The sequence below is a fragment of the Equus przewalskii genome, chromosome 7, assembly GCF_037783145.1.
Source record: "Equus przewalskii isolate Varuska chromosome 7, EquPr2, whole genome shotgun sequence".
Lineage (NCBI taxonomy): Eukaryota > Metazoa > Chordata > Mammalia > Perissodactyla > Equidae > Equus > Equus przewalskii.
The window spans coordinates 81,856,062-82,144,419 of NC_091837.1; the positions used below are offsets into that span (position 1 = coordinate 81,856,062).

At 39.8% G+C, this 288,358-nt stretch overlaps 5 protein-coding genes, 3 long non-coding RNA genes and 1 pseudogene across 20 annotated transcripts; 6 read left to right on the top strand and 3 right to left on the bottom strand.

The window, feature by feature from the left end:
• Positions 1-743: 743 nt before the first annotated feature.
• SERPINB7 (serpin family B member 7) lies at positions 744-57,398 on the top strand. Of its 2 annotated transcripts, none has more exons than XM_070627835.1 (8): positions 744-1,062; positions 34,934-35,119; positions 42,019-42,069; positions 42,901-43,017; positions 48,037-48,154; positions 50,924-51,066; positions 53,911-54,057; positions 56,154-57,398. In XM_070627835.1, the coding sequence occupies exons 2-8, from the start codon at positions 34,952-34,954 to the stop codon at positions 56,550-56,552; spliced, it is 1,143 nt and encodes a 380-aa protein (XP_070483936.1). In that variant the 5' UTR covers positions 744-1,062; positions 34,934-34,951; the 3' UTR covers positions 56,553-57,398. The 2 variants fall into 2 exon arrangements, with proteins under 2 accessions (XP_070483936.1, XP_070483934.1); XM_070627833.1 differs by lacking the exon at positions 744-1,062 and adding an exon at positions 30,253-30,358.
• A 7,328-nt stretch (positions 57,399-64,726) lies between these two features.
• LOC103553007 (ovalbumin-like) lies at positions 64,727-81,559 on the top strand. Of its 3 annotated transcripts, none has more exons than XR_011542082.1 (9): positions 64,744-64,880; positions 67,963-68,145; positions 70,879-70,929; positions 71,931-72,056; positions 72,744-72,861; positions 75,918-76,060; positions 77,833-77,988; positions 78,856-80,105; positions 80,795-81,559. XR_011542082.1 is itself a non-coding variant. In XM_070627832.1 (9 exons), the coding sequence occupies exons 2-8, from the start codon at positions 67,978-67,980 to the stop codon at positions 79,249-79,251; spliced, it is 1,158 nt and encodes a 385-aa protein (XP_070483933.1). In that variant the 5' UTR covers positions 64,744-64,880; positions 67,963-67,977; the 3' UTR covers positions 79,252-79,296; positions 80,789-81,559. The 3 variants fall into 3 exon arrangements, 2 of the variants coding, with proteins under 2 accessions (XP_008521595.2, XP_070483933.1); XM_070627832.1 differs by having other exon boundaries at positions 78,856-79,296; positions 80,789-81,559; XM_008523373.2 differs by having other exon boundaries at positions 64,727-64,880; positions 78,856-81,559.
• Positions 75,108-167,411, bottom strand: LOC103553010 (uncharacterized). Of its 2 annotated transcripts, XR_011542084.1 has the most exons (10): positions 167,233-167,401; positions 147,748-147,822; positions 116,494-116,645; positions 111,958-112,494; positions 110,347-110,434; positions 109,399-109,475; positions 85,241-85,387; positions 83,760-84,057; positions 79,131-79,343; positions 75,108-76,002 (listed from the first exon to the last, which is right to left on the bottom strand). It is a non-coding gene; the product is annotated as an uncharacterized lncRNA (long non-coding RNA). The 2 variants fall into 2 exon arrangements; XR_545370.2 differs by lacking the exons at positions 75,108-76,002; positions 79,131-79,343; positions 83,760-84,057; ... (3 more) ...; positions 111,958-112,494; positions 116,494-116,645 and adding an exon at positions 141,884-142,221 and having other exon boundaries at positions 167,233-167,411.
• SERPINB2 (serpin family B member 2) lies at positions 117,884-133,948 on the top strand. Its single transcript, XM_008523375.2, has 8 exons — positions 117,884-118,345; positions 122,361-122,537; positions 125,811-125,930; positions 127,289-127,417; positions 127,917-128,034; positions 131,504-131,646; positions 132,269-132,433; positions 132,985-133,948. The coding sequence occupies exons 2-8, from the start codon at positions 122,370-122,372 to the stop codon at positions 133,387-133,389; spliced, it is 1,248 nt and encodes a 415-aa protein (XP_008521597.2). The 5' UTR covers positions 117,884-118,345; positions 122,361-122,369; the 3' UTR covers positions 133,390-133,948.
• LOC139084588 (uncharacterized) lies at positions 133,680-138,108 on the bottom strand. The gene is made up of 2 exons (XR_011542086.1): positions 137,992-138,108; positions 133,680-135,670 (listed from the first exon to the last, which is right to left on the bottom strand). It is a non-coding gene; the product is annotated as an uncharacterized lncRNA (long non-coding RNA).
• SERPINB10 (serpin family B member 10) lies at positions 136,434-163,016 on the top strand. The gene is made up of 8 exons (XM_070627836.1): positions 136,434-137,503; positions 141,457-141,633; positions 143,845-143,910; positions 144,349-144,486; positions 146,338-146,455; positions 156,212-156,354; positions 159,390-159,545; positions 161,635-163,016. The coding sequence occupies exons 2-8, from the start codon at positions 141,466-141,468 to the stop codon at positions 162,037-162,039; spliced, it is 1,194 nt and encodes a 397-aa protein (XP_070483937.1). The 5' UTR covers positions 136,434-137,503; positions 141,457-141,465; the 3' UTR covers positions 162,040-163,016.
• A 198-nt stretch (positions 167,412-167,609) lies between the features above and the next one.
• On the top strand, positions 167,610-181,990 carry LOC139084585 (serpin B6-like; annotated as a pseudogene).
• On the top strand, positions 179,583-204,925 carry SERPINB8 (serpin family B member 8). 9 transcript variants are annotated; one of them, XM_070627830.1, is made up of 10 exons: positions 189,479-189,558; positions 190,865-190,925; positions 192,090-192,192; positions 195,406-195,583; positions 196,897-197,034; positions 198,073-198,158; positions 198,876-198,993; positions 200,944-201,086; positions 202,706-202,858; positions 204,403-204,925. In XM_070627830.1, the coding sequence occupies exons 6-10, from the start codon at positions 198,129-198,131 to the stop codon at positions 204,805-204,807; spliced, it is 849 nt and encodes a 282-aa protein (XP_070483931.1). In that variant the 5' UTR covers positions 189,479-189,558; positions 190,865-190,925; positions 192,090-192,192; positions 195,406-195,583; positions 196,897-197,034; positions 198,073-198,128; the 3' UTR covers positions 204,808-204,925. The 9 variants fall into 9 exon arrangements, with proteins under 9 accessions (XP_070483926.1, XP_070483929.1, XP_008521598.1 ...); XM_070627828.1 differs by lacking the exons at positions 189,479-189,558; positions 190,865-190,925; positions 192,090-192,192 and adding exons at positions 179,588-179,723; positions 188,724-189,013; XM_070627824.1 differs by lacking the exon at positions 198,073-198,158 and having other exon boundaries at positions 189,487-189,558.
• LOC139084587 (uncharacterized) lies at positions 181,486-189,355 on the bottom strand. Its single transcript, XR_011542085.1, has 2 exons — positions 188,221-189,355; positions 181,486-183,782 (listed from the first exon to the last, which is right to left on the bottom strand). It is a non-coding gene; the product is annotated as an uncharacterized lncRNA (long non-coding RNA).
• Positions 204,926-288,358: the final 83,433 nt, after the last annotated feature.

The following is a 288,358-nucleotide window of genomic DNA, read 5'->3' on the forward strand; positions in this document are numbered from 1 at the left end:
TGTATTTTCTCGGACTTTCCTAATCTATTACTACAATAATAACCACATTTATTAAATGCCTGCTATGTACTAAGTACTCTACATATGTCACCTATAATCTTCTCAGCCATAAATATCCTGAAATTCTCCCCATTTTTCAAATGAGCAAAGCAAGACAGAGAGAGACCAAACAGCTCGCTGAAGGCCACATGGGTACAAGGTGATGAGCTGGAATTTCCCACTACACCACACCTTCTGTATTCTCCCACCAAAAGTGCACTTCCCAGAAGACAGCCTGATGTTTGGTTCAGAACTTATGGTCCCTGCTGTTTGTGGGTTGTAGGCGTTTTTCCAGAGTTGCACATTGCCATGTGTTGCTGGCAAAAACTATCCACATGTTGCAAGCTTATCATGAGATCTGGGAGTCACTTCATCTTTCAGGGACACCATTTGAACCCTAGATAATGACTGTCCTGGGAATGAATAAAACCCACGCATTGGCTCTTGGGCCTGGATGGAGGACAGGATTGTCTAAGTTTATACCTGGTGCTCAGCTCCTCATGGCTCTGACTCACCCTCGTGTTTGTCCCCTCTCTGTGTTCTGTTCTGCTGGCTCTGATTCCTAACTCAAACTATAACCTGCCACGTCCAGGTACACACAGTTTAGATGGAAATGTGAAAGGACAGTCTTTAGAATTCTTGGCTTCTGTGGTTTGTTGGGTTTGCTTCCTCATGATTAAGTAGTAGGATGAATAAAAGATGCCACAGTACTACTCTCTGCTTCCTGCTGAGCAGGGAGGTGCCACATGCCTTCCTCAACTGGATAGGGAAGCCCATTTGGTGTCCCTTCCATGATTTTCCTCTTAGTGCATCTGGGAGAGGGGAGGGACTTCTCATGCATTGTTCTCACTGCTGCTGCTGCTGTCACCAACCTCCCCCTTGGGGGCTGAGCCAATGGGAAGTCTGGGAAATTTTCCCTGAACCTTGGCACAAGTGAGGTGGGAGGAGTGCGGAGTCTTAGGAGGAGGAGGCAGGAGGAACTGGAACCCAGCAGTGAAGTCTGCGGAACTGCTGTGGGAGGAGGTAAGTGGCATTCTGAAGCATGCTGGGTTTTTCCCCGCTTGTAGGTGTTCTCAGATTCCCTAGATGGATGGACAGCTCCTGGAGCCCAAGAGCGCTGCCTGCCATGAGCGTTCATCTGCCTTCAAAGTAACAGCTTCTCCTCTAGCATCTGGGCTTCTGCATCCAACACCCCCTTGCTTGGTAAAACCATAGCCTCCTGCACTTCCTGAAGGCATCCTAAGCTCCTCTATCCAATCTCTATTCTCTACAGGGTTGTTGTAGAGTGATCTTCGAGATTAGAATGACAGTGGATGGCAGCATCTCTCACATTGGCCAACATAGGGGATATAGGGAAGTCAGCTTTATTCTTGACCTTACGTAACAAATGCCTACCAATGCTGAGCAAATCCTGAACCTTATAGAAGATAACTTACACACTGAATATTTTTAATGCTTGTGTCTGGGTTTTCTATCCTTTGGTGTCACAACAATACCGAATAAATGTGTGTGAATGAATGAATGAATGAATGGATATTTTAAGCTAGTCTTTTCTACTTTTTTTTTACAGCACATTACCTAAAACTCTTGTGACAAGTTATATGTCAACTCCCACATCAAAAACAAAAGCTGGAGACCACAATAATAATGATGGTAATAATTTCCCCCAAAGTCTGCTAGGTGTTAGATACTTCCTATTAATTATATTTTCATTATTGTCAATGATATTTGGCAACTTTAGCAATAATAGTGAGAGGCTTGAGTTTGTCATGGTTTTTAGAATTATTAGGCACTTTTGAGTACTTGATAAATTTATTCAGAATCAAAGGTTCTCCAAAATATCTGAATCTGAGTGCAGCTGAGCTTGAGAATATCTCTGTACTGTAATTGTCTTCTACAATAATTTAGGACCTGGACATTTCTGATAGAATTTTTGGACTCAGTGAAAACTGCTAGATAATGGGCTTCTCATGCAGCCTCTTAAAAAGGCATGACACAGAGGAAACAAGGAAAGGGACTCTTTATATTTGTGAGGCCTAACATCTGTGATGGTTACAACAGAAATGCTTACAACAGGAAACCTTGCATTAATCATGGTTGTATCTGTAAGATTTTGACCCAAAGTCCATGGTAGGGTTTTCAATGTTAATATGTGAGTAGAGTTTATATTTATATTGATAAATAAAATCACATTGATTTCTTGACAGGGGTTAAGTAAACTATCCTGGAAGTTTTTCTTAAAAAAGAGGTATAAAGTCTCCCGTTTCTCTGAAAAGTGTTTTAGAGACATATACAGGTGGAATGAAAACCTAAATTTCACACCAGGGAAGTGTGCTGTTGCATTCATGTTTAGTGAGTGAAGACTAGAAAGCAGACATAGATTTCCTCCTTTCCCTTCGATGACTAATCAGATTATGTTTTCCTGTTTGAACCTGGTTGTGTTGCTGTGGGTAACGCTGACTAGAAAACCAGTGAAGAGACAGGAGCTCCACAAGTGACATATTGTAGGCACAACCTTCTTGTCTTGGAATATCCCCTAGAGAAGCGAAGGCACTGGTCAGAGAGGATGCTGGTCATCAGGGGGGTCCATGGAGAGGCTGGAGCGAGGAGGACGAGAGTGTGTGATTCTCTGTGCCTGAGCCCCATCCTCCAGCCTAGTCGACCTCACTGCCTTCTCTCCTTCCTTCTGCCAGAGGGAGTTGGAGCATCATCTCCACTCCAAAGCCTTCTGTAACCCCTCTACCCTCCCCAAGTCACTTTTCAAACATCTCTAACCATTGCAGTTCTCACACAGACTAATTTTCAAACTTACTTTTAGATCATGGACTGTTTGCGGGGGCAGGGGTGGCAGGGGAATGTCTTAATTTCCTAGTGCCCCACAGAGTTTAAACGGAGGTGTTGAATTGAGGTGGTGTTTCAGGCCATAGTTCGAGTCTTTCACTTTTTTAAAACTACCTCCTCTGAAATAATGAAAACCACATTTTACTTCACTGCTTCTTTTCTTCTCATTTCCTCCTTGTTCTCAAGTTTTCTTTTCCTATGACATGTCAGGAGAAATTTTTGGGTTGGAGGAGGTATGAATAGACATGAAAATTAGAGACAAAATGAGGATGATCCTAGTTTCTTCCAATTGGTCTGCTTGGTATATAATTAGCCTATTTTAATGGCAGACGCTGGAATTTGTGGGTTAGCTGAGCAAAATTCACTTGCAATAGCATCATTTTAAAAGGTGAGTTAGTGAGGCAAGCTATGCTTAATAAATCTGCATTTTGAACATTTAAAATCCTTATTCAACTATCAACAAGAATTGCATCATTTCATGAATAAAAAGTATGGTTCTCTATATAAGATCATTATAATGGCTTACCAATATGTTATTGCCTATCACCAAAGGTGGAAACAGAGTAATAGTATTTATAGATGCATTTATCAGGGATTTACCCATGAACCTTTGAAGTTTAAAAACAGCAGGATGCTTTTTCTCAAGGTACACAATGTTACGTAATGAGAACCTGCCTTAGGGGATACAAAGTAAAGACCAGGGATATTTTCTCTAACATGTTGTTAGCTGTTTCAGCCTCAATTTATGAACTCCACTGTGTACCAGGTCCCATAAAATCATTACACTGTATGGGCGTGCGACAGGTTTCGGTAAACTTTGGGAATGCGTTCTCCTGTATGTCACACAGTGACTGGCCATTCCTGTCCATGAGATGTGGAGCACGGGTTTGTGAGTGGTTTACTCCCAGGCTTACCTGCAGGACATACAGAGGAATCTAGTGACAACACTGCGATGGAACAATAAGCCCAACTGGGTCTCTTGTTTGAGGTCCTTAAAACTGTGCAGCCATTTGCTCTTGTGTAACATAGTGGGCCCAGGGCTGCCCTCCAGCCTAGTTGAAATCAGGGTGGGGGATAAGTGGAGGCTCCTGCCTCCTTGCTCTGTAATATTTGAGGAGCAGATGAAGGAGATTCCGTGAGATTAGAAGGCGTTAATTATCTAGAGCAGCAAGGCCTGGGGCTGTGGCTTCCTCCCAGACTCCTGTCCTACATTTAGATTTTGCCAGTTGTTTCCAGGGTCCTGGAGTAGACTCTGGGTGTGTGTGTGTTGTGTGTGTGTTGTGTGAGGAAATGGAAAAACTTACAAGGACTCTCATTTTTTTGTAGTTGGCCTTATAGTGAATTAAAAGCCTCCTTTCTCTCAAATCTGCTCCCTCTTCCCGGGTTAATCACCATCACCATTTTGAAAGTGTTTGTTCCATATTAAGTGTTATTAATACAGAAGGTTCATCTTCCTTGTCTAGGAATTTTAGTTAGTTGCAAAAAGAAATGATAGATTCTGGATTTTCTGATTCTTATAAAGTCAAAGAATTGTGTATAAATTCTGTTCCATCCATTATAACATGTGTACTCTTGGAAAAGCAACTGAATATCTTGAAATCCCAATTTTCAGCTGCAAAATAGGAATAACAACACTAAAATAAATAGTGATAATAATAGTGATGCTTATGAGGGTCAAGAGAGAGGCTAATTTGCTATTATCTTTTCCTAGATTTAATAGTTTTAAGTTATTAGTTATATATAGGTCTGTTGAGGTTCAACTGTGGTTTGCCAAAGCCTTTATCCCATATTTGACTTTTCAGAGTGCCATATAAGGCTTTAGGGTAGGGGTTGGCCAACTTTCGCTCTCTGTCTAACCTGGCTCACCACCTGATTTTGTAAATAAAGTTTATTGGAACACAGTCATGTCCATTTGCTTACTTATTTGCTATCTGCTTTCATGCTGCAACCAAAAAATTGAGTTGTGAATGGTTCTACAGTCCACAAACCCCAAAATATTTACTATCTGGCCCTTTAGAGAAAGTGGTTGCCAACCTCTGCTCTTGGGAGCTCCTGATGGAACCATTCTCTAAACTTCTACAATGCATTGCTTCATCTTCACTTAACCGTAAGCACTGGGCACTACACAAAGCAAGGTAATAGTAGAGCTCTCCTTCAAGTTCACAGTCTAATTTGCCCTCCTGATCAGTTTTAGTTGCTAGGGGGTCCTTTCCTGTTTGCTTGTTCAGCCCTAACCTGCTCCCTCGACTACAAGTAGGTTTATGAGGAGGGTGTGTTGTCCTCATATGTTAATAAGCATTTCTTCATACCTGGTGTTGCTGTCACATTGCCACATGCTCACAGCACCGGGCCTCTCTCTCTCTCTCTCACATGCACACACCCTTTGTACAACTGCTGTTGCCATATACGGCAGACAACAAAGGAATGAGCAGTGTGACCTTAATATGTTCACAAATATAAAGCCCCAGAAATTTTTAATGGCATCAAGACTGAGACTTATCCAAACTTACTAGCCATGCCAGAGCCAGACACTACCCCCGGTGATTAGCTCTTTTTCCTCGGCTATTTGTGCACTTCCTGGCTGACATCAAGTGGCACATGGGATTTAAATTTTATAGTGAACAAATTTGTACTGTCTAGAACAGATCAGTTAGTATAAAGTGAAGCAAAAAGTCATGACCTCTTTTCATAAAGATGCTCTCTGCTTCACTGAAGCACTCAGAAATCCAACCTGTGTCTAGAAACTGGTTCTAAATCACAGTGACTTGACCATTATCATCTAGTCTCAAATCTTCTGCACCTGGTCCCTGGAGAGGTAGCAGTTGACTGTGGAAAGATGCTTCAGGAACATTCTCTGGAAAACAATTATTTAGGGCCTGGGCCCCTCTGAGGACCAGATCCTCAATCATCTGGCTTTCCAGTATTTATAACATAAAGCTTAAAAGGAAACTCTTGTGGAAATCCTGGTGCCAGTGTGTGGCAGGCCCACTCCCTTCCTGCACTTTACCCTCTCAACGAGAAGAAGGACATGACAAGGCTTCCACTCCTTGCTCTGGCAGAAAGCCCAACTCTTCGAAGGCATCCTCACAGAGTCCAAGTGCACTTAAGAGCAAAGGGTAAGAACTTTGCCTTTTGGCCAGAGTCCAGGAGTTTTAGTATTAAGCCCTAAATATTTAAGAAAAATTTCAAAGGGAAGTCAAGGCCTGAGTGGAATCATCACTGAGTGTGGACCCACTTCTTGGTCAGTGGCTATCAAGTAATTTTGATCATGACCTCCAATAGCATTGTAATTGATCAAACGCACGTGTGCACATGAAATGATACTTGACTTTACTGTAAACAGAGCTTGTGATCTATTTTATTCTATTCATCTGTTTTGATGTATCCCATCCTACTCTATCATACCATATTTTACTATATTTGATTTTAAAAAAAAATGCTGGTGTCCATCTACTAAATTCATTTTATTTCCCCAGTGGATTTTAACCCGCAGTTTGAAAAACAATGTTCTAGGTAATATGAACATTGCTGACTCTAGCTCACTAAAATTGACAGCTGGGAGACAATTTACATTTTCCTTCACACAGAAACATCGTGCAGGGATGTAACTGAAAACTTTCAGGCCATTCTGGGCATACACATTTTTTTCTTCCACAACTGATTATTTTAAAATCCTGATTTCCCTTCTATTTCATTACCTAGCATTTCTCTCCCTTTCTTTCTCCCCCATTCTTTCCTTTTTCTTTCTGCCTTTGACTACTAGCTTCTTTGGTAACTTGAAGGGCTGCGTGTTCTCTACTGCCCTGAACCCTTGCATGTGTGGCTCCAGGTACCTTTCTGCCCCTCTAGACCTGATCAATTCCACCTTATCTTACGGGTCTAGGTTTCTCTGATAAATATTTCCTGCTCTCTCTAGTGCTTAATGAATTCTGTTTCCTGGTTGTTCAAACAGCAATCTCTTGGGGTACTTTTCATGCTGCCTTGAAATTGCTCATAAGTTGTCTCCCTTCACTGGCTCTGGGCTCATGGACAGCAGGACTGTGTCTTACCACAGTGTCCCCACAGTAGGGCACAAGGCCTAGCACCTAGTAAACTCTTGATGACAATTTGTTGAACCAATGAGTGGATGAATGAAACTGCTGACTGGAGGAGGAAAAAGCCGGTAGATGAAGGATTTGAATGTATGAATATATTAAAATGTTTCGTTATAGTTAATAGCCAGCCCTGGCGGTCTAATGGTTAAGATTCAGTGACCTGGGTTCATTCCCTGGTCAAAAAAACCACACCACCCACACAGTCTGTCAGCTGTCATAGTATGGTAGTTGCATATTGCTGTGATGCTGAAAGCTATGCCACCGGTATTGCAAATACCAGCAGGCTCACCCAAGGTGGACAGGTTTCAGCAGAGCTTCTAGACTAAGACAGACTAGGAAGAAAGACCTGGCCAGCCAGTTTAGAAAAAAGTGGCCATGAAAACTATATGAAGAGCAGCAGAACATTGTCTGATACAGTGCTGGAAGATGAGATGATGGCGCAAAAACACCAGGCAGGGTTCCTCTCTGCTGTACACAGGGTCGCTAAGAGTTGGAATTTTTCTCTTTTGTCTGGAATTATAGTCTTTGTATCCTGATTCAAATCTCACCTGCCCAAGACATTCCACTATTATTGAGTCTGATTTAGAGATTGTTATGTGCACTAGTGTGTGTTTCAGCAGCTAGGAGATGCTGTGGCCTCCTAAACATGCTTAAGGACAGAAAAGAAATGGGGGAAAAAAAGAGATTTTTCTGAAAAGAAAAGAGATTATATATATTAAGGATCTTAGCTTCACGCACATTTGAGAAAAGCTGCATGTGCCAAGAATTTGATTTCCTTGGTTTTCCTAGGCATAGTTTTGGATTGTGTATCTTGGCTGTCTCAGCCAGTACACGTGGTAGATGGTGCAAGCAAACAATTGGCGTTGTTCTCCAGAAAGTCAATATCAAAGAGGGAGTATTTTCCCTTGTAATGGAATTTTCACTTCAATTTCAAATTTTGCATTGATTTAATTGGATTAACCCTATATCTATGAAATATAATTTAAGCAATATTCAGTTAAAATTTAACTTTAATGCAGTTGATGTATTTCAGCTAAATCAACATGGGACAAGCCATTTCTCAGTATTCTCACAACGAAAGAAGATCATTTAGTCCCTTTTATCTCTGTAATTTCATTTATTGAAGGACTATTTTCAGTGTCTACTCTGCTAGGATAGAGGTTATCATAGTGACAAAACAGACCCAGACATTGCATTCATGGAGTTGAGTGTAAAGGAGAGACAGACATTCAACAAATACATGGATACACAGTTAAGAGCTCTTATAAATGCTAAAGGGAGGGTCTCTGAGTTTAGGAGGGAGGGTCTAATTTAGATTAGATCTGAGGAAGCCTCTTTGAAAGAGTGACATTCTTGCCAACGTTCTGGTTTTCATTCCTGGTGGGGGAAACCTGTAAGAAGTTTGGCTCTTTTGAAATATATATATATATATATATATATATTTTTTTTTTGAGGAAGATTAGCCCTGAGCTAACATCTGCTGCCAATCCTCCCCTTTTTGCTGAGGAAGCGTGGCCCTGAGCTAACATCTGTGCCCATATCCTTCTACTTTGTATGCGGGACGCCTACCACTGCATGGCTTGCCAAGCGGTGCCATGTCCGCACCTGGGATCCAAACTGGCGAACCCGAGGCTGCCAAAGCAGAAGTGTGAACTTAACTGCTGCGCCACCAACCTGGCCCCAAAGCTTGGCTCTTTTGAATAATTGAAATATCAGTATGTTGGAACTTAGGGAGTGTATTAGGTTTCTAGGGTTGCTATAACAAATTATCACAAACTTTGTGCTTAAAGCAACAAAAGAACATATTCTCTTACAGTTCTGAGGTTCAGAATTCTGAAATAAGAATGTCAGCAAGGCCAACATTTGCTCTAGTGGCTCTAGGGAGAATCCTTGTTTGCCTCTTCCAGCTTCTGTTGGCTCTGGACTTCCTTGCCTTGTAGACACATCATTCCAGTCTCTGCTTCCATCCTCACATGACTCCATTCTCTTCTATGTCTCTGCGTCTGAAATTTCACTCTCTTTTGTCTTATAAAGACACCAGTCATTGCATGTAGGTCTCACCTGTATAATTCAAGATGATCTCATCTCAAGATCCTTAAATTAATTCAATGTAAAAAGACCTTATTTACAAATAAGATAATATTCACAGGTACTGGGAGTTAAGACTTAGATATATCTTTTGGGGAGAAACAATTCAACCCACTGCAGGAGTGAGGAGAGTGTTGGAGAAGAAGCAGGCAATGGGCATGGCCAGATCATGCAGGGCCTTATCCACAGATCAGGAACACAGGAAAGTCTTTGAAGGGCTCTCAGCAGGGAAGTAACATGATCCACCTTATATCTAAAGACGATTATTCTAGATGATATTAGAGAACAGATGGAGAGGGGGCAAGATGGAAGAATCGAGAGCAGTGAGGAAACTATTGCAAGAGTTCAGATGAAAAGTGATGATGATTTGGACTAAGGCAGTCCATGGAGGGATGACAAGAAGTGGACAGACCTGAGATATATTTTGGAGGAGGAACCAGTAGCACTTGGCAATGGACTGCTTGAGTGTGGGTGAGATAGAGACGTCAAAGATCACTCTCAAATTTCATACTTGAACAACTGGGCTGATGGAAGTTCCATTTACTGACATGGGGAAGGCTGGAGAGGAAGAGCAAGTTTGGGGAAAGATCATGAGGGCAGATTTTAAGGTAAGAAGTTCAAGATGCCTGTGAGATGTCCAGTAGGCATTGGAATATAAGAGTTAAAGGAGAGGATAGATCTGGAGATACAAATTTTGGAGTCCTCAGTGGTGGGTGGCCTTGGAAATAAAGGGGATGGGTGAGATCTCCTGGAGCGAGAGTGGGAAGAGAAGAGAAACCAACATTCAGAGCATAAAGTGAACAAGATGAGCCAGCAAAGGAGACTAAGGGGGCGTGGTATAGGTCCCATTTGACCTTCATCCACCTCAGAAGAAAATATCTGTGGGCCAGTGGCAAGTGCAGGAGACTGAATCAGAAGGCCTGAGCTTTGTTGATACATTTGACGCTCAAGTGTTTTGTGGTTTTGAGCATTTGCTCTTTTTATAACCAAGCACCATGAACACTATTACTCTTTTAAACAGGTATGTAAAATAAGGGTTTTATTAGTCTTTGCCTCTCCATGTACAAATATTTAGGAGAAGAGTCATTTAACGTGATAGCATATTTCACTACATTCAGCAACACATTCTAGATTCATTTCTATTTCTTAATCATCATGCATTTGATAATAAAACAAGAGTTCTATAAATATAGCAACAGAACATTTTAAATTAAACATTGGATCACACTCATGCCCGTAAAATAAGAAAATGATTATGAATTAAGAGGTTGATGAGATTTATTTGAGAGTAGGTCATTTCTTTGTTTTTAGATTACATCAGAAAAAAGGGGGAGGGGTCCAGCTACTGTAGTCTAGTGTAAAGATATTCCATCACTTTGGGATTTGGGTGGATTGTGGTCAGTCACAGACTTGCTTTATAATCGTTCATGGAAAGGGTTAGAAGGATGGATGAAAATCCAGCTCTAGAAAGAGACTGAGCTCCCTAACTAATATCACATGAACCTCTGCTTTTCATTATCAAAATGTTGACATAATTTTTCTAAATTGCTACAGGGAATTGTTGAAAATTTTGTGTCTCCTCCATGCAGCTTTGTGCTTCAAACTTTCCTGCTACTAATTTTGTTTTTTGAACAAGCGTAAATAGAATGCTGACAACTGGAAACAACAAAGACATCTTCCAGAAAGTAATTTGGTCACTAGAATAAACTGTTCTTAGGGTCTCTGTTCTTACTTAAATATTTAAACATTTTCAACCTAAAATGATTTTATGTTCGAGCTGGTCTAATTTGTAATATTTTAAAAATTGGTAAATAATTCATTTTAAATTTATGAGCAAGTCTAAAAATAGGCTTGTTTTATTTTAAAATAATCCTGGTGAAGTCACTGCCAAAAGCTAAATCTGGTAATTTTCAAATTCATGACATATTTGACCTAAAGGATGATTTCTAGCCCAAAGTTTAAGTAGTTGAAGTTAAGGTGTTACGGGACTATAAAGCATTTATGAAGAGAACTTTAAACAAAAGAAAGTCCAAGAAAGAGGTTAGCAGCTAAAGAACCATAAGCCAGGTGAATGCAGCTTTCTGTGAGACCTTTGATTTGTGTTTAGTGAGACAGAAGTTAGTCGCCATTGGGCAAAGAATAATGTAGGTACTTTCCTTTGTTAAAGATCACATCCTTTGAACATGTATTTGCTAAGTTATTTTACTAAATTAAGGACTCAGTTTTGGTGACTTAAGTCCTGACATCTCACTGTGCCATGCCTTGAGAATTCCATGACTTGGGAACACTTTCCAGACCAAGGAACCCAGGAAAGAACAAGTTTGACCTGTGTTTCTAAATGGGTCACTATAAAGAATTGCATTACAATGCAATTGCAGTTGTGTAGTATTTCTCAAGTTATGAAAGCAGAAACTCTGCATGCCATTTCTGTGGTATGAAGTAAATTGAAGGCAGGCCCGAGAGTGAAACTTGCTCAACCTTCAGGGTGAAAGAAAAGAATTCTCCCAAGACTTGGACTCTTATGACTGATGACTGATCTGATGTATTTGGATGAATTTTTCTCCATCACTTGCAGCCTTTGCTCCCAATATTTGGAGTAGAACAATATGGAGGCAGATGGGATTTGGTTAGCTAATCTAAGAAGATGCTATTTTTCTATTCTTCTGTAGCTTGCATTCCAATTACTCTGTATTTGGAGGTTTCAAAGCCAAAACTGAGTGACTGAATGGCCCTTTCTTTTTTTTTTTCCCAAGATTTTATTTTTCCATGTCCCCAAAGCCCCCCCAGTACAAAGCTGTATATTTTTAGTTGTGGGTCCTTCTAGTTGTGGCATGTGGGACGCTGCCTCAGCGTGGCTTGATAGTGGTACCATGTCTGCACCCAGGATCCGAACCGGCAAAACACTGGGAGGTGGAAGCGGAGCGTGGGAACTTAACCACTTGGCCATGGGGCTGGCCCCATGAATGGCCCTTTCTTGAAGGAAGTCAGGTCTCTGTTTGTTTGAGTTCTGGCTGTCCCCATCCATTTCTACATCTGTTGGATGCTCTTTCCTGCTCCTCCCAGACTGTGAATTGAAGTGTCCTGAGGAAACTTCATATTGGCCTTCCAGGAATTGCTGTACCAGAGAACCAAGGCTATTCTCCTTGAGTAACATGTGACTCAGTATATTTTTAAAATCACAGAAATTAATTCCACTATGCTCATAGTGGGGTGTTTTTCTTGAAAAATAAATCTAAAATTCCTGTGGAAAAATCAAGTGAATGAAAATAGTCAAGAATGTTTTGAAAATGAAGATCAATTTTGAGGGACTTGCTCTATCAAATACTGAAATATACTTTTATTAAACAGTTATAACTGACGAAAAATAAATGGACAGATGAATGCCACAGAATACAACTCAGAAGTAGACTGCTACATGGTTAAAATTTAGCTTGTGATAAACGGGAATCACACATATTTGGGGGAAAGAGAGTTTAAAGAAATACTAATAGGATAATTGATTAAGTATCGTTATTATTAAATATATAGACCTTCACTTCATACCAAAAAATTATAGAAGGAAACAAAACTACGCAAGACAAACTAGCAGGAGACATAGGTAGTTAGGTATTGGATGTCAGAGCAAAGAAGGAGTGTCCAAAAATAAGAGCAGTACGAGAAATCATGTCTTTTTAACTGCACAAAAATTTAAAATAGGAGTGGAGAGGAGGGGAGAAATGAATAGGTGCAGCACAGTGGACTTTCAGGGCGGTGAAACTACTCTGTATGATACTATAATGGTGGCTACGTGGCATCAACTTGCCCAAACTCATACAACACACAACACCGAGAGTGAACTCCAGGACAAACTATGGACATCAGGTGAGGATGATTTGTCAACATACGTTTATCAATTGTAACAGACGTACAGCTCTAGTGGGGGTTGTTGGTTATGTGGGAGGCTATGTATGAGTGGGGGCAGGACCTCATATTCCCATATGGGAAATCTCCTTACCTTCCACTCAGTTTTGCTGTGAACCTAAAATTGCTCTAAAAAATAAAGTCTATTAAAAAAATAAACTTTTTTTGTGAATTGTCTGTTCATTTCTTTTCTACATTTTTCTATCAAGTATTTGATCTTTTCTCCTCACATTTAAAAGTTCTTTACATATTACAGTTATAAGTGCTTTGTCCATGGTATATGTTGTGAATATTTTCTCCAGTTTGACTTGGCTTTTGGCATTTTCTGACGTGCACAAGTTTTGATTTTTATTTTGTAGTCAAATTTATCAATCTTTTCTTTTACTGTCTCTGGGTTTTGAGTCATAGTTAGAAAGCCTTTTCCTTCACAGAAGTTAAAGAGGAATTGACCCATATTTTTTTTCTAGTACTTCCATGGTTTCATTTCTCTCATTTAGATCCCTAACCCACTGGAGTTTATTCCTATGATTGGAGCGAGATGTGTGTCTAATTTTGTCTTCTTCTAAATGGCAGCCCAGTTGTTAAAGAGTCGTTTATTTAAATATCCATCTTTATCCCATTAAGTTGAGATATTGCCTTTATTATATTCTAACTTTCTAAGGGTGTTTGGGTGTAACTCTGGACTTTCCATTGATTTTTGTATTTTAACTTTATACCTGTTTACTTCATTGAATTATTTTATTGTTTGGCTTGCTTTTATCATTAATTTTCTGTGGATTCCCAGGTGTATTCTTATAACATCTACAAACACAGATAATTTTACTTATTTTTTTTTTCCACTCTTATTCTTCTGATTGATTTCTCTTGTCTAAGTGAATTTGTTAATACCTTCAGTGCAATGCTGAGTGGGAGCAGAGATGGTGGGCATCTTCTTTTTTCTTGAGAGTGTTAAAAAAATCTTGGGGCAGGCCCGGTGGTGCAGTGGTTAGCGTGCATGTTCTGCTTCGGTGGCCCAGGGTTTGCTGGTTCAAATCCCTGGTGTGGACATGGCACCGATCGGCATGCCATGCTGTGGTAGGCATCCCACATATAAAGTGGAGGAAGATGGGCATGGATGTTAGCTCAGGGCCAGTCTTCCTCAGCGAAAAGAGGAGGATTGGCAGCAGTTAGCTCAGGGCTAATCTTCCTCAAAAAAAAAGAAATCTTTATCATGAATGGCTATTGAATTTTGTCAATGGTCTTTTCATCGTATGTTGAGATAATCATATATTTTTTCCTTAGATTTATTAATATGATATATAATAGTAAAAAACCTCCTAATATTGAACTAAACTTGCCTTTTTGTGATAACTCCCAGGTGATGTTATATATTGTTTTCTTAATGTGGTATTGGATTCTATTTGTTAATATTTTGTTTAAAATTTTTGCATGGATATCCATGAGTGATATTGTATGTAGTTTTTTTTTTCCTTTTACTATTTCTTACTGTCTGGTTTAGGTATCAATGTTACAGTTACTTCATAAAAGGAATTGGGAATTTTTCCTTCCTTTTCAATGTTCTGGAATGATCTGTAGAGTACTGGGACTATCTGGCCTTTGAAAGTTTGGTAGAATTCTCCTGTGAGACCATCGGTGCCTGATCCCTTTTTGTGGAGTAGTTCCTTAATAGAGCTCTGTCTTTCTTCTTTGGAAATTGGTCTGTTTAAGCTTCTTAACTCTAATCTAGTTAGTTTTAGTAATCTACATTTCCTTAGAAAATTATCCATTTCATCTAGGTTTTCAAATATATTTGCATTTATTTATTTATTTTCCATTTATTACAAGGGTGTTTAAAGCTGCTAGTTGGAGCATTTTTCTAAGAGCTGTTTTAAAATCCTTGTCAGATAATTCCAGCACCTGTGTCATCTTGATATTGAAATCTATTGATTGTCTTTGTCATGTGAATTGAGATTTTCCTGGTTGTTAGTACAGTGAGTAGTTTTGCATTGTGTCTTGGACATTTTGAGTATTATGTGATAAGACTGATTTCATGTAAATCTTCTTTTTAGTAGGCAGTTAACACATTTCTGATCAGAAAGCACACCCTGGCCCACTTCGGCGGGCTGTGGTTTTAACGTCAATGTAGTCGTCAAAGTCTTTGCAGTGCTATTCTGGTCTGCCCTGCTTTTGCATCACCCAGTGGCCAATCTGAAACTACGCTATAACTCAGTTCTCAAAGCCTTTGCTTTATTGATTCTTTTCAGTTTCACAGATGAGTGGAACAGAGGTGAGCACTGGACTTCATACACAAATTTGAAGGCTCCTTCTCTCCAGCTCCTGCTTCTTCACGATCCTGCTCAAATGCTCTAGTTGGGAGGAGGAGTGGTGCTACCTCTTTGCTGGTTATTGTGGTCTTCATTTTACTTCCTTCAGGGTGGTGATAGTTCATGGGACTCAGCCTCACAGGCTCTGTGGTCTCAGTGCAAGTAGGAAGGGTTAGGGCTTATCATCTGTGTCTGCAGCCACATCAGTGGACACATGTGGGACACTGCTTCTGGTTGTGTTTTTGCTAGGTGTAGGCTGGATTTTGGGTGGATGGAGTCTAGAAGGCTCTGTCCTGCTGGGCTGCCGTCTTCCCAGACCTCTGTCTGGAGAGAAAAAGCTTTCCTTAGAGATTTTTCCCCTGCATCTGTTAGTAGTTCCACGGTGTGGAACCCAGGCTGGAGTGTACAGGAGAAAAAAAACCCAGCAAATTTAACACTAAGTTGCCCCTCCACTCCTGAGGTTCCTAGCCATTCTTCCTTCTTCTTCCTTTTTTTTTTTGCCTTTCAGAGTCTTCTCATACTGTCTTTGTGGCTTTTGTCCAGGGGTTTTAGTTGTAGTTAGCAGGAAAAAATAGGTTAGAGTGTGTTTTTCCTATCTTGACTAGAACTGGAAACCATTGTCATTTTCTTTTTAATTTTTGTAATTTCAGTTTCTATTTTCCCTTTTACTCAGGAGTTAACAGGAGGATTTTTACCACCCACATGGAAGGATCTTTCTGTGCTTTCTTTTTGTTAGTAAACTCTAATTTTGTTGCAATGTGATCAGAAGGTGTTGTTTGTAATATTCCCTTTATGGAAGTTACTGGTGCTTTCTTTGTGACCTAACATATGATCAATTTCTATGAATAAGCCATGGGCATTTTAGATGAAAGTATTCTCTCCCCTCAGAGTATAGAGTTCAATATATATCCATAATATTTACCTTAATGCCTATGTTGTTTAAATCTTTTACCATCTTACCTTATTTTCTTTCAATTTCTCACACATACACACACACACACACACACATACATTCTTCATAATTATATCCACTTTCACCAAAACAAAGGAGGATCATAGTCATAGGAAATGTAATCAGAGTAGGAGAAAAGCTGAGCTTCCAAAAGATGTGCATGCATTTTGCATGGTGGGGTGGAGTGAGTGGGTCTCATGTCATTAGGTGTTCCAAGAATGGGGATCATGTAAATTTGTGCAAGAAAGGAAGAGACAATGGAAAGCCGGGCATAATTGGTGAGGAAACAGTGCGTTTGAGATAGAGGGAAGGACATTTAGTTGTTCCTATGAGTAAAAGTCTGGGGATGGGAAGAGAGATCCGAAAAGGATTTAGGAGGCACTTTTTATGTGGCAGGCTTCGTGAAATCCTTAGAATGGTCTCTTTAAGGAAACATAGATAAATGTATTGGGATATGAATCTTCTTTGAATGTGCTTTCTTGCACAGACTGGATCCCATTGGTCCCAATTTTTATTTTGTTTTATTTTTATTTTATATTTTATCCATAATTAAATTAACACAATTGTAAATGAAATGACCATAATAAAATAATTTTTTAATATTTCCCTAATCTTATTAGACTTGCCATTAGTTTAGACTTATTTAATATGTTCTTATGTATTTCATAAACACTTCACATAGTCATTATCTTTAAAGACTAGAATCTCCATAAGCTATTGACACCTCCACTTATGAAATAACGGCAACCCTCTAAAGGTTTGCATGCATTGGGAATGTATTACTCCAGAAATAGTAAGGAAACAACTCTGAGTTGAATTGGTTTATTTTTGTTTCTTATGTGGTTATATGGGATTCTCTATTTCTCATAGGTCTTTATGAGAACAGATGGACTGCTATATTTGAGGCAGAAATCTATTGTGGGCATATTCATGAATAAGTCAAGATGGCAGCTATATCGACTTCTGACTTCTGACTAAGGATCAGTCTCAAAGGAAGCAGTGGGAGATGCTGCAGAAGAGCCCAGAAGGACTTAGGAAGGAATCATGGTGAATGAGAAAAAAAAAAAAATCACAGGCCTCCTGGGGTCTGGTTCCAACTGCTTCTTAGTTGAAAAAAAGCACAAACTTTCTGAGTCCTAGTTTTTACATGTTGTAAAATGAGAGATTTAGACTGGAAATGATCTCTAAAGTTTCCTTTAGCTCATCATATATCTTTCTGTTAATAAAGGAAGAAGTGGATTTATGTTCACTTCTCAGGCCACTCAATTTACAGATTTAGTGAAAATTTTAAGATTTTAAAATTACACTGCAAGTAGAAGAATATAACTAGAATATAGTGTTAAAGCACCGATTGAGAACCAGAACAATGATTTTAAAGGGTAAGAAAACAAAAGCTTATAGAAAATACAACATTTACGTTTAACTTTGCCACTGGAACTGATCAGGAATAAAGCTTAATGAATCCAGAGATTTAAAATATTTTTTGATGACAGATAATAACATTCAAGCTGGGGTGAAACAATAATTCAGGAAATCAAATGGGACCAATTATTGCATTTATTAGGGACGTTGAAGTTCTGAGGTGGAAAGTGAACTCTAATTTGCCTCTTAAGAAATTAGAATTGAATTTTATTTGGGAAATATCCCTGTCTCAGTCTGTTCATAAATATCACAGAACTAAAAGAGTTCAAATAGAAAAGGTCACTAATAAGCACCGGTGATGATTCGATCCTTCAGGAATTTACCATTGATTATTCTGCTGTTGTGACCATGAGGACGTGATGAAATGACATGGAACAAATATGTGGAAACCATAAGGCCTCTGGTATTTGGAATTCTGATAAGAAGAGACTGTAGGAAGTTCCAGTGATTGCATTCATTTAAATGTCTGAGGACAAGACTGTATCACAGTGTTTATTGCCAAGTGAAAGCCAAGGTTATTCATTCAAAAGTAAAAGAGAAAGAGAAGAAGAAAGTGGAGGAGGTAGAGCAAGAAGAGAAGATAGTGGAAAGATTTACATGTAAATAAGAGATGTAGACTAATTGAATTCCTTCATGCCCTGCCCATAATAAAATGATAAAGAGTACATCCATAAATAAAAATAGACCTAACATGCAAAGCACTTAGAATGAATTAACCATGACACAATACATATTGTATTGACACATGACAATTAAGCCATGGAACTTGCTATTACAAGATTTTATTCCAGTAGATAACTTAGATAGATTGGAAGGATTAGATATCTATATCAAAACACCAATGTCCACAATTCAGAACAAACAAACAAAATACCAAATAAATAAATAAAGCATAAATGACTTCAGCTTCCAGGGAATATCCTAGTATATTTTAGGATGTGCAAGAAATTTCCCTTAAATATTGTTTTCTTGCTACTCTTACTGATGGATTTTAATAATTACTTCCAAAAGTAGCATTGCTAAATAAAAGGCAGAAATGATGTAGTATGAATTCATTGCTTTTCATAGGGAAGATTCGAGGAAGTAGCCATAAATGTATTAGAGCAATTGATTTTAGCCATGTCAATTGTGTTGAGAGAAACTTTAGGGGGAAAAGGTGAAAAAAAATCTTACATCAATAAATAGAAGACCCTTTAATGTTGTCAACGAAAATAATCCATAACCAATCTATAATGAAAATTTGGGTGAGTTTATCCTGAGCTAAAATCTGAGGACCATGGCCCGGGTACTTTCTTCCCAAAGGAAGAGAGGGCACCAAAGAAGTGAGGTACACAGAGTGGTTATATACCCCCAAACAGGATGTTTCACATATGATTGTAATGTCCCTCCCACAATAGTCACAAGATTGCCCTGTCAGCACAGCACCTGCTGGACACAGCAGGTAGTGGGTCTGCTATCTTGAAGGGCGTAGCGGGAGGCAAGTCTATTGTCTCAAACTGGGTGGTCACAGGTGAGTGCAGCAATCAGTTCCTAGCCTAAGGGAAGATGCTTAATCCTTAAGGAATTGCCAATGTTGGGGGGGGGGGGGATGGGAGTTGCACCTTTATCTCAAGGGCCTTTGTTCTTGCCATAGGGAATGTCTAAAGCAGATATACAATGCATGCTCAACGGCCTCAGTCAGGCCCTTTTGGAAAGACAAGGTCTGGCCGAATTAGGTTTACACCAAATGCCTTCCTCGTATACTCCAATATATCCTATTACTTGCCATTTTTATCCGTCAGTGTAGTGAGAAGAATAAGAATTTTAGATCTGCAGACCTGCATGCCAATTTTCCTACCACTTTCTCACCTCTTGCTTCTGCCTCTCCATACCCTAGCACAACACAGTCTATCTTTCATATTTATTGAATCAAATGGAATCCTGGTTAGTTCTGACAAATAAAAATAGCAGACCCACTACCTGCTGTGACCATCAAGTGCTGTGCTGACAGGGCAATCTTGTGACTATTGTGGGAGGGACATTTCAATCATATGTAAAGCATCCTCTTTGCGGGTATATAACCACTCTGTGTACCTCACTTCTTTGGTGCCCTTTCTTCCTTTGGGAAGAAAGGCCCTGGGCCATGGTCCTCAGATTTTAGCTCAGAATAAACTCACCCAAATTTTCATTTATAGATTGGTTATGGATTATTTTCATCAACAGCTCATTAGGGAGAATTGAGCATGCACATGAGTTGCAAAATTTCAACATGAAATGAAAAACTAATTTTGATTAGACTATTTTTATACCTCTGTTGACACAAAGAATCCATAACCAACCTATAAATCAGAGTTGGAGTGAGTTTATTATGAGCCAGAGTGAGGATTATAACCCGGGAAGGCCTTAGATGGTGTTCCAGAGAAGCATGAGTTTCAGTACAGTCTTATATCTTTTTAGAACAAAGAAGATACATTAAACACACCTAGGATACATTTTCAAAGAGGTATTCAGTTGCGAATTAGCAGGTCAACATGACCCTGATGTCAGGAAAGGGACTAATCTGGGTGTTACCAATAGGGCGTTACCAATAGGGTGTTGTTACCAGCTGGGCATAGGAGGGTGAGTATGCATTCTTTATCTCAAGAGAGAGTCCTTACTTTAATGGATAAGCAGATGTGCAATGTATTTTTGATGGGCCATAGGTGAGGCTTTCTAGTTCAAGCCAAATCAGTTTTGAACTCGAATAGTTACCCCATATACCTCAATATGTGAAAATCTCTTGTCACCTCACAGTATTCCCTGCAAACACTAGGAGTTCATAGAAGAATACTTGATGGTGATGAAGATGATGATGATGGTTGTGGTGGTGGTAGAGGAAACAGAGTCAAAATATATAAGCCTAGTCCTGAACGGTCTCCCACAGTCTCTGTTCCAACTCTCAAACCTTGTCTGCACACAAGTGCTCCAAGGTGCCCAAACTGATCTTCCCTTTCTCCTCCAAGCAGTCAGAACATGAAATGTATATTTGTGCTTTTAGGCCCTCATTTTTTTCCTTTTCTCATTCGCTTTAATTTTATACCATTTTCTTCTTCATAGATCATCATCCCAATTGAACTTTTTAATTTTTTATTTGTGTTTTATTTCTTCTGGAATTTTTCTTTTTTTTTTTTTTTTGGAGGAAGATTAGCCCTGAGCTAACTACTGCCAATCCTCCTCTTTTTGCTGAGGAAGTCTGGCCCTGAGCTAACATCCATGCCCATCTTCCTCTACTTTACATGTGGGATGCCTACCACAGCATGGCGTGCCAAGCAGTGCCATGTCCGCACCCGGGATCTGAACTGGAGAACCCCAGGCCACCAAGAAGCAGAACGTGAGAACTTAACTGCTGCGCCACCGGGCCAGCCCCTTTTCTGGAATTTTTCAAGCATATGCAGAAAGGGAGAAAGTGGTCTAAAATAAACCCTATATCCATCAGCCAGATCCAACAGTAATTGGCACATGGCCAATCATGTTTCATCTCTACCCCTTGTTTCATCTGTACTCATATCTTGTTTTACCACATCACTGGATTACTCTGAATCAAATCCTTAATAAAATATCAATTTTAATACTTTCAGTTCTTTCTAATGTGAACACCTCCTGGAATAGCCTTTCTACTTCTATTTATTCTAATAGATATCTGTTCTCTAAATCCCAGTTCCTCTCTTACATCATCCATACTGCAAGAATTGCAGCCTCCTTAAACTCTATACACTTGGGCTCTGTGTTGTCTAAATTTTGCTACTTCATAGTGATGAGGGGTCGGTGAGCAAGGTCTGGCAATAGTGCTCTTTTATTCAGAGAATAGTGTGGAATAGCATGGGGACAGGACCCATGGGCAGGAAGAGCTGCTGCAAATGTGGGTTGAGGGTAGGGCTAAATTGAAGGCATAGGTATGTGAGTTATCTCTTTACAAGATAAAGGAAAGAACATGTAAAAAACAAGTTGTTAAAATGGTATCAGTGCAGGTGGGGTCTCGTTATTGGGGGGTCATATAACTTTAGATACAAATCAGACAGGATTAAGTCAGGATGTCCTATGCTTCCCGGAGGATGTGGGTGGTGAGGGGAGTCAGCTACATGAGGTTACCAGAGAAGCAGAATAAACAAGACTTAAGTCCTTGCTGTCCCCATTAAGAGTTTCCAGAGATAAGGTCATCTCCGCTTCCTCCTGGTGCAGAGAGGGAGGCACCTTTACAGATGGAGATTTCCTTTACAATGTAAATGTCTCTTAACAAAAGGTAAGTAAATTCTAATGCTCAGAGCCTCCTTCTCACCTGCAGTTTTTAAAAGTAACCAGCCTAAAATAATCCTCATCAACAGTACCAGTTATTTTTATGTGTGTGCCTTTTAAGCTTAACAGTACAGAAAAGTCCATGAAGACAGGGATTTTTCAGTCCCCGTATGTGTTTTGGTTGTTTTATTCTTTGGAACAATCAGCACTAACCACAAAGTCATCCCCCTTTTCAGAGCGTCACTCTGAACCTAGCACCCTTCATCACGCCCTTTCCGGTAGTGTTCTGTCACCACGTAAGTTTTATATGCTCAGCCCGACAAAAGAGCTCTAACCAGAGTTCGCAGCCTCTTCCACTGATACCTCACATAATCCTGAATTTATTCCTAGCATTTTCCTCAAACCCGTCTCAAGTAAAAGCTGTTTATTCCCCATGTACTCCTTATCTTAGACTAGGAGGAGAAGGTAAGAGCTCTTTCCTTGCTCTCCACCATCATTTTCAGAGCATTTTCCTATCATCTTCTTTTATTGTCCTTCCTCCTTGGAAGCTATAAATACCTACATCTACCCTTTTTTTCCACACCTGGTCATGACTGTCTGCCAAACTCCAGGTTATTACTCAGAATTCTTAAGGATTTTGGCCTCTGGGTTTTAGTTACCATTTTTGTTTTTTCTTCCAATGCATCCCTGGCTTGAATGTTCACATGTGTCCCATCCAGTATGTAGCCTCTCATCCTCCTCAGCAGTCCATTTGCTTGAGCACACTTGGGCCCTGTTATCTCCTGAGAAGGATCTATTTTTGAAATTTGAGCTCTTTACCCCAGTCATAACTTATTGAACTTTTTGTGTACTTTCATGCTCCCATTAAACATGTTTAATAACATCTTGTCTTCCAGCATAATGTTGTCCACAATGTTATAGTCTACCAAGCCCTCGTGTTTTCTTTTCTATTGAGCTTGCAAAGGCTTACCATGCTCACCATTATGTGTTCACGGGCAGGAGCCCCATGTGCTGAGGTCCATAGTCCTGAAGCAATCTCTGTACTTTGGTAAATCATGAAGAAGGTCATGCCCTCTCTTTACCATGCTATGTCTAACTTGAACTTCACAGTCCACCATTTCAACTGCACTCTCATTAACACTAAATTCAAATCCACCAAACCACTATTTATAGTTCAAAACCCAACCATTCATTTTCTCTGTCCTGCTCTTGCGCTTCCAATCGTTACTTCAAAAGTCACATAAACATGCTGCTTAATTCCTCTACAAATATTTAATTTCTAGCCACAACTAGTTGCCTGGCCTTTCTAAGACTCTTTAGAGGTCTGGATCCTTGTTATGCCTATCCTTTAAAGGTAGGAATTTCCCAGGGGGCTTTCCATTGTGGTTTTCTACTTCTTGTTCTAGACTCTTTGTCTGAGAATCTCATTCATGGTTTTAATTACCACCTATGTGTCAAAGACCCCCAAATTAGCATCTCTGTCAACAGCAACCACGTCTTTTATATACAGACCTGAATTTCCAGCTACTTTTTCCGACTGGATGTCCTATGGGCATCTCAAATTCAATATATTCAAAGCAGAACTCTTTATTTCTTCTCCCTCTGTCTTGCATATTCCTACTGCTGAATTCTCTGTCTCTGCTAAGGACATCATCATCCATCTAAGCAGCAGAGCCTGAAGTTCCTCCACCCATCAACACCACCTTACTAGGTATCTGCTTGCTACTCCCAGAGAAAATCATGTATATTAATTCCCACGAGCTTTTACTCCTGCTGTTCTCTCTTGCTGGATTGTGTCTCATCTTCGTTTTCCAAGATCCAGATCAAATGCCCCCTCATTTGTAAGGTCTACTTAAGACTCCCATTTCCAACTAATTGTTTCTCCCCCAGTGCTCTCATTTGCTTGCCTTTTTGTCATAACACTTAATTCAACAACTGAATATAACGTCAGACACTATTATATACATGGAGGAAGAAAGAGGGATAAGTCTCCATTTCTGAACTGAAGGAGTGTATGTCTCCTAGCTTCTAGAATATATAGCTTTACAATTATGGGCACCCACATGTTCAATTTGATTAATTTTTTTTACTCTTCAGAAAATGAAAAAACAATTTTTTAAACTTTTATTTGAGGAAGATTAGCCCTGAGCTAACTACTGCCAATCCTCCTCGTTTTGCTGAGGAAGCCTGGCCCTGAGCTAACATCCATGCCCATCTTCCTCTACTTTATATGTGGGACGCCTACCACAGCATGGCATGCCAAGCAGTGCCATGTCCGCACCCGGGATCTGAACCAGCGAACCCTGGGCCGCAGAGAAGCGGAATGTGCGAACTTAACCCCTGCACCACTGGGCCGGCCCCAAAACAATTGTTTAGGTAGCTGGAGAACTGACACAAATAAAAACTGTCTGAGATTGGCAGTCCTGACATCAAAGCTATGTGGAAAACACATCTCTTTCCTTTAGAGTTAGCATGAAGATGACTGTGAGGGGGCAGTGCTTGCTCTACTAGACACTGGAGGTTCCCCTAGTTATTTATAAAATTACTCCCTACGTATGTAGGACACCCAAATTTTGGAGCAGAAAATGACTTTGGGCAAAGATAGACCCAAAGTTTATTTTATTTTCCAGCCTTCTGTTGGGAAAGGTGTACATTTTTATTCACTTTATATTATGCCTTTAAAAAAAAGAAATGGCTAGAGGTTCATTTGAGGATAATAACAGGAGAACATTTTCAGATAATGCCTTCATATAAATGTTAAAGATAGAAAATTCTGTGATATCACAGAGAAAATACAAACATACTTGGGTCATATGATGGTTTGGTAGTCGCCTCCAAGCACCTATTTATAATTGTTAATTTAATTGAAGCAAGAAACCTATCAGAAGGATATTTATGAATCGGTACCTACAGGTACAGTGGGTGAATGAAGAAACACAGAAGAATCTCTATTATTTTTCTACTCCCAAGGATAAGCATCAACCAAAGAAACTGTTTAGGTGACATGCTCTGGAAGACGCAGCTACAGAAAGCGTCCTTGCTTGGTGTCTGGCAATAAAGTATAATGAGAGTGGGGAAGAGACCTTCTTCCTATTTCTTCATGGGACCAAATGAAGGCGCTTAACCCCTGCTTGGCTTCTGTGAAGGCACCAGGAAATAGTATTCTTGGTGGGGACACTAGTACTCTCCTAGTGAGCAACAGCATTGAGACAAAGGTGAGGGATCTTCAAGCATCCTGGAGGACATCAATGGGGGTACCAGAACAAAAGAGAAACATGGCGCATGTGGTGGCTGTAGCTGAGGGTCAAATTTGTTTCCTCAGGAACCCTCAAACATCATAACAGGCTTCAGTCCTGGGTAGGTAAGTGAGGAGAAGAGACAGTAATATTTAAATTATTACAATGCATGTGACCTCATCTGTATTTATGAACTGTGAATAAGGCCTATGGAAATTTGGGTTATCATTGTATGGCAAGAGAGAATTGATAAGACATACCAGTTCCCATGATTGAGTAAGCTTCTCAAATTTATGATACTTTGGGATTGGTTAGTTCCAGATAAACTGTCACAAACACAGTAGTGGGAGGGTTGTCTGAATTAAAGTGGAGAAGAAAACAATGGTGAGAAGAGGTTTAGCTATGGTTGACTGTTGGTAACTCCAGGAGGATTATCTAGTTTGTCACTTGAATCCCTTGCCTTTTACCTACCAGCCATTTCACCACTTGAAAGTACTTAATCCCTACAACATGTAGGTAATAGAAAGGATGTAGAATTACAAATATTTCAGCTCACTCTAGTCAATGATCACTGCAATCAGAATACAGAGTACAGAAAATCCATTTGTAAGCTTATATTTTCCATATTAACAACAACTTTCTCCATCAGAAAATTTACTTCAATGCTAAATCAAGTTAAAGTTTCAGGGATTATTTGTGACATTATTTTCCTCTACTATTTTATTGCTCATAAACCATCATGGAAGTGAACAATGACTACTCTATTTGACTTCGGATAAGCCAGCAGGATCTCCTTCTTCTTGAGAAAGAGGCAAAACTAGACAAAATTGATAAGCAACTGTAACATGACGCTACCTTCAGATTTCAACAGCTTTCTACAATGGAGGACCCAGTCATGTGGGTAAGCACTGGCTATGCTTCGGAAAACATTCAGTCAGAAGAACCAGGCTTGCCATTCCTTCTGTGCACAGCAGATGCAGGTGGGTGCGACATAGGGCTCAGCCATGTGATGCTGGAGCCCAGACTGCAACGCATGCCCCTGTGTGGCATGTTCTGATGGCAAAGGTGTGAGCAATCAATTGGTCTTAACATACCTTTCCCTACACCTGGCCACTCTTCAAGGGGCAAACCCACTGCAATGAACTCTAACCTGTACTTATAGCAGGGAGGATCTGGATGTTGTGTATGTGGCTTTCCATTGCCAGATCAGAAGGGTGGAGAAGAGGCTGGCGGGGTGACGAGAATGAACTAACACCCCAAGTTTCAACTCCTATGAGCTGCTTAGTTCAGGTAAGATCTAGAGAAGCCAAGTGAGATTAGAAAACTGGGAAGAAGAGAAAGTAGGGGAAGGATGGAGAACAGTACAAAGAGAAGCCAGCCAAAATAGTTTGAGGTTCAGATGAACACCTGAGTTTCAGGAATGATGAAAACATCATATTGAAATTCTATTTTGGGTCCTTATTCCAAGCACATTTACACAGGATAGGGTTGAAAGAAATTAGGCTACAGGAGATCAATGACAAATTGCGGTAAAATTGTTTGCTAAACTCACAGGGTCTCCGAAGTGTTGCTTCAGTCTATTGATGCTCCCTCTCGCAAAGAGAGGATAGTTATCAGACAGGATGATAATAACTGTAGATCCTGAAATTTGTTTGTCTGGTTACATTAAAACCATTGGCTTTGTAAGGAACAAAGATGGGCAAATTGCCTCTTCAAATCTGATTCACATACAAACGGAATGAACCCTATAATGATCGCATTAGTCAAATACTATTTTGAAACCTGGCACAAAGGCTGAATGCTTATAAGCTTCTTTAGGGACAACACTCACTCTGAGTCACAGGGAAACCATCCCAGAAGCTAGGTCTACATGTCAATAAGCAGGTGCTGTTGGGTGGGGTGTGGACACCCTATGGCAGCCTTTAAAACCTAATTCTAAGGTTTTTAGGAAAAAAAATCCATTTAGAAATGCTTGCTGCATTTCATTAGATACTGGTAAATTAGGCTCCCACCTCGCCTCTTTTTTGTCACCTTCCTAAGTGAGTGGGGAAAACATTTAGGGCTGAACCATCCAGAGTGGTATGGAAACATCTTCTTTGTGAGTGAGACCAGATCACTTTGAGAAAGGAGATAAGATTCTCATCGCTGCTTCTGTGTACCAGGATGCTGGCATGAATGCATTATTGATTCGTATGTTCGAATAGGCTGCCCCTTCTCTGCTGCTGTAGGTGAGAGGTAAGCCCACTACTGAGTTTCAAGAAAGTTGTAGAAAATGGCTGATGATCATGTGCAGAGGCCTGCAATCTCTCCAGGTCGCTTCTGTGGAGGAATTGCTTTTGGTGAGGAGGCAGCCGTCTATCACCACCAGTAAATCTTGTTAGGTTTTGTGTGGCTGGAGGGACTGCCATGACCCCTGGTCTCTGCTGTGCGCCATGTCTGTCAATCCTTCTGGTTTTATTTGTCATTCTAGTCCTTACCTCACTGCCCGTCTGTTTATCCTCGGCTCAGCGTCCCAGCCCCTCCTCCATCAACACTCGCTCTCAGGAAGAGATCAATTATCAGTTATATAAAATAGCTGTGAGCCTATCTCTGCAGCATTTTATTTCTTTATCTTGTTTTGATTGACTTTTAAAAACTATGAAATAAAACTTGGATACATCAAAGTGCGTTCAATACATGACTACAATTTAACAAATAGAACATTGCCAGAACCTCTGAATCCTCTCTGCCATCCTTTACCAACACAACCTTCCCCCCCGCAACTAGAGTTAAGTAGAGGCAGTCATTTCCTTAAGATAGTCTATGGACGTATGTAAGCATCCTTAAGAAGACCATTTTGCCCGCTTGATCTTTTCATAAAGGGAATCGTACTGTGTGTATTCTTTTGTTCCTGACTTATTTGCTTCCTAAACATTACTGCCAACTGTGACATGGGCCCCCGTGTCTCCTGTCAGGGTGAATTTGGGCATCTGTGAGCAGATGAGGGCATATTTTGGGTGTTAGGAATACATTCTGTGTGTCTTAAGATAGTTTGAGTTGAATGACCGAGTCCTGGTGCAGATCACAGTTTTGGGGTGTAGTAGATAAGCAAAGGGCTCCGACAAAGCTCTGGAAACTAACTGTGGCCGAAGGGAGGGAATGTGTCGCAGTGGATGCCCACCAGCACTGCAGGGGTTCCTGGGATGCAGGACTGTCTGTGCAGAAACCAGGAAAGCCTCAGGCAAACCGGGACTCGTTGGTCATTCTGTTCCTTCACTTGATGCATCAACCTCCATGCCAACAGTCATCCCTTCTCCCTACTGTGTCAATTCTGAGCTTTCACTCAAAACTGTCCATTACTCCCCAAAGCCTTCCCGCCTCCTCCTACAATGAAAATCTTGATGCAGAAGCCCTTGTATTATTTGCCTCAGAGGGATGGCACTATCACGCTAGAGGGATAAATCTCCCAGTAAAACCCCAGATTCTGGAAGTTAAAACACTATATAAAAACGGCTAAAGTGATCCAACTTCTTATGTTGTACGGTAATAATATATAACACAATGTCACAAGGGTGAAATGGGTGTGATGGGCATGGAGAGGGGAATGAAAATTACTGAGGGCCTATCCTGCATGGAACATCATACTGGTGAATATATATTTATACACACATATATATTTTAAAATGAAAATATAAATATAATGTAATCGATCTGAATTCTTATGTTACGGATGAGGAAACGGGGGCTCAGAGGAATTAAGTTACTTGCTCAAGGTCACACAGCTAGTAGAGTTGCCACGCTGGAATTTAAGCCTAGATCTGGTATTTTATCCTTCATTTATTTCAAGTTTACATGCGATCTAAGTAATGAGAGGTCCAAAGAAGACTGCAAAGCATATCATGTGCAACAGCAGCCTCTCCCCCCATCCCCACCCTGCTTCTCACTTAACAGGAACAACAACTCTCAACTGCTTTTTTTGAAAAAAACATTTTAGTGAAGTCGGATTGATTGTCGTGGTGATTTCATGGCTGTGTACTTACCTCCAAGCTCAACTGCTTTTAGTGCCCCCCCTTGTATCTTCCTCCAGGCATCTAAATAACATGCTCGTGCTGCTCTTTTTTGCTTTTTACTGTCAGAGGCTATCCGTGGACTTTCTTTCACAGAAGGACGCTGTGTTCCCCACTCCACCCCCGACCACCTCCGCCTAATATCCCTACAGAGATATATCAGGGGTCTTATGTAGCGCAATACTTAATATTTAAATCATTACAACTAAGAGAATGTTATCCACAGCTCAGCTGTAAACTGTAATATGTACATTTCACTGTGTCATCTTTATTTTCTCTGGAGTTAATAATTACAATGTTTTTTCTCATTTTTTTGCTGTTTGTTGAGTTTTCAATGTTTCTTTCACTAACATCTTCCTCTTCTGGTGGAGGTCGATATCTTGCCATGTGTTCAATATGTTCAAACACATTTAGCCCTCTAATGAGACACTCACCTTAGAGAACTTTAAACGTTCAGGATATTCCATTTCAGCCTTAAAACATACAATTAAGATGAAGGCAGGATAGGCAAATGCTTGAAGGAATAATGTGTAAAGTCAGAAACACTACATAAAGTAAAACCTTACTCCTGAAAGAGTCAGCTCGTCTCCCTCCCTCCAGTTCCCAATTTCCAGCCAGAGCAGCGCTTTCTGCTCCCACTGTTCTCCAGCACTTACTCTCTCCACTCCTGTAGGACTCCACTCACACTCCTGTACCATAGTTAAGTTTACACACGCTGAAGGTGAGGCTCTGCTGCATTCCTCATTAGATACCAAAATCAGGGGAGGAGGAATCCAACAAACGACAATAACAAAAATCAGTGACTGACTTAGAAAAGCATGCCTTTCCGTATATAAAAATACCAGTTGTACCACTACGTGTGAATATCTACATACACTGCATGAAAATGCTATGCGATGTTAATATCAAATTAAATAAAATTTCATGCTAAAATTTGATTCACTAAAACATATCTATTGACTACTTTGTATAGGATCTGTAGCTCATACTCCACACATTTCTTTTAATTTGTTCTATAAAGAGCCTGAAAGTAATTGCATTTTGATGACATTATTTAAAACTTCCATGGTCATCATAAAAGGAAGTAGGGAGTGTCTGAGTCAGAGGCTTTAAATGTCAGAGTAACGCAAGGAAATCTTTCAGACTCACCCAACCAGCTGCTAACTTCCTCTATGAAGAGAGTAAGGTAAATATCTCTGAAGCCCACAACTTAACATCTAGCCAGACACTGCGTGAGAGAGGGAGAGAAGGAGAGAGCTAGAGCAATGGCTGCTTCTCTGTAGCTGAGAGTCTGAACTCATCAAACAACACCAAAATTGTCGCGTGGTCCTGTTCGCAGCTTCTCTACTTTACAGCTTGGCTACGGCTGACTGTATGTGGTGTCATGGGGAGAACGGCATGCACCAGTGTGCCAGGGATCAGAGACAAGTGGGACACTTCCTATTCCATCTTGGAATAGATAAACAGCCTTTGGGGAATTATGTACGATTTTATATTTCTAGTGTTCTTATCTAAGGCATTGCGAGTTGGAATATACTGATTTTTGAGATTAGAATTGAACTCTTTTAATCACACAGCGAGGTCCTTGTCTGATTAAAAGAAATGGAAAGATTTGAAAGTACTTCTGTAGAGGAGTAATTGACCTATAGCATTACATTTGACATTCATGATAAGAATAAAAATTAAGCATGCTCAATAGTAGTTATTCATTCTTCCCCAATATGTGTATTTAAGTTTGGTAAATACAGGTTTTTTCCCCCAATAATGTGCCATGAAATATGATTACTTTTCCTTGTACAGACAAAATTATCCTAAGATTAGATAATATTCTGATCAAACATTTAAGGCACATAATTTATCAATTAGGTGTAAGTTTAGCTTTATGAAATATTACATTATAATTTCAGGTTTTATTGAATTTTTTTCCTTTTTTATGCTTTATTTAAAAATTATTTTTCTTGCTTTTTATTAAACTTAAAAAACTTTTAGTGAGAATATATATGTTCTTTTGTTTTGACACAAATAATATGTTGACGATAAGAAGGAAGGGGAAAAAATTTCTTGGATTGAAATATACTGTATATAAGCAAATAAGCTTTAGGATCCCAAGGACTTTTAGATTGTCAAGTCTGATGTTTGGGATTTAAAAACCTTCATGAGTTTTTGCTAATTTGCGTTAACTTGAAAACTGTAAACTAATTACATATCTGTATATTAAGCTAAAATATTTATGTAAGCAATCTAAGAATATGGTATATTTTTAGTGAAGTGAAAAATTAAGCTAAAGTCAAGTTCTTTCATGATTTGAAAAGAATTTCCTTTCATTGTTGTGTCCAGACGACGGCCTAGTGGGTAGTATGGTAGTGACATCTTATTCTGTAGCTTAACGTAATTTATTTTCATTTTCAATTTCCTTTAGTTATTTAACTGGGACCCAAATCATGGGGTACTTATGGTTGGCTTGTTTGAATTTAGTTTATTTTTCTTGGTCCTTGTTTATTTTTATTTTTTTAAACTTGCTGAAAAGTAATTACAGGAGAAAGGAAAATCATAATTTTGGAACTAATGCTAATTTTTATTCATCTGTCAGTCACCTGATGGAATCTTGGGGTGTAAAACAAGTAAAACAAAATTCAGCCTTAAATAAGTTATCTATTTGCCAGTGGAATTCAGACTTTATATCAGAGGAGAAAATAATTTTGCTTTCATGTCTAGAACCTACAGTGCACCTGCATAGGGAAAGATAATAAAAACAATTATGTGAGGTGGAACATACTTTTTGATATTTATTTTCAAAGTGCCTGAACATGCCTGTAGAAGAACATTTGAGGATATATTATGTAGTGCCATTTATCATTTTAAAAATCATTGCTTGGGAATTTATAATGATCTAGGAAGGCCTTGGCTCATGTTTCTCTGTAATGATTATTTGTGCAGTGTGGTTTCTTTGCCATAAAATTTGCCTAAGCCATAAAAATATGTAGTCAATTGTCTGAGTGAAGGAATCTCAGTGTAGCTTCTCTTCTCTTCAATATACGATGGTAGTTTTGTGAAAAGTCACCAGGATGATTAAAAGATTAGAAAATGAAAATTTGTGATTATTGCTTAGAAAGTGATTTAAGGAATGATTTTTAAAAACATGAAAGGTTTTTTTTCCCCCAGGAGGTAAAATTATAAGACATAAATTTGTAAAGCAACAAGAAGAATTGGGGCTTGACCCAAGAAAAATCTATCAAAGTGTGTTTTTGTACTTTGGGATATGATACTAGCAAGTACCTTCCCAACCCCATTGGACCACACGCAGGTCCCCAAACAGGGTCATTTTTAAGTGTTTCAGGTCTTAGTTTAAAGGTTCTAGCCCATGCTCTATTGAATATATTGAAATATACACACAATCTTCCCTTTAATATAACTTCTGCTGTAAATATTTGGAAAGGATTATTAAGATTTTGCTTTTAAAGTTACTTTCCTAAGAGTGATTAATTTCACTGACTATGATTTTCAGCAATCACATGAAGTCTTGGAAATTGTTTGAAGAAAGAGAATCTAGTACTCAATTTCTCCCTAAAGTTAAGGAACTTCTTATGCCACTAAATTTAATATAAAAATCAACTTATGCTTCAATTTAGTATATTTACTTGTATACTCATTAATTTCAATCTTATCATTTTTTTCATATTTTAGAAGCGATACTTATTTTTCAGATGTAAAATATGATTTTGAGCTCCTGAAAAGTTTGGGGACCCTAGGCACTGCCAGTATCACTCACTGGGTAATGCTGTCCTGCATCTACCAACTCCCGTCTCTTGTCCTCCGCCTCCTCCTTTTCTGGGAGGGGTGTATCCTATTGCTCCCATCACAGCTGCAACTGCTCTTCTCTTGGATTACATGGATTTTATATTGAATCAATTTGAATTTTTCTGGATAACTATTAAAAGAACATAGACGTTCTTTCTTGGAGTAAAGGTGTGTGGAGTGTGAACAATTTTCTTACCCTATATTCCCAGGGACATAACTGAGGAGAAGGACCTATAGTGAATTGAAAGTAGCTGAATTTGACCTTGAAAAATAGCATCGTTTATGGCCTCAAGCCTCAGTGATGTTCTCAGGGCTTGAATTCCAAAGTGCAGAATATGGATTCCTCAGGAATACTCTGGAAATGCCAATTTGTTGCCTTTTAGCGCAGAACAGATTATTACCATTTTGTAGAGAATAAGGAACGTAGAAGCTTCAATTCATTGACCCTCTACAATGGATCATGCATTATACTAAAGTTGTTTTTCAATTTTTCTTTAAAATCAAGCTCTCATTTGATAAAATAAAACTGAAAATGTATTTTAATATCATTTGCAATTTTGAAAAGGCATTAAACTTTTGTGACTTCCACAAAGTCAACACAACAGCAATTTTAGAATTTTCTTTTTTCAAATCACACATATTTCCCTCCTCCTGAACTTCTTCCTTTTTTGCACTGTGCCCTGATCTCCCATCCCAAATGCCTGGACATTATGGTGTGGTCCTCTTACAAGGGTACAAGTGGAAAGATTTCATACCTGTCTGTCCTCTAAACTGATCATCTCACCGAGTAAGATGAAATGTAGAAGCACCGAGAAGTTAAAGAGTTGACCCAGGTCACAAAACTATTAGCAACAGGCCTGGGATTAGGACTGAGCCCCTGAAGTGTCCATGACTCTTGGAAGCTGCCACACTATCAAGTGTGATACCACTGAATATTCAATGGGAGTAAGTTGGAGTATCCATATTAATTCACTTAGTCTGGGACAACTCCAACTGTGGTGTTGGGATCAGTTTGAGTATTGTGGAGAGAGTCTGTAGAGAAATACCAAAGCAGACTCCTGAAGACTTCTGTGGTGGTGTCCGCCCTCTATATTTCAGAAACAACATTGTCCAGAATTTGAAGATAATCTCACTTGCATCCTGGATTCTAAATTTGCTATTATATCCTAGGTTTGCTAGTAAGAGAGAGATCTCCGTGTTGGAGAGTCTTGTATGTGTTCATGATACGTAATATGGTAATCCCATTTTCCAATCCAAGAAAATCAGAAAATGGCCTGGAAAGAATAAATACACTTATAGGACAAAGGATGCATCAGATTTGAAATTAGGACAGGCTGAAAAAAGTTAGCATATATCATTACTCTAAGAATGTGTAGAGAGGCCGTAACGGAGATAAAGGGTAAGAAAATGTGTTAAATCTTCAAATTTTAGTGTTTTTGTTAAATTACATATAATTTAGATAGCAAGGGCTAGAACCTCTTGAATAAACTGCCTAATGTGGTAATATATATTTTACTTTAAACAGCACTTTTGTGCTATTTCAGCTTAAAAATCTGGTGTGATTTGAGAAATAGTAGGCCCCACGAATTTGTCTGCTTAAGATTTGAAAACAGAACTATCAAAGGCCACTGAAGACAGAAATGTCACATTAAGGAGAAGCAGGAAAATGCACTGGATATGAATATGAGAGCATAGGCAGAAACTCTGAAAGACTGCACCAAAGAATTTCAAGGTAAAAAAAAAAATGAGTGTATCCTAGTATTGTTGCCAGAGAGACTGTTTGATTGTTGGTAACAAGAATACTGGACCAAAGGAAATTTTTCTTTTAGTTCTAAGCTATTTAATGGTTACATCCGAGGTTGAAGAAATGAAGCTTCAAATTTAAAATATAGGTGAATATAAAAACCACAACAGTCACAGAAAATGTACTCAGAACTCAGTTCATTTTCTCGTTGTTCTCCAGGCTGCACTCCACTTCACGATGGCCTCCCTTGCTGCAGCGAATGCAGAATTTTGCTTCAACCTGTTCAGAGAGATGGATAACAATCAAGGAAATGGGAATGTGTTCTTCTCCTCTCTGAGCCTCTTTGCTGCCCTGGCCCTGGTCCGTCTGGGTGCACGAGGCGACTGTGCTTCTCAGATGGATAAGGTCAGTCGCGGTTGTACCACCACCCACGGCTTCTGCAATTAACCATTAGGGCAAATTGTTTTCCTAAGAGAATATTTTACTGCAGTGGTCCCATGCAATTGGAGACATCTCAGTGAACTCCTCTCCAGATGTGAAGGGGACACACAGCTGGCAGACAGTAGTAATGTTCCCAGAATTGCAGCTTTGGTTCTTTTCCTTGGTACAGTGCTTCTCGGAGTGTGTTTCCCAGACTAGCAGCATCAGTGTCACCTGCTGAACTTGTTAGAAATGCAAATGCTTGGGCCCCACCCCAGACCTGCTGAATCAGAAACCATGGGATGGGGCCCAGCAATCTGCTTTAATCAACTCTCCAGGTGCACTGCCAAGTTTGAGAACCACTGCCTGAATAGATACGGCTGAGAAAGAAGAGGAGAAGCAGACACCAGTGAAGTCCTAGTTTAAACATTGGTCACCTGGGCACAAATGACATAATAGGACAATCCAGAAAATCACAGCCTACCTTAGTTGTCACCACCACCACCTTAACCACCTTTAGAAAGTGCTTATTAACTTACTCTTGTACACCGCACTGAGCCAGGCTGTACAAGGAAGTGAAATGGTCATGGTTGCCCTCCCTTCTGTCAGGAATTTGTCATCAAAATTCAGTAGCAGGAGAGATACCAGGTCCTGACTGCATGTGAAGGCCTTGATGTCATCTCTTTCTGCCTACTGATTCCTCCCGTTATTTTAGTTCATAAGTGAGTGCTGGAAGGAGCTTGTCCCTGTTATCACCTTTCACACCTAAATACTTGTTGACAATTATTTGTGCAGATGATTTAAGCTAGAATAATTCATTTCTCTCTCTGGGTAGCTCAGTGAATATTTGTGACTGGGAACCACCACAGAGTCTAATGCCATTTTTCAAGGAGCTGGAGTGGTTCACAGCCCCAGCCCATTGAATACCTTGCTCTAATGAGATGGTGAGAATAGCTGAGAACTTCTTCAGTGTCAGGCTCTGGGATAAGCTCTACAAATGTTATCTTATTTGTTGCTCACAGTAACACTGGAGTAGATATTATTAGCCTGATTTTATGGAGGGGTTGTCATGCCACCTCTGTGCCAGTAAATGGCAGAGCTGCGATTCAAACTCAGGGTAATCTTATTCTAAAGCAGGGTTTCTCAACGTCGGCCCTACTGACATTTTGGGCCAGACAATTCTTTCTTGTGAGGGACTTGTCCGTGCATTGTAGGAGGGTTAGCGGCATCCCTGGTCTCTACTCACGGGATACCATTAGCGACCCTCTCCCCAGTGGTGACAGTCAAAACTGTCGCCAGGCACTGCCAAATATCCTCCAAGAGGCAGAACCATCCCCCAGTTGAGAGACATTTCACCTAAAGCCCAAAACTAAAATGCAGCCCAACGAAGATTATTGTAAAGCTTCACTTATTCTAAAGTCAATATTTTGATAAATAAACATAAAGCCTTTGAAAAAATCTAGCAACTAATAAAAATGTTTCCATTTATTAATAAAAATACATAAAGTTTTAGAACCAAGTGAGACAACTCAGTGTCATGGAAACAGAACACTGGTTTGGGAGCTGGAGGATTAGACTCAAATTCTGACCTTGGGAAAATTGGTTCATCTCTTGGTCCTCAGTGTCCTTACTTATAAACCGAGGGGGGTGATTTGATGGTATTCAATGAAAAAAAATAGCTTTACAATTGTTCCCGTTCAATATGTTAGGCAATGATGGGTAGGCTTTACACCTGTGATGACAACTCGAGTTTCACACAACAGAAGACACAGCTATTTATTATTATGCTATTTCAGGTCAGGGGCATTTTCCGGGCGACTGCCTGGTGCAGCTCCTGAGGTTTCCTTGCCTGGATCCCTTCAGGGACCAGGGTCAACAGCTCACGGAAGATGAGTCACAGTGAACACAAAGAGATGCTATCCTGTGGAGTTTGCTCTTTTATAGTCATTGCCCTGCCAAAGACATTTTATAATTCTTGCTATTATAACCTCCTACAGGAAACATGCAAGAGGAAAAAATAGCAACTATTAGACACAAAAACTTTCATTATAATTTATTTCTACAAATTTTTAGTCCTCTGCAAAATGCCTTCTTGGAAATTAATTTTAGCCCCACCCTACCATGGATAGTTTCTCTTTACAACACCTGACCCCTGACACCATGGGTCATGTATATTTTAGATAAATCCACTCTCAATCAATTTAGTTGTAATTCATGGTGTCCGTCCATATGACTCTTTGAAGCATTACCATGGACCAATTGTCTTTTTTCTTTTTGATTTTCAAATGGTCACAGTTGGGCCAGTAGAAGTCCCTTTAAATTTGTCCTTTTTAAGCAATCCTTCCAGATGACTCTAAAACATCTTCACTTTTTGACAAGATGTTTTGGATCTGTCGTGATGTTTTTTGGCTCAAAGAAGGGTCAGCTACTTTTACAAAGCCCTGGTTCCATTTCTCGATAACAGTATTAAAGTCCAGAATCCGCATGTGCAAGTTTCACTGGATTTAAAGTGGCATGGAAGCTGCTTGCCGTGTGAGTGAAAGAGCCGGAAAAGTATATTCATTTACAAGGTCATGTGTTCAAGTTTATATTTTTTTATTTAGCTCTAGTATTACTGTGCTTTCTTATCTTGTTTTAATATAAAAGTCTTAAAAATTTATTTCCCTTTTTTTGAGCTGCCTGATCTTCTCTTCTCTTACATAACATTTCCATTGAAATAGAATGTCATAAATTTTTTCGAAAATCACGTGTTTATATTATGATAGTATTTTAAACTTACACAAAATTGAATTTTCCAGAACACAATTGAGCTTTACCAAAAACATTTGAAAAAATAATTATTATAATACGCTACTTATTCTACCACTTCTATGAGAAGTAATAGTTTGTAATTTGGCATGAACACATGGGTAGACGCCCATTGGGATGCAGATGACTCATAGTCTCTTTGTTCACCCTCTATGCAATTATCCTGAAATTTCTTACATTGTATACACCAATGATTTTCCTTTTTTGTCATCTTCTGAGTATGTCATCAGTTATGAAAAAGGAAAATAAATTCTGATTTTTCTACATAGGGGCATCAGGGAATATGAAAACATAGAACAGCTAGCATTTTGAACTGTGATAAATATGCCCTTTGAGATTTTATTTAATATTTACCACATTTGAATATTTGCTAGTATCATTATTCATCTCTATTCCTGGTAGTTTTATTGTCGAATGTATAATTTCTTAGATTTTTTTAAAATATAAAAACATGTATGCATCATCTCAATATTTTACCAGTCTAGTTTACTAAAAGACAATTAGGAATGTCAGAAAAGACAACCAAATTAATATCAGAATGAAGTAAAATTACAAATGATCAAAGAATGATGTTAAATATTTATACTTATTAAAGCTTTCTTCAAAAAGTTAGGAAGAATGACTTCTGGAGATTTATATAATTTGTATAATACCGTAGCTTGGGTTTCACATGAGCTAGCTCAGAAAAGACATGAGCATTTTTGAGTCTTGACACTTTGCCATGATATTTTGTATTTCTGGTACATCCATATATTCATAAATACCAACCTATACAATTAAGACATTTTGAGGAGGAAGATTGGCCCTGAGCTAACACCTGTGGCCAATCTTCCTCTTTTTGCTTGAGGAAGAGTGGCCCTGAGCTAACGTCCGTGCCTATTTTGTACGTGGGTTGCTGCCACAGCATGGCTTGATGAGTGGTGTAGGTCTATGCCAAGGATCTGAAACCCTGAACCTGGGGCTGCTGAAGCAGAGCATGCTGAACTTAACCACTAAGGCCCTGGTCTGGCCCCTTTAGGACTTTTTTTTAAAAAAAGAAAACTACAAGAAATTTAAAAAGTTAGTCTGACTAGGAGGAATTTCAGCCAATAAGTAGGGAAGATTCCGTTTTTCTTGTGAGGCTTCACATTAATTACTAGGTTCTTTTGATGAGGTAGTGATTAAAGGTTTAAAACTCTGAAGAGCAGACATTATTCAAAAGGCTTTTCCACACAGCCATTTATATTTTACTCAAGATAATGTTACATAATGATCAATATGACTTCCAACGTCATCTCAGCCTTCTCTTGGTCAAATTTTTCTCCTTGAACTGTTTCAAAGATCATACAATGGGACCCTCCCACCCCTCACCCCTCATCTTAGGAAGGAAAAATACAAAGGGAATACCCAAGTTCAAGGTCTGTGGACACAAGCTAGCCAGTGCTTTTCTCCCTTTTCATCTCCTACTGAGGTGATTGATGGTGATGACTTCCATTTGCAACTTTTCCTTTTTCATTTTGGGGGCAGAGAGGTAAACTTCATCTATTTTCTATTATAATTGTTGCAAAGCAGCAAAAATGAAAAAACTATAATGACATAGTCCAAGTTATAAAGACTCATGCTTTTATTTCCTCCCTTTATAATAACAAAATAAAATAAATAATTCCATGGAAATGGGAGGTTCTTGTTGATCTTCCTCTCTTAGTGATGTTACCAACTCCGTTGTTCACCAACAGAGGAGTCATAGTCCCAGTGAATTGACCACAAAACTGTGAGGCAGAAATGTTTAAGGACCTTGGCATATTCTACCCCCCAACTCTATCAGTTGGGAAGAGATAACTACAATATTCTTTAAGGCATTGACAATCTTCGTGTTTGGCCAAGGCAAAATGAGAAAGAGGGCTCACGTTCTTCATGCTCCACAACAGCATAGAACTAGCGGGTGGGCAATGACACCTGGGCTGGTGGTGCCTTGTTGCCTGCAAAGACCCCACTTGGGAATTTTAAAATGACTGCTAATTTGTATATCAAATTTGCCTGTTGACTTTGCCTTCTCTCTCACTCTGACTCATAATAATTATTATTGCAGATTAAGAGGATGTGGAAATTGGGGTAGCTTCCAATTCTCTGCGACTTATTAAGACTAATACTAACACTAATAATGCCTTTATAAGTTTTCATATCTCTTTCTGAGCTGTTCCACTTTCCCCTAGCCAATAAGATGGTGCTATTAATTAGACATCTGAAGCCTTGACGTTGAAAGCCCCCACAGAGGCACTGACAGCAACGCTGACCTGTTTAATTAAATCCCCATACATAATTTCTTTACCCAGTGTCAGAATGGTCCTTCACACCTTCTCCCTACCTATACTCCCCACTAGGGATGTGGTTCAAATATCGCACATAAGGTCCCATAAAGAAAACCTACATCTTTCTACTGAAAATCCAACCAGTAAGATTCTACGAGTCACAAACTGAGACTGTAGAACAAATCCACCATTGCTTAGCAGTTATTTAGATCTTTCATACAATTAGCTGGGGGAATATAAGTTAAATGACTCCTTGGCTGTGTCTGTGTCTTGTCCATCCACACCCAGGAGGCAGCACAGTTGCAGAAGTGATTCTCATATGCATAGTTCACTGTATCACTTCCTAGTAGAGGAGCTGTTTGAATCTCAGATTCCATAGACATAAGGGTCTAGAGAACTTCAGATGGAGTGCCAAAGAAAATCAAGACTTGGGTGTAGTAGCAATCATTAGAATATTGGGATTATGAAAGCCACACTGGAAAAGGAAAAAGCTAAAACTACTTAATCAAATAATTGCAGGATCATAAATTATATCTCTCAAGTCCAAATTTAGCTTCATATTTGGAATTTCCTAGATATTCAATAACTACTTCTCCCTTTTATGTCTTGTTGCCTACGTAGTTAGCCCTAATCTTGCCTCCCACCTCATTAAACCAAGTTTTCACTTTTTTTTTTTTGTGAGGAAGATTGTTGCTGAGCTAACATCTGTGCCAGTCTTCCTCTATTTTGTGTGGGATGCCACCACAGTGTGGCTTGATCAGCAGTGCCATGTCTGTGCCTAGGATCCAAACCTGCAAACTCCAGGCTGCTGAAGTGGAGTACTTGACCTTAACCACTACACCACCAGGCCAGCCCCACAAGTTCTCATTTTTTATTTGACATTTTTTTAATAGCATGTATTGCAATATATTTTATTTTATTTTAATTTTTTATTGCAGTAACATTGGATTATAACATTATATAGCTTTCAGATGTACAGGGTAATATATTTAGAATTCTGTGTAGATTACATCATGTTCACCACGCGGAAACTCATTACAGTCCATCGCCACACATGTGAGCCTAATCACCCCTTTTGCCCTCCCCCCTTCCCTATGGTACCCACCAATCCAATCTCTGTTTCTATGTGTTTTTTTGTCGTTGTTTCTATCTTCTACTTATGAGTGAGATCATATGATATTTGACTTTCTCCCTCTGACTTATTTCACTTAGCATAATACCCTCAAATTCCATCCATGTTGTCACAAATGGCCGGATTTCATCATTTCTTATGACTGAGCAGTATTCCATTATGTGTATATACCACGTCTTTATCCATTCGTCCCTTGATGGGCATCTAGGTTGCTTCCAAGTCTTGGCTATTGTGAATAATGCTACAATGAACATTGGGCTGCATGCATCTTTATGCATTTGTGTTTTCAAGTTCTTTGGATAAATACCCAGCAGTGGAATAGCTGGATCATATTTGACTCTTTTTGATGCTTGTCTAGATTTAATCAGCGAGTAATTATTAAATCACTCCCTCAGAATGAGCAAACCAAAATAATTAAATGCGTTTCATTTTGTAGCCATTGATTTATTAACTCTCCCAGTTTATGACACTGTCCCCAATGAACAATCCAGATCCTAAGCAAGGCCATGGGGCAGCTGCACATTTCATTACTGCCCCGCATGCTAACAAATACACAACACAACTACTAGTGGTGAAGGCTTGACTTCTTGTTGAATTTCACCAGGTCCCTACTTGCTCAGCAGGACCTAACTGCTTTCCTTGCTCCCTGTTGTCAGATGCTGCACTTTAACACCATCTCAGGACATGGAGACTCTTCTATTACTCAGGTAAAGACAATCTGTTCTTTTAGAAAAAGGGAATGTGAGACTAAATTTTATTTATTTTGAGGAAGATTGACCCTGAGCCAACATCTGTTGCCATTCTTCCTCTTTCTGCTTGAGGAAGTTTGTCGCTGAGCTCACATCTGTGCCAATCTTCCTCTATTTTACGTGGGATGCTGCCACAGTGTGGCTTGATGAACTCTAGTAGGTCTGGGCCCAGGATCTGAACTTGCAAACCCCAGGCCGCCAAAGCAGAGCGCGAGAACTTAACCACTAGGCCACTGGGCCAGCTCCTAAATTTTAAAAAAATTATTGTCTTGCTGATATATTTCATTATGCTCTCTATCCTTTCAAAGCAAAGGAACATGTCTCATTCAGATGTCCACATTGTGGATATTTCAAATACAATTTTTGATAGTTTACTTGTTAATTATTAATACACCAACACATTACTTGTGTGTTGGCCAGATTTTGGCAAGATAAAACAGAACTAAATGTTTTACTTTTGTCCTTTGGTATTTATAGCCAACTCGTATTGGTAAAAGGAATTGTTTAGTGCACATATTAGGCACACAAATTAATTATCTTCTGTTAATAATTTTATTCTCAGCTTAATGGTTTATTTTAGTAAATCCTTTAATTATCTTTGATCTCAGACATTATTATGAGAAATGGGGAGAAATTGTAGACATATGTGACATTGCTACTTTTGTAAGCATCATTATTTTTCAACTCTTTTATTATGGTATGATATAAAAGTTTTATTTCACATGTAAATAAGAGTACGCATATCTCTGGAATCCAAGAATAAATTTTTATAATTCCTTTTGATAACAGCCAGGACTCCAATCTCAACTGAAAAGAGTTCTCTCCGATATAAACACATCTCACAAGGACTATGAGCTCAGCATTGCCAATGGTCTTTTTGCGGAAAAAGTGTTTGACATTCATCAAGTAAGTGCAGCCTCCCATGTTAGAAGGTTATTTTCACTCTGGACCCTAGTCTTATTCAATCCACCATCTGAATAAAGGCTTGTACCTTTCTGCCGAGCCACACAAAAGTGATTTTTTTTTCTTGTCGCTACCAATCATGTTTCCTATTGTCTTCTAAATATCATCACTCTGTTTCCAAAAAACAACTTCGCTTCACCCGAGTCATCCCAAGTATTCAAGGCCACCAGACGGACAGGCTCCACAACAAAAGAGAACCTGTCCCCTAGCTGTGATCGACACTGGGGTGGGGGAGCAGACAGCCCATTTAGGGTTGTCCATGGGTGGCAGAGGAGAAAGTCTACCCATTTCTCCTCTGAGCTTTGTGTCTACTGAGATAGTTTGCATTCTCACTGCTGAGTTCTCTCTCTTCACTCCCTTTTTACGCAGCCATGCCATTTCATCTCTCCTTCCAGGAGCTACTTACTTATCTTTTCAGTAAGATCACTTATAAAAGAGTTCCTGGTAGGAGACACTGCCAGATAAAGTCAGCCATTGGCAGAGGAGCAACTTAGACTCAACACAGAGGTGGGGAATGGGTTCACTTGAGGTCATCAGACTAATTTTTAGTATTACTATATGGTATTTATATTATCAATTCATTCATTGTAGCATCCTGCTCCCCCTAAGACCATTGAGACCCAGAATGCCCTCTATGTGCTACTATGCTCATCCCATGCTTTGGACCCATCATTGCTGTGACAAGCAGAAGCTGGTTAGTACTATTCAAGCAGACACAGAGGCCATGAGTCTCTGGGCATGTTTGCTCTCCCGTTTAACTCTCCACTTCTCAGGTAGCTACAAAACTCCACCGCCTCTGTGACATCTCTGGGCTGATCTCCACTTGCGTCTTTGCCAGCTCTCTGTGTTCCACCCAACCATTATTGTTTCCTCTGTCTGTCACCCACTCAAATTCTTTGCCCCTTTCCAACACCACTCCCAAATCCTTTGACAGTCTGCCAGTTATGAAGCATTAGGCCACTTTGTTTTTTAATCTTCCCAAAACAATCTTGCACAAGCTTTACAGGGGCCACCCTGTATATTCGGCCCCACCTTTTGTGTGTCTACTCCCACGCATACTGCTGTGTCCCTGAGGGACTGCTACCTCTTTTAAACTGGAAGTTGATGCATCTATCATTGCTACTGTTTATAGTAGATTTCCATGTTCCTTTTTCTAGCACTCAGTGCAGTGTACCTAGAAGCACAATAAAGGTGAGATCTGATCAAAAATATGAAAAATAGAGATACTGCCATTTTTTCCTCCCAAACATTTACAAGTACAGTTAGTTATTCTAAAAAGGACTTTTGATTAAAAATGTAACTATTATCAGCTTTCAATCATTCAGATGAATACAAAGATAGATAATCTCCAAACTTTTTACATTTTGTTTTATAACACTTTTTTTTCACTTACATTCGAATATGGAGAAGTCCACTGGAATTGGTGATGATAATAATAATACATAAATTGTCTTTACAAAAAGTATGGTATTGTAGAAGGACCAAGCCACCATCTCCGAAATCTTGTTCTCCTTCCTCCTCTAATCCGTGCTAAATATGCCTTGGATCAGACCTCTGTAAATGTTACTCCATACACCCCAATTCTTACCCATTTGGGGCAACTTTACTGTCCCTGTGGATGACTCAACTTCCCTCCTTACAATTTCCTGACCTTCGCTCTACACCGTTATAGTAACTGATGCCCAAGCCACACCCTGAAACTAATCAACACTCACAACTATTGTGCTTCTGAAATCTACACCTCTAGCTTCCCATTTTGTGGCCACATGATCCCATGGTTCTTATTCTTTTTATTTCATCCCCACTTTACCTGTTCTTCAACTGCATTGAGTTATTCAATCTCTGGAACTCTCTATTTTCTCTTAACTATCAGCTCTCTCGTAGCTTTATTGCCATACCAAACTACTATATGCATCCATTCCTTAATCACTCTCTTACCAACACCCTCCTTCCCCAACAAAGCCCCAAATCTGGATCAGTCCATGACTTCCCTCAGCAATTGTGTCTGGGCTACTATATGATACTTGTGGAAAGCCTAAAAGTGTGCAGTTACCGCTACAGCATCCCGGTCTCCCATCCCAGCTAAACTTCCTCAGTGGTGCCCAACAGTGAACTTTTGTGTTCACACTAATTTCTCTCATTCTTCACAACAGTTATTGAAATCTCTTCTACTTTTCTCAATTTCCCAACAACCCCTACTGGCACCATCAGTTTCAACTAGGTCTGTGTCATGAACTCTAGGTCTTTTGATGCCTTAGATTTGTCTTGTTGCTCCTGGAGCGTGAGAAAGCCCAGTGTTGTAGGGGTCAAAGTCAGGCCTGGAAGCCACGGGATTTAGTGGAAATGTCCCCCTGCCCATTCTCCAGCACACAGCCTGCCTCCTGGAGTCGTCAGAATCAGACAGTAATGGGACATCAACTGCTGTATTTGGGTGGGTGGGCAGATGTCTGGGTCACCCAGGACAGCCCGAGATCCTGGGCGACACCCCTTTGCTCACCCAGACTACTGCTCTGGGTGTCCAGGGGTGACTGGTCAGAAGGAATGGGGAGGCTCTGCTCACTGCCCCACACACCCACTGCTCTTGGCCTGGCCAAGACAAGACACTGGGACTTGGTCTGAAATTCCGCAAATCTTTTGTCATGTGTGCCTCAAAAATAGAATTCCCAACTTGGGACAAGCACTTTCAACTTTTAAACTTTATTTCTTTTGGTATAAGAAAGTAATTTAATACTGAAATGAAAGTACATGCTGTAATATACACAGAATGAATATTTTACTTCTGGATAGGCAATTAGATCTTCTTAAAATGTAATGGAAGAATTTTCGAGAGACAAAGCAACAGGGTGGCTCTTAAAGGTGAGTAAATTATATAAATTCATAGAACAGATTGCATAGAAGGAAGAAAATTGGACTTGAATTGTCTTCTATAGCATTAGCTAACACCTCCATCAGATTTGGTAGAAGCATCACAGGTGTTGTTTAATTTTCATTGTGTTATCCTTGCAGGATTTTAATTTATCCCATTTCTGGTAATGCCATCTTGATCACTTGATTAAAGTGATGTCTGCTAGGTTTCCCTGCTGTGAGGTTACTCTTTCCCTTTGTTATTAGATATTTTGTGGGGAAGTGCTTTGAAGTTGTGTAAATATCCCAATCTTGATCAAACTATTTATTTACTTATTTATTTATGTCAATATGAATTCATGCTGTACTATTTTAGTCAAGGGATTATAATCCATTGTTATTATTTTCATGGTTAAATTACCCTTTCACTTTGGCTTCTGTGTTTGACACGTCCCCTCATTCATGGAACACTTTCTCACTTTCCACCATGAGATATTCTAATCTCAACTTCTTCTTTTCCTGCCTCAACCCTAGAATCAGCCATTTCTCCAGGAGCCCTAGTTTCTTTTTAGGAAAATGCATGCCTGTATTTATATGAATGTTCATCTCTTTATTATATGAAGTGAAAACTATGAGTTCACACTGATGTCTCCAATTCCAGTCGGACACCACAGGGTTTGCTTTTTGTTTTCGCTCTATACATTTGTAACTCCCTTCTCTAACAGTGAGAAAACTGGCTGCCATTATCTTTATATACTTACTTATTTCACCAATTCCCCTTTACATAACCACTCTCCCATCACTGAAGCTGTTGCCCCTCCCAATGCGGGAACACCTTCCTCATCCCATGAGAGATCTGCCTGTCCATACCAGGCTGCTCCTCCGTGAGTATACCTCCTCTCTCCATGAAGTCTCCCACACCCCACGATGGTCTGCTCCTCCACAGGATGTCCTTCTCATTCTTTTGGGCTTTGACACCCCATATAGATGCCCTCCTCATTCCATCTAAAGTCTAACACCCACAGGAGGCCATTTCTCCTCAGGGGTGCCTCTGGACTTTGCCTGGGCTCCAAATTCCAGAGCTGAGCCTCCCTGACAAGGAGATGTGCTTTTCATCTTCCTTGGCCACTAATACCTTGTGTTGAATCACTCCTGGATATGAATGGTCTCCTCACTATGGTGGGGCTCTGCTATCCATCTCTACTACTGTGATCCTCCCTACACTGAGATGAATACCTACCTAGGTGTGCCCTTCCTAATCGTCTTGAGTCTGAATTGTTCAGGAAGGAAATGCAAGGGAGAGGGGATAAAAATGAGCTAGTTTTACCTTCTTAATATGTCTCTAAAATTAGTTTCATCTTCCCCACGCCCCTGGAAACTGCCAATACCTCAATTCAGGACCTCTTCATGTCTCTCAGGGTAAACTATAATGACCTTCTAACAAGTCTCTCTATTTCCAATCCATTTCTTCTCTTCTGATTCCTGAGTCACTTTATGAAATTTGAGAACTAGGGACATTCCAGGTAGAAGGAATGCTGCTCAGAGGCCTCCAGAGAGAGAAGACACATGGCACTTCACAGGCTCTTCAGGTAGTAGGGTATGGCCAGAGAGTAGAGTATGAAGGGGGAAAATGGCTTGAAATGAGATCAGCAGATCAGCAGAGCCTGGCAGGCCAGGTCCAGGGCCTTGGGCTTTATCTTAAGTCCAAGAAGTAGTCTTGAAGGGTTTTCAGTAGGAAGGGGGTGACACAAGTAAAGGGGGACTAGTTAGGAGGCTATCGAAGTATTTATGGTGAGAAAGCAGTGGTAAAGCGAAGGAGGTGGGCATTAGCGGTAATCTCTGTTAGTCTCCCCTAATACACTTCAAATTAATCTAAATTACAACAGCATGGTTGCTATGCAAATTCACCTTCAAGTTCTCCAGCTCCCCTTCCAGCCACATTTCCATATTTCTAACCATCTTGCATCATCTTTGAAGCAGGAATGAGTCCTTGAGTAAGGTGGTGGAAATGAAGAGACAAGTTCAAAAACATATTTCTTATATGCTTAGTTGGTGGTGATTTGTAAATACAAGACCTGTATATCACTTACAGAAATTGTATATGATTTATATTTATAGAACTATACTGAGCGTGCTGAAAGATTATACAATGCCAAAGTGGAACGAGTTGACTTCACAAATGATATAGAAGATACAAGATATAAAATTAACAAATGGATTGAAAATGAGACACATGGTGAGTGCAATACCCTATTCTTCTCCAAAGTTTGTCAGTTAATTGTGACAGTTGAGAACTGTCACTTAAAAGCTGGCAGTGTTTTGTGAGACATATGAGGGACAGCTCCTCTTAATTCAAAGTCGTGGTTGCTGTCATTTAAAATTGCCTTAGTATTTGTCCACAATGTGGTTTTGAGTAATCTCAATAATTTGAATGCTTTATAACTTTCATAAATCTTGTCTGTTACATTATCTCATGTGACCGGGGAACAATCCTGTGAGACAAATAGATTTTACTATGACCATTTCATAAATTAGTGACAAACTGAGGTAATTTACCCAGTTGACCTCAATATCTTACACCTGGTTAGTGAACAAAGACCAGGAGTGATTTATAGGACACTATTTGCAGTGACCACACCATAGTATTTCATTCTAATGACAAACCCAATGTTTTACTCTTCCTCCTTGGACTAAAGAATTTTATTAAGATTATGACATCGTACTATCTTTGAAATATATTTTTATATCATTGCTTCATCTAAATGATGTCTAGTTTATCTTTCACTTTAAAATTCTCTTCATTTATCAAAATAATATGTGTGGCAAAGGTAGTACCTTCCAGAAAAAATACATCTCTTTATTGGTAAGTCTCTTTCACAATCAGAAACTCAATTCCAGCGAATGTTCTAGATTAGTACTAAACAAATAAGGGAATCTACTCATTGTCTTTTTATTATTCAACTGATTCCAAAGCTAGTCAATTCTGTACTGAAGACTTAGCCTTGATTTATGCTCTGAACAATATACGTGTATTTGCTGAGTCTGGCTCTGTCTCAAAAATACGAGATATGTGACTTGCATTCATAAATGCAAACATTCAACAGCATACAATTAGTCCTGGGAACAAGAATACAGTGTCTCAGTTTTTCCTTTGTTCATTCATTCATCGTTACATCAGTAGGGGGTTACTTTGACCTTTAGCCACCACATGTCTCAAATATACTGTTCGTAAATCAAGAGAAATTATGCAACGACTTTTCTAATAACTGAGTGGAATTCTCTTTTGTGTTTAGTATTTAAGGGTATCGGATTACTAATACCGTTCTCCATTGTCTCTGTTATTTATTTCTCTTTTTTACTTTCTCTTGCAAATCTGTGTATAATTACTCTCATTTTGGTAAGTATATGTTCTTAATACCCGCTTAAGGGAATGTTTCAAAATGCTGCCAACATTCCACAAACCCACATGTCCATACACTACCACAGCCCATCCTTTTGGAAGTCAAATTTGATGCATCGTGACTGTGCTCTCACTTGTCTTCCAATAAATTCTGAACATTTTCCATTGCCTTTAGGATAATCCAAAATTCTTACCAGACATTCAAATTTCTTCATTATCCGGCCCCTGCCTCCGACCTTTCCAACCTTACTCCCCCTAACGCATAGGAAGGAGTTAGGATTTCCCGGAATACGCTTTACTCGTCCAGGCTTTCATGTCTTTGAATAAACAGTCCCAGCTCTAGGGAAGTTCTCCCCGCCCCCATCTTGCCTTCTCCTCAAGCAGGTGGCCCAGTCAGAGTTTGATGCCCCCATCTGTGCTCCCACAGCACACTGAGCACATGGGTTTGATACCAGTGTGCTTCAACTGTGTTTGGTTGCCGCCTCCCCTGTGCTGGACTGTGAGCCCGGTGATGACATGGACTGTCTTTCGTTGTTGTGATTCAAGTATCCAGAAGAGTGCAGGGCATCTACCAAAAATCTTGTTAAAGTGGAATAAAGGAAGTAATCGGCCCTTTAGACAGAATGGAGTTAAATCACATTTGGAGTGCTGTGGCTTTGTCAGTGCAGTAAAGGCAGCTTGGTGCCTACCAGCAGGGAGGGGCTCTGGGAACTGTCTTCCTGGGTTGGAATCCTGTTGCCATAACTTTCTTGTGTGAAGTTGCACAAATTACTTAACCTCTCTGTGCCCCAGCTTCCTCAACAGGAAACAGGAACAATAATAGTGCCTACCTCACAGGGATTTTGTGAGGAGTAAGCCAAATATCGCACATAAAGGGTTTAGAAAATGTTGGACAGAGTAATTGCTCATAGATTATTACTAATATACTAATTATGACTGTCAACGAAAAATAATCCATAACCAATCGGTAAATGAAAATTTGGGTGAGTTTATTCTGAGCTTAAATCTGACGATTATAACCTGGGAGAGTCCTTCCACAAAGGAACAGAGCACTCCAAAGAAGTTGGGGTATACAGGGTGGTTATATACCCTCAAAGAGGATGTTTCACATATGATTGAAATGTCCCTTTTACAATAGTCACGAGGCTGCTCTGTCAGCACAGCAATTGATGGAAATGACAGATAGGTCTGCTGTCTCACTGAAAGCCGCAGGGTGGCAGGTGTGTTGCCTCGGGCTGGGCACTGCAATCGGTTCCCAGCCTAAAGAAAGATGCTTAATCTTTAAGGAGATGCCAACGTTGGGAGGGGGAAAGAAGTTGCACCTTTATCTCAAGGGCCTTTGCTCTTGCCATAGGGAATCTCTAAAGCAGACATACAAGGTATGCTCAACGGCCTCGGTCAGGCTCTTTTGGAAATACAAGGTCAGGTCGAATTAGGTTTACACAAAATGGTTTCCTCATATACTCCAATATATCCTGTTACTTGCCATTTTTATTTGTCATGATTATAATTTCATGTGATAAGAAAAATATGCTCATTGGTCTTTTAAAAATTTTTTAATATGAGTTAAAAAATTATCATGTTTTCTCAATTTATTTTTCAAAGGCAAAATCAAGAACATCTTTCATGAAGGCAGCCTGAGTTCCTCTGCTGTAATGGTGCTGGTGAATGCTGTGTACTTCAAAGGCAAGTGGGAGGCAGCCTTCGCCAAGAGTGAAACCCTAAATTGCCATTTCAAATCTCCCAAGGTATGGAAATCTATTTAATTTGGGAAGTTTTTTGTCAATAGCATTCCTTTGCAGAAACTGTGGTATTTATATAGATAAATGCTGGGTTCACCATTTCTTTACTCATTTTTAATACCGCATTACCAATACTATACCATCAATTGCTTATAAAACTAACTTTCTGTTGTCCTGCTAATGCAGGTTATAAAACACAATGAGAGGTAACCTATAAATTGATATTTTAAAAAATATATTCAAAATTGAGAAAAGTAATAAAGTATGAGTTTATTTTAAGATTTTCCAGTTTGGGGCCTATAAGAAAATGTGACAACAGCGTACCTCTTATTTTTCGTGATTCTAACGGTGGGGTATACAGTTAGTGTCATTCGATAGCAGTGATTTTTCCTGAGACAAAGCAGGAATGTGTTTCTTTTGACAAAGGAAAAATTATGTTTGATAGAACTGTGCATTTCCAAGTATTGGTTGTATCTGTTTCTTCCTTTAATTCTTTTTGATTTAAAACATCTTAATCCAGCTTCATAAAACATATATTCTTGTTGTTTTACCAATTTGTACATAATCGTCTTAGTACAGTAGAAACATCGAAGGCCCTGGAGTCAGAAATCCTATGTCGGGGTCCTTGCCTTGCCTCGTAGAAGCTGTGCTGTCTTAGGCAAGTTCACTTAAGCACTGGAGACCTCCTTATCTTCACAAGCACAATAAAGAGATTCCTTTGATCCACCTCTAAAATCTCTTTCAGTCACTCAATCTTTAATGTTGAGGGACAGAAATTCAGATTTGACTTTTAAACTTTTACTTTTAAAGTGGAAAATACTATTGAAAGGTACTTTCTGCGTTTTCCCACATCAGAAGTTTTAAACACAGGAGTGCTGGGAGCTGATAGAAATCAAAGATCCCTGAATGAGTGATGAGAGGAGAAATAAAAGGCCATCTAGGCAGGCTGTATCTGCAGGTATGGTGATGCTTTGGGAGGAAGGCCAAGACACTTGAACAGGGATGAGGATGACCTTTAGGCTGGCTGAGGTGGCTTCGAGTGAAGCCAGCCCCAGCCCTGTGGTGAGTCTGTCACTGCAGGCTCCTAAGGAGAGCCTGACGGAGCAAGTTTATAAGGTAGGTGTCTCTGCGGGAACAAAGAGAGGGGCACAAAAATGTTCTGAAAACTGTATATGAAAAAATAACATTATGATAAATCCTAATAAAACACAGCTCTGTCTTATAGAGACATTTTCTGTATAATGGCAATAGGAAGCATATTAGGCAGTACTAGAATTTTGGTGACTGCGGCTGGCATTGTTAACTGAGTTTGGAAGTGAGTTTTCACTCCCCACTCTATCCTTCAACTCCTCCTCCAGCAGATTGCATCTGCTGATTCATTTCCATCAACGAAGATGAAGCATATCTATCTCTTGCACTGTTTGTGGGGTTTTTATTCCTCCTAAAGAAGTTTTTCCTTAAATAACTATTAATATATCATAGCTATTTAAAATAACTTTCCTGCCTGTATTATATTCCTTATAGTACAGATGTAATATATGGCTTATAATAGGCTTTGGAATCTATATCACTGTGGTCAGTTTTGGTTCCATCACTTTCAAGATTGGTGAAATTACCTCTTCGCTAAAAAGTCTAGTTTCAGTTTTTCTCCAGCATGCCCCAGCTGTGGGATTCTCCCCTTACTCTGGTGTGGTAATGAGATACTGTGGCTGTGACATGCCAGCCCTTATTTGTACCAGGCTCAATTCAGCTGATCTGTCTCACTAGGCAGGTGCCTTTTTTCCTTCACTGCTCCATGTGCGTTCTTTCTGAGGTTTGGCTTCTCAGTCAAAAAGGACAACCTTTACAGAGGGAGAAGGATATTTGGTTCAAACACAGATAATTACGTATCCATCCCACCCCCACAGAACTTTCTGTCCTAAAGGGAAACATGACAGGAAAGATGGCAAGTTTGCAGAATTACAATCCCTTTTAGGAAAAAGATGGTTTATGACACCTGTATGGTGTTTCCAAATCTACAAATGGTATCCTCAAGATAAGAGCTACCGCGGCCGGACCGGTGGTACAGCGGTTAGGTTCCCACATTCTGCTTCTCAGCGGCCCTGGGTTCACCTGTTTGGATCCCAGGTGTGGACATGGCACTGCTTGGCACACCATGTTGTGGTAGGGGTCCCACATATAAAGTAGAGGAAGATGGGCACGGATGTTAGCTCAGGGCCAGACTTCCTCAGCAAAAAGAAGAGGATGGGCAGTAGTTAGCTCAGGGCTAATCTTCCTCAAAAAGAAAAAAAAAAAGAGCTACCACTGTGTTTCCCCCAAGTTAATTTGAGGCTTATCAAATATTCTGTAGTAATTTTTTTAGTTTTACAAGACCTCATTCTTAAATTGTGTAATTTTAATAGTACTAGTCTGTATTTTACTTCTCATGAGAGAAAAAATCTATGGCATTCATTTTTAGTTGCAACGCTATTTAATAATTATTCATTACTTACTATATAGACATTTTCAGATAAAACACTAAGTGCAAGGCAATGTTCCATATAATCCTTAGAAGAATCCCATGCAGTAGAGACTATTGTTACCCCCATTATATAGATGAGGAAATGGAGGCATAGAGAGGTGAAGTAACTTGCCCAAGGTCACACAGCTGGGGAGTTTTAAACTCAGGTAGTTAAACTTAAAGTCTGTACTTTTACCACTGAGATGTGCACCAATGCAACCACTATTCACAACATGTCAGGAAAAACCTACAGGATCAACTGCACAAAACTAAAGCACTTTTCTTATTCTACTTGGTCAATAGGTGAAATAAGGTGGGCTAATAAACAATTTTTGTGACTTCATTTTCAGTGTCCTGGAAAAACAGTCACCATGATGCATCAAGAACGGAAGTTCAATTTGTCTGTCATTCAGGATCCATCCATGCAGGTTCTTGAACTCAGATATCATGGCGACATAAGCATGTACATAATGCTGCCCAAGAGTGACATATCCCAAGTAAGTTACTACTGTCACTCCCACGATCAGGGATGATTTTAAGATGCTGTTCATTGTGTTTTCATCCTTCAACTTTAAGATTTCAGGTTGTTGGAATATTAGAGACTTACCCACTTATTCGTTTATTTGAGAAATATTTAAGGAGTACCTACTACATGCCAGGCATCATTATAGATGTTGAAATTGACTTACTTCAGTTTAGCATCATTTTAGTTGAAAAGCTGTAAAATTGGAACCCTCTCAAATATCAACTATGGAGGGAAAAGGGCAGGAGTGTAGGTCTTCTTTTCCCTTGGCCATGAAAACAATCTTTCATGTATTATTGAAATTTGGGTAGATTAAGCATCTTCAAGCAGGAAAGGTATGATGGAGTTTTGAAGTCCAGTCCTTTGAGAATTAAAATGCGTGGCCTCATTCTGTGCTGCTGTGTCTCTAGGAAAAGCAGAAGGTAGGCACTGCCCTGTGACTGATGTAGCAGGAGAAACAGAGCAGCACAGTGCGAGGGGCGGGCAGAGGCGGCCATGCAAGTCAGACATCATCACCATATCCCAGATCCTGACATTCCTCCAGGCCTTCTTCCTCTCCTCCCCGTGAATTTGGCCACCTGAGTCTGCAGCCTGCAGTCCTGGAAGCCGAGATCTCATCTCCCTTCTCTGTACTTCCAATCAAAAGGAATATTTAGTGAGCACCTAATATGCCAGGCCTTATTCTCTGCACTTCAGTTATACTGTCTCATTTGATATGAACAGCAAGTGATCTGTCATAAGTTGGCATTCTACAGTCTGAAGTATGACAATATAAAATATTGGTACTCAGATTAAATCAATAATTCACTTGATAATCTTTATAACAATCAGATTTTAGCACACATCAGCTATTTTAACTCCAAATAATCCGCAATAAGAGAAAAAGTAGCCCAGATAGAATAAGCAGGAGATAAAAGATAGATTTGTTCTTGCTCTGAGTTTTTCTTCTTCTCTAATAGAGTGTCCTATTTGAGTATCAAATTAGCATAAGTCTACATACCTACATAATCCTACGCAACTAAATAATGATGAGGAAGTTGGCTCTGGAGTGGGCTAAATGAGAAAAAAATTCTGACTCAGCATAAAAAGTTATTACAGATTAACCACAAACTGGATGATTTACACACAGAAAATTTAAATTAGACTAAATTTGATTATATAAATGTAACTCCTTGATAAAAATGCAAGTCAGGTTTAATAGCTGTGAAGAGCTTTTTAGGATTCCAGTGAGCCCGAATTTGAGAACAAAAGTCCATATATAAGACTTATAAACAAGGTACATAAAAAATCTTCCCATTATAAGTCTGGAATAATTTATGATCAATTCTCAGTATTCAGGAGCTGGTGAACTCAAGATGTGAATCACTTGGGGGCAGCAATGGTGTTGGAGAGAGAGGTGTGGGCTCTGGCTGTGTAACCAAGGTTTCTAGCTGTGCAACTTGGGCACACTCCCCTACATTCTCTTGAGTTTCAGTTGTCCCATGTGTTGAGTAGGAGAGTCGACTTGGATCCAAGCCTCCCGCACAGTGTGGGTGACTGTGCTGGGAGATATTGATCACCCAAGACCTTGAGGTGAGAGCTCTGAGCTCCTTGCCTAGGGTCACCTGGGGTTCCATTGGTTTACTCCTGCACTCTGGTCAAGCATTATCATTTTCCATGTCTGTCGTGACGGGAAAATGGTCAGGAAACACTGATTTAAAGGACTTCTGATTTAAACACTGATTTAAAGGCTCCTTTCTCCCTGTGATGGTCTCTGACTCCCGAATTCCTTCATCTGTCCATTCTTCCTCTTTGGCCACATATGTTCACATGTGGGTAGAGAATAGAAGTGCCCTGAAATACAGATAAGCCACACCTTGTCATAGCAGAGCAAACCAAACGTGATTTATTAAAGAGCACTTGAGCTATTTGTTTTAACAATTTTCCATTTCCAGACACCTCCAGGACCCATTCATATTCTTACATGCAAGTATCCGGGAGAGGATAATTATGGAAAACCATCCTTGTTGTTGTTGTTTCAGCTGTTTCTTAACCAAGTGGATCTAAGTTGCCTTTTAAATATCTCTGCAGATTGAAAACAAACTGACCTTTCGGAATCTAATGGACTGGACCAACCCGAGAAAAATGAGCTCTCAGTATGTTGAGGTGTTCCTTCCTCAATTCAAGATAGAGAAGAATTATGAAACCAAACACTACTTAAAAGCCCTAGGGCTGAAAGATATCTTTGATGAGTCCAGAGCTGATCTCTCTGGTATCGCTGAAGGGGGTCGTCTGTATATATCAAAATTGATGCACAAGTCGTACATAGAGGTTACCGAGGAGGGCACAGAGGCGACTGCTGCCGCGGGAAACAACATCGTAGAAAAGCGACTCCCCGAGTCTGCAGTGTTCAGAGCCAATCACCCATTCCTATTTGTCATCAGGAAGGGGGACATCATCTTGTTTAGTGGCAAAGTCTCTTGTCCTTGAAAATCCAATTGGTTTCTATTACAATAGCTCCTGCAACATCAAGGAACTACCGCAAGTGAAAAGATTTGAGTTCAATTGGAAGCACATGGTGTTCCCTTTCATTTACTTCCTTCTAACATTGGTCGGCAGATGCTTTTGGTGACTTGACCCTTCTCAGACACCTGCTTGATGATCCTGATCTTGCTTTCAGCATTTCTGCCACCACCTGCCTTGCCTATTTCTAATTTCATTGTCTTTATTCCCACACTCATTTCTACCAGTCTCCCCCATGGCTGTTTGCACGCAGGTCTGGGCATAACATCTGGGAATTGTGGAGCGCTCCACCGGTAATGACAGGGGAGAAGCAGCCATGGGCATCTTTTCAGGAACTCTGTAGTTATCACAGATATTCTAAGAATTAGGGAAGTAAGCCCAGCTGCTAGGAATAAGTGTGAAGAATAACTTTTCCTTGCTGACCTAAGAAGACATTAGAGTGTACTTTAACACATCTGATTTGAAATCAGCATCTAATCTAGATGCTGAAAAACATGGATCAGGATTGGGGGTCAACCAAAATATTTTGTTAATAATTTCAAGTGGATATCTTTTGGCCTTTCCATGATAGAGACTTAATATGTACATAGTTTTTCGAATATTAAATACCCATTAACTGTTGCCAGTTGTTTACAGCATATTATTTCAAATGCTGTGTAGTTTACAAGTTTTTTCTGTACTTATCAGAAAAAAGAAATACAGCAAATCTGTACAGTGTAAATCCTCTGATCAGTTGTGGGACTACCAGCACTTTCTTTATTTTCCAAGCCAAGGAAGCAAACAATAAAAAAAAGAATGCTTTTTAAATATAAATCTGATTTGGTTCAATGTTGTCAATTAATTAAACACAAATGTAACTTTTACAGAACCTACACAGGCTGATGAGGTCATTTTAAATACTGTGATTTAAATTAACACAGGGAAATGATTAGCATATATGAATATTTATAACAAGCCATAAGTAATTTAACAAAACAGATTAAAAACAGATTGAGAATCAATAGACCATGCTGAACTTACTTAGGATTTTATAAACAGTAGCTGCCTATTGAATTGTGTTTTCATCGCAAAAGACTTTTACCCGAATAGGGACGAGACAAATCAGGAGTAGCCAACAGCACAGCACTGTGGCACTTGGTCCTACGCCTGGCAGACACTTGATTTTTTAACAAATATTGTGGAATCCATAAATACGGTATGAATGAGTTAATGTGACATGATCTGAAAGGTGTAGAAAAGCTCCTGACAAAAACAATGTGATCACTAAGCTGCCACATTGCAAACAACTATTATGTCTTTCAGAGATTTCATGGGAAGGTATACAGTGGCATGTTTTTTGGGAGAACCTGGTTTTTCTGATTAACCACATTCCCACCTATTGCCATTCAAAAATAACATATCCCCAGACTCTGTCCTTAGGTGATAAAGACACAGGCATGGGATATAGGAGAATGCATTCTGCTGGTGCCCGTGCAGTTGAAAGCATGGGCACTCCTCTGTTGAGAGGGTTCCCTGGGCAGCCATGGTGGGACTCAAAGCCACTGAGGTTTGAAGCAAGCATCAGAAAGAGTAAGAGTCAGGTTTGTAAGGAAATAGTACAGGAAAACTAAGACAAGATTGCCCTACAATTTCGGTTGGTTGGTCCTGCCCGTTTGCCCACTTTGTGGTTAAGGGCCTGGCTCGTGCAGAGAAGGGCTACATTGTCTGGTCATGATCTAGGCTTACATCGGTGGAACTTCCACAAGCTTGAAACACCTTCCGAAACTGCAGCAGTTGTAGCAGTATTGATGTTGTCTTTTGAACGTTGTCAATACACATCAGGTTCAACAATAACAAAAGTACCAGCTGTTCATATTCTCTCTTGACATTGAGCTTCATCCTTCTTGGGGCAAGATCTATGTCTGATTTGTTTTTGTATCCCCACATCCCCAGAACAATGCTAAACTTATGATAGGCACTCAGAATGTCTTTAGAATGAATATAGTCATTAGTCCCAAGGATGTGATTAGGGATGGAAATGAGACCTCAAGCACCACTTTAGTGTAAGATCAAGTCATTGATCTTATAACAGATTTCTTTTTACACAAAGATGACTTTTTATCTTTTAGGATTATGTTTCTTCAATCTGCTTATTTAACTATAGGTGTTTCCAAACACCTCCTACTCAAAACTCTCTCTATGTATGATCCTATCTGATCACACAGCTTTGATAATAGCTGATGACACCATTTATATGTTTGACTTCATTCAAATTCACAACTGCCTTCTGAATAAGTTCACCTGAATGTGCTAGAGTAAAACTAAACATGTCTCAGATGAAACACGTCACCATCCTCTGTGAGTCAGTTACACTTTCTTGGGTGCCCATTTTTCGTTAAGGACAAATATTGTCTAAAACTTCAAGCTCAAAACATCAATTGCATTCTTCTTCTTTCGTATTCTTCTTTTTCACTGTTCACTGGAACTGTTCATTGGTGTTACCACTAAAATATCTCTTGACTATCTCCTTCTTCATCCTTCCCATCGGCACTGCCCTAGTTTAGGTCTTTTACCTCTCTGGATTGCTCTGGTATCTGGTCTGCCTGCCTCTTGAGATTCTTACTGCCCTCTCACTCTTAAGCCCAAACTCATGAAGATATTCTATGTTTTCATCTACAAAAGCCAGTTAACTTCCTAAAACACAGATTGGATCAAGTCACACAGATCCTTATAAAACACTGATGGCTCTTTGGCACTTAAGGACAGAGTCTAAACCCCACCATGGCACCCAAAGCCTTTCACAGTTTTACCCTATTTCCCTTTCCACCTGGTTTTGCCACTCTCTGCCAAGAACTCTAAGCTCCAGCCACCTTGTACTAATGGAAAACCAGATCTACCATTTTCATGTTGTTCATTCCGTCCTCTCTGACTGGCAACCTCTCTCCATCTTTGTTTCACACCCATTTAATTGTTCCAGCACCTGATCACATTCATGTTCTCTGTGAAGATCTCCACACTGTGCATCCTTTTATGAGAGGTGTGCTCAAATTTCTTGCTATGTTCTATTTATGCGTGTGTGCGTGCGCATGTGGTGTGTGCATGGCTGGCTAGATTATAAACTCTTTAAGGGTAAGGTATGGAATATGGGGAGTATCCATTCCTCATTTTAAATGAATAAATTCCCTTATGGTCCTAAGAAAGGATCAAAATCAAACAGAGAGTGTAAGTGCAGACAGAAACTGTGGCCAGATAACAGGGGCCCTTGCCTGTACTTGTTCTCACCTCCATCAGCACCTCCTTGAGAACTTCCTGTGTTCTGTTAGTCACATACCAAAGCCTGGATAAAGGCACGATCTCCAGATGGAGGAGGAGTTTGGTGGATCTTCCTTCTCTGCAGGAGCAGGAAGAAGCTTTTTCTCACTCATTTTGCAATGAAGAAGAGGAGCAATATCATCATCTTCACCATCACCTTCTTCATCACTGCTCTATCATTTACAAAATGTTTTCACAGCCCTCATCTCAATTCTCCTTACAATCCTGTAAGACAGAAATGATTATGATTATTATTGCCATTCTCATTTCATAAGGAAAGTAAAGTTCAGAGAGGTTAGGCAATTGTCCAAGATCATGTGTGTTCTTTCCATCACAACTGGCTGCCTTGGACTTCATCATGAATCTCACTTGTGCCTTGGTCATGGTCAGAGTCCTCCCCTCTCATGCTCCAACACCTTACATGGCTCACTCTTCGGCATACCCAGTGACTGACTCCAAGTGTCTCTCATGATCTCAGGCTTTCCTGGAACACTACACCTCTCACAAGTTTGGGAAAATGCATAATTACGTGACTACATGTTCTTACATTTGGGTTATTTACACTTTTAGGTGATTTCATCTGGCTAGGTGTTATTTCTCTTAATAATATACTTTCTGAAAGCTTATATAGTCATAATAATAATAATAATAATATAAATACTCTTAATAAGCTCTCCTAAGTACAACTCTCTGAGAGAAGGTATGGCCATCTTTTGCTCCCTTCTAATTTCTCTCCAGCACATTCTATTCTCCTTCACTGATTGACAGATTCTGCCCATCAACAGAGAAAGGCAGTATATATGTCTTTAATTACCCGGACATCCCTTGACATTAATATTTCATTTTTATCCCCATGGACAAACCTGGAATTTGTGAAGACTCATGACTAGAATAGCATTCATTAAACCTAATCCTCCCTGTAGACACCAGCAGCACCTTCAAGAGAAAACCACAACGAGCTTACCTAAAAAAGCAGGTAGCTGGCTGGCTGTCAGAACGTAATTGTGTTCTGAGACTGCCCTTTGATACCATCTCTTCTTTCTGTTTCTTGCCCATGGCATTGTGAACCGAAACAAGAACACCATTGGACTTAAACATGAGAAGCTTTAGTGAAACTAAAGTGACTAGTCTTTTATAAACATTGAGTTCTATTATTGGCTTATAATTCAAACAAGCAAAACAATACATATACCTCAATATACTCAGCGCGTTGGGAGGGAGAGAGGAAGGTGCAGAATGGAAAAGGAATTGTGAAGAGGACAGAAAATGGACAGAAATACTTTCTAGATGTCTTAAAAGCAACCCATTTTTAAATGTAAAATTTCTTTCCAAGTGTGCCTCTTCAGACAAGACTTGTCAATGCTGCTAAGAGTTTGATTCCTAGGCTGCTAGGAGTTATCACAATTTTCACAAGTCATAGCAGTGTGGTAACTTCTGTGAATGAGGGCAGAGGTGCTATGGAAGTAAGCAGTGGGGTTTCCAAACTAATACTAGAAAGATAGGAAGGCTTCCTGGAGGAAGGATGATTGGGCTAACACCTGGAGGAATGAGTAGAGTAAGGGGAAATGGGATGAGAGGGGAAGAGGGTTCCAATAGAGAGAATAGCCTATTTCAAGGCTCAGAGGAGGTGAGAAACATTGGGACTGCTCTGAGAGTTACAAGTTTGGCTACAGGAAGTAGAGAGCAAAGGCCGTGAAAGGGGAGGAGCAAGGAGCTGGTTACAATGGCCTTATTTACCACAATGAGGAGTTTGCCTTTGTTCTAGCCTTGGCGTAAAGGCATGGAGAGCTCTAAGGAAGGGAGCGACACTTTCAAGTTTGCATTTTGAAGGATTGTGTTTGCTGATGTGTGGACACTGGGCTAGAGTGTTACAAGATTGTTAACAGGAAGAACTGGGCAGTGGTCCAGGTGGGAAGTGATGGTGGCCGGAACCAGCATGCAGGTCTTGGGGACAGACAGAAGTGGAGGAAATTGAGACATTTAGGAGGTGGCCTGACTGGTTAGGACTTTGTGATTGAATGAATATGGGGTGAAAGAGGAGGACTTCTCAAGATTCAGTTTAGCAATCTTTAAATGACAGTAACATCAGCAACCAGAGCAGAGAGGGTGGACACCAGAGAAGAGAGAAGAGCTGAACTTCAGGACACCCACGTAAGGCCACTGGAAGCCTTTATTGTAATGATCTGTTAATTTTTGAAGTAAATGCTCCCCTTGAGAATCAGACTAAAAGTATCGAAATGTGCACATATACAAGAATTCACGTACATATTTTTAAGAAGTTCAAAGATCGCTTGAGTCCTATCCATAGATCCACTAGGTTAAGAATCCTTGCTCTGTATACCTAAATTAGGCCATTCTAGGTGGAAGCTATCCATTGTGGCACGAAGAAAACCAAGTGCAGCACCACGGACCACTAGATGGGTGCAATTTCTATGGAATTAGGGCTCCAAGGTGACCACAAGCAATGATCTGTCCCTTTAAGCATCTAGGACAATAGGCAGGGAGACACACCCTTACTCCTAGCTATTAATCAGAGTCTTTATAGACAAGAGAATTTATAGGCAGGAGAAACCAGCAAATGTTCTTTTGTTAACAGAGTATTTTCAGGTAATAATAGCACAGAAGTCATTGAACACGCCCAGCCACCTTTGCAAATAACCTCCTGGTTCTGTGAATAGTCATGTAGTGAATTACATTTTAAGTATGTGTTCTTTGGGTGTCTGGGGGAACAGCATCCATACATGAATCAGTCTGTGAAGTTGGTAGAATTCTCCTCTCATCGTGAACCCCTCCTTTTCCCTCTTCCTCCTTGAATTCAAATCCTCCTCAGGACGTTATGAGAGAAGTGAAGTTCTCTCAATTGGTGGACAATCTGATTCAAGGTTGTTTCTCTGAGAATCTAGAGAAGACTTTGAGTCATTTAGAAGTTCATTTTTCTCCAGGCATGAAAAATACTGCCCCCTCTCCTTTGCTCAAGCCCTTGCACGAGTCCTCCACTCCTCAACGAGCAGTGCTGTGTCTCTGCAGCCCTTCTCGGTTCTGGACTCAGAGGGTGGATTGCTGCTGGCTGTGCTTCAGGGAGGCGAGTCAGCTCTCTGAACACACAAGGTTTTCTTGAGAATATAGTCTGTACGTCCAGGAGGCCTCTCGCTAACATGACAAGTAATTAGGTACTTCCTTTCTTCCTTTGCCCTTCTGAGAATCTGAGGAGCAAGCACTATCATGGGGACTTTTCACTGGCTTGTGGGCCATTTCCTTTCACATTCAGCATAAAGCCAAACACTGCCTAATTGTCAGAGAGGGTGGGAATTTGCCAATTCTGTTTTGGGAAGACCGTAATCCAAGTATGTATTCATGTGGGTCCAATAATTTTCTAAAACTCACTAGAAAATTTAATAAAGGAAACTATTGAACTCATTTTCTGTTGTAACTATATTTGGTGTCTGTTTTTATGTTACCTACACAAATCAGGGGTCATTTAATGGAAAAACAAAATATCTAAATCCTGCTTTTTCTTCTTTTCCTTTTCGTTCCCTTCAATCTTTTTCTTCCATTAATTAGGCTCTTCTTCCTCTGGATATGTTTGTAGTTTGAATACTGTTTTTAAAAGTAGAAGCTTTCTCTCTATGTATGTATGTATATGTGTGTGTAATTTGATAAAAAGAGCAAGTTTGGGTGCCTGGATTTGACTTTAATTACACCCAATTCGTCTTAGCTAATAATTTGTTGGGTGGATTCTTTATAAAAAAAGCAAAAATAGATGTCTTTATTTTTATAGAAAAATATTTTTAAGGTATAGTAGTTTAACCTGTATGGGTAAAATCAAAGCCACAAATTGTTAGAGAATTCAGATTAAGTGAATTAACTCAACCAGGATACCTAATAGCAATATACAAATAAAATCTTCTGTGCTTGGACACAAACACCCAGCATTATCCTTTATATAAGTTATTTCTGTGTACTACGCAATTTGAGAACACAAATCCTTCCTAGTCTGTGCACTGTGTTAAATGCATGCTCAGTTATAGGAAACTTACCTAGGGCTTAGTTTCCTCCTCTACAAAATGAGGCAATTGGGCTGGATTGGTATTTTCCAACTGCAGGGTGGGACTGATTAATGGGTTGTACAAATGATTTAGTAAATTGCCACCAGAGTTTAAAACATGAAAAAGGAGAGAATAGAAAAGGAAATATTCAAATGCATCATTAGTAGAGGGGGAAGTATTTTTGTGAAACTCATGTTTCAGTTTTGAATATATATTCTGGATCACAACATAAAAACTATTTCTTACATGGAGTTGCGAATCTCTGAAGAGATGCTTTCTAAGACCCCTTCATCTCTAACATATCTGAGACACCACATTTGTCTCTGTCTGAGTTGGAGCTACAGCTGATCCTGTAACTAGCTTTGTCTGGGAATCCTGCCTACATTTGCCATGAGGGATGTTTGAAATCCCTACTCAAAAGGGTTACCCATCCCTGGATGCCTCTATGCAAGAAAGAAGAGCATTTCGTTCATCATGTCTCATCTCAGGAGTCAGGGAAAGAAGCCTGTTAGCACTTCCCAAAACAAAATGCCTCCTCTCTGGCTTTTAAACACCAATAATTTGTTGTCGTAGCCAGAGGGTATGCGTAATATATACATATACATTACACTTAATTTTTAAGCATCTAATATATTTTGTTATTATAAAATAATCCTCAACTTATTACATAAAATCCACGGCATTAAATGTTTCATTATTTTTTTTTTTTCTAAATCTCTTGGGTCATGTTGACCCAGGGAAGCAGTGCACTTTACAATGCATACGTCAGCTGGCTCCCTTTCTACTCCTTTGCATAAATGCTTTAAATCACTTCACTATGCAAAGAAAAATGACTTGTGCAACCAAATTCTGGGAAGACAGGAGGAGCAAGCTGTGGTGCTGAGCGCTGCGTGTGTCTGTGTGTCTCAGACACGGCTCTCAGCTCACCAAGCAGAACTTTGACCGACTTGAAGACAAGGTAAAAGTGCAAACACTACATTTACCTTCTGTGACATGATTTTTGGAATTGGTGATGACTTTTCTCAGAAAGTGTAGGGGAAAATATTTAGTTGTAATTGAAGGAAAAGGACAGTGAGAGGTGCCATAGTTGGGGGACGGCGGTGGGGAGGCACAAATTGAAAACAAGGCAGTGTGGTTCTCTTTTCAGCTATTCGTACTCACTGATTGAGCTTTGTGACGTCACGGTTTCCAGTGTTGCAGAGAGCCATTCCTATCACCAATCATTATTCCTAGGTTAAGCTGGGGACTTGAATGATGACTGAACTGAGGCCGCGTGAGAAATTTGGTTTTTTAATGTGTATGTATCCCTAAGAGGAAATTGTGGTGTGTGGTAACAAAATTTAGATTCTCTTTTTTCTTGGTTATGTCTCTGTCTGGTAAATTAGAGGGAAAGATGCTGGACAGTGAGTCAGGAAACTTGAGTGTTCATTCTGAAATTGATGTTTTCTAGCTATGTGGACTTGAGTAAGTTAGGTAAGCTACCAGGCTCACATCAGCTTCCCCATTTGTAGAATTAATTTGGGGACCTGGCATTTTCCTTCTCAAAGTCACGACTTTTCTTTGACATTATTGAATAATTGTTCTGCTTAGAGGCTTTATATTCATTGTAACATTGAACACTCACAACAACTTTGTCAGGTATCTGCTATTATCCTTATTTTATAAATAGGTTCAGAGAAGTCAAATAAGTTACTCAGACGTATAGCAAAAGGCAAAGTACATGTTAGAGCTCAAGTTTGTCTGATTTAAAAGCTCTCTATTATAAAGGCCCATGATCAGCCATTTTAACTAATTGTCCCTTCACAGCACAAACATGTTTCTTGAATTCTGTGGATCCAACCAGAACTATCTGGAATAGCCAGAGGATGGTTTTTTGATTACAGGGTGGCCATGAGTTACCAGGGAGCAGGTTTCCCAAACAGTTGAATGAGGGGAATAAAACAATGGGTCAATTATCTGACAAACTTTGAGAATAGGTCCTGGTCTAGACATCTATATTTATTTTCCTGGGAACTTGAACCCCATCTGACCCCCATTTTTCTCCCTCCTCCTATTCTATTCCCAGTTATATGACAAGGAGGCAACAGAAATATACTGGTCTCTTAGCCAATTTTACTTCTGTGTTGATATAAAGAGAGTGGCAGCTTTTCAAGCAAGTGGTAACATTTCTGATCACTATGAAGTGTCAACCACTTAGCCAGCTAAGTTATTTAAACTTGCTCTTCTCTGTGTAAGAATTCTTAAGGCTGTTTTTTTGGAACCACACCCCTAGGCTGGGGAAAGTTGCTGCGAGGTGCCAAGATATTGGCAAGACATTATATAAGATAAATCCTTCAGAAAAAAGAATTATGACTTTTCTATTTACATTTCTACTCAAACTCAGCAACTACAAGCTTTCCTTTTCAGGTGCTCTTTTAGGAAATTTACCATATTGAGTCTCTTCTCTTTTTAAAACATGCAGGATCAACAGGGCATTTTCCTAAGACTTTTGCACTTTCCTAAGACTATTACACTCCATTTGCATCAACAACAGACAAGGGGAGAATTTCACTCCAGTTCCAATATCTTAATGGAAGCCCCTTAAAGTAGCTGTAGCACAATAGAAGTAACAGTATTGCCATGAAAAATACAGACTTGCAGCCTCCTGTTTCCAAAACCCAGGTATCCCAAGCAGGGCCAGGAATAGGATGAGGCAAACAAGGCTCTTAAGGGAGCAAAGTTTAAGGAGGCACTTATTCATAGGTGCTGGCCCTGTGCTTATACAACTCTGAGCACAAGTATCTCCTTAAATTCTGCAGTGGGTGGCTCATTCTTAAGGAGAGGCTCATTCCCATGGTCAGGATCACACAAGAATGGGTTGTCGTGTTAAAGTGAGTACTTCCTTATATTTTGCACCCTAGGATCTTCCCTCATCCTAGTCCCAGTACTAATCCCAAGAGGCCACAGACTCCATGGAGAGTCTTCAAGACAGCCCCCTAAAGAGAAGAGGGATGCAGAACATGGTTCTACAGCACATGGGGTCCCATTGCCTGATTCCCCCAAGCACTGGGTAGAAGGAGAAATGCTGAGGTTCCCCATTATCCTCTAACCTCACTCCTCTAGCTTTAGTGACTGAAGGAAGGAAGGCAGGAATGAAACACTGTCCTTCTTCCTGGAACGCCCTTCTTAAGTGACTTTAGGCTAGCTCCTTTGGAGAGGCTGAGATGTCCTAAACCCTGGTGTGTTTGTGAGCAGCCACGTGAAGGCACCACCCCAAGGTGAGCTCTGCTGGCCCCACAGACCCTAGAACAGGAGCTCTGTCTTTCTCAAAAAATGTTTGAGGACAGTTTCATAGAAGAAAGTGGCATAATAATTCTGTAGGACTCTAACATGCTTAGTTATATTTCTTCCTCTCTTAAAAATATATATGAACTAATACTCTCCATTACATATGTTGATGGCACTGCCAACCCACTGTCGGGGATGTGTACTTTGAAATATTTTCCAGTGGTGGACATGGGCTTTGGCCGGTGTGTCCTTACTCTCTCGCTCAGTGAGTCCCTTTTGTGTGGCACTTTTGAAAGCCTCATAGAGGCCATGTGTCTATTGGGATCAAAACTATAGCCTTGTCCTCTTTGTCATTACCCTAACCAAGTGAACTAACCTAAGCTACCAATAATGACAACAATACTGACAATAGTCACTGACGTATTTGACCACTTAACGATGTGCAAGCACAGTCTTGGGCACTTTACAAATATTACATAATTTAATCCTTATACTAATCCTGTAAGGAAGCTGTCATTTAGCCACTTTTGCAGAAGAGAAAAATAGAGACAAAGAAAACTTAAGTAACGGGCCTTGGGTCATAAAGCTAGAATGTGGCAGAGTTGGACATGCATTTGATTCCAAAATCTGTGTTCTTTCTGCTTCCACAAAGCCCCTCTTTAAACATTTAGGATTCACAAAATAGGAGTAATTCTTACCCTAATTTGAAATAAGCTGAAGTAGTGGTGTTCCAACTTACACCTTTGTCATTGTTGTTTGCCTTTGTATTCCAGACCCCAGGCAAAGCAATGGGCTCACTCAGTGCAGCAAATGCACAGTTCTGCTTTGACGTCTTTAAAGAGATGAGCTATGACCACACAGCTGAGAACCTCTTCTTTTCTCCCCTGAGTCTCCTGTCTGCCCTGGCTGTGGTGCTCTTTGGGGCCAGAGGTGACAGTGCATCTCAGATGGAACAGGTATGTCACAAACACACTTTCAGCCACGTCTAGAAGACAATCGAGTCACAATTTCCAACACTGTCTTGTTATGGAGATTTCATAGATGCCCAACTCTGTAAAACAAGAGAATGTCCTCCTTCTCTTAATGTTGTTACCTATAAAACTGGCTCTTTCAAAAAGGGTGCAGAAGGTCAGATTTCCCATAGCTCTGTTCTGAGGGGCAGAGGATGAGTGGGCACAGCAGAAGCCTGGACAGGGAGAGGCATTCAGTGAGATCAACCTGGCCCGGGCCAAACTGAGAGTCCCTACCTCTATTGCCACCCATGCATCCTTAGCTTTCCAGGGCCTTCCTGCTGTGGGTCCACATCCCAATGTCCTCTCCAAATTCAGGACCTTTTAACATACTCCCAGATGAGACCCACTCTTTAAGGGTTTTGTTTTCTCAAAATACAGCCCTTTGCTAGGTGAACTGAAAGTGATCTGTTTTAAGATACAGATGGATAACACAAGGCAGATAATAAGAATAAATGAAGTAGTCAGGATTATGCTAGATTGTGTCCAGCATATAGCAAACGCCCAGGGCTGCCAGCACCCAGCACTTAGGAAGCTTTCAAAAACTATTTTTGGCTGTTGACTCAATAATTGCTGCTTGAATAAATTAACAATTACAGATCACATAAAGAATATTTTGCAAGGCTTTACAATCTGTACAATTACCTTTCCAAAGAGATCACCAGCATTTTAACTCAACCAATAATTTTGGCTGACTGGAAAAAGTATTTCCTAGTAGGCATCTTTCAACGTGCTTTAATCATCTCTCCGTTTATGATAGAGGGAATGGTTAACCAGTGGAACAAAGCTGCTCCCCAGCCAAGATTTAAACTGGAAATGAATAGGAAAAGCAGGAGTCAAGCTCTGAATTTAATAATATATTTAAACTCAGGAAAAATTAAATGTAAGAGCTCTTGTGTTCAATTTTATTCCACTCCCATGCATTGGGAGAATAGGTCCCAAGTGTTTAACCCATAGTAGATACTCAATAAATGCTTGCTTGTGGAGAGGGAGAAAGAGATGAGAAGGAGAAAGCCATGGGAATCTTTACAAGTTGTCTTGGGTGAGTGTGGAGAGAGTCACTCCTCCATCTATCCCTTCCTTCAAAACGAGAGACAGCCTGCTGGCTGGAGCTCCATCCACACTTCTGCATGCTTCAGGTTTTGCAACCAGAGAGGTAGCATGGCTCCCTGTGCTGAGGGCATAAGTCATGCAGAGAGAGTCTGGAGTGGAAATAATTCTTTGTCTCTTCTGACAGCCAAGCAGCCTGAATCAGAAGAGAACTAAAAAATTCAAATTCTTTCCTTGACGCTTCCCATACACAATGGAGAAAAATCCTCATATTTTCATCTTCTTAATGATTTTCTCTTCCAACATCCAAAGACTGAGCCAAATGCTCAGAATTCCAGGTTCAACAACTGTGCTTTCTTTTGAGGGTAATGATGATGATGATGATGGTGATGATGATGACCACTGAAGCAACACCAGGGGGCGCCATTCATGCAGAGTCCCTGGATTGTGGAACAATATGTCCTATGATCCAGGAGACAAACAGACAATCTCAGAACTGAGAGAATTCATAAAATTCCCACTCTCTACTCTGTGCTTTAATCTCCGCTGGAACCCAGCAGGCAAGAGGTCGTTCAGTTTGTTCGAAGTCCTCTGAAAAGGTAGAATTTAATAGTATGAAGTAGCTTTTTAACAAACATTCAGACAGCTCTAACTTTTAGCAAGTTCTTCCTAGCCTTGAGCTAAAGTGGACCTCTCGATAACCATTGCTCCTTTATCATTTTCCTATTCTCAAAAGATACATACACAAAAATTACGTCCTCTTCCACGTATATTCTAAGAAGTTATATCTGCCCTGTGTCTACTGCTTTTTCACACAAAACATGTCAAATGTACTCACCCTATAAATATTTGAAAAGAGTTGCAATATTTTATTTCAGCTGTTCTCTGATGCAGGCCTTGGGAAACTGTGGTCAGACCTCAGGTAAGTCAATAGGACTATGGGAAACATATTAACTCTTAGCTGAGAAAATGATACACACTACTGGAATCTCCAGTGGATACTGTGAGCATCAAATCAGGGAACATTTGTGAAAATAACTTTAAAATAATTATTTATTATTTGAATTCAATCATTATCTATGTATGCTCAGTGAGTAACCAATGATATTAACCACCTGCAAATGATAGTAACACTCATTCAGTTATGCACACAGTCATTCATTCTTCATTCAACAAATATTTATGAGGTTCCTATTATGTTTCAAAACTGGAAATGTAGCGATGAACAAAATTAAGCGACAATACACATGAGCAAGACTGAATTGATTTTAAAACCTTAGGATTTTTTTAAACCTTCAGCTTGTATTCTACCACAAGGATTATAAAGGTAAACATGCATATACACAAGTAGGTGCCTACCCCTCATCCCTCACACTCTGATACTCACACTGCTGCCTAAAAGCACATGAAATGTTTCAGTTCTCAAACTCACCTTTCCTCTTTGAAACAATAAACTGTTTTTATAAGGAACAAAACTAAGAAACAGGTAAGAGAAAGGTGAAGGGAACAACAGAAAGTTCATAAAAATGTAAGCATCTAGCATTTATAGAGAGAGAATGGTTTGCTATGTCACTGTCTGGAGTAGCGTTGGCATCGTCTCTGAATATAGTTCTTGATTTCCCATTGTAGATGCTTCACTTGAAGGAACTAACAAGAGCTGCAAATGCTTCAAACGCAAAGGTAGGTACAGTTTCCGCTTTCCTTTTGCTTCTCCTGTGGCAGCCCATCTTTAGGCCATGAGGACTAAAGGTTTAAGGCAATAAAACAGAGTATTTATTCCAGACGGCCCTTGAGTCTAGAACATAGATAGAGTCAAACTCCTGCAGATGCTGTTTTAAGATAATCGATCATGTTGAGATTTGGAAACAAGAGGTGACAAAATGGACACTGTCAAAAAGTTGAGGTAGAGACAATTAGTCTCTGAGAAGAAAGGCTATCCCTTCCTTAGAGCAATAAGTGCAGAAGGGAGACTATTCTCAAAGAGATTTCACAAAGGAACCCTGAAAGCTACCCAGATAGTAGGAGATTGCTTCAAACAGTCCTGGAGCACAGTGAGTGCTCAAAAATATAAATATATCATTTTTTGAAAATATAACCAAAGATGGCTATCTTGATAAGTTTTATTGTTGAATGCTCTTCTATATTGCTAATATCTAGAAAAAATATTCAATGTATGCTTTCACTCGTCTAAGGTGGTCTGTAGCTTTCTAGGTGTGACCTTCCCCCATTATCTGTGGAGGGGCTACTAAGACCAACTTTTATTGCCCGGAATTCTTATTTGTTACAAAATATAACAAACACATTTTTTCTTGATGCCAACTGGACTACAAGTGATATGCCAGTGCTGATTGTGTACTCTGGGCCATCTGGCGGAGGAGGCAGGACGGACTCTGGGCAGGCCAGGAAACATGCCATGTCACCCCTCACTCCTGTGAGGTGACTGAGATACGTTGCCATGCTGCCTGCTACCCACGTATGATCAGCTTGTCGGGTGACACAGTTTGGCGAAAGGCAAAAATTTCAATATGTCCAAATGATGGAATGAGAAGTCTTTGATTCTATTTGTTTTCTGAAATAGTGTGTCCTAATGCAAACCCAGAGCCTTTGGTCTAACCTTAGTTGATACTTAAGTGTGTGACACCAAGGCCCCCAATTTCAAGTATTTTCTGACTTCATCTTAGTGTGAACAAGATACAGGGATCCATTCACATATTCAAGCACTCCTCTCTGAAATCAGCCTGTCTAGCCACGGTCAAGTCCACATGGCAAGTGGCATATTTGCAGAAGCAGCCCATCCATTCCTCCCGGTGAGTTAAAATAAAACTTCTCTCTTCTCTAAGTCAGGTAGAAGTCTTTCCTCTCTCTCTTTATTTAATCTATTCTGGCATTGTTTGTGCTATCAAAACTACAGAAAAATAGAAAAGATATTACATATGTATTTACTTAGATAGATATTACTACATGTAGAATATACATTTTACTATCGCATTTTGTTTCATATAGAAAAATATAGGTTTATGACTTTAACTTTCAAATGCTAATTTGTAACACGTTCAATTATGTTTCAGACCAGCCCAGTTGAAGCATAAAAAGCCTAAATTTTACATAGTTTATGATTAAAAACAACAACACTGACTTAATTTTGATATCGATAATAAAAGAGGAACTGATATCTTGGAACCCCAGGCTAAGGATGCTAACCATTCTAAGACTGATTATCCTAACTATGCGGTTATGGGTGAAGTACAACCTCAGAGGCTGAAAATGTCCTTGGCATTGAAATAACATCCTGTAGCAATTTGTTCATTTTGCTCAACTATCGACCTCAAACATGACAAAGATATTTATTTTTATTAATTGGGCCTAGTCCTGGATAATGGCATTTTATGTGTTCCTACCTCTATTTTCATATAATTCCTACCATATATGACCTAAATGTATTAAAATCATAATTTATTTGCTATGTCTCTTCTTTTTCTATGCTTACTTTACAGACATATTTAGACTGTATTGAACAATTACATAAACTGAAACCTGAAAATTTGGATTTCAAAAATAATTTAGAAGGAGCCAGAATGCAGATTAACTCATGGATTGAACAAGAGACAAAAGGTAAAAGGTTTCTTCTTTTTCTCCATCTTCTTCTTCTTTTAGAGATAATTTACATTCAGTGAGATGCTCAGATCTTCAAAAGTACGCTCGGACAGTTTTGACAAACGCACGTGGAGACACAGAACATTACTATCACACTGAAAATTTCCTCCAGGTCTGTTCCCCAGCAGCCACCTCTCTGATTCTCCCATCAGAGCTTGGTTTTGCCTGTTCTGAAATTCAAAGTCAATGGAATAATACAGTATGTGCTTTTTTGTGCCCTGCTTTTCTCACTCGGCATATTATTTTTGAGATCCACTCATGTTTTTGGATACCTCCGTGGTTCCTGCCTTTTCATTCTTGAGTAGTCTTCCACTCAACAATAAAAATGTTGTGACTCTACCACAGTTCACCCGTTCTTCTCTTGATGGACATCTATGTTGATTCTAGTTTTGGGCCATTATGAATAACATTACTATAAACTTTCTTGTAAAAGGGTTTTGTGTACATATTTTTTAATTTCTCTTTGATAAATACTTAAGAGAATTGCTAGGTTTTAAGCTAGGTGGAGGTTTACCTTTTTAATGAGCTGCCAAATAGTTTTCCAAAGTGGTTGAACCATTTCACATTCTCACCATCACTATGAAAATTCCCCTTACCGAAAATCCTCTCCAATTTTTGGTGTTATAAATATTTTTCATTTAATTGTTTTAGTAGGTGTATAGTAGTATATGTTATTGTGGTCTTACCTTGCATTTTTCTGATGACTAATGACATTGAGCATCTTTTTTTGTATGTCTATTGGCTCTTAATATATTTTTATTTATGAAGTGTCTGTTCAAGTTATTTGCCCACATTTTAATAGGGTTGTTTTCTTTTTGTTATTGCTTTGCAAGAATTCTTTGCATACTCTGGATATGAATATTTTGTCAGATACATATATTACTAATATTTTGTCCTAGTCTGTGTCTTGTGTATTTATTTTGTTAACTATAGTTTCGGTGAGCAGAAGTTTCTAATTTTAATGAAGTCCAATTTATCAATATTTTCATTTTGTGGTTTCTGCTTTCTGTGTACTCTCTAAGAAAGTTTTGCTGATGAGAAGGTCACTAAGATATTCTCTTCTGTTTTCTTTTAGTAGGTTTATTGTTTTAGGGTTTAGATTTAGGTTTATAATCTATCTCAACTTGACTTTTATGTGGGATGTGAAATAGGGCTGAAGGTTCTGTCTTTTCTTCATATGGATAATCAATTGTTCTAGTACCAGGAGTTGAAGATCTAAAGACTTTTTTCATTTTATGAAATGAAAACTCATGACATCTTCTTGTCAGTTTTACTTTTGAGAAGTGAGGAGGCATAAAATGCAGAAAATCTTTATTCTGCAATGTTCCCAGTTACCTCTCTTGCTTGATTTTAGTAGAAAATCATTGCCTGATAACAGTGGTGAGGTGCAAAACCACCGAGTCAGATGTTCATTGTTTTCCGCATAAGGTGGTGGCAGGAGAAATGTCATAGGAAAGTCAAACCTTAATGGTTAGTGTGCTGGTATCTACAAACTCTCTCTTAATCAGGTAACTTAATTGCTATATAATTTCATCAGGCTTTTTAACTTTTAAGAGTCTTTTCTTTATCTATTAAATAGTGGTAATAGTAAATACTTACATGATACTTAATCTATATCACACACTATTCGAGTATTTTTTAATATTTTTTGTGCGAGGAAGATTGGCCCTGAGCTAAAATGCATTGCCAATCTTCCTCTTTTTGTTTGAGGAAGATTGTTGCTGAGCTAACATCTGTGCCAATCTTCCTCTGTTATGTGGGATGCCACTACAGTGTGGCTTGACGAGCAGTGCTAGGTCCATGCCTGGAATCCAAACCTTCGAACACCAGGCCACTGAAATAGAGCGCATGAACTTAACCATTACACCACCGGGTTGACCCCTGTTCTGAGTATTTTACATCTATTATCTCATTTAATCCCCCCAAAAGATTATGAGTTAGGTACAACTGCTATCCTCACTTTACAGATAAAGTGACTGAGGCCTAGAAAGTTTAAATAACCCAATCAAAGTCACACACCAGTAAGTGGTAGATCCTGAACTCGAGCTCCAGGTTCCATACTCTCAATAGTAGGCGATCCTGCCTCATGTGGAAGATGCGGATGAAATCAGGTAACTTCTCACTCATGGAGATTTCATCATATCAACTGGCAGAGAGCTAGTTCATTTTTTTAAAATGGCTGCATAAAAATTTATGGTTTAGATGGATCATAATTTATTAAAATGTTTTTGGCAGTATTAATAACACTGAAATAAACATATTTATAGATGTATAGATTTTTAATCAACATCCTTATAGATAATTTGCACAACTGTTGTAAATACTTTGTTAGTCTTCTGTGCACTGCCTATTCATTAATTCTCTTCTTGTTAGTTTGTCAGAGCTCAGTGCATATTATAGATATTAACATTTGTCCTATGTCTAGCAAATATGTTTACAAGTCTGTTATTTTTAGATTAATTTTAAGTTCTTTTCTGCCACGTATATTTAAAATTTTCAGAGTCAAATCTGATTATTTTTTTCTTTGATAGCTTCTAGGGTCCAGAATTGTTGAAGAAAACCCCTCCCCACTCAAAGATTGTAGACGTAAATATACATGGGAGAAAACGTGATATTTTCTCAGAAGATTTTCGTTGTCTTTTCATCTACATTTTTGCTCCCTCTGGAATCCAAATTATTATTAGTGCAAGAATTTTACCAAAGGTAGAGAAACAAAGACATAATAGAGTAAGGGAAATAAAGTCCATCAACAATTTTGTATGTAGCCGTAAAGTAGGCAGACATAGGCTACACACTCACATTGTTTTCTTTTCCATCTTACATGCTTCATTTATTAAAGAATTATGAATGCTTTACATATTTACTCAAACATCTTTTTGGCTCATCTGAAGATATTGAGTGGTAATTAGTCATGCCAGGTCAAAGATGCGTTAAAAACAAAAGCAAGACCAGTGAAAACCATTCCCGTTCCATGGCTGATCCAGTGCGATCTGACGATGTTTCTCTTCCCAAAGGTGAGATCAAGGACCTCTTGTCACCCAACAGCCTCGCCTCCTCTGACCAGTTGGTGCTGGTTAATGCCATCTCCTTCAGAGGGACCTGGAAGTATGCATTTCAGAAAGACCAAACGACAGCAATGGCTTTCAAATTGGATGAGGTAGTTTCATGACTTAATTTGTTTTCCTCTTAAAGGTAATCCTCCAAAGTTTGCCTTAAAGTGCATTAAATTATTTCTGGCCTTAAGTAGGTAAATTAAGTTCCAAGTGACTATCCTAACTACGTACTCCACAAAGTGCAGATTTAGATTCATGAGACAGTTTTTTGTTACTGAACTTTTCTCTTAAATTCTCCATAGCACTTTTACCTTATATTGAAATTAGAAATGCTATGTTGTAAAATTAAAAACCAGTCTGAAATATAGACCTTGAAAAGGTTTAAAGTGGCTTTGGGATTTGGGCTAAGTTTAACCCATTTTTAGATAATTCACTTCCTGCAAACCGGACATGAAGCCAAGTGATGAACCGACAGGCAGGTCATTTGTAAAACGGGTGTGATCTTGAGAAGTAAAGCAAAACTGGTGGACGAGATCCACTTTCCAAAGAAAAGCTTCCAGGTATGCTGTCCTACCCCCACCCTCAGTCTTCCCAACTTCTTTTCTTAGTGCCCCAAAAGTGTGCTACACATCAGGCTGCAACCAAAATAAGATATGTTATTCAACAAAGAAGAATGGATCTGTATATTATAACTAAGTCCCTAAGCTCTCAAATGTATTTACTCTATCAAATGCATCTACCAAGAAATGCTGGACATTACTGGTCAATTTAAAATCTGTTATAGTCAACTATAAAAATAAAGAGGGTTTATACTTTTGAATAAATATTTTCCATGTAAAAGAAATAGTGAGTGACTTTAAGGAAAAAAAAAAATCGTTTAGCCAAACACATTAGTCACATCTGGAAATAACTTTCCAAAGAATTTTGCCATCAGATATTGAGGTCATAAAGCAAATAATGGAATTACATATTTTTTTTACAGTTGTGTTTTTAAAAACGGAGATTCCAGGGCCACATTTGCGAACATTCTGATTTGCAAGAAGTGCCTGAATATATGTATTTTTAAACAGCCCCTGTAGGTCCTTCTAAGGATCAGCCCAGATAGGGGATCACAGTGTAAGGAAAATGGAGCGAAGATTTTAGCAGAATTCATAGAAAGATACTTAAAGGGGTAAACATACCCACAAATAAGCAGATGTGTGAGAAGACACAGTTAATAAAACAGAATCTTTAATTCCACAGTAAAATCTGGTCAGTTGGTCTACATACACAATGCAGGTATCTTTAACCTGTTAACTAGCAATTCAAAGAGAAAAACGTAATATGTGGTTATGGTCACAACTAGATTTCCTTCAAGTGACCTGATTATGTGGAACCCAGCATTTTGTTACATTCTTAGCTAATTTGTAACAGTTGTAATCTGCAACTCAGTGCTGCAGATTCTTCCAGATTGGTCAGATTTTACTTGAGGTGGAGAGATTTCTAAATTATGGTCTTGAAAGGACCTATTTGACTTTTAAAAGTGGTTATCCTGATAAGATCTTATGCTCTATATTTCTTAGCACTTTGAAGTGAATTAACTGCTTCTGGGCATCAAAACATACAGTTGAATAAAAATAATACATTGAGAGACTTAAGCCCTTTGTAGCTCAGTAGCTACTTTGTTTAGGCTACTCCCTCTCTTTAAATCATCATCACAACAATTGTCAGTCATAGATATTTCTGTAGAAAGATGGATGGAAGTTTTTTTTTGTTTTTTTTTTTTTGTCATTCAATGTGGGCAAATTTGGAGGATGAATATAAACATAATTTCATGTCTTACATGGAAACATAAAAAGGGACTGACTTTGCTGTTTCTCTGTTTTTACTTTTACAGTCCCAGAGCAAACCTGTCCAGATGATGCGGCTGCAAGGGCGCTTTAAACTGGGCTCCGTAAAGGAGCCTCGGGTCCAGGTCCTTGAAATGCCGGACGCCGAGGATCATCTGAGTATGGTCATCGTCCTACCCAGCGAAGACGTCGGCCTGGGGCAGGTAAACCTCCGAGCCTGGGCAGCCACAGCCATGAGAAAAGGCTCTGTGCTTGAGGATCACCCATGCAGAAAGCCGGAGGATTTAAAATAACCCCTTACACTGCTCTTTAATGCAGTGTTACCTCCACTTAAAAAAATAAGTAGGGCCAACCCCCAAATAAAGTATACTCCATGCACTAGCAGGTGTTCTTGCACTTGTAAGAGTTTTGGGCTTTCAAAGCACGTCATGCATTTCCTCTTTCACTCTTCACAGTGCGTTGTTGTAGTTGTACATGTATTTTTCATATATTATACATTGACACCGCATTTGGACCTGCCACCAACCGATGAAATCTATTTCCACCAACACCCAAGGCCAAAACGTGCAAACTCAATGTGCAGGCTTCTCCCTTTGCTTCTTTCTCTGGTCCTTTCCTCTGAGCCCCATGAGGACGCTCCTGTTCCACATTGTGGTTCTGTGTTCTGCTCTCAGCATCGGTGTGGACCTATACTCAGGGCTTTCTTTGAATCCCTGTCTCTCCTCCTTTTCTTCTGCTTGTTCTGCTTCTCTCAAGTTCTGCGTTGCTCCCATCTATTTCTTTCTGGCTACAGACTTCTCACCCTCCCCTTCACCCTTTTTTCCAAATAACTCTTGAATTGTGTGCCAAGTTGTAGATTCCAGTGTTAGATATGTTTCCAGTGCAATTCTTACATGTGGCTGCATTTTTGCCACTTACTCTGATAGAATCTGCTTTCCAAAATCACAGTAAGAATTTGCCTTACCTATTCATAACCTCACATCTGGTCCTCAGGATGTTTCACATTTTGCTATATTTTAATTTTCTAAATAAAGATTTTCATATTTTGCTTCCTGCTATGTTTCCCATAGGTTACCAAGGGAATCACTTATGAGAAACTGAAAAGCTGGATAGGCTCGGCCAACATGAAGGACACAGCTGTGGTTCTGCACCTGCCCCAGCTCAGACTTGATGAGCGTCATGAAGATCTGACTTTCATATTGGAGGCTTTGGGAATGACTGATGTCTTGGACCACTCAAGGGCTAACCTGTCTGGCGTAACTGCAGGAGGTGGGCTTGTGGTCTCCAAGATAATCCATAAGGCCATGCTAGAGGTTACAGAGGGTGGCCCAGAGTCCACACTTACCAACCAAACAGGAGAGGTGGAAAATCCTGAAACCTTCAAGATGGATCATCCTTTCCTCTTCTTTATCCTACACAAAGAGACTAAGACGATTCTTTTCTATGGTAGGGTCTGCATCCCTTAAGGAATGGCATGAATTTGTACTCAAACAACTTTCTGATTCTTCAAAGTAGCCAGATTTTATGAGCTTGTAGAATTCATTCAGTTTAGGTGCAACTGAAAGAGATAAACCATGCTTCTTAGCAATGTTTTTTTTCCAACTATCTCATGTAGAATATCCGTCCATCCTTTCTTGCTTCAGTTTAGGCTGGTTAAACAAGTTACAGCATGCCATTAACTGTACTTACTAAAAAATTGTGATCAGCACCATTTTTTTCTTAGGTAGATTTCAACTTGCTCAGAACCTCATTTATAGCTAAAACTCAGAATGTCTTTTTCCAAACAAACAACATTATTCAGTATGATTAGCTTACCAAGTTAGTTCTTAAACACTTAATTACCTCACTCGCAACTGAACTAATGATGTTAATAAGAGGAGCTAACCTTCACTGGGCATGTGGCATGTGCCTGGCACTCACCGGATGACCTGCTTCAATTCTCACCAGAACCCCGAGAGGCAGGAATGATTGTTTTCTCCATTTTAAAGACGGGAAACTGAGACAGGTTTAATAACTGAACACACAAGTGGCAAGTAACAGACTAGATTTCCAAACCCAGAAGGTTTGATACAAGACCCCTACTCTTGACCACGATCAACCCTGTCCTCGTCATAAGTCTGCATCCTGAGACTCAGAGCCAGGGCCGCCACGGTAGAAAAGGAAGCAGAAAGAAAAAGAAGGGAGTTGCTTTCCTCCTATGGGAATGGGCTCAGTTTAGAAGTAACATTTATAGAACATTTTCAAGTTTTCAAAGAAGTTCCATACTTGAAATTATTTAATAGGCAAATGTGTTTTATTTTATGCTTATTCTTTTTTCCATGTCCCTCTCCACTTCTTCTTTTTTTTTCTTTTTTGGTGAGGAAGATTGGCCCTGAGCTAACTGTGCCCATCTTCCTCTATTTTGTATGTGGGATGCTGCCACAGCATCACTTGATGAGCAGTAAGTAGGTCCATGCCCAGGATCCCACCCCGCCAACTCCAGGCCGCTGAAGCAGAACACAGGAACTTAACCACTATGCCACCTGCCGGCCCCTCTCTCTACTTCTTAAATTCCAACTTTCTCATCAGCAAGTCCTTCTTTCTGCTGGCCTCCAGGTGCTCATTGTCTCAAGTTGCTCTCCAGGGGATTCCACTGAGAACAGAAGGGGAAGAGCCCTGGATTTGGTGTCAGGAGATCTAAGTTGGAATCTTGACTTTGTGCACTTACTAACTGACAAACTTGAGGGAGGCATTCACCTCTGAGAGTTCAGTCTCCTCCTCTGCAAAATGGACATGTCAATCCTGCCTCCTGCTCAAGGCTGCCGGGAGATTCAAAGGTTAACAAAAAGGAAAATGCGGGGCTGCCCAGTGACGTGGAGGTTAAGTGCGCACGTTCCACTTAGGCGGCCTGCGGTTCACCGGTTTGGATCCCGGGTGAGGACATGGCATGGCTTGCCAAAAGCCAGGCTGTGGTAGGCGTCCTGCATATAAAGCAGAGGAAGATGGGCATGGATGTTAGCTCAGGGCCAGTCTTCCTCAGCAAAAAGAGGAGGATTGGCAGTAGTTAGCTCAGGGCTAATCTTCCTCGGAAACAAAAAAAAAGAAAATGCTCGATCAGTTAGCTTTCTGATTACATGCTGCCGAGATGTGCAGCTGTCTAGGGGCCCTGCACGAGGGGCCCCAGGAATCCCCTTCGGGTCACCCCTTCTTTTGTGGTGTCTCTTTTTTCTTCTCTGCTTTCTACGTGTCTTTATAAGAAGCGTTTTACTCCTTTACGTTGTCTGCAGGCCTGATTATCTAATACCAATTACTTACTTACCCTTGAGGTTTAATTTTACAGTCATTCTGGATTTCTAGTTTTATCTGGTGGGAATTATTCATAGAAATAGTTTTGAGTATTTTTCCCAGATGTTTAAAATTTAAGTTATATCTCTACTTTTAAGTGAGTTGAGGGCACATTCCAGCTCACAACTAGTTCAATCCCTTCACTCGTGTCAAAAATTTGTCTTAATTTTTACCACTCAACTTTAAGTTTACTGATATAATGCCTAATATGGATCTCTTCCCTTAACTCACTTGATTCATAACTTTTAGCAGGTGAATAAGTCCACTGATGCTTGTTCATTGTAATGAGATTCTTTCTCAATCTCCACTACCTCACAATTTAGATTTTAATAGCTTTAGGTTGGATAGAGCAAGTATATTTTGACTGAACTGAACAAAAATTCTGTAATGTATAACTACTGAGGGAATACTGGTAATATTATACTATTAAACATTTGCTAGTTGCCTAAAGTATTTTGCATTGAGTAATTTTGCACGCCCTATATTCTACAAAGGACTTGGTACACCCTAATAACACCTTTCCAGAATTTGTTGTAAACACCTTCCATTGTCTAAGCAGACACCTGAGTCACCATAGTTTCCAAATGAAGTACAGCCAGAAGCAGCCAAAGAGGTACAAGAAGACAATGCTGGTGAAGCCACGAAAGTAAGAAAAAGGTGGAAGGCAAGGACAAAGTATACAATATGTTGAAACATTTCAGCTTTTGGTTTTTTTCATTTTAGTGCTGGAGGTTTTTCTTCTTTTTAAACTTTTACATTCATGTCCCTGGTCAGTTATACAGGAGAAAAAAGAAAGAAAAGAGAAATGTAATTGGGGGAAGTTGGACTTACATGGTTTTGTGAACTATTTTCTCTCAAAATAAAATTCTGAGAGTCTAATCGTTAGTTAAACAGAACGCATAGAGGTGGAGTACTAAACCATCTTGTCTCCGATGTAAACAAAACAAGCAAGTACCCCTTCCTAAGGTTTGTCATTGCCAGGAACATGTTTCTGGAGGGTGTGGCACCAGCTCTGCTGAAGAGAGCCCTGTTGGTCTTGGAACGCCAGCCCCGCTCTTCCCAACAAGTAGAATCATGAAGCCGAATTGGCCATCATTTTTTACGTGGTGCCTGTGGTTCCACTCATGAAAAAAATGTTGCTGTTAAAAAGAAGAATTAAATGACTTAAATGCATGGATTTGTCCCTGAACGAACCCATTGATTATACTTTCTGAATTCTACTTTGGGTTATGTCATCAGTTACTTGATCAGGGGCCCTGTTCCATTAATATTTTTTTCTTTTCTTTTTTTTTTAATCTTTTTTTTTCTTCTTGCTTTATCTCCCCAACCCGCCCCTCCCCCCACCCCCGTACACAGTTGTATATCTCAGTTGCATGTCCTTCCAATTGTGGGATGTGGGATGCCACCTCAACGTGGCCTGATAAGCAGTGCCGTGTCCACGCCCAGGATCCAAACCCTGGGGCCGCCGCAGCGGAGTGCGCTAACTTAACCACTGGGCCATGGAGCCGGCCCCTATTTTTTTCTTTTCTAAAACTCAAACCATTTTGACTTTTTCTAGACTTGAATTTCAATGTTGATTAGATAATGTGGGTTTATAAATTTCATCTTTACTCTGCAGTCATTATTTTATTCCTCAAATTTTTCTGCCTTCTCCTTCCAAATGGCAGCACTTCACCCCTCAAAGCTACAAACATTTCCATAACCTCCCCCTCATACCATTCTGCCATTTTCCACTCTCCCATTTTCATTCTCTTAGCCATGTTTCTTTCTCCTTCTCCTTTGGGGAAAGATAAATTTTTCTGGGTCTACTAGAATATTACCAATCCCTTATAGACTTACCCCCCAGCCAAAACTGAATTATTAATGATATTAAATGATGTAAAACCTTATGTGAGAATAAGACATTTTTTCTTTCCACTATAATGTATTAGAGCTTAACTTTAATCATAAAATCATTACTGAATATATAAGTGGTTTGACATTTTGACTAACGTATTTTGTTTTAAATAACATAGGATTCATTTGATAAAAGGAAACAATGAAATCAAAATTAGATTGCAATTTCATTTTCTGAAAACAGGTATAGACAGATAAGAATGCTGCATATAGGACGTGCCAAAATCACATAGACTAACCACCACCCATGAGTGTGCTACATTTCTTAACATCCACAGACTGAAATTATAAATAGAATTCTTTAATTCCACCTACCTAATGAGGACAAGTCAAAATAAAATAGAAGAAAAATAGCTCCCCAGAGAGTGTGAGAGAAAGAGACTATCTGTGTAAAAGGGAAATTAATACACCCAAAACTCAACCATTAAAAAAAAAGAAAGAAAACTTGGAAATCTAAATATAATTTAGAATTACCCCTAACAAACCCTGATTTTTCAAGATAAATTCTTTTTTTCTTAAACTAAGAGTGGTTTCTGGTAGATAGTATAGATTAAAGAAAAAAGGCCTTTACTCCTAATAAAGAAAATGTGTTTCAAAGAGTCTAGAATGTGTGTGGAATTATACACAAGCAGGCAAAAGTGACCATGGAGTTGTACAATAGCATGAATAATAGGTTCAGAGAAATTCCTTATTTCGTACTTGATAAAAATATTTCATTTCTATTCATCAGAACTCACATCTTTACATGTCTCACCTTGTATATAGTTTACTCACTCTCTTATTGTATAACTATACTTGCATCTATACATGAATCAATGAGAGTATTAACGAAGTTAGTCAATCAGTCGGTCAGCCAGCACGTGTTGTTGGAGCATCCACAGGGAACGTGGCACCACCCAAAGATTTCTCCACCTTCAGCACAGCAACACGGAGACTCCATTGCAACAGGAAACTGCAGTTGCCTCGCACAGCTGTCATTCCAGGGTGGAAGGCCTGAGGGCTGTTCTACGTACAACTCTGTTCGAGCAGATACATGCTGAATCGTTGTGTCTCTGTTTTAAGAAAAATTTGGCATATGATGAAAGATAAAAGTTGAAATACATCTTATGATTTAATCTCCTTGATCTTTACACTAAAAAATTGAGAACAAGGAATGAGGCGGGGAAATCTGCCAAAATAATGAATAAATCATTAAGTCGAACACTCAAAATAAGCTTCACCTGGCACGTCTTAGACCAAGACAGCTCGATGGCCAAAGGATCGGAGTAAACACTTGTAATTAATTTTATGAGAGTAATTCTATGTATTTCTATATGGAGAATAATATTGTCTGAGACATAAAATTTAAATGTTTTCTAAAGTACTCTCAGGAAGCAAGTATTCTACTTAGGAATTAGTTTCTAAAACAGAGAACCATAAAAGCTATGGACTGTAACTTATGGAATCTCACATTGCCCAATTGAAACAGAATTTTCTAGAAAAGAACCATCTCTCCACCCCTGTGACTTTTCTACTGAATTTTAACAACCCGTGCCACACACTCTAGCACCGTACTGAGGAGCAATTTTAATAGAGGCAATAAAACTGTAAGAGTAAGCAAAGACAATAATAATGAGTAAAACAACAATAAGAGGAAGGGTACTAATTTACTCCCACTTTTAATTAATAATTTTGTCTGGGTCATGATTTGCTTAGGTCAAAGACAGCACCGGTGTTTCTAAACTTGAGTAGGGCTTTTGATCTATGAAAAAACATTGAAGAAATCATAAGGTTGAAAGGAGGCAAATGCCTTGAATGTATGCCGCTCCACAGAGGAGTTGAAATCAGCTTCCTGCCATGACCTCACATCTTCCTTTTCATGACCTGTGGTGTACTCTCTCCCTCTCTCACCATTCTAAAGAAGCAACCCAGGCATACAAGTTTGATTTCCAAACAGACCAGAGAACTTTAAGTTATAATGTTCTTTTCTCCATTATAACTCTGTGAGTTACTAAAGTACTAGTTAGTAAAGTGAGGAAAGATGTTTGAAACCATATTAATATCTCCTTTAGCATACTGATTTTAGAGATATTTGAGAGTTTATTTTTTGCATAGCTCTTTTTTGCATCAAGTTTTAGTAGAATCTGTAAATAAGAATCCATATACTCAGTCTTGTTATATTACTATATAGTGTTATAATTTGTTACGAAAATTATTATTCAAGGGGCCGCCCCATGGCTGAGTGGTTAAGTTCACCTGCTCTGCTTCACCGGCCCAGGGTTTCGCCGGTTCGAATCCTGGACGTGGACATGGCACCACTCATCAGGCCATGCTGAGGCAGCGTCCCACATGCTACAATTAGAAGGACCCACAACTAAAAATACACACCTGTGTACTGGGAAGCTTTGGGGGGAAAAAAAGGAAAAATAAAATATTTTTAAAAAATTATTTAATATGTATATAATGTGGATTGTATTTTATTATTATTGTCATATATTTTGCCAAGCTATTTAGGAATTAGGTGGGACTACTCAGGTATATAAACAAGAATAAGCAATGGGGAAAACCCAGTAAAAATATTTTTCTCAAAGCCTTTTTCCATCAAGGCTATGCTTAAGGCAGTTTATTCCCTTGTAATCCTGATGAGCAGTTCCACTGCAGCTGTGGCCACATCCTTTCTCAAGGTAAAAATTCATTTAAGTTCCAGTTTGTATGCTATTCTTGGAAAATATAGGGAGTGGGATGGGAGAGAGGATTTTCAAGTACATAATTTAATCAGGCCCTAAATATTGTCCTATTTTTAATCACACCTTTCAAATATCTGTCATGAAGGGGGCACAGCCACCCATTCACACACTCTAGAATCAGACAAGATTAGGGAATATTAAGAAAAATGAATGACAACACTGAACAAAGAGTGGATGTCACTGTAGTAAAGTATTGTCACAGCCTCTCAGTAAGAATGAGAGAAAAGTGCTTCTGGGTAAGTACCTTGTCAGGAATCGGGCCCCGCATCCCACATGCATACGGAATTGGGAGGGTTTGAAAGGCATCTTGCGCCAGAACGTGCACATACTTTCATTTTCATGTGTAAAAATAAAACGAAAATTCTTCATACTGTTAAATTACTGTCTCTCTGTTCATCACAGCAATTCCATTGAATAAAAAAACTATGAGTTTTCTCTATTTCATACTGGAAAATGCAAGATACAGAAATGTAGCAAGTTGTATGTGTGTGTGCATTGTGTTTGTGTCTGTAGGGCCTGGGCCTTGCTTGCTCAGCAAAAGCCCCCAAGCCCACTGCAACCATGTGTCCTCCTTGCTCCCTTCTGGGCAGGACATCCGGTTGCTGGGATGTGTAAGAATCCAGGGCCTGGCCAGCCTGAATCCTACCTTACCTCACTTCAAGAACATCACGTCTTAAAGGGACACAGAGCCCCTCCATGTGAGTTACTGTTCCTGGGAACGCTGGTCATTCCAAGGACAGGCCCTTGGCAAGTATATAGCCTTTGTGTCCCCTGCCTATGTAAGAAACACCCTCGCCACCCGCATTTGCAGGTGCATGCTGCTGTCCAGCCGGCTGCCACTGGACCTCCCTATGAGTAACTCCCAGTAAACCCGTATGTCTTGTTCGCCGACTCCGGGTCTTTGGTCTCTCCGCAACCTATCCCGCACTGCTCACGCAGCTGGGCATGTGGTGGAACAGTGTTTTATGGTCTTAGGCTAAAGAATGAACAGGCAGAGCCCTTGGACCCCCAAAATGCCCTCCTGGAGGAATTCTACAGTGAACTTGAGCCTGAGGATTCTTCAGAGTTACCAATCATTAGAAAACACCCATCTGTGGGATGGTGGATGGAAATACATCAAGTGAATACAGGATAAAATTCAAAATTTTTATTGTTTAGTGGTAGCAAAAAAACACAATGATTTAATTTTAATGAATGGCAATATGTTTTGTTCCAAGAGTTTCCATGAATTAAATATTGAATGCCACACACTCATGAAGCAGAGTGCTCAAACTGACGAACACACACTGAGCATAATTACGTGCAGCCTTACATTAGTGGGATGTCTGCTATCTTAGTGGACTTCTTACAATCATGGACTCCTTTTAGAATCTGCTGAAAACTATCAACCTTTCACCATAAAACATGAGGACATGCACATTCACACAAAACGTTTTACACAATTTCCCTGACCTCTTTAAATTGTCCACGCATCCCAAGCTAAGAAGTCCTCATACGTATATGGATATACATTTGCATTACAGGTTCTCAAGCCCATCTAGGTGGCAGAGCACCTGAACATTACGATAATCTTTGTGAAACATCACCTATTTTTATTCCATCATACAATCTAGAAAAAATTTAATATACATGGATATATGTATGTCTATATATTCCTATATATATTATATGCATTATATATACACATATATGTACGTATATGACTACTTTATATATATACTAAAAATTTCATATCATGTCCATTACTAAACAGCAGTGAAGTTAAATCCAATTGACTACTTCAAGTTCTTCTATTAATATTTTGCTACTTGTTTATGAAGTGGTATATTATATGTTAAAAAAATATATATTTCTGGGGCTGGCCTGGTGGCATAGTGGTTAAGTTCATGTACTCCACTTTGGTGGCCTAGGATTCGCTGGTTCAGATTCTGAGCATGGACCTACACACTGCTCATCAAACCATGCTGTGGCAGGGTCCCAGGTACAAAATAGGGGAAGACTGGCACAGATGTTAGTTCAGCAATAATCTTCCTGAAACAAAAAGAGGAGGATTAGCAACAGATGTTAGCTCAGGACCAATCTTCCTCAGGAAAAAAAAAAATATATATGTTTCTGCAGAAAAAAGCTTAACATTAATAGAGCTTTATTCATGCATTTAGAAAGGTTTGTTTGCTGTTTTGCTTTCTGAGAATTTTTAAAAGCCTGCCTGTTTTTCTGCCCCAGTTTGCAGTTGTAGTTTCTGTGAAGGCCCGACTGAGGAGCAGTTAACAAACACAGACTGTAGTGATTTCTGGGAGTGGGGTGGGATGGGGGCAGGGGGAGAAATGCAGATTTAAATATTGAATAAAAGTATATGAAATTTTATTTTCAGTTCTTCATCTTTTGGAGTCTATCCCCAAATTCCAGCAGTTTCACCTGCTTCCAGTGACTAAAGGTGCCTGAATGTGGCTCCCACACCTGGGGGTTCGGGAGGCCTCTCTGCACTGAATCCATGCCTTCTTCAAACACAGCGCCTTCTCCTTTGGGTACACCTGGGGGCAATTTAACCAACGTCACCCATCATTGTGTCAACAGCTGCTTATGTGTACGTGTTGAGTGTCAGGCAGAGGCTGGGTACCGGACGTACAGTGAGAACAAATTAGACCCAGCACCTGTCCTCATGGAACTTAGAAACACTTTAAAAAGCAAACACAAGAGTGTATATACGCTTATCCATTTTGATGAACACTATGAAGGACAAATGTAGTGTTTTAGGAGAGAAACCAGAGAGGAAATCTTCCCCCAGTGAATTTTCAAAGAAGGTCTCTCTGAGGAAAATAAGTGAATTAGAAATTGAGCCTTAATTCAGGTGAACATTAGAATTCTGCCTTGTGCAGATGTGGATATTACCACAAAATTGCTTCCTTCGTGTGCCAAGGAGCTGTAACAGGAAATAATTGATTGTGTCGGTCAGCTCATTTGAATGCCCTCTGAGTCAAAGCTAGCTTGACATGAGCACAAACCCTGACTCAGCTGCTGCAGGTGGCGCCTCCTGGAGCTTGCTGGAAGATTCCCTCCTTCCTTTGGGTAAGTTCCTGCAGACCCATCACTGACAAACTAAGGACCACCGACGAACACGACAGGGAAAGCTGCGATTCTCCGACAGAGCATTTGACTGTCGTTTAAGGGTCAGGGCTTTGAACATCTCATTTTATATTTGAAAACTTAAAGCCATTCATTTCTAGCAGAAAGGAGCCCAAGGCACCATCCTTTTTGTTAAAGATGCATTTGTATATACACCAGAGTCCTTCGAAAGTATGTGGAGCTGCAGAAAAAAACTTACCATTACTAGTAATGGTAGTGATGGAAGGTGAAAAGTGTCTTCATTATTTTTCAACTGCTATTGACTAGTGCAAAATCTTCCCCCTATTTTTTTATTTTGAAAAGTTTCAAAACTATACAATGAACATCTGCACACTCTTCATCCAGATTCACCAATGTTAACATTTTGTTACACATGCTTTATATTTATCATCTGTCTATTATGGCGCTGTCTCTGTATTATTTCTCTATGTATCTATACATTGCCTGAACAATTTGAATGTAAGTTACAGACACCATGACACATTTCCTCAAATCCTTTACTATGCCTAAGAATAAGGACATTTTTCTTCACACCACAATACCATTATTACACTTGAGAAAATTAGCTTTAACCAAATGTATCATATATGATAATTAAATTTTCTCAATTGCCCTAAAAGTGTTATCTATAATAATTTTTTGTGGGGAAGGAGATCCAGGATGCAACAAAGGTTTTCATGTTGTATTTTGTTGTATGTCTCATTAATCTCTTTAATCTGGATCTATCACTGATTTGTTTTGTTTAGTGTTTTTTGAAAGGTTCAGAGCAGTGGTCTTGTATAAATTCCCACATCTTGGATTTTTTTAATCGTGTCTTTGTGGTAGATTCAGGTTAAACATTTTGGCAAGATTACTACATGGATGATGTGTCTTCCTCCGTGGATGACATTGACAGCATGTGATGTTAGGTTGTCCACTCTTGTCAAGCTAAGTTTGACCACCCCGTGCAGGTGACTGACAGATCTGTCTACTGTAAGCAGACATTTTCCTTTTGTTATTAATAAGTAGGCCATGGGGTGACACTTCTAGACAGTGACTGTACCTTCCCCAGTAACATTTCATCTAGTGGTTTTAACATCTGTTGATGATCTTTGTTGGAAGCAACAACTCCATTTGGGATTAAAAATCATAAAACCATATTTTAAAATTCTGTCCTTCCTTCTATGTTTATTAGCTAGCATTCTTCTATAAATAATATCCTCTCTCTGATTAATTTGTACCTTTTTTATTAATTCAAGGTATTATATCCAGTCTTTTGTTATCCTTTATCATTCACAAATGGCCCCAAATCTGGCCATTGGAAGCCCCCTCAAGCCAGATCGCATGACCTTTTGACATGCCCTCATCATGCTTTGAGCACTTCCTTACTCTCTGGCCCAACAAAACAACAAAGGTTCATCTATCCTTTCTCTTTCCCACCCCTTGATTCAGCCAGTTCTTTGAGAACCTCTAGTTCCTTTTAGTAGAGAATGGTATTTAGAAAAGAAGATTTGGGTGTCAGGAGTGCTCCTTGCTTAATAGATGTCTTTATTTCTAAGCCTTTTCAGTGGGCAGAGATAGAATATTAATATGCAGGGTTCTTTCTCACCTCGTCCCATTTTTTATTTATAGATCTCTTCTCCCACAGAGCAAAGATTTAGTTCCCCCAAACATCAATATAGTTACTCGCTCCCTACAATACATGCCAAAAAAAGTTTTAGAATCAATGTGAAACTCATTGAACAGGTTGAAGATGACTTAGGCAGTGACATTTCATGAGCTTTTACTGACCCCTAGTGTTTTCTTTGTTGCCTCTGTAGTTTTCAAATGATTATTCATGAAGGGGATGCCTGCTCTACATCAGGTTTTCTCAACCTCAGTTCTGGTGATATTTGTGCCAGGTAATTCTGTGTTGTGGTGGTGGACTTTCCTATACACTGAATGATACTCAGCAGCATCCATTGCCTCTACCCACTAGATACTAATAGCACCACTACCTCCTAAGTTGTGACCGTCAAAAATGTCTCCAGAAATTGCTAACGCCCCCTGGGGGGCAAAATCAACCCTGGCTGAGAACCACTGCTCCACTTAGACATGCAGTAGAGGAAAACCCCTATCACAAATACTTTATAAATATAAATATCTAACTTTCTGATTAAAAACTAAATCATTACCAGGATTTTTCACTTTGCTCCATTTAGTGGTGTTTACCAAGTTGCCCAGGACTGTGGAATTTACTATTGTAGAGTTTGATCTTTTGCTATGCAGTTTTCAGATAGAATAATATTAAAATAAAAGCAACTAGAGAATATGAATATATCCTGAACATATAGCCAAGACAGTCAAGTAAGCTAGGTAGGGCTGTTTTCTGCTACACCTTAAATTTGGTCTATCACTGATTACCTTTCCAATGAGTATCAGTTTGGCTAATCCCCAAAGGGGATATGTGAAAATTTCATTGGTTTGAAAGCATATCACTTCATTATATTTTTATTGTACTTTATTATGGTCATTCCGACATTCTGGGAAGAGACAGAACTTTGAGAAATGTAAGTAGGTCATGTTGTAAAGGACAAATTCAAGAGGAACTCACAAAGTTGCATATTTTCTTATTTCTAGAACTGAATGGCATCATTTCTCAGAAAGCCTCAAACCACTAACCTTAACCAAAAGAAGTAAATAGGAGTTTTGAACTCTCCAGATATCTTATTTGAATAACAAGAGCAAATAACAAAATACTCTCTTTTTAGTTCAAGCAATGTTTACTAAGAAATACCCACGTGGAAAGCACTCCACGAGGCACAAGGAGGGTATGCAGATGAGTAAAGACAATCTGTTTCCAAGGATTAATGGTTCATTGGAGAGAGGCGTTGCAATGTGCTACAGAATGAAATAAGTGCCATCACAGAGATGTGATTAGGGAGAGAGTGAATCTAGGGTTGGGAGGTGGAGGGATAGTACCTAAGGATAGAAAGAAGGGTGGGTTTCTTAGAAGCACTGGGACTGAACTAAATTTTGAAGGTCAAGTGGCATTTGCACAGGCAGATGGCCGATGAGAAAGTCCACGCCAGGCCACGGGCCAAGGAAACTCTCTAAAGGAAGACTCAAAGATGTGAAAGTTCAGGGCACATCTGAGAGGTTGGTCCAACTTGACCGCATCTGAAATTGTGTGGAGTGCTGTGGGATGAAGGCTGGCTGGATAATTTGTGAAGGGCCTTCGATGCCATAATACAATGTGGAGTATTACGTGTTGTTTTGTTCCAGGATAACGAGGAGGTATTTGAATAGAAGAGGGACCTACTTAAATATGACAATCTTTGTAGTTTGATGGCACACTTAGGAGTAAACAGGCAGGCAGCTGATACAATTCTGATCAGCACTTCTCAACTACGGGTCCTATCTCCCTGGAGGCCTCAATGTGTATAAGAGGAAACGGTAGCAGAGTAACAGCTACCGAACTGCACTTGGGCATAACCCACAGCCTATTTTATCTACACCACAATCCCTCAGTGTGTGTTGAGCATATGAACTATCTTGTGTATTGTGGCATGAAAATGTTTAAAATAGCTTATCTTAGATTTGTGGTGACTTGCCATGCTCAATTCTGATTTGAAGATAGTAGACAAAGTAATAGTATCTATAAAGAGTTTAAAATAAATGATTGAATGAAAAAAAAAGAGGTGAAGAGAGGTGATATTCAAATTACTTAATTATATTGTTTAATTACTTTTGCCAGTGCATCAACCCATAAGACTGACTCCAGATGTGGAATTGGAGCAGGATCCCAGAGGGCCCCTGCTGTCACACATGGTAAAGTTATAGGATCACTGAGTGACCCGGAATTCCCAAGGGAGGGATAGGGGCAGGAGAAGGGGGGATTGGGGAAATTGGTGTGTTAGAAATTTCTTGGTATGGAAGTATTGCAAGACTATTACTATGAGTCTACTGTACTGTACAGACCAGCTGAATATCAGCTCTGAGCATCAATATAATAAAACACGTTCTCTTAGTCCAGTCTTAATGAGAGTGTGTAATGAGTTCCAGAGGTGATGGACTATTATAGGTTTAATTAATTAGTCTTTGCTATATAAACTCCTAAATTTGAATTTCAGTCTTTTAAGTGGACATTTCCTAGGTAGCTTGGGATATAAGTGTTGTCCCCCAAACCATATATCAGGCCAGCTTTATGGCAAATCAGTGGAATTATATTTTTGGCCTTTGTTCCTAAATTTTTAGTCAACTACAATATTATCTTTGCCTCAGAGAAGAAAGAATGGAAGTACTACCAAGTTTTGGGATTTTAAAAAAAAGAATAAAGAGATCAAGATCATTGAGAGCAAGGCCTTCAACTCAGGAATCAGGGTTTTGGAGACTTGGCTGACCCAGGAAGGTGATCTTCTGGACTAGAAAAAACTACCTGTAGCGTGACCTGGGAAGAATCAGACAATATGACCAGATTCCCCGAGCATTACAATCCTAAGTTATATGGAATATGCATGTTGTTTTTATATTCTTGTAGTCCTAGCCAATTTCCAAAATGAATCAGCAATTTAGCATCTGCCTGACTCCATGTGGAACTAAGAAGCCAGCATTCCAGGATCCCAAGATGTGCTTCTTGATAGACAAGCCCTCGATGTTGATCTGGATGATATCAGCGGCCTCAGTTGGTTCCAAATTTTATCACTTGTCCTGGGTGTGCTAATCTCTTTAACAAGGAATCATAGAGAATTTATTCTTTAAATTACCCCTTTCTCTGCTTCCTCCAAATAGCTTGAATGGGAGCCAGGGGTAACCTCCTTTCTGGTCTAGGCCAGCAGTCTCCTATACGGTGTGAGAGTCACAGACTCAAGAATATTGCCCCATTTCCAGAAGCTTGAATCCTCCCTCTACACCACTCTTGCAAAGCTCTGCAAAGCTTTAAAAAAATCCATCCCTGTTAAAGTTTATATTTTTGGATTGAGTACATCCTGAATGTATTATCCAAATTCTTCCCCTTAGATTCTTGTCATCCACAAATTCAAACAACTTGTCATCAGTACCCTCTGTGAAGTGATTAAACAGCATGTCCAATGACACTATCTGTCCTTGAGTGTGATATGAGCAGCTGTTAAAAACTCTCTGGCCAAGAACTTCACACATGGCTGAAAATTGCATATATTAATAAATTATACCTTTGGATTAAGGTCTGAGAAGCGTTGTTGAAATAAAAATGTAATATCTTGCAGTGGTAATTGATGACATTTTGCAGCAACAAGACCAAGACTTGAAGCCAAGCCCCATTGCCATGGGAATTTGGAGACTTAATCTGCCCCTCTGCTTCCTCTCTAGTGAAAGCACTTAATATGATAGTATATATAAGGTACCTAGTAAAGTCCCAGGCACATATAGACCCTCAATAAATGATTGTTCTTTATTAAATTGTTCCCACATTCACTTATGGCAGGAAGTAACCTGAATAGCTAGGTATGCCTGTTTTTTCCAAAGTGCTTCTGGCTTAAAAATCTTCATGGAACCAGTAGTTCCTGATTTAGGATCCCTTTTAGACTTGTCTAAAATGTTCTCTTCCCCTCAAATGTTAACTGTCGCAGCCTCACTGTAGGGGAATGCTTTCTTAGGGAGCAGAGGGGCTCTTCTACTAAACCATACTAGTTTTTGATTTGATGCAAATTAAATACACACACACACAGATTTCCTCCAACACTTCTTAAGGCTACTTTCCAGAGTGAAGGGGAGCCAGTGTGTTTACAAGCTTCCTGACTTATTTTTCTGGAACAAGCCTGACCCCTAGAGGACAGAGGTTGCATGTAAAACGTCAAGAGCCTGTGTCAGCTACCAGTAAGTTATAGAGTCTTACGGTGGTACAAGGAGTCAAACAGATGCTGGGGTTGGCATGGTGTGAGCATAGGATCTTAATTCTGCACCAACTAGCTTGAGCAAAAGTCCATATGTTTTTGATCTCAAATGTATATTTTTTTCAACTTTATTGACAGATGTTATGTATAATAAACCACACCTATTTAAAATGAACCATTTGATCAGCTCGACATTTGTGACACACCAGGACAATCAAGATACCAAATATTTCTGTCTGAAGTTTCCTCATTTCCTTTTGCAATTCACCCTGCCTCCATCCTCTTTCTCAGACACTCTCTAATCTGCTTTCTGTCACTGTAGAAGAGTTTGCATTTTCTAGAAATTTTTATAAATGGAATGACAAAGCATCTACTCTCTTGTGCCTGGCCTCTTTTACTCAGCCTAACAATTGTGAGAGTCATCTAAAGTTGTGTGTGTCAGTGATTTGTTCCTTTTTATTGCTAAGTTGTATTCCATTGTACAGATATACCACACTTTGTTTAACTTGAGGTAGAGCATAAACTTTAATGTAAAAGTTAAAACTTCTAGGAGAAAATATGGGAGAAAATTTTTATGACCTGAGTTGGCAAAGTTTTCTTAGAATACCAAGTGAATAGATGGTAAATGAAAAAAAAAACATAATTGGACATTATCAAAGTTAAAAACATTTGCTCTTTGAAAGAAGCTGTTAAGAAAACAAAAAAGCAAGTCACAGATTGGGAGCAAATATTTGTACATATGTATCAGATGAAGGACTTGTATTCAAAATAATAATGACCTCAAAGACAAATATTCAATTTTTTAAAAAACAGGCAAAACATTTGACCAGCCACTTCACAAAAGAAAATGTACAAATAGCCAATAAGCACACGAAAAGATACAGAACATCAATAGCTCTCGGGAAAATGATAATGTATATTTTAATGCCTCTGAAATTGGGTTACATCTTACAATTGATGAGTTTGCGATTGATGTGCTCCTTTTTATGTAATAAAAGTTAATATTTTTAGTTTTAGAAGCTAATATTTACTGAGTACCAAGATGCATGGCCAAGGAATTGAAAGAAATATTTCTTGGACTCTCAAGCTCTGGTAGTAGTGCTCCTTTACTCAGAGAATAGCGTGGAGTACCACGGGGACAGGACCCATGGGCAGTGAAGAGCTGCAATGGGTGGAGGGCAGGGCTAAATTTATAAGGCATAGGTATGTGAGTTATTTCTTTACAAGACAAATGAAAAATCATGTAAAAAAGACGCTAAAATGGTGTCAGTGCCGGTGAGGTCTGGTTATCGGGTGGTCCTATAACTTTGGATACATATCAGGTCGAATCCAGTCAGGACATCCTATACTTCCAGGAGGATGATACAGAACATCCTGTACTTCCCGGAGGATGATATATATGGGTATGTAGGGCCGGATGCCTTGGGCTTCTCTCCCTGGGGCAGCCTTGATCCGCATCACTAAGGTTTAACAGCATTCTAAGTACTTTGCATGCACTGTTTCATTTAATCTTCACAAAACCCTATCTTCACAGGTGAGGAAATTGAAGCTTAGAGAGTTTAGGTAACTTGCCCCCATCACACAGCTAGTAGGTGGCAAAACCAGGCTTGGAACCCACTATCTTCCTCTTTAGCTCGTGGGCTTAACTATTATGCTGTTCTTTTATCATCACACTGGTCTTAAATTGTCAGTGGATAACATCTGAGACAACAGGACCTTCCCTGAGTCCTGATATTAATTTACTTCATTACATATTGTGGGTTGTTAAATGAGCCAATATGAGTTAAGTGCCTAACACCTAGCAGGTTTACTACATATATGCTAGCTCCCTTTCTGCCACATATTTTGAGACATCTTGAAATTGCCAAGATAAATATTCCATTTACACAATTCAACGAATTTAAGCCAGATTTTATGTATCACTCCTTTTATTCAACTTTCATGGCCATCTTTCATGTGAAAGCAATTTGAATGGTGCAATATTCGTTATCCGTGTTTCTCAACTAGGAGTGATGTTGCAACATTTGGCAATGTCTGGAGACACTTTTGATTGTGAGATTTTGGGGGAGGGCCACTGGTGAGTCGAAGTCAGAAATGCTGCCAAACATCCTACAGTATACAAGATAGCCCCTACCACAAAGAATTCTCTAGCCCAAAATGTCAGTAGTGCGGAGGTTGGGAAATTCTGCTCTATGCAAACATGCAGGACTATTCTTTATTGATATCAGTGGAGAATAGTGAGAAGTTGCAGGAGATTAAGGAGGAGGAAGATGTGATCCCTGTTATCACAAAGAAATGAATCCAATGAGGGAAAATAACACCAGCAAATCTAACGCTTAGAACAATATAATAAATGTCACAATAGAAAATAATAGAATATGTTAATGTTTCAAACAAGGAGAATATAACCAGATAATCCAGTTGAGAAAATCAGTAAATGCTCTGTGAAGATCAAGGATAGAAATACCCTCCCTCCTTAATAAAACTAAAACTTGGCTTCTCCCAGGTTGGATAGAAGACAATTCTTAGTTGCCAAACATCATCTACTTTTTAGCACTCTGAGCTCAGCTAGAAGAGGGTTGAAATTGTTTAATGAAATTTTGTTAAAGGTGGTGGAGTTAACCAAACAGAGGACCATGAAACTAGATGATGCGTTACACAGAACGCTTGCTCTCTGGGGCTTGCAAGTACATCTCATGCTGATCTCGGCTCCCCTCTCCAGTGGAGGTGTCTCTGAGTACATACTCCTCCAAAGCACAAATACAGGCATCTAAACATCCTTAACTCTGTCCCCAGAGAGAATTAGAATCCAGCTCTGACTCTTACTACTGCGTAGCTGGCCTTCATGAGCAGGGGCCTTCAGGTCTTGAAGCTTCAGTTTTCTCCTCTATGCTGTGGTGTACTACTAGTATTAACGCATATGGTCACTATGTAAATTGAACTAGACAACACATGTAAGCTGCTTAGTACAGTGAAGGTACATGGTAGATATTCAATGACTGTTATTCATCATTACATTTTTATTATTGTTATTAATTGAACAAAGCCTTGTGCTCTTTTCACTAGGAAAAAAAATACTGTCTGCATGTAAGTACAAAAATAGAGGAGCACAAATGAGGAGGTTACTTCAGCCCAGCATTGATGGGAGAGGGTTGTGGGGCATGGATGAAGTGGTTCTTGGAAGTTTCACAGAGAAGGTCTTGGAACGGACCTGCAAATGATGTGGAGGACGGCACTGCGTAGCTGGGAGCTTGATTCAGTAGCGTAAAAAATAATTCAACTGGATTAAATTCACTCAACATTCACTGAATGCTTGCTCTACTCAAAGCAAAAACAAATGTGATTGACTGCAAAATTATAGCCTAGAGAACAAGATAGATATGTAAACATCCTTCTGTTAGAGTTTGGGGTGAAGGATCCAGGTACGTGCGGTGAGGGGGGAGGAGACGTTCTCATCCCAGGAAATAGCCACAGCAAAAATAAGGAGCAAGAAGACTAGAAATTAGGTGGGAAAGTCTTCATCCAAAAAAAAAAAAGCAAAAAGAGGCATTTAAGAATCACCAAAGCCAAAGCAGTCCAAAAGCAATTACAAAGACTGGGATACGGAATCAGGAAGGAATACATATGTTTAAACAAGTTGAGAATAACTGGGTGGGGTGGGGTGGGAGTAGAGAGAGGCAAATATTTTGCATAGCTGTTTATGCTCATGGATAAGTTTTATGATAGTAACATAATATTTTTTAATTAATATAATCTAAATCTTCACTGTGAATTTAAAAATATTAATGATTTTTATTGAATGAAATGAATAAATTAAAATAAACTGATGAATTGTTAATGAATGAGTGTTCACAATCTCCCCCACCCCTGCCTCCCTCCTTTCTCTTTGCTTCTATTATGTGGGGATGTTTCTTGCTTCATAGATTAGCTTCCAGGCAGGAGAAGCTGAGTAATGCACAGAACAAAGAGGAAATGAAAAGAACCCAGAGGGTAAATTAACTGATACAATCAAGGGCTGATAAAAAGGAAGGAGGGGCCCGCTCCGCTGCCTCGGCCCAGGGTTCGGATCCTGGGTGCGGACGTGGCACCGCTCGTCAGGCCTTGGTGAGGCCGCCTCCCACATCCCACAACTAGAAGGACCTGCAACTAAGATATGCAACTATGCACAGGGGGGGTTTAGGGAGATAAAGCAGAAAAGACAAAAAAAAAAAAAAAGAAAGATTGGCAACGGTTGTTAGCCCAGGTGCCAATCTTTTAAAAAAAAAAAACCAAAGGAGGAAATGAAAAGAACCCAGAGGGTAAATTAACTGATGCAATCAAGAGCTGATAAAAAGGAAGGAAGGAGAGAGACACGATGATTTGTAGAGTAAAGGGTCCTGCCCAGGCTGGGCCAGTGTTGAGAGAACTGGAAAAGAATTGCAAAGGGATTTACAAGATGGTGCTATCGGTTGCCAACTGGAAACCCTCTAATGTTCTTCCAAGAGATGGAAGTAAAGGGTGGGACAGCTTTTTGATTATTTCTCATCGCTGTACTGACAGGACAAACTGTGGTATGGTCTACACATTTCTGTTGATGTTAAATATAGAACTTGAATGGGCATTATCTTGGTGGACACTTGGGCAATGGGTATCAAAAAAGGACCCAGACTCAGAAACACGTAGATAGGAAAAGAAAAAGTTAACTTTAGGTTTCAGAAGGAAAAAAATGTGCAAAATTACTAAGGTTTCCAAATTTACATTAGTCCATCCATGATGGTCATTCCTGGTGGAAAAACAACTTTCATGCACCCTTGTCATATCAATACGGCAAAAATTGGGGCTAGTCCCAATAGCAGAACCAGAAGGACCTGCAACTAGAATATACAACTGTATACAGGAGGGTTTTGAGGAGGAGCAGAAAAAACCCCCAGAAGATTGGCAACAGAAGGTAGCTCAGGTGCCAATCTTAAAGAAAAGAAACATGTGGCAAACATCAGAAATACAATTGTTTCTTTTAGGGAGTCCAGGTTTATTCGAGGTTTTATTATTTGAGAGACCATCACCAGATCTGAGTGTGTTATTAATTATCTCAGGATGCAATTTTTTCCTCCCCATATGCAAAGTGCTTTATCATAATGAAAGCAAGGAAAAGTGTCTGTTTTTGTTTCCACACGAACTGGGTTTCCTAGTCTACTATAAAAGCATGAAGGAATAATCAGAAATGAATTAGAATGGACCAATACTACAATAACCCATTAAACAAGAGAAAACTGTGTGAAGAATCAGCGGATGCAGACCAGCAATGCAAAATGTAAAACAGAGAGACTTACCTGTCACCCAAGTGTATGGGAGAGTGTTTTAGGCAAACATCCTTTGTCATTGATTTCACTCCTTTGAAAGCCAACATCAGATGCTTCAAACCTCTCCTCAGGGATGGAAATTGTTACTTGAGGCAAACATTTGGTTAACTTTTTATGTTTGTGTGTTTCTATTGTCAACTACATCTCTAATTCTATTATTTTGTTTCGCCTCTACATGGGCCATGATACTCATTCACTTTCTCTTCCATTTCTCTTTATGCTATGCAATATTTTGAGGAAGCGTAATAAAAAGATTTTGTGAACATTTTCCTCAAAATGTGCCATGCAAATTCATTGTCCTTAGAATGACGATGATGCTTCATACCATACGTGTATTTGCTGGGCCTGCATTCCAAAAGTCTTGCAAGAATACGTACACTGCAGGGTTGCCACATGACACAGCAGCTGTGTGATTTGTGCTGCCATTACAAATACAGAGGAAATGGGGTTTGCGTGTGGAGTGATCTTCCTGTCTTTCCTCATGATTAGAAAGATATGTTATTAGGGAGGAGCGCTGGGTCAGCAGCTCTGTGTTGACGTGGCAATTTGCTAGACGCTCTGGTATTCTTTCCTGGGGCAGGGGTGGAGGTTGGGCCAGGGGCAGTCACGCCAACCACTAAAGCCTTCAGCACAGATCTAAGTGGGGTCTGGCGACATATGATGCTGAAACTTCTGTATCTCCTAGAGATCCCCGAATAGTATTCGGGTGGTTTAGAGGTGAGAGAGCGAATGGGCCAGCCCTGCCTCGGCTGGTACTTGGGTATCATGAGGGCTCAGGTTCTGCCATGACCACATGATCAAAAAATCAGGAAAGGTTTTAAATCAACTCTTTCAAGAAATTTGGTTTCATCATCCAATAAGTCACTCAGTTTGTCAAATTACAAAACTAAAACAATTAGTAACAAGTTTGATGTACTATATTCAAGGGAACACAACCCATGGTTGGGGGGAGGACAGTGCCTCACAAGCAGTGGAGCACTGTTCCCGAAGAGCTGCTTTCACAGAGTGTTAGAAGGGGCAACGCAGAAACAGGGCATGATGGGCTAAGAAGTCGAGGATTCCTGTAAATCTAGCAGGTCCTGTTTGCGAGACCAAGAAGCTAAAACTGAGTTGGAGGACTGCGACTGGTTATGTGTTAGGTTCCTTGACAGGTATTTCTTGACTTAGGTTTAGATTTGTGATGTGGGCTGGGCCACTGGGCAGGTGGCCTCCATTTTATGCATACAGATATACAAATTAACTTTATCACGCTGAACCTGATGAAGCACTGACTATGTGCCAGGCGCTGTGCTGGGTGCTGGAAAACAGAGCACATGATCTCTTAATATGGAATTTTTCTGCTATAATCCCTCTCTTTTTAGATTCCATTAGAATATAAGAACCACTATGGAAGAGGCCACCTGTTTTAGCTTGGATTCTCTCAAAAGCAGATCTTAAGCTTAGGATTCATGTAGAAGTGATTTACTTAAGGAAGTGGCTCCAGGGAAAACCAGGAAGGGTCTAGGGGAGGCAAGATGAGGAAGGAGAAGAAGCCAAACAAGAGGGAGAGTTCAGGTGAAGTCCTAGATTCTGCCTTCTATCATGGTGAGCTCAAACTTCAGAGTTTGCACCACATCAAGACCAAGGAGTCAGGCTTTTGTATTCCCACAACAGTCAGCTATTGGCTATGAGCCTCTTGTAGGAGACACAAAACTCCCAGGCACTTCCAGCTCTCATTATTGGAGACGTAACTTTGGCATCCAATGGAAATTCTCTAAATGTTGCAGGCGCAAGCCATTAGCAACAAAGCAGACAGAACTGGGTCATGAGCACATAGGCAGGGCATCAACAGTGTCCACTACACCCCACCAGTGTGGGTAGCTGTAGACAGGAAATAAAGAAGGAGAGAGCACCCAGAGTCTTGCTCCTCAAAGTGTGGGCCTCAGACCAGCAGCATCTGGTCTAACAGAGATCCATCACCAAGGAGCTTATTAGAAATGTGGAATCTCAGGCCTCACTGAAGACCCAGTTTAATCAGAATCTGAATATTGAGAAGGTCTCCAGGAGACTTGTATGTACATTAATTTCTAAGAAACTTGGCTCTAGAGTGTTATAAAAAATGATTTACTGACCTCCTAAACTGGCAGGAAGAAGCATCAAGATCAGTGCTGCAACATGGTGGACTCGGAAAGTGCTCAGTCTAAAGATTCTCTGGCCTAGCAGCTGAAACCAGGGGAAAGAGAAGGCATTCCCAGCTGAAAGCAGGGCAGCGCCAGCTTCCCTACTCAATGCTCTATCACACCAGGCTGGCAGGTCCCAAATTCCCAGACTCTGCAGTTTGCATTACTTCACCCAGAACAGACATCTTTTTGGGTGTCAAGGGGTAGGAGATGAGGAGAGAGTGACTGAGGAGGAATGGTTTGGGGATGGACATAGGAAAGAGCAAAATCCAAAATAAGGCAAGATTTAGAGTTGACCCCACAATTGAAGCTTGAAAGACATTTTGAAGTGTCGCAGGTAAAGCACTTGACTCAGATATGCATCATTAAGGAGTCACGACACAACTCATACATGAGGAGGAACCTCTAGGCTATAATATATTGGTCACCAAAAGGCCCCCCACAGTACAAAAATGTCTCTTCTGCAACTTTGAAAATTCCTGCCCTCAGACTCACAATGTGGTCAGTCAACTAACACAGGGATGCTGCGGGAAATACTGGGAGACAACTTAAAGATGGGAGATTACACACACTCCTTTAACCTCAGGATCTTCCTAAAATCACACAAGAATATCATAAGGTTTTCTTATTTTTGCTGCTGTTGTTTAAAATTGACCCAAGAAGATAAAGGTAATAAAATAGAATATAACAGTAATAACATTTTGGAGGTTAAAAGGCAGAATGATTATTATGAGTGGTAATTGACTTAGCAGAACCAAGAAATCCTAGCAGGTGAGCAACGGGGGAAGGCTGATAATTAACCTAATGTAACCACAGAATCTCTCTAAGGGCTGAAGATTAGCAGCGCCAGTGACCTCAGGAATGGAAGCTTGAGCCAAAAATAGACAAACAGAAGGACTGGTAGTCTGTCGAAGAGGCAGTTTGACATTCAGATCCTCTCCCACGCTCCACGCAGCCAGCACACTGCCCCACCTCGGCCAGGAAGGGAGGCAGATGACTGGAGGTTGATTCCTTAGAGGGAGTAAAACAGAGGGTAACCTCCAGATTGCAGTAAACCAGATACAGATAAGATCAGCGTTGCCATAATAAAAAAGGAGGAGTAAGTGAAAGTCTAAATTCTGAATTATACAGGCACCCCCTGGGCCCCAGAAACCTGGCAGGACTATCTTGCAGGCAGGAGATTGGAATATCTTCTTTGGGCATCTAAAGAAAATAATACTGGGAATATGCAAAAGAAACAGCCCAGCTAGATCATTCTACATTCAACACTTTCTCCCCTCTTCCCAGGCTCCCTTCTTCCCCCGCCTCCCTCAAGATTAGCCCTGAGTTAACATCTGCCAATCCTCCTCTTTTTTCTGAGGAAGACTGGCCTGAGCTAACATCCGTGCCCATCTTCCTCCACTTTATATGTGCAACGCCTATCACCTTGCCACACAGTACCATGTCTGCAACCGGGATCTGGACTGGCAAACCCGGGCCACCGAAGCAGAACGCGCGCACTTAACTGCTCCCCACTGGGCTGGCCCCTCCCAGGCTCCCTTCTAAGCAGAGTTCCAGTTAGCTTTTTGGTGCCCTATTCTGAAACAGGAGTAGACTGACAAGCATCCACAAGCATTTAAGGAAATCATCTAAAAATGAAAAAATATCAAAGCATTTCTCATGTTAGAGATGCTTCTCCCAGAAGCTGTCCAGAGGGGCTGGGAAAGAACCCAGAAGCTGAAAGAGATAGGTTCCGCAGAACAAACTTGGACTAGACAGAGACAGGAGACCAGAATAAGCCTACAGGTAAAGCCCTCTCTTTTTCACATTGAAGGACTGTTCCAAGATGTGCTATTTCCATAGAGCTTCCCTGAGATGTCCTGTGTGAATGAACATCTGGCTGGTTTTCTAGCTGGGGTCAGTTAGGTAATGGACCACTTGGTAACAGCTTTCCTTCTTTCTCTGCATCACTTCCTTTCTTCCTTCCCTCTTGAAGTTCCAGAATTGCACCCTATAATAATCATTAGTGTGTAAGCTTTGCCTTAGGCCCTTTGGCTAGGTGACACAGGATATTACACCTGGGTCTGGTTATGACTGCATAGAACAGAGCGTTCACCCTATACCCACTGATTCACACGGGACCATGAAGTAATTGAAAAAGGTCTTTTATTATATTAGGGTATTGATTTTTATTTTACGTTGATTCTGGAAAATTTCAAACATTTACAAAAGTAGAAATAACAGTTTAATGAACCTCAATATACTCATCAACTAGCTGCAATGATTATCACCCTGTGACCTCTGTGTCACCTACACCTCCACCCCCCTTCTCCCTCGACTTTGGTTACTTTGAAGCAAAATCTAGGCATCATCTCATCTCATCTTATCCACAAATATTTCAGTATATCTCATTAAAAGTCTGGATTCTTTAAAGTCATAACACAATATCCTTTATCATAACTAAAAAAATAACCATTTCTTTATGTCATCAAAAAGCCAGTCGTTTAAATTTCTCCACTTGACTACTAATTTCGTCCTTTTGTAGTTGGTTAGTTCTAACCAGACTACAAATGAGGTTCACAAATTGCATTTTTAAAGTATATCTCTTATCTCTTTCAATCTAGTTTTCTCCTTTGTACTGTCCTCGAAATATAATTTTTGAAGAAAATTAGTAATTTCTCCTAAATATTTTCCTATGAAATTCTATAGTTCCACTGTTGCATTTTTTTGGTGGCTTTTCCTTTAAGTATCATTTTAACTCAGGAATTTTAACATTCTTGAAATATTTAAATTCATCGCCGTTATATAGACAACCACTATTGTACTCAAAATCTTTACCTTTCTTCAGTTGTAAATAAACAAAAAGTTATGTGTAAAAACGATTCCTATATCAAACTCTTTTTTTTTCACATTTTGAACCAACACCAGGCAAATCAATATTTAAAGTTTTTAATGTGACAAATGAGCTTGCTCCTTACTTTCTCATTTATCTAATGCAAATTGCATGAATAAATTTCTAAATTTTGATCTCTGAAAAAAGAATTCATCACTGTTATTATTATTTTTCATGCTCAAATTGCCTTATTTTTGTCCAGTGGGAGCTTTTTCAGATTGGTTTCTGTGTCCTTTTGACATAACCCTAGTAGTCTTTGATGGCCTTTTTGCTTTCTGGTGCGACAATATGTTCCAGACTCATCTTATATATTTCCTTCCTCAGACATAGAAAAAATTATTTTTTCAAGGAGCACTAGTCCTCTCTAGAGGCAAAAGTTTTAGAAGTTACTATAGGAGAATATCTTTCTGACTTTGAGATAGAAAAGATTTCCTTAAAAAGACACAAAATACTGAGCATGTAAGAATGTATAGACAGACATAACAGCATCAAAAGACATCTTAAACAAATTCAAAAAATAGCAAACTAGAATATTTTTGCAACATATATAGTTGAAAATATGTATAAAGAACTCCAATAAGTCAATAAGAGAAAGACAAATAACAAAGCAAAAAATGCCTCCCCAAACTCTTCCCCACAAAAAACATTTCAAGTAAGCATTTCACAGAAGAGGAAATCCACATAATCATAGAATTACGGAAGGATGTTCAATATCTTTGGCAATCAGGGAAATGCAGATTATGACACACCATTTTATACATGCCAGGTTGCCAAAAATTCAGAAACTGAACAATATCAAGTACTGGAGAGGTGTGCATTGGGGATATCTTTGCATATCGTTGATGGGAATATGTGTTAGAAAACCACATCAGAAGACAAAAACTGGAAACAACTTAAATATATATTAACAGGAGAACGGATAAATAAATTGTGTTGCTTTAATTCATTCAACGGAGTAGCAATGACAAAATGAATTATACTGACAAGAAACAATGTGGCTGAATTTTAGAAACACACTGTAGAAGGGGAAAAACCAAGATCCAGAAGACTTGATAGAATATGTAAAATTTTTGTAAATAATTTGGCATTGTTTTGTATATACCCAAGAAACTCTTGCATTTCCTGTGTATGTGTGCAGAGCTGGAGTCAGTAAACTACAGCGCATGGCCCACCACCTGTTATTGTAAGTAAAATTGTATTCAGACACAGCCATACCCACTTGTTTGTGACTGCTTTCCCACCACAACAAGAGTTGAATAGTGATGACAGAGACCATACAGCCCGCAAAGGCTGGAACATTTACTCTCTGGCCTTTTACCAAACAAATTTGCTGACCCCAGCTCTAGAATATGTATAAGATAATGCCAAATTTTTATGAAGCTCACCCACAAGCAAAAGTAAACAATATGTTATTTGGTCATACTTTCATGTGATAAAGATATAAAAACAAAACTAGAGAATGATGAATATAAATTCAGAATAGTGTTTAATTTGGGTAGGGATTGGAAGACAGAGAATCAAACTGGAAGGAATCCATAGTAAATGGAAGTTAATAGTAATATTCCCTTCCATGCATTAAATATTATATTACAAATATAACAAAAAATAAATTGGGGCTGGTCTGGTGGCACAGCGGTTAAGTGTGCGTGTTCCGCTTTGGCGGCCCGGGGTTTGCGGGTTCGAATCCCGGGTGCGGACATGGCACCACTTGGCAAAGCCATGCTGTGGTAGGTGTCCCACATATAAAGTAGAGGAAGACGGGCATGGATGTTAGGCCAGGGTCAGTCTTCCTCAGTGAAAAGAGGAGGATTGGCAGCAGTTAGCTCAGGGCTAATCTTCCTCAAATAAATAAATAAATAGATAAATAAATAAATAAATAAAATTAAAAAGACAAAAAGAAATAATTCAAGAAAATTTCTCAAGATGAATGACATAAGCTTCCAGGTTAAAAGGGCCTACTGTGTACCAATAACCTAGATAGAGGTAAGCCACCTCAAGGCACATTATCGTGACTTTTCAGGACATTGGAGACAGAAGACTATAAGCTTCCAGAGATCAAAATTAAAGTCATATACAAAAGATCAGAAATTAGAGTGACATTGGACATTTTAATAGCAAGACTAAAAGCTAGACTATGATAGAAAACACCTTCAATTTTGGAGGGAAAATATTTTTTTAATCTGGAATTCTATACATCACCAAACTACCAATTTAGTAGAGGGGAGAGAAGAGGCATTTTCAGACGTTTGCGATTTCTTATCCTCATGTCTGTTTTCTCACGTAGCCAGTGGAGCACGTGCTCCACAAAAGTGAGTCAGTGAACCACGAAGAGGACGATAGAGGATGTAGGAAAAAGAGAACCCAATCCTGGAGAGATGTAGAAGGAATCTTCAGGATTTTAAGGCATCACAAGAAGATAGACCTTCAGAGGCCGAGAGAGCAACCCGTTTACTGTGGAGCAAGTCAGAGGCTCCAAGTGTCATTATTTGAAGAAAATGAAATTGATTAGATACTTCAAGTGTTTGAATGCATTAAAATAAGATTTGTTCAGCTAGGAGAGGCTTTTGTGTTTGAGTTAGTAAGTATATATAAAAATAAATTTAAAAAATGAGATAATTGATAATGGTAGGAAAACAAAATGTGCGAAGAGTGCAATTCTAGAATATGACCCAGCTGTGAATTCCATGCACATAGTTACAATAATGTAAACAATTACTGATGTAATCAATAAAATCAAAACTAATATCAGAAACAGCAGGATGGGAAATGTACCTGTGTTTATCTCTAAAGACCATGTTTACCTTGATACTTCTTAAACAGTTTTAGGAGAGGTATGGAGGTAAATGCCAAAAGAATTAGCTAAAAGAGTTAAGAATAATTGCCTTTAAAGAGTGGGAAACATGAGAAAAAAGTTATATTCATGTATGGTTTTAATTAAAAATTTTAAAAGAAATACCAAGTGTTGGAGAGGATGTGGAGAAAAGGGAACACTTATACGCAGCTGATGGGAATGTAAACTTGTGCAGCTACTATGGAAAACAGTACAGAGAGTCCTCAAAAAATTAAAAATAGGAATACCATATTGTCCAGCTATTCTACTTCTGGGTATTCATCCAAAGAACATGAAAACACTAACTAAAAAAGATATATGCACCCCTATGTTCATTTCAGCATTATTCACAATAGCTAAGATGTGGAAGCAACCTAAGTGCCCATCAACAGATGAATGGATAAAGAAGATATGGTATATATACACAATGGAATACTACTCAGCCATAAAAAGAGATGAAATAGTGCCATTTGCAACAACATGGCTGGACCTGAAGGATATTATGCTAAGTGAAATAAGTCAGACAGAGAAGGATAAATACCGTATGATTTCACGCATATGTGAAAGATAAACAAACACATAGATATGGCGAACAGATTGGTGGTTACCAGAGGGGAAGTGGGTGGAGGGAGGGCGAAAGGGGAAAATGGGCACATTTGTATGGTGATAGATGGAAATTAGACTTTGGGAGGTGAACATGGTACAGTCTATACAGAAGCTGAAATATAGTGATGAACACCTGATATTTACCCAATGTTATAAGTCAATGTGACTTCAATAAAATAGTAATCAATAATAAAATAAATTACAAAAATTACACTGTAAACCAAAACCTGATGTATTAAATATGATTGTCTTCTCCAAATCTAATGAACCGAAAAACAAAATATAGCAGTATCTGGAGTTGGGCCTTCCTTAACAGAAATTGGTTAAACAAGTTAGCTTGAACTCCTGAGGCTGTGATGCTCTTTTGTAATCTCTTTAGTACATGATGCAATCTTTCAATCCATGTGAAGTTGTTCCTCCAGAAATGAGGGCTGTTTGGCAGTTAGAGAGAGAAAAAAAAGAGCAGCCTCTGATATTCAGAAGCTGGTGTGACACTTACAGCCAGGTCCTCTTATTCTCATATCAGATGTAAACCATGTCACAGAATATCAACCTCAGACAAGTTACTCTGAGACCATGATAAAACGAGACAAAATAAAGCCATTTGTCCAAGCAAAGACAAAAGTGAGGTCTCCTTACCCCCCATAAAATACCAATTACCTCCATCCTCACCCAAAAATGATTGGCTGCTATGTCTTTATTCTTTACAGTTTTATCCTCTTTTGAGTCTCTCATCCCTATAGATGAGATTTATTGGGATACTAATCAAAGAATTACTCCAGCTTTCTGAACGCATCCAGCGTAGAGTATACCCCAGCCATAAATGGGGGTGGGATGTTTGATAATGCTTTGTCAGAGGAAACATGGCTGAAGAGGATCCAATTTAGTGCATGTAGTGAGGACTTACCATTTGCTAATTACATTGCTACCACTGGAGAAGTCAAGAGCTCCCCACTGTCTCTGTCCTTGAGGTCCTAACAGCTCCTTAAACAATCACAGAAACATAGAATCACACATTTCAGAACTGGAGAGAGCATGAAAAGTATTGTCAGTGGAAGGAGCACTGACCTAAACCACTTGGGTTTAGTTTAATCCTTCACCTTTCATTAACAATGAGCAAATCCCTGACTACTCTATTCTTCCATTTCCTCAACTGTAAAACAATGATTTATCCTACTCAAGCAATCATTGGAAATATTAAGATAATGTAAATTAAAGTATTTTATAAATTATATGGGGTCATTACAATGTAAAGAAAGGGGAGCCCAAAGAAGTTAAGTGACCCATCCAAGATCATGCATCTATATCTTATACTAGTCTAACACTCAAATGGAGATATTACCAACAGTACTTCAATAGTAATAACAATAATATTGAGTGCTTATTATGATTAAACATTCTGCCTAACACTTCACTTTCATTATTCCATTTATAACAACAATACTTTAGTTTTGCATATATAGCATATGACTCTTTCAAATCACTCCTTCTTCATAATTTTATCCAGAGCTGTTGGAACTCATTAGCACAATCATATTTTAAATGACTATATCAGAAATTTTGAAAATGCAGAGGACGTATTTATCTTTCCACGCTAATATGATAAGAAGAAAGATGATCTTCAAGATTATATGCAACATAATTTCCATAAGAGTCACAGATACAGGCTAAGAAGCCATAACTTTTCATTAGAAAAGTGTGATTGATCAAAGCTTCTTCCTTGATGATGAAGTCTTCCAAAAAATTTTTGAAATGGACTTTATGTGCTCATGTTCAGGCAAACAGGAATTTGGTGTGGAGTAAGAATGTTTAAATATTTGTAAACTCTAAGAGATGGCCACAAGGATATACATACCTGAGTGCTGTAGAGAAGTCTAGAACTTTCCTTCAGTAAATGGTATGGATTCATTCCATATCTCTCCATGTATTTGGGTTTCTTAGCACTGCTTGATGACACGTGAGTTTAATACAATATGTAGCCATTTCTGACAAGTCAGAGAGCCATTGAACACTAAGAAGTCACTACTACAGAAAAGTTAAGTTACTGTAGTCAGTACTCTACCCTGCCAGTGTGTGAAAAGAGGGAGCAGCATTTTCATATTAAGGCAACAAACATATGGGCGCAAATATTGAAATCACCAAGAAATATGGTTGAAATACTGTATGGAAGGGTGATAACAGCAAAAATCATTGAGAAATAATATAATTTGGGGGATATTAATTCCTTTGACTCAGAGTTCAAATAAGTAAGCACTTCAAAGGGATAGATTAAGTATCTAGAAAGAAACGTCAGGGAAAAAAGAAAGTCATCACAAGTCCTGACCTGATGGAAATACGAGATGTTCTGAACTTTGTACAATCTCATCAGCCTATTCATTTCAATGTCTAATACATAGATCATCTAAATTATTCCTTTCTCTGGAGCCAATATTCTTGCCAACCCTATGTACAGCCACGTGGTGCTTAACAATGGGAACACGTTCTCAGAGATGCGTCATTGGGCAATTTCGCCATTGTGTGAACATCACAGAGTGTACTTACACAAACCTAGATGGTATAGCCTACCACATACCTAGGCTACATGGTACTAATCTTATGGGACCAACGTCATATATGTGGTTCGTCATTGACTGAAACGTTGTCATGTGGCATATGACTGTAATTTATTACCTGGTACGTTGTGCTGAGTGGCATCTTCCTAAGTTTTTTCCATTAAAAGTTTTATTCATTTCTGTGTGTAATCAAGTTTTCAATAAAAATCTTCGAAAATTGAGGCAAATGAAGCAGGTTTCTTCCCTGTGAGTCCTCCTCCAGTGGCCTTAACCTCTACCATCTTCTCTTAGCTCTCTGCCTCCTTCCTCAGTAATTGATACTTGCTCACTGCTTAGAACTCCTATGATGCCTTCATCCAAACCCTGGCAAAAGGAGATATTTCCCCTTCCACAGGCCTGATCTCCTCTGTGCCTATTGCAGCTAGCTAAGATCGTGATTTCTGTTCCTTTGCCTATGGAGTCGTACCCCAGCAGCTGCCCCTGAAGCTCCCCCAGCTCCTAGACCCAGAATGCCAACATTCACCTCAAATCTAGTTCATGGGACCCCAAACTGCACCTTGTCCTGGAAGATAAAGTTTTCTATCCTCATAGTGAAGGGGGAAGAGAAGGAAGGTCACACTTTGAGGCTAGCTCAGTAGTGATAGGGAGGATCAAATTTGGGATACAAAAGTTTGTTTTCAGTTTAGTTAAAAAAAAAAAGAAGTAGGCATCCCCAGTGAGCATATACTATACTAAAGGTAAAAAATGAGATACACAATTTCAGCCCTCAAGAGCTTTACTGGGGGAAAAATATGTAAAAATAAAACTTTAATACAGTTTTCTAAGTACAGTAACAGAGGTAAAATAGATAGTAATTATTAATGCTAACAATTTTGAGTAGCTACTATGTGTCAAATATTATGATAAAGACTTACCTAGAGTCTTTAATACAATGTGATTGAAGAGGAAGGCAGGGGCCAGATCGCGGATGGTCTTGGACTCAAGTGAACCCAATTAGGACTTTATCCTGTAATTAATCAGGACTTGAAGAATTTTGAAAAGAGTCACAGCTGGGTCAGATTTACACTGCAAATAGATTAAGCTTATGGTGTAAGGGATAAGACACTAGAGATAGAGATTGGTCTCTGTCTCAGAGCCAGGGCAATAGTTTTAGAGAAAAAAAGAGGAGCACACTGACTCAAAAAGTATTTCAAAACTAAACTTAGTGGGACTTGTTAAATGATAGATCTGAAAGTAGATAAAAAGAAGAGTCAGGACGTTGCTTTGATTTTGGCTTGGACGACTAGTAGACAGATGGGAAGTAGACGGGGAGAAACAGGTCTGAGAGAATGACGGGGAGATGATGTGTTCAGTTTGGGACATGCTGAAACTGGAGTGGCCACTGGCAGTTAAGCGGAGATGTCCACTAGGAGGCTGGATTTGGCAATCTCAAGATCAGGAAGAGTTCAAGGCTGGAGAAAGAGTAGTAGGAGCCTTTGTTATCTCCTTTCCCTTCCTGCTCCCCAATCACCCACGCATCCCATTTATATTCCCACATTCCTGTCCATGCATTCCAAGGATTATGACTAGGTAACAGGGGAAGAACTGAGCAATGATTTCCTCTCCCTCGTCCTCATATTTACACAAGTCTAACTAAGGCTGTCATGATTTGAAGACGATGTAAATTCTCTGGTCCACTCCTGTGATAAAATGCGTCACTGTCTCAGTCTATCTAACTTTCTTTGACATTCTCTTCCTAGAAATTAAGGGATTCTCCCAGTCATTTTACCTGGGACCAAATCTGAAGTCTGTGTGTGAATCATGCATTTATTTTAGTAGTAAGTATTGATTGGTCTCTGGCCTTTTATCTACTCTTGATACAGAAATCCATAAGAAGATAAACAAAAGTAACTGACATTTGGACTTGGAATGCATTCTATGATAATGTGGCTTTACATTTTACCTTCTAAGTATGTTTTATGAAAGCTAACAGTGAAATTTGTTACTTTTTACTAGGCATACAGCATTGGCTGAGATGTACTAGGAATATGCTAGATAAGAGAGACATTAAATTAAGACTTGTTAAGTAGTATAGTAATCCATTTATCCCTAAATAATCCACAAGGATAAGAGAGAGTTGAATGATGCGTGTAATTGTAATTATGTCATTAGATCCTTGAAGGAAACGTATCATTATAAGCATAAGTTTTACCTGGTGTATATGAGGATTGAATTCATGATTCACAATGCATTCTGAAGCTGCTCTGAAAATGCAGTCTCTCTTTGCATGCTTTTGGCATGACAAGGTTTAGGAAGGTTATTGGCTTTTTCAAAGAGCTGAATCACACAACACTGGATATTTGTTCCCACAGTCTACCAACCATGGCATCTATGTTGGGGTTATCACTTGGCAACAAGATAAATACTCTGACTGAGGTGTTACACTCCCTAACAAAGCTTGCTTCATGTGTAAACTTTCTCACACTCAATGGATGGCCCTGGGCAATATCTTAAATTAGGCGAGGTTTGCTTTCTGTTGCTCTGGATTCTGGACCATTCCTCTTTGTGGCTTAGGCCCACTCTCATTCAAAGCCTTCTCACTCTTCTGCTTATCCTCTTTACACACCCTGAAACTGCTTCTCTCACCACTCTCCCCCTACTCCCTCAAAATCTCCTCTGCAGGAACTTAGATACACGTATTATTTCTCCTAGAGCCATTAACATGCTAAGTTTTATTGCTAATTGTAGAAGGAGGTGTTTATTCTCTGATAAAGATATTTCGAGAAGCTTATATTGGAGAATGATTGAATGAAGGTGACGCCAAATTCACATCATAGAGGTGACCACCTTCACATATATTTGGTTCTGCTCATGGCAGCAGCTCCTTAAGTTTCTAGAGTGAACGATGCTGTCTGAATACTTAGGCAAAATAGTATTAATGATCTTTGCTATAAAAACGGTGTTTAATATATTTAACTGAAGGTCATTAATAAAATAAGATTATTATATGCAATTTTATGTCAAAATGGGACTTTCTTTTTGACCTACAATCATATCAAGCTTTGGAAAATTTCAGTGCTGACATTTCAGCATTCAGTGCTGATGTAGAGATGATACATTTTTCTAATTTGTATATGTAGCATCTTCCAGTAAATCACATGTAAAGGAATTATGGAAGTGCCAGTGGTTGCTCATTCAAAGTGGAGAGGAGAATAGAAACACTGCAACGTGCTGAGCATGAGTAAGTCATTTAGCAAACACTTAGTGAGCACGCAATATGAGCCAAGTGCCTGTCCTAGTCATTGGGAAAGACCATCATGGTTGTGGACCTCCACGTGGTACTTATCATCTAGCAGCAAGATAGACAGTGCATAGTTAACTCTTTAGTCAGGCTATTCGATCACAGTTGGATAGGTGTTTCAAAGAAAAAGCACAGTGTATGCAATCTCCAAATTATAATATTAGAACTTTATTCATAAAGTTGTTTTCTTATTCTGTGTATTATTTCTCCTTTGTACACAATTCATTGTAGTGCCACTGGGAAGAAAAGAAACACCTCAGGATACTTTGATAATATATTTCTGATTTTAAAAGTAATGTATATCTATTAGGGAAAATGTGGGAAATTTTTTAAAGTATTAAAAAAAACAAATGACAAGCATTTATAACGTTACCACACAGAGACACTCACTGTTCACATTTTGACATATTTCCTTCAACATATTTCTGCACATATTTTATTTACACTGTATATATAATCTTATATCCTTTTTTTAAAATTATGATTATCTCATACACTTTTTCCTAGAAGATAGGAAAATGAAAAAGTGACAGACTTTCTGTCTCACTGCTCTCAGCTTCTGTGGAAGTGGTCTATCCCATGACTGATACACGTATGATGTCGGGTAATTTGAAAGATCTTGATATTATCTATTTTATAAAGGTAAGGGGCACTTTGCAGTATCTGTGCTCTTTCATCTTGTCGACCTGCTGACTGGGTTACTGCAATGGTCTCCTAAGAGGTGACTCATCCTTTGGGTTCTTTGTCTTTCAGAATTTCCAGATTTTTCTTCTTGAAACACCACTTTTTACAAGTCACTTCCATTCGAGTCTCTAGAATTTGCAGTAGGCTGCCTTTAGTTTAGATCTTAACTCAGTCTGCAGTCAGAGGACCCTCTGTAAGATACCGTCCCTCTTTCTTACTCTTCCTCCCTTATGAGACCTCAGACAGCCACTCAATGATCTTTTCTTTTCACTTCTATAATTTCAGTGCCTCCCCTTTCAACTTTCAGTTTTTCTCATTTACCTTGACCCTTTCCTTGAGACCCTAACACACATTTATCAATCCTTTCCCCTCCTTCCTATGAGACTTCCTACCCTCGGCACAACTCAATTTGGCTCTTAATCATATATTGCCTGTTACAACTTTCTCCAGTTGTTTGGTATGTGAACGTTTTGTCTTCCTATATTGAGCTCATAAAATTGCTCTAATCTAGGCAGAAAGGCAACACCTGGCCACCAACAATCACTCTGTCATACTAGCTAACACTTGGAGAACTCACTATAAGAAAGATAATATGCTAAGTACTTGACAGATATTACCTCATCTGTTCTTCACAAAAGTTTGTGTCATTTAGGAATGCTTTTGGCTGAAAATTACAGAGGACCCAAGGTGTCTAACAATGCCTAAACAATAGAGACTTATTTATTATCTCATGTAACAATAACAACAAGAACAAAAACTGGAGGTGAGTGGTTTCCAGCACTGGTTTAGGACCTTTCTGATGTCTGGGCTCTGGTTTGGCATTTCTGAAAATCTCTTACTCTCCCTCTGTCATTGCCATATGGCTGCATCACATCCTCACACAACCATGCTCCTGAGTAGGAGGAGATGGTGTCAAATAAGAAGGTTTTCTCTGCATGTCTCCCTCTTATCAGGAAAGAAAAATTCCCCCAAATAGTCCCCAAAAGACTTCTCCCACATCTCATTTACCAGACTGCATTATATAGCTGCCCCCTTTACCAGCAACTAGGTCCTCCTTGCCCAAGATCAAGAAATCTCTTAATAATACATAAACAAAATCAGGAAGAAGTATAGTAAAAATGGATTGCTTTTGCATAGGCAATGAGAAGTGCCAGCCTTGTAGCATTACTAGGAAATTAAAGCTCAGAGAGGTTGAGAAATTTGTGCAAGATTATACAACTAGTAAGTGGCAGAAAGAGGATTCAAATTAGACCTTTCCGAGTCTCTCAGAATCCATATCTTTGCTCCCCATACTAAAGGGCCTTTTGAGGAAGTTTTAGTATCTTACTCAATTAGTCAAAAAATATCTAGTGAGTGTCTACTTTATGTTCGGCATCGTTCTTGCTGCTAAAGGGGAATCAAGCATATAATTTATTTAGGGATAAAAGCCCAACTCAGACAAAACATCTAGAATCACAAGATTAATTAATTACTTAATTAATTGTACCTTATTATATTGCAAGTTCAGCTTTAAGAGATACAGTTCTTTGTAGCAGGAATTCACTGAGGGTTGGAGTCAGACGGGACTTCAGGCAAGCTATGGGATGTGAGTTGAACCTCACAGATTTGGATCAGTGGGCAGAAGGAAGAATGGCATTCCTGTTGAGAAGAATAACTTGAGTGAAGGCAATGAGGTAGAAACAGTAGAGCCTTAAAAGTGAGCGAAGCAAAGGATGGCTAAGGTTCTAGGTACATTTGCTATTGGTTCAGAAGACTGTTGAGCTGTCAACGTGTGGTTAAAGAACAGTTGAACAGATTGGTCAACAGACATTGCCAGAGGGGACCCTCCAGGGGACTGAGGCCTAAAAGAGAGAGAGACTTAGACCAGCAAGCAACAGCATCTACTGAACAGTCACTGGGGCAGAGAACTGGCCAAGTACCAAGGGATGTTAAAACCTGTAAAATGGTCGATGGCTGCCTAAACATTTCCTTGGGTCTAATAGAGGAATTTAAGAGCAGAAAGATCATCATTGAGGGTAGAATTCCAATTATTTTTCTTTATATGACCTGAGATCTTCTGGCAATTAAAAAATCAGGTAATTTGGCTTTTGACTGCTAGACACAGATACTGAAGATCACACTTACCCCACCATCCCTCTAATAATAATGAGAGTCTTGGGTTAAGTCTCCCCACTCCTTTGGACCAGAGATTCACATTAACAAGTCTATCTACGGATAGATGTATCCATAACCAAGGACACATCTGGCTCTGTGGACCACAGCCAAGCTAAGAAGCTCACACAGGGCTCAGACCCACAGTCTTGGTTTCACTGACTCCCCAGATTGTCAACCCAGACACGGAGCTCACCACACCATCTGAGAAGAAATATGTGGTTTTACTTCTCTTCATCCTTTTCCCTTTGGGGATTTCCATACATAAAAGTAAGGTGAAGAGAAGCCATCTTTACAATGTGCTGTGAACACTTTTCAATAAGCTCTAACAACATGAATATTTTCAGACTCAAATTATATTTCATCATGCATATCTTTTATCTATTTTTGTTTTTTAAATTCCTGTGGTCATATCTAAAAATCTAGCAACATTTTCAAACAAGTTTTTGACACTACAGTTTTCAATCAACACCTATGATTTACTCAGAGCTAAAAATTAACTTTATGCACACAGTGGATTTTCACTGTTTAATAAAAGATAAGATCTATGTTCTAAACAAGGACAAATGGAAAGTTCTTTGGGTGTGGCTTGTGACAGGAGATTAGGGTGGAACCCAGAATTATTTAGGCAATTATAGCTTGGGAAAATGTAAGACAGTTTGAAGTAAACAATTTCTGTGAAAGAAAAATAGAGGAGTTTTTTTCCTTCCCATGACCAAAGCGTCACTTGGGGCTGCCTAGACTCAAAAGAGAGAAAGGATTCCACCATCTTTATGTATTTCAAAGATGCCACAGGCCATCCCTGTCCAAGACAGAAGGGGTATTGTAGAATTTGGCACTATCTTTGAACACAGGTATAGAGGGAGACACTTGAAAGTGGGGCTGACACGCTATAGCTAATTTTAACAGGCATGTGTAGATATTGCCAAATTCTTAAGTTTCTGAATGACATCATCCTCCCAACAAATTTCTGAAATGGTCTCTTAGCAAAGAGGCATTTCTATTCTAGTGATGTCTTTCTGAGTAAAATGTTGAATCACTCAAAAGATACAGATTAGAAACAGAGGGGAAAAAAAATGCTGTGTGGGAGGGGCAGAGCTTTATAAAACCAGGCATCACCATGTCTGACTCTAAGGACACTCTCGGAAGACTGTTTCCTGTCTGACAGCACCTCAGAGAATAACAAGGTATTTCAGTGATTTCCACGGGCATCTCTATATAATATAGTTTTCATTTTTTCTCTTCTTTCATACTGGTATTATTAACACAATGAAAATTAAAATGGGGGAAGTTTTTAGAGGATGAGTACAAATTTAGTGGTATTTTCTTGTTTAGTCGTTTGTTTAACTTGAAATATTTTAGTTCTATTTGAGTTAAATTTAATGAGATGATCTTGAATCTCAGAAGCCAGCAAATGCCAATGCAACATTAACCAAACCAAAATGTACATTCAAGTTGTGATGTCAATTTTATCAAACAGTTTGAATATGTATATTTTTTTTTACCAGCAGGTGTTTTGACACTGAGTTTGATGGAAATAGCTAGATCAATTAAAATATATTAATTTAAGCATTGAAAGTAGTCTATAAATTGTATATAAATATAATACAAATAAAAAGATGACTCAGTTTTCATCTAAAACAATCAGAAACTGCAGAAATTAAGCAGCAATCTGGATTGGGCCGGTTCAACACCAGAATATATTTATTGAATTTAGTTCAATAATTGGTCAATTTAGTGAAAGAGAAAAATCAGCCAAACTAGTTGTTGGATTGACTGAAATAATAGTCCAACAGATAATCTAATACCCATAAGCAAACACTTATTCATTATGAAAGTCATCAAATAACAAACTGCTTTTAATATTGTAGGGGGAAATGTGTCAATTTTGCACAGGAAGTTTCCTCAAAGTTGTTGTTTTCTCTTTGCTTTCATTGACTTCTGTGGTCAATTTCAAAATATTTGCACTGTGAAGTTACAAAAAAAATTGTTCTAAGTGCCACAGCAAACTGAAATCTAACATCTAGTGCCAAGAAGAAGTTGGAGTGGGGTAGTGTGCCTTGTGGCTCCTCTCAAGTGTTTTGTGACCTGTGCCAAGTTTCAGTGGCACATTTGTCAACTTGTGTTTCAGGAAACAACATAAACATCATGGAGCCCAGCCCCATGTATGCTTTCCATCCATTCTTCCCAATGATGCTATTCAACATTAATTAAGAGCATAAGATTTAGAAGTTAATGAAGTTGTGTAACTTACTCTAGTGTTAAGAAATTTACAACAGCTGTGACCTGTTCTGGGCGATTATGTGATTTCATGGCCCTCCGTGACTTCAACTTTACATTGTCTTAGGCAGATTCCCATCCAAATGTAAGGCATGGACTTGTCCAAGAGTTGGGAAATGCTACATGGGTGCCTTCCTAAATTTCTAAAACTATGAACTTCTCAAACCTCATTTGAAAGGTTTACAGGAGAAGCACCACACTTGGAATCAGGAGGCTGAGGTTCAGTCTAGACTTTGAAACTAACTAGCTGTGCAATTTACATCTTCATATTTTCATTTGTACAACAGGAATTACTAGACTCTATGGGGCAAGGAATTATGCAAAGTAAACAAAACAACGCGGCTGAAGGGATTTGGCAAGTACAAATATAGACATGAAGGTTTTTTTATGTTAACGCACTTAATTGCATCTTTTAAAAATAAAATTTAGACTATTTTTTAAATGAAGTAAATGCACCTGGGACAATTTAATTCTGTTCTTATTTACTTTTTCTCCTTTATAAAGTCACTGATAGTTTTTCTTGACACTCAAATTTTGTTAGTGTCAAAGCGACCAACTATGCAGGTTGTTACAAAGAATTAGGGATAGCAGAAGCCTACATTTACTTTTCTGGCTCCTATATCTTATTTACTTTTTTCACATGGGGATAGAGAAATATTTAATGTATGTTATTAATTCTCAGTTTATTTCCAAAAGGTTAGTGAGATGATTTACAAAAAAGATCTGCTCAGTAAGACTAATTAATTATAAAGACAATTTTAAATTGGTAGAAGGAAGAGGGAGCAAATTGCTGAGCCACTCAAGCTACTCTAACCTCAGTGATGAAGCAAAAGAAAAGGTAGAGTGATCTTTTATTTTTTGAGGAATATTAGCCCTGAGCTAACATCTGCCACCAATCCTCCTCTTTGTGCTGAGGAAGACTGGCCCTGAGTTAACAACCGTGCCCACCTTCCTCTACTTTATATGTGGGATGCCTTCTACAGGATGGCTTGACAAGCGGTGCATAGGTCCCACCCAGGATCTGAATCCACAAATCCGGGGCCACTAAAGCGGAATGTGCAAACTTAACCGCTGCACCACCAGGCCGGCCCACAAGATAAAGTGATTTTCTTTACTTGATAAGCCTTCTAGGAGCATTACAGATTTGCCTCTTTCCTCTTTTTATTTCCTCTTTCCAGTATTTCTCAAACTAGCAGCTTGTCTGAACTCTTCCACATAATAGAGAAGTTAAACATCAGCAGGTGAGGCCGTGTGGGACATTGAATAGCGTGGGTTTCCAAAGCAGACCTAGGCTTGACTCCCCGCACCATTACATACGAACTGTGACCTTATACAAGTTAACTTCTCTGAGCATCAGGATGTAACCTACAAACTGAAGCTAATAGTATCTACCTCATACAGATCTTGTGAAGGTTCAGTGAGAAGAAGAGGTGAGAGAGTTTCAGGGACAAGTTTTACCTAATTTACTATTTTGTCTTGATAAAACAAAATTGAGTGGTATTTCAAATGAGAGATTTTGATACAAATTGCAATCATTTTCTTAAAAAGAAATGCTCATGAACCAAGTGTTCACCTAAGATATCCATGGATCAGGGAGGGAAGTGACTGCTAGCCTTCATTGGGAAGCCCTGCTTTGTGAGCCAAGACAACAGCTGCAGGAAGTGCTTCATCCAGGGACTTCCCCAGCCCCTCCTCAGCTCTGGGAAGCCACTGTCACAAGAAGGTTTCCTGTGAGTGATGAGTGTCAGTATTGTTTAGTATATTTATATATTTTGGTAATTATAGGGTGTTTTAAGCCACAAGGAAAGCATATTATACAGTCAGAAAGATGATAATTGGCCAGTACCAACAGATACCCACACACCTCGGGTGTGTCCAAGCATTTGGCTGCGTGCAGAGCCTTAGGTCATGGAAGGCGTGTCTGCCATTTACCTTCAGATGGTTGACGGGGGTGTGTGTGTGTGTGTGTTTCATATACCCAGCATGATCCCTGCAGTGCTGCCTGGAATTGACTTCTCTGCTAGGGAGTGGCAGGAAAAGAGGGGGCTATTCCAGCACACCCAGTACTGAACTCAGCATAGGAAGCTCTTTTGTAGCAAGGCTGGGTATGTGCATGTGTTTGGGGGTGGAAAAAGGTGGTAAGGGCTGGGTGAAAATACCAACCCTCAAATAGTGAATCTAAGCCACTTCTAGAATCAAGGAATTTGAAAGAAGATTGACCATCTCAACTGGAGCCAACAGGAATATGTGTGCATGTGGCATACATCTGAATACGTGTGTATTTGCCTGTCTGTGTGCTATGAATCTGTGGGTACAGCACAGAGGTTGAGAGCATGACCCTGGAGGCCACTCACCCGGCTTCAGCCTAGTCCTACCCCTGATACTCAAGTGGCACTGCTCACTTTTCTGACCCTGTCTGTGCAGCAGTTTCTTCCTTTGTAAAACAGAAATAGCAGTGCCCTCCTCTTAAGGTTTCGGTAATCGTTAGTACAGTAAAAGGTTTAGAACAGCATCTATTGTACAGTAAGAATTCAATAAATGATATTTATTGTTACTGCTATTATTATCTTTATTGTGATGTGGAGGGTCACTACTCACATATAACTGTTCATTATATCTCAAGATCAGCTATACAATTTGCAGGGTCTGGCGCAAAAGGAACGTGCAGAGTCCCTGGTTTAAAATTGTTAAGAATTTCAAGATGGTGACAGCAGAGCATTGTACCAAGCATGGGGCCCTTTATGGCTACACAGGTCACATGACCATGATGCTGCCCTGCTCTGCTTCACATTGTTCCACGAAGGAAGAATAGAGAGGGCATCCCTGCCCTATGTGTGGTACAGCCTGAACTACTCTGTTGACATCACCCAAAATGTTGTCATCTTTTAGAGCTGTTTTTTTTCTTCCTCACTTTCCTTCTAGGTTGAAACAATGGAAAACCTTTATGTGGCAAACACAATTTTTGCACTCAATTTCTTCAAATATCTGGCAAATACAAACAGCACCCAGAATCTCTTCTTCTCTCCATGGAGCATCTCATCCACCATGGCCATGGTCTACCTGGGTGCCAGGGGCAACACTGCAGACCAGATGGCCAAGGTAAGCTTCTGCTAATGCTCCAAATTAGGACTGGATGATTCCTGAACTCAATTGTAGAATTGCTCTGATGTTACCCTTGAGATGTCTTGACTATAACTATCTTGTCTATAAAGTCAGCAATTACAACACAAGTTCCTCAAATTCAAACTTACAAAACAGCCAAACCACAAAAACCCTCAACTGTAGATAGCAGAAGGCATATCAGAGTTTCTTGTCCTGCAAGGCTGGAAATTGGTAATAGTGACACCATCTCACATTTTAATAATACTATGTTTATACTTTTCAAAGTATTTTGCCTGCTTTATCCCTTTTGGCTTTAAGACAAGTGTCATTTCACGGGTGGGAAACTGGCAGTGTGAATGAAGCAACTTTCCCAGAGTCTCCCAAGGCTGCCTCACTCCTGGTGAAGTTTCTTCCACTGCTCTGCCACTGTGGTGTGTTTGCTCCCCATGTAAAAATTCCTCCCAGTGGTTTTAAGAGAGGGTCATGAAAAGAAAAATAAGTCTCGGAGCTGTGGTCTCCATACCCTTGGAGATGCACGGAGAGCAGTGTGACTTCAGAGAACCTCAGCCACGTTATCAACCCCATGAGGTCATGTCAACAAAATGGGGCCTGGCGTGATGACCGGTCTTCAAAATCAAGGTGGACGGTGTGTGGAGCAGCACTGTGGGTACTTCTATCAAGGCCACTGGCTTCCTTCCTTGGTGAACGGACACAAGTTCAGTCAGGGGACACTTTCACTGAATCTGCCGCCTTGAAAATACATTGAACTACTTCAATTGCACACTGCAATATTCCTATGGAATGAATTCAGCACATTTAAAATTCACATGATCCTATTTCCTAGGTCAGTGACCCAGCCGAGGTCGTCATATGCTGTAATTAAAATTCTTTTATAGTCACATATACACAAACATTCAAATTGGATGCTTTAAGTACAGGCTTTGGTTTCTCACAAGCACACAATGTGCTTTCAGTCACGCCAAAATGCCACGGGCTACTCTCGGGTTTCCCATGAGAAGTACCTGAGTATGTACATATACATATACCCTTCCCAGATACACAGGGACCCATTTCAGATGGGCTTTGTTTGAAGTGGCTCACAGAGAGAGCATTGGTCAATCTCACTCCAGGAGGAGGAGGGATGGCTGCATCACTTTCTGTGTTTGTGGCGGTTTAAACCCTGACTTACAACTCAATTGCTCAACTCTCTGATAGCAGCGACATTTTGCAACACTCCTTCCCCTTTATTTTCTTATTGAAAAAATAGTGAACTGCATTGAAAACTTTAGAAAACATCAGGGTCTTAATTTTTTAAGTGTAAAGGAATCAAAAGCAATATATTTTGAAGGCAAATGCTACATGAAGTACTCTAGGCTGTTAAAGTAAAAAAATTGACTTTGATACCAAAGGAGAATTAACTTATTTGTCACCATGGGCACAATATAGCTTTTCTGTATCTGAAAAGTGCTTCAAGCATATGGAACTATGTAAAGATTTTATATAGTTTTCTTGTAAGTCTGCTGCATGTACATATGTGGATAATTCCTTACTAAAAGGAAAGAGGAGAAGCTCTTTTGCTTGAAGGAAGAAGCACGGACTTTGGGGACAGACCTACCTGTGTTGAGTGGTGGCTCTGCCACTTGCTAGGTGCATGAGTGAAGGCATTTAAACTCTCTGAGGCTCAGTTTTCTCATCTATAAAATGCTATGAAAATGCATAACCCGCAAGACTGTTGTGAGGATTAGAGATAATGTGTAAAGCACCTCTTAGCAGAAGTTGTCACAATAGCTAATGTTTATTAGTGCCTGAGCCAAGCACCTTTCTAAGAACGCAATTTACCCACATACTACAAAATCCTAGGAGGTAGTAGGCGCTATGATTCCCGTACTCATTTTACAGATGAAGAAGTTAGGGCAAGAAGAGACCGCACAGTTGGGAACTGGTGTACCTGGTAAGGGTGGTATGATTGTAGCAGAAAGAGAGGCATAACTGGAAGGCATCCACTCCTACAGAGCACAGGTCTATGAGGTTAGCATGCCAACAAGGACTGTTCTCCCAGCTCTTACGTTTAGGGTAAGGCGCTGACCCACCCAGACTAACCTCCTTTCTGGGCGGTATACCTACCTTGTAATTTTTCCGTGCCTCTGCAAGGCCCAGGGTCACCTCGCCAAAACCCCACCCCTGCAGGGACTTTCACAGTGGTTCTGGAAGGCTTTAGTGCTGACCTGGGACCCCTGATTGAAGGGTCAGTTTCCTTAGAAGGGAGGATAACAGGGGAAGCTGTTACAGGAACATTCTTCTCATATGTGGGGGCAGAGTAGGACCAAATTTTTTGATAGACTATTAGGTAGGACTTATAACATACAGTCTGAGGAGCAGAGAAAGACCCCACAAACCCTGACTCCTCTCCTTCCAGCCCAGAAACTCACCACCTGCTGGACAAGCCTGCCTTTCCCTCATTACCAGAGGCCCCACCATCAATCCATTTGCTAGATAAGCTCCTCCTCACTGTGGGCTCCACGGGGATGGGGAGGTTCCGCAGGACCAATGGGATCCCAAGGATGTTGGAGGCGGAAGGGACGTCTGGGTGGCAGGGCCAGGTTGGGAAGGCTACAGTGTTAGGGGAGGGGACTGAGGCAGCTTCCTAGGAGCCAATCTTTTCCTACCAGCTTCACTGTGTTATCTGGATCTGCTACTTACACTATAAACAGATTCGTATTGTCATCTGACCCATCATCTGTCCCCCGACATGGGTATTAGTTTCTCTCTGTGTGTGAATATCGTTTGTGTAAATGTTTTAGGTGATTCCTGTTAACACTAAGTGACCTGTTTTTATGCTTATGCTGACTTTGGCTTGGAGTTTTTTAACAGATTTAAGTGAATAATACATAAAGATGCTGAGTAGAGCAATAGGTACAAAGTCCCTGGTGAAGCTTATTACTTTCTTCAAAATACTGGCATTTTTTTCAAGGCAATTTATGGGTTGGATGATAATTTAGGGAAGATGTTACAAATCATCTCATAAAAACAAATCATTGTCCAAAATGGCCAGTATATGGATTAGTATGGAGTCTCTCATTTTGTTTCCTGTAAGAGAAATTTCTGTTGGCTGATACTTACTACATATAAAGAGTATCTGTGTTTTTTCCCCACATGCAAAAAGGCAGGGAACTAGACCTAAGACCACTAAGAGGTATCGGATAGCCATTGGTTTAAAATTTAAGTAATTTAGCAGGAAAATGTACCCATTCTCTCTAATTCTAATTGTAGGTGCTTCAGTTTAACAAAGTTATAGTCTGTGATGTCCCCCCAGTGACCCCAGAGGAGTTGACCAGTGGTGAAATCATGCAGCAGGTCCAGCAGGCCACTTATCCTGATGCTATTTTACAGGTATTTAACTCATTCATTCACATTTCTTTTATATTTTATTTTTGGAATCTTCTTGTCTTAAAAATCACAATGTTAGGGAAGGAACCTAGGACAACTTTCCCCATTCACAGAAAGAAAACTAAGACTCAGAGTCCTTAAGTAAATATCCTATGGTCACAGTAAGAAGTAAGGGCAGAGCCAGGGTAGAATCCAGACTTTGTGACTTCTAGGCCCAGACTGTTTCTAAATTCTATCACACCCCTGGCCATTAGTAGGTATGCGTAATTTATTTCAAGACCATGGTAGAGAGTCCTAGAAAACACATGCATAAATACAGCTTTCCAGAGGGGAGGCGGTAAGGAGTAACAAATAATTGAGGAATGGGGAAGGCCAGGACCGATAACTTCGTAAGGGACCACAGACCCTCAATCAATCTATTTATCTATCATCTCTCTATCTCTCTCTCTCTATCATCTATCTATCTATCTATCTATCTATCTATCTATCTATCTATCTATCTATGTGTCTATCATCTGTCTATCTCAAGTAGCAACATCTTTTCTCAATACTCCATTTCCTTAAACACTAGCTATCCACCTACGTTATAGGAACTTGTCATAGATGTGCTCTTATTGGTAAGCAACCTCCATAATCACATTCCTGAGTTAGGTTGTGCGGAGCTTTCTCCCATAGCTTCCTTCATAGGAGCGCTGATGCTCCATCTGCCCGTCACCGGGGAATTATGGGCTAGAGGAGGTGGAGAGGGCCCCTTCAGCATGGAGATTCACCAGGTCTAAATGGACACTTGGCAGTCCATCTGCAGGGCTCTGTCCTCCACTTCACCTGGCCACTGCTGTGACTAACCCCTGTCTGTCCCCGTGCTTACAAACTTCAGGTTGGGGATTGGAATTCTCCTTCACTTTCATGGCTGTCTAAAACCAACATTTTCCAGTGCCCAAACTACCCCTCAATTATAAAATGGGTATTTTTAGAAGTTATGTGAACTCTGTTTAGAACAATTTTAAGGTAATATTTTAATATAATAAAAATTCCTTAGAGACCTTGAGGTTTAGGAAACTGCAAAAGGAGCCTGACTTTTTTCTATGATGTTGGTTACTTCATGGTTAAATCCAATCCATAGGCACAACAAAATTCGAAATGACTAAAAAATTATCTTGTTAGTTTTAATGCACCACATCTATATCAAGAACATTTCCTCAGAGATTCCTCTAAAGTGCCAGAAAAAAGTATACATTAATACAGTATTTTACTAATTAATTAATACAGCAGTGTTGTTTTTAAAAAAATCCCATTGCTTATGAAATATCTTGCTTAGTAGTCCTGTGTTATATAAAGAGAATCTCTCCTTTCTGTTTAAGGCACAAGTTGGAGATAAAATCCATTCATCCTTCCGTTCTCTCATCTCTGCAATCAACACATCCACAGGGGAGTGTTTATTGGAAAGCGCCAGTAAGCTGTTTGGCGAGAAGTCTGCCAAATTCCGGGAAGTAAGTTAAACCTGTAATTGAAATGACAGCGCCCCAAACCTGCAATGACGTCACGTCCAAAGCTGTTCTCTATGATCCATACAGAGAGTCAGAATTCCATGCAGCTTCCCGATAGCTTCCTAAGATATCCCACATGCTCCCTCTGTCGGTGCTTCCTCTCCCTGCTGCAAAATTCCCACTAGATGAGTAGTAAGCACTTAGGAAGAACACAACTGATTTCCAGCACCAGCACTGCTATCCGTCTAGCCCAACCTTTACCCTCAGATTCAGTGTCTACAATGAAAAGAATGCAGGAGGGCAAATAGAATTGGGGATGAGTGTGGGGTAAGCAGGTCAAGAGAGCACTTAGAATCTGCATTCCCTCTTTCAGCCCACCCCGTAGACCCCTTCCCCTACCTCAGTTCCCCCAGTCTTGACCGGAAGCCTGTAATTCACAATTACACCAAGGCTCATTCAGTACATATTCTATGTAACCTTTACCATTTTTCTTGCTTTAAAGGAATACATACAACTCTGTAAGAAATATTACTCTACAGAACCCCAGGCAGTCGACTTCCTAGAACATGCAGAAGAAGCCAGAAAAAAGATTAATTCTTGGGTTGAGACCCAAACCAAAGGTAAAACTAAGGAAATATTTTGTGTTCATTCCACTTAGAAAACTCTGATCTATTTTTTAAAACCATCCCTGGACTTAGCCCTTGCTCCCTTAAAATTCATTCAACCTTAGTTATTTTGGTTAAGGTAATCTTACTCTTATTTAGCTGAGTGGTGTTTTAAATAATTGAGGCCTACTAACAGAAGACATGGTTCAGTACTTAAATAATCTGATTTTGGATATTACCTTAGAATAGAACATGAGAGGAGGCAGACATTTTTCAACATAGGAAATATCAGTGTTGAAATAATTGTGACTGTATATCCACCGTGGACAAAAACAAAGAAAAAGGCTTGACCCTCACCTGAGTGATTGGTGTGAGACTATTGGCAATGGAAGAGGGTGGGATCATAAAATTATTTAACTCTTTCTTCTCTTTCACCATTCAGAGTCAATCTGCTTTCAAGTTCTTTTGGTCTCTGCTTCATCTCTCCTTGATTGTCGAAGCCACTTCTATCATAGTAACTTATGTCCTTAGTTCTTTCTTAAGCTCCTGTCTCCCTTTGTAATTTTTACAAGGACTGAAATGTAATTAAATCATTTATTCATTGTTATTGAATTCAGTCCTTCAGCCAACAATGATTTAGCCACCGCATATTATGTGCCAGACACTGTACGTGGAGAGGAGGATAAAAATGGTAAACAACACAGAATCCAGACCCTGCCATCATGGGACTGATGGTCTAGGGAGACATTCAATCCCATTGGCATTTGCTATCAATGGTGATAGGTGCTTCTACGGGGAAGCACAGGACCCTGCATGGGAGCACATAGGAAAGGTACCTGACTCCAGTGCCCTGATAAGAGGAGACTTCCTGGAATAAGAAACATTTATGTTGTGATTAGGAGGATGGGCTGCAGCTGGCCAGGCAGAGGGCATTGTCTCTGGGGAGAGAGTTCGAGGCAAAGGGCACAGATGTGCAAAGATCCAGAGGTGAGAGACCGTGCTCTCTGGGGAAATGAATGGAGTTTGGTTTGACTGGAGAGTGGAGCTGAAAGGAGGAAATGAAGCTAAAGGGGTGAAGTAACACGTTTATCATGCTAGCCCCACACTAAAATCTCTCTGGGGACCTCCTACTGTGCTCAGCAGAAGATCCTACTCTACCTTGACTTTTGTGTTCTCCATAATCCGACAGACTATACTTGACTACTGCTGACTCCTGAGCTCTCATAAACACATCGCGACCTCCATACTTTCTTTCAATACATTCCTCAACTTCAGAATGTTAAATGGCAATCAGAGTCTTAGTCTTTCCTAGAGGGATCTCCCAACCATGTCTTCATCTTCCCTCTTCTCGACTCCTCTAGTACTTTGTCAGCTTCATGATTCATGTTAACATTTGCCATATATGGCCTTGAACTGTTATTGAACTGACTTTATTTTGTTTGCTTTGCCATCCCACTTAGACTATAGTTATTTTAGAGTAGGGCCAGTATGTTACGCTCCTCCTGTGTCCCCACAAAAATTAGCACAGTCTTTTGATGATAGCTAAAATCCTTCTTTCCTCTAAATTTCCAGGTATTATTATAGGTCTTAAATAACTAATTATTAAATAGTCACATATAGATGGGTTTCTAAGAGGAAAAAAGTAGAGATTATTATGGATGTAGAACTGTTTTGGTATTTCACAGATTTATGAGCTGCTAGGATTGCAATGGTCTTTGAGGATGATTTATCCAAATTGCCACTTTATGGTTGTGGACTCCAAACCCCTGAGGGGCTAACTGCCTCATCTAAGAACCCACTGCCACTTAGCGGTGAGGCTGGGGTTCCCTCTTCTTCTGATCTTCCGTCTAACTCTGGAAGTCTTCATCTGGATGTTTAAAGAGTTTGATGATAACGCAAAAAAGTGGATCTTTATTTAACTCATGTTTAAAACATTGTTCCAAGCAATAGTTTGGTGTCTTGATTTTTTAGCTACGATAATGGGAAAAAGCACATAAATTAAGTTCTATAAAATTTAAAAAATACTTTTGTTTTTCTGAAAATAGTTGATCTGCTTTAGTTCTTAATTTTCATTACCAATTTTTAAATTACTGTCCTAAAATATTGACAAACCACTGACACAAAGGAAGCAGGGAAAGTGAAGATTCACGGAAGTGAAAGTAAAAACGGAGTGCAAAGTTAGAGACACACGACAGTTTTGTTTTTTGAAGAACAGGATGAATTGTTTTTCTCTTTAAGCTTCATGTTGCATGGCTGTAAGTGAATCAGTTGTATTGCCAAAATGCCAAGTAGTCATTGGGCTGATTGTTTTACCAAATTTTACAATAATTTGAGAGAATTTTCTGTTTTATTTGTTATGATCAAATACTAGTTTTGTCATATGCATCACAAAGTTAAAGAAAACATTAGTAGATTTCAATGGTAACCAAGAATTTTAAGTGCCTGGGGATGTATTGAATGGAGATAGTGAATGTATGCATTGACGGTGGTCAGACTACAGCGACCTTTTTACTAGAGTCCTGTATCTATCTGTAGGATTGGGAGGTGCTGAACTAAGAAGACAGAATCCTGATTAGCTTACCAGCACTGTGACCTCGGGAGGATTGCTAACCTCTCTCACCATGGTGTCCTTTTGTGTAAAAGGACACTAATAACACCAAATAAAATAGCTGTGAGGATTATATACAATAATGTACTTAGTGGCTGAAATATTGCAGAGCAGGTATTCACTATAAATGGGCTGTTTCTTAAATCAACTTTATCTTTTAAAAAACTATCACACTTGGATGTTATCATTTCTGAGACCTTTCTCCGGCTCACTCATTTACTCTGTTCTCTGTTTTGTCATAGCACTTTGCATTATTTAGCTCTATTATAGAACTTATCACACATTGTTTTACAGTGTTTTCCAACTGATTTTGAAAGTCTCTTCCAATATTCTCAGCCTTACGAGGACAATTCTTGCTTTCTCCCCTCTTGTATCTGCACTATTCCTCGTGTAGGTCTAGGCCTAGCACAGCTTCCCAAAAAGTGTTGTTGAATGAATCAGTGAGTAGGACCCACAGACGGTCCAGACCAGGTCTAGAAGGAGCACTAAGTGACATACTATACAAAGGCACTGTTATCCTTAAGAGACTCCCTTTCACTCCCATCTGAACTGAATAACTTCATACAACTACAAATCTTTGAGAAAACAGTAGAAAATGAAGTGAAAATCTCCTCTCCAAGTTTGATAGTCATTCTAAATTTCAAATGCATTACTTCTTCATTTTCTCTCAGATTTTGCAAACCTGAGAAATTTGGTCTGAGTTTTACTTATGCTTTAAATAAATCCAGAGAAAAACTTGAGCTTGAAGATAAATCTCTCTGCAGAGTTTGACAAATGTGGGTGCTGGGTTTGAGGGCAACTCAAAAGATTCAAGAAATCATAATAACTTAACAGCTCTTTATCGTGAAACCTAAACATATGTCATGTTCTTCACAGGCAAAATCTCAAAGTTACTACCACAAGGTTCTGTAGATGGGGACACCAGGATGGTCTTGGTGAATGCTGTCTACTTCAAAGGAAAGTGGAAAACTCCATTTCAGAAGAAATTAAATGGGCTTTATCCTTTCCGTGTGAACTCGGTATGAGACAACAAGCCACATTTTCCTAACATATATTTTAGGACCTTAGACAAGAAAGAGAAAGAATTAGAGACGACGCATTGATGCTCATACATGACTTGCTAGTTATGTTACGCACACTGGACAGTTGATTGACTTTTTCAAGTTACTGAATATCATTCAGGAATTTTTTGAGAAGCCACATGAGCAGTGGTGAAAGACCATGGGCTTTATAATTCACAATCCTGGACTCGATGTAGGCTCTACCACTCACCAGCTATGACTTTACTTGTGTTTGATGCATTACATGTTTTGATCTGTAAAACTGGGATAATAATAACATCCAACTCAAAATGTTGTTGTAAAGATTCAATGAAATTTAGCAGAGTTCTTGACCCATAGTAGGTACTGAACAAATGTTTTAGTATTATTACTATTATCGTCCATCTTATGAGTAATGGGTGTAATCTTGAAAGCTAATAAGATCAGAGCCATTGTAAGGGTATACAAATAACTTATTTTGTTGACTTTAAAAAACATATTTCTTCAACACTTAAGCAGAACCCATTCTCTTTTATGTCTAATTGTAAATCTCTTGACATCTTAGTATCAACTTTCATAGTTTACTTTTTAATAATTTTAGATTCGGCGTAAACCTGTACAGATGATGTACTTGCGTGAAAAGCTGAACATTGGATACATAGGAGACCTAAAGACTCAGATTTTAGAACTTCCATATGCTGGAGATATCAGCATGTTCCTGTTGCTTCCAGATGAAATTACTGACGTGTCCACTGGCTTGGAGTTGGTAAGCCTTTCCAACTTTAACTGTTTTAGACTTCTGGGGCTAAACTTACCTGTCACGGTGAATGTATCTACACCTTTGGAAATGATGTGCAAAAATAAAAAAATATATGAGTTGCGGCTGGCCCGGTGGCATGGCAAAGTTCACATGCTCCGTTTCGGTGGCTCAGGGTTTGCCAGTTCAGATCCTGGATGCAGACATGCACGGCTTATCCAGCCATGCTGTGGCAGGTGTCCCACATATAAAATAGGGGAAGATGGGCACAGATGTTAGCTCAGGGCCAATATTCCTCAGCAAAAAGAGGAGGATTGGCGGTGGATGTTAGCTCAGGACTAATCTGCCTCAAAAAAAAAAAAATGTGAGTTGAGAGTAAACGTAACATGTCTCAAACATACATGCTACCTTCTTGCCAAAGTTTTACCAATCTAGTCAATTTTTTTGTCACCCGCAATACGGTAAAGTTAAAGTCACTGATTTTTAACATAGACTTAGAAGTTGTTTTCCTTCTCTTCTAAGCGCTCAGTGGTTCTGTTTTTTTGTTTGTTTATTTGTAGCTGGAAAGTGAAATAACCTATGACAAACTCAACAAGTGGACCAGCAAAGACACAATGGCTGAAGATGACGTGGAGGTGTTTGTCCCACAGTTCAAATTAGAAGAGCATTATGAACTCAAATCCATTCTGAGAAGAATGGGCATGGATGATGCCTTCAACGAGGGCCAGGCTAATTTCTCAGGCATGTCAGAAAGAAACGACCTGTTTCTGTCTGAAGTGTTCCATCAAGCCACGGTGGATGTTAACGAGGAGGGCACTGAAGCAGCTGCTGGCACTGGGGCCATTATGTCAGGGAGAACTGGCCATGGAGGCCCACAGTTTGTGGCAGATCAGCCCTTCCTCTTCTTTATCATGCACAAAATAACCAAGAACATCCTCTTTTTTGGCAGATTTGCCTCACCCTAAAATTGAAAGGTTCTGTTTCTGCACAGGATTTTGTAATACGAGCTATAAGCCTCAGATTTGCTCTAGTGCCCAAAATTTAGAGACTTTTTCTATATATTTCTGTTTTTCTGAACCTCTATTACCCCCTAAATATAAATACAGAAATAACTAGACAACTGTCAATCACAGCATTAGCAACCCTATTAATCCTTTGATCTAAAATGGGATTATGTCCCATTTAGTTCTTCCTTACTCTTAGTTTATTTTATAGCATTATCTTTTGCTGTATTATTTATTATTTTGTAAAATGGTTTTTTAATTGTTGTTCACTATTTAATGAGGCTGATACCATTACAAAGCAGGTGATCAGTTATTTTTGTTTCTAAGGAAATGCATTTATTTGTTCTTATCATGAAGGATCAGTAGGTGTCCTCTGTGCCCGTTTATAATAAAAATCTAGAAGAAAGTATTGAACAACAAGGAAATATATATTTGCATTTCTAGCATTATGTATCACATAGATGTGTCAGTAACTTATGTAAAATCACAAATATACAATAAATAAACATGTTTCACACAACCATTTATTTGTTGTCATTTTATTAGGTCTTCAGATCATAAGACCTGTTATATCTTGATTCTCAGGAATCAGGCATTATGGTTCATTTGTGGGAAGGAAGAAAAAATAGACAGAATAAAGGAACCAAGGAGATAACCAAACCTCTTGCAAGGAGCCATAGTGTTGGGGGTGGGATGATGTTATGTGAAAAATGCTTTAGAGCTTAGAGCTGCCTTCTCACACCAGTAAAAGGCATAGCAATTCAGAATAGTTTGGATCAGAGTCCCTCGGGGACACTCATGTTTAAACCTCAAGAACATCAAGAATAAGCCTCAAGTCCAGTGGTCCAGACATAGAATCAAGGTCACAGTCACTGAGCTGACAGTTCAGAGGAGTGGAGATGGGCTGGGTGCAAGAGCAGGAGGGGAAACACAAGATGGCTTCTTTTAAAGGCGTTTGGTTCAAATAGCACTGAATACTTTTGAGTGAACATAACAGAAGTGCTGAGAGCTAAGGCAGATCCGAGGTTTGGAGAGTCTGAGCTCGCTGCAGGGTCTGGCTGCAGAAGTGTGGCTGGATCCTGGAAATGCACCTCAGTCATCACCCTCCTTGTGGCGGAAGGTGGGGATGGATGACCCCCTGGAGCGTGGTGGCTAAAGAGGTAGCCTCAGGACCTTGACTCCAAATCCCAGTTCTAACACTTACAAGTCTAACCATGGGCGAGGAGTGGTGCTTTGTCACGCTTCGGTTTTCTTTCAGTGTAAGCTGGGAAGATAATGCTTTCCTCGTAAGGCTGCTATGATGATCAAATGAATTCATACATAAGCAATTGAAAGAATGCTTAGCATATACAGTATTTAACAAATAATAGTGATTATGATTATTATCTTTGTCAGTAACAAAACTGTCTCACTTTCAGCTGATCAAACATGGAATCCCAGAAAATTATTCAGTTAATTTTTTAAGGCTGGAATTGTGATTTTTTTCCCCCTTTAATCAGATATTCATAAAAATTGGGGCGGTTCTTGCTTCTTGCATTCTTCTTCTTACTTTTAGATTCATTTTTCTATGTAGTTCAATAATTCATTCAGCAAGTCAACAGGTAGCAGCTTTCTGAATCACTGTGAATCTTAAGATATCCATATTTCTCTCTCGTTATTGAATTAGAGCATGAGCATAGAATTCTAGGTTCGGAGCACTCTTCAGCACTTTAAGGGGAAGATTTTTCTATCTTCTGGCACCAAAGTTGCTGATGGGAAAGTTGATATCAAGATAATTCTTGCTGCTGATAATTTTAATAATTTTCTCTTTATTCTTGATGATGTTCCTGATATTTCATTGCATTAAGGGTAATTTTTAAATTGTTTTTTAAAATTTATCTTGCTTATCAGCAGATTTTTTTTCCATCTGGAAACTTGCATATTGCTTCACTTCTGGGAAAGTCTCGGTCATCGCTATGGACTGAATGTTTGTGTCCCCCTAATAGATATATTGAAATCCTAATTCCCAGTGTGATGGTACTTGGAAGTGGGGCCTATGGGAGGGAATTAGGGTTAGCTTAGATCATGAGGGTGGAATCCTCCTGATAAATTCGTGCCCTTACAAGGAGAAGAAGGGACCAGAGCTTCCTCTTTCCACCATATGTGGACACAGAGAGTAGGCAGCCATCTGAACCAAGAAGAGAGCCCTCACCGAGAATCCAACTATGCTGGCACCCTGATCTCATGCTTCCAGCTTCCAGAACTGTAAAAAATAAATGTTTGCTGTTTAAGCCACCCAAGCTATGGTACTTTGTTACAGCAACCCAAATTGAATAAGACAGCCATGCCATTATCCACTCAGTTGTCTCTGCCCCACTCTATTGACTTTCTTCCAGATTCCTATTAGAATAACACTGATGCACCTGGAGTTCTTCTCTCTGTTTCAACAAATTTTTGAATGCCTACTAAAGTCATTCAGTCTAAACATTAAATATCATAAAAGGACTAGAACAAAAATTCTTCCTCCCACCCCAGTTCCCCATTCATTTAGTTCATATTCTTCCATCCCCACTAGTAATAACTGTACATATTACTAAATACACATAGGACAGGCCATAAATAACAACAAACAAAATTATGCTAACGGTATTATATTGTTAACCTAAGATATTATTATCTCTTTCTTCCCCCTCCCCAACAGGCACCAAAATAATGGGCAATTATGATTTTATTGATGTAGGTAGTATATCTATGTGTAAGGATTTTAATCAAGAGCTAAGTGAGGAAGAAATCTGGAGAAGGTTTTGGGGGGAAAAAAATGAGTAAAACTTAGTCTGTGACTTTAAAGAAGATGGAACAATTTCTTGGCTGGTTCAGAAGAATCTACATTGACGCATTTAATGCAAGATAAGTAACTGGAGCAAGTCTCCACGCTGTGCAGTGACGCAGCACAAGCCATTCTCTGGTGAACCACTGTGACTCAAGATGAGCAGTCCCTCTATCTAGAGCCTCCTTATGACAGTTTCAGCTAATAATAGTCTGGAGGCATCCTTGGATAATAATATCTGCTCAGCACACGTCAGTCAGGCAGGCCTCACAGGATTTCCTACCACAAGTCACATTTTCTGGTGAAATCCAGAGAAACATTCTGCTCTAGGTTCCACACCGACATTCAAATATTAAACTCTGAGCCAGTTTACCAGAAGATATGTGTGCCTCTATGAAGGGACAAATGGAAACTACATGAAGAAAAACATACCAAATATATTATAAACAAATAGGCTCTGCTTTTCCCTTAATCCCTTCTGGATTGTTTCTCCATTCCCATCCGTCTCTTCACACCCTCCTCTGTTCCTTGAAGCACATGCATGCTGTGGTAGAAAATGAGACTATAAAGTATTGTTTTCCTTCCTAGTAAATATGGAGGAGTGAGGGAACACTCACAGGGAGAAATAAAAGAGAACCAGAAAATGATGAACCAACATCTGACTCAGTGACTGTATCTAAAACACTGATCTAGACCTCTTGTCCCTGGGGTGGGGAGAATGGACATCTCACTCATTGGAGTTACGCTTAGGGTTCTATACCAAAACTCCAAATGAGAAGAGTAACCTTAACAGTTTAACAGTAAATACTTCACCAATAATATTTTCCATTTCATTGCCCATTATTAATCCACTAATTTTGAGCTCTTTCTTTTTTGGTTTTTTAAAGAAAGATCTATTGGGAGAAGCACTCTAATTGTTGCCAGTTGGCAGACTAGAGAGGAGATCAAGCAAGGAAACTGTGAATTACGATTTGTCAGAATTCAGGTTTTGACATGTGAACAGACATGGAAAATGTGAGTAATTAAATAATTTAGGCAGAATCTTAATCTTCTATCTCTTTGTCTTTTTATTTGAGCTTCTGGCCAAGATAAACCTGAAAAGAAGAGTGTACAGTCTTGCGAATATGGATCAAAGGGTGGGGCTAAGAAGAAGGAGGTGCTAGAATTTTTTTTAAATTTCTACAGTTAAAAGTTACTTAACTCAGCCACAATCCCTCTATCTTACTGAAGAAGCAAATTGCCAATCCTGTTCCGGTGGAAGAAAACAAGGTATTGTAAACACTTCTTCTTAAAATGTTTATTTATGTTTTCCTTCTTTGTTGAAGTGCCTAGCTAAATAACAAATGATCAGGAACCTCCAAAACAGAAATAATAGATAAAGTTTCAACCCCCATGAATTCTGTGCCAGTCAGAGAGATTTAACCTTGAGCTGGTTAAAAGTCTGTACTAGAAAGAGCGTTAAGAGGGAGAGAGCATTCATTTCCAAAGAAGGTAAATTGTTTTGCCAGGAATTGTGAGACAATGAATGGAGTTTCCTCCAGTCACATTTCTGGATTTGTTACCTCTGTATCTGTCAACATCGGCAAAGAGACATAGACCATTCTCAGAATAATTGAGCCAAAACCCTTCTAACTCTTCAGCAGAGTGGGCTTGGCAACATGAATTTGACCCTGGTCATTAATGTATGGAGCTAATGGTTTGACTCTTTACCCCTCATCCCCACCCAATGTTACCCAACCTGAAGTAAGTTCGCTCACCTGTTGCACAGCAAGCCAATTTCTGACACCGGGTGTGGTGGAAGAAAGTAGGAATTTATTTTTGCACAGCGCTGAGCAAGGAGAGAGGGCAGCCAATGCTGAAATCCCAAACTCCCCAAAAAGCTAAAAGGAAGCGTTTTTATTTGGGGTTTTAGATAGGGGAGGGGGAGCATATGGCCTTGCTGATCGGAGCTTTCCCACCAGCCTGTCTTTGGCCTTGAGACACTTGCAGAGAGGATGGAGCCCGTGACCTTGCTGGTCAGCAGCTTTCCCACCAGCCTGATCTCTTTGTGGGGAGGAGATAATCCAGGTGCTTGTCCTTAATGGCATCTGTCTCCATGGAGGATAGTGGATTCTGGAGCCAGGAAGCCAGAGTGTTTGGGTTTTAACCCCGTATATGCTGGGTTTAATGTGGGGAAACTGATATCAGGGTCAGTATCACCAACATTCAGTCCTGGCCACCATTCCATGAGCCATTAGCTTTCTTCCATGGAATAGCCTAAGTCCTGGCTGCCCCCACCTTATAGCCGGTGCCCATCATAAAACACCCCAAACTATTACTTCCCTAAAATGGCTTTAGGTGAATATAGAAGTGCTGGGGAGAGATGTCATCTTCTGAAATGCACACCTCTGTGAAGTGGGTAATATCATCAGTATCTTCAGGAAGTCAAGAGGCCTTGGCTATTTTTTTATGGAAAAGGGGATGAAAATCCTTCCCACTGCCTCCTCCTGCTCATTGTCATCCCTCTTGTCTTCCTTCTCCTGTTCATCCTCTTTCATGACCCAATCCTTACCTTTATCATTAAAATCTTAAAGACAACTAAATACAATGACCAAAGCAATTGTATTCAGAATCTGGAGAATGGGAGTACTGTGATAACTCTGCTATTAGCAAGCCTTGCCCGTTAGTCAGCACATGTAACCGCTCCAGGCACTGTTTCCCAGCAGTTAAGTGAGTCAACTGGATTAGAGGGATTCCAGGTTCTTTCCAACTCTAATATGCTAAGAGTGTGTGTGTCTAGGAGGAGATACTTTGATGAGTGACACTATCCTTGTCTTACTCTCATAGTTGTCTCGCTTCTCCCCTAAGCGCCTTCACAGACCGAGATTTTACATATATATGTATTTATTTACCTAAACTGATATATCTTATATCCATGCACCTGTTGAGAGCCCCTGAAAATTGCAAAAGAGCAGTTCATTCTGAAAATGGCACACTAGGCTTCTGAGCTGGACATTTGTAGTCTTCTCTGAAAAGATCATTGTCCAATCCTTGTATGGACAAATTATGTCCTATAAAATCTCATTCCAATATTCTGCATCCTTCAGAAAGCACTTTTTACTGTTGGGTTAAATTTTACTAATGACTACATTACTGTAAATCTCTTTAGGGAAAAAAAAAGGAAAGGCAGGAATGTTTCCTCTTCTATGTTCTGGGCTACATCTGGACATATTAATACTGTCATTAATGAGAGATAACTAGATAGTAACTTTTCACAAGAAAGTGGCTCTTTCATTAGAGAGATTTATTGTTTTCAGGAATTTTTAACAAGTAATTAAACTCTAGAATAACCATAAACCACAGGTAGATAAAAATCTCAGGCCCTAAGATGGTGCTGTCTCCTTTCTTCCCTTTACCATGAGTAAGGTTTGGCTACAGACTCAAGCATTTTCCACAGAATCTAGTTCACGAGTTCTAACAAGGTAAAGTTTAATATGTAGACAGTAAACAAAGCAATATTTCAATGACTATAGCCCTAAAGGAAATAGAGACGTTATTTCCAAGATCTGTCAAGGATTGGATAACAAGAAAAATTACTCACAGGTAAGTTTCAAATATTTTATGAAGGTGTGGAATTATTACAAAACTAGAATTATTTTTTTCTTTAATCAATTGTTTGCCTAGGATTATTACTAGTTTCTGGAATTCAACAGGGGCGTGATTGAGAGGCTGGGAAACTGTTTTGTTAAGTGTAAGCCTATGGCTGGCGGGATTTCAACAGTATCACTGTTAATCCAAGTTACGATGAAACCAAAACTTTGTCTGCACATGTCTCCCCTTTGATTCAACTATTTAACTAGACAGAACTCCCGACCTTTCTAATGTTCTTATTCTAGGCTTCTCAGAGGGCCAGGTGATGTCAGGGGAAGGCCAAGTTCTATACGACATTGACACTAATGGCACATTCTAGGCCCAGGAATTTGATTTATTTTTGGTCATTTAACAAGTTTGAGAAATTAGTTGGCTATAAAATGACCACAGATTGAACCAGCTATTTCTTTGATAGAGACTCAATCTTAAAAGATTTAAATAAAAATGTCAGAGTAATTAGAGGTGAAATTTAGAAGTTGAATATCAAAAAAATGAGACAACCTGAGTGCCAAGAAGACCAGTTTCAGAGGGTTTTGAGCGAGTGAGAATAAAGGCAAAAGAGTCTTGACTTCTCTACTTCTCTATAAGCATTTCCCACTAAATTGTGCATGATTTCAAGTCTAAATACATAAAAAAAGGTAGCGAGAGCCCAAGAAATGAGCATTACAAACAAGTATTTATAAGTATCCATTTTGTGCAAAGTTCTGAGCTAGATGTTGTCCTCGGGATGTACAAAGCGGCGTAAGACAGTTCTGCTCTCAAGGAACTTACCCTACAGTTGGAAAGATATAAACATGAAAACAGAACTAGTAGTGCGATCAGTGTGAAGCAAGTAGCAAAACTATGTTGTGGGACTTGGGTGGCAGACATGGTCCTGTGCACCCAAAACATCAGGAAAAGCTTCCAGAGGAAAAAAAGGAATTTGAACAGACTTAAATTTCAATGGAATAAAGGAGGATAAAGGCATTCCAGAAACCAAGAGTATCACATATAAATGTGTAAAGGAATAAATAAAGTTAAAAAACATAAAATATGTATGGAAGATGAGTGAGAAAAATACAATGTGGAAAAGATGTATAATTATTTCTAATTTACTATGTAAAGTCAGAAGCCGCTTGGTATATTGAAAAGAAGCACTGGGCTGAGAGAGCACTGGGCTGGTTCCAAGGCCATTTTTACTGCGGCATTCCCAAGAAGGAGCTGCTAACAGACCAGAATCCAATCGTTCTCTGATGTGCTAGCACTAAAATTTGAGGCAATTCTCTTAAACTCTCTGGATTTCAGTTTTCCGATATATAAAATAATAATATTGGAGTAGAATTTTCCTAAAGTCCATTGGGGTCTAAAGAATACACACACACACACACACACATATATACACATGATACATACAATTTCATATGCATACATATATGGATGGATTATATTTTAACGATTATGTATATATAATCAAATTGGATAATATATATTTTTGTCATTTCAATGAAGGATGATTAAAACAACAATTGTGTAAGCCTACAAATTCTTTCGCAAAAGTGAAATGAATGGAAAAGGTTATTAACATGTTCTCTATCTCTGCTTTATTTTCTTAGGTTTTCCCAATGGATTCTTTAGCAAAATCAATCAACCAATTTGCCCTTGAATTTAGCAAGAAGCTAGCTGAATCTGCTGAGGGTAAAAATATTTTCTTTTCTCCCTGGGGCATCTCAACCTCATTGGCCATGGTGTACTTGGGCGCCAAAGGGACCACTGCAGCCCAAATGGCCCAGGTGAGTGGGAAGGGTCAATCATCCTATGCTGCCTTGAAACAAAATGTTTTCTTTACTTTGCATCTTCATTTTTCTCCTGAGATCCAAATAGCCAACATTTTACAACTATATCCTCTAAAACAAAAGATACACTTTGAAAAATTTTCTAGACCATAAAAAGAAGTCTGGGAAAGGCAATCAATTTGAAAACTGTTGATAAGAAAGCCACTTAAGATTCTGTGTTCTCTAGCAAAATCAGATGGAGAGATGATGAAGTTATCAACAATTTTATTTTGATTATTAAAATATTTCAAGTAGTTATGGAGCAAGCTTTAAATGATAGAGTTAGTCATCATCTTTCTAATCTCAGAAGGATTTTCTTGAAGACACAAACCCAAAAATCATGTGAATTCTGTTCCTCTTGCTTTGTTTGGTTGTCTGGATGAATTAAAGAGCCCATGAGGGGGCCCGGCTCCACGGCATAGTGGTTAAGTCCAGCGTGCTCCATTTCAGCAGCCCAGGTTCACCGGTTTGGATCCTAGGTATGGATCTACACCACTCATCAAGTTGTGACAGAAGATCAGCACCAGATATTCACTCCGAGCTAATCTTCCTCACCAAAAATAAACAAATTAAAAAAAAGTAAAGAGTCCATTAGGAATGTTAAAAATAGAAAAATAATAGTATTGTATAAGCAATTATTAATTTTCTGTAAGCATCCTCAAAACATAATGTGTGCACAGCCATAGATAGCAAAATATACAATAAAATAGCCGTATGTATATGTATTTATCTATATATATGCATGTATAAACATATAAATAGACACACGTGTGTTTTAAATAAAAATAAAAACAGGAAAGAGTAAGCTAGCCTTAAATTACATAACAAGTGAAAGGCCAAGTGACAGAATTTCCACCCAAGAGGGTGCCCTCTGTGCCAAGTGTGGAAATGGGCACAGCCAGCAATGCTGAGTAAGACAGGCAGAATATATATTCTGTCAATTTGGACCTAGGATATTGCCTTATTCTTGTAGTTCACAGGATATTGTGTGGTTTAAAACAAAAATATCCTGGTTCACAACTAGTTAATAACTGGTTAATTATTAAAAGGCTCACACGGGAGCAGACCTGGTGGAGCAGCACTTAAGTTTGTGTGCTCGGCTTCAGTGGCCCGGGGTTTGCAGGCTCAGATCCTGGGTGCAGACATGTGCACCACTTACCAAGCCATGCTGTGGTGGGCGTCCCACATATAAAGTGGAGGAGGATGGGCACAGATGTTAGCTCAGGGCCAGTCTTCCTTAGCAAAAAAGAGAAGGATTGGAGGAGTATGTTAGCTCAGGGCTAATCTTCCTCAAAAAACAAAAAAGCCAAAAAACGCTTAACCATTAATATGATAGATTTAATCTTAGATGGATACCAATTTGGCCTCATTTCATCTAAATATATTGCTGAGTGTTGTTTGCCCTTGTTTTATTTAACATTTATTTAAATACTAACAGCTTCAGTTTGCAATTGAGACTAATGAGTTGCCTGTGCATCTTTTTTTCTATGGTAAATGGTCCCTGTTCTAGCACCACTTTTCAGCACAAGCGTTGGTAAAATAGACTTTATTCCTTATTGTGAGCCGGGTCCGGGATGTGGGAGGTGGAATTGTTGCCTTGTTTTCCACTGTTGTACAGTTCAGGGGAAACAAGGATGTCCACATCCCTTCTGTTAACTTTCAAATGAAACTCTAGTGTAAACACAGAGAAGGTGTCTATATGTCAAGTGGTGGTAGACGATGAGAACTGAAGTATTAACCCAGAAAAGACAATTAAAACCTCTGAATTTTCCAGAGAATTGGGGCAATGGCAGCTTTTGCTTAAATTGCTAAATGATGGTCTCAATTGAACACCTAGCCTTCCTTTCAAAAAACAACCATAGACAAAAATGAAACTTGGAAAACAAGGCACTCTAAGGGTATTCCCAACATCTTCCTAATATCCTACAAAAAGTATTAAAATAAAGTCTAGCAACCTAAATTATACTTTAAAAAATTTATTTAAAGGTAGCTCTTGACTTACTCTATTAGTTCAGCTAACACACCATTTAAGTCAAATCAGATCCCCAGTTAGTTAATTAGATGTTCTATAGCTTTAAGGATGATTGACTTGTATTTACCCATGTGTATTTCATATGATTACTCGCCTGCAAAGTGCGCTTACGTACTGTCTTTTTATTAAAATCACAGGTGCTTCAGTTTAACAGAGACCAGGACATCAAAAGTTTTCATGAAAGTGAAAAGAAAATGAAAATGGTATATCTTATATTTTAATATCTATTTAATATAAGGAGAAAGCACTTTTAGCACACGTATTTTAGTAGCTAATTTAAACAACCTTTTCTTAGAAACATATGCTAAAATTATAGAAACATTTTTCAAACTACAAAATGTCTACAATTTTTGGGTCATATTCTTCCCCATTATCTTTCCCCCTCTTTGCTTCCCTTTCAAAACTGCTCCACTTTCAAACTTGTTCTTGCCTTTGCAAACTAAATATGAAGGAAATGATACCCCAACAACTTTTAAATTCTTGCATTGATAACATTAAAGAAAACGTTTTTTATCTACTATACAATCAATTTCAGTTTTTGTTCGCTGTACACCAAATCATTTCATTTAGATACCAGATGTTCATATATATGTAGTTCCTGTTCAAAATTTTCATTTGACTAATCCTTTTTTTTTTTTAAGGAATTCAACTTGGTAAAGGTTGAAGAAATCCACTCTAATTTCCAGACACTTATCTCAGAAATCAACAATTGCAGCAATGCCTACATACTTAAAACAGCCAACAGGGTCTATGCGGAGAAAACTCATCCATTTCTCATTGTAAGTGCAAATGTGTTATTTTAAGTAGATGGGGAAAAGAGAGCCATGTAACACCAGTCAATAAACTCTGTACATTTCTCTAGGGGTCCCAGGGGCAGTCTTAAGGTGGTCAGCACTTCTGGTAAAAATCATTTAGACCACCTTATAAATGTCCAATTGTAAAGGAAACCAATACTGAGTCTCAAACCAGATCTAGTGGTCAGATCTCTATGCCCAGAATAAAGCGGCACACCGTGGCAACAGCCATGAACACACACAGAAATCTGGTTTATATAATCTCTGGGCCAACGTTTGTTTCACAGGAAATGGAGCAAAAGATGTGTAGTAACTAAGGAGGGTAAATCTGAAAAGCAGAGGGCAGGGTTGATCATAGGAGTGTGGCTGGAGACTGTGTACTCAAGAGAAAAGCTGACTTTGGGGTCAGTCAAGTCTTTTCACATCATGACTTTAGAGACTCTAGGAAAGACTCTTAAGATCGAATAATATCAGCTTCTCCCCTTCTCTGATGGAGGAAACCCCACAGTGCAGGCTGTGACTTTGCCCTCAGTTCAGACTCAAAGGCTTCTCAGAGTGGTCCACCCTGGAGCAGACCAAGCATTTGCTCTTCTCACGTTTGCCCACCACACCCTTTGGCACATCTCAGAATAGAGCAGGAGGACCCAGGTGTCCAGTGGGCAAAGAGCAAGGAAACTGGATACGGTAGAGGGATAGCAACAGAAAAAACATGTGATTTCAAGCAGGGCTATCCCTGCCCATATCCAGGGAACTCTGGGGACTTCAGGACCTGGGCTTTGTTAATACAAAAGGCAAAAAAGGAACCAAATGAGGTCTTAAAGTCATTTTTATTGGTAGAAGTCTCATGGTCTTGGGTTTTATTCAGAAGTAAGAGAGATGATTGAGCTGGATGAGCACTTGGAAATAAGAAAGACACAGAGACACAGAAAGATACATCTTTTAAAATGTCCACAGGCCCTGGATGTGCTCAGAGAGGTTGATCAGAACCCATGAGTCAAGATAGCGAACGGTGCCCCGTGAATCTTTAAATTTTCTTTTTACTAGATGATAAATTTGACAGAATTTAAATTTCATAATCTTCATACCACTGCCTGGAAGTTGAACTAACGCACCCCTTTTTACTGCATATAATTCCTTCATGAAGTAAGGAAACTGAAGGAGTACCACAACCATCCTGAGGAATAAATTATGTCCCCAAGGCAGGCATCCTCTTAAGCAGCAAACCCAGTTACAGCCCACTTATGATGACTGCCACGGGGGTAACATCAAAGGGCAGGAAGGAAGAGGCCCAGCTTTTTTCTCAGAATGCCTGAGGAAACCTTTGTCCATGCTTAGAAGTCAGTTTCCATGGCAGCATAGTTTTCCTCAGTGGACTCCATCGGTTCTTGGGTGTTTTAGAGTTCACAGCAGGCAGCTCCAGACCCACAAGCCTCACTTTGGGTCCATCTCTGCTGCAGGAAGAGAGCCAAGTACAACTCCCAATACTTCTTGTCCCTCAGAGTCACTCCTGGGTTCCTAGGGCACTTCCCCTTTTCACGCCAGCCCCATTTCCCGGGAATGAATAAAACAGAAAAACAGAGGATGTGGAAGCTCCAGAACTGTGGGAGGCAGGCCTTCCTTCCACACCTGGAGTTCTGCATGGCTCCTCAAAGTCCAGAAAATTTAAAGAGGGGGGTGTTTAGTTTTTGACCATAACACAGTGAGGAAAGAGAGAAGGGAGCAATGGAGAGAGGAGGTTCAATGGTTCCTCTGCCTAGTTTTTTTGATAATCTAAACAGACTTGATTTCTCTGTTTTGGACAAACTCAACAAAAGGAGGTTTTTCTATATTTTCCAGAAATATTTAGAAGACATGAAAACATACTTTGGTGCAGAGCCACAGTCTGTTAACTTTTTGGAAGCTTCTGGACGAGTCAGAAAGGAGATCAACTCTTGGGTCGAAAGCCAGACTGAGGGTAAGCTTTTACAAAGGTGCCCACAGAGGGCTTTCTCCGAGCATTGTTTCATTGTTTTGAATTCGTGTTATGTGTAAGTTATGTATTTCTTAAGTAGAGCTGTAAATGCATTCTAAATATTCAGAACGTTTCTTTCTATTCACACCCATAATTTTTAGAATCACAGATTTCCCAATAAGCTTCATCTAAAACATGTAAGTCACAACACCCACTTTACCATGTAGATAAGAAAATTATCCTATCCACTAATTCCAAAGAGGAGTCCAGGGGTAAAAAGCAAGTAAATGAAAAAAAGAAATTTGAAAATTGCTGCATGAGTGGTTTTTAAAGAATGATAGCCACTAATTAATAACAAAAATGTGGCAGTAAATGTGCTATATAATCTTAATTTTCAAAATAAGGTCTTGTATTAGTTAGAGGATGGGCTAAGCTGCTGTAACAAAGAGACCCAAACTATAGTGGCTTAATAATAAGGATAGAAGTTTATCTTTCACTCACATAATAGTCAAAAGGTAGATAAGCATCCTATTCCATAAGGCCATCCACAAACCCAAAATTATGAGTCAGCTCTGCCATCCTCAAGACATGGCTTTCACTTCTAAGTCTAAGATGATTCTTGCAAGTGTCAGTTTTATAGTCCACAGGAAATGGGGAAGTGAAAACCTCTTTGCTTTTAAGGGGTTGCCCTGAAAGTTTCACACATCCATTTCACTCATATCTCAAACTTAGTTACATGCACACTATGCTAGGGTGACCAACTTGTCCTGGTTTGCCTGGGTCTTTCCTGGTTTTGGCACCAAAAGTTCTCTCAGTCCCAGGCAAACTGGGATGGTTGGTCACCTGGACTTGCTATAATAAAGGTCTGTAAAGTGTAGTTTTAGCTGGGTAGCCACATGCCCACCTAAAATTTGAGAGTTCTATTTCTAAAAGGAAATAGTGAAAGAATTCTCATAGGTAATTTAGCAGTCTTTTATTATGATCCTTATTTTAGCAATTAGGACTGAAGTTTTAGAGAAATAACACAAAGTTTAAAGCTTTAGAAACAAGATACAAATAGAACTCAGTTTAGTTCTAAAGTCTGAACTCATTTCAATACATCATCAGACTGACTTTTAAATTGATATTTCTATTGATTGTCCATTACATCTCACAAAGAAATACAAAAGGCGTAATTATTAATGAAGATTAATAATTAAGCCCTTGCTTTGCATCAAAGTACATGAAATGTTTCTGAATTCGCCTTTTCTTTCCAATCTCTTCCTCCTCTGCTTTCATTCTTTGTCATCACTTACCTGCATTAATACAATAATCTGCCTCTAATCTTGCTCCCCTCAAATCCAGTCTCCATTTAGGCAACCAAATGACACCTAAAATAAGAATGAGACCAGAAGGACAGATCACTCCTGTACTCAAAACCCATCCATGGTGCCCCATGACCTACAGAATGAATTCGAGCTCCCTAAACTGACACTCCCTGACTCAAAATTGATACTTCAGGAATTCTCACTGGCACAGATCCCTGGATCTCCCTGTGTTACTTCACAACCCTGTGCCTTTGCTTACGCTCTTCCCTGTATCTGAAATACCTGTCCCTGCCCTGTCACTCTCAATCTCTCCACCACCACAGGAGAATTTCTCAGGGCTTCACTCAGCTATAAGTCCCCAGGAAGCTTCTGGCTCCCAGGCTGGGCTGAGGCTTCCTTCCTCTGCTCTCATAGCACTCTGTGGGAACCATTACCTTGACACTTACCACACTGTTATTGATTAACTGCTGATGCCTCTTCCTCCCCTACTGGCCTCAAGGACCCCAAGTGCAATAACGTTGCCTTATTGGAGTTTCAGCTTTGAATCACTCATACACAACAGGCCTGCTCATAGCAGTTATTTAGAACATTAATAGTTATTAGAATGAATTCAGGAAGTTGGCAGCCCTGTATTCTCAGTTCCTTTTTCATTGAACTAGTGACTCAAAAGCCACAGTGAGGCAAGAGTGACCACTATACGTAACCTACTCCTGATTTGCATTCATGCAAAAAGTCAGTTTTTTAGAATCATAAATTAGCTAGCATTTACTGAGTACTTGCATGGATCCACTTTGCAAAAGGACCAAATGTGATTTTACAGGAAAAAGCACAGTGTAATACAGGACACAAACTCAATGTAGTAGAAGTAGAAGTAAAAATAATGCTGGAAATGAGCTAAACCTCAGGTCTCAAATTCCCAGCCCAGAGAACCTTATGTTGTCTGGAAGACAGGTGGGAACCCTATGGATAGGAAGGCCAGGAGCAACTGATCTGCTCTCTTACACCCAGCAAAGCCTTTTGGAACCGAGGAGAGCCACTGTCTGATGCTGTTTAAGCGTGGTTCTTAGGGTCCTTACCATGCTTCCCCAGTGTAGACTGACACACTGAAGGAGCAGGATAAGACCCAACTGTCTAGATTCAGAGCTTTCCAAGAGATCTTCCTGTAATGATTAAATGTGCCAAAAAGCTGCACTGTCCAATGTGGTATAGTCACATGCTCTATCCACATGTGACTACAGATGATTTGAAACATGGCTAATGCGACTGGAATAGAAATTTTATCTTTAGTTCATTTTAATTAGTTTAAATTTAAGCAGTCATATGTGTCTGGTGGCTACCCCATTTGACAGCACGGAAGTTTTGATTTCAATGCCGAACTGAGAGAATAATATTTTAAATTGAGTAGACCTCAGATTACACTTACTATACAGTCAAGATATAGAATGGCCACACTTTGAAAAATCCTCTGTTGTCATACCACTGGTTAAATGAGAAGTCCCCCAAAATAAGCTCACCCTGGGCAAGGTCAGAATCTTTTATTAAGCCTCTGCTTCCTACTTCCCCTGACTTCATTTCTCCAGCTGGCCCTGCTGACTATATTTCTCAGAAGTAGAATCTTCCAGAAAGACAAAGCCGTAATCCTTCTGTATTTTCTTTTACATACTGAACACAATTATTTGGTATTTGAGGGCTATTCAACATCAAATAAAATGAGGAATTAATCAATTATTTAGAAACTTCCACTTTGTCAAGACAGAGTTTCACACATCCTAAAGGAAAAGTTGCCAGAAACTCTTTGGCATGACTAGGTTCTATCTAAACTACCTAAAAGAAGCTTCTTTCCTTAAACTTTGAACCAAATCTTCTTCCAAGTGGCCATGTGGACTACTGGGACAACTGGCGTTCAATCAAATTCTCAATGATAATATCAGTAATAGGTTGCAATTATTTTTTTCTTGTTTGTCTCCCTTTATAGTCTATAATCTCCTTGAAAGTGGAGAATCAGCAATGATTACTGTCTACATGTTTGTAGACCTCAAATCTATCACACATTTGGCACATTGGGCACTCTAGTGTCACGTTAATATGTGCTCAACAGAACTAACCCTGATTTATCTACAAAGAGAATGTTCTTTTGATTACCTATAAGTACCAAGGATGTGAGCAATGAGTGAGCCAGTAGGTGGCACTTTCACACTCAAGAGGAGAGTAAAACATTTTCTTTGGAGTCAAACTTGCTCTGTGTGTTACTTTGAAGGTGTATTTAAGCACATGTTACACACCCTTTGTAATCTAAATTATATTTTAAATGTCCTAACGTGGCTGTGGGTTCAAGAGGCTAGGTTCCTTGAAAGCTTGTGAACCTAGAGATCAATGCAGTAAAACTTAAATCACTGGATCTCAACTTGAGACCAATCTGTGCAAACCACAATCCTCAATATGTTCTATTTGCATATATAACTTTATCAAATGGTAGAGTAATTAAATAAAATGACACAGAGCTTTAAAAAAAAAAAACTTTCGTGCAAAAACCAAAATACAGAATGCCACAGAAGACCTCCCCATGTTGAATCATCAAAGAAATTTTAAATTAAGCTCAATATATTATCTTCAATAAGATAGAAAAACAAGTACTAAAACGTTTCAGAAAGTTTTGACATCAGCATTTAAAACCAAATTTAAATTTAATTTTTAATACCAAAAAGTCAGGGCACAGGAGTGATGTCAGAAACATGGTAGAATGAGCTTTGCCAGTAATCTCTCCCCTCCAACAGACAACAAAATAAACATTCATATGCTAACAGAGGAACAACCAAACACAACACAAAAAAGCATCAGAGAAATCCATGCAGCCATATGATGGAGGGCAGACAGGCTGGAGCCCCCCTTGGGGGAGGTCGAATGGGGTAAGAAAAAACTTCACTCCCTCCCCTAAAGACTGTAATCTGGGACTGTAGGAGGCCTCTGAGAGGGAAGGAACGGGGAAGCGGAAGTTCATCTGCGGGAACAGCAAAGATCCCCTACTGCCCTAGCAGCCTATCTTATCCACGAGATTTTGAATACAAACCTCATGGTAACCACTAAAGAAAAAAGCAGAACAGAGACACAAATTATAAGGAGAAAACAAAGAAACACAACATAAAAAACTACATAGCTCAATTCGTAGACCAAAACACACAGGATGAGAAACAAAGGAAATGCAGGAGAACCAGAATATGAGTGATAAAATGGCAGCATTAAGCCCTCATATATCGATAATCACCCTAAACGTAAATGGATTGAATTCTCCAATAGAAAGACATAGTGGCGAGATGGATTAAAGAACAAGACCTCCAGGAAACACATCTTAGCTCCAATGACAAACACAGCCTCAGAGTGAAGGGATGGAAGACGATACTCCAAGCTAATGGCAAACAAAAGGAAGCAGGTGTCACAACACTTATATCAGACAACGTAGACTTCAAGATAAGATAGCTAAAGAGAGACAAAGAGGGACAATATATAATGATCAAAAGGGCACTTCATCAAGAAGAATAACACTTATAAATATCTATGCACCCAACACAGGAGCACCAAAGTACATAAAGCAACTATTAACAAACTTAAAAGGAGATATTAATAATAAGACAATATAGTAGGGGACTTCAACACTACACTCACATCAATGGATAGATCATCCAGACAAAATCAACAAGGAAATAGTGGAATTAAATGAAAAACTAGACCAGTTGGACTTAATAGACATACACAGAAAACTCCATCCAAAAACAGCAGAATACACATTCTTCTCAAGTGCACATGGAACATTCTCAAGGATAGACCATATGTTGGGAAACAAGGCAAGCCTCAATAAACTTGAGAAGATTGAAATAACAACAGTCAGCTTTTCTGATCACAATGTTATAAAGCCGAAATTAATTACAAGGAAAAAGCTGAGAAAGGGACAAAGATGTGGAGACTAAACAACATGTTATTGAAGAAGAAATGGATCACTGAAGAAATTAAAGGATAAATAAAAAATATCTGGAGACAAATGAAAATGATAACATACCATACCAACTCATATGGGATGCAGCAAAAATCGTATTAAGAGGGAAATTCATCACAATACAGGCTCCACCTTAACAAACAAGAAAATCCCAAATAAGCAATCTCAAAGTACACATAATTGAATTAGAAAAAGAAGAACAAACAAAACCCAAATTCAGCAGAAGGAGAGAAATAATAAAAATCAGAGCAGAAATAAATGCTATTGAAACAAAAAGGGCAATAGAAAGGATCAATGAAACAAAGAGCTGGTTCTTTGAGAAGATAAACAAAATTGACAAACCCCTAGCTAGACTTACACAGAAAAAAAGAGAGAAAGCTCAGCTAAATAAAATTAGAAATGAAAGAGGAGAAATAACAATGGATACCACAGAAATACAATGGATTATGAGAGAATACTACGAAAAACTATACGCCAGTAAAATGGACAATCTAGGGGAAATGGATAAATTCTTAGCACTTACAACCTCCCAAAGCTGAATCAAGAAGAAATGGAGAATCCGAAAAGATCAATCATAAGTAAAGAGATTGAAACAGTAATCAAAAGCATCCCAAAGAATAAAAGCCCAGGACCAGATGACTTCCCTGGGGAATTCTACCAAACTTTCAGAGAGGATTTAATACCTATCCTTCTCAAGCTGTTCCAAAAAATTAGGGAATATGGAATGCTTCCTAACACATTGTATGTGGCGAATATCACTCTGATACCAAAGCCTGACAAGGACAACACAAAAAAGGAAAACTACAGGCCAGTATCTCTGATGAATACGGATGCAAAAACCCTCAACAAAATATTGGCAACCTGAATACAGCAATACATCAAAATGGTCAAATGTCATGACCAAGTGGGATTTATACCAGGGAGACAGGGATGGTTCAACAAATTGAATTGAAGGAATGGTTCTGTAAATCTATCAACATGATATACCACATTAACAAAATGAGGAATAAAATCCACATGATCTTCTCAATTGATGCAGAGAACGTGTTTGACAAGATCCAACAGCCATTTATGAAAAAAACTCTTAACAAAATGGGGATAGAAGGAAATTACCTCAACATAATAAAGGCCATATATGACAAACCCACAGTTTTCATCATACTCAATGGGGAAAAACCGAAAGCCATCCCTCTGAGAACAGGGATAACACAGGGATGCCCTCTACCACCTCTCTTATTCATAGTACTGGAGGTTTTGGTCAGAGCAATTAGGCAAGAGAAAGGAATAAAAGGAATCCAAACAGGGAGTGAAGAAGTGAAACTCTTGCTGTTTGCAGACTACAGGATCTTATATATAGAAAACTCTAAATAATCCACTGGAAAACTATTAGAAATAATTAACAACTACAGTAAAGTGTCAGGGTAAAAAATCAACTTACAAAAATCAGCTGCATTTCTGTACTCTAATAACGAACTTACAGAAAGAGAACTCAGGAATACAATTCCATTTACAATCGCAACAAAAAGAATAAAAAGTACCTAGGAATAAATTTAACTAAGGAGGTAAAGGACTCATACAACGAAAACTATAAGACATTATTGAAAGAGATAATGACATAAAGAGATGGAAAGAGATTCCACACACGTGGCATGGAAGAATAAACATAGTTAAAATGTCCATCCTACTCAAAGCAATCTACAGACTCAATGCAATCCCAATCAGAATCCCAATGACATTCGTCACGGAAATAGAAAAAAGAATCCTAAAATTCACATGGGGCAACCAAAGACCCTGAATTTCTAAAGCAGTACTGAGAAAAAGGAACAAAGCTGGAGGCATCACAATCCCTGACTTCAAAAGGTACTACAAAGCCACAGTGATCAAAACAGCATGGTACTGGTACAAAAACAGACACACAGGTCAATGGACCAAACCTGAAAGCCCATAAATAAAATCATATAGCTACGGGCAGCCAGTCTTCAACAAAGGTGCCAAGAACATACAATGGAGAAAAGATAGTCTCTTCAATAAACAGTGTTGGGAACACTGGACAGCCACATGCAAAAGAATGATAGTAGACCGTTATCTCCTGCCATACACAAAAATGAACTCAAAACAGATCAAAAACTTGAAGACAAGTCCTGAAACCATAAAACTTCTGTAAGATAATCCAGGTATTACACTCTTTGACATCAAACTTAAAAGGATGTTTTCGAGTACAATGTCTTCTCAGACAAGGAAAACAAAAGAAAAATAAACAAGTGGGAATTCATTAGACTAAAAAGCTTCTACAAGGCAAAAGAAACTAAGATCAAAACAAAAAGACAACTCATCAATTGGGAGAAAATATTTGCAAATAATATATCTGATAAGGGGTTAATCTCCATAATACATAAGGAATTCACACAACCGAACAACAAAGAAACAAACAGCCTGATCAAAAAATGGGCAGAGGATATGAACAGACATTTTTCCAAAGAAGATATATAGATGGCCAATAAACACATGAAAAGATGTTCAGCATCACTAAACATCAAGGAAATGAAAATCAAAACTACACTGAGATACCACCTTAAGCTTGTTAAAATGGCTATAATCACTAAGACTAAAAAGAGGAGAGGTTGTGGAGAGGGTGTGGAGAAAAGGGAACCCTCATACACTGCTGGTGGGAATGCAAACTGGTGCAGCCACTATGGAAAACAGTATGGAGATTCCTCAAAAAACTAAAAATAGAACTATCATATGACCCAGTTATCCCACTACTGGGTATCTACCCAAACAACTTGAAATCAACAATCCAAAGTAACATATGCACCCCTATGTTCATTGCAGCACTCTTCACAAAGCCAAGACATGGAAACAATCCAAGTGCTCATTGACTGATGATTGGATAAAGAAGATGTGGTATACAGATACAATGGAATACCAGTCAGCCAGAAAAAAAGACAAAATCATCCCATTTGCAACAACATGGATGGACCTGGAGGGAATTGTGCTAAGCGCAATAAGCCAGACTGAGGGAGACAAACACCAGATGATTTCACTCATGTGGAATTTCATAAACAAACACATGCACAAAGAAAACAGCTCGGTGGTTACCAGGGGAAGGTGGGTGGGCATAAGGAATGAAGCAGAGCACTTACGTGGTGACAGACAAGAAATAATTTACAACTGAAATCTCACAATGATGTAAAGTATTATGAACTCAAATTAAAAAAAGAATTTAAAAACCCAAAAAGTCTCTTTCTTTTTGGGTATTTGTTTTGTTTTGAATAGACATGTCCAAGCCACACCTCAGATCTACTGGAATCTAGAAGTGCTGCCCCCAGAATTTTGAAATAAAGCTCCACAAACGCTTGTGATGTGCCCCTGGGAAGACTGCAGCAGGCAGCCGAGAGGTTGCTGGGGCCCTCGTGCAGGCTCACAGGAGCCCATTTCCTGAACGTGCACATCTCTTCCCAACCTCTCTTTCAGTGATTTCACGCTGGTAGCTGGAAATCACTGTGGGGGGAATATTTACACCAGGGAAATGGGCTACACATCAGCAGCCTCCCTCTCCACATTCCTACCCCGACCCAGAGCCAGTTCACCAGCAACCACTAGAAACGGAAAACCAGAGCTCTGGATTTCATTTAATTTTTGTTTTATTATACTTCTTTTACCTACTATTGTTTTCCATACTTAAACTTTTTTTTTAAATAAAAAGGGAAATCAAAAAGTTAAATGTATCTAATTTTAGTTGTTCTTAACTATTTTAAAAAGTTGTATTACATAAATAAAAATAGCTACTAATTAACAAAAATGTGGTATTAAATGTTCTATATAACCTTAATTTTAAAAATAGGGTCATGTATTAGTTAGAGTATGGGCTAAGCTGCCATAACAAAGAGACCCAAACTACAGTGGCTTAATAAGATAGACGTTTTTGACTTCACCTTAACTTGATTATATCTGCAAAGACCATATTTCCAAATGAGATCACATTCACAGAGACCAGAGTTTGGGACTTCACATGTCTTTTTGGGGGACACAATTCAACCCACAACAGTAGTATTCTCACAAAAGTGCATAACTAAATATTATCTTGAGGAAACATGAGACAAATCTGAACTGAGAATTGAGGGACATTCTATAAAACCTTTTCCAATGTGTCAAGGTTGTGAAAGACAAAAAAAGAATGAGGAAATGTCCTCATTAAAGGTAACTATGAGGAAATAACAACTAAATGCAACTTGAGATCTTGGATTGATTTCTCGTCTGGAAAAAGAACTTTGTTAGAACAATAGATGAAATTTGAATAAGATCTGTTATTAGTATTCTATCAATGCTAACTTCCTGGTTGGGATCAGTGGTGGATATAAGATGTTATCATTTAACAATATTTCATAATCATCACTTTTATAAGTTTGGCGTATCACCAGGATGTAACTATATTATTTGAAACATGTCCTTTTGCTCTTGTAGGAAAAATCCTGAATCTCCTACCTGATGACTCTGTGGATCCTACAACCAAAATGGTTCTAGTGAACGCCCTTTACTTTAAAGGAATCTGGGAACAGCAATTCTTAGTCCAAGACACCACAGAAAAGCCTTTCAGAATAAACAAGGTGGGAACTTTTTAATAATCACTATGGAGTTTTGCATGGAATCGTAAAGGGGATTCTATTTTAATTCACTCTTCTTTCTGAATATATGTTCCTGTAAACCATGGCTCTTACTAAGGCTGAGCTAAAAGGCCCCTGTGCCATCCTACCTGGAAATTCCTCTTTCATTGTTTTTCTCTAAAAATAAGACTATTCATATATATTGGCACTCAGTCCTTGCTACAACTATGGTAGAGTAGGTAAGGTAATTGTTATATTTATTTCCCAGGTGAGAAATACAGCATGGCTAAGTGCCTGGAGCCATGCCTAAGTTAGAAGTCTACCAGAACCACACTCCAAAACTCTTCACTGTTAGTTCTGTTTTCATTCTACTAAACCAATGCTATCTTCTACCAATTTCTTAACCTTCTATAAGTAAAAAAAAAAAATAAAAATTTAAAATCTCACCGCTTCCATTAAGGTTTCTTTCTGTGTTAGGACACAACAAGCTTGTTTTTGTAACGGGAACCCACTACAGCAAAAAGGGAGATTAATATAAAGTGACAGGTATATCTCATAGAATCCAAGGGCTGGAATGTGGCTAGAATCCAAGGTCTTGAGACTTGAGTGGAAACAAGGATTTAAATATTGTCAAGATTCATTCCGTATCGTTTCAACTTTGTTTCTCCCATCGTTCTTCTCCCAGGCTGAAGTCTAACTTTCTCTGCTTCCCAGTCCACAATGGCAGAACGTGGCTGCCCACAACACCTGCTCCATTCTAGAGACCAGTCTGATAGATCTCATTCCAAGTTCTTAGGAAAGGAACTGATTAGCCAAAATTTGTTAAAGTTGTTTAGTTCTGGGGTGGGTCATCTCACACAAACAGTGCTGCTGAGGACCTATTGCTGTAATCACGTGGATGTGTGCAATAGGCAGTGCTCAGATAATCAGCGGAATCCAGGGAAGGGACTGAAGATGTAATCCAATAGGTTAACTAGAAATGAGTTAGATAGTTACCTGGCTTAATATATTCACCAGGAATTTTCAGCTGAAAAGCATTCCAAACTAGTTCTGGTAAAACAGGAATTGTATTATCATTAGCTTATGTAACTAAGAGGAACTAAGAAGCCCAGGAATGGGATCTCTAGAGTCTCAAAACACCATCTCAGTTCTCTCTCTCTCTTTCCCCTCTGGTTGTTGCCCTCCTCTAATACTGAAGATGAAATTGATCCCTATGACCAGGAAACATGGCTGCCCCATATTCAGTCTTCTAGCTTCACAACTCTACTAGATAGGGAAAGTCTTTGCTACTAACCTTAATAGAATGCTCCCAAGTTTAACTCTGGTCGATGCCATTCGTGTGCTTATCCCTGAAACAATCACTGTCTTGTGGAGTATCCCGCATGAACAGACATAGTCATATGGCCACTACGTTAGCAGAAGGGTAGGACTTTGTGATTGACACTTAGCTGCACATAGAATGGATAAATAACATATATCTACAACATCTGAATTGTAGGGTTCTGTTTTTGTTTTACCATTGGCTTTACTAAAAATGGACAATTTTGTAGACCGTTTTTAGATTTACAGCAAAATTGAGAGGAACATACAGAGTCCCCATATACCAGCCCCCCGCCACAAACATACACACACACACAGTTTCCCCTATTATTAACACCTTGCATCAGTGTGGTCCATTTGTTGCAATTAATAAGCCAATATTGATACATTATTATTAACTAAAGTCCATAGTTTGCATTAGGGTTCACTCTTTGTGTTGACGGTTCTATGGGTTTTGACAAATACATGGTGTCATGTATCTACCATTACAGTATTATATAGAACAGTGTCACTGTCCTAAAAACGCCCTGTACTCCACCTATTCATCCCTCTCCCTAAACCCCTGGCAACCACTGATCTTTTTACTGTATGTATAGTTTTGCCTTTTTCAGAATGTCATACTATTGGAACCATATTGTATGTAGCATTTTTGGACTGGCTTCTCCCACTTAGCAGTATGTATTTAAGGTTTCTTCATGTTTTTTTGTGACTTGATAGATATTTCACTTTATTGGTGAGTAATATTCCATTGTATGGATGTAGCAGACTTTTTATCTGTTCACCTTATTGAAGGACATTTTGGTTGCTTCCAGTTTTTGTCAATTATGAGTAAAGCTGCCATAAACATTTGTGTCCAAGATTTTGTGTGGACACAAGTTTTTAACTCATTTTGGTAAATACCCAGGAGCACAGTTGCCAGATCACATGAAAAAACTGTGTTTAGCTTTGGAAGAAACCACTAAACTGTCTTCCAAAGTGGCTTCCATTTTGCATTCCCATTGGCAGGGAATGAGTTCCTTCTGCTTTATATCCTCACCAGTTGATGATGTTGTCAGTGTTGTAGACTTTTAGCCACTCTTTTAGGTGTGTAGTGGTATCCTCATTGTTTTAATTTTCAATTCCCTAAGGACATATGATCGAACATCTTTTCATATGTTGTGTGTCTTCCTTGGGTGAAGTATCAGTTCATATCTTTTGCCTATTTTTAAAATTGGGTTGTTTGTTTTATTATTGTTCAGCTTTAAGAGTTCTTTGTAAATTTTAGATACCAGTCGTTTATCAAATACGTGTTTTTAAAGTATTATCTCTTAGTCTATTGCTTCTCTTTTCATTCTCTAAGTGAATTTCAGTTTTACGATACTAAAATACTTCTCGATTGTTTGCACATGAAACACACCTTACTCAATTTCTGAATCACTGGTATTTATCTAGTGGGCATAAGATTAGATACTCTTTTAAGTGTTTGGTAGAATGTAGCTTGCTATCTTTTATGAAGATTGCCACAATAGCATTAAGAAAGAAATTCTCAAAGCACCTATTGATGATGTTATTCTGTATAATACATATTTCCAGAAACAAGGTCTGAATAACCTTATTCAGCATTTAGCAGAGGATCACCAATTTTGCCAGTGTCCCAGACTACTGGGAACCAATGATGATGAAGAATTAAGCATTTGATGGAACTCCTCCTCAGTAACTTTGCTACTTATTTTTTACAGACTACAAGCAAACCAGTGCAAATGATGTCAATGAAACAAAAACTTCAAGTTTTTCACGTAGAAAACCCACAAGTCATAGGCCTTCAACTCTATTATGAGAACCGCGACCTCAGCCTGCTCATACTACTGCCAGAAGATGTTGGCGGGCTGGCTCAGGTAAACACGTTATCTGTCTGACATGAAGATGCTTCTCCTCCTGAGGAAAAAATAAGGAAATGTTCTCCTTGTTCTTTAATTCCTGTGGAGGAAGGCAACCAACCTACCTTGAGCCCTGGATACTTGACCTTCACAATATTGTTTAAGCTTCACAAAACTCTGTAAAGTTGATATTACTACTCCTCAGAAATGTTAAGCAATCTATAGACACCTCTAGCATGGGGTAGCCACACAAACAGCCATGCAAACAACAGATACAGATATTTTTGTCAGTCCCATGGCTGTCTGGATTAATCAGAACAATCTTTCCGTCAGCCTAAGTTTTTCTTCTCCCTCAGGTAGAACCTACCTACTTGGACATGAAATTCTTAGTCACTTGCATTAATCTAGCTTTAGATATATATTTTAAAATATTAAACTGACTTCTAAAACTTTTTAAAAGCATTTTTATCAAGTAAACAGTCTTAAGGAGAAATAGTCTGTCTCAGTACCATCTTCAAATATTATTCCAGTTGTTAATCAGCCTAGTTTGTATTAAGCCTGACATAACTTTGGTCAGACCATGTTTCTGAGCAATTGGTGTGTGTAAATTGAACACCAGTTTCTTGTGCAATAGGTGGTTTGTCTTCTTTGCACAGTGCTTATTTTTCACATGTGCCAGATTCTTTATACTTATAAGTTCCCATGGCCCTACGAGAGTGTAGAAAAGATTTCCAAATTATGTTAAAAATTTGTGAAACTGGAGAGTATGGTAAAAACAAGACCAAGTGTGGACAGTAAACCATTAGAGTCACATTCTTCCTAAAAGTGTAGGTTCCTGAGCTAAAGAATTGCCACATTATTTTTTTTAAGATGTTTTTTATTTTTTCCTTTTCTCCCCAAAGCCCCCAGGTACATAGTTGTATATTCTTCGTTGTGGCTCCTTCTAGTTGTGGCATGTGGGACGCTGCCTCAGCGTAGTTTGATGAGCAGTGCCATGTCCGCGCCCAGGATTCGAACCAACGAAACACTGGGCCGCCTGCAGCGGAGCGTGGGAACTTAACCACTCAGCCACGGGGCTAGCCCCAGAATTGCCACATTATTAATGTACATCATTTACATTTATGTCATTGACATTAGTACTTCAGTCCAAAATCTCTCAAAGTAGCCAAAGCATGTGCTTTGAATCAAACATGTTATGTAAAAAAAACAAACTCACTTTTTTTTCCTCATACACACTATGCATATGTATATATACATAAATATATATTTATTGTTTTTAAAATTTAAAATATAAAGAGGAGAAAAAGCACCCTCAAAACCACTTTAAAAAAAATCATTACTCTTAAGATTTAGGGATTTTTCTTTCTTTTCTTTTCTTTTTTTTATAGTTTGTAGTTACTAATGTTATATTTTGATTATAGAATATAGACATACTATTTTATCTCAGAATTCTTTTTCAAAGAACTGTCTCCCATGTTATTGAAACTAATGTTTTTTTGTTGTTTTTTTAAATATTTGAATTTTCCTTTTTCTCTCCAAAGCCCCCTGGTACATAGTTGTGTATTTTAGTTGTGGGCCCTTCTAGTTGTGGCATGTGGGATGCTGCCTCAGTGTGGCTTGATGAGTGGTGCCATGTCCATGCCCAGGATCCGAAGCAGTGAAACCCTGGGCTGCTGCAGCAGAGCATGTGAACTTAACCACTTGGGCACGAGGCCAGCCCCAAAACTAATGTTTTTTGTGCTCTGGTATACAACTTGTGGTAGAGTATACGCTTTTGTGTAGACAAGATCTCAATGCTTATTTGTATTGATGTATTCGTGAGTGTAGTCGATGTCTTGCATGTCATTATAGAAGTACTTTGATTTTGAATCATTGTCTAATTCTCCTGTATCCTGAGAACTATTAATCTGTAAAACAAAGATTCTGTCAGTCAACAGTGTGAAGGATCTCATTATAAACAGAAAATTTCCAAATGTGTGTTTCAATACCCTTGGTAATGGGAATAATCAAAATTCATCAGTGTAATCTCTAGAGGTCTCCCTCAACCAATATTTCTCACTCCACGTTGAAATTAATGACTCTTTCTTCCTTGGTTCCAAACCTGCAGCTGGAAAAGGCCATCACCTATGAGAAGCTGAGTGAGTGGACCAGTGCAGACATGATGGAGTTGTATGACGTGCAGCTGCATCTTCCCAAGTTCAAACTGGAAGAGTCTTATGATCTCAAGTCAACCCTGAGCAACATGGGGATGAGTGATGCTTTTAACCCGAGCAAAGCTGATTTCTCAGGAATGTCTATGGACAGAAACCTATTTCTGTCCCAGGTTTTCCACAAGTCTTTTGTGGAAATAAATGAACAGGGTACAGAGGCTGCAGCTGGCACTGCGAGTGAGATGGTTTTGCGAATTAGACTCCCCTCCATTGAATTCAATGCAGACCACCCATTCCTTTTCTTCATCAGGCACAACAAAACCAATAGCATTCTCTTTTATGGGAGATTCTGCTCCCCATAAACCCTACATCTCTCTCCTCAAACAAGAGCATCCTACAGTGTGAAAAATACACCATAACGTGGAAAAACACAGTTATAATAAAAATCAATTTGTAGCCTGGATATTTTTCACATACGAATATTAGCAAAAATATTTTGAAATAATGCATTCTAGTGATCCTATCATATCTGTATAGCTAGTGAGAATGGCAAATTTTATTCTTACCACTTAACATTTTATCTTAATGTGACTTTTATCTATATTTCAGAAATTCTTTCTTCAATTGAATGCCTTACAATTCTTCAACTATCTTGTCACTGCATTTTCATTGTCACTTATATTTCACATGCATCATTTAATGAAGAAAAATCTTTATAAAGGCAATATATTGATAAACAAGAATTTTCTCAAGAATATTATTTTGATGGCTCAAAAATTGCCACTGTAAAATTAAACTCCCCTTTTCTGCTGACTATTCAAAAATACTTATGTTGACCTTAATGGAAAAACTAGTGAAATCCAAATGAAATCTGTAGCTTAGTTAATAGCAATGAACGAATGTTGGCATCATGGTTTTAAAAAATGTACCATAGGAATGTTAGATGTCAGTATTAGGGGAAACTGTGTTAAGAGTATGTGAGAATTCCCTGTATTAGCTTTGCTGCTTTTCTGTGAATCTAAAATTATTCCAAAATAAAAACTTTGTTAAAAATAATTATCATGTGTAAAAGTTGTCATACTAACATCCTTGATTTTAAAAATCTTATAAACTAGAAGAGTAAATCTGATTTATATAAATATGTATTGTTAGTTATAAGAAGATATTCTTAGAAATACTGTATTTCCATAAAATTAGCTGTGTCTTTTTAATTTCTTTTACAAATGCTAATAGACAACTACTTATCGGTAGCCTCATCAGCTGTTATTCTAATTTCAGAGATTAACTGTATCATTCAAAGATGCCTTTTCTATATTCATCAATAAAGTGAAAGACCTGATCTGACGTGAATGATGTACAAATTAGTACAAGAAAATGTGTTTCCTGTATCAACTCTTGGTTTGGTATTATAGAATAAAACAATGATTCTATCCTTTAGCTCCAAAGATAGGCAGTTGTAATACATATGACATTTTATCACATCTTTATGAAACATTTTGCCCCTACCCATAACATCTCAAATTAAGTAGCAATGAAAGAAATCCCTTGTGTCTGTGTTCTGGTGAATTAAAAGTCCTTAAATGTTATGGATCATTGTGGACTCAAAAGAAAAGTGGCAACAAGTGAACCAGAAATATGGAAACCACCCCAGAATAAAAGAATGCCAGTGTAACACTCTCAGAGGCTGACAATCAAAAAATAGTAAACATCACATGCTTCAAACAAATAATAAGAAAGGAAAAAAGGTGATACTAGAAACTTTGATTAGTAAGATTCATTCAGGCAGTCAGTCATTAAAAAGTGTTTACTGGGCACCTACACGGACTTAGTTGATATTCAGGCCATGGAGACTATACTTCCAAACAAACCCAGAGCCTGATCTCCTGGTCTCCTAGAATCACGGAGCTTACAAACCAGTGGGACAAATGGACTCAAAAGTGGAAGTTAGTACAAAGAATGATTACAAAATAAATAGCAGTCATCTGGGAGACAGGTGTCTGTGTGTATGTGTCTATCAGGCTTTTCGATACAGAGGCTTTAAATAGGGAACTTTGGTGATGTTACATGTGTGCAAGTGTACGTAACCTGTCTTTTTAGAAGGATCACAGACATTAGGACAATAGACAATAATCCTGGTCTATTAACCTCCTTTGTTTCCAGGGAAAATAAAGCTATTTTAGGGTAGTGTAGGAAAGAGGTCTCAGTTCCTGTAGGGGATTTTTGTTTGGGACTCTCCTTACAGATACTATGATTCCATTTATGTAAAATATAGAAGTTCCCAGTGATGGGGTTCAGGGCAGGCCACCCCCAAATATGCCACTTTGGTATATTGATTATTTTGAATTGAAGTTATTTAAGAAACAGCTGATGCAAGAAGGATACTCTGACCCTCCCCTGTTCCCCTTGAAAGTAGGAAATAAATCTCTCATGTGAAAGGTACCCTCCCTACTCCAGGTGGTAGAGAGAGATTCTTATCATCAGAGAGAGAGAATTCAGGGCTGAGAAGGCTGTATAAACAACCTTTCTTGATTTCTTCACTAATTAGCACCCAAGCCTGAGTTTCTTTGCCTTGTCAGTTCTTCACAAATTTATTGTTTCTTTGTCTAAGTGGTATAAAAGCTTCCTGCTTTGGTCACTTCTTTGGGTCTCATATTCTTATGGGGTCCTGTACATACATAATTAAATTTGTTTTTCCCCTGTTAATCTGTCTTACGTTAATTTGATTATCAGACCAGCCAAAGAACCTAGGAGGGTAGAAGGGAAACTTTTTCTCCCCAACACCACATATACATATTTTAATGTACCTAAAGGTGTCTGGTGAAGAAAGAAGAGTATTACACTCCTTACTTTCTATAATTCTGCATTGATTGATTTTATTACTAGCAGTAGAAATATGTATTGCTTTTACAACATTACTATAATAAAGTGTACTCTGGCCTGAGCGTGAAGCAGAAGGGGAGAGATGCATTTGCAGTATTAAAAACAGAATGGAATAAATAAATAAATACATAGAATGGAATAAACCTTTAATCCTGCTCTGCCATCTCCCCCATGGCGTTGCCTTGGTGGCCCTCTTGGTGTGACGGAGCCTGCTCCATCCACCTCCAGGGTGAGGGAGGCAGGGTTGGCTTCTCCAGCTGTCTCTGGCCCACTCCCAGGACACCAAGCAATGCCAGCTTCCATCCATCCTTCCACCTTCATTTCCCGATAGACTGGCTATTTCAGGACCATGATCTCAGCTTCCTTGCCATCCATGTCTCCACCATCATCCATCCACACATCTACAATCTTCAGTGTCTTCCTAGATAACAACCCTAGCCCCTAACCCATCTGATCACACATCTACTCAATTTTTAGGACATTACAGCTGCTCAACTATGACTACTCATTCCATTGCCTCCCATGGACCTTGTCATCTCCCCAAACTGCTCAACTCCTTCTTTAAAATTTTCTCCCCACCTTTTTGCTGTTACTGTTGTTGTTGTTAATAACCATCTTCCCTGATTCTTTTTATGCATCTCTGGTCACTCCAGGTTCCTTTTCTCTGGCTCTTTTTTTTTTTCTCTGTTCATCCTTTATATATTGGCATCCTTAGAGCTCCTTTATCCTTCTCATACTCCCAGGAAAATCTCACCACACCCATGACTTCAGCTATATCCATTTGCTGAGGACTCCCAAGTTAGTATTTACTGCCTAGACCTCTCTCCTGGGCCTTCCATGTAACCTCAACCTTACGTGGCAACATGAAATTCATTTTCTCCTCCAAATTCATTCAGTTCCCTCTTTTTATAATCTTTCTTATTGTCACCACCATTCACTGGTTTGTCCAGTCAGTAATCTGGGTATCATGCTAGACTCCTCCTTCCTTAGGCACTCACCCAACGATCCCAAACACGGCCTAGCCTCCTTCTAAACTGCTCTTCCAGGCATGCCCTCCTATCCGCATTGTCACTGCCCTGGTTCACCTCTTGGTGTCTTTTATCTGAGGTACTACAGCACTGGTCTCCAACCTTCTGTCTCATTCACATCCCATTTGTCCACATTGCTGCAGAGCAATCTTTCCAATACATAATTCTAATCATGTGAACACCAGCTCAGAATTCTTCAAAGGCACTCTAATACCTATAAGATAAAATAAAAATGTTTGGATTTGCAATCAGAATATGCAACCATGCACTGGGGCTTTGGGGAGAAAACAAACAAAAGTGGAAGATTGGCAGAGATGTTAGCTCAGGGTGAATCTTCCTCAGCAAAAAAGAAAAAAAAACCTAACCCATATGACCCAGCAATAGTGCTCCTTGGTATTGACCCAAAGGAGTTGAAAACTTATGTCCACATCAAAACATGCACATGGATGTTTACTGCAGTTTTATTCATAATTGCCAAATCTTGAAGCAATCAAGATGTCCTTCAGTAGGTGAATGGATAAACTGTGGTACTTCCAGACAGTAGAATATCATTCAATGCTGAAAAGAAATGAGCTACCAAGCCATGAAAAGACCCGGAGGAAACGTAAATGCATATTATTAAGAGAAAGAAGACAATCTGAAAAAGGTACATATTGTATGATTCTAACTATCTGACATTCTGCCAAAGGCAAAAGTATAGAGACAATAAAAAGATCAGCAGATGCCAGGGGTGGTGGGAGTGGACAGGAATGAATAGACGACAGAACACAGAGGATTTTTAGGGCAATGAAAATGCTCTGTGTGATACTATAGTGATGGATACATGTCATTATACATTTGTCCAAAATCACAGAATGTACAACACCAAGAGTGAACCCTAATGGTTACTAAGGACTTTGGGTGATAAGGATGTGTGGGTGTAGGTTCATTATTTATAACAACTATACCACTCTGGTGGGGGATGTTGGTAATGGGGGAGGCTGTGCCTGTCTGGGGCAGAAGGCATATGTGAAATCTCTGCACTTTCCTCTCAATTTTGCTATGAACCTAAAAATGCTCTTAAAAAATAAAGTCTAAAGAAAAAATCTTTGTAATTAAAACTACGTGACCAATGGAACCGAAAACAAAATCCAGAAACATAGCCAAGTATATATAGCTCTTTGGTATGTAATAAAGTTAGCAGCTCAAATCATTAGTGAAAAGATGGAGTTTTTAAATACATTTAAACTGGAATAAACACAGTTTAGAACTAGTGGAAAGCCATTTTAAAAAGCGTTAATATTGGACCCATATTTCTCATAGAGTAGGATAAACTCCAAATGGATCAGCAATCTAAATTTTCACAACTGAAGCCATATACATACTGGAAGCAAACACTGGTGACCTCTATGCACTGCGGAAAGCCTTTCCAACTACGACTCAAACTTTAAAAGCAACAAATGAAAATATCCTTAATTTGACTATATAAAAAATGTGTGTGCCAAAATCGCCAGAAGCAAAAATAAAGTCAAAAACAAATGACAAATCAGGAGAAAATATCTGCAACTTAAACCACAGACGAAGGCGGGCCGAACCCGCCTGCGCCCCCCGCGGCCCCCAACCCAGCATATATTTGAGGCTCCGGGCTGCTCCGGGCTCCGTTCTTACCACCGCTCGGAACCCCTGGCAGCGGCGCCGGGAATTTGGGGTCTATGTCTGGCTTTGGTGGCTGCGCCCACACGCTGGGATCCGGTTACCTGCTGTATCGCTTGGAAAAGCGCGAGAGCCTGAGAAAACAACCCCAGGCGCAGCGCGCAGTGCGCCCTCTACGGGCTCCGCGTGTGTCCCGGGGTTCCCTCTCCTTCACTCTCTCGCGGGGCGGGGGCTCTGGATCCCCCAGCTCTCCACGGGCATGGGCGTGGCCGCTCCTGGCCGCGCCCCTGCGGCTCCGGGTGGGGACCGCGGGCGCCAGGCGGAGGATGAGCATCAGGGCGGGGATCCCCTAGGGAACCGGGCAGCGGGCGCGGGCTGCCGACCCCAGTGGGATGTGCGTGGTCGCTGCGGACCAACTGGATCCGCAGCGCGCAGGCCTCGCACCCGAGAGGCGGCGGCGGGATAGGGGCATCGCCGAGCCAACCGAACTGCAGCGCTGGGACCCCCGGCCACAGTTGACCTCGCAGGGAGCCGGGCGTTGGGAATTCCGAGGGGATGGAGGCCCAAGACAGAGCAAGGGTCCGTCCGGAAGGAGGCAGGACCCTGTTGCCCCCGCCCCTTTTCCAAGAACTTGCACCTTGGTGAGTTTCACAGCCAGCTCTGGCCTCCGAGTTTGGTCAATTCCACAATGTCAAGGTCATTTAGGCCTAGGGAGATAACCATAAGGGCGTTCTGGATTTTGTGGCTTCCTTGTTTTTATTAAGCTCACTGCTGGGAAGATATTACAAGGTACTTTGTCCTCAGGCTACGAGGAGGTGGGGGAAATTTTAATCATGTTTATGGTTTGTTGTGCTAGATACTGGCACTCAAGTTAGTTTCTTCCTTCCCCTCCTCTTAAAACTTAATTTTGGAAAACAAAGTATGGACAATTAGGGGCCGACCAGTGGCGTAGTGGTTAGGTTGGCACGCTGTGCTTTGGCTCCTGGTGTTAGTGGGTTCCGATTCCGGGTGGGAACCTGCGCACCGCTTATCAAGCCATGCTGTGGCAGCATCCTACATACAAAGTGGAGGAAGATTGGCACGGATGCTAGCTTGGGGACAATCTTCCTCAAGCAAAAAGAAGATGATTGGCAATAGATGTTCGCTCGGGGCCAATTTTCCTCACCACACAAAAAGAAGTATAGATAATTGCTATTTATCTGCTGTCAGGCATACTCAGATGTGAAGGGGAAGCTGCGTCATCTGTGGGTACTTTTACTTCTGGGTCTTGCTTGTGCCTGACACAGAAACATGACTCACAGCTGCCTTCTCCCCAGTGTGGTTTGTAGGATTGATGTGATGTCATCTGATAGGTAGTATCTGTCACCTACTTAGGACCTGAAGCACCATTCTATGCTGGGCCTAAGTAAGGTGCCCTGTGGTTAACATGAATTATTACTGTCATCAGTAGATACAGGGTGTCCTAGACTTAAGCACAGATGTAGAAATAAGTTTTGAAATCACTGTACTATTTTGTACATTTTTTAACGTATTTGAAAGTCTTAGGAAAGCCTAGTTTACTGGATTTACAAACCTTGATTTTTAGATTTATGAGAGTTAAAATGTTTACAAAAGTGTGTTTGTGAACTTTGTAAGTTTGCTTTTAAAGGTTTTTAAAGCTTTAAAGAAATCTGACAGGGGCCAGCCCAGTGACATAATGGTTAAGTTCGTGCACTCGGCTTCAGTGGCTGGGGTTTGCCAGGTCGGATCCCCGGGGCTGATCTTCGCACTGCTTGTCAAGCCATGTTGTGGCAGGCGTCCCACATATAAAACAGAGGAAGGTGGGCATGGATGTTAGCTCAGGGCCAATCTTCCTCAGCAAAAAGAGGAGGATTGGTGGCAGATGTTAGTTCAGGGCTGATCTTCTTCAAAAAATAATCTGACAGATTATGTAATCAGTGTTTAAACATTTAAGAGTAAATCATTTATTTGCTGTGTAGGCAATGTGCTTTAAAGTTTGAGGAGAACAATTATTTTACCCAATTGACAAATAGGAAATTGACCATTAACTAAAGTCTCATACATAGTAGGGAAAGTTTTTCCCTGCTTATGAAAGTTACCCTTTGGGAATGACAATCCCACCAACTTTACAGAATCCTGCACTCCCCAGCAGGGTGGTGCCCTGGGAGAGAAAAATGAGACTGACCGATTACTCACATGTGTTTGAGCATATGAAAAAGTGACTGAAAACACTGGACTGATCTGTGGATCATTTGGGGGGAGATTTGCCATAGGCACATAGAAAACTAAAGAGATGCAGAAAAGGGCAATGTTAACATAAGGAAAACAGAGTTATTTGAAAAATGGAATGGGTTCATAGTATACGACTTGGCCTAGCAACGAATGCTATTTAGTGATAATAAAGTCAACACTTAGGGGAAGGGAAGTAGGGTGAGTGGAGTGAGAGAACTAAATCCTCGGCTTCTAAAGGAAGCAGTAGATAATGTCTCAAATTGTTAGGTCAAAAATAGCAGTATAGATGTATTATTTAGAAATACAGGAGAAAGAGCAAAATGACTTGTGAGTCATTGCTTCTGGGGAGGTGGGAAGAGTGGATAGGAGCCTGTCATCTTTCGTAATAGCTCCTCTGGCATTGTCTGATTTTTCAGCTAAGTGTGTGTACATTAATTTCATAAGAAGAAAAATTAACTATAAAACCCCTAAGAAGAACACAAATAACATAAAAATTAGCCATTGCCCAGAAACACTTGGTATGCAGAATATCCTTCTGGTCTATCTATAAATTGTGCTCACATGTAACTTTTTTTCTAATTTACACTTAATGGTGCATGCTCTCATGGCAAAACTGTATTTTTTCTATTAATACTTTTTAATATCCCATCATGGATGTGATAGAATCTAACCCATTCTCTGTGTTGGGTGTGTGAAGATTTTCTCTGTGCAAATGAAATAATTCAATGGTCATCTTTCTGCATAATATTTTTATCAATATTTGTGAGTTTTACTTTCCGTGAAATTCCTTGAAATGGAATTTTTGATTCAGAAAACGTCAATGTTTTCAAGGCAAATTCTTTTCTTCATTCTTGTTCCATCCTTCCTCTTCTTTTTTAAGCATAATTCTAAATTATACCCTGGAAGTCTTGGTATCCAAATTCATAGCATCCACTTGTAGAGAGAAGAAATAATGTCTCTCACCTTACCAGGATTAGAAATTAATAGTTTTTGTACTTGCCAATTTTGTCTTAAAAAGCTATCTTTACCTTGTTCCCCACCGTTGCTTTCATTTTGGAAGGCTGTAGTGTACCATAGTGATTAAGACAGTGAACTCCAGAGTCACACAGACCTGTTTTCCAATCCTCTGTCTGCTGCTTGAGTGGGGTGACCTCAGGGACAAGATACTCAAACAGCTAAGGCTCAATGTCTTTGCTTGTAGAATGCAGATGTTCGGGCACCTGCCTCCAGGGCATCCAGAGGAAAGCAAGGCTATCGAGAGAAGTCCTCGTGGAGAATCTAGCATGTAATAGAGACTCAAAAGATGAGATTTATTATTTTTCTTTGAGGTGAAAACTTTTCCATGTAATTTTTAGCTATTGTTTTTCTTTCCTGTACATTTGCTAATGTCCTTTGCACATATTTCTACTGGGATCTATTTTTCTTATCAACTTTTTTCTCAGGCCCCTTAAGTGACATTTAAATTTTTTTTCAAATATTTTCTTATTTTGTCATTAATGTTTTAATTCTTATGGCATTTTTTGACATATGGAAATCAAATATTTTTAGTCAAATGTATTGAAATTTTTTGATTATTTTCACATGCCTCATTGTGAATGTCTTAGAATGCTAGGATGGTCTGATTGGTAAAATCTCAATTTGGTAAATATTCATAAAAGATGTCAGAGCAGACAGGTGCCGCTCCCAACAGAGCTCACCCACCTGCCACCCAGGCCTTCTCTGCTGCATTTGTAGACTTCCTGACTAATTGGGTGTTAATTCACCTCTTGTTCTTTCACCCAGAATCCTCCGTACCTATCTGGATCTTCCAAAAGTAAGGACTTCTTGAGCAGCAGTCAAAACACAGGGCATTGGTCTGAGTTGGGCCTGTCTACTCCTTAGCTGAGACATATCATTTCATTTCTGTGAACTTCAGGTTGCCATCAGTAAAGAGGCGATTTATGACAGATATTTCTAAAGACCTGTTCTGCTTTAACATTTTATGCTTCTGTGACTCTGACCCGTCTGAAGACACCACGTGACCCATCCCATCCAGACTACTTAGGTGAATTCCTGACCTAGACATTGCCTGGGAAGCCAGGCCCGCTACCAGATGAACCTCCTGGTCCTCAGAGGCTTGCATTCTAGAGGTGAGGGTAAGCATGCACCCCACTGACCGTGTGTGGTGGGTTGAATAATGTCCCCTCAAAATTATGTCCACCAGAACCTTAGAGTGTGACCTTATTTGGAAGTAGGATCTTTGCAGGTGTAATTAGTTAAGGCTCTTGAGGTGAAATCATCATGAATTTAGTGAGGGCAAGTATTTAAATATGTGTCCCTGCTTTTTCTTTTTACAAAAATGAGATCATATGATAAACATTACTATTCAATTTTTTCACTTTAATATTAGAAACACACAATATAAATTTGAGGGCTTCACAAAGAACTACTCAGATTTTTTATGTGTCTCTATTTGCACATTAAACAAAAATATCAACCCTGACTGTGAATAGAGTGGAAATGCGGTAGACGTGTATGCCTATGTTTATGTAATATTGTTTTAAAACCTGTCCTTTCAGGTTCACCATCATGGATACTCTATCAGAAGCAAATGGCCCCTTTGTTTTAAAGCTTTTGAAAAAGCTGGGTGAAAAAAACTCGAAAAATGTATTTTTTTCATCCATGAGCATTTCATCTGATTTGGCCATGGTCTTCTTGGGGGCAGAGGGAAACACCACTGCCCAGATGTCCTAGGTACCAAAAGCCATTTAAAGACAAAAATAAATGCTGTTAATTAATCAGTTGAGCTGGTCTTCCACATTTCAAATCCCAAAGAAACTGCCCTTAACAGATAACTCTGCTAGTGTCACAGGGGTGTGGATGGAGAGGCGGCAGGATAGGGCATGTTACCACAATCTGACCATCCTGCGACCACAGAGCGTTTCCATGGATGTCTCTGATCTCTTAGGGATAGAGTGGTGGACACTTGATTCCGAAGAATGATGTTGTAAGCACAGTGTTCTAGCTTGTATGTGAGTTTGTAAGTAGATGTAACTATTTATGTCAATGTTGAGTCTTGTGATATTCTTTGGATATTGTCAAATGATTTTCAGTTGTTAAAAATAACTTTTACTTTTGTTTTCTCAATTAAGTAATAAGACTCTCTTAGAATGGCATTTGTTAGCCAAACATGTTTTCACTAGTGTTTCAGTTATTTATTTTTGAGTAAGCAACCACTCCAAAACTTAGTGACTTACGGTGACCATTTACTGTTTTGTGATTCTGGATGGACCAGGACCAGGCAGTGCCTCTGCTCCACTTGGTGTTGGCTAGGGTCCCTTGTGTGGCTGCATTTGGGGGGACCTCAGTTGGGGTGCATCTGGGCTTTTCCACATGACCTCTCCTCCATGTACTGCCTCACCCTCGAGGGCCTTTCCTCCTGGTGTCTCATTGGCACGGTAGCCTGGACTTCCTTACAGCACAATACCTGGGCCTCAAGAGGGAGCATTCCAAGAGGACAAGCTTGAATGTGCAAGTGCTTATCAAGTCTCTGCTTGTGTCATGCTGGCTAATGTTCCATTGGCTAAAGCCAGTTACACAGCCAAGCACAGAGTCAGCCCGACAGCGGCTATACAAGGGTATGAACACTGGAAGTATGGCTCACTGGGGTCACTAATGACTCATAGTTTACCTTCTGGCCCCTAATGATTCAAATCCCTCCCACAGATAAAGTACACTTACCCCATCGCAAGACCCCCAAATCTCACCCTGTTATGGGACCAGGCTCAAGCTTGAAGTCCAGGAATTTGTGCCATTCAGACTTTTAAAAATGCAGCTCCTCAGTCTGGTTCCTTGGGTGCAGATTTTTGTGAATTAAAAAGAATCATTTTCCCTACCCGCACCACACACATACACACAATATACAGTCATGAGACAGGGAGAGAGAACTGTGGTAGACACTCCTGTTCAAAAAAGGGTAGTGTGTGTCTGTGCGCGCGCGCACGTGCGTGTGACTGAATGAAGCACATAGCAATTACTGAACCATAGCAATTCTGAAACCCAGCCAGGTATAGGTTGCCAGTTTCCTCTGTTCTGAACCCAGGGAATATTCCCTGATTACTCTCTCCTTGTGCTTCCAGAAGTCATTCCTAATCTCCTGTCTGCCTTGGTCCTTGGCTCTGCCCTCTGTGTTCTTTTTATTTTGAGGAAGACTAACTAGCCCTGAGCTAACATCTGCTGCCCATCCTCCTCTTTTTGCTGAGGAAGACTGGCCCTGAGCTAACATCTGTGCCCATCTTCCTCTACTTTATATGTGGGATGCCTACCACAGCATGGCTTTGCCAAGTGGTGCCATTTCCGCACCCGGGATCCGAACCCGCAAACCCCAGGACGCCGAAGCAGAGTGCAAGATCTTAACCACTTGGCCATGGGGCCAGCCCCTTTGACAATCCTTTAGGTTCCTTTAAGTCATTCCTTTCTATCTTCTTTGGTATCATTTCATCCGTCACCTATGAATATCTAATTGTTCATTTTATTGTGTTTTATTCAAATTATGGTATTTTTCTTACCAGAGCTGGACACTAGATCTCAAGTTTTTGTTGCTGGTGCTTTTACTATTGTTTAAGGACTGTTTTTACTATTGTTTGTTAAGGACAAGCATCTCTTTAAATGGTTATTATATTTTGGGGCACAGTGAACTCTCTCCTGTGTACTTGACTATTCAAAGAGATGACCCTTTCTGAATATCGTTCCTAATACATCAGTCTTTTAGCTAAATGTTTTTTAAATTCTTCTCTACAGGTAAAATTACAGAGGTACTGTCTCCAGATTCAGTTTAATCATTGCCTATGCTGATTCTTGTGAATGCCATCTACTTCAAAGGAAAATGGAATAGTCAGTTTACGAAAGGGCTGACCATGGAAATGCCTTTTAAAATCAGCAAGATGAATATTCCGTGCTATCAGAGGGAACTCCTGGGAACAGTTCCTGTGTTCATATTGGTTTTTAAACATTCAAGAAACTTAACCTCCAGAACTTTGACTTTACCTGGCCCTTCGGCAGCCCTGCAGTTGACTCTCCACCAAGCCTTGAGACCTTTCTCTTGCCCTTGTGCTCCTTTTTGTCTCTCACAACGGTGGCTGCATACTCCTTTGCCTCTGGCCCAGCTCCCTGTACCATCTGTACTGTGTTCTATCTAAATCATAGATCTGATGGTACAGTCCTTGGCTTCCCAAAACTTTTGAGAGAGTATGATATGTGAGGCTCTTCGTAATTTGCACCCTGCCTATTTCTCTGCATTTCTCATCACTACATAAATGCTCCTTTCATTCTGCCAGTGTCGCCTCTGGGAAGCCTTCCTTGACAGTCCAACCTCTGCAGTCCCACTGATGCTCTCCTCCAAGCTGTCACAGCGCTCCCTGCTGTCTCCACAGGAGCATTGCCGTGCTGAATGAGGGGTCTTCTCCCACCCTGCTAACGTTATCTGAGGGTAAAGAATGCTGTCTTACAAGTGCCTAGCACATACTTACTTGGTGCTTAAATACTGAACCAAAGAATTACCTTTAGTCTTCTTTTGATAATAAAGACAATACAAGCACCAATTTTTGTTTAAAAAACAACTGAGCAAAAGGACATATACATAGGCTACACAGAGTTTAGCTGCTTCCAGCTTTGAATATATTATTTGCTGAAGGCCCTTTATCTTTTTCTTATGGAATCCAATTTATTCTTTTTTTATTTAACACTATATATTTTTACAAATGCACAAAAGTAGACAGAATAGATTAAGTTTATTCTTCATATTGAACATTAGTTGAATCTTCCAGGCAGGCTTGAGCCTGAATCTTCAGTTTCTCAAGAAATATATTTTCTTCCTGGCTTTATTCTGAAATTAACTGTCCCATTTTCTCCTAGCAAAATACTTCTCTCCTTTAAATTTCTTTAACAAGATGTCTGTTAGGATTTTATACTATTACAAGTAACAGAAATCCCAGCTCACAGTAGTTTAAACGCTTGAATTTCATCTTCCCTACCTGGAGGTCTGGAGGGGGCCGGGACTGGGGCTGTTGTGGGTAATGCTCTTAAAGAACTGGTTCTCTCCCTTCCTCCTCTGTCGTCCTTAGCACATGACTTTCTTCCTCATGGTCACAAGATGGTTCATCCTTAATCCAGACAAGAGGAAAGGAGGAGACAAAGGGCGAAGAGCAAAAGCCTTCTCTTCCTGAGGTTCTGCCATTATTTTCAGAAAGGAAAAACTTTCTTCTCTATTTCATTGGCTAGAATTCTTTCATCCTGTGGGGAGGGGAAGAATGCTACTTTGCTTTCTAGTAGAGAAAGACAAAGGAGAAAGAAGTTGTAGTGAGTGTTAAGTACATCAACCTATAAGGTCCTTAAAGGGCACAGATTGTGAATTGATATTAATTATCATTTTAATTTCTATATTTCTAAATAACTTTAAACTTATCTACACAATTGTATTTAGTCAATCATTCAGTTACTACAAATGATCAAGATTGGATTCTTTTATAATTTAAAGCCAGAACTTTTGAGACCTGGCAGTGGGGAAGAGGAGCAAGGGTTAGCAATACATCCAGTGATGAAATCCAGCCCACCTTCTATTTTTGTAAATAAAATTTATTGGGAAAGCCATGCTCAGATGTTTACATATTGTCCATGACTACCTTCATCCTACAACGACAGAGTTAAGTAATTGCAACAAAAACTGTATGGCCACAAAGCTGAAAATATCTACTCTCTGGACCTTTCCAGAAGAGTTTTCAAAAACCTGGCCTGGAGGGAGGTAACTATGGGTGAGGACAATGTTCTGGCTGAGGGTTAGTTTGGGTAAGCATCAACCATGTGATGACACAAAGATGTATTTTTAGTTTAATTTATTTAATAGAAAATTATATGATATCCCAGAGAACTGGAGAATATAAAGGACCTGCGACTGTGCCTCTCACTGATTATTTATTAAAGTCACAATAGCTGCTATCAGTAAACTACAGAAGGTTCAGGAGTTGAGGAGGATTGTTGTATAGAGCATTGTCACGGTCCCCAGACCTTTCTTACCGTCTGAGGATGCATTAGTGATAGGTGTGGTATCTTTCTAGTAAGTTGTGTTCATTTTGCCTGGCCCTTTCAGTGCTCCTGTTCATTAGTTTGTTTATTTATTTATTTAACAGATGTTAATTGAGTGCCCACTATGTGCCAAGTGTTGTGCTAGGTACTGTTACAGCCATATACAAACTGGCAAAGCAGCCCTGCCCTCATGAAGCTGATGGTTTCCTGGGGAGGGCGGCAATAGCATCAATCAGAGAAGAGCAGTGTATCAGGACGCAGATACAGAGGAAAGGGGACAGGAAGTGGAGGAGGGAGGGCATGCAACTTCACATGAGGATTATCCAGGATGCCGTGACGGTAAAGAACAGAAGGAGGTACGGAGGAGTGCTCTGCAGCTTCTAGGGGACGAGTGTGCTGGGCAGAGTTGGGGAGAACCTGGTTTGTCCAAGGATCTTGAATAGTCCCCTGTGACTAGCAGATGAGCAAAGTGGAGTGGTGAAAGATGAGACAGAGAGGAAATGGGGGCTGAGCTCTTGTCATGAGTTAAAGGTCATTTTAAGGACTTCAGCTTTCACTGTGAGTCAGAAGGAAAACCACTGATGGGTTTTCAGGCAAAGAATGATATGATTTGACTTAGGTTTTAACTGGATCCCTCTGGCTTCTGTTCTGAGAGTCATCACAGGGGGTTAAGGGCAGAAGCAGGGGGAGCACTTAGGAGTTCATCGCAATGATCCTGGATGAGACTGATGGCACAGGTCAGAGCTTGGTTATATTTTAAAGGTGGAGCCAATATAATTTATGAATGGGTCAGATAGGCAGTGTGAAGGGAAGAGAGGAGTCAAGGTTATTCCAGGGTTTTTGCCAACTGGAAGGATGGTGTTGCCATCAACTGAGATGGGGAAGGATAGAGATAGATGTGGAAGAAAATACGAGGAGCCCAGTGCTAACTGTTAGACTGGAGGTTGCTTTTCTATGTCCAAATGCAGCTCTCAAGTGGGCAGTAAAACATACGAGTCTGGATTACTGGGGAGAGGGCCAGGCTGGAGATTTAAATTTGGAAATTATATCTAAATTCACAAGACTGAATGAAATCACCAAGAGAAAATAAGCTTAAGGATTAAGTCCTGGCACCCTAGTGCTTGGAGGTTGAGGTCATGAAGATGAACGGGCAAAGGAGGGGGCTGATGTGATGTTCTAGAAGCCAAGAGAAGAAAGCATTTCTAGGGGCAAAGAGTGGCTAAGTCTGTTGAATTATACAAATGTATCACTTGAATTGTATTTCAACTGAATGTTTATCTGTTTCCTTTATAGAATGAAAAGAAACCTGTGCAAATGATGTTTAATGTATCTACTTTTAAAATGACCTATATAGGAGAAATATTCACTCAAATTCTAGTGCTTCCCTATGCTGGAAAGGAACTGAACATGATCATCATGCTTCCAGATGAAAACACCAATTTGAAAATGGTAATAAGTGTTCCAAGTACACATTGTATCATATTAAGGGCTCTGACAAGCCTTGTAGGAAAGAGAGTTTTTGTGTGTGTGTGTGAGGAAGATGGTCCCTGAGCTAACATCTGTGCCCATCTTCCTCTACTTTGTATATGGGATGCTGCCACAGCATGGCTTGATGAGCAGTGTGTAGGTCTGCGCCCAGGATCTAAACCTGCAAACCCCAGGCAGCCAAAGCAGAGCATGTGAACTTAACCACTACGCCACTGGCCCAGACCCCTGAAAGAAACTTTTTTAAATTTATTTTTATCATTGTTTCCTTAACATATTTGGTCATGTGCCAGTTTCCCTTCGAATAGTTACATCCAGTGGGGATGGTATTCCTAGTATTGAACACACTTTAGAAAATACTCTTAATCCCGGAAAGGGCTCAGGTTGGGGCTGAACCAGGTCTGAGTTCAATGTCTTGCTTTACAACTTAGTAATTTTTCTTCTCTCAGCCTGTTTCTTCCTATGGAAAATGATGAAAGTACCTGTCTATGAGGGTGTTGTAGGATAAAAGAGGATGGTGTATATAATGCATCCGTTTTAATGCACAGGGTGTGCCATTGACAGATATTCGCAGGCTTCTTCCCAACCTTGCTAAATAATTGCGGCCTTATTCTTCGGAAAGCAGTTCCATGAGGCAGAGCCCCTCTGACACTGTGAATCACCTGGGGATCTTTTAAATGCAGATTCTGGTTTAGTAGGTCTGGGATGGAGCCTGGGATTCTGCATTTCTAACAAGATCCCAAGTGATGCTGAGGCTGCTGGCCCCTGGGCCAGACTCTGAGTAGCAAGCTTGCGAAGAATGGGTGAATGTTAAGCAGGAAAATCTTTTGCTTTTTTAGAAAGCTAATCCTTTTGGCTGCAGTGGATGAACTGGAAGAAGGGAGAATGGAGATAGAGCAGATAGCAGGCTGCTCTCGCTTTTCAAGCAAAACATGACAGGGCCTTAAAAGGCAGTGGCAATGGAGACAGAGGAAGGGCCAGATCAGACAGAGATTTTGGAAGTTAAATCAACAGAAGATGGTGATGGAGCCACTGGAAGGAAGTGTGGGTGAAAGAGAAGGCCAAGTCTGAGATGTCCCACCTAAACATGCTTTTAATAAGATAGAACACCAAATTTTAAAAGGACAGTCACTCTCTCACAAATGTAGTCCAAACTAATATCTTAGTTATAAGTTTCTGCCTCAGGAAAAGGCTTGACTAAGTTTCTGGAATTGAGGAGTCGAGACATTAAAATGAAAAATCGTCTGATAGTTGAATGGTTTAGCATCAGTGTGCTTTCTTCCAGATCTGTGCTGTCCAGTATGGGAGCCATTAGCCACTTGTGGCTATTTAGATTTGAATTAATTAAAATTAAACAAAATAACAGATTCAAGTCTTCCCTTGCACCACCCACATTTCAAGTGCTCAGTAGCTATGTTTGGCTAGTGGCTACCATATTGGACAGCATGAGTATGGAATATTAACATCATAGCAGAAAGTTCTGTTGGAAAACACTGTTCTAGATCTGAAAATTTCCAACTCTCTTCTTTAGGTGGAAGAAGAACTTTCTTATGAGAAATTCATAGAATGAACAAGGCCGGGCAAGATGTGTGAAGAAGAGGTGAAAGTTTTCCTTCCTAGATTTAAACTGGAGGAAAGTTATGACTTGGAGGATGTCCTTCGCAGTTTGGGCATGACTGATGCCTTAGAAGAGGACAAGGAAGATTTTTCGGGAATTTCATCTAAGAAAGGTCTGTATTTGTCCAGGATCATACACAAGTCTTTTGTATAGGTCAATGAGGAAGGTACAAAAGCAGCAGCTGTCACTGCCATCATCTGGGTTCCCACATGCGTAAGAATCACCCCCAGGTTCTGTGCAGACCATCCTTTCCTTTTCTTTATCCAGCACAGCAAAACCAATAGTATTCTCTTCTGTGGTCGATTTTCCTTTCCATAGGAAATAATAGTCATTGGATATGGCCCTTCTCTTTTCTCTTGTTGACCCACTTTTGACCATGTGCCTGCAATCCACAGTGACCTTATTAGTGCAAGGGTGACAATTCAGAAATGAGGGACCCAGTTTTGAAATCTCTTGTTAAGAACACTTGTGTGCTTGTGTGTTTGCATGTTAAATGTTTTCTAGGATCTGAAATGGACATTCTCTGAGGGTCTTCTGGTCACATTGGCAGTAGTAGCATTGGCCACTTAGCAAAATCCCTCTGCTTGGAATGAGGTGTCATCCCCACCACCCTCCTTGCCACACACACGCGTTTCAACTGTGCCTTCACTGTGCGGAGTGCTGCCCTCACCGTCTGCTCTGCCTCCCTTCTCCCAGGCACAAGGAGATAGATGTGACTTTTCTCTCTTCTCTCCCAAATAGCGTTGATATCTTGTTCCATTTTTAATGAAAGAATAGAGAGTGAAATGGAGAGGTAGGAGGAGGTGTGGGGAGCAGATCTTGGAAATCCTGAGAGGGGCCCTCTATCCCAAGATTTTTTGTGAGATCATCAGAGGCCAGCACAGAGACTGGGTGAGCAGCCAACTCAGACCAGTGAGGAACCTGTCCTGTTTCCCTCGTGTGCTTCTGCTTTTATCATAGTTTGCGTTCATGAGGATTTGTGGGTCACATACCTATTCAAATGGACACCTATCTACTTTCCTTGAAAATTTAAAATTGCCATCGGTAGGCAGAGATGATTAGACATGCTCCATTCCCAGGAGGGTAGCTTTAGACGATTTCATGGGTAAACATCATATAACTTTCTATTTTATTTCAAGTATTAGAAAAAGAAGGCAGTTAAAGTTTCTGTGGCCATTTGTGTTATATGCTAAAAATGTGACTGCTGTGTTCAGTGATTCGGGAACAAGTTGATTAGTCAACTGAAGAGGAAAAGTGGTGCTGATTTCTAGGGGGCAGCTGAAAGGACTTATTCCACTGACCCCCTCGCAGTCAGAGGATCCTGGGCCCCTCCAGCTTACTGATGCACCTCATCTTTCTCTTCTCTGGCTGGTGCACTCCCCTTTATACCCAAGCGAGCAGCGTAGCTGTGGAGAAAGACTGGGATCGAGAAGTCTAAAGAATCATTGACGTGATATGTGGGCTAAGAGAGGAAAGAAGGGAATGAGGGGTTGCTGGTTTTGTCGCTCTTCTCCCCCTCCCTCCTTTGCCTAGCACTGGGATGTGGAAGAAAGACTCAGGGGTGGGGAATAGTCAGTTTGTGTGATTCTTCCACTGCAGAGAGAGCCTCTGAGAGCTGCACCCAGCAGCAGCAGGCTGATTTCCTGTTCCTTGTGGAAAGGCACGCCACTGCACCCAGGCTTGCAGAGTCCTGTCAAGTGCAGGATAGGAGTTACCCCAGCGTTAAGGTGTTTTTCTTCCCTTTCCCTGGGAGAGGAACATTCAGACCATATCAATAGCGAATTATGAAAATGAATGACAGTGGTCTTATCTCTTATAGACTTATAATACAATAGACCTTAGCCATGTAAATCATAAAACACAGAAGATAAAAATTTCTGCCCTAAGAGGCTTTTATTGTCTCACTGAGTTACCTTAGCTGTTTGTCAAATTGCCTTTGAAGAGTTACTCCTCACTATTTTATTACTATAGTGTAAGGCCTGAAATTCTGTGTGCTGCCTTGACATCTCTGAGTCTCCCAAGCCTCCAAAGGCCATGTCTCCCTGTTCTCCCCTATATGTGCACCCCCTCCCCCGGCAGAGAGTCTCCCCGCCCAGCTACTTCCCCATCAGCTGGGCGGGCTCTCCCACCTAGTCCCCGACCAACTGAGTTTCACTTCCTTGCAGTCTGTGAAATTATTCAGACACAATGGCCTCATCCTCCCGCAAGAACCAGGGGCCACCTCACCCTCTTGTGACTACAGAGCCTGCCTCCCACAGTCCTTGCTGGTTCACCTGGTCCCTGAGTGTGACCCCCATGTGGTCCTGCAGGGCGTCTGTTGTCCTCCTCTCGCAGTTCGTGAGTGTATGTGACTAATAAACTGTTGCCAGTTTCATCTGTCCAGTGTCTCCTGTCATGTGTTTGGCCATCTTACAATATTTGGGGTGGGAGATCCCTCCTTCAGCAATGGCATGGAGATGATCAAAACAATTACATTTTAATAAAAGGCACAGCCACCCAAATAACACATCCACCTCTTCTATGAAATTGTGCTAGAAAACCTTTCCATTATGCTTTGCAGTGTTTCTTGTAAGCGTCCACAAAATAAATTTCTTCTAGGATTTATTCTAGGAAAAGTTTATTCTTACCCATTCACAAATGAGTACTGAGCACCTCCTTGGCATTAGGGATTTTACACAGATTGTTTTATTTAATCCTTAGCAATAAATAAATCCATGAGGAATTTGAGGCTAGGAGGTTAAGTAATTTAAACAAGTTCTTGTAGCTAGCAAGGGGGTAGAACTGGGGTCCAATGTCAGATCTGATGATGCCAAAGACTGGAGTCTTCCTAACAGGCTCAGCTCAGCTCCTATTGGAAGGGCAGCTATCATCACAGAGCAGGAGGAGCTCTAAGGAGCTCAGAAATATGTGTGGCCCTAAGATACAGTCTTACTTCTCTGGCTCTGTCCTCCCATCTGGAAAGTGGGGCTTGGAAACTTCCAGCACCACAAGTACACAATACCAGATCCCTGGATGTAGTCCTTGGAGTGTGGAGCTAAGACCAGGTCTAGCTGTCCTCTACAAACTCTGCAAGCATGGCTGGCCCTGTCTGGGAGTCCCTGATGGAGGTCCTGAGAGCCTTCCCTCTTCCTCTGCCCAAATAACTGGGAGCCCTGGAGCAGCTCTTGCATCCCTGTTTCCAGAGGAAGGGCCACAGTTGCAAAGGAGGCCTTCAAAGTGACAGATGCTTTAGAGAGTGACAGGATGGATGCTGAGGCTGCAGAAGGCACTCCACGAGGACCTGATGCCCTTTTGCACATAACAGGTGTCCTTACCTGCAGTTTCTGGGTTGAAGGGGATAGAGGGGCCAGAGGGCCAGACTTGGGCTTGCTGCATGAGCTGACCCTGATCTGACACTCACAGGCCATGGCCTGGGCCATGCACAACTGACAGATACAACAAGTGGTTGTCGGGGAAAACAGCATCAAATCCCTCCCCCACCAGCGCTAGAGTTGAGTCCAGAAGGAGTTAGCTTTCCCTAGCTGTTTGTGGCCAAGCCTATGTCCTTGAAAGGGGAGGTTTCTAGAAAGGGTCGGCAAACAAGAGACAGATTTACTGGTTGCCTTTCAGATTCAAGCACAGGTTCAGCTGAGAACTCTATTCACTGCTCTGTTTGTTATCAATACATTTATTGTCTCTCAGCTCTAAATCTCCCTTCATGGAAGTACTCTGTGTTACTGGCCCTAGCCCTTCTAAAAAGTAGTACTTTACCAGCTGGCACAATGTTAGGTTTGTCAATAGAGGGAGCTGGAGAGGCGCCACAAGGTGACAGCAGAAGAAAGGCACTTCCCTTCCAGTTTCAGGTCCTCATGTGATTATGTAGGGTAGGCGCCCAGCATCCCACATGGCCGTCTCTAGCCACAGTCTCAGGCCATGCTTGTTCTGCACAATGGCCATTTCCACAGTCGTTCAGGATGCAACCTCTGGCAACTGTTTCCCTACCCGGCGTTTTGCTTTCGTAGGCCAGCTCCACCTTGCCCACATCTTCTAGCAACGGCAAACAGCTTCTGTGAACTAGCTTTGATCCTGAGGCATGTTTCTTTGGCACTGGCAGACTGCATGTGCTTGTGGCAGCCATACCTTCACAGAAGTCTGAACCTCAGCCTTGGAGCATTAGGTCTGTCTGCTCGGGCTACAATAACAAAATACCATAGAGTGAGTGACTTACACAACAGATGTTTATGTCTCGCAGTTTTGGAGGCTGGGAGGTAGGAGATCAAGGTGCCAGCTCGCTCCTGGTGAGAGCTCTTTTCCTGGCTTGCAGGTGGCTGCCTTTTCACTGTGTGCTCAATTGGCAGAGAGAGAGATCTCTCTTTTCTTCTTCTTCTTTTTCTTTGTGAGGAAGATTGACCCTAAGCTAACATCTGTTGCCAATCTTCCTCTTTCTGCTTGAGGAAGATAGTCACTGAGCTAACATCTGTACCAATCTCCCTCCATTTTATGTAGGATGCCACCACAGTGTGGCTTGACGTGTGGTGCTAGGTCTGCCTCCAGGATCCAAACCTGCAAACCCTGGGCTGCTAAAGCAGAGTGTGCAAAGTTAACCACTACACCACTGGGCTGGCCCCTCTTTTCTTCTTCTTACAAAGGCATTAATCCTATCATCAGGGCCCCACTCTTATGACCTTATCTAATCCTAATTACCTCCCAAAGATCTCCAAATACCATCACACTGGGGGTTAAGGGCTTCATAATATGCATTTTAGGGAAGACAATTCAGTCCAGAGGTCCTCTCCTAAGTCCTTAGTTCTTTCATTGTCCACATACCCCCAGCCATGAGATAGCAATTTCTCTTGCTATACCTGCTACTTCTGCTCGATTAGGGTCCTTTTTATTTTGTTAACCCCTTTACCAGTTAATAATTCTTTATATCAGTTCTCTCCTGTTTATATAACTGATGTGGTTTCCGTCTCCCGAGTGGACCCAGACTGATGTAACTGCGTATGCGTCTCACACACTATCAGGAAAGACCACGACCAAAGCTTAAGTACAATGTGAAGGTTTACCAAACCCGACCTGGCTTGAGTTAATGCAGCTATTAACAAAAATACTTAGTTAAAAATGAAGAATCTGGACAACTGCTGAACCAGACAAGACCCAAAGACAATTGCTATAAGCTGGGACTGTCCATATACAAACTGATAGGACTGAGCTGGAAATCAGGGTGTGTGGTCACCCTATTGATATGCCATATTCCAAGAGGATATCAGGGATTCTACTTCCCTTTGAATTTACCATCTGCAGTACACCCACTCAAAGCAGCGCCCAAAGAGATGTCACTAATTACTACCCAATTCTTTATCATTTAATGCTTCCAGATAACACTCTTGGAATTAAGGGAGAGAATGACAGTGCACTAACAAGGCATGAATGGCAGTTACTAGGTACTGTAATATCATGTCAGAAACACTTTTGTATTTCTCATAATTTCCCTGAAATACAAAATTTGGCATGCTAATTAGTGTAATGTTTTTCAAATTTAGGTCCACTGGGCTCTACACATTCCTGGGTCATCAAGTGCTCCATAGCATTTCTTTTTCATTGCTTGCTTTTATTTTGGTAATAATCTAGATATTTTAACATAAGCACATTTCAGATGACCTAGATGTCCACTTGATAATTCTGAATACTGAGGACTGAGTACTCTGAATTTAGGATTGTCTTGGGACTAAGTAGTACTAATTTGATTGGGGAATGTTAATGAAAAAATACAGAAGCAGATCCTATATAAACGACTCATCAATTCAAAGGACTGGCCAAATAATATCCAAGAGGTTTTGTAATTATCTGAATACAGAGAAGTGGTGGGAGAGCTGAATAGAGAAGATGTTCGAGTATATTGAATATACACATTAGCATAGGTGCACTGAACCCCCAAAATCAGCACCAAAACAGGCACAACAATTTTTAGGTTAAAAACAGCAATTTAGCTTCAGCAGAACAGCATCATAGATTACATACAAGATTCCATTCACTCATTTAGCCCAACTTCTCTCAGAGAGTGAAAACTCCATTCCTTAAATGTTCTCAACAACCAGTAATTTTGATACTCGTTCATTGTAATTAAGCTCCTCTTCCCTCACAGAATGTGTGGAACACTCTTCAGTTATCTGGTGACAATATTATTAATGTGGGGTGTGGCAGAGTCACCAATCCTGATGATACTTTCTCTTACAACTTCATCATGCTATCTCTGTTCTCCTGGTATTTATTAACAGAGGCATGTGTTTTTTACCTTACACCTTCTCAAAACCATGAAAGGCTGATGGGAATCTTGTGGGGAGAGTGGGAGGTGAAGCAGGGCATGTATGGAGTGGCCATTGCTGAAGAACATGGTCAGTTTCTGAATGTAAACCCTTTGGACACCCAGCAAAGTCTATGGATGCCTCCTCACCATTGGTCCTCACTGAGATTCTTCTAGGTGGAACGTGTGTTCCCTCAACAACATGGAGTACAGAGATCTCAGATCACCTTAGGACTCTCCGACTGTGCCTGGACTCCACTGCCCTCTTAGACAAATGGAAGTCTGACTTGGAGGTTCTGGTAGGCTGGACTGAGAGTAGGCTAGGAATGTGTCTTTCCTGAGTCTGCAAAATCAGGAGTGAAGAGAAATAGGAAAACCTAGGTCAGGGTTGAATGAGGAGGTGAGAACCAACTGATACTCTCCAGTATCAGTTGAAGAGATGTGAAAAATGAGGTATAAGACAAGAAGACAGAAAATAGTTTCTGAGACTCTGCATGAGAAAGCCTGGAAACTTCTTTTCAGGTACCTGTGGCCTCACAGAGCTTTATAAAATACTGCTGCCTGGATGGGTCCCCAGGAGATCCTGATTTACTTGATTAGGGTGCAGACTGGGGCATGGGGATATTTAAAAGCAGAAGGACCAAACACTTCTTGGGGAGGTCAGAGTAAGCTTCCCTTGGGAGGCATTATTTGAGATGGATTTTGAAAGACAAGCTAGGGTGCCAGGCATCCTATGTAAATATAGAGGATGTGGAGGGACTACAAATAGTTTGCCATGGCTCTAAAGAAAGAAGAGAAATCAAAACTTTAAGATAGTTTGTAAATTACCCTTTGGATACGAAGGTGGTATGAAGGATTTTAAAATCAGGGTAACAATCAGAATTAGAATGTTTATTTGGACTTTAAAGTAGAGAATAGGTTGTGGTGGATCTGGAGAACTGTTAGGTAGGAAAATGAATTGTTTAGGAGAGAAATGAGGAGGACTTCACCCAAGAAATAGATTGAGAAAGAGGGGAGGGATGGGAAAAACACTCAGATGTAGAAATGACAGGACTTTTGATCACTTAGTTAAGAGAACTGGGGAAGGGACTGACTCTAGGTTTCTGAGAGATGTCCAGTAGTACACCGGTAATGTCTACAGCTCAAGAGATGGGTTAGAGGTTTGGAAGGAATCAGCAAAAGTTGAAATCTGAACCCATGGAGATAGTCAAGTCATTCAAGAAGAGCATATTACATTATGAAAACAAGAAAGCTGTGGATGGAGGAAAGGAATGAGGACAGGACGAGAAGGAACCAGGAACGGTGCTCTGGAACCCTGGGATGCAACAGACAAAAGGGCTACTAACAGTTGTCAGCAAACACAATGAAACAAGACCTGGGACATATCTTTCCACCCTGGCAATTACAGGGTCATTGGGGACCTTATCACAAGCAGTTTCATTCAGAGCATGTTGGGGTGGAAGTCACACTGCAGAGGGGTGAAGGGTAAATCGGAAGGTGAGAAAAAGACAACAGCCAATGTCTTTTTTTTTTTTTTTTTTTGAGAAACTTGGCTATGAATGGAAGGATGAAGAAGCAGGACGGTAATTACAGGGTATTAAAAGTAAAGAAATTCAGTTTTTTGTTTTTGTTAATATGGGAGAGATTGAGTATATTTATGAGATACAAGAGAGGAGGAAATCAGTGAAACCATGTCCTAGAGAAGGAAGAGGTCTACTTCCTTCCCAGAAACAAAAGGGGTAGAGAAACGGCAGGTCCAGTGAAGGGGCCCAGTGGCCACCCCTCCATCATCGGGAGTAAAGAGGAAACCCTAAAGGTGCACGTGCTTCAGACAGACCTTCCTTTCTCTACTGTTGGCCTTCAGACCACAAGAACTAATCCCTGTATGGTCTTTACCCAACTTATGTTCAGTCAAGGACGTGTCAGGGCTGAGGTTCCTTTAAGACATTCCAGAGTAAGAACCCTCTGAAAATAGGGTCCAATATAAAGCTGAGGTGGCAAGGATACTCATCAACACTGTTCTGTGACGCTCTAAACCTGAGTGTCTGGGTCTGATTGCTAATTAGCCTTCCCGGTTCCCCTCTGGAAAGAGAACAGCACTGGCTTTGGAGTCAGGGACGCTTCCTTGGATTTGAACTCCAACTTGGCTCTCTGCTCCTCCATGCAGACACCTAGAACCAGGCGTCATAAAGCGTAGGTTTCAGAGTCGCATCCTCACATGTGTGCTTTCAGCAAGGTACTGAAAGGGACACATGCTATGAGATGGTATCACGTGATTAAATAAACAACCGCCACCACCTAGAACAGTAAATAGTAGAACACTTACCATGCTTTGTAATACGCAGTGCAGTGGCCATGAATATCTTCTGAAAACCCTGAGGCTTACTTAGCGAATGCCAAAGTACTTTAAAAAAGAGGTTCATTAATTATTTGCTTATTTTTTCTTTTTTAAAAGGCTAGTGTTCCAAACCTGATGACCTTTTCTGTGATGAGAAGTGGCTGTCAGTAGTTGAACACTTAAACACTTAGTGAGCACAAAAATGTGTATTTCTAACAAAAAGTTTTTCTTTCTTATTCCTTCAAATTTGTGTTTTATAGCGTTCATAATATTTTCGTATTTAGCATATTAGCATATATAGTCATACTGATACCAGGGATGCATGCTCAAAATTTTTTTGATGGGTGTCCTACCAAAGCCGTTTGGAAACCACTGGCGTTAGGAACCTTTAACCTCTGGTTTTACTTTTAGTTAATTTTCAGTTAAGTTCCAATTTTGAAACTGCTCTTGCATACACACACTAAACACGAATATTGCGCCTACTAATCCAGGAAAACAAATCAATCCTCTACTGGCGAAGTCTTCCACAAACGCCCTCAGAGGATGAAGCACTAGCCGCCCCCACCAAGCCATGAGCACCAGGGCGGGAGGATGCCGGGCGAGGTGCAGGCTCCTCCTGGGGTCCAGCCGGGGGATGCAGAGTCAGAGATTGCACAAGGCGGTGCAATCTCCCACTGCGCTGAGTCATCGCCGGAAGCCTTGCCCGAAATCAAAGCAGACGTGAAGGATCCACCAAGCTGGAATAGTAGCAGCAGCCGTCGCAGCAGCAGGAATCTCCCAGGTACTGGGGCCGGGGAGGCGCTGGTGTCCTCGGGTTCCCAAGGCGGGCGCGTCTTGCCAAGAGCTCGGGCGGAGCGCGGAGAGAGGAAGGGAAGGAGGAAGACAAGAGGCAGACACAGAGAGAGGAGAAGCAGGAGGAGACGACTAGGGAAATGATGGCGGGAGGTAACCGGGCGGGAGTGCTGCGGGGCTGGGGGCGCCCTGGCACCAGCCGCTCTAGACCCCAGCCCCACGCTGCTTGGGGTCTCAGGTGAGCCTCCGCCAGGGCCGGGGCGGCGAGTCCCGAGCACAGAAGCTCGGCGCGCAGACACGCCCTGGGTCAGAGGCGGCTCGTCCCGGGAGCAGGGTGGCGCCTGCCGCTTACTGACGCCACCGCGCTGGGATTTGCCAGCAGAGGGGGCGTGGCCGGTATTCCAGCCTGCGGTGTGGTTGCCGGAGTTGGACGGATGGAAACTTTTGGGAGGGTGAGTGGGAGGAGCCGCAGGGTGCAGCAGGATGACTAGGGCGCCAATGGTAGCCTTGTCAGCGATTTCTGTGGAGTCTTGGGCAAGTTCGCGGGACGCTGGGTCAACGCCACCTCCAGCACAAACGCCTATCCCCTCTGCGATGCAGCTTATGGGTTGTACCTTTCCTTTCTTTCCCCCTCCCTCTTTGCCTACTCTCCTCCTCCTTCCCCCCTCTCTTCCTCCCTCCCTTCCTTAGTTCCTCCTTTTTTTCCCTTTCTTCCATTCTTTGTCTTTATTTTCTTTATTTCACCTCTCTTATCTGTTCTTCTTCTTTGGCTGCTTTCCCTCAACTTAAAAAACATTCTTCCTAACCTGTCTTCCCCTCGTCCACAGTAGTTAATATAATCGATTCCTAACTTCCCAGATACTCCTCAGCGCTCTGTTCCTGTTTTCAGGCACCAACTGCCTCACGCATGCGCGCCACCTTCCTGTACGCCTCCAGCCTTCCCTGCTTCCCTGGGCCGCTCAGACACACCCCTCCAGATCTGCCAGGACGTCCCTGATTGTTGGGTCTCAGTCCCTTGTCTTCCTCTTACTACCTGCAAATATTGGAAATTCCCCAGAACTTTGTTAATGTCTTCTCTTATGCCTCCACTGTACGTTCCGAGTAACCTTATTCCATTCGCCTAGAATCTGCTGGAATCAGGATGCCAGTGGCTCCCACTCTCTTGCTTTAGGACTTTATCTACTTCTCCTAAGTAACCTACCTATATTTACAAACATTCCTTGGCTGTCCTTGTTACAGGTTCCGTGGGTATGGTATGTTCCACACATTACGTGGAATGTACCATCGTCCCCATTCCAAACTGGCTCCTCATATAAACTTCCTCCGGTTCACAGCCCGCCCTAAGCATAAATTAGCTAGGAGCCTGTTAAGAGATAAATTTAGGCATATAAAAAATGTTAGGAGTGTGAGCGAAAATTGATTTGAGTTGGGCAGCGGGCAATCTAGCAGAGACAAAGGAGCTCTGAGGAGCTGTACAAAATCAAAGACTTTTATAGGCAGGAGGGATAGGTAATAAGGAAGTAATATTGGCAAAACAGCTGGTTGGTTATTGCAAAGTTACTTGCCCTTAGAGGTTGGTAGGGGTCTGTCAGGCAGATTTCCTCACTAGTACTGGTCAGGCGATTCCTGATTGACTGGTTTAAGATTCCATTTCTGGGAGAGCCAAACTGATTAAGTCCTGGTTTGGTGACATAGGGCTTAAAGTAAGTGACTTAATTTGGGGCAAGTTGAATTGTTTTTAACAAGCCTCAGCATAATCCTTGACTCTTCCTGCTCCCTGGCCCTCATGTGATCAGTCACCCAGCCTGGCAAGGCCATTTTCCCCTCTCTCTCTATTCAGCAGTCGCTGGTGTACGCAGTGGTCTACCAGCAGCCTCCTCAGCCTTTTCCCATGCTAAATGGTGAGTCACAGTGCTTTTAAAAACTCCAATGCACTCATTTATTTAAGTGAGTACAATTTGTATAATTTAAATGAGTTTAAATGAGTACTCATTTGTATCATTTGTTTAAAAACGATGTGTGGCTTTCCAGACCATAGCTCAAATTCAAACTTCTAAACCTGGTTTAAAGCCCGTCCTGTCTCACCATGCCCGGTCTCTCACGGAAAATCACACAGACTGCTCCCTGAGCCACACAATCTGTGCCCTTCCTCGACATTCTTTGCACCTGTCAATCCCACAGCTGCAGCCTTAAAATCCCCCCCCTCCCTTTCGCCACCTTACAGAAGCTCCTGCCCAACCTGTTAGAACCAGCTCACCACTCCCCTTCTCCCGGGCTTCTAAAGAAAATTCATTCTGCTTTTCTGTGGGCTTGCTTAGCACTTTGTAAACTATTCTGTTGCAAAGCACAGGGCTGGCTGGAAACCATGCATTTATGTATGTGTATCTCTCCTAGGGCGGGAGCTCCCAGTCAGGAATAATGGCATTTATTGTCTATTTCTTCTCCAAAACCATATAAGGAAAGTTCTAGATAAATGCTTTTTGAATAAATTCACTTTTGGATGTGTGGGTGGGGAAGGGAGTAGAGCAGGGAGTTCACAGGTGTTCAAGGCCCCCAGGAGAAGAATGATACCAGATACTTGGAAGCAGAAAGCTTGTTTTTGTGGCCAACTCTGCCATTCTTGATCTAAGACCTGAGGACAGTATTTAGTTGTCTTAACTTTGTTTATTCTCTTGTAAAAGGAAAACTAGCTTAATGCCAATTCATTTTATTGGCTGGAAATCAAATCTTTCCACATTGCTGTTTTTATGACAGAGTTGAATTGTGGCACTGACGCTAAAGATATTATTTTGTACGATACTGAAATTAATTCCTTTTTAGATTTATTGGGCAAGGTCCGTTTTGTTTAAAGTTCCAACCTTCTCAAAGGCTTTAATGTACAAATGAGATTAGGGCACCGAGAAGAACTGGAGGAAAGAGTCAGTCTGTTATCCTGTTTCAGCCCTTGCCTTTTCACTGGTGTGAGCTGGGACGCATCGTTAAGGTGCACTTGTGTGTAAGTGTGTGCCAGTGTGTGTCATTACTATGGGGCAGATACTGATGGGAAATACTGTGCTACTGACCAGCACCTGGATGTTGAAAAGGAATGGAGGTGAGGAAATGAGATGAAGGAAGAGGAAAGATGGAAGAATCCAGAAGTAGGCACTTGCAATTAAGAGCAGTTAAAAGGTAGAGTTGAAATTGATATGATATTCCAGTTAATTCCTTTGCCTGTTCAGGCAGGATAACCACACACACACTCTCACACTCACTCACCTAAACTTACGCCTGCCCTTCCCTGAGTCCAAAGCTCTTATGCTCCAGTAGGATCAAATCCAAATTTAGTTGTGTCTGCCATCTCCAGTTTACCTCATTCTTTCCTTCTTTGGGTCTCTTTGGTGCCACCTTCTGGGAGGCCCCGCGCTATGCACTTGGAATATCCCTTCTGCCTCCTGGCTTTTTATTTTCTGAAATATCCTCAAGTGTAAGGTGAGGAAATGCAAGGCCGGAAGTCACCTGGAGGCAGGCTGCAGGCCGTCTGGACCCTGCTCTGCTCTGAGTCTTGCCCAATGCAGACAAAGCAGCCTCCAACAGCAGCCCTTGATTCAAGCCATGCAGCTGAAGACTTGGAGTAGCTTCACCACGTGAGGACAGTGAGGAACTTGAATGTCTTGTCCTCTAAGAAATGACCTGTTGAGTATAGAGTACTGCTTTGCAAACTATGCCACTCTTGTATTTTCTGGCCTGGTGTTTTAATACCTTTTTTCAAGCTTTAAAAAATTTGCTCTGGTTTGGGCTGTTATTCTGTATTTAGAGTATGGTCTTTACTATTTTTTTTTTACACCACACATTTTTTTCCTTCCTAAAGTGAAGACATCGACTCTTGAAAAAATATCTTAGGTGGAAGATTCAAAGGAACCCTTCAGCAGCAAGAGGCTCTGGTTGAAATAGTTGTCCCCCATCCCTCTGGCACCCACTCAGCTCCTCTTTCCTCTCCTGCACCTGAGACCCGGGAGACCCCCAAAACCTAATGAAATACAGTTTCAAGACTTCTGTAGGAGGCACTTCTAGTCCGCTGGGAAACTGGAAGAAAAAAGATCATATGATGCCCCATCTCTTTAAAAATGAACACAGGCACAGTGACCCTTATCTCTAGGTGGAGTTTCCAGTACTTTTGATTTTGCTTATTTGCTAATTTTCCAAACTGGAACATATTTTTCTTGTGCAACTTTAAAATTTTTGAGTTAAAAATATACATGCTAGTGAAAAAAAGAGTGGATAATATAAGAGAAAAACATAGCTTGTAGGGTCATGGGATTGTCGGTAATGGTTTGTCCTTTTATTTTCCAAAATGTCGTCAACTGTAACAGCAAAGAGACTCAGGGAAACCAAAAGGAGTTGATGAACTTTAATATTTTAGTAAATAGTAGCCCCAGTTTCTATAAGGTTTAATAGTGTAGGGGAGGAAGACAATTCCTCAGTCCTCTAGGTCCTTCTGGCTGGTCCAGGAATTAAATTGATATGAGACAGAATAACAGGAGAAAATAAAACAAAATTTAATAACATGTATCCATGGGAGGAACCCAGAAAAACTGAGTAACTCACCAGAATGGCCAACACCATCACCTTAAATACCATCTTTAGCTAAAGACAAAGGAGGATGTGGGGGGCAGTGGTTTGGGACTTCAAAGGGGAAGAAGGCAGTTCACATGGAGATGGAAAAGCAAGTGTTTGGTGGACAGAACTTTGATAAGAGTGGGCTTAGCAAGGACCCTCCCTGGCTACTATACCCAGAGTTATCTGTGGTGATGGCCTGTCCTGGGGATAGGCCTTTTATCTTAAATTCTTTTAGGCCATTGGGGGAAGGTCAAAGTTTCTTGCAGTCTCTTGTCCTTAACCTAAGAGACACATTTTGGGGTGGCCAATTCCGATCCCCACCATGGACATAAGCAATGCAGAACTTATAAGAACTTGCTAAAACTATAATAATTAATAAATTGTAATAATTTTTACAACTTGGAGCAAGGTGCCTGCTGAAGTTTCACTCCAGTCCTCCCACAGGGACTGGGAGGGTAGGGTGCATGGTCATTACAGTTTTAAAGGGATGATTCCCAGAGACTGAGAGAGACGGTCTGGTCCTTGGCTATCAAACAGGAAAGAGGCTTTTCAAAATATTTACATCTCAAAGGAGTAGAGAAAGAATTTGCAGTGACAGGTTGTCTAAAGTAAGTGCTCTAAGGCAGGGCAGATTAGGACGGCGGGGCAGGAAGAAGCTGGTCTAAAGTTTAGTCCAGCTGGAGGGAAGGCCAGGCGGGATCCAAAATCCGGGCCTCTGATTCAGTGTTTGCCTGAGGACTTGACATTTGGGCTTCATTTTTTTTTTCTTCTTTGAGGAAGATCAGCCCTGAGCTAACATCTGCTGCCAATTCTCCTCTGTTTTGCTGAGGAAGACTGGCCCTGAGCTAACATCCATGCCTATCTTCCTCTGCTTTATATGTGGGATGCCTACCACAGCATGGCTTGCCAAGCAGTGCCATGTCCGCACCCAGGATCCGAACCGGCAAACCCCAGGCCGCCGAAGCGGAACGTGTGTGCTTAACCACTGTGCCACCGCGCTGGCCTCATGGGCTTCATATTTTATATTTCTGCCCATGGGCTCCCTTTGCAGCTCCCAGGCCAGTTTAAGCAACTCTGGTGGAAAATGGTATATTTTTTTGGGAGTTCCCCTGACTGAAAATAAATTTTGTGTCTTCTAGAAGCCCATATTTTAGGTCAGATCATCCCAAAAAAACCCTCCAAATCTGTTGAAATTCATCCAACTGTTTTCAGGTGACATGGTAACAGAAATGTCATTTTTATTTATTTGGTGAAGAAGATTGGCCCTGAGGTAACATCTGTGCCCATCTATCTCTATTTTATATGTAGGATGCCACCACAGCATGGCTTGATGAGTGGTGTGTAGGTCTGCACTGGGGATCTGAACCTGTGAACCCCTGGCTGCCAAAGTAGAGCATGCACACTTAACTACTATGGCACTGCTGGGCCGGCCCCAGAAATATCACATTTATTTACAGAGAGTTATTTATGATTCACAGAACATTGTTTGTAAATTATACTAGAGACACCAGACTGAGGGAGAACTAGCAGCAGTAGGGGGTTTTGTGTAACATTGAAGAGTTCAGGCTCTGGAATCAAACTACGGGTTCTCCCATCTCAGGATCCTTAATTCAGTCACATCTGCAAAGTCTCTATGGCCACGAAGCTAAGGTGGTTACAGGCTTGGGGGACTTGACGTGGGTGTCTTTGGGGGTGCAGTTATTCTGCTGACCACACCCAGGAGCCCTGACAGGGGTGCTAATGACTAGGTGGTTGATGTGCTTCTATGTTGTGCTTTTGATACAGACTTTCCCTGATGGATGATCTCTGTGAAGCAAATGGCACTTTTGCCATCAACTTATTAAAAATGTTGGGTGAAAAGGACAACTCCCGAAATGTGTTCTTCTCTCCCCTGAGCATCTCTTCTGTCCTGGCCATGGTCTTCATGGGGGCCAAAGGAAACACCGCAGCCCAGATGTCTCAGGTACGCATGCCTCTCACAAAGGAAGACCAAGCACATGCTTCTTTCTGTGCTTCCAGAAAGCTGGGCTTTTCATACCTCACCCCAGCTGCTGAAGCCACTGTGGCTGGTAGGTCGGTGGGGGGCACTGTGGTGAAGGACGAAGGGCAGACATGGGCAGAAGGGTAAATTCTGTGAGACAGGGAGTCTCCCCTTAGTGTTTATGGGAGAAATCAAGTCACTACTTTATTTCCTCTAGATAAAACATCAATATGCGTCTTTGATAAGTAAGGTAAACTATAATTCTGTCCTACAAAAAGGCCAAGAATTTCAACTTTGTTATATTTCAAACTTTTGCTAATATTATATTTCAAATTGAAATGCAGCTGTGTAAATGAACTGTTTGTTAAATGGGCTATTTCTAGTGTACATTTATGCAGAAGTGGAAGAACGCAACACAAATGTGGACTTCTCTCTTCTGGAGTGAGTTAGAAGGAATATATAATCTGATTGATCTGAAGTGGGTTATGTGCAAACTTAGCTATAAAGGAATAGCGATAATACAAAGGGAAGAAGTCCTTAACCTCCTCGTGTCTTAGTTTCTTTGACTCTCTGGTGAAAGTGTCCCAGATGATTGCCATATGCATGTCATGTTCCCAGTAATGTCAGGGGTGCGGGGACCCTCTCCAGAAGCACGTCCATGGCTGCAGTTGAACCCCTTGAGGTTGTTTCTTCAGCTCACTGGGGGAGTGAGGCTCTGGACTGGGGTTATTGGGAGATACAGGAACAACCTTAATTCTCACTCTGACTTGACATTTAAATCACAGTCTGGTCTGGAGAACTGTAAATTGCTGGTGAAACATTTTCGTGTTTATCTCTGCTCATTCTTGTATTCCCTGGGGCAGTGAGATACATCCCAGTACCGATCTTCTCTGCTCTGTCTCCTCCTGAGTTCTCACACGCTGCCTTCCTGGCCTGGATAACCTGCCGGAGCACTGGTTTTCACCCGGGGGCCATTTTGCCTTCCCAGACATTTGGCAACTTCTGGACTGCTTTGGTTGTCCTAACTGAGAGGTGCTACTGACATCTAGTGGGCAGGGCCAGAAATGCTTCAAAATATCCCACAATACACAGGACAGCCCCCACAACAAAGTATCTGTCCCATAATGTTAGTAGTGCCAACCGAGGTCAAGAAACCCCACGCTAGACAGTTAAACCAAACTCCTTTTAAGATAGGCTCCTCTGAGATTTTCAGCACCGAGATTCATTCCGAGATGGCTCTTTGGGGGAGTAAAATGGCAATGTTAAAAGTTGGTGTCCTTGTTTTCTATTACCAGGCACTTTGTTTGAACAAAGGGGGAGATGTCCACCAGGGTTTCCAGTCACTTCTCAAAGAAGTTAACAAAGCCGGCACTCAGTGCGTGCTGAGAATGGCCAACAGACTCTTTGGAGAGAAGACGTGTGATTTCCTTCCAGTAAGTTGTACTCACACATTGGTGAAAAAGAAATTGAAAATAAAATAGAAACTACAGAAAAACAGAGATAAAGTATATCTCTACTGCCTTAAAAATATGCTTAGAATTCTACTTCTGTAATTATCATTTTGAATTCTATTGTGGTTTCTGAATTATGTCCTTTTTTTATTGTTTTTAATATATTCTTCTGGGATGTCAGTCTCAATATGTCCATCTTTCTGCACCCAGACCTGCTTCTCGCCCTTGATCCCCGCCCTGCAGTGTTCATCCACATGGTCCTGCGTGTGTACACAGCTCCTCTCCAGTCTCCCCTCTGGTTGTGGCTGTTCCTGCAGAGCCAGCATCTCAAAGTCTCCTAAATTTGTCCCCTCTTCTGAATCACTGCCATGTCACCTGGGTCCAGACTCTTATTGTGTCTTCTACACTGTCCTTTTGTTTCCTAACTGATCTCTGCAAGTCCAGCCTGGTCCTTCCACACTGCTGACAGAATAGTCTTTCTAAAATTAAAATCTGCTCATAAAACTGAGGTTTTAAATCTGAGCAGTTCCTATTTACTGCAGCATAAAATTCCAAAGTTCTCTAGTCCAGTAAAAGCCTGCCATAATTCAATAAGTGAGGTCCAAAAAATGATGCCACGTCATTTGCAGTGAGATTAATAAAATGATCAAGGCAAGCCAGGCCAACTTATTGGCTGGCAGTTCTAAGGATTATAGACTTATAATTATAAGAATCAAATTTGTAACTTGATTATAAGACTCAAATATACCCTCTCATGGCTACTGTTGGGCGCTACCCCATGGAGGTTGCCTGTCTGGGCTTAAATATCATTGGAGATGATTCTGGATCCTTCAGTTGGCTAAGTCTTCTAGGATAAGCACCAGTGATTCCAGGCATCTCCTGGCTAATTGATGTTCATTTTTGAATATCAGCCTAATCTTTGGTTATTGTAATTGAGAAATACTGGGGACACAGGGGGAACCCTCCTCCTTTCTTGGTTGCTTGGCTCCTCCTTCTCTCTACATCTTCTTTCTTCTGTAGAAACTAAAATATTTGAGAACAGGAGATGGGCGGAGGATGGGAGCCAATTGCCAGGCATGGTAGATCTGAAACCAAGTTTTCGTGAGGTGAGTTATCTTTGGGTTGTAATGTATTGCATATAAGGCCCTTCCTGGTGTGACCCCAACTTACACTTCAAGGCTCACCCCCTACCACTGTATTTTCCCTAATCCACTACACAAACACACACACACACACAGTGGTTTAGGCCTGTCACATTCCACTCCTGGAGGACCTGTAAGATTTCTTAATAATCCAGTTCCACTGTGAAGCCTCCAATCATTCCACAAATATGTTTCAGACACTGTGTTTGGTGCTGATGATACAAAAATGAGTAAACAAGAGTTAGACTGTCTAGTGGGGGAGACAGAAAATCAGACAGAAAGTCAAGATGGAGTTTAAGTGTTTGACGGGGATGTTCATGGCTGTTTTGTGCTTGGCTGCCACCATCCATGTTTTCCAAACATCTTAAGACTATCCGTGTATATACATTGTTGAGACTGTCTGTGTACCTATGTGGTTGAGACTGTCTGTGTTTATATGTTGTCTCTCTCAGCAGACTGGGAGCCATCTGAGGGCCAATGTCACTTCTTCACCCTGTTTCCAGCACCTAGCACAGTGCCAGGCATAGCGTCTACATGTTTTTGTAATTGTGTGAATGAGTCTTAAAGTGCAGGATGACCCGTGCGAGTGTTTTTACTAGAAACATGTTAAGAAAAAAAAAATTTTCACACTTGGAGGAACCTTCGCCAAGTAGGGCTAAACTTGGTATTTTGCGTCTATAGGCCTTTAAGGAATCCTGCCAGAAGTTCTATCAGGCAGAGCTGGAGGAGCTATCCTTTGCTGAAGACACCGAAGAATGCAGGAAGCACATAAATGACTGGGTGACAAAAAAGACAGAAGGTGAGAGATTGTCATTTCAGAAGACTATTAGTTATGGAGGAAAGAGAGCTGAGACTGGCAGGGGTGTGACCTCTCTGGTGTTGCCACAGTGACCCCATAACCAGTGACCTGTTTGTGTTTGGTGGGTTTTCAGGCCAGCAGTGTGATTCTGTTATTTTTCTTGGGCTTATGAAGTGGTGATTTCTGAAAAATACTTAAACCTAGTGTAAGGAGCTGAGACCCTGTCCCCTCTGGACTGTGCTGGAAAATCCCTGAAAAATGCTTCCTCTTTGGGACCCTGTTTAACTTCTATCTGGGAAGCTCCTTGCCATTCTCTGAGGGCAGAATGACACTCAATTCAGGTTACAGCTGAGACAGGGCAACATTTCTTGTCGTCTCCCTGTGGTGATGTGAACTGCTCTCATTTCATCCGCAGCCCTCTCTTTCCCTCTTAACTTGGCAGTGGATAAGTTTGCTTTCAGAGCGTGACCTTTTTGAATTTGCTCCAGATTCTTTAGGTGGAGCTAATGTGGAGCCTGTGGGGTCTTCTGTCTAGTCTACATTCTGTCTCATCAGAAATATTTCTGCCAGTTCTTGGCTAGAGCACAGAGGAAAGGGGCATGCTCTTAAGCACTCTAAATACCTAACATAATTTTGAGACTTCCAAAAGTGGGGAAGTCGAATCACTTATTTCTTCATGTGCCTACCCAGCACTCCTTACGTCATTGGTTCAATCTTTATGGCAGACCCAGTGTGTGTCAGGCAGCAGTGGCCACAGTTATACTGAAAGCCAATAGAATAATGACCATTGGAAGGAAAGAGCCATTCACGTTTTCATATATCATATGTGCAGTGGTCTCTCACTCTCTGTTGGATCTGGGAAAACCAGAAGCTTCTCTACACCTCACCCTCCCTACACCACTCGCTTCCCCTTCATGGCTGCTCACGCTCTTCCCTCCATCACACTGACCACCCACATGTTTTCCTAAGATGTTAGAGCTGGAGGGGATTTGGGATCTCCCTGTCCCCTCTCTCGTTGGACAACTCAATTTGGCCCTCTTATTGCATCCCTCTGATTCCTTCACCCCATTCACTCCGTTCAGGAAGCCCCTCTCTCTCACTTACAGGTCTGTATTCACCTCACTCTTTGGAAGTCTCTTCTCACCTAAATGAGATTTGAAGGTTGACACAGAACAATGATTCTCAACCAGAATCAACCTCCAGGTGACATTCGGCAATGGCCAAAGACAGTTTTCGTTGTCACAATTGGGGTAAACATCCTACAATGCACAGGACAGTCTCCACAACAAAGAATTATCCAGCCTGGAATGCCAATAGTAGTGTGGTTGAGAAATTACGGTGCCAAAGTTGAGAAGCTTACAGTTAGAATCAAGACTCTTGGGTTATTTTCTCAGCTCAGTCACTTGCCACCTATGTGACCTTGGCAAAAAAGTTAGGCAAAAGCTTGGAACATGAATTTCCACATCTGTAAATTGAGGGCAAAATGGTAGTTGACCTGCCTACTTCAAGATTGTTATTTAAGGGGCCGGCACTGGTGGAGTGGTTAAGTTTGCACGCTCTGCTTTGGTGGCCCTGGGTTCGCCGGTTCGTATCCCCAGCACAGACCTATACACACTTATCAAGCCATGCTGTGGCAGGCATCTGACATATAAAGTAGAGGAAGTTGGGCACAGATGTTAGCTCAGGGCCAATCTTCCTTAGTAAAAAGAGGAGGATTAGCGACGGATGTTAGCTCAGTGTTAATCTTCCTCAAAAAAAAAAAAAGATTGTTATTTAAGAACAAACAATACACTGTGTGTGTGTGCACAGCACTATACACCCTCCCCCAATTCATCAAGGTTTCCAGACTGGCTCTCAACCAAGTCTCGGCTTTATATGTCGAGAGGATTTTTGTAGAAGGATGTTTATTCTCCGCCAAATAGCAATAAACTTCTCTCATGTTCTTTACAGGTAAGATTTCAGAGATACTGGGTGCCGGGACAGTCAGCCCCCTGACTAAGCTGGTCCTTGTGAATGGTGTGTATTTCAAAGGAAGGTGGAATGAGCAATTTGACAGAAAGCACACCAGGGGAATGCGCTTTAAAGTCAACCAGGTAGGGAAATATTTTCCCCTACTTTCTTAAAGTAATACACTGGGAGAGATTGTGAATGAATGGAAAAAAATAATTTGGTTCACACTATATTGATTCTTAATCTAGTTCTGGATGAATTTCGTGCTCGCTATATATCTTATTGGAGAGAGAAAAGAGATCTTTCGTTAGAGAGGGGAAGAGAAAAACTAAAACCATTTTACATTGGTTAAAGTATTCTTGGTCAAATAAATCTTCTCTCTCTGCTTATATGGTTTGGATTGAAGAAAGTTTCTTCTAAGCCTTGGAATTATGTTTATGTTGTACTGTCACTGTCTGTATTTACACAAACGCCTTGTTGCCATGTCAGTGACAGCTACACCTATTTATTGGCTTAGCATTCATGGCTATACAAGTCCAAACACAAGAAAAAATGTGTTAGCAGATGTTCAGGATAACTTTGTTTTTATTTATTCTTGGGTCTTTTTTAAAAATAAAAATTGTGTATATTTAAAGTGTACAAGATGACGATTTGATATGCATACAGTGAAATGACTGCAGTCAAGCTAATTAACATATCTTTTCCTCACAGTTACCATATTTTTCTGTGTGATGACAGCAACTGAAATCTACTTTCTTGGCAAATTTCCAGTATTCATACAGCATTACTAACTGTAGTCATCATGCTGTACATTAGACCTCTGGACTAATAAGCCTAAGTTTAAAACACCTTTCTGGGGCCAGCCCGGTGGCACAGCGGTTAAGTTCGCACTTTCCGCTTCTCAGCGGCCCGGGGTTTGCCAGTTTGGATCCTGGGTGCGGACATGGCACCGCTTGGCACACCATGCGGTGGTAGGTGTCCCACATATAAAATAGAAGAAGATGGGCATGGATGTTAGCTCAGGGCCAGGCTTCCTCAGCAAAAAGAAGAGGACTGGCAGTAGTTGGCTCAGGGCTAATCTTCCTCAGGGGAAAAAAACCCCCACTTTTCTCCATTCACTTTCAAATATGATAATAGCTGGGGTCAATAGCTATTGGCGTGGAACTTGACCCCATCAACTTGATAACAGCGTATTACACAAAGATATAAAAGTCTAGAATATATCTGATGCAAGCTTTAAAAATGCTAGACCCTACACATCTTGTCAAGGTCCCCCCTCCAAGAAAACCAAAGCCATAAAGCCGAATATATAATTGAGCAACTTTTCAGAATAGAAATGTCACTCCCTATGGCCCGTCCATCTTTTCTAACCAGATCCTTCACTCAAAGGCCTGAATATTAGTTTAATTCTCTTCCTATCTTGGAGAAATAACTTTTCAATGTAAAGTCCCTGAGAGTCCTCTCTTCACGTTCTCAAAAGAGAAAAAACACTTCTTCCAAAAGTAACATAATGTGTTTTATGTCTCTGAATATTCATCAATTTATTCTGTCTCACCTGGTGATACTTGACCTAGTGGGTCAATAGCATGCTGTACTCAACACTAATAGGTAATAATGAAGATTTTACATTTATCAACATAACCGCACAGAAATCATAATTCTCTTACATGTACCCAGGGGTTCTGCAAATTAGACGTATCTTATTTTTAGTAAACTGTGCTCATTTTTCAGTAATCTGATTTTAGTTTCATATTTTAATTAGGAGAAAAAGACAGTGCAGATGATGTTTAAGCAAGCTAAATTTAAAATGGGGTATGTAGACGAAGTGCACACCCAGGTGCTGGAGCTGCCCTACGAAGGGGAGGAGCTGAGCATGGTCATTCTGCTGCCTGATGACGACACCGAGCTCCCTGTGGTAAGCTTTGGCAGTGAGTTTGAGTGTCTGTGGACCCAGCCTGAACTCCAGGTCCAGCCACCGCATAGCATTTGAGGAATTTCCAATTTAGAGTTATGACAAGGAGTGCTGGATGAACCCATTGCAGGTCTTTTGGTGAATATGTTTATGTATTTTGTTGCATATTTATTGAGGAATGAGGACAAATTTTAATGAAGCAAAGAAGAGAGAGTTCCCAAAATATAAGAACATTATTCTTTATTCTGAAAGGGGGGGCTAGTGATTGAACAAAACTACTGGAAAAGGGTGGGGATTGAACTGGGCAGTGTTTCTGAAATGTTAATGTGCATATGAATCTCCTGGGGATCTTGTTAAAATGCAGATTTGATTCAGGGGGGTATGGCCTGAAATTTTGCATTTCTAACAAGATTCCAGGTGATGCGGATGCTGCTGGTCATGGGCTACACTTCCAGTAGCAGGAGTCTAACATATAGGTGAGGAATTTATCTTAGACAGGAGGAGAGGCACATCTTTCCATGACAGAAAAGGAACGGAGTTCAGGATGAGGGAAGGTAAATTTGTGAGGTGGGAGATAGAGGGCCAATAATATGCTTGTTACCTGTCTCTCCGGGCCGTGCGGGAAGCCTTCATTTATGACTTTGCTGATTCCTGTGGTGTAAATACTCCCACCATGACTGTGTTTAGGCTACCAAGGATTTAACAATTGACTCTCACCAGAGATGCAAGCCACTGTCAGCACACCGGTGCACAGGATGTTGAGGGTAGGGCCTACCTGGTTTCCCTGGTTTCTCTATGGCATCAGGAAGCTGGTGGCATAAGTCAAGGATGAGATCTGTCATGGTTACTTAAGAAGAAAATTAAGAAAGTCTAGGAATAGAGCTGACATCCAAACAGCTGTCACTGGAGAGGAGCACTCACCTGGGCTCCAGGTGGTAATGGGAAGTGGGAGACGCAAGGGCAAGCCCCCTCTTCCTCCTTTATTTCTTCCTTGTGGATAAACAGAATGAGTGATGGGTCTTGGAGGTTTCAAACCTAACTCCAGGACAGCCAGAATCCACAGTCCTATTGAATTCCCCATTCCTGCTCTCCCGTCCCCAGAAGCCATGTCTCCCTTCCTGTTCAGGTGATCCCTGATTTCCCCCTCTTTCATTCATCAGAGTTCTGAGCCATGCTGTTTGTCTGTCTTTTGTCAATCTCTTCAACTCAGAGTAATGTGTACTGCATGAATATAATCAATTGGTTATGAGAATTTTCTAAATGAAAAAACATTTGAAATGAATTTGGTACAGATAGTTAAAAAAAAACAAACTCTATCCCTGTCTCAAGTGTTTTCTCGCTGTTTTACTCTTGTTTCCATAAAACAGGGAAAAAGATGAAAATTTGAGGGAAAATCTTGGTGTGTTTACGAGAGGAACTCTCTCTGTAGATTGTCTTGGAGCACTCACCAGGACTCACCATCTAGGTCGTGGGAGAGGGGTAACGAGTTGGGTGGGCACCAGGCTATTGTCACCTAGATTTTAAGATTTGACTCTTCCTTATTTCAGGTGGAAAAAGCACTTACATATGAGAAGTTCAGAGCCTGGACAAATCCAGAAAAGATGGCTAAGGATAAAGTTCAAGTTTTCCTTCCTCGATTAAAGTTGGAGGAGAGTTATGACTTAGAGTCTTTTCTTCGAAGTTTAGGAATGACTGATGCTTTTGAGGAAGCCAAAGCAGACTTTTCTGGAATGTCAACCAAGAAGAACATGCCTGTGTCTAAGGTCACACACAAGTGCTTTGTAGAGGTCAATGAGGAGGGCACAGAGGCAGCCGCGGCCACTGCTGTGATCAGGAACAGCCGGTGCAGCAGAAGTGAACCAACATTTTGTGCAGACCACCCTTTCCTTTTCTTCATCAGGCATCTCAAAACCAATAGCATTTTGTTCTGTGGCAGGTTCTCTTCTCCATAAAGAGGTGCAACTGCTGTACATAGGCTCCCTTTCCTTCTGCCCACCTGGCCTTAATTCAAATTCCGTGTGAGTAAATTGGGCAATAGTTTGAGCGCCAAAATAAAGTGTGTGCACCTGGGATGGTTGTGAATGTCTTGACTGAATATTCTACAGCCGTTGAGAATAACAGGGTTTCTGATGCGTGAAGTTCGGGGAGCTCCTGCCTCTCGTGGACTCTGCTCTCATCTGCTGATCATAGCATGGCCAGCTCCCTTCACAGTTGGTGCCCATTGTTTGTGGGAATCTTTAGGAGCAAATCAAGGATTCACAAACCACCCTCTAAATGCTCTTCCACCCTACATGGACAATTATTTCTTCCTTTAATCTTTGATAGAATTCATCAGTGAAGCCATCTGAGACTGGAATTTTCACTGTGGGAAGGTTTTAAACTAATTTCTTTAATAGATATAGGACTATTCAAGTTATCTGTTTCTCCTGGAGTGAGCTTTGGTACCTTGTGTCTTTCAAAGAGCTTGTGCATTTTGTAGAGTTGTCAAATTTAGTGGCATAGAGTTGTTTATAATATTTCCTTATTTTTCTTTAATATCTATAATATCTGTAGTGATGTGTCTCTTATTCCTGATATTGGTAATTTGTGTCTTCTGTTTTTTCTGATCAGTCTTGCTAGAGATTCATCAATTTTATTGATTTTTCTCAAAGAATTAGCTTTTGGGTTCATTGATTTTATCCTTTGTTTTTCTGTATTCTCCATCATTGATTTTTGCTCTGAACTTTATTATTTCCTTTCTTCTGATTACTTTGCACTTAATTTTTCTACCTTTTTTTCTTTAGTTTTTGAAGGTGGAAACTGAAGTCATTAATTTGAAACTTTTCTTGTTTTCTAATATAGGTGTCTAGTGCTATAAATTTTCCCCCAAGGACTGATTTAGTAGCATTCACAAATTTTAATGTTTTCTTTCATTTTTTGTTCAGTTTGAAATACATTGCAATTTCCCTTTTGATTTCTTCTTTGACCTATAGGTTATTTAGAAGAGTATCATTTAGTTTCCAATTTTGGAAATTTCCAAAGATCTTTCTATTATTGACTTCTAATGTAATTCTGTACTCTGAGAACATATTTTGAACAACTTGAATGCTTTTAAAGCATTGAGATTTAATTTAACAAATTGATGTTTGTTTTATTATCCAAATATGATCTGTTTTGGTAAATGTTCCGTGGGTTGAAAAGAATGTGTATTCTGTTGTTTTGGGGTATAGTGTTACAGAAATGTCACTTCAGTGAAGTCAGTTGATAGTGGTGTTTGGGTCTTCTATATTATTACTGATATGAATACTGGTTCTATCAATTGTTGAGAGAGGAGTGTTGAAATCTCTCACTATAATTGTTGAGGAGTCTGGATCCAGGCCAGAGTCCTAAGGGTGACCTTTTAGGCCTGACCATAGGCAATTACAAAAGCTTTGCCTGGCAGGCCCCACAGGGGGAAGCTGCCCTCCCCACACAGATCTGGTGCACAGCCAGTGCACTGCAGTCTCTGGAGGGAGTTGCAGTTGGGGACTCGGGGCACTGCCGGCCTGTGCATGTCTGCATTCCTAGCCCAGACACTTCCATTCAGAGGCCTCGAAGACACTTTCTCGACTCTGACTCTGACTCAGTATTTTCCACTCCTTGCTCTTCCCCTCTCCCTCCCATGGACCCAGGGTCCATAAAATGGACGGAGCCTTTTGTTTTGGGGGACCTGAGCAGTGAGACAAATCCCCTACCTCTGCTTGTCCTCTGACCCTTGCCTGATGCTGTTCCATGGAGGAAAAAATAGCACCATTTCCTGTGTAGCCTCTTGCTTATCCTATGAGGTAAGTGAATAAGGGCTTGACTCTTAGGTTCAGTTTGGCTAGTTGTTGTAATTGACCACCTTGACGTCTGAAAGCTCTCTCTCTCTCTTTTTCCCTCTCTCTCTTCCTCTCTAACAAACTGATGAAGCGAGCAAGGTGGCTAATTAAGACAACACAAAATAAAAGCAAAAGGTGTCCACAGGACACTCCAAGGTGCTAGTGGGTCATTTACAAGAGTCTGAGGGCCCCACAGGGCATGTGGCCGACCATGCCATCTGTCTGGGGAAGCTGGTGGACCCCATGGAGCACAATTGGTGTGTGCTAGAGGAATGTTTACACAAACTTTTTGTTTCTGAGGGGGACCACTGATCTCTCTCTTTTTAACACTTGACTCCCCAGCTAAGCTCACCCCGTGTCTCAAATTAGAAATCCGACAGAGTGTAGGAAAGCCAGGGGAGAGTGTCTTCCAGTGATGGGGCCAAAAGTTATCGTAGACTCTGCTACCTGAGTTGCACTCAATCACTCTTGTTAGCTCTAAGCAGTTCCTTGGCAACAATGAATGACCTGTGACACTGAGTTATTGAGATTCCTTGACATTCATGCTTTCAATAAAAAATAGTATAGAGCCCTTCAAGATCGCTTTGCCCAGTGACCTTAAGAGACCTTAGAGACATGGCTAGTTGACCTCCACAATGAAGGTAGTAATCTTGTTGAACCTAGTGAAGGAGAATAGTGCCTTGTGGGGCACCCTCCTTCCAACTGCCTTGACAGTGGCCGTTTTGCCTAAGGAGGAGGAGGAAGGGGTGGATGAAAGGGCACGGACACCTGAGATCCTCTCCTTCCTCCGCTGGGTACTATTTGGTCTCCAACAGATTTGAGAGGTTTGGCCCACCCATGATGAGTTTCCTACCACTGAAAACCGCATCTGAACTACCCTCACAGAGGCTACGCAGCCTTGGAGGCACCGTGGTGGTTCCCTGGGTGTACAATGAGAGGTTGAGAAAAGCAGATGATGAGGCTTTAAGCAGACTCAGATTTCTAGGTTTGTTCATGCTGCTTTTGCTAGTTATGGAGCCCAAATAAACCCCGTAAGTTCAGTTCAATCTGTCCACAACACAATCTAGGGATCTTAACTGACAAATTCCCAGGCATGGAAAAAGCAGCTACTGCCAAGAAAGCATTGATGGCAGAAAAAGCAATGTAAAGATGGTAATTGGGTGCCCTCTTCTGGATCATCCAGGCAATGGCATTCCCAAAGAGATCTGGGGTCTGATTATTCAATAATGGGGGTCTCAAAGGAGGAGACTGAGGTGCTCTCTCTCAAGGAACTCCTGGCCACTAGGGTCTGAACAACGACAGCCCCTCTGATCACGTCTGGAGATGAGTCACAGAGCCCTGCCAGCCTTTACCCAAACCTCTTGACTTTCAAAATAAAGGAGACTAGGGGTTAGTTGAGGTCCCTCTCCCCAGAGGGGAAAATATGTCAAGGTCATAGTTCAATGGGAAAGTGGGGAGAATTGTACTTCTTGGGCCTTTTGGATATCAGTGCACAGGTGAGTGTGATCTCCACAATTCCTGGCACCAGGAGGAGTGAAAAATAGATAGTGCTGTCTCATCTGGGGTCTGAGATCACCATAACCTGCTCCGGCTCTGGGAGAGTACCTTCAGGCCCCTACAAATGTCCATTGTTATGGTCCCCATGACTGAATGTACTGTTGGTATAAGCACGTTGTCTATACACTCCCCCGCCAGTGTTCAGCCCCAAGCCCTGACAGGAATTGCTGCAGTTAGGGCCACCTTAGGGGGGCATGTGGAAGACTAGGAACCTGCCCGATTACTGGTGCCTGGGCCATTGTCTCCTCCAAAGAACATCAGCTGCCTGGGAGAGAAAGGGAAATAACTGCCCTCGTGGCTGAGCTCTAAGGAGCCCAAGTTCCCCTGGGTCTATTTCTCCATCCAATAGCCCCATGTGACCTGTGTGCAAGGCCTGCGGTGCCTGGAGACTCATCATTTATTTTAGGTGGCTCACTGCCATAGTGTTGCCCTTGGCACTGGTGGTACATGAAATTTTGACTCTTAGAGAAGCTACCGGAGGGAACCTGGGCTGCAGCAATTGACATCGCAAATGGCTTTTTCCAGCATCCCTCTCCACTGTGATGATCAGGATCAGTTTGTCTTCGTGTGGTATGGATTTCACACACCTCTAATGTCCTTCTATAAGGCTATCTGAATTCTTTGGGTATCTACTATCAATGGGTAGTTCACAATCTGGAAAAAGTCCTGTGCCTGGAGGAAGCACTAGCCTTGCACTACATTGATGACGTCTTCCTGGAGGGCCTAGACAAGGGCACTGCCTATCAACGACTGGATGCCATGATGGCTTACAAGCAGTGAGATGGCTACACCCTTAACACAGGCCAGGTACTCAAGTGAAATTCCTGGTGGCAATCTGGGGAAGGGGTATGACATCTCATTCTAGAGGAGATGATTGTCAAGATTTGGTCCCTCTTTGCCCCAACAAACAAAAAGGAAACCCAGTGATGGTGGGCCTATTCAGCTACTGTTGCTCTCACCTTCCCCATGAGAGGATCTTGATGACACTCATCTACTGGGTTACTAGAAAACGTTCCTACCTTTGAATGGGGCCCAGTCAACAGAATGTTCTGGAAGCCCTTCAATAGGATACCAGAGCACCCTTCCTTTGGGCCCCATCAATCCACATTTGCCATTTGACTTAAAGTTCTCAGCAACCTCTCAGTTTGCTGAATAGAACCTGTGGCAGAAGGATACCACCAGTCAGAAGCACCTATTGGGCTCTTGGATCCATAAGCTCCCGGAATCAGCCAAAAGGTATACACTCTTTGAGAGAAAATTATTGGCCTGTTATTAAGCCTTGGTAGACACTCATGAGCACTCGACCCATGACCGTGAAAGTTTTATGACCCCAAATCCCAGCCATGTCGTGACTGAGCATAGACCTCAAATCTCTGGGCATGGGGTGGCTCAGGAGTTCTCTCTAGTGAAGTGGAAATGTTACATACAGCAGCAGGTGAAACCTGGCTAGGATGGAGTCTCAAAACTATATAAAAAGATCTTAAAAGTGCCCCTCTGCCTCCCAGGCATATCACCCGAAGAGTTACTATGAAAAGTGATTAGGATAATGGCACCCACCTCCTAGAGCTGTTGAGAGGATTTAATGAGTACAAAAGATTAGAACAATACCTGGTATAGTAGTACACGGCATATAATTGGTAACCATCATTATTAGACAAGAGTCAACTGCATTTTTATGCATCTAGAAAGCAAGAGTTAGAAAATGTAATTAATTTTTTACTAAAGATACAATGTTCTTAGGAATAATAATTAACAAAAGATAAGCAAGACTGTTGTGTTGAAAATTTTAAAATGCTACTCAAAGTCATTAAAGATGACCAAAATAAATGGTAATACTTCATATCATGAATAGAAAGACCTTGAGTTGAAAAGTTGCCAGTTCTCTCCCACTTGTCCTGTAGATGTAATATAATTCTAATCCAAATGGTGGCAATGTTTTCTGTGGAACTTGACAAGTATATTTAAAAATTTATATGAATAAGCAAAGGGCCAAAAATATGCAAAACACTCCTAACGAAAAAGATCAAGCTGCAGTACTCGGCTCCAGCAGATACTGAAGCTTATTATAATGCTCCAGTAAGATAGTACGGTGTTTACACAGGGATAGATAAACAGATTAATAGCACAGAATAAAGATGCCAGAAGCAGACTCATTCATATATGAAAATGTCAAATGACACAGAACTGATATTAGAGGTCAGAGGAAAATGACAACCTGTTCCGGTGTCCTGGGACAACTTCTTCATACAAAAGAAGAAAACAATTAATTACTGGGAGATTAAATACTTAAATGTGAAAAGCAAATTTTATATGTTTTACAATAAAATGTAGCAGAATATGTTTTGACTTGGGAAAGGGAAGCTTGGAAGACCACTCAAGTATCTGTTTTCCACCCAACCTGTTTTGGCCTTAATTAAGCAGTGATATATCTTAGTTCATGGCCTCCTTCTGCCAGTTTAAGACAGAAAAAACAATTAATTTAAAACAGCATTGACCAGGTTGTTTCAAAGCATTTGGATCAACAAAACTGTCACAAACAAAGCTCACTACTGTGTTGATTTCTATTGCTGCCTTCACAGATTACCACAATCTCTGGCTTGAGTAATGCAGGTTAGTCGTCTCGCGGTCCCTTAGGTCAGTAGGCTTGGCTTGTCTGCACCAGTCTTACAAGGTCGAAGTCAAAGGTGGGCAGGGCTGCCTCTTTTCTGGAGGTTTTGGGGGAGACTGCATTTATAGAGACATTCAGGTAATTGGCAGCACTGAGCTCCATGTGGTTGTAGGAATGAGGTCTCTGTTTCCTTGTTGGCTGTCAGCTGGGGGTCTTTTTCAGCTTCTTGGTGGCCCCTTTTTTCCTTTTTCAAAGCCAACAACGGTGGTTCAGTCCGTCTTATGCTTTTGTAGGGGAGGAAAACTTTCCCTCTCCCCATCTAGGTTTCAGCTGAGACTGTTTAACAAAAAGAGATGAACAAGAGGAAAACTGTTTATTAACATGCGTATTTACATACGCTATGACCAGATATTCCAGTCCTAGTTAGGAACCTTAGAGAAATGGTATGTTCAAGAGACATGTAAAATGATGCTCTAGTAACATTGTTCATCAGAGCAATAACAAATGTAAAAAACCTAGGAAAAATACTGAATTATTAAAATCAATAAATTATGTAGTATTCATACAGTGGAATCAAGGTCAACACCTTACTCAGCTCTGAGGCACCCTTCACACTGTCAGCACCTTTCATACAGAGCACAGTGTTACTGGTGTCTTCTGGAGGTTGTCCAAATTTGTACGGACTACCATAGATTAGGGAAAACGAATTCATCATAGCTACTAGCGTACAACATAAAGCAGAGCAAAAATAATGTGTCAATTGTATTTGCATAAAGTTAAACAATAAGCAAACTGGTCATTATTTTGCTTAGAGATAAATATATGTAGTAAGTCTATAGAGAAAAAAGAAAGGAATTATTAACACAAAATACAAGATAGTATTAAATTCAGGGCAGAGAAAGAATGTGCTCAGTTAGGTCAACAGGAGGCTTCAAATTTATTCATGATACTCTATTTCTTAAGCTGGGTGGTGGAAATTAGATGTTTATTAAATTTACTATTAACCTTTAAACATACATGTATGTATAGCCATTGTGTTATCCACATGATACATTTCACAATAAAAGGAAATTTAACCAAAGAATGGAGAAATCATGGTATAATATAATGCAATGAGAACTACAATCAGCTAAGAGAAATAAGACTAAATATTGTAAATTTAATAATCAAACTACATATAACTTCCTTATTAAAAGACAAAATTATTTTCGCTTGGAAATGAAAAACAATATTTTGCCAAATGTAGTTTTCAGTTAACATGTCTCAAACAAAGTGACACAAAATGAGCAAAGATATCAAGCAAATTTAAGCAAAAGGACAGCAGGAGTCATGCTGTATCAGAAAAAGTAGACTTTAAGGAGGTAAATTAAAATGGAAAATTGGTGCCATTTGATACAGAAGAAGGTACCATTCACAGTGAAGATAAAATTTAAACTTTAATGTGCCTCTTTCAATACTGGACAGATGAACACAGAAAAAAATAATAAAAATTTGAAGAAAAAGCTCAATATTACACTGTATGTCACACTAAGACCATTTTTGTGCATCTTCACACCTCTGAAAGTAAAATATGTCTTGATGTAATTGTCCTTGTCCATACTTGCCGGTTTTTAGTCACAGATGTCTATATTTTTTTCACTTCAAGTTATTGTTGGTACTATATGTGCTGAGTATAGTTGCCATTAATTTTTAAAGATTATATTATTTGGAAAAATGTCTATTCAAGTCCTCTGGCAATTTTTTAATCAGGTTCTTTGTTTTCTTGATATTAAGTAGTGTAAGTTCTCATACGGATGGCCAACAGGCACATGAAAAGATGCTCAACATCACTAATCATCACGGAAATGCAAATCAAAATCACAATGAAATATCATGTGATACCTGTCCGAATGGCTATTCTCAAAAAGACAAAAAATAATGTGTTGACAAAGATATGGAGAAAAGGGAACCCTCATACGCTTTTAGTGGGATTGTGAATTGGTGTGGCCATGATGGAAAACAGTATAGAAGTTCCTCAAAACGTTAAAAATAGAACTACAATACAAGTTAGCAATTCTGCTTCTGGATATTTATCTGAAGAAAACAAAAACACTAATTCAAAGAGATATATGCACACCTGTATTCATTGCATATGATTTATAATAGCCAAGATATGGAAGCAATCTAAGTGTCTATCAACAGATGGACAGATGAAGATATGGTGTATATATACAATGGAATATTACTCAGACATAAAAAAGAATAAAATCTTGTTATTTGTGACAACATGGATGAAGGGTAGAGAGTGTTATGCTAAGTGAAATAAGTCAGACAGAGAAAGGCAAATATTGTATGATTTCACTCATGTGGAATCTAAAAAACAAAACAAATCTACACACAAAACAAAACAGAAACAGGCTCACAGATACAAAGAACAAACTGGTGGTTAACAGAGCAGAGAGGGGTGTAGGGGGTGGGTGAAATAGGTGAAGGGAATTAAGAGGTACAAATTTTCAGTTAGAAATAAATAACTCATGAGGATGCCATGTACCGTATAACGAGTATAGTCAATAGTATTGTAATAACTTTGTATGGTGACAGATGGTTACCAGACTTATCTTGGTGACCATTTTTTAATGTATATAGATATTGAATCACTATTATGTACATCTGAAACTAATAGAATGTTGTATGTCAATTATACTTCAATGAAAAAGATTATATTATTATGTGGCATTGAAAAAAATTATTGTGAATGCTGAAAATTATTGAAATGAAATAGTGATGTAGAATTTGATATTAGAGAAGCAAATATTAGCTTTGGAGGAATAAGTGAAATTCCCTATTTTCTTTCAAAGAAATCACCATGATTTATAGGACCTCAGAAAGGACAAGTAGAAGAAGCTGTGCTATAGGATTAGCTATCACATGCCAACATTAAAACTTGCAGAAAGGGCGTCAGCAGCTTGGAAGAAAATCCCAGAGGCAAGACTGCTGTGTTTGCTTCCATTGGCAGTGTTGGATAATGCCCACATACTAAAGATCTTGATGGTACAGAAAGTAATATTGTGAGGAAAAAACATGAGCATCTATGGTTTTAAGCTACACGACAATTTACGAGTCATATTCCAAATATGTCTTAAGATTATTTTACAAATAATTAATTTTACATATGAACAATAATAAGATATAATAAAATATATATCTAAATACGGTTACAAGAACTCTTCATATATTTATAAAATAAAAATTCAAGTGAAAGAAAGTATTGTATCATAATTCAACTGGCAAGGCATTTATTTCCTTGGTGATACATGAAATAATAATACATTTTAGAGCTGAAGTCATTTTAGAATTGATGAAATGTGGTACAATTCATTTGATTATTTCTTCCCTTCCTATCTTACTGTCTAGAAAGAATGCGTGTCAAGTGTTGGACCCTCCAAATTGATCATCTACAGTTCAATTTTTCTCTATTTCCATTCTTAAATCCTGAGAGACTTCCTGAAATTTTTTTCCTAGCACTTCTATTGATTTTTTTTGACAATAATGTTTCAAATTTCACAAATATATTTTCTTGCTTTTAGATTACTCCTTTTATCATATCAGTCTGTGTGTGTGTGTGTTTGTGTGCATGTGAGCATGTGTAATAACTTCTTGAGTTAGCTAAAAACACAAATTGGAATTTTTAATGTTCTTGCCTAAATTGTTTCTTCCAGATCAACTTTTCTGAGTGACCAACATTGACCAATGATGAAGACCAATGATATTCTTCAAAGGTCTTTGCAAATTTTGATTGTCCTTTTCTATCTAGAAATGAGTATTTTGATTATTGATGTAGGCAGCTGTCTTCTGTCACCTCTACTATTGTGTATGTGCACAGGTTGGTCTATTTTCTCAATAGGCCTCTCTGTCAAAGAGTGTACTTAGTTGAGAGGCCTGCTTTTTATAGAAAAGTGTGTCCCCTGCATTCTGTACGAGAGGGTGCAAAGGCAGAGAGCCTGGCGTGTTGGCCCCTTTTTCCCACCTGCTTCTACTGCCCTTCCCTCTACCTTAACTCTCTCTCACATTTTGGAATAAGACAAGTTCTACTCTTGGGCTCTACTATTCATATTAAAAGCTCCTTCTCTCTCAGGCAGGATTTTAAAACTTTCTTTACAAAAAAGTTCACTATTTTATTTTTTTCCATAGGGGGCAATTCTGGATTGCCAATCACTGTGCCAACAGGAAGACACAGAGCCAATTGGAGCCACTGGAGTTCCATCTCCCTCCTGCCCCCTTCCCTCACTATCTGCTGGGCCTGTCTGTGAATTCTGACTCCCACCAGTACCCCAGCCTTGTCCTTTACCTGTGCTGAGCTGCGTGTTCCTTCACCTTGATTCATCCATCAATATTCTGTCATATACATTATAACTTCCAGAAATCAACCAAAACCTCCTATTGAATTCCACCCCCCCATTTTTCTTATTTTCTTTGGTATATTTATTTTTTTTCCTTTTATATAGTCATTAAAATAGGACATTTGGAGGAATAGGAGATAAGCACATGTTCTTTATCTATCGTGTGCCAGAAGATTGCTATTTACAAACTGTCTACTTGTGCCATTCCATCTTGTGTGAGTGAAGATTATAATTATGAACCAAAAGGATGTGAAACAATATAATTATAAACTATCCTAAGTGTTAGGAAAAGAAGTAAAATAAAGGATGCCATGAGGGGGTAACCTGGGAGACTTATTTAGATTGGCCATGAGGGAAGACCTCTTTGAGGAAGTACCATTTAAGTTAAGATCTAAATCTGGAGTAAGACTAACCAGGCTGTGTTAACAGGGAAGGTGTTCCAAGAAGAGGGAACAGCATGTGCAAATTCCTGATGTTTGAAGACGCGTATTGAAGGAGAACTGAAACAGTGCTGGTGTGGGGGTACACTTGTGAGCCAGAGGGAGAGGGGTAGCAGAGGAGGCTGAAGAGGGGAGCAGAGTTAAGTCATGAATGGTGGCCTATACCACAAAAAATATTTATGTTTAATTATTAATGCTATTGGCATCTACTGAAGAGTTTTAAATACAAAGCTTTAAGTTTGCAGTTTCTAAAGATTACTTGGACTGCTACATGGAGAATAAAAAAAAAACCAGGCAAAAGTAGAAGCAAGAAGCCAAATTGGAAGATTTATTTTAATAGTCTTGGCAAGAGCTGAGGGCTGTTGACACTAGAGCAGTAGAGGAAGAAATGTAGAAAAGGGAATATGTTAGAGACACCTTTTAAAGAAGGAATCATGGGTCCTAGTGTTGGATGGAATGTATCAGCAGTTGTGTGGAAGTGCTGAGGACAAGCAAAATTATTGAAGGGTTTGAGATGAGCAAAGGAATGGAAGGAGGTGCTTTTCCTGCAGCGGAAAAGCTGAAGGGGGAGCAGAGGTAGGAGGTTTTAGGTGGGATGGGGACCAAGGATCCCATTTTGAACTTGTTAACGTTGAGATTCCTGCAACATATACATGCTGATTCAAGAAAGTAGCTTCATAGCCAGGTCTGGAGCTCAGAAGAGAGTTTCAGATGGACAAAAGGCTATGGAGGTGGCTAGGAAAGCAGAGGACCTGGGAAGAGAGGGCATGGATTGAGAGCCCTTTCAGCAACCCCTCCTTATGCCAATGATCTCAGTCTTTTCTTACCAGACTCTTCTCTCCTTGTTGGTGTGATCCTGTTTCATAAATAAACATCTTCTTGATATCTGTTACATGGGCCAAACAGTGCCTATCTAGCATCTTTAGATTCTGCAGGAGACCATCCCCAGAATGTCTTTCTCTGAGTATTTCCCATGCTGCTTCTTTCCCTTTGATTTGAGAGTGTTTATCTCTATAGGCTCCATGCTTTTTTTTTTTTTTCATCATTACTTATTCTTGAAAGGGGTAGGATCTGTATAGCTGGAAGGCAGATTAAACCACACAGCTCCAAATCCTTTGCCATTTTCTAAAAGGTGAATTATCTGCATGTCTCTCCTACTGATTGATCCTCAGGATCTCTCATACCAAGCAGTATGTGAAAAACAAAATCACAGATTTTACCTTTGGGGTTTTCCATCTTTCCCCCTTACCTCTAATGTTTAATTCTATGGGTTCAATTTCTAGGTTGCATTATGCCCTCTCCAGCCCTCTATCCTGTTTGCCAAGCATTCTTCTGGAATTCACCATTTTTATCCCTGTGTTCTGTATCATAACTCAGGCAGACAGAACTGCAGACGGCATAGGCCTGCCTATGGACCTCTAGATCTGCAGCTGTGAGGGTGGCAGTGAGCCGTGTGCAGGCAAGTCTATGTCTCAATGAATACAACACAGCATGGATCAAAGACAGCAAGACAAATACTAGGCCCCGGCACCTGGTGAGCCTGAAGTTCAGCCGTGATCTGGGCTGCCTCAATCACTGGGCAAAAGTGGATTTGCAGCTAGAACTCTCCAGAGCCTGGCTCTGTGGACGTGCAGAAGACAGTTGCTAACAATTCAGAAGTCACTAAGTAGTTATATGACCTTGAGCAAGTTACTTCAAGTCCTTTGGGTTCAGAGTCTCCTCCTGTATAACATGAAAGGGTTTGCTTGGATGATCCCTAAGTGGCTTCTTGCCCGGACGTTGTCTAATAAACGTGCAGCACCAGACTCTTTGGGCCATATGTCTTACTTCCTGCATTGAGATTTTTCATTACTTTGTAAGCTTTGTTATTTCAAAGATGACTTTCATTCTTAGAAATCTAAGTTGGCTCTTGTGTACTTGCTATATCAATACCTTTTTCATTTCGGTTAAAGACTTTGATGATAGCTTCCAGTGAGAGCATGGCAAAATAAAATCATGTTTTCTGTTCTAACATTTGTTTCATCTTTATCTTTTGTCAGTGGAAATATTGCTATTTGTCATTTCGACATTTTCCAGTGACACTTTTTTCCTCATCTGGGGCCTTTGAAGTTTCTCTCATCAGATGGAAGGCCTTTGCTAATAGTTCTCCAGGGCTGCTGCTTGTGTCAGAGAGAGGGGGTGAGGCAAGCCTGCTTGAGTGTTACCCCAGGTCTCTAGGCAATCTCTTCTCTTCCTGATCGAGAGAACACAGCGTTCAATTAAAGGACCAAGATGTGGAGGAAAAAGTTGCCGCAGGGCTTGGTAGCTCCTGCTGCTCCAGTGCTGCTGTTTGGGAGAAAGATTATTTATATTCACAGACCTTACATGCCTCTTCCCCAGGAGAGCAGCGAGTCCTGGGCCGGGGGGGCGAAGGGACAGCTGACCTGGTTATCCCCTCCTGAGAAGCACAGCCGTGACTGAGGCATGTCATGACGTCCTTTAGCTGGGAGAGGCCTAGCTTATCCTATGGTCACAAAGCTTTCCAGAAGGTGCATAAAGAAAGCTTTCCAGCTGTCTTTACCGAGGTCACTTTCCCCAAATCCTGAATCAGGTCACACGCAACTGTGTTTTCTGAGAAACAGCTTTGAATCAGGTTTTTTTCTGGTTTGAAATCAGGATTATTCCGGTTGAAATTGAGTTTGTTTTGGTGTGAAATTAGGTTTGTTCTAGAAAACTCAAGACTTCTGATACTTCTACTTTCCAGGGGAGATCGAAGTAAGGACAATTTCCTTACCTTTAAGTAGACATCAAGGAGAAATATTAATGATGATGAGTGGAAGGGACAAGCAAATTTCATTATTGTAAGGGTGACAAGTGAGTAAGAAGGGGTGTATTGGAAAGCCACAGAGATTCAGTATTTGAATAAGAAGGGGTTTTAGGAATAATCTAAATGCCACCCTTATTTTATGGAATCTAAGACCCAGAGAGTTTGTATGGCTTGCCTAGCACCCATCACCTTGCGTTACACGTTATAGCAGTTTATTAAATTAAATATTTTTGAATTAAGCGTCCAGTAGCAAATCTTGTTGGTGGCAGTCCTGAGTTATGGCGTGGAGGGAGAACAATGGGAAGCATTAGATCTCTACCGAAGAGTCACTGACACATAAAACTCTTCCTTTTCCGTGGCCTGCCTGAACCTTGCCCTCAAGCCCTGAGACTTTCATCTTTAGAAATTGTAACAGAGAGTTGTTTTTGCACTTCCTTCTCTATTTATGGAACATCATCTGCCAAGACACAAGAAGAGAAACCGAAGCATCATCTTTGATGTCCACCTCCCTGGTACCCACAATCCAATCAATTAAAAACCCTGCCTGTGTTAAGACTCCACTTGCATCTACCATCCCCCCAGCCCTTCATTAGTTCCTCTGCTCCTGTCTTATCTGCTTCCTCCCATGAATCTAATCTTTAAAGGTCATAATTTTAAAAAGTAAATATATTCATACCATTTCCACTTTTCAATGCCTTCAGAATAAAATCTAAACTTGTTTAAGTGACATGGGCTTTTATGATCTGTTCCTTCATTAATTCTTTATTCTCATTGCTTCCCATTTTCTCTCACTTGTACATAATGCTCCAGCTGTAGTGCATCTCCTAGTTTGATTTATATTTCATGCCACTTCATATCCTCACGCCTGTGGACATTGGTCTAATAGGGTGTGCTTCCTCTCTCTTCTAGCCATCACATACAAACCCACCGGAGCACACTGCAACCCGGAGAATTTCTCAGATGATCCCCACGTAAAGGTAAGACAAGAGCAGTCCGGCTATCCAAAAGTGATAAGGGATCCACTGTCTTATCTGGATCTTTCTGTTAATGGCCTCCCCGTACCAATGAGTTTAGGTCTCCCCATTTTAGAGATGCGGGAAAAAAAACTTATTAATGAGAGATTTTACATAATGGGCTACAAATCATACAGCTAATAAGCAGCAAAGAAAGATTGGACCTTACTTGGTTGAATCTTCCCATTGGTACCTCTTCTCCTTAGGGGCAGCAGCTACGTCTGTAGAATGCTGGCCTTCTACACACTTGCCTCCTTCTTTCCAAAAGGATAAGTGCCATTATTTATGCTCATTTATATACCAATTATGGTTGTCCATATGGAATTTCCTATTTGACTCTGAGTCTGGGCTGGAAACAAAATTTTCATTACAGAAGCAGTGGCTGTAATTATAATTGAAAGTCTCCACCCTTTTAGAGCCAGATTACAAATTACGCTGGTCACAATAACGATTTTCCCAGGTTGTAATTTCTCTCAGATGTTTAAAAAGCAGACTAAAAACATTTCCAATATGATACCACTTGGTGTCGCTATTTGTCTGTATTTGGTTGACTGAACGGCGATTTTCTAATATTTTCTAGACAAACGACAACTTTATTTTAAAGAAATATTTTGGGGCTAAACTGGAATAGATCTATCAGAATTCAACTAAAATTCTTGCTTTTTAATTTAATTTTTCGAGACTTAATAGTAATCAACTTTGTGTTTATTTCAGTAGACATATTCCTGAACAAATAAATCTTCTCTAACGAAAAGTAAGAAGCCTCAGTTATTGCATCCAAGCCATCTTGGTGCATTGAACAGAAGTAACAGGACCAGAAGGAAACTCTCAAAATGTCTTCAGGGGCAAATCAATGCAAAGTGAATTGGAATGCTTAGAATTGATTTCTTACAACGAGTAATTTGATACCCAGTACTATTCTAGTTTTATTGTGCTGATGTTGTAAGCACTTGGGTCCATGGAAATGGGTAAGAAAAATAATTATTGATTGAATATTTATGGTGTGAAGACATTGTGTTAAGTAATTTACATGTATAAAGTCTAATCATCATCATTACAACCATTTTAATTCTTTACTTTTGTTTAATGTCTTCCAGCTTACAAAGCACTTTATCTTAATAACGCCCATGAGTGTCAAAAATACTCAGGAAAGCCATTAGAAACAAAGGAAAGATGAGAAGCATCTATGAATTATACTCCCTATTATTAGGGATTTATAAAAGTGTATCAAAGTTTATGAGACACATATTGATATTTGATGGCATATTTTTTCTAGTACTTGCTAAGATTTCTTCATGGCTTAAAATAAAAACACATTAAAAAGAAAGAAAGCCAAAGAGAAAATAAATGATCATGTCTAGATTTTCAGTTCCAAAGACTATAACCTTCATTCAGGATCAAACACCAGCTGGGTGAAGAACCAAGGCCAGCCAAGATGCACGAGTGTCGACTCCACCATGGCTATCAAATCCTTATGTTAGCACAGATTTTGCCTCGAGGTCTAGACGGATCTAGTGAACTGCTCATTGGAAATTGTCTTCCAGATGTCTGCAGGCATTTCAAACTCAACATATTTCACAGTAAAGATATTTTCCATCCCTGCACCCCATCTGGGTTGTCTCCTGTGTTCCAGTCTCGCTGAATGGCACCATCATCCTCCCTGTTCTCCAAGCCAGAAACCCAGAAGTCATCCTCGACTTCCCCTTTCTCTTGCCTCCTACCTCCAGTCACTCACATCTTTGTGGGGGATCAGAGTTGGCCACCCCAAAATGTGGCTTTTGGCTTGATTATTTTTAAGGTCAAACGACTCTGAAAGACACTCTGACCTTCCCCCCACAACTGCCTAAAAGAGTTTAATAGAAGGGGGTGTAACACTTAGATTATGTATTATGCAAGATGTGTCTCTCAGGTCACATTGCCTATAGTTGGTCCATTTTCATTTCCATCTCTATGTAAATTGCCTTAATCACCCTTGAAGTCCCAAGCTGCCACTCCCAACACCCTCCTTTGTCTTTAGCTAAAAATAATATTTAAGGTGATTTAAGGTGGTGACATCAGCCGTTTTGGTAAATTACATAGTTTTCCTGGGTTTCTCCCATGGATACATGTTATAAAGCTTTGTTTGATTTTTTCCTGTTATTCTGTCTCATGTCAGTGTAATTCTTGGGCCAGGCAGAAGGACCTAGAGGGTAGAGGAAATGTTCTTCCTCCCCTACGTCTTCCTGTCTTTTTGTTATGTGATACTGATCTCTCTCGGAATCTGCCTTCATCTCTCCATATCCGTGGTCAATGACCTAGTTCAAGTTCTCATCATCTCTCTCTCAGAAAAGGGCTATTTCCTAGTTCCAATTTCTCCTCTCCTCTGTCCTCCAGATTGTTGCCAAAAGCAGTTAAGAAAATCTAATCAAGTTGATGAGGATTTTAGGCTGGTTAATTTTAAAACTGCAGATGAGAAGCAGGCTCCGAGGACTGGAGTTTGATTGCCCTTTGTTGAGAAACATTTACGTTTGTAAGGGAAACCTCCATCTGTAAAGATGCCTCCCTCTCTGTGCCAGGAAGAAGGCGGGATGGCCTTATCTCTGGAAACTCTTAATGGGGAAGGCAAGGACTTCAGTTGGTTACTGTCTGGCAACCTCATGTGACTGATTTAGGGTGGTGGCTTCTGGCCTTTACTTAATCCGATTTGATTCTTATCTAAAAGTTGTGGGACCACCCAATTGCCAGACCCCACCTACACTGGTACCATTTTAACTTTTTTACATGTTCTTTCCTTTGTCTTGTAAAGAGATGGCTCACATACCTATGCCTTAAATTTAGCCTTACTCTCCAGCCATGTTTGCAGCAGTAGCGGGGGCAGCAGCAGCGGCTCTGACTGCCCGTGGGCCCTGTCCCCACGTAACAGCCTGACTGCCCATGAGTCCTGTCCCCATGCTATTCCACACTATTCTCTAAATAAAAGAGCACTACTGCCAGATCTTGAGAGTCCAAGAAATCTTTCTTTCGACTCCTTGGCTCACTGACCCTGCATCAAAGTCACACCACTGTTTAGGATTTTCTAGTAGCTAACCATTAACTACAGGATAAACTATTCTCTTTCACGTCACACAAGAAAGCCCTCAGTATCTGCCCCCTATCTAATATTACAGTACTCTGCTAAGATTTGTGCTACAGCAGCACTGAACTACCCAGTAAGTGCTCAATAAATTTTGGTTGAATTAATAAAGAAATAAGTGACAGTGTGATTTGATGGCTAATGGACTAGCACCTCAACCTCCCCAACTGTCACATCACCATTAAAATTTTCTTTTTTGGGTCCTGAAGTTTAGATTGGGTTCAAATCCTCAGAAACGAATGAGTAAATGAATGTGCAAATGCCTGTGAAAAGCTTTGGGAATATTAAGATTTAGTAGTTAATGTATAAATTTTTAGTCAGCTAGCTAAGGAGCTTCACTATGCAGAGATGAATCCTGTGTTTAGAGTCTGGGATGTGGCTAGAGGATGCTGCAGGTACCCTCAACTCTCTTCACAAGGTGGCTTGGGGCCATTGGTGGGAGGAACTCTGCTTATGTAATGCTGACAGCCACGGACAGCTGGATAACCTTGGATAAGTTATTCTACTTCAGTTTCTCCCGAGCAAAGTTAAAATAGCAACATTAACCTACCCCCCACAGGCATTTACTAAGCACATTTTTCCCCAAAGTGCAATGTAAGAATTTTCATTAGTCATAGGGCTACAATAATAGTTAATTGTCCCTAGTTCTCTTTGTTATTTACTGCTCACTCAAGCAAAAGTTGTTTCTGAAGGGACTGAGTGGGGGGGAAAGTTGCAAAATATGCTGATGTAACAAATAAGTTGCCAAGATAATAAAAAAAAACATGTAATCAAGACTGCAGAAGACCTTCTGATTTCCATCCCAACTAATCATTAGAGATTCTATTGCAAACTAATTTTCTTATCTATTATCTCTAAGTCAGCTCCTCTGCCAAGGACTTAAGGACTCAATTTATTATCTCCCTTAACAGGTACTTTGGCTGCCAGTGTGCCTTGGCTCTGAACCTCACCAACTGATTTAAAGCAAAATTGATTCTGACTCACAATATTTGTGCTCTGGGTTTTAAATGCGAAAGCCTAAATGATCAAGTAATAGACAATGCAACACTTATTTTATGTATATGCCACTTTTACTCTCCCAATCTCCTCTTCTGAATGACTAATATTGTCTTTAGGATCAACCAAATGTGTCATACCACAAAAAATCCTTCCTTTCTCTCTCTTTCTATTAGGAAGTGAGAAGGAAAAGACAAGAAAGGAAACTTTCAGAAGATGCAGTAAAAACAGAGAAACAAATCAGCAACCGTATTGAACTTCTTGATAGAGAGAATCATCACGGCATTGGAAGTACTAGAAAGTACAGACAGAGGCTATTAAAGAGATTTCCATATTCTCAACATTTTAAAAGTCTAAACCAACTCACCATAGTGTGTATCCAATCCAGTTTTAGACTAGACTGGATATATGCCTTCCAAGTATTTAGTCTGGAACTTTCCTTTTTAGCTCATTCATATCTCTCTTATAATATAGTTCTCTCTCTTGAGGTTGTATTTCTCAATGAGATTGACGGCCACCTCAACCATCTTTTCACTCCTTTCCTCTGTTGCAGATTAACTGAAAATCGTAATGATATAGAATCATTAATATTTTAACTTTCAGATGTTAGAGATATTGTAGAGATTTTACAAGTGAGAAAACTAAGACTTGGGTAACTTACCCTTTCAAATATGATTTTGTTTTTCTTGGATGAATCTCATCACTGTTTGTCTATGGCATTAACCATGTATCTTGGGCAAACCCTCTCAAGTCTTAGTCTATTTCATTTACGTGTTGAACCATATGAGTTGACATTCTTGTAGGCTGAATTGCAGTATGTTATATATATTCTACCCTAAACTGTGATTATCAGAGAGCGTGATCACTTCATAGTAGTGGAACGTTTGTAGAGTATGAGATAGAGTTTATTTATTTATCAACTATTCATTGAACCCATATTAGACATCTTCAACTTGGCTTTCCTCCTACTCCATGTTCAATTAATCACAAACTGTCAATTTTAGCACCTTGCCATTTTTGTAATGCCTTCTTCTTCTCTCTATTCCTAATATTTTTTCCTTAGAACAGGGATTGGCCAGAGAGTAAATATTTTAGGCTTTGCAAGCCAAACAGTCTATGTCATGACTGCTTAGCCTGGCCATGATAGCACCAGAGCAGACGTAAGCAATATGTAACTGAATGTGGCTGTGTTCTGATAAAACTTTGTGAACATTTTACTACCACATTCCATCTGGATTACTGCAATAATCCTAATCTAAACCCTTACCCCAGTCCTTAATAATGCTAACCTAAACATGGCATAGCCTGCTTAAATCCTGTAATAGCTGCTGTGGCCCACTGGAAAAAGTCTGAACTCTGTTGTATGTTGTATAAGACCATTCAGGGTTTGTTTCCTGTTAACCTTTCCAGTCTCATTTCTCCTTTCAGACAGGATTACACTGTTCAATTTATCTAAACTAGGCTGTGTGCCGTTCCAGAAATCTGCTATGAATTCCAGGTGTTTGCACAGGTTGTTTGTTATGCCTGGGTTATACTCTCCCATCAAAACCTTCTCTCACTTTTCTAAATGTTATACATCCTTTAGTTCTCATCTTAGATGTCACTTCCTTCAGGAAGTCATCCTTCACCCAAGACTGGAATAAGTGTTTCTCTCATGTGCACCCATTTTTTAAAAATCAGATCCACTATCACATTGTGTTGTAACATCACCTTCTCCCTTTCACTATAAATTATGTGGGAAGAGAGCTGTTTAATTATCCTTGAGCCTGTTACAATAGTACAGTATTAGGAGGCACAGTAAACATTTGTTAAATGGGTCCATGTATATGTTAGTACTTTGAGAAGGGGTACAAATATGATCTAGCCAGAATGGTGAAGATAATAACTAGTGTGTACAACACTTGAAAATTTATGAATAATCATAGCATATGATAGTTCACGTAATTAATCTTCACACTCACCTTGTTAAGTAGGTCTTTAAAAAAATCATCTCTATATCGCAGCTGAAAAACAGAAAACAAAGACTCAATGAAACGAAAAGATTTGTCCAAGATTAGAGGATAAATTAACATCGATATGTTTAGGGGGATTTTTTTGGTAGAAAGTCTTCTACTTTTAATTGTTGGGAAGAAAGTTACTATTAGTCTTGAACCTGAAAATAACCTCACGAGAATGCGATTTAATATTAAGCAAGATGATGTCGTCTTTATCTCTCCATACCCCAAAATGGGGACATAGGTTACTGTCTATTTCAACAATCTGAAGGTAATTCCCCTAAATGTGCCACAGTCTGACTCCCTTCAAAGCTGGGCCCAGTGTGCATGAGGTCAGATCTGGACACAGCCACTGCCTCTGCCAATAACTGCAGAATAGGGAGAGGACAGCTCCCAGCATGTCCTGGGAGTGGTGCTAGTGAATAATTCATTAGGATAGCCACAGACTGGGGAACATCCTTCTTCCACTGATCGCTCGCTTTTATCCACCCATTTATCTTCATTAAAGACTTTGTTTCCTCTCAAATACTCGTCTCCAATTTTACCATTTAAAGCTATTTTTTCCCCCTGACTTTGAGGTTTTAGGTATACTCTTTTTCTGCCCATACCAATGCTAACCACAAATTCCCAGTATAATGAAAGTTTAAATCCTAAAATTACTCTCACTATTGAGATATAACCAAATATCACAATGTTCAGTCTTGACATCATTAGTAGATGGTATAGACTAATGGAAATTAGCCTTCTGGTCAACTATTGTGACCCTTCACTAGAGATTTCTTTTATGTGAAGATAATTATCAGTCTTCCCTTGCTAAGGACAAGTTTGAATTTACATAGCTGAACTTTTAAACAAGTCAATTAAAAGTAATTTGGCAAGTGAATATTTGATTTCTCACATTCCAAAATTATAAAAAAATACATATTCAAAGTCAATGTAAATTTTATTTTCCTTCCCTCTCTATTTCTGTGACGTTGAAGGCAAAAGAATAAAGGTGCTCATGACTATTATGATCATGATGCCATGATCTTTTTGTCATGCGCTGAATTCTAATCTTATGATTTTACTAATAATCAACGTGGTTAGTAGAAAAATTACCACCTGGTAATTTCTGAGCTCATTCTTTCTAATCTTTTTCTGAAGATGGGTACCATGTTGCCAGTATCTAATCTACCGTAAGAATTTTTGAAAAATCATTGTAAGTTAATTAAGTTTCTTGACGAATTTCCTTAATAGCCTAGGGCATTTGTCATTCAGACCTATTGCCTAATATATGCCCATGTTTCCCAAGCATTTTCTCACTTGTTCTTTGTAAATAGCAATTTTTACAAAGTCTTCATTAGTTCCTAATTGTTCAAATTTATCTTCTTCATTACACCTGCTAAAGAGCAATTTTAAAATGAGTTCATTTTCCCAGCGCTCTCAGAGTTGTTATTACATCTTATATACTTTATTACAGGATTTAAATTATTCCAGTATATTTTGCCTTTGGTTTTTGGAACAGCTAAAAAATCCTTTGTGTGTATTTAGCATAATCCATAATAACTAAAATTAGGCATTTCGAGAATAAAAGTTTTTTCCTTCATTAAAAGTTATGTAGTAACATTTCATCTACATCTTGTTAAATAAAGCATTAAACAGGTTTAGCTACTGAAGCTTGTTAACTCACTCAGCTTTTGTTTTAAACTGATCTTACTACCAATCAAACCAAGAAAGTTTTCTCTAACATCCACATTAGAAATTTGTCTTAACCACCCACCTCAGAAAACTTGGTCCTAAGTAATGACATCTTAATTCTTTAAAAGTTACTTAGGCAATTTTTTGTCTTGATGGAAAGTTTTTAGTCTTTTGTATTTAAAATTTTTTCATCTGTAACTTTTGTCTCTATTTTAATATTTGCATCCAAAATGCATTCTAATATGGAAAAATTAAACATCAAATATTTTGAATTTAATAGATATATGCAAAATTGTGTTTTTACTTTGTCTCCTCTTATGGTCTGCACATTGTAGGGTCAGGGTCTGAATATATAAGTCTGATTTTCACACCTGAAGTAATAGTCTCCAGAGAACGCTATGAAGTTCCCGTGTACTCAATAAGCTTTGTAATAGTGCTAAAAATGACATCAAATATCGAAAGTTTAAAAATAGAACACCAACACACAACTATTAAACAAAGAGAATCCTTTTCCTATGTTAATTTCTACCTCTTATCAACTATGAATAAGGGAGGTGGTTTGAGGCCACTCTCCATCCTGCCAATTTTCCCACTTCCAATTTCAAGCCTAGGCTGATACCTCGCATGACTGGACAAGATTTCTTCCCTCTTAGGATCCAAGATTCACTCCCCTTTTTGGCTGCAAGTCAAATGTAGGTCTCATCCAGTGCCTTTGCCAGAACACGCAGGCCCCCCTGAATCTGTTTGTACCAGCGATTCTCAGCATAAGCCTATCCTCTTTGCCCATCCCATCTCCTCCTTTCCCCGACCCCCCTCCCTCAGCTTCCTCCAACTCCCACCTTGTTTTCTCTCTTGTTCTCACTCCCACAGCCCCTCTGGCAGGCACATGGTCCAACCTTTCCATCTGGAGAAGCAGATTCCACTTATCTCACAGCTTCTCTCAGAACTGACAGTTTCACTAAAAACAAACAAAAAAGCCCCAAACTAAAACCAAAACAAACAAATAAAACACAATATATTCCCTCATAGAGTACAATGTGTGGCATATGAGCCAGGTCTAATGCGTCTCTCCTGTGTGTTGGTGCACTGCTCTCCACCATCACATTGTCGTGCTCAATCTAGCCACCGAGGCAGCCTGCGATGCCCTCATTGCCTCCTCTGACATTTACTCAACAGCTGCTCCAGACTCAACATAATGTGATTTAAACACCCCCCTTCCCCTTTTTCATGTTACCACAATCACAGCTGACCCACCCCTCAAATCCCAGTTCTTTGGGTCGGCACAGTAAGGACACTTTCAGTTACAGAGTCCTGATGGCAGCTGGGATGTTCAGACTGAGGTCACCTGAATTCAGGGTGTGTTTCTCTACTCGAAGGTGTCATGTGTTGGTCTACTTTTGCCGTTCTGTCACTTCTGTGGAGCCATTGAAGCTACTGGGTTGAGAGCGATGGCCAGCTCTTCTCGCAGATTTCTTTGCGAACTCTCATTCTCCTTAATTTCTTGTGTCTGTGTCCAGCCTCACGGGATTTTCTTTTCTTTCTCCTCACGCTCATCAGTGCACTGCACTTCCTCAGGACCAGGTGGTCTGTGAGGGTCTGACACCGCTGGTGGCTGCTTATTGCCTGGCTTTCAGATCCACATTCTCAAATTACTTCCAAAATTTGGAACGAGAAATCCTGGATGAAACCTCACAATGATTTGTGTCATATAGAAGCATTTTGTCTGGGAGCTCAGAAAACCTTCACGCGGAGGAGGGGGCTCTCACTGCCCTCATTCTAGGGTATGTAGCTTTCACTGTTCTGATCAAGGTTGACTGTTAGTGGGGCTTGGCCCTTTGGGTCTCAGTTCTTCTCAGACAGAATCAGAGTGATTTGTGGTAAGGCCAGTCCTGCCCTGACAGTGGGAAAGGACTGTGTAGTCTGTGAAAGTTTGAATACTTATTTGACGGTAAATAACACGCCTAGGGTGGCATACAGGGATTTTTTTTTTTTGATTGTTATTAATATCTTGATGTGTTATTTCCATAGATACCACAGGGCATAAAGTGGGTTAGGTACTTTCATGCACCTACTGGAGGTTAACGCTGTTCTAAAATAGGGAAGCACTATTGGGGATGAAACACAAAGGTACCAGCTGCAGAAGCCAATGCTGGTGGAAACCAGGGTGTAATGTGGTAGAGAGTCTACTTTTCATAGAAAATATGTCCTGCTCTGGATGTTACAAGAAAAACTTGAATTAGTTCTAAAACACATTGCTTTGGAAAAATAGCTATGTCAGACTGGTCTGAGGATGTGTGGTAGTCTGCTGGGCAACACTGGAAAGGGGGTTATTTTGACTGCCCAGCTCAGAGAAGCTTTCCTTTACCCACAGGCTCACACCACCATGTGGCTTGAGAATCCCAGTTTTGTCAATGATCAGTGACAAACCAGAAGGGACCTCTTGAACCCAATAAAGGCCTTCTCTCTCTCTCTCTCCTCGTCTTAGGGAAGGGTTATCTCTGGACACAATATGTAGCCAAATTCAATCTAATCTAATCATCCTGGCATCTTGAGTATGCCTCAATGAATGGCTGTGTGTAAGGCAAGAATATCAAGATTCTAGAACATTTTGGCACTGGGAGCTCATGACTATGTTGACATGCTGGGGCAACATTTGAGCATCATGCTGAGGAAGAAAGACAATTCTTTCCCTCTGGCTTCTAGAGAAACTGTTTCTAGGACAGAAATTATAGCGAGTCCTTTAGCCACTGTAGCATGGGAAGCTGCCAGCTGCACGTGTCGGCAACGGCTATAATTAAAGAGCTCATGATCCTCTGGCATTGAGCATGTTTTTCACTTTCTCTCCTTGGAGGGATATTACTCAGACTGACCCTTTGGATTTGGAGGAACCCAGGGAAGGTGCTCATTGTCTGAGAAAGAAAGGAAGACATTGTTCCAAAGCAGAAAGTGGAGTTCAGAAAAATTTAATCAGAGTAGTAAACAGATTTGTACTTTACTGCTCGAAATGTATCAGTGACTAAAATAATTTCATTCCTGATATTTTTCTTCTTGTGTGGTGCTTGCCAAAGGAACCAAATTATGTTATGAAATAACCCATGAGGTTTTTATTTCAATATTTTGTGCTAGCAAATTCACGTATCTTCACACTGAGCCTATCTTAACAAAATTTTTATTAATGTAGATTATCAAATGAAATTGTGCCAGTTCTCTACTCACTAATAACAGAACGTAGAAACTGGAAAAAAGGAAAATGAATGGCTTCAATCATTGCTTGATTTAGGCTCTCATCAGAGTTCAGGTTTTCTCCATTTCTGGGCTCGGCCTTCCATTGGGTGGCTTTCATTCTCCAGTTTCATGTGGTGGCCCCTGACATTTCTAGGCTCATCTATTTCCACATTAAAGTCTGCAGATGTGAGAGCATAATTCTTCTCCAATAGTTTCAGAAAAAGTCTTATGCAGCTGATGGGCCATGACTGGACCGCATATCCGCGCCTACATTCATCAGTATGGTCAGGTAAGTCCTCTGCTCCAGTGGTCAGCCATGAGTCACACACCCTCTGTAGCACTGAAGATGGATTGGAAATAGGGGAGATGTAGCTCCCCCTTGAACATTCAGACTATGATAGGGATGCTTTTCACCCATCACTCTGCTGTTTAGAATGGGCAAATTGGACAGCAGTATAATGAAAACTGAGAATGACAAAGAAACAGGATTCAGCCCTTTCCAGCCCTTCCCTGACCATCTTATGGCTTCGTCACTCAGCCATGATTAGATAGGAGTCTACCTTTTCCATTCTGTATCACTGCCGCGCATAGGTGTAATGTGAAAGAACCAAGAAAAATAATTTTTAAAATGCACTAAAATTAAAAAAAACATAAAACAAAACTAGCTGTATCAGGAGAGAGCAAGAAGGTGAAATTAAAATGCCGTAAGTGGGGCATCAGCTCTGGAGGCAGTAGCTCTGACGGTGATGGTCTCGGCTGTGTTTGCTCTGCCCCAGGCTGAGAGTGAGGAAAGCTTTTGAAAACTTCTCTTCACACTCAGCACATTTGTCTGCCCGAGGGTCCCACATCCCGGGGAAGCAGCTTTGACAGGCTCTTCTTATCCTCCTCACTACTAGGAGCAGCCGCCTGCATTGCGAGGGAAGCAGATGAGCTGGTCGCCTCAGGAGGAGGCCTGTCATCGTGGCTTTTATCCCCTGTGAGGCAGCCTCAATGGTAGCATTTTATTTGACCGTTCATTTGAAATTGAGATGCATTCATGAGCAGGCGCTTTTCATGTGCAGGTGAGTGGTGGGAGCAGATGGACCCCACAGAAATGAAGACTTATTTTTCATGTGATTGTCTTTAGTGATTAAACATGAAAGGAATGGCAGAGGAAGAGAGTGAGGGGAGAACAAGTCTGTGCTTCCTCTCTCCTGCACCCCTCACATAGGCTGGAGGACAAGCTGAGTGAGCGCCGGGGGCAGCCCTGCCTGCTGCGTTCTGTCCTAACCCATGTGAGGAGATGCTAAGCCCAGGGACTCTGTGCACGCAGGGAAGAGCAGAGACCTAGGAACAGGCAGCCAGCGCTGACTTGCTCTATGACATTGAATAAAACCGGTGTCCCCTCAGTGTCTGTCAGTGTAGATATATACTAGATTTGACTAAGTGATTGCTAAAATGCCTCCCAGCTCTGAAATCTTATGAGTCCTTTGGCTGGATCTCCAACTTCTCTTCATCAACGTCACAGTGTCGTGTCCTAGGCCTTGTACTCAACCCTGACATACATGATCCCATTTTATCCTCACTTCAACTTCCCACATCTGTATTATTGCCATCATTTCATGGATTATGATATAGTATCCCAGAGAAATTGTTGGACTTGCTCTTGATTACTTAGCTATGAAGAGGCAGAGCCAGGAAGTGGAGACAAAATCCTTTTGATTCCAAAATCCATGGTTCCTATCTGGATGAAGGCAATTTCTCTGCCAATGATGGATTCATTTTTTTTTTTTATTTTTTTAAATTTTTTTAAAAGACTTTATTTTTTCCTTTTTCTCTCCAAAGCCCCCTGGTACATAGTTGTATATTCTTTGTTGTGGGTCCATTTGTGGTATGCGGGATGCTGCCTCAGCATGGTTTGATGAGCAGTGCCATGTCCGCGCCCAGGATTTGAACCAACGAAACACTGGGCCGCCTGCAGCGGAGCGCGTGAACTTAACCACTCAGCCACGGGGCCAGCCCCTATGGATTCATTTTTTAATTTACACATTATTTTATGACAATCCTGCAGTCAAATCTACCTAAAATCAAATACAGATCATTATATTTTTGAACCAGGGACAATCGGTTCCCTTAACAATACCTATTAACTTATTTCTAAGAGGAGAGTAATGACACTACTTGTACCATAATTAGATGAGATAAGTTAACTTAGATGAAGCAAGAAGTGTGTGGAAACTAGCTGACACATTGTTGGTACTAAACAACTTACAGTTCTTTTCTCCCTTGTTGATTAAATGAGGGTAAGACCCTAAGAAAGGAGTTATCCCTTTAATATTGCTGCGCTGAGCAATTTCAATTAAGTTTCTAATAATCTTTTATTAGGATTTGTGAATGAAAAGACTAATACTAGTAACAAGTTCAGTCTGAAATCAAATATGGCCTGGACATAGCTCACAAATCAATGGCAGAAAATCTTTTGAGAGATTATATTTGTTCACTGAAAGCCCTGAAGGCATGACTAGAATGTGCGGGAGGAAGGGGAGACGTCAGCTCAATAAAAGAAACAACTTTCTAACAATTTAAGCTGTTCAAAGAATGAACAAAGGGCCTCAGAAGGCAGTGAGTCTTCTATCATCTTAAGTCTTTAGATGGCACAGGGAAGAAGGAGGTCCTTTGTCAGCTGGGGTTGCACCCGAAGACCTTTAATAACCTCTTGGTGCCAAGGCTCTATGCTTCAGAGAACCTATGAATCTACTAAGATTTAATGGATGTTATGAAAAAACCAAATACCCCAGGATGCATTTTTTTTTTATTTATTCACTCATTCATTTAGTTGTTTTTGTTGAGTGCTTCTACACACCAGGCTCTGGTCTAAGCACCAGGGATATAAGATGAGTAAGATATATTCCTTGCCTGTGATAAGCTAACAGCCTAACAAGGAGAGACACATGTAAAATAGAAAATGCAGTAAAATTGGACTGATGTTTGTTAGAAGACGGTAAAAGGTATAATGGAATGCAAAAGTGGAGGCAATCAGTGCTTTCTGGTTTTGGTTTAATAGCTTATTTTCTTTGCTAGTTTGGCCTAACCTTTGGTTTTCAACATTCTAATTCAGTCACTAGCTTTTTCTGAACCAGTTCAGGATATCTGCTCTGCAAACTGCAATCAGCATCAACCAAATGGAGATTGCTCTCCTGCGGGTAAATCTAGCCTGGAGATACAATTTGAGATTTAGTAGTGTAGGTAGTGGGTGGCGTAATGGGAAGAAGTGAGTTTAGCCTGGGATAGGAGATAGACGCAGAAAAGAGAACCAAACCATACTAGTCGAGTAGCTCACTCGTCCATGTATCCTCTTGAGTTGTTTAGTTGTCACAGATGGAATCAAAGCATCTACTGACTGTGAAATGACACAGCTTTGGGGACGCAAACTATAATTCTTAAGTCACTACTCTCAACCTAATCCATTAAAAAAATTCTAGCATGAGGTACTACCACATAACAGAATGTTGCTGTCATGACCTGCTTCTGATGTCATTAGATGAAAGAGACTTTGCAGGTTAGCTCTACTCCATCGATTTTTTGGAAACACTTTCTCTCTTTTTTATAGTTTGAGAATATCGAGAAAAAGAGACTTACTCTTGTTTTTCCAGCATCCATTGCCCACAGGGTAAGATGAAAGTCCATAACTGAGTTACAGAGAGCTGCAAAGTCTGAACCAACTTCTTTTGTTCTTACCCTTGTGCCTCAGGTTGCGTCCACACTGACCATCCCACTGTCCCTGGGACACATCAGTTGCTTTCATAACCCACGCCTTGGATGTGCTTTCTCTTCAAGCTGGAATATACTTCTCAGCTGCATCATCGGTCAGAATTTGGAAGATATTCCACTTTTTAACCTTTTCTCACTCTTCTGGGCATGGTTCGCAATTGCTCTATCCTCTGTGATCCCATAACTCTGTTCTTTTCTATGTCTTGGACTTTACCTTGTTATATTGAATATATTTTTGCATCGTTTTCCATTTGCTTGTAATTTCCTGGAGCTCTGGAACTGTGACATGATTTCTAAATCTTTATAATCTACTACAGTGTCTGAGAATAGATATTCAATAGATATTTGCTAAATAAGTTTAGATATACCTGCGAACTAGGTGAAATCTTCCTCATGTTCTCAAAATACCTATGTTTTTCTCTGTCATAGAAATTACCATATAATGTATTTATTACACTGTTGTGGAAAGAATATTGGTCTAAGAGTCAAGATACTTGAACATATTACCATCCCTGCCAGCTACTTGTTCAGCAAAGTATAGCAAGTCAGTTCACTCAAAAAAAACTTTGGTTTCCTTATTTGTGAAGTCAGAGTGTTGAAGGAGATAATCTTGAAAGTCTCTACCAATTCAAAAATTCTGGAACTCTTAAAAGTTGCCAGTGGTCCAATAATAATGTTAAATCAGTGCTATTAAATGTAATTATACAGTAACAGTTATGGTAGATATGGAGCCATAATCCCCAGGTTCACATTCCAAATATGTAGCCAAACACTTGAGTGACATTGGGTACATCAATTTAGATAATATCTAAGCTTCAGATTAAACATCTGAAAAATGGGAATGAAATGATTAGTTACTTTGGGACTGTTATGATCACGCAATGTGATAATTCATCTGAAAGCGCATTTCAAGTTTGATTGTTAGACACCCCTACTTAGTTGTTAATTATGCCAAAGCAGCTAAGACCAAGCCAACTTCATCTCTCAGCTGACCTACTACAGTAACCTCCTGACCATCCTCCCTGCTTCTAGAATAGAAATTTTAAAAATTAAATCTGATCCTGATTCCCTTGCTTCAAATCCTCCAACGGCTTCCATTTTAAACTTAGAATAAAATCCTAACTCCTTGCATGGCCTATAGTAACTTATGTGTCTTGACCCCTGCCTAGCCCCTAATGTTCTGCCTGACCATTCCCATCCCTATGCTCCAGGCCACTGACGTCTGGTCCCCTAATAAATTAGCGCATCCTATCTTGTGACTTTCTCCTTGCTCTTCCCTCAGATCTTCCCATGGCTGGGTTCCTCTCATCATTCTCCAAGAACTCTGTTTCTCTTTACCTCTAAGATTTACAGATGTTTAGTGACTGGTCCAAAATCACTCAAACTTTAGAAATTAGAAACCAGAGATCCTATTTTTTTTAAGATTACATTCAGATAGATTGACCTTATTCTATTTCTTTAATATAAGAAGGGCCCACTTCCAGGTTTGATGAGTGAAAATTTTCTAATATAGCTGCCACTGAGGTCCCCCATGGTCATTAGATATGAGTCGTAGAGCTTCAGACTTCACACTATCTTTCATATTCTGCAAAGCATGGGACACAGACTAGATTCATAACTCAAGTATAAAAAGAATAGGATAGTTGGGGCTGCATTTTCCAAAAGGCATACCAAAGCAAAATTAAGCCATTGATTTTGTAGTCACCAGATTTACCAGCAAGCACAATTTTGTGTTAGAATGTTTCAGAGATGAATGGGAGGGAAAATAAGTGACAAACACATTTCACTAACCGTAATCTGCCTGTGGATAGGTAAATAGAAACAAATTAACTGCTTTTAAATGGTTATGGGATATACCTTAAACGGGCCACACTTGGCATAAACCAATAGTCACTCTTCCTGTCTTTTTTTTGCAGTCATTAGAGTTGAGAGACAGTAAAAGCACTTTTAAATTAGTGGGACTAAAGGGCAAGTAAGGAGCAGATTCTAGTAATTTGATAGGTCATCTGTCCCAGTTTTGTGCGTGCAGTTGAAAGGTCCTTTTAGATATTCAGACTGACTTTAAAAATATTTTTTGTGTGTTTTTTATTATGAAAGTAGTATAAAATTTAGAAAAGATAAGTAAGTAAAAAGAAGAAAAAGAAAAATCTCCACCAGAGGTCACCATTGCAAACACTTTTTCCCGTGATTTAAACTCAAGGACTCCACTGCACTGGAACCTGAGCTCTAGTTAGAGGGCGAGGTGATTTCCCTGATGATAGCAATCTTTCACCAGAGTATGTCAAGGTTCACTCAATTGCCTTTGAAATTAGGAAACTATGAGCACTGACTATTGTGCCAAGGAAGGGAAGAGAATGCAGGTCATGTGATATGACAATGGACAACAGCCTGATAAGTGGGAGAACGAATAGAAGCCCAGGCTGTTTCTCTTTTACAGAACTGGTATGACTGCCACATGCAAAAGTTTCCTTTTTATGAGTCCTTTAGGTTATATTTCAGTGAGGACGATGTCAGAAATTAGCCATAAAGATAAAGGGTATTTTCTTTATGTATTGCAAAATACAGAAAACATCTGAGTCTTCAAAGTAAAAGCTGTGTGCTTTATAAATATTTCTGATAGTCACAGTCACCTAATTGTTGAATATTCATTCTGGTCAAGTAGAGTCAGCTAACTTTGGGTTTTCTGACTCTTGCTCATTACTGTGATGAAGCCCTATGGTTAGAAGGATACAAAGCCTTTAAAAGTTGCCCTTAAAAAGAGTAGGTTTTATAAAAGCAAGAAAAAAATAAAAAGCATGGGTTTTGAAACTGTGGTCTCAAAATTTTTCAGGCATTGAAGTTTCAGGTTTTATTGAAGTGAGCAGAAGTCTTTTGACATTGTTCGGTTGACTTTACTCGAAACCCCATGATCAACAGTGGACATTTTTAATGTGTTTAAAAAAGAACATTTTGCAGAATGTTTGATAAAATAATTTGGTGCATGAGTCTATTGACCTTCATCCATGAGCTCATCATCATCATCACTCATAATAGCTATAGAAGGTACCAACCCCACATTGGCCACCCAGCATGGTGGAAAATGTCACGGGATCACAGGACGTCTCTAATGACCTTTTCTCTAATGACCTGGACAGCATTATAGTCACTTTATTAAATCTACAAAACACAAAGCAATGTTACCGCACTCGGGGCTTATTATAATCTTTTTCTTAATTAACTAAATCCACAAACATGCCGCTTACATTTTATCAATAAATCTTGAATGTTTTATAATCCAGAAGGGTTCAAGAATGAAACACTGAGGCTTTCATCTTAGGCTATGCGTAGTTGATGGTATTTTCAAGTTGTTTCTCAAGAGCTTTAAAAACTAGTCATGAGGTTTGAGTATACTAAACTAGGCTTATTTTCAAAAGCCCAAGCTTTAATTTCTTCTTGAAAGTCTCTTAACTAGTAAGAAAATTTTAGTTGAATCCAAACATAGACTCTTAATAAATTTATTATTGTCTTTAAAATTGTGAATGCCAGTAGTGAAGAAGTTTGTTAAATAATTAGATAGATAAATAAATAAGACTAAAAAAATAAGAAGAGAAATAATTATTCTTTCTCCTCATAAAGATGTAAAAGACCACTGGGAAATTCAGTCAATAAACATTTACTGAGTACCTACTTGAAAAGATCACTTTAGAAGTTGTTGGAGGAAAATAAATCACATAGAGTCATTGTCAACAAGACAGTCATTTAAAGTAATCATACATATATACATATATGTAATAACTATTAATTATCATTCATGAACCACTTCCTGAGGACCTGAAAGGAAGCAGACATTTAGAAGAGCACTTAGGAATTAATAATTACAATAATGATAATATTAGTAGAGAGGGGAGCTACCGTTTATAGAGAGTCAGTTACGTGCCAGGCACTGATCAAGCTTTCTCTATCTTGTTTTACCCCCATTTTAAAGTTAAAAAATAGAGGAGTAGAGAAATTAAGTCCCTAAAACAAATGTTCAGATCTATTTGCAAAGTAGACAGCTAAATTCTGATCATTTTGGCTCCAACGTTGTTCTGCTATATGGTACTACTTCTCATACAAAGATGTGGAAGATAAATCTGCTTTTCAGGTCAGAGAGGGAATGCAGATATATAAACAGTTGCAAAACAATGTATTAGTTGCTATGATGCAGGTATATCTACAACATAATATGCGTTAAGGAGAAGGGAGCTCCTAATGGTCTCATGTGGCCCATTCATAGAAGAGACAATGGTGCCTATTTTGAGCTTGAGTATGAGCAGGACTTCACTATACAGTCAAATCTAGGGAGGTATGCAACTACAGAGAAGAGGAAGAGCGAAGTGGCATTGCATGAGGGGAAGTGCACATGGTTTAGTGACCTTTGTACAAAGTGAATTTGTTGAACTGGCAGAGAACCATGCTAGAAGTAAGAGCAGGATGAGAGCATGAGGAGGATCAGACATCCTTGCTAAGGAGTTTGCACTTTATTCTGTAAGCAATGGGGAGAAATTAAAGCTAAGTATTGACCCAATTAAGTTCATCTTATCAAATTATCACCTTAGAAGCTGTGTGAAGAATGGATAAGAATGGGGAGTACAGTTCAGTGTTCTAGGCAAGGAATAATAAGGGACTCAACTAAGACAGTCACGTGTGGTAGAACAGGGGCAGGCTGGAGGCACGGTCAGTAGGTGAAACCAAAGAGGCCCACTGAAAGTGTGGGTAGGGGAGCATGTGTCCCACGGTTATGGCTTGAGTGACTGAGTAGAGAGTGGAAGTCTAGGAACACTGGAAACGGAGTGAGCATTAGAGGTGGGTAAGTAGAATGAGTTCAGTTTTAAACATGCTGTGGGGCCTGCTGCTGGCATAGTGGTTAATTTCTCCTACTCTACTTTGGCAGCCCGGGGTCCACAGGTTCTGATCCAGGCTCCATGTGGAAGAGCACGGGGCATTAATTGTGGGTTAAAAGCATTAAATTAAACTTCAGGATTTACTTGTTTGAAGAACGAAGGATGTCATTTATTGCCCATTCCATAGCCTCACATTTCTCTGGAAAGAATAGCAGAGAGTAGGTAACTGCATTGTTTCAGCATCCTCTTCAATGATTATTTGTCTCCTGTTGGGATGTTGCCTCTGCCCAGCTGGACCTCTGACTTCATTCAGTGCAGTTGCGTGATCCCTCATCTCGCATCATGAGCTGGGCAATGCAGGAAAACCAGGAAAGATGACATTCTGGGCTTTGGTTTCCACCTTTGTGTGCTGCCAGCTGGGCTCAGGTTCACCCTTTGGAAAGATAATCACCATCTGCTCTAATCATGCGGACCTATTGCAGCCTGGTTTCTCTGTTATGATACAGTTACTGTAGACCACCCTGACCCAGCCCCCCGCCCCCCAAAAAAAGGGGAAGTAAGAGAATGTGGTGCTTATTTTTGTGAAGTTTCAGGTTGTGTTAAATGTGCTGTTTGAGATCCACTCACGACTTCAGTTTCTGGAATCCTAACACTCAGACAGAGAAGTTAAGGGATTTACTTAGAGACTGATCTATTAGGTGGAACACTGCATCTGAGTGGGGCCTTATTCGGAAAAATAAACTGAGTAAAAGTAGCTGTCTAGGAGCTGGGATCTTCATAGGGATAGAGACATAGTTCTAAGGGGCAAGTTTATAAAGCATCCTTGAAGCCAAAGAACTTTGAATGATTTAGAGTGTCTTTAATAAGCGAAAAAGTTTCCAGTGCTATTTTTTGGTTTAGGATGTCCTCCACAAATTTTTCTCTTTTTCTTTCTTTATTTATTACTAATTATTGACCTTCCTTTAAAGAATTTTCTCTTTCCTTTGACATTTTGGTGTTTTGTCTACTTTTCCTAATTAGTCAAATAGGTGGTTTGGGAATTTTCTTATTGTTTATTGATTCCTCATTGTTTATACGAATGTTAAGTAGAACATTTTAATTTTAACCACGATGCATATTTTCCTGAGAGGGGCTTTTTGAAAAAATTGACTTTGGGTTATTACATTTACTGTAGTGTAATTCTTCCCTTCATTTTATTCATCTTCTGGAAATGTCATTAGTGGAGAAAACTAAAAAGGCAAATGAAGATACCTGGGGAAGCAAGCTGCCTTGCTTTTCCTCTGGATAAATTATACAACAAGGTTACTCTCCCAATTAGATAACGTCTTGGGAGATAACCAGTCACTTTCTAAATACAAGCACATTTGAATTTTAAAATGTTAGCTTTATAAAAGGTGAAGCATTTTCAATCTCCAGGCTAAGTATAAAGCGGAGGGGCCAGCGTGGGGGTGGAAAACACTCTAATAGAGGTCAAGAGACTTTTGCAATGGTAGCTGCATATACATACAAACACACACAGAAGTGAGTATGTACATGTGTACTAATTTGTGTAACGCTTGTTAAATATTTCTTTCTGATCATTTTATTGTTGAGTCATTATTTGAATTTAGTCCTTCAATGTTCCTTCATTAGTTTTTGACTGCGATGACCCCATTAACATTATTATTTGGGGGGGAGGGGAGGGATTCAGAGGAAGAAGCTGATGAGTTTTGTCATTCTTAGGTTAGACGAAGGAGACGTGATATTTCTGACTGGAAATTTTGAAATATTTCAACCTCTGATTTCTCCCAAGGATATCCACTTTTTGTGGGCATCTAATGAAGTAAATACAAAATTTTAAAAAGTCAGTGACTGAGACATAAATATGTTAATAAATATATTTGAGAGTTTAATCTAAACACAAATTATAAAGAAGGCCCGTGACTTTCCAATTCAAAAACTTTTCTCCAACCTATTTTGTAACCTTAACGAAGATATTAAAATACTTTATACACTTGCAAAACTACTTTTTTAAAGTGTCATTTCTGGAAGTATTTACATTTTTCAGCAATATAAATCATAGTCTTCATTTAACCTGACACTGCTGGCTCAGGAATGTGGAATACAGGATTAGTTTCTGTAAGAATGAATTGACTTCACTATGAAATAAGGCTTTCCTGCAGAAATATATTGGTTACAGCTTAATGTATGTCTATGCTTATACTAAAACATACAGACATTATAAAACCGTATATTGGTTTCGGTAACAATGTGTTCTTTCCAGTGGATTCATGTGGCTTTCAGCAAGAATGTATTGATTTCATTAAAATGTGCTCCTTGAGATAAACAAAAATTCAGTTAAAATGCATTGCTTTCTGTTAAAGTTCATTGACTGAAGTGAAGAACATTACAGTGTTATTGGGTAGCCTGAGGGTTTGGTAAGTATTGAATAGAGAAGTATACATAAGTAATAATAAAGACTGGGGAAAACAAAGACATTATAAACTGCATAAAGATGTAAATATTCAACACGCATTATTAGATTGAATTTTCTCACGGGCACTAAGAGTTGGCTCAGATACTTTTCACAAAGTCACTTCAACCTCTGTGTGTTCTGAATTCATAGCAACTCAAGGAACTTAATGCACAGAAACTCTGGTTTTCTCTCTGTCTAAATTACTTCTCAGGAGGCCATTAGGCCCATAGGATTCTCTTCAAGTCACATAATGGCTGAAAATTTCCACTTAAAAAACAGAGGTTGGTCCTGCAACAAGTTAATGTATTTTTTTACTCATAGGACCTAAAACATTTGCAAAGATTAGTCTACACTTTGGTGTGATCCACTTGATTTTGTTTAATCTCATGTTGCGTCTTCATAACTTGTGGAAATGGAAGACAGAGAAGGAAGAGAGAGGAAGGGTGGGTACAATTACCCATATTGCTTTGTATTTTGGTTTCTAAAAAGGGAAAGGGAACCTAAGAAGATTCCTTGGAGAAAATTATATTTAAACTCTGGTAATTATAAAACCATCTAGCTTTCATACAAGCAGAATGTATGTACGTGCATTTCATTTGAGGAAATATTTTTCTCTCTACTATCATTTCATATAGTCTGAGCTATACAAGACTAGACTAGAAAAATTAAAAACATAAGCAAAAATAAAAATTAGCTTAAATCACAAAATATCCTATCATTTATGAAAAAAATCATTGTTTATTTTTGGTACCTGTTTGTAACAGAATTTTTATGTTTCATACTATCGATACATTTATCTCTTTTAAAACAAATCAGAAATTATATTATATGGACTTTGTTCTAAACTGCTTTCAAAATGCATTTAGAAAACTGCATAAAACATGTCTATAGCTAAATGAATTATTATAAAGCTAATATCTGATCAAGATGGCCTTAACATTCCCCTCAGATTGACTAAACTTTAGACAGGTTTCTTCCTGACTATAGGCCCCCGACTTCTTTTTTCCTGGAGCATTTCCTTTAGAAAACTTACAGTTGTAAATTCTTCCTCTGCTCCTTTGAGACGGAAATCTTCTACAAGGAGGGAATGTCAATCCAGGAAGGACCACAAAGCCCTTCTTTGAAATGTAACCATCAAGAAAGACAGAGTCCTTATCTCCCAGTCTCTGTGGGAAGCAGGAGCCTGACTTCCGTAAGTGTCATTTAGCGAACACAGATGGTCTAATCACATTGACCAACCTCCCCTCTGATGTCTCCCAGTACTTTTCCATGAACTCACTTTAAAATTCCTTTTGCCTTTTGTTTCAGTGGAGTTGAGTTCAGTCTCTCTCCCGTGTTGCAATAATAGTCGTGAATAAAGTCTTCTTGGCCTGTTTCACAGTGCGATTTTTCTTTGACATTCATGCACGCATCATTCAGATTAGGAATTAATGTTGACAGTGCCTTGAGTCTCTGCATGCCCTTTCCTACCCAAATCCTCCCCTTTCCTTCAAAGTTAACTACTATCTTGACTTTCATGCTAACCATGGCTTGCTTTTCTTGATACTTTTTCTCTGTACCTCTACTACCTAAGTGTGCATTCCTAACCACTACTTAAATTTGATCCAGCTTTGAAATATACTTAAATGGAAACAAAAAGCAAATATTATTTTAGACTGGCTTTTCTTGCCCACTATTATGTTTGTGAGATCCATGCACATTGCTGCACATAGTTGTAATATGTTAATTTTAATTACAGTGACATATTCCATTGACAATATGTCACCATTTATTTATCCACACTACAGATTAGAAATAATGTTGCTATGAACACTCTTGTACATAAATCCTGTAGCATGTGTGTACTCATTTCTTTAAGATGCTTACCTAGGAGTAGACTTGGAAGGTCACAAGGTTGTTGTATCTTTAACACAAAACAAGTGTATAAATACTCTGTTTCTATCTCTTTCTCTCTTCCTTCCTTTCTTCCTTCTTTCTTTCCTCCCTGCCTCCCTACTTCCTTCCTTCCCTCTCTGACTTTCTTTCCTTTTCTTTTTTCCCAATTTTATTATAATCATTTAATTGTGTAGTTCTTTCCTTGTCATTCTTGTCATCCCTGGAGCTTATTGAATCTGTGTAGTGGTCATTCACCAGTTTGAAAAATTTTGGCCATTTTCATTTTAAATATTCTTTCTGAAATTCTCTCTTGTCTTTTTGTGATTCTAATTAAATTTGTCTTAGAATTTTTTAAACAATTTTATAATATTTTATTTTTATTTTTTAAATTATTTTATTGAGGTTGTATTGGTTTATAACATTGTGTAAATTTCAGGTATACATTATTATCTATCAGTTTTTGTATAGACTGCCTCATATTCACCACCGATAGTCTAGTTTTTATCCATCACCATACATATGAGCCCCTTTACCTCTTTCGCCCTCCCCCCATACCTTTCTCCTCTCATAATCACTAATCTGTTCTCTTTGTCCATGTGTTTGTTTATCTTCCACATATAAGTGAAATCGTATGGTGTTTGTCTTCACCTGTCTGGCTTATTTTGCTTAGCATAATACCCTCAAGGTCCATCCATGCTGTTGCAAACGGTACGATTTTGTCTTTTTTTATGCCTAAGTAGTATTTCATTATGTATATATAGACACTGCATCTTCTTTATCCATTCATCTGTTGATGGGCACTTGGGTTGCTTCCATGTCTTGGCTATTGTGAATAACACTACAATGAACATAGGGATGCATAAATGTGTTTGTGCTGTTGGTTTCATGTTCTTTGGATAAATACCCAGTATTGGAATAGCTGGATTGTATGATATTTCTATTTTGAATTTTTTGAGAAATCTCCATACTGTTTTCTATAGTGGCTGCACCATTTTGCACTCCCACTAACAGTATACGAGGGTTCTCTTTTCTCCACATCAACACTTCTTATTTCTTGTCGTGTTAGCTATAGCCATTCTGAGGGGTGTAAGGTGATATCTCATTGTAGGTTTGATTAGCATTCCCCTAATGATTAGTGATGTTGAACATCTTTTCATGTGCCTGTTGGCCACCTGTGTTTCTTCTTTGGAAAAATGTCTGTTCATATCCTCTGCCCATGTTTTGGTCAGGTCGATTGTTTTTTTGTTGTTGAGTTGTATGAGTTCTTTATATATTTTAGAAATTAACTGCTTGTCAGATATATGATTTGCAAATATTTTCTCCCAGTTGGTGGGTTGCCTTTTCGTTTTGTTCATGGTTTCCTTTATAATTTCTTATTGTATTGTCGTAGTCTCTTAAATTCACAGTCTCTCTTTTTTCCTCAAAATTTTGTTTCTTTGGGCTTTATTCTGGATTTTTTCCTGGTGTTCAACCCATTCACTAATTTATTTTTCCTTAATTGTTTCTAAGATGTGCACTTTTAAACATATCCGTCAAGTTCTTAGTATCATTTATTTTTCAGTTTTAGAATTTCTATTTTGTTCTTTTCCAAATTAGCTTTGTCCTTTTAAGAGCTATGTTCCAGTTCTCTGCCAAAATATTTGAACTTGTCTTTTATCTTCTTGAACATAGTGAGCATAATTATATGAAGCTGGTGCTTAATTATCTGGGAGCCCTGCTTGTTTGATGCTTTCTGATTCCCCTTCATATCATCAAGTTTCCTGATTAGACTGCTTGTCTTTGATTATGAGCTACGCAGTTTATTTGCAAATTTGTTTGTTGAAATAATTTGAAGCCTAAGATAACAGATATCCATCTTGACTGACTTCATTTTCTCTTCTCTTGGCTTTCCACAAGGTTTCTCCTGATAAGATACATTGAGCTGCTTCTCTGCATGGGACTAATATTCCCCCAGTGCAAGTAATCTAAAGAGAGGGAGATGGAGCCAGACAAAGCTGTATCATTTTTATGATCTAACTTCAGAGGTCTTATAGCATCACTTAGGTTATACTCCAGTGGGGCAGATTCACAGGCAGGAGCACAGCTCCAAGCTATCTCTGGAAGGGATGTAAGAAGAATATGTGGAATAAGGTAAATATACTTATGTTGGCATGTTTGGAAAATATTATAAAATATGTATAATAATTTACTGGATAAATATTATAACCACTTCACAATATATGTTATCAGGACCTGTTTTAAAAATCTTTTTAAAGTTTGCTAACTTATGACTTCAGGGCCCACTCCCCCCTTTGCTATTGAATCTTATTAGATATCATATCTTCTTTCTGAGGGTCAAATATCCCCACCTTCTCTACTGACCACAAAGCAATTCTTAGAGGGGGTGATATCTTTAGTTTTTATTTCTTTATTAAAAAAATTGCATTTGAGGGGCCAGCCCTGTGGCGTGGTGGTTGAGTCTGGAGTGCTCTGCTTCGGTGGCCCAGGTTCACAGTTTCAGATTCTGGACACGGACCTAAACCACTCATCAGCCATGCTGTGGTGGTGACCCACGTACAAAATAGAGGAAGATCGGCACAGATGTTAGCTCAGGGCTAATGTTCCTCAAGCAAAAAAGGAGGAAGATTGGAAGGAGTGTTAGCTCAGAGTGAATCTTCCTCACTAAAAAAATATGTATAGATATATATATGGCATTTATAATGTATTAAGCAGCTTGGGATGTTTGTTCCCAGTTTCTACCTGGTGAACATCACATCTCTCCTTTTTGCAATTATATATACATATATATATATATATATATATATATATATATATATAATATATAAGAATGGCTAAAATTAAAAAGTCTGCCCATACCAAGTGTTGACAAAGATATGGAGAAACTGGTATTCTCATTTGATGCTGGTTGGAATGTAAAATGATCCAATCACTTTGGAAAGCAATTTGGCAATTTCTTAAATGTTAAACATACATCTGATGTATTATCATCTAGTCTACTCTACTCTTCGGATTTACCAAAGATAAATGAAGTATATATTCATACAACAGCTTATATATGATTGTTCATAGCTTCTTTATTTGTAATAGCCAAAAACGAGAAGCAACTCAGATGTCCTTCAACCAGTGAGTGAACAACTGTGGGATATTTGTGTGATGGAATACTTCTCAGAAGTGAAAAAGAATGAAATATTGATACATGCTACAACATGGATGAATCTCAAAATAATTTTGCTTAGTAAAAGAAACCAAAGAAAAACCAGGTTAATTTACACAAAATTTTAGAAAGTGCAAACTAATCTATAGTGATAGCAGATGAGTGGTTGCCTAAGGATAGGAGGAGGGGCTAAAGGGAGCCTTATAAAGGGATATGAGGATATTCTGGGGAATTTTTTTTTCTCCCAAAATCCCCCCAGTACATAGTTGTATATTTTAATTGTGAGTCCTTCTAGTTGTGGCATGTGGGACGCCGCCTCAACATGGCCTAATGAGCAGTGCCATGTCCTCGCCCAGGATCCGAACCCTGGGCTGCTGAAACAGAGCATGCGAACTTAACCACTCGGCCACAGGGCTGCCCCCCCTTTTTTTTTTTCCTCTCTTGTGGAATTTTTTTGTTCATTATCTTGATAGTAAGGATCATATCGTGGTGTATACATATGTTCAAATTTATCAAATTGAATACGTATGTGCAATTTATTGTTTGTCAATTATTCTCCAATAAAGCCAACAAAATTTTTTTAAATAAAATTGCAATAAATCCGTACTGAAATGATATATCCCAAATAAACAGCACCTTCTGCAGTTTAACTATGGGCTGGGAGATAAGGTGGAAGAATTCATGCCTTTTAGATTCTTTTAAATGCAAAATTATACCAGGTGTAATAAATGCATGTGTGTTAAATGAAGATTTTCTCCACCGTTACATTGATGTACTTCAACATTTGCCCCCTTTTACCAAACTTCCTCTTCCACAACTAGTTGGTTTAGTTTTTGTATTTTTCAGTGACTGTGGTCATCACTTTAGTTTCTGGAAATTGTTTTTCTTAAGAAAGCAACTTAATATCCTAAGGCATAATTCCCCCTGTTTCACCCAGAACACTTAATTTTATTCCTATTTTGTAGGAGAATCTTGAAAATCCTGTAGAAAGAGAGAAAAGCTGGAAGATATGAGATGGCAGTCATGAAATAATAAAATCTGTTCATTACCCAATGGAGTGAGACATTTCTGGGAGCCATCAGGGGCGAAATTGTGCCTTAGCTAATATTTTTGGAAGTGAATAATTTTTTTCTCTGGGCCTTTAACATTTAATTGTGAATAAATTTATTTTTCACCAACTGGTTTTCTTGTTCATGCTGATAATTTATACGTATTTCTGATTCTATTTATCACTAACCTGCAAAATGTAGCATGAAAAAATCCAGACTTTCTCTGTCCTACATTCACAATTTGGAGAATTCCAGTGAAATTCAGGTTCCAGACAGACAAATTGCACGCCTACTGTACTATGCTCTGTGATTATAAATGTCAAAAGACCAGAGATCTTCCGCTTGGTCATTGTAGAGCTGAAAAGCTTTCTGTTGTCATGGAAATATTTTCATTTCTGAGTTGAAGGACATGCACTTCTGTTTTGCTCAGATTATGACAGTAATCTACATGAAATTGATCCTCCGTTCACCCACGCTGCCTGTGAACACTTGGTGAGCTATGTAGTTTGTGCCAGAGTTCAGCAACTCATTTGTGCATGTGCGAGAAGGACGTTCTCCAGTCAAGTAAAGAGTCAGGGGAAATTCCCTCTGCTGCTCAACACACAATAGCAATAGAAGAGTTCTTTGTAAGCCCCTCCACCTTCACGTCCTCAAAGGTCTGCTCTCTTTGTGCATAAAAGCTCCAGCGGAAGAGTGCTTCTAGTACAGAAGCACCAGTGATAACCAGAAGGGCAGGGAACCTGATGGGAGTTCAAGCTGCGTTTTTGATAATCACCTACACTTGCTGTTGTTTGTACAGCGAACTCTTGACTGGGACAGACTTGTCCATGAAAGGCCATTCTTATAACATTTCATCAGAATTTAAACCCTTCTGAGGTTGACCCCTTGCATTTTACTGCTTAGTCCTGGTCTCTTACTTGACAGTTAATTACAGGAAGACTGAACTGTTGAACCGTGTGCCTTGCAGACCAGTTCAAATTCGCCAACAAAATAAATTTAGCTTCACTTCATCTGAATTAAAAGGTTGAACCTTTCATCAAGAAACTGGACTCTGCCCCCTACTTTGAAAAATGAATCACACTTCGAGACATTATTTTTCTCTCTCCAATATCCAGAGGCTGAAATAGTGAAAGAGAAACAGAAAATACTCAAGTGAAAAGAAAATCACGCACTAATTATCCGATGTGTTGTTCTGAAGTTCCAATTTCAAGAAAAATGCACAGCCAGTATTTCTAACAGGAAATAAACTAACTTGAGACTGGTCAGGTGTTTGCATGTGTAATTTGTACCAGTGTTTCTGACATTGCAGGCCTAGGGAGAAGAGAAGCGGCCGAGACAATCACAGGCACCACTGTCCTTTTCAGGTGCTCGCTTCTCCCTGGTATCCTAATTACAGACTCTGCATGAAGAATTCCTTTTGAAGGTAATCAGAGTGCTTTATCCAGAGGATGCTAATGAGAGAGAGTTGAGAAATCTGTTTCAAGGATGTCTTACTCATAAGGTCTTGTCTTTCAAGGGAAAGAGAAGGAACATTTATTACTGAGGACCTACCGTATGCCAGCCCTCAGAGTTAGAGTTTTCCATTTGAGACCTGAATCCCTCTATTTCTTCTCTGATTGTGAGCATATAAATGAGGTGACCTTATTCTATTAGTGGAAGTTGGACAGACTTCCTGTCTCATGTACCTGCACAAAGTCAGGCTCATTTTCAAGATTTCTTCCTCTCTACTATCCATGAGGATTCCTAGGGGCTGTTTCTCAGGCTTTCATAATTATGGTCTCAGAAATATGTACTACGCACAATATAATAAGGCTCATCTAAAGGTAAAATTTTGGTCTTTTCCCACCGTACCATTTACCCTAGACCAAATGTTTGTGTCCTCCCAAAATTCATATGTTGAAACCTAATCCCCAGGGCCTTTGGCAGGAATGAGTGCTCTTATAAAAGAGACCCCAGAAAGCTCTCTTGCTTCTTCTGCCATGTGAGGACACAGCAAGACTGCCATTGATGAACCAGGAAATAGGCTCTTGCCAGACGCTGAACCTGCTGCTCCTTGATCTTGACTTCTCAGCCTCCACAATTGTGAGAAATACATTTTTGTTATTTATTAGCCACCCAATCTATGATATTCTTTTACAGTAGTGCTAACAGACTAGACATCATTCTGCAAGTGTTAGAAAGACAGAGAGAGAAGAAAAATGTATCATTATATAATCAGGCAATGCATATTTGGCATACTCCCTTTCAAAATTTGCATTCTAATATCTCATACAGTTTCTATACTTCATCTAGAAACAACTGTTTCATTACCACACTTGATTAAACATCCCCCTCATCCACCATAAGAATTATTGAGGACAGATCCTGAATTGTAGCTTGAGAGAGAAGTGAATTTCTTGTTTTCTTCTTTCTCTGATTATTTTCTTAGACTTTGAGAGTTTGCCACTCTCCTAGAATCTATACTTTCCGACGTTTTGCTCTCAGAGGAATCTGCCAAGATATTCATAGAAGAAAACATTACTATAAAGGTTTGAAAACTCATCGAAAAATGCTTTTCCCTATGGTCAAAGGCCTAAATCTCAGTAATAAGAATAATCATGTTTAAGCAATAAAGTAATCTTCCCTTGTAAAACCAATATCTCCCATTTTAACGAACATGACTGTTCTCTGTCCTTGATACACGTAGTTCCTTTTCATTTTGGTGAACCCCTCTGGCAACGCATTTTCCATAAATATGCCTGAAAGTGACTAGAATTAAAAAATAGCATTAAGCACTGGTGAAAAATAGATAAGCGCCTCAAAAATTAATCGGGAAATACAACTTGTTTGAGAAACAAATATTTTAAGTATTTTTATTATTTCTGAATAAAGTAGTGTTGCAGGAAGACTTCACTGAAACAAATTACTTATCATGACTAAAATCCATTCAATTTAATTCAGCATATATTACTTGAGTAGTTACAATACGGAAGACACCAGATTAGCTGCTTCAAGAAATAAAAAAGGAAAGCGGATAGGATCAGTGTTCTTAAATATGCAGTATTTACATAATTTTTCTGTTATTGAAAACGATGTATTCCAGCACACAAATTTGTGTAGAAAGTGAATTTATATAAAAATGAAATAGAACAAATTGGTCAAAACTCTGAAGAAATATCTAAAGTTAAGGACAACTTCTTATTTTTTTCTGCATTGGGAAAAAATTCTACGCTTTTCTACATCAATTAATGTCTTAGAAGGGAAGTATTCACTCAAAAAACAAATCTACTTTAGGAACTAAAATGAGATTAGGAATTAATTTTGGTACAAAATTAATTCACTTAAGGTCTTTCTTTTTGTTTCTTTGTAGATTGGATTGATACGAGTATGAAGATATTATTGTTTTTGCTAAAATATGACCTCATATTTAAGGAGCCATTTAAGAACAACATAACTCAAAATTATGAATTAAAAATTAAAGCAGTGTAAAAAATACTCCCCCCTCATTCCTCACTCATACCTCAAACCACATGACCTGAATCTGGGAGATAGTGATCACTTAATCACTTGTTTTCCATGCAAATTTCCTGCTCCTGTTTTTTCCGGTCAAATGCAGAAGGCAAGTTGATGGCACAGTATCAACATTTGCCCAGGAAAAGCCCCTCTGTTCATTCAATTATTTATTTTTGTGCAATAACTTATGCATTCTATTTTATCACCGCTACCCATTTTTATTTCGCTTTCCCAAAATAAGCACCTATCCTAATGTCTTTTTGTCTGAACGTGCATTTGAAAAAGGTATATTATTTTTTGTGTCCATGCATTTTCAACTTACATGAAAACTCTTGGGTCACATATCGAATTCTGTTTTTTTAAAAAACATTGTTACTCAGCATTATGTTTATAAGATCCATCTGTCTTGTTAAAGGTGCACTAGTCTGTTGCTCCTTTCTTCTCTGTAGCACTCTGTGAAGGGCATCCGTCAACCTTTATCTGCTCTTCTAGCGACAAACTCCCTCCATTGTGCCTCCAGCTCCACACTTCCTCAAATGATCCTGGAATAAATATCCTTATACGTGGCCCCTTAGGAGTCTATGTGAGAAATTCATTGGGATATAACCCAGGAGCGGAATTGCTGCATCATACCACAAACTCGTATAAAATTTAAGGGAAAGTGCCAGACACTCCCCACAGGGGCTGCCGCAGTTCACAATCCCACCCATTGTGCTTGCGGGCCCCTGGATCTCCACAATCCCATCAGGTAGGCAGCTTTGCAATTTTTGCGACTCTAATAGGTGTATACCGATATCTCAGTCTAATTTTCACACCTCCGATTTCTAATGAGTGTGAGCATCTCTTCATGTATTCATATAATTGTTAACTTTGGGGTTTCTCATATACTTTTTGCCCATTTTTCTATTGTAGTTGCTGTCATTTTCCTGTCAATTAACAGGGGTTACATGGTATTTTCTAAATATGACTCCTTCGCTTGTTTAAGGCATCCAAGCTTCCGCTCCTGTTTTTTTCATCTGCTATACCTGTCCATGGTGTATGTCTTTGAATAGAAATCTTTAATCTTGATAAAACCAAACATCATATATATACTTTATGATTTTTATTTTTGAAATTTTAAGAAGTCTTCCTTTATAAATATATATATATATAAATATTATGTTTCTATTAACTGTAAAACTTTTTTGTCTCTCACATTGATCATTAATCCATTTTGTATGTGTTGTAAGGTAGGTATTTAGGGTTCTTTTTCTTTTAAAATATGTTAATTTTTCAAATATGTTCTTTTAAATAACTCGTACCTTCCCCAGTGATTTGTGGGAAACTTTATTGAAGATTGTACACTAGTATATATAAATGAGTATATTTGTGAACTCTAGTCTCTTCTGGTGGGCTATTTGTCTGTTACCCCTTTCATCCCATAGAGTTGTAGTTATTATGGCTTTGTAGTATGTCAGGATTGGGGAATATATGACTCCCCCACTTCACTTTTCTTTTCCAATGCTGAGTGTTGCGGACATAATGGATTTTAGAGTAAGGTTACAAATTGCTCAAAAAAATACAACTGCAACTTTAATTAGAATCTGTGTTAGTTTCTTATTGCTGCTGTAACAAACACCACAAACCTAGTGCCTTAAAACAGCATGAATTTATTATATTACAGTTCTGTAGCCCAGAAATCAGATATGGTCTCACTTGGCTAAAGGCAAGGTGTCAGCAGGGCTGCACTCTCTTCTGGAGAGGTTAGGGGAGATTCCATTTCCTTGCCTTTTTCAGCTTTCAAAGGATACCCACATTCCTTAGCTCATGGCACCCTGCCTCCATCTTCAGAACCAGCAACATAGCATCTCTGACTCTGCTTCCATTGTCACATTTCCCTCTGACCACAGCTGGGAAATTTCCCCCACTTTCGAAGACTCTTGTGATTATCAGCCCACCCGGATAGTCCAGGGTGATCTCCCCATCTGGAGACTGTTAACCTTCATCACATTTGCAAACCCCTTTTGCTTTGCGAAGTGACATGGTCACAGATTCTGGGGATCAGGCTGAAGACATCTTTGGGGAGCCCTTCTTCCACCTACCACAGAATGGCACTGCATTTACAGAGAAATCTGAGGAGATCTTAAGGAGGCCCACCTCTCTTTTTGTAGAGATCAGTCACTGTGCCCTATATTAGAGTTTAACATTGTTCTTCATAGAGGTGGTGTGTATTCTCAGTTAATTCCTAGATTCTCTATATTTTTTGTTACTATTGTCAATGCTATCTTATTTTTAATGTCATTCTCTAATTGCTTATTGCTAGTGTACAGAAGTGCTATTATTCTTCTAATTGATTCAGTATCTGGCGGGCTTGTCAAAATCTCTTTTTAATTCTAACAGTTTTTCTGTTGAGCCTATTGATTCTCTCAAACATTTCTATCTTCCTTATTTCTCTAAACCAGGGGTCAGTCAACTATGGCCTTAGCCAAATACATCCTGCCACCTGTTTCTGTAAATAGAATTTTATTGGAACACAGCCTTATCCATTTGTTTGCATATGATCTATAGCTGTTCACTCTACAATGGCAACATTTAGTAGTTGTGACAGAGATTTTAAGTGGCCCAGAAAGCCTAAAATAGTTACTGTTTGGTCCTTTATGGAAGAAGTTTGCCAAGCTCTGCCCTAAGCTTCTTTTTCCTTCTCTTCATCCTTCTCCACATGCCTTACACAAGTGGGAACAGTTCATATAGTTTCTGGAGCATTAAAAAGTAGTCAAAGACCCAAAATACGTATGTCTTCCTAAAATCCATCAATTCTTATAGTACTTTCTGAAATCATACAAATTCAGGTTAATACGTCTCTTTTTAAAATTGTGACTCCCTCTAGGCTGTAAGATGTAATCTTGAAGCATAGGGCAGGCATCACCATGCTGGGAGACTTTGAGATGAAACCACTGGATACTCAGGTATTGGGGGAGCCCACAGGTGGGATCCCATTGAGATGGAAAATTGATCACTTCAAACTTAATAGCTTTCCTACATTGTGTAGGGCTGCTCTCTCCTCTGATTTAGAGCAACTAAATTTGTATTGTGCAGATGCCCTGTCTAGAAGGATAATAATGATGAAACAAGTATCAAGAGAGGCACTACTCAGAAGAGCTTGAATCGTGCCTTCTGTGCCTCCTCAAGTGATCTCAAATTGGAGGACACTATTCCTGCATTGCTAAACGTGGCATACTTGGAAGTCATAAATGAATTTTTAATAAAGAACTCTGTTAGTTGTTAAAAAAATAGAGAGCTTAGGAGAAAGGGCCTATGGGACAGGCACTCAGAAAAAATTGTTCATTCCCTTTCCTTTGGCATTTACAGTCCCCTATAATTTGCCCATACATTAGCCGTTCCCAAATGTGGCTGCACATCAGAATCACCCAGGGTGCTTTAAAAATTACAGATTCCTTGAGCTCCTATTCTAAACCTACTGAATCAGAATCTCCAGAGGTGTGATCCCAGAGTCTTTATTTTTAAAAATCTTGCCAATTGATTCTTACGTGTCTAGCCCAGCAGTGTCCTAAAATACCTCTTCAATCTTGCTATCTATTATTGCACCGCATGTACCTTTACTTCAGGAACATTGATGTATTTGTCCTTCCCTTACCAGGCTCTTTTTTTTCCCCTATCACCATGCATCTCCTTAAAATTCCCTCAGCCATGTGCACCTACCCAAATATGCCCAGGCTTTCAAGCTCAGCTGATGTGTCACAAATCTTCCATGACTGTCCAGGTAGAATTGACCTTTCCCCTCTTGGATTCCAGTGACAATTTGTGCTGCTGTTATCATGTAGTTATGCAAAATTTTAGTCTCTGCTCCTTGAAGGCAGGACAGGTCCATGAATTAAACAACTTTGTATTTGTCATAGTTCCTGGCAGTGAATAGATGCAGGGTAGATATTCAAAACATGTTTACTCAATGCATGATAATTAAAGAACAGTGGCCATCCAGAAGACTACTCTGTCACTAAGAACAATAATGAGGAAGAGGGTTCAAAGATATCGGAAGCCAAAATCTTTGCCTCTTTTCTCTGAGGTTTTTGTTTTGTTGAATAATTTATTGGAAAATATGTCTACCTTCACTAACAAATTTCCACTCTTGTTAAGTTCACTTTCTTTTTCTCTGTCAAGAGCTACTAGTAACATGCTAGATTTTACTTAATGAGTGAGAAGTATGAACTCTGGTAGCAAGTCAGCTAGCTAGAGGGGCTGACCCTGAATATCTGTACTAGCCTGGGACCACGTGCCTTGCCAAAAGCATTCCTTATAAATATGCCTCAGCTACACGGGTCCTCAGACTCAGTGTCAGAGGTATACAGAACCTGTGGACCTGAAAAGTTCTGTATCAAAGTAGTGTTAATTGCAGAAATTTTTATGAGAAGAATTGGTATGCATAAAAAAGATACATAAGATTAAAAATACCTAAACACACACTTGATGTTGCCGGGTCTGGAATACCCACAAGCTTTGGGTGCTTGTCTTCTATTATGTGCTGGTCATGGCAAGCAGGGGTTTTGTTCAGTAAGGAGGCACAATACTTAATTACACGGAATCCTTATAAGGATTGCTCATCCACAAATGGTCAAATCAGAATGTCGGTGGTGTGCTCCCTGGGTAGGGAGAAATCTTCCCTGCTGACCTTCTTCCTCTCTTTTGAAGTGTGAGGAATCTGGGACAACTACAAAGTTGGAAGGAACAGTCCCTGCAAGGCTGCTCTCACTTCTGACACCAACTGCAAGTTTGAGGGGTTCCCAAAACCACCCTCAGTTTTGACGATTTGTTAGAAGGAGTCACAAAACTCATGAGGACTGTTATACTCACGGTTATGGTTACAGCAAAAGGATGGGGATTAAAGTCAGCGGAGAGAAGAGAAGTATAAGGCAGAGTCCAGGAGGAGTATAAACGTGGAGCTTTGGTCGTCCTCATCTCATGGAGTCATGGGTGGTGTTGCCTCCTCCTAGCCATCATGAGTGACAACACGCAGAGTCTTGCCAACCATGGAAGTTCATTCAAGCCTATTGTGCCCAGAGTTTTATTCAGAGTCAATCGTATACTGCCTGTGTGGCTGAAGTTTAGTCTCTAGCTGCCCTGGAAGTCTGGCTAATACCTTTAGTCATCAGTTCCTTTGGAGGTTGGAGCTGATACGGCGTGGGTCAAAACCCCGTCATAAATCACATTGTTAGACTGTCTGGTGGCGAAAGCGCCCGGGAAAACAAAGACATCCCCGTTAGGCAGGAGATTCCCGGAGCTGGGAGACCACCTCCAGCAGCTAAGGACAAAGGCCAGACCTCTCTCTGGGTGAGGTTAATTCCTCTCTACACAAGCAGCACCAGGCTGCGCCTCTTCATCTTCATCTTCATCTTCATCTGGCCTATTGTTCCTCTTCTGCTTCATCATTTCATGATTTCTTTGAAATAGACCCAATGTTTGAAGTGACCTTCGGCGGTAGTTAGGAAAGAATAGGTAGCATCCAGCAGGAAGGGAAAGGGTATAAGCAGAGCCCAATGCGCTTTTGGCACATAGATGTTATTTAATCTTTACAACAGTCTTTAAAGGAAGATACTGTTTTCTTTATTTATAGGATAAAGGAACAAAGCCTCAAAGTGATCAAAGGACAGTAAAGGAGCCAGAATTTGAAGCTGGGTCTTGCTGCCTCCCAAGGGTATGCTCTTTTCACTATACCAGATGTGAACCTGGGCTGCTGGTTCTCTCCATCACTGTGAGTGGCTACTTCAGTGTAAGTAGCAGCTGCTTCTGAAAGTGACGGGAAAGGATAAGGTGCTGGGTCAGCCTGAAGGTCAGCAAAAGCCAATGGTGGGTCCGGGCAGTGCCTGAGCTGAACATGGTGAACTCCATTTTCTTCTCTGACTCCCAAAACTACTTTAGATGAAGAACCGGCTCTGCGGGAGCCCACTGGAAAACCTTTGCCCATGATTTTGCACTTATAATTTCCATTTACTGGAGAACAGTAAAAAAAAACAAAAAACAAAAACAATTATTAAAACAATAAATGCTTGGATATTTTTATCCTTCATTATAAGGCACTGTAAAGTAGCTATACTTATTTCCAATTTTACAGATGAGCAAATTGAGGCTCAAAGGATTGGAGAGCTGATGGGTGGCAGGGCTGGGATTGACATCTGGCTGAGCCTAATTCCCAGGCTCACCCAATTTCTGGCTGCTAAACCACTCTGCATTGCTTCAGCACCATACATACGTAGCTACTTTATGAAAGAAGTTATATAGTTCACCAGAAATAAACTTTCCCACTTCTTTTTGTTATTTATATTGAAAGGCACAGATACTTTCCCATGTTGTATATTCCTAGTATTTTGTAGAAATGAGCCCTGTACTTGCTGTCAAATTTTGAAGTAAAGGAAGGCCCCATCCATTGTGCTTCAGGTTCCACTAGGTGCTACTATTTTCTACAGGAACAGAGTTGGTTAGATGTGTGCAAGGAAGGACTGAAGGCAGGGCTGTTCTGTATTTAGACTCTAACTACTCTATTACTTAGCCTTCCAAGGGGGCAGCACTTCTGCAATCGTCATGAATTTGTAATTAAATTTGAGATTTAATGCCTCCTTAGAACATGGTTTTAAGTCTAGGGGAAATTAAGAGGCAAAATTATTTGGAAATTCTTAAGAGTTGTGCAAAAACCAATCAATCCTACCAAGTTTTAGGGCTCAGAGCCCAGAGAAGGGCCCAGTGCATTAATCTGAAAGCTGGATACCTGTGAGGTAGCCAGCCTGTATCAGTGTCATCCTATAAATCACCTATAGCCCCAAGAGGAGGCAAAAGCAGCCAAATGCTATATTTAGTAGATCCGAGACTTGTAATTAAATGACAAAAAGAGAACAGGAGACAAGGTGACTAGCTCGCGGTATGACTCAGCAGGACACACGCTCTCTACTTTGAGAATGTCACACCATTGTTATTTTGGGAGGGAAAAATTGAGTTGAATTAATATAAGATCCCCAACGTTGGTTTCCTTAGGGATCAAGACATAGTTATCTTAGGGAATGAGCCTAAGGTCAATGGGATAATATATTTTGCCAGAAAACGAACTTAAAGAGAAGCTCTTTAAAGCAGCCAAAAGATAATTTTCTGAAAAGATATATTTTCTTTTGTATTGATTTGAAAATAATATATACCAAATAATTTAATTGATCTTGAGAGACATTTTAGGGAAGCTACCATTTCGATCCTTTTTAGAGCCTCTCATGGGGGTGGGAACTTTATTTTACAGATGTCTCGAAATTTTATATGTAGCACCTTAAATTAATATTTTACATTTAATTCCATTAGATAATATGTAATTTCAATTAATATACTTCATATCATACTTTATCATACTGAGATATAAATATGTTGCTTTTATTTATATTAATTACTATTAAAATATTTAAATATTTTGTATGATGCAAACATACAGTAAACCTCCATGAATTTTCTCATATTAGTAATATCTTCATAACGAATGCCACTTTTGGAAACCAAGTATGGAAAATGATAGTTTAGATTTAGATGGAGCCTTGTAGGGAAAATTTTGTGCTTCAATGGAAAACTAAGCGTGTTTTGAGCACACACTTCTGGGTTATCTGAATCTGATTCTATGGGGGCTCTGGGCCTTTCATTGCCTCTAATGTATTTTACAACTGTGAAAGTGTGGATAGCTGATAATGATGCAAAATAATTCTTGTCTATAGGTGTAAAAAAATTCAGTCTGCTGGTTCGATTGACTTCCCTGTCTCCATGGAAAAAGTCCGTTTCCTCTCTATGTGTAAATTCTTCTCAGCATTCCTTTACTACATATAGGTTTGTGCATCTTTCACTTCTCTTTTGAACTGGTTGTCACATCTTACTATTTCCCTCATTAAAATGGCAAAATCTTTAACATGTATTCATTTTACATCTGTATGAGAGTCATGATTTTACCCTATTTTTGAAAATTGTCCTTTTCAAATGTCACTCTCAAAACTGACACTCGCATGTCCTCACTTTAAGAAGCCAGAGTGGTATCTTTCTATCCTTGTTGTTCAGTGTTGCTTCTATTTTAATATCCTCCGCTATTGCTGCTGTTGAACCTGTCGTTTTACTACTGAAATGTTCACAGGTGTATGTTCTGTTTTCCCCTCCCGATGGTCAGCCTTTGGATGGTTAATGCTTCTCTATTTCCCCTGCAGTGCTTAAGCTAGTATGTTACGCATAGTGTGTGATCTGCTTGATAACTACTAGTTGAATAAATAACAATGTTGGGTTTCGTGTTTCATCTGTTCTCTGTGGTCCTTGACAAGTGTTACAAGATTTGTAGCTTCATATCACAGATTTCACATATCCTAGGAGTCGGAGTCGGATGCTCCAAGTATGAAAAAGGCATCTGAGTGTTTCTCAATGGCGTTTTATTTTAATATTGATCAGTTTTTCATGTTATTTTTACGTGAGAGCAGTAGTCAGTGAAAAAATAAATCTATCCTAGTATGAATAGATTACAATCTTTTCAGATGCCTGCTTTGTGATCCTAAATTACCTGGGGGAATTCCAGCTCTGAAGTGTCCTTCACCCAAGGTTTCAATGTCTGGCAGACTCCATCCCAAGGACGAACGTGGAAAAGGAGCACTCTCCTGAGATGTGAGCCAATGACATAGACCTTCTAGAAGCCTAAATGGAATGATAGTTTGTATATGTTTAGCCCTTAATATAGTGCTTTAACATGCATTTTTATATTTGGTCTTCAAAGCCACTCTACTAAAGACATATACACTATTTCTCCATTTTACAGCTGAATAAACTGAGGCTTTATCAAGCTAAGGGACTGGAGATTTAAACCTAGGCTTCCGCCGCCCTAACTCATCTCACTTCACTAAACCAAGTTGCTGTCCACATCTTGGGAAGGGTTTATCCTTCAAAGCAGCTCTTCATGGCATAGCCTTTCTAGTGTGCTACGGATCCATCTATGTTATATTCTCAATTTCATCTAGAAAATTTCTTAGAAAATTATGAAGATACAAAGGTAATTGTTAGACCAAAAATAAATAAATGTATATATCTCTGTGTGTGTTTGCATGTGTCTATATGTATATATTTGTGTATATATATCTATATAGTATACATATATATTGTGCATATATTGTGTATATATATATTTACATAGAGGAGGGCCTCAGTAAAACTCATATGTTGAATTCCTCTCCATTTTGTTTTTCTCAGAATCAGGAACTTAACTGTATGGCAATTTCATGTTGAGCAACTCCAGTCAGATTACTTGCTTCCCAAGACCTGTCCTGATCACTGTTAGAATTATGATGGGACATACTGGATCCACCAGTATGTGGCAGGTCTAAGGTTGGTCTTGGATAGTCCTTCCCAAAATTTGTTGCATGTTAGAATCCAGACTTTTAGAATCAGTATCACCAGCAATGGGGTCTGGCAAGTTATTTTTACAAAGTTCCCAGGTGGTTCTGTTGCACATTTTTTGGGAAACACTGCTGTAGGAAATTTAATTCAGGAAAGCTCTAAGGGCCTGGGAACCAAACTCTACAGGAGCTGGAGGATGTAAGAGGTTGATAGGTGGATACGTGATAGTCCCAGAAAGCCCTGCTGTGATTTTCCTGTACGTGACTCTATCCTCATATCTCCTTTGAGGTGACTGGAGGGGACCAGAAGTAAAAGCAGCCCAGAACCCTTCTCCACAACTGCCTAGAGGTATATGTTCCTATATGGATCTGCAGAGACTTAGCAATCATTGGTGTAGCACTGAGTTCACAGAACCTTAGAATTAAGTACTGAAGCAGCCTGTCAGATTTTTTAGCTAAAATATTAATTATGAAAATAATGAAAATACATTCTTATTTAGAAGAGCAATGAAGTAAAACAAATATTTAATAAAACACTTAAGAGTGTACTGAAACTAAAACATTCTACTGGAAGATATTAAATTCGACAAATAAAGGGAGAGCATCCTTTGCTTCAGGATGAAAAGACCGAGTACTTAAAAAGTGTTCGTCACAAAATCCTTCAATGGGTTCTGATAACACTCAAAATAAAATCCAAAGTCCCTGCCATTTATCCAAAGGTGCTTCATGGTGTGACCTCTGACCCCTCTCTAATCTTGACTCCACGTCTCTCTTCCTTGATGATGCTCTCCTGCTTCTCTGCCTCCTTGCCTCTTCCCTTTGATCACCTTGCGTCTTCCCTTTGATAACTGTGTAGCTTCCTTCCTCAGGTCCTTCAGGTCTCTGATCAATATTGATTTAAGAAACCTTCCTAATCATTTTATGTACAGTATTACCTCCTGTCATTCTTCGTCTCCTTACTTTGCTTTATCTTTTCTTCAGAGTGCTTAACCTCTAGCACTCTGCACTGTGATTTCATGTTATATATCTGTTATTGATTTTGACTTTCTTATGCAAATGTGCCATAGGGGAGGCTCTGTAATTTTTCCATTGCTGTACTAGTGTCCGGACCATAGTAGGAGTTCAATTCACATTTGTTAAATGAAGGAATGAATCAATTCTCATTAACTTACTACACAAATTCAATGAGATCCCAATCAAAAACCCAAGGGGTTTCAAAATCTTGATTGAATGATTAAAAATTCATACATACTAACATTTAGAATATGCATACTTTTTGAAATGGCATTTCTACTTGCAGTCAACTACTCTAAAAAATAATGGAATGAATGTTCAGAGCTATCCATGCAAGGATGATCATCACAGAATTATTCATAAAGTGGAAATATAAAAAGGTTTTAATTCCATTGATGGAAGCTAGGTTATATAATTCATGATTTATCAATTTAAAAGATAAGTTCCTTGACAGAGACATCACAATGATAAGTGGAAGATGTTTTCAAATAGAATATATAGTATAAGACTATTTAAAATATGTGGTTATATGTGTATTTACATATATACGTAATATGTCTGCAAGATTATACATAAAGTTATTAATAATTATTATTTCTTATGGGTGGAAGTAAGATGAACTTCATTTATTTTAAAACTTTTCTTTTGTACTATAACAATGAATTACTATTAAAGTGAAAAAAAATTATTTTGAAAAAGAAAAAATACCTAATCTAATTTCTTTATTGTACAGAGGAAAAAATTAGTCTCAAAATATAAACTATGTGTGTGTATGTATAAATATTGAAGATGGGGATAAAGATATAATCCACTGGAAAAAAGGAGTAGGTTTGGTTTAACTGAAAAGTTGAGAGTTGTTGTATTTTTCCTGAACCGAATAGCTATTTTTCATGAACCTTAAGCTTAGCTGGCAAATTGCCTTGTGGCAAGACGCTTGATTCAGAGGTAGATACACTCTGCTAATAGAATGCATCTATCACAGAATACTAATGCAGCAAAATGAAATCACACAAATAGTCTCTTTAGATAGATTCTGGTGAGTCTTCTTGCTCATTTCAACCCAAATCAAACCACTATTAAAACATTAATGCAAGGATTAAACTATATAAGTACCAGGTCAGACTGGAGGAAGAGTAAAGGGAGTACAACAAGATGACTGTTGAATCCTTGGGCATCAAGTTGCAATGTCAGGGTGTGAGCTCTTGCATAAACCAAGCGTCACAAAGAAAAAATATTTCTCAAAAGATAATGACATTAGTAGTTCCCTAGGTTTATTTGCTGCCAATAAAAATAGTTATTTATTGTTAGTGGCTTCTGCTCTACATACTTCTTTGAATTTCATTCCTGGATATTTTAAAAGTGAATCCTATGCATCTTAGGTTAAAAGAGTTTGAAGTTAAGTATCTGAGAATTTAAATTTTGAGGAGCCCAAGCTGTGAAAATATTATGTGAGATTGTGTGGTGAATATCAGGGAAACATCCGGGGCTGCAGCTAACCCACACAGCACCTTTGCACGCAGTGGAGAAAGGTGCCGCTCTGGGAGGACATGACCCCATACAATGCATGGTTTGGTGAGCCTATTCTTCGGACCAATTGGAAAAAAAGCCAGTACAGCCATGGCGAAGGCTGAGAAAAAAGGGGGCCTCCTTTACTTCTGGGTCCTGAGATTTTGAGAGCGTTATGTTTGTGAGTAGCAGACAGAAAATAGATTCCACAAAGCTTAAGGAGAAACCCATCTCATGGGCCTGCTCACAATGAGAGTTCTGTATTTCCCGTTTGGTCCTCCCCTGCTTTTCTAGTTTTGTTTCCTCTTTCATCTCCACATTGACTGTATTTTTTTGTTTCTTTACCATTCTAGTCTATTTTATTAGTTTCTCAGCACAGTTCTAGAACTTTCCATTGCCTTGCTATATGCTGATTACTTCACATTTATTTTCCACTTATATTTACTTAACCGCATCTGTTCATTTTTTAGACTTCTCCATTTTCTCTTTTCAATTTTTCTTTTTAAATTCTTGTTTTTAACACATTTTAAGAAAGAAAACTCCATCTATTTTAATTCCATATAAAAATTTATAGCTTCTTAAGCCAAGTTTAATTCAATTCTTAAAACTTAACTTTTTAATATTACTGCATTTTTCATGGTTTGTATTACACTTTTTATTCCATTTAATTTCTCTTACCTTGTCCTTAAATTTTAGCTTCCATCTTCTTTTAGCCATCTACCTTCCTTTATCATTCTACTTCAATTTTCTTTTCTGTTTTTTCCTTTTCTCCTCTCTCTCTTTATAAATAATTCTCAAATGACCTAGAGGACATGTAGCCAGAGAAGTGGTGATCACTAGACACTTCTCACCACAGACAGGGGCTGTTGGAGTCAAGCTTTCTCTTTCCCACCACGGTCTCTGCCGCTTCCCCTCGGCTCCCCTAATGGGGATCCTGGTCCGCTTAAGGATGGCTCTTCAAAAACCTCACCTGGACACCCCAATTCTCCCACTGTCTATAATTCTCTTGTGTGCCTGACACTTCTGGTTTCCTGGAACAGGGTTTTTTCCTAAATTCTCATACTTTCTGGTCTTTACCTAAGCAATATGTGTTTAAAATCTATTGTCTCATGTCAACGCTATTAAATTTGAGACAAACAGCTGAGAGAATACTGTATGGCAGCGCTATCAGGTCACACCAGAGATGAGACACTTCAGAGAGAAGTCCTGTCTGGCAAGTCTTGTCCTTGATAAAGAGCAAAGCGGTGTTGAGCTGCACACGGTGCTTAGGGAGGAAGAACAGAGCCCTGCTCCTGAGGCCCTCATCAGTTCTCGTCCCGCAGAGCAGAAGAGGATCTCCTAGAGCTGTTCTAAACTCCGGGCTCTCCTTATGTTTGGAGGGAATCTGTTTGAAGTAGCTTTTTTCTTCTTTTTTTTTAAAGGACAATTATAAGCTTACTTGACAGCAATCTTAATTTCTTAGGATTTGTATTTGGCAATCTGAATCTGCCAGGAATGTCAAACCTAAGAAGAAGAAAGGCCCATTTCCTTAGATGGGGACCTTGTTCCTGGTAAAGTTCCCATAAGGAGGAGGCCCGTGCTGGGCTTTTCTTATCTCCAGGGAAGCGCACGTCCAGGGCTGGTAAGCATCAGTGAAGCTCCAGGATTTACATTCAGGTTGTTAATGGAAATATCAGAATTGCAAAGACTTCCTCCCAGATGTCTTATGCTCCCGAAGGGAGTTCTCTCACCATTGAGCTCGGTCCCTATTTTTCCTAACCTCTTTAGCAGCATCTCACATAGAGATAGTGATTCAAGAAAGGCAATTTCTACTTTTAAATGCGGAGTAAATTTCATGTCTTTTTTTCTTACGAGTATGGCGTAAAGTATCAACTTAATTGTAAGCTTACTGCGAATAAGGATAGTGCTTTCTACCTTTTGTATTGCTACAGTAACCATTTCATTAAGCTAGACATAGTGGGCATATAGAATGTTACTGACCTAGTTTCTTTAACCTCCATATTTTGGGACGTTTTATTCCATATTATAAAAGTAGAAGAATGGCGTCATTTGAACAGTGCCTTGCATGGTGTATCAATTAACTTTTGCTCTGTAATAAACAACCACAAACCCTCAGTGGCACACTGCAATAAACATGTATTTCTCATGCATCTGCTGGGTTTATCCCATCCAGGCTGGGCTTGCCTTGAGGGCTCTGCTGAGTTTGGCTGGGCTCGCTTAGGCATCTGAGGTTTGCTGAGGGTTGGACGATCTAGGCTGGACCTGGCTGATGAAACTCAGCTTCGTATGTCCCTCATCCGCCAAAGGCCAGCCTTCGCAGGGTGTTGGTAGATGCTCAAGAGAATAAGCCCCAAGCATAGCTCTTTTCAAGCCTCTGCTAACATCACTTCTGCTAACATATTGGTCAAAGCAAGTCTATGACTGAGCCCCAAGTCCAAAGTCAGGGCAGGTCATCCTGGCCATGGTGAGAATGCACTACACAGGTGTATGGAAAGAGACGGACACAGGGAGGTGTGAAAAGTTAGGCCCAAATGATGCCACATACCACACATGGTATGGATTAGTGACCTAGGAGAGAATTGTGGATGTGCATGTCAGGGAAAGCTGCATCTGGGCACACAGTGCCTTCTAATATTCTGTCCAACAACGCCTTCACTGACTCCTGCTTAAACTGACTCCTTATGTTTCCCTACTCAGTGAAGCATCTGTATGCCTTTCTTCACACTGCAGATTCATTACTCCAGACCTCATAGATATTGACCCTCCTGTTCACATCTACCTATCTGAACCTTCTTTATCCTTACCCATTCTTCAAGGCACAGATCAAGACCCATCTTCCCCATGACAACTTCCCTGAGCTTCGTACTAAAACATTCTTACCAATTACTAAACTCCTACTACCCTTAGAATCTCCAGTATACCACTTAATTATAATCTACATGCTGTTTTGTTCTGATTTCTATATGTGTGTAATTCTTTCCTGCCCAGACAGAATGCAGGTTCCTTGAAGAAGTGGGAAAAACTATAGCTTCAAAGACTGGAAATGTGAGTTCTGGTGTTGACTCTGCCATTAACTAGTTTGGGAAACTGTTGTAGTCTGTGTCTGTGCTTTGCCATCCTAAACTGTGGGGGCTAGAGCAGGTGGCATCTAATCTCAGGCACTCCATTCTTATCTTAGGTTTCTTTTCACTTCACTGTAGCATCTCATTTAGCATGCTACTAGGTACAGGGTATATGCTTATAGGGTATATATCTTGGCATATGCTCTTTATTGATTGATAAAATGATTATTTTACATGCATAATGAGATATGTAAGGCCAAAAAATATAATCTTATACTGTGTGCAAAGGGAGAATTGAATCAAGTGCAGTGAAGAAAGTTACTCAATGGGGGAAAAGAGAGCTGGCCCAGAAAATATAGTTAGTTCAATGATCTTTTATTAGTAATTGTCACTTAATCAGTAGTAATCACTTAAAGTTATAATAAACTTAGTCATTCCTCTTATGGCCAAATCATAATTCAGTGAATTCTCAAGAGTATAAAGATGCATTTTATTTTTTATCACTATATAAATTGGTGAAAAATGGATATCCCAAATCAAAATACAGGTCAGAGCGAAACCTGACCATGGTGGGGGGCCCCACAAAGTTATAGGGAAAAGAGTGTGAATAATGAGATAACGTAGAAAGGAACACTGCCACATTTTCAACAAATGAAAAAAAAAAAAAAACAAATTAGAGATTCTCTTGATGGTTACCATTTTGCCAATCACAAGCTTGCTTGTAGAGATGACAATGGTGGTTTCTTATTTGGTTTTTGATTCGCTATAGCTATCCATAAAGACAGAATACGTATACACTCTATTGCCTGTCCTCTATTGAGAGTGTGGTTCTTTCTCCCAACTCTACTTTGGCAAGCTAAATATTCTCATTTTCTGTCAAGTATAATGGGCAGGACCGGTTTCAGGATGGGGAGTCTCATCCCAAATGGTGCTTGCTTGGATTTTCTCCTTGCTCTCTTAGCAGGCTACACACCAGTTTTGATTGTTTAGGCCCCTATAATGTGTGCAGCAAACGAGAAGCAACTTCTATCTATAAGCAGAAGCTGCCTGATAAACAGTAGGCTTGAATAATTTATAAAGTAGCAGTATGTAAAGTGGCACTTCATACTTCTTTCTGTGTAAAATGTCACATGAATTCCAAGTAGGCTAAACTGTTTAGTAGGAAATGAAAACCTAAAATCGCTAACAAGAGAAAGAAAAGAGAGGGCTCTATAATGTGATAATTATGATATGACTCAAAAAGGATTCTGTTCCAAATATTGCTCTCCATTGATTAAATTTGAAAAGAAATTATGGTTCCTCAAATCGATGTTAAGAAATGCTTATTATATTTGTGGAAATAGCATCAACAAGGCAAATATGCCTGGGTATTCTTCCACTCAATTTCAGTCAATTTACAGTAAATGAATCCTAAAAAAACTGCATTTTTCATTTTCTAATCATGTAGTAAGCCCCCCTCCTTTAAAAGAGTACCCCAAAATGGGGTTTGACGTACTATCATGCATCATATACCTAGTTAACATTAGTCTACTTAATCAGAGAATCCAATCAAATTGGCTCTCTGAATTCAAATTATCAAGCCATTAGTAGCTCCTTATCACTGACGATGGTTAGTAAGATTAAGCTGAAACTGTAGGAGATCAAATTCTTGAAAGTAAGATTGCATTTTTATTACATTTGATAATTAATATTTAGTAAATTGATATTTTGGAAAGCTAAAAGTTTGGAGTTCTCTTATTAAATTCTTGAATGATTACTTAATCTGGCTTGTGGTAATATATTACTTTTTCAAGAACATCAAAAAATCTAGATTACTCAAAGAAGCCTGTTAATATATATGAAATATTATAAGGCACACTCTGGGGGATAGAAAAATATTGTTATTGCTTTGTTCTTTAAGGACCTATCATTCGATCTGGATGGGAGATGGGAGGAGGGCAAGACTTAACACTTAGAGAGTAAGAGATAACGAAATGTGTTACTGTTTACTGCGACTATTGCTCAGTAAGAATTCAGAGATAAGAGTTCAGCCTTGCTTGGAACAGTCGTGGAAGGATTCATAAATGACCAGAAAGTTCGTTATTTATTTCTCAACCCTTCCCTTTCCTTCTCCAGTTTTCCAGTAATTCCAGATCATTCTACCAGCCAAGTAACCTTTCTTCCTCTATCTCCTCATCCAGATTACCACCAGCTGGAACTATGGTGGTATCTTTCTAAATTCTAGCCTTACATTCCGTCAGACATTCCTAAAGCATCCTAAGTACTTCTGCTTGGGCAGTCTTCCTAAGTACCTCCCCATTATGCAAAGAACACGACCCAGTGTAGCTCCTTAACAAAATGCATAAAGTCCTTCTTGAAGGGTGCCAACTAGCTCATGCTCACTGAGTCAGTACGTGGTAGAGCCAGGACTCATACTCATGTGCTTTTCTTCCAAAGCCCATATACTTATCCAAAATACCATATTGTAATCACACATGGATTTGCCTGTCTCCCATGAGGCTATAAGTTCTTTGAGAATAGCAACTGAACTGTGTCTTATTCATTTCTGTATCATCAGTGCCATGCCCTCATCAGATGCTCAATAACTACCTGTTAAATAATTTCAGAAATCTTGTATGTTGAAAGTGGAGAACGCAATCAGGAAAACAGGGCCAATACCAGCTACATCAAGAGAGGATATTTAATAGGGACAACTAGCTGAAAAAGTCTTGGAAAGACTGAATAGATAAAAAGGGGAGTTACTATTTACTGGGTCCAGCCTTTTAGTTTTCCAAGATGAAGAGTTCTGGAGATAGACGGTGGTGATGGTTGCACAACGATATGAATGGACTTCATATGACTGAACTGTATACTTCAAAATGGTTAAGATAGCACGTTTTATGTTATGTGTATTTTACCACAATAGAAAAATTGGAGGAAAAAAGAGGGACAAGAACTCAACCCTGAAGTTAGCACCAACCGTAGGGCTAAATGGACAAAGGGGAAGATGGTGTTGCCAGAGCTAAGGGGGCGAGGCTGCCTGTGGTGAGCTAGGACCACAGAAGGAGGGAGTGCCTGACAGGAGCAGGAGACATGGAAGAGACACAGCCAGTGCCAGAGCTGGAGAACAGCGCAAAGACGTATGCTGGCTTCTCTTCACCCACTGCTCCCAGTCGCGCCTCTGGCCAAACCCAAGGGGAAGTCAGCTGTCTACATAGCCTAAGTAATATCACTTGCAGAGGTCAGGAGTAGGGAAAGGTCAAGGAATGGATTTTTCAGTGCAAACAGGCACAAAACTGGCCCAGTGGAAGATACTTCAGGGGGCAATAGTGGGATTTAAGACATGGAAACAAATCTATCAGGTGTGGGATGGGCAGAATGAGGAAGCTATTCAGGTTGGGAATGACATATAAACGTGTATTTAGGAGGATAGGGACAAATGGTTCAATAACTAAAGTGAGACCAATTTGGGGGATATCTTTAGACCTAGGCAGAATTTTTACATAACGTCACTAAATTCTTGGAAACAGAAGGCATTAAGTATGCTCTTTAGTAGAATATAAAAATATCATGGATCCATTACACATCAGAGGTAAATCAAAATAGGTGCCAAGCATAGACGCAAATTCTAAAAGTCAAACAATGGAAAGTTATGATATCATCTCTCAGAACCTCATTCTTCTAAAGAGGATTTATTACTCCACAGAACACCCTCATGAGAGAGGCAGGATTGTAATCCTTATTTTATAAATCAGGAAACTGGGGTTTAACAAGGTCAAGGTCACTCTGGGATAGTGACAGAGCAGGGATTTGAATGAGGCCATTAGACTCCAGAGCCCGTGTGCCAACCACAGGATCTCCTGCCTCCGTTTCAGCACACTCAGCCTCCCAGCTGCTATATTTGGACATCTCTGAAGACAGATGGCACCGTTGTCGGCAGCGTGGTCCAATGATTAGTCACTCCACAATCAATATCTGATTTTTAATTTTAATTTCCAAATGACTTATTCTTTTTGTGCTTCGTTCCTTCATCCAAGTAAAGAACATCTGCTCTGGGAGTGGTATTTTTCTAAATTCAATCTCTTTCCTTTCCTCACAAAACCACTTCCTATGCACTGAGGTATGACAGTAAAAATGGATTAGTTCATAAGGAACAATCTCTGCCCTCAGGGAACTTGAATATATTTGAAAAGCTGAAATTCCCTTAGGAAAATTTCACTCTTTTGTTATTTCTTCACAGGTTTTGTTTTTCCTAATTGCTCCTTTGTTCTTACCAGGAGCTTTTTCTGGTTTCTAGCTTTTTCCACTATCATTGCATGGTTGCTATAGCTTTCATGATTTTTTCTCCACCACATTTTTGTGGTTTGGTAAACCCTTGTTGATTTCTCCGATTCTTCAAATTAAACATGGCAGGTTTTTCCTTTTCCCTTGAACTTCGATGACACCAAATGTTTACCAAATACAAGATGTGGACAATGCTTGTGTGGATCTCCACCAAGGATTCAAGTGGATTTTCTCCTCTTCCTGGAATTTTCTGAGGTTCCCATACAGTGATTATGTGCAAGCAAGACTTGTTCTCCCTATTTAAAGAGAGAAAGGCATTTGGAAATGTTTTAAGACATGAGAAACTGCTCAGAACATATTTCATTAGGGTAGGGTCTATGTGGGGTGATTGCGAGTTGGCTGGTGGGAAAAATGTAAACAGTCACACCTCTCAATCTCTCCTGAACAAAATCTTCTTTAGGACAGAGAGCATATCTTGAAGCACATTTGGTATATTATTATACATCCAATAAGTAATTAACTATAATATTCTAAATGGCTGTGTAGGGCGGCCTGAGACACCAGTGCTTTTGAAAACAGATTTTGCCTATCTACCGAACGGCATAATAGCTAGTTTCTGAAAATATTAGTCTTAGAGGAATCATTCCATCCATACTTTATATTTTGTAATTACGTCTGAAACTTCCCCAATGATGAGGTTTCTTTTAATTTGTAAGTATCTAGAGATCATGAATCAGGTTATGTCATATATTATGAAAATTCACAACTTCATCACATGAATAGACATGATCTGCTAGTTAATTTACTTAGTTTCTCTGGTTAGCAGCCATAGACTGTGACCCTAACCCTATAAATATGGGCTTGTAGTCCTAGGCGCAGGGAAAAATGACTCATTCAACATGCATCTTGTTAACGCCTGCTTTGGGCAAGACACTTTTAGATGATGTGTGTGGGGGAGGGGCTTAATGACAAAGCCTCTGTTGACCTTGATCAGGGTAACCACCTGATCTAGGCCTGAGGGGATCTTGGGCCTTTTGGTCTCAAATCTGGAGAGGTCCTGGGAAAACCAGGAGGAGCTGATCACCCCACTTGCCCTCAAAGAACTCACAATTTAATAGGAAGGAGAAGTGCCCATAAAAGTTGAGAAATAAAAATACTCTCAATTGTGAGGAGGGAGAAATGATTTCCAGCTGAAAGGATTGGGGCCAAGTGAGTGTCCCTTGATACACATGGGGGCTAGGGGAGAAAAATTAAATGAATGTATGCAGGACCAGAATTTTCCACCCCCAAATGTGTCTCTCTGGCCTGACTATTTTTAAGAACAAAAGACTCAGAAAGAAACTTTGACCTCCCCTCTAATGGTCTAAAAGAAGTTAAGATAGAAGGTCTGTCCCAGAAAGGAGCTAACATCATAAGGTAACTACAGTATAATACAAATTAGGTGTCATAGACAAGGAGGAAGCTAGCAAGGCCAACCTAATCAGAGTCCTCCCCATGTCCCATTGTTTTTGCAAAGTCAAACATTTCCTTTTCCACCTCCATGTGAATTGCCTGCCTCCCCTTTGAAATCCCAAACTGCTAACCCCAACATCCTACCTTTGTCTTTAACTAAAGAGCATATTTAAGGTGGTGGCTTCAGCCATTGTGGTGAGTTACTCAGTTTTCCTGGGTTTCTCCATGTACACATGTTATTAAACTTTGTTTATTTTCTCCTGTTATTCTGTCCCAGGTCAATTGAATTCTTAGCCCAGCCAGAAGGACCTAGAGGCTAGAGGAATAGTTCTTCCTCCCCCACAAATGGCATTTTGTTAAGATAGAGCTTGATCAAGTCCAGGGATGTCATTCTTCCTCTCCTAGATCTCCTTTAAAATGACCAAAATGGGGGCTGGCCCCGTGGCCGAGTGGTTAAGTTCACGTGCTCTGCTGCAGGCAGCCCAGTGTTTCATTGGTTCGAATCCTGGGCGCGGACATGACACTGCTCATCAAACCACGCTGAGGCAGTGTCCCACATGCCACAACCAGAAGGACCCACAATGAAGAATATACAACTATGTACCGGGGGGCTTTGGGGAGCAAAAGGAAAAAAAAAATAAAATCTTTAAAAAAATAAATAAATAAAATGACCAAAATGATATACAACAAAGGGAGACAATGTCATTGTTATGGAAAACTAGGGAAGGAAGTCAATCCTCTGAGAGAAACTGCAAAGAATTTCTGCTGGATAGAGAGCAATTTGGGCCAAATCAAAGGGACACTGAAGGCTGTTTCACAATGTCCCCTTTTGAGAAGATGGTGCAAACTTGGGATTAAGAAGAAACCCTGCAGGGCTTCACGGATATTCCGTAACTGGAGCGGTGAAGGTAGACTGTGGGCAGACAGTGAGCTCACGGCCCTCAGAAACACTTCTGCTGCTGGGAATTTTGTGAGTGTCTAGAGCTTCCAATGAAGCTACAGCAAGGAGAGAGCGAGGAGTGGGCAATGCTTTCCTCTAGGCAGTGGGCCTTCCCCCGATTAGGCAGAACTTCCTGAACAGCAGCCTGTTGAGGAGAAGCCTGGATCTGTGTGCCTGCCATAGAGACCAAACTGAGCGTAGAGTCAGATACAGAGAGCTGAGCCCTGAGCACACAGAGAGAAAGGCAGCAGAGCTGGCCTTGACAGCCCATGCTTCTGATTTTCTCCTCATTTCTTTGAGACTGCAGGCTTCACTAAACTGGTAAAGTGAATTTAAATAAAAACAAACAAACAGAAAAACCTCTTGAGCTTAAAATTTGAGAGGAGATTTCTAAGAACAAGCAGATGGAGAGTGAGGAGACACAAGGAGAGCCCTCCCATCCTATTTATGTGCAGACGTGAGGCTAGGAGAGACCTCTCCTCTCTCAAGGATGTGTAAATGGAAGACAGCCAACAGGAGGCCTGTGTAAAGATTTTACAGCTCAAAATCAGGAGAGGGACATAGGACTCACTATCCAGGAAAAGAACTGGTTTTGAAGAGATTTACTATAGGAAATAAATTATATTTGGGCAATCCCTGCTTTATGATCTCAGTAAGACACAAGACAAGAGGGGCTGTTGTGTAAGGAGTGAAAGATGACATGGAACCGCATAAGACTGAGGTGAAACACGAGCTACCTGAAAGTCAAAAATCAAGGAAGGAAAATAGTTTGAGAAAATTAAAAATGCAACAGTGGAATTTAAAACTGTATTAGGAATCATGAAAGAACAGAACTGCTACAGCAGAACTTTTAATTAGTAGATAGAAAACACATTTGAGGAGCCTAACTGAGCACAACAAAATAGACAGAAAAATGGAAGTGTCGGAGAGAAGTAGTGGATAGAACAGATGTGGAGTTCCAATATTAGCTTATTTGGTGTTTCTGAACCAAAGACTGAAACAGATAGAAATACTTGAACATAGAAAATAAATAATTTTCCGAGGGGAAGAGATTTAATCCCTAGTCTTAGGTGCAAAGATTTGATATTGCATAGATATCAATTTTCCCCAAATTGAATGCAATTCCAATTAAAATCTCAATAGAAAATTTTCAGAACTTGGTAAAATAGTTCTAAAATATAGAATTGTCAATGTAAAAAAAGAGCAAAAATATTTTGAAAAGAGGAATAACAGAGTCACTTGTCTGTTGTACTGTTAAAAGGAATAACACTGCTGACTAGATACGGAAGTCAATAAACGAAAACAGGAAAACTGGAAATCGAACAAACCAGAACTTTGTAGGATATAATTCAATCGATGTTAAAATCAATAGAAGAAATATGAACTATTTATTAAATAATGAGAATGTTTACTATTAGGAAAGTAAAATGTTATTTCTTTCCTTATACTATACCACAAAATTAATTCTAGATTAATTAGAAAACTAATTATAAACATGAATACCATAGAATAATGAACATAATATGGGAATAAATATAAATAAACACACGAATCCGGATTTGGTTACATGACATATTAAAATCTTCTCTATATTATAAAGCATAAGGAATTAGAGCCAAAGAGCATCGTAAGAAAATATTTAATCAACATATGAACTACTGAAATCCATAAGAAAATCTTCAACACCTTATTAGAAAAATTTTTGAAGAACATCTAAAGCTGACTTACAAAAAAGTAATAATAATAGTGGTCAAAAATTACAGGAAAATAATTTTTATAAGATTTTAATAAAATACAGTTTTTAGGTAGCTTTTTAAAATTTATGAACTTAGTGAATATTTAAAATACTAAGAACTTTGAGGACACGGAGAGAACTCTTACATGCTGCTGATGGAATTATAAGTTTGTATGTTTCTGAAAAGGAATTTAGAACGATGTAGTAGTGCCAATTTTAAGAATATTTATGTTTGGCCCAGAAATTCCATTGTCAATTATTTTCTTAAGAAAATCATCAGAAATATTTATTTAAAATAAATAATTACATCTTACTTATAGTGATACAAGCTGGAAATAATCTCACTATGTACCTTTGTGCTATTATTTAAGAAAACTATGGTATATGCTTATCATAGAATATTATGCAGCCATGAAAGATCTATTTTCAAAGACTCTAATAGCTAAATAAATGGCTGTGAATTAAATACATTTTGTGTATTTTTAAGTTTTTCTGTGAGATATTTTATTTATACAATATAAAATTATGTTATTTTTGTAAAAACCAAAAAGTTTGTCCCACCACTGGTGATTTGGTAACATAATATTTGCAGCAAAAACCGTTATAATTATTACTTAAGACAATAAATACTGAATTCTCCCAGAAACACTATTTACTCTATCTTTGGAGAAAAAAATCTTAACTGAAAACTTACAGTTGCTATATGTTCAGGTTAAAGTTTGAGTACAAGCTGTATTTTATCTTGTTTCAGGTTTGGGTTTTTTTGTCTTTTTGGTGAGGAAGATTGGTCCTAAGCTAACATCTATTGTCAATCTTCCTCTTTTTACTTGAGGAAGATTGTCCCTGAACTATTTTTGTCAATCTTCCTCTATTTTGTATGTGGGACTCTGTCACAGCATAGCTTGATGAGCGGTGTGTAGGTCTGTGCCCAGGATCTGAACCCATGAACCCCAGGCCCCCAGACCAGAGTGCTTGAACCTAACCACTATGCCACGGGCACAGCCTTGAGATTTGTTTGTTTTTATGATGATTTGCAAGGACTTTTAAAATGTAGAGACTATATGACGAATTACTCCACATGGTCAGAAGAGGGAGCTTTTAGATTACAAAAAAAAAAAAAGCAAAAATCTAACCACTCTATTATCAGAAGTATAATATTATTTCAAGTCCGTGTATTGACTACTAATGAAAGATATGTAGTCACAGAAATATTTCTTTATGATAGCTTAAAAAATCTGATCTGCTTTATGATTTAATGAAATACTGAATTTACCTTCATTCTTAGTCAAGAGAATTTCGTATCTCACTCTAACTATTGTCTTCATACTCTTTGCACATTTCACCTTTGTAAGTGTTGCTGACAAATAAGAGGCTGGCTGATGGAGGTACATACCTGATGCTTTATCCTTTTCTCGTTGGCATGCAGTGGAGTTGGTAAATGAGCCAAGGAACAAGATGGTGGCCAGCAAGAAGTCATGAACAACTAGCCCCTGAATAATTAAAAAATTATTCTGTGCTATTTAATAAAGATACAGTAGCGAAGTTCTCTTTTCAAAATAGTTCATTGAAGATAACGCTATAAACATAAAAATTGAAAAAAAATTAATCCAATCCAAGGCTTTTTTTCTATATCAACATTCAGAGTTTAAAACTAGTATTCAGGTCCTAGAATGTGTGTGACCTCTTCATAAACCTAATGGTCCTTGGAGGTACATAGTAAACTATAACAGACAAAGAACCAGAAATGAGTTCTGTTATTATCATCAAAACTATGATAGTGAGAAGTATAACCAAGAGTGCAGGATGAAAAAATAATGTGGATAATTCTTTTTTAATTAGCGTTGCTTGAACACCAATTCTGCATTCATTTCTTGGCTCTACATCTTGAGAGAGAAGGAGAAAATTTGGAGTGGGTTCACATCAGAGTCATAAGTAACATCCAAATTTGGAAAAGAAATTATGACAAAATTCTACAAATAGGTTTATTTTCTTAGGTTAGTTACCTTAAAGAGAAAATTTGAAATAATTACTCAACACTTTTTAAATATATGAAGATTGATCATACTCAGGGGGTGGGACCAGATGTTTTCCATCCTACGAATGAAAAAAGAAAATAAATTGTTAATTTCAGTGAATGCTGCAAAAACAATGAAAGTGAGTAACCAGGAAGCTTGTCTCCTGTTCTTCAGTGTGGATCAGTGCTCATCTGGCACGAAGCCTGGACCCGAGCAACCTTAAATGTGTCCTCTTATTGCAAACAGCCTGGCTTAGATTACCCTAAGCATTTTTCTGAATTTATGCATGCTGCTGATTTAAATCGACAAAAATTTGGTAGGGTCTAGGCACTAAGTCGAGTGACAAGGAAAATGGAAGGTTCTTAAATGTAAGGAAGGAGAAAAGGACTTGAGGGAGAAGGAATTCTCAAGTGTCCAATGAATAGGAGGAAATTGATGTGTTTGGGCAGAGAGAAAACAGAGGGCTGTTACTCAAATCGATAAAGAAGAAAAATACTCTAGTTCACTCCTCACCTTCTTCTTCCTATCACTAATCATCCATTTACTGTTACTGTTTGTTTATTTGTTTTCTTTTTTGCTGAGGAAGATTCACCTTGAACTAACATCCATGCCAGTCTTCCTCTATTTTTTAGTATGTGGGCCACCAGCACAGCATGGCTGCTAACCCAGCAGTGAAATTCTGTGCCTGGGAACTGGACACAGGCTGCCAAAGCAGAGTATGCTGAACTTAACTGCTGGGGCTGGCCTTATTTTTACCGTTTTAAGAGATGAAAACTTCCTAAGAAGAGGAGAAAAAAATTCTTATAATTATACTTTAAATAGAACCTACCTGGAGACATTCCTTTTACTTTTTTGTTTGTATATTTTCATGGATATCTGCTTCCTAAATATGGACACACTTCATGTACGCATGCTGTCTAAATCTGTGGCTCTAAACAATTATTCAAAATCATTTATTAAGCTCTAAGCTCATAGCAAACATTGGGTGAAGTGTGATGGATGCAAAGATGAATGAGATACAGTCCTGGAGGCTCCTAACCTCGTAGGTGTAGGGGAGCCAGACACGTCAACACACACTTAAAATCTGCTGAGAACTAGGTCCAAGGTTCAGGAGTAAGTTACGGAGTCAGGGCCAGGCATGGAGAGGGAAGACAGACCTGTGTTTACAGAGTTGACCCTAAGCTTTAAAATGATCTCTCTTGGGAAAACAAAAGTCTTTTGCTAGCTCATCACGTGAACTCATTTGGTTTACCTTTTCTTGTCTCTTTCACAGGATTTCGGAGAGGATGTAACATGCGATGGGAAGAAATCTGCACTCAGAGCTAGAAAACTGAGTTTTTAACGAGCAGCAGTCCTTGGTTTCATTGGGTCCCGGGACCCTAGTCTGTAATTGCAGTGGATTGATTTGGTGGGGTCTACATCCGTCCAAGTTGTTAGCGGCACTTCCCTGAATATTTTCCTGACGTGTTCTACACGACCAAGTCTGCCAGTCCAACAGCATGGAAACCTGTGCTCTCTCCTTCCTTGCTAATATCCATGCAGCATTTCAGGAAGCAAAGAAGGTCAAAGTTGTGCAAAGCTATAGGACATTCCACGTTGCTCTGGGAAGTAATATAAAGACAAAGCCAGTGGCAGCTTGCGACTCTGAATTAGGAGCAGTCTCTATTTATAATGCAACTCTGCTTTGACATAGAACACACATTTTTAAAGAAAGAATTAATATCTAATTATTCTTATAAGATAGCTGGCTTGCTAACTCCAAGTTTTAGCGTTTAGGTTTTTTTTTTTTCCCAAGGGGGGCGTGGCTATGACAGGATCCTCCAGCCTTATGGAAACCCCTGTGTAACATATAAAGTAATGAGCTGGGGCCCAAACTAGATTTTGCTCTGTGTGACTCTTCACACCCCCACAAAGCTACTCAAGCATGATGCTGCGTTTAATTGAATACACAAAAAGTAAACTGCGGTTCTTTGCTACACGAAGCTTCTTGGAAGTGTGAAAGAGCGTCGTGGGAGGCCGGTGCCTGTTCAACATGACTTTAGGACCGTCCCTGTGCCAGGCTTTGCTCTTCCTCAGGGGACTTCCCAGAACAACTTGAAGGAATCAGGTCAAGGATTGTGAAACCTCTCCCTCCTGGTCACTAGTGGTTAGTGGAAGCCCATTTTAACCTACCTTTTCCCCCATCGTTAAGCAAGTAAGCGCGAATAACTGAAATGACTCATGAAGTCTCAGACTAAGTGGATTTTCTCTTTTTATCTGAAATCAAAAATAAATGTTCTCTTTTTGCATGACAAATGATCTCCTAAGCATTTACAGCATATGCGTTTCTCCCAGGATTTACTGCGTTTTAAAATCAGCACTTGAGAGATCTGTGCGACTATGGGCCCATGTATGGCTTCCTGTTTATTACAGCAGGCAGTTGCCCACTTCATTCAGATCCAGGGCTTTATGCGTGAGAGAGCAATGATGAAATGTGCCATGGAAGGCTGCTGGTGAGAGGGTCATGATGGTTTCGTTTGAGATAGAGGGCATTTGTATCCCCCTTTGTTTTATGGAGGGGAGCAGAGTCCTTATTTTCCAGAGATCTTTACAGCAGGGCTTTGCAAATACCTCCTGTGAAAATTCGAAATGATTAGAATCATCATTTGATCATTAGGGGCACGATGCTGGACATCTTTGCTGATGCTCTGAGTAACTTGATCTCTACTGTTGCAAAGTGCTGTTTATCTCCATTCTAATTTGAGTCTTATTGTGGGTTTGTATTCGTAATCCCTTTTTATACTCGCCTCAACTCAGGAGAAGGAATTGAGAAGCTGCATTTTTTGGAATGAAATGGAAGTGAGCACTGAGTGCTAACTCAGGGTTGGGGGAGGAGAACACGACACCCTACTAAGGAGAAAGGTAACAGGGCTCATATAGGGACAATGTCCTCTGTAGTTATTGCCCAGGGCTGCTGGAAGAGAGCTCCACAAACTGGGTGGCTTACAACTGAATTTTCTTCTCTCTTTGTTCTGGAGGCCAAAAGGCTGAAATCAAGGTGTTGGCTGGGTCATACTCTCTCTGAAGGCTCTAGAGGAAAATACTTCCTCGCCTCTTTCCTAGCTCTCGTGGTTGCCGACAATCTCCGGCATTCTTGGATTGTGGATGCATCCTCCAATCTCTGCCTCCATTGTCACATCATATTTTCCGTGTGTGTGTCTTCTCATTGTCATGGGTCCGCCCTAGTCCAATATGACTTCATTGTAACTAATTACATCTGCAAAGATCCTATTTCCAAATCAGGTCACGTTCTTAAGTCCTCGGTGGTCGTGAGTTTTTGGGGGACACTCTTCAACTGAGTACATCCTCTTATGGCATCTTCATTCCCCTGGAAGGGCTTCACAGGAAAGCAAAACCACCTTTCCAATATCACTTATCCAAATGCAAGCCCATCTTGAGTATGATATAAATAAAGCCAGATTCTTCCCAAGTTATGGGATATATGCTACAAATGAACACAACTTCTTGAATGTGGCTGACTCTTTTAGGCCACTAAGTATAATTTTTCATACCACATTTTTAGAATGCAAAACAGATTACCTTGATGTTTTCTAAAGTACCCCATGTAGACCCATACTGGAACATGTGCCTTTGCAAATCCTGCCACATTAGTACATTTCTAAACTGATAGTACCATCCCAAGCTCAGATGCCTCCAATGACTGCCATCTATTTCAGAAACATTTGAAATTTATCCTCAATTGCCACATAAACATACAGGAGCACAAAACCCTCAGTGACAACCAACCAAAATGCTTTCATGATAGAATGCTGAAGGCCTGTCGCTTACTTTCTCTTTGCTATATTCCTTCACCATTATTTCACATGATCTAGTGAGATTAGATATACTAGTGCTCACAGAATAAAAAAAATAACAAAAATTAGCATTTTCATCTGTCACTTTTTTTTAGAGTTCCATAATAACTTCTTTGATTCATTTTGGGTAGACATTTAGGATGTCAGCTTTTAGGAACACACAGTCTGAGCTTACAAGTCCATTGTCCCATACTGAGAACATAAATATAAGGGATAAAATATAATGATATTTTAAATATTTCATATTTAATTAAGTAATTATAAATAAATAAAGATATACACCCAACCAAGTACCTGAAAAGACCAAAATGCTTCAAGTTCATCTGGGTAGGTGTGTCAGTGATGGACTGATGTCTGGACTCTGACTCATAGAGTAGTCACCGTCAGGCAGGACATGCATACTCTGTATTGGATTAATTCTCATAATTCCTAATACCTGAAGCTGCTCTTGCTTCCTTCCTAATTTGCTTATTTTTCTTCTTGGTGGCATACTTTCTTCATCACATTCCATTTCCAGTTTCCTGGGTCACAAGAATAAAAAACAGAAAAACAATGTAAAACTCTGCCTAGATTTGTCAACATGTAAGCCATTTTCCTTGCTCCACATTGCTTCTAATCTGCTCTTTCTTTATCAATTTCTGTCTTCCTGATAGAAATTGTCTCTCAGTCTTTGTGTGCAAATTTCCTTCCTTCTCCATCACTCTTGAACTGAAAGTTCACCTGAATGCGTTGACAATTATTTTTTTCCTAAGCAGCTTGGGGATATCATCCCCTTATTCCTTCTCTTGTCACTAACAGGAGGTCTGTAATTGTTATCTTTCCATGGGTACTTCTCTTCACTTTCTGATTGTTTCCTCTTGGTCTCCAATATTCTCCAGTTTCACGAAACTGGGTCTAGAAACAGATTTGGTTTTATCTATCCTGCCCAAGATGCGGTTTATTTCATAATTAGAAAGTTTATGTCTTTCTTCATTCTTAGTTGTTTTCTCTTAGGATTTCGTATCTCCCCTACTTTCTCTCTTCTCACCTCAGGAACTCCTTCCAAATGTCTGTTTGAACTTTTCATTCTAACCTTCATGGCCCTTAAGAGTCACTGCACATTTCAAGACAAATGTGCTTACCCTATATGGAAGGTAGATTCCTGATTTGCTCTCTTTGAGTTATTTCCTATGTTACTTTTATCTTTTGCAACCCTTATAACTCCTCTTTTGGTGTTGTTTAAATATCAGAGTAGGTGGCGGTATTAGTTTCAGCCTCAAAAAAAAAAAAAAAAAAACGATTTGTGGACGTGGCCAGTACCACAATTAAGGGCACTTAACTGAACATCATGAAGTTTTCAAGCAGGCAAACATTTCTATGCTTGTATAGTTACTTAAAAATGTATTTCTTAGGTCAACGCATGTCTTGTTTATGCCACAATGGAATCGAATGTAGCTTTTCTCCCTTGACAGAAATAAACATTCCGTCTTTCTAGTGTTGGGTCCTCATCATGAGTGAGAGCCTATGGATGTAGATGGTACCAGTGTGGGGACTTGTTTCCTAATGTCACGTAGGGTGAGTAACAAAAGTCAGAACAGAGTTTATACTGTGAGTGGCAGGCGGTGTGCTCTTCTGAGAAAGAGCCTTCTGGATGCATATTGTGAGGAGACAGTATTGTGGGCAGAGGCAAGCAACCATGTGAAGTCTTCGCCATCCTCCTGGAATAATAATCAGGTCCCTGAGGTCTGCTTTCTCTTGTCCTGGAAATTCTCTATGGAATCTGATGGACAACAGATTTCAGTAGAAGGCAGACTCCAGACTCCTTTTCAGGCAGAGAAACAGGAGAATTCATTTGGGGGTCCAAACAGTAACCATTCAGAGAAGACTCTCAGGTCCTCCTTAGGAACCCAGCTTGCAATTTAATCAGCTACTGTCCTTGCCCTTGGAGGTTGTCACCCTGTAGCACTCCAAGTTTGCTCTGGAGCTTGGCTCAGGTTTTGATAATGAGCGGGGTGACTGGGTGCCCTGAGTGGGATTTACAGGGTGCAGCAGGTGTTATTTTCTTTTGCTGAGGGAGAGGTAGCAAGGACTCCAGGGACCCTTAGGGAGCAAAACTTCTTTGGGGGATAAGGATGAGTCGTGTTAGGTGCCTCTTTCAGCAGTGGTGGCTCTCCGCTGCTTCTGCATCTCACTCCAGTAAGCAGATCCTTTGTAAGGCTGCCCATGGTCCTGTCTTTCTGGACACTCACCATGTAGCCATTTCTCCCAATCAATACAGCATCTCTAGGATGCTATATACACTGTGTCCTTCTTTACCACCTCAGCGACCTGCCCACTGCACCCTCTTACCCTCCTCCACAAACCCTTTGGGTGCCCCAAGGCCTTGGAGCAAAAAAATCACATAAAAAAGTGCAGGTTCTTTGTCCTTCCACCTTTCCACACAGCTTCCCACAGGTGACATAGTACAGGTCCTTCCACCTTCTGGTGGGGAGGAAAATAGGGACAAGAGTTACGATTCAGTATAAAAAAAAATGTTATCTAGTGAAATCTATGATCAAAAAATTAAGAAAAAAGCCCACTGAAATCATATGAACATAAAATATACATATAAGTTTTCTACAAAATGCTTCTTGTTACTGGAATACAATGGCAGTGATGTTCTCATTTTCCAGCTCCATTGTCATAAGGAGTTTCTGGGTTTTCCATCCATTACCTCTTTTATTTTAACAACAACTCTGGTAGATAAAACTATCACTAGTGCTCATCAGACCCTGATTATCTTTTTTTCCCAGGCAGACAGAAGACTGCATTTTCCAGCCTCTCCCTGGCTGGGTGTGGCTGTGTGTTTAGTTCCAGGCATTGGGCAGGGAAAAGAAGTGATGTGTGCACCCTCAGGCCAAAGCACTCTGCAGGAAAATAGAGTTTTAACCCCTGCCATTGTTCAGCTCATTTTCTCAGAGGTCACAGCCCATTCTGCGGGTGTCAATACCATGGTAAGTATTATATATTACACAAGGAGAACCTGGGTTAGCAGGTGAGAGATGCAGCACAATTTTCAACAGCTCGCGGTTATTTTTACATGAACCAAATTAGGGAAAAACAGCAATTCTGAGTGACATTGAAGAAATATAATTAAAAAGCCTTTCTTCCCTGAGCTTTCTGGTACCCTGCAATTGGGCATGCCTGGACGTTAAGGTTTGTAGTAATGCACATAACATTGTTTCCAATGACATTCTGGCCTTTCCTGAGGAAGGAAATGCTAGCAATTTGTCAACAGACTTAGGCTCTGAGAGTTCTGCTTTTCCAAACTGAAGCTCTGATTGGCACCTGAACTTTAGAAGGTTTATTTCATGCTACAGAACTTCAACGCTTTCAGGTTACCCTTCAATTCAGAATTTTCTATATGTTTTATCCAGTGACCTGTTACTTACCTCAGCTTAACTCCCTTATCCCCTTGCTGTTGAGGCCAGCTTTTCCCAGTGAGCCTCTATAAATCTGGATGTGCGTGTGTTCCCTGGAAGCATCGAGACACAGCTCAGAGGGCACCTACACTCTAGCTCTTCTGACAACAATGTCCTTACTCCACACCTCCATCTAGCTGCTTTTCCACCTCTGCAAACAGATCTATTCACCGCCCAGCACCATGAGGCTCCAAAGACAAATGCTCTAAGGCACCCACTTCCTGTGCCATTCTCTTTTGGGGCCATTGATTTCCCCATTATTCCATTGTCTTAAGGAGTTTCTGGGTTTTCTATCCATTATCTCCTTAATCTTAACAACTCTGGTAGATAAAACTATTACTAATGCTCATCAATATTTATTTATCTTTTTTTCCTGAGCACATGGAAGACTGCATTTCCCAGCCTCTCCTGGGCTCGGTGTGGCCATGTGTTTAGTTCTAGCCACTGGACAGGGAAAAGAAGTGATGTGTGCACCCTCAGCCCAAAGCACTCAGTTACCAGTGGGAGAGTCTCTGTTCCACCATGTTGTGGAAATCAAGGTGGAAACTTTGTGTTGAGACAGTAGGATCAAAATAATTAGGTAGCTGGGATCTGAGATGCCTTCTGGTCCCACAGAGGACTTTGCATGAACAAGAAATCATAAAGTTTTATCTTTTTCAGCCACTATGTGGGATTGTCTGTTACCATAGCATCACCCAGCCTCTCCTCATTCTACAAAGTGTATCTACTTATTAGTTCCATTTTATGGCTGAGAAAACTAAGGCCTAGAGAAATAAAAACCCTTACTTGGTATTGCACGTTGGGTTGTTGAGCTGGAGTAGGAAGCTGTTTTTGTTTTCAAAACCTGATGATAGTAAATTAACTTGGCTAAGTTAACTTGCTAACTGGGATCCACTGGGCTGACAGCTCCACAGAGGAGTGGTAGCTTAGAGAACCGAAACGGAAGTCTTTAGGGGTACAAAGCGAACACTTGAAGAAGAAATGCGTGAGATTTCTCATGGTGACATATGAAGCTACCAACACAGAAGACTTGGGAACTTTCTTTTGGGGATTGCCTTAGACTTATCTAGGCACTTGTATCAGTGACCGGGTTTTAGGTTTTTTTTCCCATGAGTTATTCAGAAGTTTAAAAAGATTCCCCCCTGCCAACTATGGAATGTAGAAGAAAATAAACCACCACCAGGAGAGACCTTCTGCTTTGGCCTGACACAAGTACCAGCTCCTTCATTCTGGCTACGCTTGGAAACATTAGGAATAACCACAGCCATTATCACCTGTGGCAAAACACTTGGCTGTGGATGGACGTGCTGCTAATGACCTCCCAGCATGAAATATGGCTCCGAAAGCATTTCTCGGTTTCCAGCGCAGGGTGACTGGTGTGTTTTTCTACATCCTGATTAGTGCTTTAGAATCTCTGTGTGGTGCTTTCTGAGAACAGAGTGGGGCTCCATTTTATTAAATACTGTGGATATGGATGATTGGCAATTGCAGACAAACGAGTACTCCGTTAACCCATCAGAGGAAAGACTACGCTGGGAAAAAAATTACAACGAACCTTCAAAGATACAGTTTCAGTCCTTTAGCATTTAGGTAGTGAGGATGATTTCCTTATCATGACATATCATGTTTTCCCATTTCTTCTCTTTTAAGAATGACTAACACAGCTTGCAGCGATCTTTCCTTCAAGACCAGCTGTCAGTGTGAGATAGGAATTAAGGCAGGGTGTTTTCATCAAGAGATTGCAAATTCCTTGGCAGGAAGGATTTGGCCTTACTCATCTCTGTTCGCCCAGATGCTAGCTGAAGACTTGGCACACAGTAGGTTCTCATTCAACGCTTGAGGAGGGAATGAGAAAAGGAGTAGCTTTTGAGCTCAGTCAGGCTCAGGTGCAAGATGAGCTTCGTTTCTGATGTTTAAATGTGAATTCTTGTCTGTAGAATAGTAAGGAAAATAAAGAATTGTAATATTATAAAACCGAATATGAAAAGACTGAGGTCAGCGGGTAGATTGAAAAGTAGAAGACATCATATTCACTGTGTGATGCTGCCTTGAAGAGGCGAGTCTGAGGGTGAGAACCCAGCGATGTGGAGCCCCTTTCTCTGTCCTTTCTGATGGCTCTTGACCTCTACACCTGCCTGAGGAGTCTAAGCTCCTTCACGGAAGTGTTTCAGAGGCGATGTTTCCACGCCAGGCTTCCTAAGGATTATGTGAAGCAGGCTTTAATACTTTTTAATAGTAAAATTTAATTAAACTAAATGTACCTCAGGGAAGAATAATGTATGCAAACTTATCACAAAATCAAGCACCATGGTGAGAAAAAGTGAGAGCTTACTGTGGATGAATTCCAAAATATCTGGCTTAAGCAACAAAACCAACTTATTCTGTATTTCCCCTTAAGATGTTGTGTGGGTCTTTTAACAGTTGGTTGTTTAATAATAGTAATCATCAAGCTTATTTCTCCGATCAGCCTGCATGTGACAGTGCTTCATTCTCAGTAAACACTTGATACGATCAGTCTGCTGCAGATGCTTCTTATTCTATTACTGCAGCATGATCGTTCAGGGGAAATCCATGAAACTAATGCGAAATCTCACAAAGCTATTCAGAAATATGGACTGAAAATGGAAGACTGGAAAAATAGCTTGTCATAGTCCATTAGCAACTACACACTGCTACTTCAGAAATTATTTTTCAAAGGTTTCTTTTTTGCACGTTACTTTTAAAAAATCCAAACTTGTTTATTCCTGAAGAACAATGAGAACGTTTATCATGGAATGTTAAGTCAGATTTCCTAGGCAAATACTAATATTTCCACTGGAATAAATTCTGTAGCTTGACTTAAGGTTTGCCTGTGCATTTTTCTTAGAGAGAAACAGTACTTCCGGTTTTGTTTTTATTGAGAACAGAGGACATTAATGTAAGTAGAATTTAATGGTGTAATTTCATTTGTCTTTGATGAGCAAGATTCTGTACTTAATTATTGGCCAACACTTCATCAAACTGACTATTCATTCTTTCATTTTTTCCCTTTCTCCATGGGTTTATAAATACTTATTCACAAATCTTGCCTCTCTCCAACTTCCTCTAATACTGGTGTCTTTCTTTGATCATTGATCTCTCTTTCCAGAAAGATCTTTTTATATTTTATTTCCCAATCAATGGTGTTAGCTTCATATTTGCACACATTCTTCCGCCCCTAAGATGCCAGTAATTTCACCTGTTTTTTTCTCAACCGTTGGTTGAGAAAACAGCATGCTTTTTTTTTTTTTTTCTCCCTCCCCATACTTCAGGATGGAAAAGAAGGATCTAATATTTAATAGTTACTGTGAGCCTATTAATACATCCTGGGCCTTCTACTGAGAGCTCTCATGACAATTTCTTACATTTTATAGGATGGAAAACTGACACTAAGAGGTATTAAAAAAACTTGTCGAAAGTTTATACATTGAATATATTGCAGAGTTGGCATTCGAAATCATTTCATTCTGACACTCAAGCTCCCAGTCGGTCGTTCCACTCTCGCACAATGCTCTAGAATGCTTAATTCCTCCCTACTCTGGCAGATGCTATAAGAGCAGAGTTAGAGACAGCATGAGCAAGGGCTGTAAAGTCAGATGGACCAGGGAACCACACCTCGCTCTGCAACTTACTACCTTAGCAATGACTCAATTTTCAGCTAAAATGAGAGTCAGCTTTCCACATTAAAATGAAAACCTAGTAGATAATGTAACACAATGCCTAGCTGTTAGTAAGAGCCCAAAACTGAGATTATTACAATTATTACCCCAAGTGTAGTGTGCATATTTATCCTGGAAAAGAGTCGTAAATTATTTTCCTTGATTTGATTATTTCTTTAATGTCAAAATGTCTATTCCCCACTCCCTCTGCTCTCCATGGGAAGCAAGCACTTAGAAGTTGCTTAGAGAAGCTGCAGTTTTAGACCTTTAGACTGGTTACAGAGCATGTGAGAGACCACGCTTCTGCTTTCTTCCCAGCCCCTGGGAGAGTTGTAAGTGCTGGTAAGCATTTGGGCTGCTTCACTCTGAAGCCCCTGTTCCACCAGCAGGGACAAGATGGCCAGTGGTACTTAACCTCAGCCGTGGATTATGTCTGGACCCAATATGTACAGGGCAGATGTGTGGGGGAGTAGGTAAATGATCTTGACCTTGACCTTGACCTTTGCTGCTGGAGAACCACTTGGTCATGATATCTCTTTGGGGGGATATCTCTTTGGGGACTCTTTAGACTTTCTAGAATATACTAACATTTGTAATTCTCTCAAATGTGAATTTCTATTGACATATTCACAAATTTCTACTTATCAAATCTGAAGTAGGGATTCATTGTATTTATGAGAAGCACATAAAAATGAGAGAAAATACAAATTTCAGGGTCCCGAAGTGAAAATTTCCAAAGGGGTCCTCCCTGCCAGAACTTTCAGTGATGTCTTCTGAATGCCATTTGGGAGAGGAAGCAGGTGCCTTTGTTATTTTAAACTCTTCAGCAGAGGATTGCTGAATGGGATCGAAGTTCACCACCCTGTATTATGAACCAGGGTG

Bases quoted from the DNA above. Each gene is read 5' to 3' on its own strand.
- SERPINB7 (XM_070627835.1), top strand. From the start codon at position 34,952: ATGGCCTCCCTTGCTGCAGCGAATGCAGAATTTTGCTTCAACCTGTTC. The intron at 42,070-42,900 runs GTAAAGACAATC...TTTTGATAACAG, and splicing joins GAGACTCTTCTATTACTCAG to CCAGGACTCCAATCTCAACT. The intron at 43,018-48,036 runs GTAAGTGCAGCC...TTATATTTATAG, and splicing joins AAGTGTTTGACATTCATCAA to AACTATACTGAGCGTGCTGA.
- LOC103553007 (XM_008523373.2), top strand. From the start codon at position 67,978: ATGGGCTCACTCAGTGCAGCAAATGCACAGTTCTGCTTTGACGTCTTT. The intron at 72,862-75,917 runs GTAAAAGGTTTC...CTCTTCCCAAAG, and splicing joins GATTGAACAAGAGACAAAAG to GTGAGATCAAGGACCTCTTG. The intron at 77,989-78,855 runs GTAAACCTCCGA...TGTTTCCCATAG, and splicing joins AAGACGTCGGCCTGGGGCAG to GTTACCAAGGGAATCACTTA.
- SERPINB2 (XM_008523375.2), top strand. From the start codon at position 122,370: ATGGAAAACCTTTATGTGGCAAACACAATTTTTGCACTCAATTTCTTC. The intron at 122,538-125,810 runs GTAAGCTTCTGC...TTCTAATTGTAG, and splicing joins CTGCAGACCAGATGGCCAAG to GTGCTTCAGTTTAACAAAGT. The intron at 127,418-127,916 runs GTAAGTTAAACC...CTTGCTTTAAAG, and splicing joins AGTCTGCCAAATTCCGGGAA to GAATACATACAACTCTGTAA.
- SERPINB10 (XM_070627836.1), top strand. From the start codon at position 141,466: ATGGATTCTTTAGCAAAATCAATCAACCAATTTGCCCTTGAATTTAGC. The intron at 144,487-146,337 runs GTAAGTGCAAAT...TATATTTTCCAG, and splicing joins AAACTCATCCATTTCTCATT to AAATATTTAGAAGACATGAA. The intron at 159,546-161,634 runs GTAAACACGTTA...CCAAACCTGCAG, and splicing joins ATGTTGGCGGGCTGGCTCAG to CTGGAAAAGGCCATCACCTA.
- SERPINB8 (XM_070627824.1), top strand. From the start codon at position 192,146: ATGGAAGAATCCAGAAGTAGGCACTTGCAATTAAGAGCAGTTAAAAG. The intron at 195,584-196,896 runs GTACGCATGCCT...TTCTATTACCAG, and splicing joins CCGCAGCCCAGATGTCTCAG to GCACTTTGTTTGAACAAAGG. The intron at 197,035-198,875 runs GTAAGTTGTACT...TTGCGTCTATAG, and splicing joins AGACGTGTGATTTCCTTCCA to GCCTTTAAGGAATCCTGCCA.